Here is a 288358-nt window from a genome sequence, read left to right as displayed (position 1 = left end):
GCTAACCAGCTGAAGTCATACCCAGTAATTACAATGAATGTCCACTGAAACTGTAAGAGTAAGACACATATGGCTGTTGAACAAAGGCATTCATGGAACTAAATGCATAGCATCTGGCAATAGTGCTTACGTAAACCACTATCAAGCAGGCCACACATTTCAAACAGATGCCATAACAAAAAAGCTCAATTATTTAATATATATGTTTTTCTGTTTTTATAGTTGTCAATTCTATCTTTTAGACTGTTTCTGTATCACTTGTCGTTTGTAATACCTGTTTCCAAGCTATTCATTAGTATTATTGTCAAGCACCAATTTTACTTTCTTAGGACCGTTAATTTAATGTAAATCATGACATAGGCGCTGTTTCTTGAGTTTAGTGTTAATGTTTTGAGCAGTTCATTCCCTTCATATTTTATTTATTGTTCAATTTTTACCTTTTTAATTGCATTACCACTGCACTGTCAAAGATAACATTTACGAGGGGTGTTTGAAGAGTCCAAGAGATGGCGTGTATCGAGGTCATGTTTAGTTAGCAGCATCTTTGGAAAGAACGTACACAAAGTTTCAGCCATATTGGTCTGTTCCTTTGTGTTTGGCATTCGTGTGAATCAAGGAAGTCGAGTGATTGTCAAAAAATGGACAAAAAAGAATTTCATGAGGTGATTAAACATTACTTTATGAAAGACAAAACGCCTCAGGAGACTAAAGTGAAGCTTGATAAACATTACGGTGACTCTGCTTCTTCGATTAGAACAGTTTATAAGTTGTTTCAAAATTTTCGGAGTGGGCATTCTGGACGCCCTGTGGAGGTTATGACTCCAGAAATCATTGATAAAATCCATGATATGGTGATGGATGATAAAAGAGTTAATATATGTGAGATTGCTAGTGCTGTGGGCATCTTGAATGAATGGGTACATAATATTTTGCATTAACATTTGGACATGAGAAAGCTATCCGCAAGATGGGATCCACAATTGCTCACACTTGACCAAAAATGGAATCATGTGAAGGGTTGCAAGGATTGTTTGCAGCTGTTCACAAAGAATCTGCAGGACTTGAAGCATTGTATCATCACTGTGGATGAAACATGGATACATTACTATACTCCTGAGACCAAACAACAATCTAAACAATGGGTTACCAAGGAAGAATCTGCACCAAAAAAGGCAAAGACAATTCCTTTGGCCGGAAAGGTTATGGCAACTGTCTTTTGGGATTCGCAAGGGGTAATCCTCATTGACTATCTGGAAAAGGGTAAAACTATTACAGGTGCATATTATTCATTGTTATTGGACCATCTGAAAACCGAGCTGCATGAAAAATGCCAGTGACTGCACTGCAAAAAAGTCCTTTTCCATCACGACAGTACACCAGCAAGAACACCTCAGCAGTTGTGGGCCCAAAATTAATGGAAATAGGATTGCAACTCATTTCACATCCCCCCCCCCCCCCCCCCTATTGTCCAGACTTGGCTCCCTTGGACTACTATTTGTTCCCCAATTTGAAGAAATGGCTCGCGGGACAAAGATTTTATTCAAACGAGGAGGTGATTGCAGCAACTAATAGCTATTTTGCAGACTTTGACAATTCCTATTATTCAGAAGGGATCAACAAACCATAACATGTGGGGTGGCGAGTAAGTTTCTTCACTGGTTTAAAATTTTGATGCCATATTTAATCACGTGAGCCTGGCAACTGATTTGGTTGTCAGCCAGAAAGCAAAGGGAAACATACTGACCTTAGTTTCCAGTCTGCATGGCCACATTCTGGTCCAGCCCACTGAAAGAAAAGTGTATATTTCCCATTTCTCTGCGAGATCAGGACTATGACTTCAGTAAAAGTTTAAAGTTCCAATCAAGATTTAATTTAATTAAAGTTTCTCGCAAACAACACTTAAAATTGCGTTGTGTTCAATTGAAAACAAGTCTTTCTAATCTAACACCACCTTTAGCAGTTCAAAGGCGACCTCTATGGTAACTTCCTACCAGATTGGTTTTTGCCCTGACTAACATCACTCAATTGAAAGTTCGCAATAAATGTTCAAAAAAATTAATGCTCGCCGTAAAAGTGGAAATAAATTCACCACTTAACACGCGGAATTGAATTTCACACAGACGGCACACTAACAGTTATTTTACCAAATTTGAAACGATCCAGGGTGGTGTACAGTCCTCGCGAGTTCACTATCCGTTTTCACTGCCAAATACGCACTTGTCACAGCTCGGCTCTGATGTCATCCGAGGCACAGCACGACCAGACGTTTAACTGACGTGAACCACACAGTGTCTGAGAGCAAAGTGAACCTTTCTACTGCTTCAGGGGCTGTATTTATAAGGTGACAGTGTGGACTGCCAAGAAAACATCTGTGGTCTCTGTCCATTTGCATACAGCGGGAGTCTACAAATGACCGCTATCTCGGGCACATAATCTTTAATAAAATAGTTACAAATTACTTCAGAAACTTCTTAATTTTTGCTGGTATGCAGATAAGCAGTTTGAAAGCATGTAGAAAATTTTAGCTTGCTAGAATGAAAACTTTGCTTAATAGAATTTATTTAGTGGAACTAACGGTGGATTATTACCTCTTAACCATGCCTTTGCTAAGACTTATATCAGTTGCTATTTATGTTACAAGTCTTAAACTTGGTGAAGCTCTATTATTTGATATATTTAATCATCTGGTTTAACCAAAATCCTCTATCATTAAAATTTCAAATACTTAATCTACAACACTTAGGTACATTTTAGTTACAAAATTTGTTTTTATTTAATTACTCAAAAACTATAAGAGGTAGATTAACGTGGACTCTCTGTTATTATTTTTGGGGTGTACTGAAGCATAAAACAAATTTTCAAGTTTCTAAGTCCATTATTTAGCGCCTCTGATTTTTCTCTTAAAACGGCATTTTTCTGTAAACTATTAAGTTTAGAACATCAAGACTTGGTATTTGGAACATTATTACACTAAACTATAATTTAACAAAGTTTTAAACATAAATTTTGATTTTAATTTCATACTAAATTGTGGTGCAATACTTGTGCGCTACATGCAGACGCGTTAAGGTGACGTGGCGCTACTAGCAGTGAACTGGGGTAAGTCCCGGCGCCCTCACTTGCCTCTGTATCTCACACATAATACAGCACTTGGTCTGCTTCAAACAGTGTTGGACAAAGTGTATAAGTCTAAACAGAGGCTATGTCGAAAAATAAAAAAGGTTTACCCCAAACACATAAGTAGTTTTTATTTTTGCACAGACTTTTCAAACACCCCTTGTACTACATGTTTGTGCCTCAATCTAGATGAGTAACATGGTTTTCCAACATCGTTTACAAATATAGGAAGGTTTTTGATTACAATAATCAGTTAACATGTGATCTACATCTACATTTACACTCCGCAAGTCACCCAACGGTGTGTCACGGAGGGCACTTTACGTGTCACTGCCATTACCTCCCTTTCCTGTTCCACTCGTATATAGTTCCAGGAAGAACAACTGCCAGAAAGCCTCCATGCATGCTTGAATCTCTCTAATTTTACACGCATGATCTCCTCAGGAGGTATAAGTAGGGGGAAGCAATATATTAGATACCTTATCCAGAAACGCACCCTCTCGAAACCTGGACAGCAAGCTACACTTCGATGCATAGCGCCTCTCTTGAAGAGTCTGCCACTTGAGTTTGCTATACATCTCCGTAACGCAATCACACTTACCAAATAACCCTGTGATGAAATGCGCCACTCTTCTTTGGATCTTCTCTATCTCCTCTGTCAACCCGACCTGGTGTGGATCCCACACTGATGAGCAATACTCAAGTATAGGCCAAACGAATCTTTTGTAAGCCACCTCCTTTGTTGATGGACTACATTTTCTAAGGACTCTCCCAGTGAATCTCAACCTGGCACCCGCCTTACCAACAATTAATTTTATATGATCATTCCACTTCAAATCGTTCCGTACGGATACTCCCAGATATTTTACAGAAGTAACTGCTACCAGTGTTTGCTCCGCTATCATACAGTCATACAATAAATGATCCTTCTTTCTATGTATTCGCAATAAATTACATTTGTCTATGTTATGGGTCAGTTGCCACTCCCTGCACCAAGTGCCTATCCACTGCAGATCTTCCTGCATTTCACTGCAATTTTCTAATGCTGCAACTTCTCCGTATACTACAGCATTATCTGCGAAAAGCCGCATGGAACTTCCGACACTATCTATTAGGTCATTTATATATATTGTGAAAAGCAATGGTCCCATAACACTCCCCTGTGGTATGCCAGAGGTTACTTTAACGTCTGTAGACGTCTCTCCATTGAGAACACCATGCTGTGTTCTGTTTGCTAAAAACTCTTCAATCCAGCCACACAGCTGGTCTGATATTCTGTAGGCTCTTACTTTGTTTATCAGGTGACAGTGTGGAACTGTATTGAATGCCTTCCGGAAGTCAAGGAAAATGGCATCTACCTGGGAGCCTGTATCTAATATTTTCTGGGTCTCATGAACAAATGAAGTGAGTTGGGTCTCACACGATTGCTGTTTCCGGAATCCATGTTGAGTCCTAGAGTAGATTCTTGGGTTCCAGAAATGACATGATACGCAAGCAAAAAACATGTTCTAAAATTCTACAACAGATCAATGTCAGAGATATGGGCCTACAGTTTTGCGCATTTGCTCGACGACCCTTCTTGAAAACTGGGACTACCTGTGCTCTTTCCCAATCATTTGGAACCTTCCATTCCTCTAGAGACTTGCGGTACATGGCTGTTAGAATGGGGGCAAGTTCTTTTGCATACTCTGTGTAGAATCGAATTGGTATCCCATCAGGTTTAGTGGACTTTCATCTGCTGAATGATTTCAGTTGCTTTTCTATTCCTTGGAAACTTATTTCGATGTCAGCAATTTTTTCGTTCGAGCGGTGACTTAGAGAAGGAACTGCAGTGCAGCCTTCCTCTGTGAAACAGCTTTGGAAAAAGGTGTTTAGTATCTCAGCTTTATGCGTGTCATCCTCTGTTTCAATGCCATTATCATCTCAGAGTGTCTGGATATGCTGTTGCGATCCACTTACTGATTTAACGTAAGACCAGAACTTCCTAGGATTTTCTGTCAAGTCGGTACATAGAACTTTACTTTCAAATTCACTAAATGCTTCATGCATAACCCTCCTAATGCTAATTTTGGCATCGTTTAGCTTCTGTTTGTCTGAAAGGGTTTGGCTGCGTTTAAACTTGCAGTGAAGCTCTCTTTACTTTCGCAGTAGTTTCTTAACTTTCTTGTTGAACCACGGTGGGTTTTTCCCGTCCCTCACAGTTTTACTCGGCACGTACCTGTCTAAAACGCATTTTACGATTGCCTTGAACTTTTTCCATAAACACTAACATGGTCAGTGTTGGAACAGAAATTTTCGATTCGATCCGTTAGGTTGTCTGAAATCTGCCTCCTATTACTCTTGCTAAACAGATAAACCTTCCTCCCTTTTTTTTATATTCCTATTTACTTCCATATTCAGGGATACTGTAACGGCCTTATGATCACTGATTCCCTGTTCTCTGGTTACAGAGTCGAAAAGTTCAGGTCTGTTTGTTATCCGTAGGTCATGTTATCTCCACGAGTCGGTTCTCTGTTTAATTGCTCGAGGTAATTTTCGGATAGTGCACTCAGTATAATGTCACTCAATGCTCTGTCCCTACCACTTGTCCTAAACATCTGAGTGTCCCAGTCTATGTCTGGTAAACTGAAATCTCCACCTAAGACTATAACATGCTGAGGAAATTTATGTGAAATGTATTCCAGATTTTCTCTCAGTATTTCTGCCACTAATGCTGCTGAGTCGGGAGGTCAGTAAAAGGAGCCAATTATTAACCTAGCTCGGTTGTTGAGTGTAACCTCCACCCATAATAATTCACAGGAACTATCCACTTCTACTTCACTACAGGATAAACTACTACTAACAGCGACTAACATGCCACCCCCGGTTGCATGCAATCTATCCTTTCTAAACACCGTCTGTGCCTTTGTAAAAATTTCGGCAGAATTTACCTCTGGCTTCAGCCAGCTTTCCGTACCTATAACAATTTCAGCTTTGGTGCTTTCTATCAGCGCTTGAAGTTCCGGTACTTTACCAACGCAGCTTCGACAGTTTACAATTAGAATGGCCTAGTAGACAAAGAACTGGTTAACTAAATAAATAACCCTGTAGAACATACACATTATTCTGCTTTTATTTTGTTTTGTAAGACACACATGTGAAAGCACTTCATAGTCCATGATTACAGTATAGAAACTTTTATTTTTTGATGATGACCAGTCTTAACACTGTCATCATCTGACCTAATAGGAGAACATGAAGATAATGAGTGGGGGGGGGGGGGGAGATTACAGTTAATTTCACATATTATTTAAAATATAAAACAAAATATAAAATCTTACCTACCTTATGCAACTTGTTGTAAAAAGTGCGATGTAACATTACATTAAGTAGAAGTACAAAAAGACACTCCACACATATACATATCTTGATAAGTAACACATAGTTGATAAAACACATACAGCTAATCACATCCTCATATCATTCATGCATATCGGCATTGGACATGACTCTCCCAAGCTTGTCACACAGTACTGAGCTACAGGCAGTGTGTTAACACAGAGGTAGCATATCCACTACAGAGTTATCTATCTCACTGTTGTATGGCCACAGCATGTGGTAATTTATTGTGTATTACTCACAGCATCCAACAGTGAGATAGGTAACTTTGTAGCTGATCTGCCAGCTGTATGTTAACACTTCCCCTGCAGCACAGTGCAATAAGCCTGGGAGAGTCATGTCCAACACTGTCGTGCATGGATGGTACAAGGATGTTATCAACTGTATTCATTTTATAAACTATGTGTTTTTTATGAACATATGTATGTGTGTGTATGTGTGTGTGTGTGTGTGTGTGTGTGTGTGTGTGTGTGTGTGTGTGCGTGTGTGTGTGTGTGTGTGTGTGTGTGGAGTGTATTTTGTGCTTTCACTTAATGTAATGTAACATGCCACTTTTATAACAAGTTCCATAAGGTAAGTGAAATATTGTATTTCCTAAAATAGGTGAAATATCCCATTATAATTATGTTCTCCCCTCAGATTAGATGAGGGCAGCATAAGAATGTTGAAGCCAGTCATTCTGGAACAATAGAAGTTTCTATACTGCAATCTGGCATACGAAGTGTGTAGTTAATGTCCTTTTCATTTGTTGTTAGGACTTAAGTTTGAGTCACTGTCGTAGTAACTGGTAATTTTTGCGAATGTGCTTAACAACTAACAAGCAAAGAAATTAAGAAAACAGTAAAGATATAAATGGCATAACAGTTATTAGAAAATATGATAAATATTTCGGTAAACACCTAGTTTTTGGTAGTAAATGAACAGCACTGTACTGTTGGTAACATGTTCCTTTAAAAGTTATCTCAGTTGTAAATAGTCTCATATGTTTAGGAATGTAGTGAAAAGTTGAATGATTAAATAAAATTGTTAAAAATGCAAATTAAATTAAACGTTAAGTTCTAATAATACACAATTAATAATATTTACAATGGTGTCAGTGCTCTATCAAAATAATATTGTGCTCATTTCCTTTGTAATTTCATTACATATTTACACTGAAACACCAAAGAAACTTGTATAGGCATCCATATTCTAAGACAGAGATATGTAAACACACAGAATATGGTGCTGCAGTTGGCAGTGGCTAAATAAGACAACAAGTGTCTTGCACAGTTGTAAGATAGGTTACTGCAGCAACAGTGGCAGGTTGTCAAGATTTAAGTAAGACTGAACATGGTGTTATAGTTGGTGCATGAGTGATGGGACACAGCAACTTTGAGGTATCAATGCACTGGATATTTTCCCATATGATTATTTCATGAGTGTACTGTGAATATCAGGAATCTGGTGAAACATCAGAATCTCCAACATTGTTGCCACCAGAAAAAGGCCCTGCAAAATCATGGACCAATGACCACTGAGGAAAATTGTTCAGTGTGACAGAACTGCAACCCTTCAACAAATTGCTGCAGATTTCAATGCTGGACCATCAACAAGTGCCAACATGCAAACCATTCAAAGAAACTTCATCAATATGGGTTTTCGGAGCCGAAGGCCCACTTGTATACCCTTGATGACTGCATGACACAAAGCTTTATGCCTCTCATGGACCCATCAACACCAACATTGGAGTGTTGATGACTGGAAACATGTTACCTGGTCAGACAAGTCTTGTTTCAAATTGTATCGAGCAGATGGATGTGTATGGGTATGGAGACAACCTCATGAATTGATGGACACTGCATGTCAGCAGGGGACTGTTCAAGCTGGTGGAGGCTCTCTAATGGAGTGTGGCATGTGCAGCTGGAATGATATGGGACCCCTGATACATCTAGATATGACTCTGACAGGTGATGTACATAAGCATCCTGCCTGATCACCTTCATCCATTCATGTCCATTGTGCATTCCGATGAAATTGGGCAATTCCAGCAGGACAATGAGACACCCTACACACCCAGAAATGCTACAGAGTGGCTCCAGGAACACTCTTCTGAGTTTAAACACTTCCGATGGCCACCAAACTCCCCAGACATGAACATTATTCAGCATATCTGGGATCCCTTGCAATGTGCTGTTCAGAAGAGATCTCCACTCCCTCGTACTCTTACGGATTTATGGACAGCCCTGTAGGATTCATGGTATCAATTCCCTCCAGCACTACTTCAGACATTAGTCGAGTCCGTGCCACACCCTGTTGCGGCACTTCTGCGTGCTCGTGGGGGCCCTACATGATGTTAGGCAGGTGTTCCAGTTTCTTTGGCTCTTCAGTGTATGTTTCTGTATTAGTGATTTCAGGTGGTGATTTACTTTGAAAAATTTGTGTGTATATTCAAACACACTGAATGGAAAAATCAAAAGAAACCTGACAAATTAACAACAGATTACAATGATATTCTAAAACATACAAATATTTTGAAAATTAATGACCAGCTTTGATCATGAAACTAATGGTGTCTCACAGTAAAGCTTACATCCAGTCAATCAAATTTTCATTCTGATGACTGTATAATACTGTGCACCAAACAGAGACTTGTAACATAGAAGTCAAGCAGTTCAGCCAAAGTTCTTACTTTACACAGCACGCAATGCAGACTTACAGTGTTTCCCATTAACCAAATTCGAAATCACAGATTCCTCAAATCTTCAATCAATGCTGACATGTGCCCAATGTTTAGTACTTCCAAGAAGTTCCAGCAGTAGCCTGAAAATGGTATTCATTACCCCCCCCCCCCCCCCCCTTCATCACACTGCCCACTAACTTAATCAAGCTGAGTGGTGTTTGGCCTCGTGGGCTGTGCTTGACTTTTCAACTCAAGTGCAGAAGATGGGCCAGTGATGGACACCTTTTGATCAAAAATGCTTACTGGTATTCAACTTATGGTCTACGAGACAAATGGTTGGTACTGACAGTTCATGGTGGCAGGTGGTAATGTTGCTCAATGTAGCATATTGCACCCCAGTTGCTGTGACTCACATTTCCTGGCGGCAAACATAAAAAATGCAACATTATGACGTTTCTGACAGTACACTTAAATTTATTTACAGTAATTGCTTTAATACATGAACTTGAAAAACTGAGAAAAGCTATTACATATGTAATATGCTGACATATCCTAGTCATTTGATATACTTGACAACAGAAATGAAAATTATTTTTTTCAATACTGTCACACATTCACTGTTTTCCTTTTTGTTGTTCCATGTTTGCATTTTTAACTTCTTTGACAATGAGCAACAGAATAATTTACCAATATATTAATAATTATAATATGAAGGAAGTATTCACAATGTGATAATCAGTCAACAGCAAGCTCTCCTCATCAATTACAGAGAGTGCTGCACGTACAGCAATGGAAAAACTCAGTTCACATTGCTGTCATAATCTGATTTTAAAAGTTTTTTCTGTACAGTTTGAGCTTTGCTAGCATTAATCTAAGTTTCATCTAGCCACAGAAAACTTTTGAATATCATATCATGATCCTCCACAGCAACCTACAACCACCATGTAACAACAAATGTCCTTGAAATTAATATTTTATATCCATTAATAACTGAATAGCTGCAGGCCATATCTTTGTCCACTGAATGCAACGAAAATGTGTTGATTGTAAAAAGATCAGCTTTCAGAAGCTACAAAAGAAACAAGATTTTCCAAAAGAGTGCTTCTTCATCAGCAGATTTTTTCTGATGTCTGCAGCCTGTCTGCCACAAATTTCGGGAGTGACAGATGGAATCGGCCATATGTTATGCAAACACACTGTAAAAACTACTTACAAATCAACAAAGAAGATCAAAGAGTGTCTCAGATTGGCAAAGGAGAAAATGGACCCACTTGCAATGTCAGGAATATACCGCATACCATGCACATGTGGAAAAGTTTATGTTGGAATGACTGGACGATCAGTCAACACCAGGATCACGGAACATAAGGGACATTGTAGGTTGGTGCAGGTGGCAGAGTACACGCTGTGTGAGATGAAACACATAGTAAAATTCACCGACACAGAAGTTCTGGCTGTAGAAAAGAACTATCACACCCACTTGTTCAGAGAAGCTGTAGAAATTCATAAACATGAGAACAGCTTGTACAAGAAAGAAGAAAGGCTCAAGGTAAATGAATCCTGACTTTCCATGCTGCAGCAAACAACCATTGCAGGTAGCAAGAAAATCACATTGAAAATGACCGAGGAGAAGCCGTTGCATGTTGGCATGCCAGGTATGTATAGGTTGTGGCTGTGAGTTCCGCTCCAGTCCACCACCAGAAATGGAGGGTGAAACTTTGACAATGAAAGCCACTCATGCTGGCAAAACATCAGAAAAATCATCAAACAAATGTCGGCCAAAGAACCCGAGACAGAAGCCAAGAAGCAGTTTGTTAATTCAGTTTTGTTTTATCTGTGAGTGTGTTATAGATATTTTGTGAGTTCTACCTCATTTTTTTACAATGTCCATTTCATGTAATGTATCAATGTTTTTCACTGAGTGTTTGCTTCTTCCAATTGCATGAAATTCAATTTTACATAATTGTACCAACGTACTTTTACCAATACCCTTTCATGTTTTTCTCTTGTAGAGTCTTTGAGAAAATGGAGCAAAGATGAAATGTGTATGGCAGTATGTTTGTTGTTGTGTTCTTCAAACCAGAGACTGGTTTGATGCAGCTCTCCATGCAACTGTATCCCGTGCAAGCTTCTACATCTCCCAGTACCTACTGCAACCTTCATCCTTCTGAAAATTAGTAAATACAGAGGTCAAGACTAATATCAGTTTTTGTATTCATTGTATTATTTTTGAATACAGTTACTGTGTGAATGTTAAAGTTTGTGAAAATATTGTAATTTTTTTTAAAACATAGGGAATGAATTGAAAGTCTTGAGTTTAATACAACATGTTGAAACAAACGTGTATTCATTATGCTTTTACTGGTAGCGTTTCATGCCAAGTCCTTCTCAGCTCAGATACTTTGAACATTTCAGCATGTACATGTTTTGTGGTATGACAAAGTGTTTTACTGGCATAGTGATTTTGATGGATAAAACACAGATGAACCTGAAATGATGTTAATGATCAGGATTTTACATGTGGGCATGCTGAAAAATAATACTTCTGATTTTTACATGAAAACTTTTAAATCTGTTTAATTAAAATAATATTATTAACATTCTAAATATTTATTCTTCATGTTTATGTATTTATTCCTCATTGTAATCACCCTGGCAAATAATATGTTTCTCCCATCGAGAGACCAGTTTGTTAATGTCATCACTGTGAAATGTTGGACTTTGCTGACCAAGCCACAACCCCAACTCTGTCTGCATTGCTTCATCACTATGAAATTGAAGTCCTTGGAGGTGTTCTTCAAGTTTTGGAAACAGATTGAATATCAGATAGGGCCAAGTTGGAACTGTATGAAGAATGATTGGTGACAGTGAATGCAAGGAGTCAGATTGTTTCAAATTCACAGTGCTTGTGTGTGGTCTGGCATTTTCAGTCTGATGGAGAGGGTGCTCCATGCATGTATGAAATCTTTGAATATGCAACTCGATTACAGCATACTGTTTCACATGCACCAACATAGTTGATGATACACGCTGCCATGTTACATGCTACGATTTGGAGCCCTCTAGCAACAGAGAGCTGCAGTATGTAGACATAAAGAATAAAGATGTAGAATGTTAATAACGTTTTTTATATTTACAATGCTTTAAGAGTTGTAAAAAAATGGAGGAATTACTTTCCAGCACGTCCTTGTAATTTGTTTTTGGAGAAGAATAGCCTGATCACAATGCTACAATCAAGGAGAAAGGTCTTATGATCTTAACTACTGTGTAAAACAAATTCGACTCCCACACCACAGATTTAACTGTATACATTGTACATTTGTTATTGGACCAGATATCCACAAATCGTGTATTGTTTGATAAACAGGACTCAGTTTTGTTTTATATATTCATTGCAATCTCTCTCTTAATGATGCTAAAAACTGAATAATAACTATTTGTCCTTGCATGCAGACTTTGTTTTCTTTTTATGTCACAAACTAGAATAGAGCATTTTCAGAACATAAAATGGTACTGTGCAGATATCACTGGAAGGTATCAGTGAGTTTAAAGTTGAAGTAATTAGTACTTTGTAAAAGTGACTGTAGAATGTTCCAATGCTGCTGAATTATATTTACACTTCACACATTCACTTTCAAGAATGTCAACATGTCGATTTGGTCTGCTGAGAGAGCTGGTTATTGTAGTGGTGTTAAATGATGTCATTAGCTCATAGAATGGTCAGTTGATAGGAACAAAGATATACCTTTACTATACAAAACTATTTTTTTTCTTTTGAAACAGAACTGCTTTTTGTTAATATGTTTTTTGTATGATACGCAGAAACTGGATTCATATATGCTTCCTAATGGTGAACTAGGAACCAGTTGTGTGCACTTACAAAATTGGTGATTTGTGAAGATTTTACAAGTTTGAGGTCACTGACTTTGATACAATTATACATTGTGGTATACAGATTTTATTATTATATCAATTATTGACACTGATTATAATTATTTAAGATTATAATGAAGATGATTAATCAACTATGAATAATTGTAACATAAAACTACTTAACCTAGTTACTGTCTGACTGTCTTTCATCTAGGTTTTACACAGGTCATTAATACCATACTCACGTAAATGTTTAAAGTGGCTGAATATTATTGAATGTTTAAATATTTAAATACTTTGGAACATTTTCATTTTAAATTACTGTTAAGGCAGAAAGAGACTGGGTGGAACATTACACATGACGATTATGCCATGACAAGACTTTAGTCTCAGCATAATATGATTGTTGACTGTACATGTAATAAGTACGCTATGCTGAGAATTTCGATTCATTACTGAACTTGCAGTTCTGGGTGAGTTTAGAGAAATGTTGGAAATTTTAGTACCATTTTGCAGAATTATATCAGAACTGGAACAAAACAAGAAATTGATGACAGTTTTCAGGGTTCTATCATAGAAGGTGCAGAAATGGACTGTAGCAGAGCATAATGGGACATCGGATATCAATGGTAACAAAAGTAAAGTCAAGTAATATACTGAACTGATGGAGTCACTTGCTAGGGGCAGTGGAAGGTTAAAGAAATGATCTTACTGATTAGATGGGGGATGTCAAAAGAGAGCCATGATGATACAAAAAACGATCTGGAATCAAAATTAGAAAAAAGTGATACTAGAATTCAAAAAAGGAGTAGATGAAAATATAAGAAAATTAAAAAGAGAATCAGATGGTGCAATATCGGTCGTTATCCAATCAACGCACTTTCAAATACACATGCCATCAGTTACACCTCTGCATTTTCTACAGCTGCCATGAATGATTATGCTGCTGCCAATGGATGCAAGTACCCCTCTCCAGAGCTCCAGTGGCGGGTGTACTTAGCTTTGAACATTAAGGGAGTGACCCATTTTTGTGTATTTGCCATCTACAAACTTTTAAAGTGGCAAGAACTCGACATCTTCTGAATAGACAGTGTAATGAGGAGTGACAGATTAATACATCTTTTGTGTCTGTATATATTTTTACATTCAAATCTACTGTTAGCATCTGACACTGCAACCACAGCAACAAACATATATATATTATTTTTACTATTTTATATTAGATGTAGCATAAATTAATATCTGAATTCTCTGTTCATGAATGGCATATCTGTTCCTCACCCCTATGTATGTGTGTTATACATCAAGTTTGGGTACCAAGCAAACAAATGTCAGAAAGGAAAAAATTAAATAAAATATTTATGGTCATACGATCCTTGATGACACAAATGAATACGGAGATAAAAGGAGATAAAAGTTAAGGAGTTTGGGGAAGTCACATTAGAAGTGCTGGGACCTGTGGATAATTTAGAGAGGAAAGCAGAAGGAAATGGTATAGTAATGAACCCAAAAGTTGTACCTGTAAGAGAAACATATCTTTCCAATCTAGTCTTTGAACCTAAGGGCAGTTTATACTCATGGCATTTATAAATGGGCAAGGAGTGGTAGAATGGTCAGAAAAAGATAAGCTTTGCCTATCAAGGGCTTTATTAAAGGTGGATAGTATTAAATGGGGTTGAGACCTATCAGAAAGTTATGAAAATTTTCACAAATTTCCAAAAGAGTTCCTTGGAAAGTAGTCATCAGAAGTCAAAGGATGTAAAAAGGACATTTACTAAGACACTGTTAAATCTCTGAAAGAATATTGTTAACATTTGCCTAAAGGATTGAAGTATTCAGATCAATCATGGGTGATACTGATTTGAAAGACAATTTGATGGAACATTTACCTGTGAGCAAGAGGTGTTATATACTATCCAATAATAGTGGAATGCCACAGCACATAAGGTGCGTTAAAGTCCCCTAAAAGCAGCAAGGGACAAGATAGTTCACCAAGATGATGTGTTAGGACATCACTGGTAATGGGGCAGTAGGTACACAGATCACACTGTGACAGCAATATGGGCCACTATCTGAACAGCAACCACTTGTAGTGTTGTGGTTGTGGGCACAATTGAGAAGTGGAATGCATCAGTGATGAACATTGCTACACCACCTTTAACCCTGACACAACTAAGGTCACCTTTTCCAAAGTGCTGATAGCCACCAAGTACAGGCATGCCAGGCTGTTTAAAATTCAATAATATTCCGCTGGAGTAGGGAAGAAGAAAATGAGAATATAGTAGATAATGAAGGCAATAGGGGAGATAGAGGTAATGACAGCATTGATGACGATGAAGAAAGTAGTGATGAAAGTACTGAAGGAGGGCCTGAACTATATGTTTGGGATGAGTCTGTGATGCAACAGGTTGTGGCTGAAGGTGGATAGGTGATGAAGTGGCAGATGAGAGCTTGGGTGTTGCAGAACTATTCAGTCCGTAAACAAATAATTCTGAAGATGAGAAGAAGAAGTTTGTGTTTTCATGGTTTGTAAAAGGAAGGATGTGATAAGCCGGGATATAAGTGGAACATTGTAAAATGAAAATAAAAGAACAGAATGTTACGAGAAAAGGGCTGAAGATTCACTTATACAAGGTTGGAAAAGTGATTGGTGACCCAAGAAGATATAGAAAAGCATTTACTGCAGAAAAAGGATGGTGAAAAAAATGAGATTCTAGGGCAAACATTAAGTATAGGTGGAAATGTACAGGATAAAATTAAAAGCTTTAGTAGATAATGTGTCTGAGATCAGTGCATTTCACGAACATTCCATTGAACCATTGAAGGATATCGAGGATATGGCTCAAGTACTGGTATCAGGCTCGAAGATAGTTGGAACTATCAGGACACTGAGTAAGCCCATTAGGTAGCATATGGTTGCACAGCTACCTTAGATGGAATACCACTGGAACACTGGTTGCTGATGATCCCTAATATGTGTACGAAAATTATCCTTGGTTTGGACTGGTTAAATGAATATGGACAAAAAATAAATTTTGAGGGATGTTTTTTGAAACTGAAGATTGGAGAGAGAACTGTAAAAGTAAAACTGTTGCTTCAAGAGGAGCCTTTAGTAGGTCACCTGATGACAGTCATTCTTGCTGGAGAGGTAATGTCAATCTACACGTAGGGTATGATTGGGGTCAACAAAAGGAGGAGGAAAACAATGATAAGACTATTTTAAATAAAATAAAGGAAGTACAAGTGGTAACAGAGCAGCAACAACATCAGTTGGCACAAGTGTTGTAGACAAACAGAAGAGTATTTTCAGAAAAACTGGGAAGGGTTCTGAATTTAGGATGCAAATTGGCTGGCAAACCAAATGAAACATTTTTCATCAAACCCTACCTAATACCAGTTGCCTGTAGAAAGGCAGTAGCAATGGAACTTGATGGGATAAAACAATGGGATGTTACTGTAAGGAATGAGAGTCATTGCAAAAACACTCTCATAACAGTGAAGAAGAAAAGTGATGGGACGAGGGGGTCATAGATGCTCAGATGTTGAACAGCACAGTCAAAGAGAAAACTGATAGACATGAAAATATAGACAAATTACTCATATTTCTTCATGTTCAATATATGTGCAGCCTTGATGCAGCTATGGGTTACTGAGAGGTTCCATTAGCTAAGGAGTATGTTAAATACACAGGTTTTCTTTTTCAAGGCAAATGTCACCAGTACAAAGGAGTACCCTTTGGGTTGAATGTTTCAGTCGTAGTATTCATATGGGCTTTAGATATACAGGGGGGAGAACTGAGCACTAAATTAATTGTATATGTGAGTGATCTACTTCTTACCACTGAGAAGTGGAAGACACATTGTCAGTTACTAAATTATGCATTTAAAGCTTAAGTGACATGGGGCATTTCTCTGAGGCCTGTGAAACATGCAAACATGAAGTGAGACCATAGAAAATTATAAGTGTGTGACTGAAAAGACTAATAAAGGAAGGCGAAAGATTCTGTCATAGGTTTTAACATAACGAAAACAAGTGACAAAATTAGTGATTTTTCAGAATTAATTAAATGAATACAAATAATTTAGTTCTTAGAAGATAAAGATGAGTTGAATGAGCAGATGTGTACTATTGTGAAGAGTAGAATTATTTTTATTGCAGTCAACTTGTTAGTGCATTGTACCTTCTGTTGAACAATAAAGCGGTATGTGCCTGTTGAGTTAAATAAATAATTTCTTTTAATTTTTGGTAGCAGTATTTACAGAAGATAATCTAAGGTTAAGGTCATAAAATTTTCTTTGAAAAATACTGGTATTGTGTATTAGTTTAGAACTGACTACTGCATTTTTTGGTAAGTTTTGAAAAATGTTTTCCATTACTGTGTAAAGGATTTTATTTGTACTCAAAATATTTTGAAAAGTTTAAATGGTTTACACACTCAATTAGGCATTTGGTATTAATAGTATGGATAGCTGGTAGAGGTTCTACTTGTTCTTTGTATTTACAAAATAAAATAAAAAACTTGAAGTTAATCTAAAATTGAAAAAAAACCTGACATGCTAATGAGACATTTTAGGGTCCTAATAAGAATAATGTTGTACTTCTATGTAATGTAATTTCTATATTTATTTTTTTTAAATTCTCTCTATGCCTCTGATGTTTGACTATGTAATAACTCTATTCCTGTTGCGGACTGTGAGGGGATGAGAAGTTTGTTTAGATTTGAGGTACGAATATGTGATTCTTGATATAAATGTCATAGATTAATCAATGAATTAAATTTTTTGCCATGTTGAGGAACACATAATAAATTAGTGGCACATGTGACATAATGGGATATCAAACACTTGAATGAGAGCTGTAGTGGCTGGGAATTAGAGTAGTGCTGAAACTATGGTAAAAATGAGCTAGATTGATCTACTTGTATTTTGTAAAGGCGAGGCATCTCAATGATATTCAGAGGTGAAAGTATTTTCGTTCCATTATTTTGTAAGAAATAATTATTACTTTGTGGACAATATGTTGAAACAAATGTGTGGCAATTGGTACCATTCGTATATTGACACACATATTTTGGATGTTTTGGTATATATGTATTGTTGAGTGGTGTGTGCAATGAATAAATGGCATGAAGAATTTTTCTACTTGCATAGTTGTTTTGAGAGATACATAACAGATGAACCTGAAATGAAGTTAGTGCTCAGGAATTAATAATTTGCCACTGGAGAGAAATAACCTGATCACAACAACACGATCAAGAAGAAAGGTCCAAGGATCTTAACCACTTGTTAAGCAATGTTGCTTCCAACACCAAAAATGTAACAGTATGCATTGTACATTTATTATTGAACTAGATATAAGCCAGTTGCATACTGTTTGGTAAACATGATTCAGCACTGTTTAATATATTCATTGCAACTCCCTTTCAGCAGTGCTTAAGAACTGCGTAATAACTATTTGACATTGCACTTAGACAGTATTCTTTTATTGTCACAAACTATTACATAGGTGCATAAGTTTGTAGTGTTTTTGATTTGTGTGTTAGTATTCCAGTTGATATGGGTTGATTTATTGATTACATTTTTTATTGGTGGTTCAGTGTTCCTACTTGAGATTACATATTGTCATTTGGAGAAAGTGAGTTGAGCTGTGGCTGCTAGAAAATGAAGAGCTATGTGGAAAAATACAAACATTTACAACATATCCTTCTGTTTTCTGTTGGAGGGGTGACATCAGTGGAGGTAGCCAGAAACACTTGCGCCATGTATGGGGATAATACCATTGGACAGAGCATGGCAAGAAAATGTTTTTTTCCTTTTAAGGAGAATCATTTTGACATTAATGACTCTCCATGTTCAGGAAGACCTTCAGGGTTTGATAATGATTATTTAAATACTTTAATTCACAATGATCTATGTCAGTGTTCTCAAGAACTAGAAAATGTGAACTGTGGTCATTCCACCATGATACAACAATTGCAGGCAATTGGGAAGGTTCAAAAATTGGGTGTACGGGTACCACATGCTCTAAGACAAAATGTCAAACATCAGTGAGTGGCCATACGTGCATCTCTGCTTGCTTGTCATCAATTGGCTCATGAACAACACTGACCATTCCTCTCCTGTATAAGTGCTGGTGACATGAAATGGTGTCTGTATACAAACATAAGGAAAAGAAAGTAATAGTTGACTCTTAAAAAAGCAGCAACTCCCCATAAAAAGGCCTGGGTGTATTCACAAAAAACATGTTATGCATCTGGCTGAACAACAAATGTGTGGTATACTACAAACAGCTTTCCTGAAATTGAACCATCACTGCTGACATTTACTGTCAACATCTGAGATGCCTTGCAGATGCAATAAAAGAACAACGACCAGGAGGACTGCATGAAGTGATGCTACTTCACAATAACACCTTCCTACATTCTGCTAGACTGAAAAAAAGAAAAAAAACACTTTACAGGAGTTGGGTTGGAAACTCTTTCCACACCCATCTTATTCATCTAACATTGCACTGTCAGATTTTCACTATTTCCATTCTCTATCAAAGAGCCTTCAATGAACTTTGTTTCAGGCCAAAAATGCGCTCTGACCATGGCTCAATGAGTTCTTTACCTCAAAACTATGTGATTTCTACATTTGCAGAATCTAAAAGTTACCTCATCATCGGCAGACTGTTGTAAATAGAGAACACGAATATATTACTGAGGACTAAATTCTCTGTTATCGGTATCTGTTGTGTTTATTAATCTTATAGAAAGATGCCAAAAAACTTATGCACTGACCTAGTAAAATAGGCCATTTTCAGCTTACCTGCTGATTCACATATAGTAAGAGATGCTATTTACGTACTTTAATTATTCAGTCAGGAAGCACAGGAAGAGAGAGTGTGTGTGTATGTGTGTGTGTGTGTGTGTGTGTGTGTGTGTGTGTGTGTGTGTGTGTGTGTGTGAGTGAGTGAGAGAGAGAGAGAGAGAGAGAGAGAGAGAGAGAGAGAGAGAAAGAGAAATGTGCGGCGAACCTAGACAGGACTGTTCAATCACTAAATAATTACAGTGGAGCTATTACTGCTGCAAACAGAGTTGGAAGGTATCAGTGAGATAAAACTGAAGCAATTAGTACTTTGTAAAAGTGACAAATGTGATGTAACCAGCTCAAACAGAGACATTGAGCTATCACGGCTGTCCAGTATCAGCCTCTAGCTCCAGTCCTCACCACAAGTGGTGTCAATTTGCAAGCAGTCACTGCTAGTGGCACTCTCAGAAGAAGAAACCAACCCGCAGCACAAGTTGGGTAACTCGGTGGGATCCCATGACCACCGACTGTTTATAACTGTCCTCCCACAGGTCTCAGTGAGCATCCTCTCCTGTGATTGCTGATATGGAACATTCAACTAGCCAGCCATTATTTGTGACAACTTTAGCTTTGATTCTGGACACTGTTTCTGGCTGGCTGCATTGTATTTGTGTTATGCAGAACTTGCAAGTGCTTGTATTACCTTTGTGCCTCTATGATTTGTCTGTGTATTTTTTCCAATAAATTGTACTCATAACTCCAGACTTCAATAGCATGTTTGATCACTGCTGAATTACATTTACACTTCAGACTCTCGGTTTACATAACGTCAACATGTTTCGGTCCCCTGAAAGAACTGCTTATTGTAGTGGTGTTTTAATGGTGTCATTAGCTCATAGAGGGGTAATTTGATGTGAACAAAGATATATCCTTAGTGTACAAGGTATTTTCTTTCAAAACCCAACTGCTTTTTCTTAATAAGTCATTCATTTTGTATATAAGAACTCATACTTAGTTTTCATATGCATTTCCTAATGGTGAATTGGGGAATGATTGTATGGATTTATAAAATAGGTGATTTTCTAAGACTTTACTAGTTTGAAGTCCTTGACATCGGCACAATTATCCACTGTGGTATAAAAGTAAATTTTACAGTTTTTTAACAATTTCATTTTAGGATATTGCTGAAGTAGAAGGAGACTGGGTGGGTCATTATAGTGGGACCAAATTCTGTACCCCTGTGTATCAGGAGTCTGCCACCTGGGATTGGAACCACATTGTAGCACCCATCTCCAACTCCCTGTCAGTCTGAAAACACTGACTCTGATCAGACAGGAATTTCTTGAGGCCCTGGAACAGATGGAAACCACTTGGAGCAAGGTGTAGACTGTAGTGTGGATGGTCAAACATTCACAGGAGCTCTGTTAGTCATAAAGCCGTGTGTGGCCGAGTGTTACCATGCAGCAGGACAACACCAACACTAAGCATCCTGCACTGCTTGTTCTGAACAGCCTCTCTTAATTTCCACATTGTTTCGCAGTAATGATCAGCATTCACCGTTTCACATTTGGTCAAGAATTTAATGAGAACTCCCCGTCTGTCCCAGGACACTGAAGACAGCCCTTTCCCTGCCAACACAGTCTGCTTGAATTTTCTTTTGAAAGGAAAACCACTGTGACACCAATGAACTGACTGCTGCTTTTTTTCTGAGGTACTGTGTGCAACCCATGTCTCATCACCTGTGATAATCATGTCCGGAAACTCACCACTGTCATCAGTATATCGCTGCACAAAAGTCAAAGCTGACCCCATGTGCTTTGCTTTGTGTTCTGTAGTCATTTGCTTTGGCATCCACCTAGCACCCAATTACATGAACAAGATATCCTCCATGATAATTTCATGCCACAGGGAGTTCTGCATCCATGGAAACTGACTGGTAAGTTCTGTGGTTGTGAAGTGATGATTCTCCATAATGGGTTGCTGCACAAGCTCCGTGGTCACCTGTAATGATGGATGGCCTACCACTGCACACCTCGTTATGAAAATTTTGGCAACCTGCTGCAAAGTCTCTGCACTAGTGACATACCATCCACTTGCTCATGAGATTAGGCCCATAGACCTGGCACAGTTGACGAATTTCAATTAGTGCTTTGATCTCTTGCATTAAAAACTTTATCAATGACCACACATTACACATAGCAGGAGCTGGAATACAAGTCTGTGAGGTCTCTGGCAGCATACACTACGTGCATCATTACTACACAGAGTTGCTTCAAGCAACATATGGTTCACTAGCTGTGGGTGAGCGGAAAAGTTACTTTATGGATGCACCCTGTTCACAGAAACAGTAGTATGGTTTCCTTCACTGAAAAAATATCAAAAGCAAAGTCTTCATTCTAGGAATCTAATGATTTTTGTGCTGTCAGTCTGTCATCAATGAGTATATTCAGCATCAAACTTCCAGTTCAACCAATGTTCACAATGTCTAAAAAGGGAATGACATAAAGCTAACACAAAATGATATTCTGCAACAAAAAATTTCATATTTCACTTCAAATAATACTTGCAGTTACCATTATTGTTATTTCACCTTCTGACTGTTATGGCAATTTCAGTTTCAAGGAAAAAAGGGAGTATTATTTATTTCATGTATTGTTGATCCATGTTGTGACTATGTCACAGCACATGAAATGTGTCAGTTTTAAAAGTTCATTGTGGCCACAAGCTATGGGTTTATATAAATAGTACTAAAGAGTTTCATATTACAGTATCTGCAGGTTAGATTATAAATAAATTCTGCAGACAAATAAATACTACAGAAAATTTGTTACAGGAAAGTAAATATGTTTCCAATAATAAATAGACAGGATCAAAAATAAGGATCTGGGAATGTATCTGAGAGTTACAGGTACATGGCTGCTGTACATTACAGTTCAGAAACTCTACTGTTGCGTGAAATTACCCTTGCAATAGGAGCTTAAGTGGCTTTTATCAAGACCTCATTATCTACTAAATACTTAATTTGTGAAGGCGGGACATTAAAAACTCTTACAGTCCTTCTTTATCATGCTCAGGTTTCATACTGGATGTCTTCTTTTCTTCTAGTATCATGACCATGATACACACTATTAGGTTTCCCCTATGAAAAAAATTAGGGAGAATATACATTGTGAAGTGGATGGGAGGATTTCAAGTGCCTTCAAAAGATTTCTGTGTGTGGCTCTAGGGTGGACTCCATCCATAATTCTTATGGCTGTATTCTGTGCATACAGCACATTTCTATCTAGTGGCTGATTTCCACAAAAATTGAATCAATATGCCGTAACAGCATGGAAAAAACCATAATAAGCAGATTTAATGGCTTCCATATTTCTATTAGAGCAAACAATGCATAACACATCAGTTGCAGAATTCAGTCTTTTGCACAGATCAAGGGTGTGAGTTGACCAGTTGAATTTGCTATCAATATATAAGCCCAGGTATTGTGAACCATCCATCATAGCTATTTGTCGGTCACCCAGCTTTTCTCCTATTTCTGCATCTCTATACATTGTATGAAACTGAATATAATTTTTTACTTCAATTAAACAATAACCATTTCACAATATCACTATAAATCTCATTAGCTGACACCTCTTGTCTGTCTAATGAATTATAAGTAAGTAGCATAGCGTTATCAGCAAAAACAGTGAATTTAAAATGTTCTTCACAAAAATGTACATCATTAATAAAAATAATGAAAAACAGAGGGCCCAGAAATGAGCCCTGAGGCACTCCACATGTGATGGTACCTCATGCTGATGATGTTGAACCCCTTCTCAACTCTAGTGGCTAGTGTTGTTACCTCTGGATCACAGGGTCCCAGGTTGGATTCCTGGCTGGGGTGGGAATTTTCTCTGCCTGGGGACTGGGTGTTTATCATCATCATTTCATCGTCATTCGTGACAGTGGCTAGAATGGACTGTGTAAAAGTTGGGACTTTGTACAGAGGCTGATAAGCACACAGTTGAATGCCCCACAAATCGAACATCACCACCACCTTCTCAACTATCCAGTGCAACTTGCTGTTTTCTGCTTGAAAGATACTAATCTAGCCCCTTTCCTGCTGCACTGGCTGTACTTAGATATGTGGTTCTGTATATAAGTATTTGGTGACTGACACAGTTGGGCATACACTATCAAAGGTTAAAATAAAGTGTTCTTGAAACTACTTCAGTATACACTTGAGAGTCTGCGCTGTTGTAGAGCAAGGACTAACAGACATCCTGTCGGTTTCGGACAGTTTAAGTCTTATGATTTTCTTGAGGATCATCACTCCAATTTTTGAAATATTCCTGTGGATTATTACAGTGACTGGAATGGTATATGGAAGGATTTCAACAAAATACAGTTCAAACTAAATCTTTATGTACTTACAGAATGACATCTCAAGACCACTGATAGCTCCTGTAATATGTATGTATTTATTTATTTACCGACAGTCTGTTCAATCATTTGGACCATCTTTGAGTCATGTACGCGAATATTTCATATAAAGGAAGGGTAAATAATACTGTTTGTTTCTCTTAACAACTGTGATTTATCATCAACCAATTCAATTGCCCTACACATAGGAACTATACGATTTGAAGTTTTTCACTTTCAACATTAAGCACTGATTCATAATAGTGCAGTTTCCTTATTACAATGCATTTTTCACAATCTACTGGTATGGTGTGTTCACAATGTGTGTGTATCAAGATAGTCAGCTTAGACAAATAAAATTCATCCATTAGTTGTGATGTCTAGTATTTCAGGTGACATTCTACACCTTATATGGTTGCCATTTTGAAAATTCACAACTTTTAGGTTTCAGGCTAGATTAAAAACCACAGTAGGGCTATCTAAAGATTGTTTAAGTGTCAAAATAAGTAATAGTTATAAGAGTTGTTTGCAACAGACACAACATAAAGTTGTTTTGTAATAAGTGACTATCAATGATGCTCCATCACATTCCTGATTTAAAAAATCTGCCTGTCAATCTCAAACATAATCTCACATGTTTAATCAGTCACCTGTCAACATGGGGTTCATGCAGCACATGGTACAATTTCCCATTTAGTTGTTTCAAAGCCTATCATTAAATTTACAGCTATTTTCAACACACAGTGAAGTATTGGAAGTGATGTTTACATGAATGAATATGTGATTGGCTTTTTATTTCATAAGTTTGATGGTTGTGTCTTTCACACAAAGCAATTCCAAAGTAACTCAATTAGATGTAAACAAACAATGTGTTTGGTGACTGCCATCACTATTTATTTGCAAAATGATTCTTATCATTTAGGATATGGAATGATATGCCATTTATATTATCACAGTTTCTCTTTTGAGATACTGCAAATTCTACTTTCTAAGATCAGGATACAATCTAACAATACTGGACAGCAAATGTATTAGTAATAGTTATCAGACTTTTCTCTTCAAATGGGATTTCTAGAGGACTAGAAATCTTTTTTTACTTGTCCAAATGTCTTCATTCCCAGCACAAAAATCTCTGAAAGTAGTCTACAGTTCTAAGTTGTCCACAAAGTGAAAAATTATCACTTACAGCATTTGTACTAGCTGAGTTTTATACCATTGCTCTTTAAGATCGATACAGTCTACTTGGAATCATCTATGAATTCGCTTGTTGTGGCAGTTCAGGATTCTGTCAATAGGTATATTTTCGTTGTGCAAATACCTGAAGGTATCTGTAGATAGTTTTTTATCTTCACGTGGGCTCCATAAGTATCTGACAGCCCCAATAACAAGTTGTGTAATACATTATCACATGGCTATAACACACATGGGAGGTATAATAATTTCTCTTGGTCTGTTGAATGACAATGGAGTTTATTGTAAGATGTTATTTACTGTTTTGTTCTTGCCGTAGGACTTTCATTCTGTTTACATTCTCTTTGGTTCTGTTATAAGTATGTTGATAACTCTGAAGTGATGGTTTAACTTTTGTTTTTGCAGGTGATACAAGTATATGAAAAAAAGTTGTAGCAGTCTCCTAACTGAAAAGCCGGTTAATGAAGTATTCAAAATCATCTACAAATGGATAAGCTAAATGGATTATCATAAAAATTTGAGAAGACACAATACATACAGTTCCGAACGTCACAAGCTATAAAAAGAATTTCTCAAACAAGGGAATTGCAAGTAGTAGAAAGGAAAAAGAAAGATTAGAGTTTAACATGCCATCAACAAAAAGTCATTAGAGGCAGAGCACAAGCTTGGAATATGAAAGGATGGGGAAGGAAATTGTTCATGCCCTTTTCAAATGTAGCATTTCAACATTTGCCTGGACAATTTAAGGAAATATCAGGAAACATAAATCTGGATGATCAGGCAGGGATTTGAACTGTTATCCCCTCGAACATGAGTCCAGCGTGGTAACCACTGCACCACCTTTCTCAGTAAGAAGTAGAAAGTGTTAAACGTTTTGGGAGTACAGACAGATTGCAACCTCAATTGAAAAAACCAACTATTTATAATTAATGAAGTACTTTGGTTCAGTTATTTTCTGGTCTCGGAAACTACTGTACAGCTGGGAGAGCAGTGTGTTGACCACATGCCCCTCCATATCCACATCCAGTGATGCCTAAGGGCTGAGGATGATGCAGCAGCTGGTTGGTACTGTTGGGCCTGTTCGGGAGGTTCAAATGGCTCTGAGAACTATGGGACTTAACATCTGTGGTCATCAGTCCCCTAGAACTTAGAACTACTTAAACCTAAGTAACCTAAGGACACCACACATATCTATGCCCGAGGCAGGATTCGAGCCTGCGACCGTAGGAATCGCGCGGTTCCGGACTGAGCGCCTAGAACCGCTAGGCCACCGCGGTGTTCAGGAGGAGTTTAGTTGTAGTTTTTGGTTCAGTTATGTAAGCGGCATGCGCGATTACTGCTATAGGTAATTTGTAAATGAAGAAACCAGCTTATTCTGTATATTTCCAGTAGTTAATGTGTTATGGAATCATTTTCTCGAGATATCAAATAACAGGGATAGTATTTTCTGAACACAGAAGTATTTTATGAGAATTATATCTGGTGTTAATTCACAAACATCTTACAGAGACATTTTCAAAAACTAGGCAATTTAACAACTACTTTACATACACATATTCATTGACACTTTGATGACTGAGTAACTAGTGTGTCATTTAACAGGTTGATAATGCGCATTTTCGCAGTTTTTTTTCTGAATGTTGTGTAGCTGGTTCTACTGTACAGAACTTAGAGCAGTTTATTGCACTTCAAAAACAGACTTTTCTTCTATGAAATGCTGCTTATATCAGTAACAATTTTTTTATATTGAAATAAAAATGCATTCTTTTCACAACAATGTTTTTCTTTAATTTTCTGGATGGGGTAAGAATAAAATTTGATGGTACTAAAACTGTTTAAAAATGTGGTTTTCTTTATTGAAAACTACTTATTTACATTTGCTTTGGTGTGGAAAATTTCAAAGCATTCTGGAAAACAAACACTCTTCATAATAATACCTTGTATCTTTCCTTTCCCCCCATGAACCATGGACCTTGCCATTGGTGGGGAGGCTCGCATGCCTCAGTAATAAAGATAGCCGTACCATAGGTGCAACCACAACAGAGGGGTATCTGTTGAGAGGCCAGACAAACATTTGGTTCCTGAAGAGGGGCAGCAGCCTTTTCAGTAGTTGCAGTGGGAGGGGCAGTCTGGATGATTGACTGATTTGGCCTTGTAACACTAACCAAAACGGCCTTTCTGTAGTGGTACTGCGAACGGCTGAGAGCAAGGGGAAAGGCTGAAAGCAAGGGCAAACTACAGCCGTAATTTTTCCCGAGGGCATGCAGCTTTACTGTATGGTTAAATGATGATGGCACCATTTTGGGTAAAATATTCCGGAGGTAAAATAGTCCCCCATTCGGATCTTCGGGCGGGAACTACTCAGGAGGACATCGTTATCAGGAGAAAGAAAACTGGCGTTCTACGGATCGGAGTGTGGAATGTCAGATCCCTTAATCTGGCAGGTAGATTAGAAAATTTGAAAAGGGAAATGGATAGGTTAAAGTTAGATATAGTGGGAATTAGTGAAGTTCAGTGGCAGGAGGAACAAGACTTCTGGTAAGGTGAATACAGGGTTATAAATACAAAATCAAACAGGGGCAATGCAGGAGTAGGTATAATAATGAATAAAAAAATAGGAGTGCGGGTAAGCTGCTACAGCCAGCATAGTGAACCCATTATTGTGGCCAAGATAGACACAAAGCCCACGCCTACCACAGTAGTACAAGTTTATATGCCAACTAGCTCCGCAGATGAAAAAGAAATTGATGAAATGTGTGATGAAATAAAAGAAATTATTCACATAGTGAAGGGACATGAAAGTTTAATAATCATGGATGATTGGAATTTGGTAGTAGGAAAAGGAAGAGAAGGAAATGAAGTAGGTGAATATGGAATGGGGGTAAGAAATGAAAGAGGAAGCTGCCTGGTAGAATTTTGCACACAGCATAACTTAATCATAGCTAACACTTGGTTCAAGAAGCATGAAAGAAGGTTATGTGCATCGAAGAGGCCTGGAGATACTCGAAGGTTTCAGATAGATTATATAATGGTAAGACAGAGGTTTACGGACCAGGTTTTAAATTGTAAGACATTTCCAGGGGCAGATGTGGACTCTGACCACAATCTATTGGTTATGAACTGTAGATTAAAACTGAAGAAACTGCAAAAAGGTGGGAATTTAAGGAGATGGGATCTGGATAAACTGACAGAACCAGAGGTTGTAGAGAGTTTCAGGGCGAACATTAGGGAACAACTGACAGGAATGGGGGAAAGAGACATAGTAGAAGAAGAATGGATAGCTTTGAGGGATGAAATAAAGAAATAGTGAAGGCAGCAGTGGATCAAGTAGGTAAAAAGACGAGGGCTAGTAGAAATCCTTGGGTAACAGAAGATATATTGAATTTAGTTGATGAAAGGACAAAATATAAAAATGCAGTAAATGAAGCAGGTAAAAAGGAATACTAATGTCTCAAAAATGAGATTGACAGGAAGTGCAAAATGGCTAAGCAAGGATGGCTAGAGGACAAACGTAAGGATGTAGAGTCATATATTACTAGGGGTAAGATAGATACTGCCTACAGGAAAATTAAAGAGGCATTTGGAGAAAAGAGAACCGTTTGTATGAATATCAAGAGCTCAGATGGAAACCCAGTTCTAAGCAAAGAAGAGAAAGCAGAAAGGTGGAAGGAGTATATAGAGGGTCTGTACAAGGGTGATGTACATGAGGAAAATGTTATGGAAATGGCAGAGGATGTAGATGAGGATGAAATGGAGATACGATACTGTGTGAAGAGTTTGACACAGCACTGAAAGACCTAAGCCGAAACAAGGCTCAAATGGCTCTCAGCACTATGGGACTTTACTGCTGCGGTAATCAGTCCCTTAGAACTTAGGACTACTTGGACCTAACTAACCTAAGGACATCACACTCACCCATGCCTGAGGCAGGTTTCAAACCCGCAACCATAGCAAAACAAGGCCCCAGGAGTAGACAACATTCCATTACAACTACTGACAGCCTTGGGAGCCAGCCCAGACAAAACTCTACCATCTGGTGAGCAAGACGTATGAGACAGGCAAAATACCCTCAGACTTGAAGAAGAATATAATAATTCCAATCCCAAAGAAAGCAGGTGTTGACAGATGTGAAAATTACTAAACTATCAGTTTAATAAGCCACGGCTGCAAAACACTAACATGAATTCTTTACAGATGAATGGAAAAACTGTTAGAAGCTGACCTCAGGGAAGATCAGATTAGATTCTGTAGAAATGTTGGAACAAGTGAGGCAATACTGACCCTACGACTTATCTTAGAAAATAGATTAAGGAAAGGCAAACCTATGTTTCTAGTATTTGTAGACTTAGAGAAAGCTTTTGACAATGTTTACTCGAACACTCTCTTTCAAATTAGGAAGGTGGCAGGGGTAAAATACAGGGAGCGGAAGGCTATTTACAATTTGTACAGAAACCAGATGGCAGTTATAAGAGTGGGGCATGAAAGGGAAGCAGTGGTTGGGAAGGGAGTGAGACAGGGTTGTAGCCTATCCCCGATGTTATTCAATCTGTGTATTGAGCAAGCAGTAAAGGAAACAAAAGAAAAATTTGGAGTACGAATTAAAATCCATGGAGAAGAAATAAAAACTTTGAGGTTTGCTGATGACATTGTAATTCTGTCAGAGACAGGAAAGGACCTGGGCGAGCAGCTGAACAGAATGGACAGTGTCTTGAAAGGAGGATATAAGATGAACATCAACAAAAGCAAAGCGAGGATAATGGAATGTAGTCGAATTAAATTGGGTGATGCTGAAAGAATTAGATTAGGAAATGTGGTGCTTAAAGTACTAAATGAGTTTTGCTATTTGGGGAGCAAAATAACTGATGATGGCCGAAGTAGAGAGGATATAAAATGCAGACTGACAATGGATGGCAAGGAAAGTGTTTCTGAAGAAGAGAAATTTGTTAACATCGAGTATAGATTTAAGTGTCAGGAAGTCGTTTCTGAAAGTATTTGTATGGAGTGTGGCCATGTATGGAACAGAAACGTGGACGATACATAGTTAGGACAAGAAGAGAATAGAAGCTTTCGAAATGTGATGCTACAGAAGAATGCCGAAGATTAGATGGATTTATCACATAACTAATGAGGAGGTATTGAATAGAATTAGGGAGAAGAGAAATTTGTGGCACACCTCGACTAGAAGAAGGGATCAGTTGGTAGGACATGTTCTGAGGCATCAAGGGATCACCAATTTAGCATTGGAGGATAGCGTGGAGGGTAAAAATCATAGAGGTAGACCAAGAGGTGAATACACTAAGCAGATTTGGAAGGATGTAGGTTGCAGTAGGTACTGGGAGATGAAGAAGTTTGCACAGGATAGAGTAGCATGGAGAGCTGCGTCAAACCAGTCTCTGGACTGAAGACCAGAACAACAACAACATCTTTCCTTCCCACTTTTCCCCATCTTGCCTCGCTTCTTTCTGCACTAACTTCACATCTCTTCTGAGGCCATTATGACTTTTGCAAAGCTGGAATTAATTTAGGGAGCTGTCTTTCAAAGAATCTATTTACAAGTAAAATGTTTTTGAAACTTCCTGGCAGATTAAAACTGTGTGCCCTACCGAGACTCGAACTCGGGCACACAGTTTTAATCTGCCAGGAAGTTTCATATCAGCGCACACTCCGCTGTAGAGTGAAAATCTCATTCTAAAATGTTTTTGGTGGAAGTTGATTCAACAGGGCCACCTTTGTTCACCAATACCTCTGCCAGATCAGTAATGAACTCAAGAAGATGTTTATTGGTAGGGTTTGACTTTTTAAATTAAAGTATAAATTTATGACCATTATCATGCAAAGATGGCAAAAAAATTATTTCTTCCTTTTGTTTCCTCTCAAAACTGCAGTGCCCAATTAGCTGGTCACTGCGGTAGACTCCTGCCTTGTTTTTATTGTAATCCAAAATACAATCAGGTTTCATTTTCTCTATAATTCCAAACTTTGTTCTGACATTGACATTAGATATGCTGTCATTTTGTTTTGTTGTCAAAATAAACATATCCCTAGTGTATCTCCATTTGACAAATAGCAAATGGTCTCATATGCGTAATGAAACAACTTTTTCTCCAGTCTTTGGGCTAACAGATCTTTAGCTAGTCCTTTTTTTATTTTCGATTACTGTACCCACTGTGCCTTAGTTTCTTTCCATAACTGATCGAGTAGATTAGGGCTAATGTAAAAATGATCATTTGCATAGAGTATGGCCTTTCCATAGAAACTTTCACACAGTCTGTTTACTACATGAAAAATGCTGTTATTGGCATTTGCCTGACTACCAGGATATATTTCATATTTCAAAATATATCCACTTTCACATGACATTAAAAGTTTATGCCATATTTGTTAGGCTTATTTTTCATGTAGACCTTGAAACTAAGTCTGCCATGAAATGGGCCAATTATTTCATCTATAGCAAAATTTTCATCTGGTTTGTACATTCTTTCACATTTGCCGTTAATATATCAAAGGTCAGTCTTACCCTGTGAATAGCATTGTGTGGTTCTCGATTTTTAAAAATTAAAGTTCCATTATCTATGAGACATAAAATTCACAGAATTGGCTGAAAACAATCTCTTGATAAATACTTTCCTACAAAGGAAGTCTGCAGAACAGAATTTGTAGAAGAATGGTTGGTCAATTTCCATTTTCTAACAAGGCACACATGTAAAACCACACCAAAAACTTATATTGAGTGTCACAGTACTCCACTTATGCAAACTGAGAGCTGCTTCAGGTTGCCTGTAGCATTTAGGTTTTCAGTAATTGTTCTAGCATACCTGTTTGTCTCTCGTTTTTGCAACTTCAACAGTTCATCCGAAAAGTAGGTTAACAAACAAACGTAGAAGAGTTCTGGTCAATCTAAATTTGAATTCCATGCGATTCTCTAAGAACTAGAAGCTGTGAAGCAGTAATGCCATCATCTGCCCACTGACCATCTGAAAGAAGCAGACTGACGGGTTCAGAGAGAGGTGTGTCTGATATATTATCAGCAGCAGCAGTTTTATCTTGAGGTCTCCCTGACACTTCATCATTAGAAATACCTTCTTCTTCTTCTTCTACAGCATAAATCATACAAATTAGCTTTCAGGTGTACAATACACTTATTGAAAAAATGCGACAAATCAATAGCTTACCATCACTGCTTTCGAAACAAGAAATTTGTTCATCAAGCTCTGAGTCACTATCATTCAACAAAAACTCTCTCACATCATTAAATAAGACCATCTTGAAGACAAATACAAAGTGTGAAACCGACAACATAGACAACAATCAAGACCCTGTACTCTGTGTGTGACCTAGTGAGGTGTTCCACTTGGTAACAAGATGAATCGGAATGCTCCAAAGTACGTAACATTCCTTTCCCACCAGTACGAGTGACAGGAGCTGCCAACTGTATTTTTTCCATGGTATTACAAGCATCATAGACTATCCTTATACAGACAAGAGACATAAAACAAATGGGATACATTTACAAATGTAAGAAACGGGCCGTGTGGGTCCTGCGTTGCTCATCTTTTTGGAGTAAATCTGTGGAACATAGGAGCTATGTCGCTCACCTCTAAAATGTTAATCTCCTCTGTCATTAGCCACATTTCTCTAGTCACAAAAAGCAGTGAAATGCAGTGAACATAACACTAGGACCAAAAACAATCTCTACAAAGAAGTCAAAAAGTTTTATCATTAGCACAGAAAGGAACCATATACATGTGTGCAATGTGTACAATTATACTTACAAAGCAGGACAATATGTATGCTGATTTTAATTTGACAACTCACTTGAAAATCTTCCTTTAGGAAGAATATTTAAGCCACCTTTCATGCTAAAGTCTGTCGGTTTGTCTAGGTTGTTTGTTATTCTGTTGAATAGATTTGCCCTTAATGAATCAAAATGTTAACATTTAACACCAGAATCTCTTTTGTCATATAGCAAGCATCTGCAAAAATTATGAACAATGTTTTGTTGTAAATTCATCAGGCTCCAACCCCACATTCAATTTATAGGGTAACCCAAAAGTCCGTCAACATTTGCAAATTCATTAATTCATAGAATAATCTAGGTAGAGAGGCAGAAATTGACACAAATGCCTGAAATTATGTGGGTTTCATTGGAACCAAAAAAGATTGCAAAAACTGGATAACAGATAGTGCTGGACAACAACGCATCAGTGATTCTGCAAGAGAATTGTGTATAATATGAGCTTCAGTTGGAGAGGAAGTCAGAACACCCTAGCCTGGATGATAAAACACCTGCTGGAAGGCACAACTTTTATGCAGGATGGTGCTCCACCCAATATTGCTACACATGTGAAAGACCTCTTGCACACATCATTTGGTGAGGATTGCGTGCTGAGCCGCTACATCCATCATGCTTAGCTACCAAGTTCCTGAGACCTCAATCAGTGTAATTACTAGTTGTGGGGTTACCTGAGATCACAAGTCTACTGCAAACATACAACTTCATTAGGGATGCTAAAAGGCAATATCCAACTGAAATCTCTCACTATACCTACCGATATGCTGTACAGTGCTATTCACAACATTGTCCCTTGACTTCAGTACTGTTGATGACCGACAGCCAACATGGTGAACATTTGTTATAAAGAACATCATCTTTGCTAAACATGAATAATTACTCATGGCTCTGAGCACTATGGGACTTAACATCTGAGGTCACGCAAGTCTGTGTCTAGGAAAATAAAATATTTACAGAGAAAAGTATTTGAAAAAGAAATTATTGAAACTAAAGTGATCACTGGTTTTCCTGAATCTTATGTAGACAAAGCACATCAGACTAATTTTGAAAAATAAATGTGCACCAGACCAATGTCCTGCAAGGGCTATAAAGTACAGAATGAATCGTTCAATATACATACATACATCCCCCTGCATATAAAGGCTGTCAGGTATATTGGATTACGCAGGATTATTCCGAATTTCCAGTTTCCAGTCCAACTCTTGATTAAACCTTGTCAGGAAAGGAAAAAATCACAGTCACACAAAAATGAACAATAATCCATATATTATGGTCTCCACTTTAAATTGTTCAGCATAGGATTAAAACTGAGATGCAATCTTTTAAAAGTTACCGGAACTTAAAATTATGCTTTTAGGTTTAGTCGGAGAGCTACGTTTGCAAAATTGACTCAACAGCCAACATTTTTGAGTAGCAAGTCAGAAAATGATCATAATAGTTCTTAGTGATTCTCTGCAAAAACAACTAAGTAGTGTTGTGTAGTTTCCTATGTGAACCATTTTTACAAATACGTATTCGACATTAGACAGCAAAATAAAAGAAGTGTCAGTGCTGAAAAAGAAACAAAAATTGAAAACTAAGTTCCCTAGTGCAGGGTGAAAAGTTTACTCATGGTTTTGAAAAGGTAAAGATTATCGTAATGTTCACTGTACTGTGTGCTCCTCATATTTCTGTGTTTCTCATGGAGGGGAAAATGACGTAAAAAACATGCAAACACTGCAACACACAGAATTTCTATTCAACAGTCAGCCTTGAAAATGCAAATGAAGGTAAGTTCTCTTTTTACCTCCCATGGTAACCAGAAACCCAGAAAAAGAAAAAGTAATAGCTGCAGAAGCATCCTTTGTGTTGCACTCAATTTCTGGGGCTGTTGCGACAGTTTTCTCCCACATTTGTTTCTAAACTGAAAAATATCTGAAAAAATATAAAAGTGGAAACAGAAGCAATGAAAATGCTTTTGACAGTACTGGATCCATATTCAATAGAGCAAACAATTAAGCAGTTGGACAATTCTGTTTATTATTCTGTTTCTTTGGATGCATCCAACAAATAACACAGTAAAATCTTTGCACTTGTGGTATGTTACTTTTCTTGTGAAGCACATGCCTGTATGTCTGACTCAGTTGCAGCAGAAATAAAAAGTGAGCTTACCAAAGCATCTTAACCACTGAAGAATGCCAGCAATTTTTTTGCTGATAATGCAGCCGCTAATTTTGGAAAGAATAAAAGTATATAAGTCAAGCTATGCAAAGTAAATCCAAGCTCAACTGCAGAGGTATGTAACTGTCCTCCCTTGAATAACATCAAAAACCAAGCAGCAATTACTTATTAAGTACTTATTAAGATATATAATGGATTCCACTAATCTACTAAAGGATTTGGTGAACTAAAGGACTTTTTTGCTTGGATGGACATTGAATGGTAGGAGATTTTAAACCACATAGCATAGCTGGCTCTCTCGCTCTGGCCTTACAGTGAATAATGATAAACGTTAAATCAATCAAATCTTACTTCCTCTCAGAAGAGTACATACTAATGATACTCAGAGATTTCCTTGAAGATGAATTATTTTTGCCATGCAGGGTGACGTCACCGACAGCTGCTGATATTACGACAGGCACACACTGTGTCATTTTCAAGGCAAAACTGCAGCAAGTAAGTGCTGTGCAAAGGAATTTAAAATCCCAGTTCTCAGTGCAAATCTGGGGAGACAGGCTCTCTCTGTCACTCTCTCTCTCTCTCTCTCTCTCTCTCTCTCTCTCTCTCTGTGCGTGTGTGTGTGTGTGTGTGTGTGTGTGTGTGTGTGAAAACTAGCATCATCACAAACCAGAGATGACTCACGCCCAATAACAAACAGATGTGGTAACATAAACTCTGTCCCTCTGCTTTTTGACAAGGGAGAGTGGAGGACTTCATGCAGAATTTAAACAAAACCACCATCTCTAATTAAAAAGTTATTTGCCAATTTAATTTCAACAGCTTCCTTAATAACAATATCCCAGTAGATGGATGTGCATGTCAGAATCCCCATTTTGTTATATTCCATGGGATAGCCAGTGCCAAGATAAGGTTCTGCAATGACAGATTTCCTCAGCAGTTGTAAGCAGGTGCGATGTTTATGCTCAGTACACCAGTCCTGCACAGATATGAGGCATGTCAAACATTATTTGTCACATTTCGGGGAAATATGTGAAGTATGTTTTTCAACCACCATCTAAGATCAGCGTCCCTTTTGATTCCAAAAGGATGATTTCAGTTTGCATAAGGCAGGTGTCTACCATATTCCTTGCAGTTGTGGCATGTCATACATTAGCCACATTATCAGGACTGTGGAGGACCGGTGCACTGAGCATAAGCAGCACACATGTGTACAACAGCCGAGGAAATCTGTCATTGTAGAATCTTGTCTTGGCACATCTTGTCTTGGCACTGGCCATCCCCTGGCATATAATGACATGGAGATTCTTGCTTGCATGTACAACTATTGGGATATTTTTATTAAGGAAACTGTTGAAATTAAATTGGCAAATAATCTTATAAATAGTGATGGTAGTTTTGTTTGAATTCTGCATGAAATCCTCCTCTCTCCTTTATCAAAAAACAGAGAGACAGAGTTTATGCTACCTCATCTGTTCATAATTAATTTTACTATCGATAACTTCTGACGTCAGTCATCTTCTTGTATGTCCATCCTTGTGGGTGGAGGTCTGGAGAACTACGGCCATTCGCTATTGTAAGAAAATGAAACACATACAGCTGTCCATAAGGTGCCATTTATTGTGTAGCTACCAGTTTCGGCACTTCAATGTGCCATCTTCAGGCCTTAGTCGATGCTGAAGGGGTTATCATGATCCATATATACGATGCATCAGTGGCCAATGTAACTGGTTTATGCAGACTACCTACAACTGTAATGTCACCTCTCCAACCATCAACTGTATAAACCCTTCAGCATCAACTAAGGCCTGAAGATGGTGCATTGAAATGCCAAAACTGGCAGCTACACAACAAATGACATCCTAAGGACGGCTGCAAGTGTTTCATTTTCTTACAATCTGACATCTTTGGTTTGTGATGCCACTAGTGTTTACAGTGTGTGTGAGTGTTATCTTTCCAGAGTTTCTCTGAGAACAGAGGTTTTAAATTCCCTTACATAGCACTTACTTGCTGAAGTTTTGCCTTGAAAATGGTAGGGTGTGCTCCTGTTGAAATATCATCAGTTGTCGTTGATGTCACAAGGCTGCATTTTCATAAGTTATTTGAACATTGTATACACCAGGAGAAACTCAGGCCTCACATTATTTTTGGCATATCAGTGCTTTACAATGAACATTGATGGTTATTTTGCACCATTAAATGCAAAGCTTCAATCTGATGACGCACTTATGACAGACAAATCTGACTATGACCCACTTTGTAACTTCTCTGAAACAAAGAAAGGAAGATCATTTTGGCTCTGTCACACCCTCAGTCATCTTGAAGTCTGCAAATGATGATCATGTCAAAACATTCAAAAGAGAAGTGGCTGATTACTTGCAGCATAGTACTCACTGTCTTGTCAAATGATTTAACTTTGAAGAGAGTGTTTACAAAGGTTTCAAACCATTTTCATTAACAGGGACACAGTGTTCACTTTCAGAAGTCAGAGAAGCGATTTCTCGATCTGAACCTCATATAGACGAGGATTTGATGTTCTAATGACATGTGCAATTAAACACCTTTCTCAAAGAAGAAGGGGAGAACTTTCCTGAGCTGAAGTCTGGGAAGTGGATGAAATTCTTTCATCATTATAAAAACTGTGAAAACCTGTATGAAGCTGTCTGTTTTGTATTTTCTGTACTTCATTTCAATGCTGCTCCAGAAAGAATTTTCAGCCTCTTGATGAACACTTGGCAAGCTGAGAGAAACTGTTTGTCAATGGCTACATTAGAAGCTGAATTAATGGTGAAGATGACTTACTCATTTGTTTACCTACAGTGAGGCATTTTATTGATGGGGAAGAAGGGAAAATCTTACTAAGGAGGTTGAAAAGCAAGCAGAATTATCAATAAGAGAAAGTGCAGTGCATTCTTACACTGTATTCTGATTTGTATGCCTATGTGTGTTTTATCTAGACCTCATTAAAAAAATCCTGATTATATTCAGAAAAAACTTCAGAACCCTGCTGCATACATTCATGCTCTATGATAAGTCTGGTGGTATATTTTTAACTATTTGATATGGTTTGCTTTAAGAATCAGCCATAAAAGTTTGACAATGTGTTCAGAAGTCTATGTTCTGTGCAGAAATATGTTGTGGTAGATTCATCAAAATATGAAAAAATGGGAAAGGAAAATGTTAACTTTTAATACTTGACAATTTTCTTCCAGTTTGGGCAAAGCACTCTGTCTTCTGGAATTCTTGGCCATGACATAAAAATCTTGTAGCACTTACAGCCACAATTTAAATTCACACTGTGCAAAAAGTACAGTCACTTCAGATTGCATTTAGTACAACAAATGTACTTCAGCTGTGGCATTTTGCAGATCGCTGGCAGAGAAAATTATTACTGACAAATCACAAAAATGTTCTGTACATTCTTTTTTACATTGCAGTCACTAGTAAACTTTCAGGTTTTCTATTGTAAGTTTAAAAATTCTAATTTTTATGTGGAACATTTGTCAAAATATACGGCTATTAGGACAGTGTAACTCTAACTCTGGCCTAGTTGAGGTCACTCCACAATATATAATACTGTCACATGTTGGCCTAATTGCATGATAATGATGCACAAAATGTACATGTTTGGAATAGTGTCTCAAAATATTTTACAGTTTTTCTTTCAATAGGTTCAAGGCATGAATATTGAGATTTTACACCTCTAGTACTTATTGTGTGCATTTCCTACATATTTAGAAAGAATACTATGCATAAAATAATAACTGATCTAGTACTCTGCCTTGCAAACCACTGAAACAAATGACAAGAAAGTTTATCATCTACAGGTCACATTCATACTTTATGATTTATTCATATTTATTTTGAATTATCATCTTCTAGTTATTTGTGTTTTAATTAGTGTAGCCTTTTTTAACTTTATTACAATGAAAAGATTTTAGGTTATGTTAGAATTCAAAAAGATCCTAATGAGGTAGGTCTTGTTGGTATTCCTCAACATTATTGTGATGCAATTATATCTGCTGTGGCATTTTACAGATTCCAGTTATGTCAAATTATTTGCTTTATTATTTTTCTCCTGTTTTGCTTTAATAACTTCTTTAGCTATCTGGGTAATTTTTCCTTATTTAACTTACATATGTTTTTTTCTATGGATAGTTATTTTTTATGTCATGCAAGATTAAGCGTGTATGTTGTAAGAACTGAAAATTTTTCAGTGCAAATCAGGATATTATTTAACAGAAATAATTTTATTCAATTTTTTGTCTGAGTATATGCACATTATAGTTTAATTGTAATGGAGGTGGGTTATGAAATATTAGGTTAAATTTATTAAAGTGGATTTGGTTTATTGTTCCTCTTGTTTCACAGTTTATCAAAATTTTAGTATTTATTTACTTTCTCAACTTAGGTAGATTTACAATAAATTTACAGTTAATGTATCACAATTATTGTTGTGTTAATTGTTTCCTAAGGTACCTAGTTTCTTAAGGAAAAAATATTTTTAAACTTAATTGGCTTTATCCAGGTGTTAGACTTAAATTTTTGTAATAATATTGAAATTAGTATATTTTGTTTGTAGTATTTGTCATTGTTAATTTGTTAAAGGAAATGGCAAATTTGATTTCTGCATGTTTATCAGAAACATGTGATCTTGAGAATATTTTGATGTCTGGCCTGCTCACAGAGAAAATTTTAAAGAGCTATAGTGTTTTCAATGTGCAAAGGCAGCATAATCAGTAATCTCTTAATTAGTGGTTGAAATAAAAGGCTTGACCCTGATTAATTTTGTAATTTAACTGTTAACTCAAAAGTTTAATTTTTTCTTTAGGACAAGAAGATCCTATAGAGATTGACATTTTTACTTTTTATGTAGTTTTTAGTTGGTCTTTCCATATTTGATGATAATGTTTTGTTTGGGTGACATGAAGGATAATTTACCATGACCCATAATTTATGATCACAATATTTAGTTACCTTAGGGACACCAGTGTAATTGTTTTTGAGAGCTCATATCAGCAAAGCAGACTGCAAACTCAGTGTTGGATTGAAAACAACTTTCAGTGCAGGAATGTCTGTTTGACATTTAAAATCTTACATGATCTGAGTCCAGAGCAGCAGGAGCAAGGCATAAATGTTGACATGTTATGTATAAAATAATTACCAATCTAGTGCTTTGCCTTGCAAAACACTGTAACATAATGACAAAAAAAGTGTAGCTTCACTGATGAGAGAATTCAAGGTACAAACACACAGCTGTAAGTAAATACCTGGGCAACACAAAGTTTCCCTGCAACTAAATGAAATAAATTAATAAATAAAAATTTTAACAAGGTTTCAACATGAGGTCAGACTTTTCCGTTAGTTCACTCTGAAGAAGAGTATATTAAAATACGTCATGATAGCACAAATTACCACAGAAAAATGAATGCAAACATAAAATCACAAGCAACATGAGAGGATAAGTGGAGGTGAAAAGATTGAACAAAAATATCTTGACCTCTGGTAATAAAATCATTGTTGGATGCCACACATGAACAAACACAAACTGACAAGTAATCAAGTGCATACAACTATGATTGATAAATGAAACATCAACATTATTGATGGAAAATATTTAATTAAAACTACTGATTATCAGACAACTCGTAACAATATGCAGGAAAATTCTTTTATAATGAAGTTTAGTAAATATCATGACACTTAAGATTTTCTTAAAAAAATAATGCAAAGAATATATGTATGAAACAAAATCATTATACAGGCTGGTCAAAAAGAGTCTGAAAAACTTGTAAATGTTGCAGTGTAGGTTGTGCTGGGAAATAATAATTAAGAAAAACTGTGCCATTTCTGAGTTAAATAGCACTGAAGTTAGCCAATCAGGCCATTACAAATGCAGTGCAGCCTGCCACAGATGGTGTCACCAAATGTGTTCTTTGTTTGGTTTCCTAAAAGTGAACAAGAGAGTGAAACAAAAATTGGACATGGAACGGTAGTCTCATAAGCAATCATCCGCACTATGAGGACAACTGATACAATTGTAACTGGAGAGCCACTTGAATTTATGCATGCAACAGCCTGATTCCCAAACTTCAATGCTAATTGACTCAGACACAGTGCAAGGTATAGAACTTTTACTTTAACAATTACTTCTCAGAACAACCTACCTTGTAACAACCTTACCAGCTTTTCATACTGATTCTGACCACCCTGTGTGTGCATGAATGAAAACACACAAAAACAAAAGTGAATTTGGTAATCAATTAAATCCAGAAAGTTCTGCAACAAACTATTTCAATTAATTAATCTTATTTGGATCAAACTTCTAATCGACCATGTAACACACTGGTTTTCTCCATCCTACACCATTTACAAGTACAATGATTAATCATCTGTGAGATCGTTCATAACAAGCACCAAATCTTATACTTCCATGGACAATTCAGAACAGAAAATACTAATTAATAATTTACAGCCTTCACATCTGAAGATAGTTACCCATATATCTGTCAGAATCACAGCACCAAGAAGGGCAAATGCAACTGAAATGAATTTAATGTCACATATTACGTGCATGCCAATACAAACAATTAGATTTAAATAAAGAGCTGTACACGATGTGGCTTTGTGGACTCAGTATGAGCTGAAGCACTCATCCTGGCTACTTACAGCATCCAAATGCTGTGGCATGAAGTCAAAGTGTGGCTGGTTACATTTCTTGGGAATCTTCCCACATGCTGTTTGTATGCTGGTCAACAAAGCATCAGTACTGGTCACTGCAGAAAAGAAAAAGAAGGAGAACAAGAAAGAGTAAAAGAAGGCAGAGGAGGAGCAGCAGAAGGTAGTACATTATGCAATTCAACAATCTGTGGGCAATGTTCATCCACTCAGCACGGGTGACACTGTTGGTGTGCTTGGCGCTGGCAACACTGTTGACACACCTGGCACGGACAACAGAGCTGACGCACCTGGCACGGGCGACAGTGTTGGTGCACTTGGCCCGAGTGACAGTGCTGTCACGCTCGGCGCGAGTGACAGTGCAGGTGCTCTCTGCGTGGGCAACTGTGCTGGCGGGCTCAGAGCGGATGACAGTGTCGGTGCGCTTAGTGCGAGCGACAGTTTTGGTGCGCTTGGTGCGGACAACAGTGTCGGCACGCTTAGCACGGCCGACAGCATTGATATGCCTACTGCGGGCGATTGCGTTGACCCACTCTGCACAGGCGACAGCACTGTCACGCTCGGCACATGCGACAGCGTCGGTATGGGTGACAGTATTGGCATGGGTGACACCATTGTCACACTTGGCATGCTCGGTGCAGGCAACAGTGTTAGCGGACAATGCAGGTGACTTCATTGGCGCACACGGCAGGGTAGACAGTCCCAGTGTGGGTGACAGTGCTGGTGCACTCAGCACGGGTGACAGTGATGGCATGCTCGGTGAATGTGACAGCATTGACACACTCATCACGGGCGACAGTCTTGGCATGCTCAGTGCAGGTGACAGTGTCGGGGCGCTCACCATGGGTGACAGTGTCGGTGCACTTAAAGTGGATGACTGAGGTGATGCACTCACTGAGGGCGACAATGGCAGGGCCCTCAGCGTGGGCGACAATGACGGTGCGCTCAGCACGAGCGGAAGTGATGGTGCAGGCGACAGCCTTGGCATTGGAGACACATGGGTGACAGTATTGGCATAGGTGACACCATTGTCACACTTGGCGTACTCGGTGCAGGCAACAGTGCTAGCGGACAATGCAGGTGACTTCATTGGCGCACACGGCAGGGGAGACAGTCCCAGTGCGGGTGACAGTGCTGGTGCACTCAGCACGGGTGACAGTGATGGCATGCTCGGTGAATGTGACAGCATTGACACACTCATCACGGGCGACAGTCTTGGCATGCTCAGTGCACGTGACAGGGTCGGTGCGCTCACCATGGGTGACAGTGTTGGTGCACTTAAAGTGGATGACTGAGGTGATGCATTCACTGAGGGCGACAGTGGCAGGGCCCTCAGTGTGGGCGACAATGACGGTGCGCTCAGCACGAGCGGAAGTGAGGGTGCAGGCGACAGCCTTGGCACTGGAGACAGTGACGGCCCTGGAGACAGCGATGGCTCTGAAGACAGTGACGGCACTGGAGACAGCGATGGCTCCGGAGACAGCGATGGCTCTGGAGACAGCGACGGCACTGGAGACAGCGACGGCTCTGGAGACAGCGATGGCTCTGTAGACAGCGACGGCACTGGAGACAGCGACGGCTCTGGAGACATCGATGGCTCTGTAGTCAGCGATGGCACTGGAGACAGCGTTGGCGTGCTCAGTGTGGGTGACTCTGTTGGCGTGCTCGGTGTGGACAACTCTATTGGCATGCTCGGTGCGGGCAACTCCATCGGCACGCTCGGCGCTGGCGACTCTGTTGGCATGGTCGGCACAGGCAACTCTGTTGGCATGCTCGGCACGGGCGACTCCGTTTGCATGCTCAGTGGGGGCAACTCAGTAGGCATGCTTGGAGCGGGCGACTGTGCTGGCGAGTGCAGTGCAAGTGACTGCGGTGGAGCACTTGGCACGGGTGACTCCGTTGGCACGCTCAGCAGGGGCAACTCAGTAGACATGCTTGGAGTGGGTGACTGTGCTGGCGAGTGTGGTGCAAGCGACTGTGGTGGAGCACTTGGCATGGGTGACTCCGTTGACATGCTCAGTGGGGGCAACTCAGTAGGCATGCTTGGACCGGGCGACTGTGCTGGCGAGTGCGGTGCAAGTGACTGTGGTGGAGCACTTGACATGGGTGACTCCGTTGGCATGCTCAGCGGGGGCAACTCAGTAGGCATGCTTGGAGCCGGCGACTGTGCTGGCGAGTGCGGTGCAAGCGACTGCGGTAGAGCACTTGCCACGGGTGACTGCATTGGCGTGGGTGACTGCATTGGCACACTCGGCACAGATGACATATTTAGCACACAGTTTTGGTGCACTGGGCCCAGTAGACAAGTTGTAGCATGCAGCACAGGTGACAGTGTTGGTATGCACTGCACGGGCGACAGTACTCGCGCATGCAACACTGTTGCTGCCCTCTATGTGGGTGGGCGACAGTGCTGGCACTCTCCGCAGGGGCGGGCGACACTGATGGCACACTCGGCGAGGGCAGGCGACGACACTGCTGGCACACTCGGCGAGGGCAGGCGACACTGCGGGCACAGTCAGCGAGGACAGGTAACACTGCTGGTACACTCGGCGAGGGCAGGCGACGACACTGCTGGCACACTCAGCGAGGGCAGGCGACGACACTGCTGGCACACTCGGCAAGGGGAAGGGGACACTGCTAGCACAGTCAGCGAGGACAGGTAACACTGCTGGTACACTCGGCGAGGGCAGGCGACGACACTGCTGGCACACTCGGCGAGGGCAGGCGACGACACTGCTGGCACACACGGCGAGGGCAGGTGACACTGCTGGCACAGTCAGCGAGGACAGGTAACACTGCTGGTACACTCGGCGAGGGCAGGCGACGACACTGCTGGCACACTCAGCGAGGGCAGGCGACGACACTGCTGGCACACTCGGTGAGGGCAGGCGACACTGATGGCATAGTCAGCGAGGACAGGTAACACTGCTGGTACACTCGGCAAGGGCAGGCGACGACACTGCTGGCACACTCAGCGAGGGCGGGCGACAACACTGCTGGCACACTCGGTGAGGGCAGGCGACACTGCTGGCACAGTCAGTGAGGACAGGTAACACTGCTGGTACACTCGGCGAGGGCAGGCGACGACACTGCTGGCACACTCAGCGAGGGCAGGCGACAACACTGCTGGCACACTCTGAGAGGGCAGGCGACACTGCTGGCACAGTCAGCGAGGACAGGTAACACTGCTGGTACACTCGGCGAGGGCAGGCGACGACACTACTGGCACACTCAGCGAGGGCAGGCGACGACACTGCTGGCACACTCGGCAAGGGGAAGGGGACACTGCTAGCACAGTCAGCGAGGACAGGTAACACTGCTGGTACACTCGGCGAGGGCAGGCGACGACACTGCTGGCACACTCAGCGAGGGCAGGCGACGACACTGCTGGCACACACGGCAAGGGGAAGGGGACACTGCTAGCACAGTCAGCGAGGACAGGTAACACTGCTGGTACACTCGGCGAGGGCAGGCGACGACACTGCTGGCACACTCAGCGAGGGCAGGCGACGACACTGCTGGCACACACGGCGAGGGCAGGTGACACTGCTGGCACAGTCAGCGAGGACAGGTAACACTGCTGGTACACTCGGCGAGGGCAGGCGACGACACTACTGGCACACTCAGCGAGGGCAGGCGACGACACTGCTGGCACACTCGGCAAGGGGAAGGGGACACTGCTAGCACAGTCAGCGAGGACAGGTAACACTGCTGGTACACTCGGCGAGGGCAGGCGACGACACTGCTGGCACACTCAGCGAGGGCAGGCGACGACACTGCTTGCACACACGGCGAGGGCAGGTGACACTGCTGGCACAGTCAGCGAGGACAGGTAACACTGCTGGTACACTCGGCGAGGGCAGGCGACGACACTGCTGGCACACTCAGCGAGGGCAGGCGACGACACTGCTGGCACACTCGGTGAGGGCAGGCGACACTGATGGCATAGTCAGCGAGGACAGGTAACACTGCTGGTACACTCGGCAAGGGCAGGCGACGACACTGCTGGCACACTCAGCGAGGGCGGGCGACAACACTGCTGGCACACTCGGTGAGGGCAGGCGACACTGCTGGCACAGTCAGTGAGGACAGGTAACACTGCTGGTACACTCGGCGAGGGCAGGCGACGACACTGCTGGCCCACTCGGCGAGGGAAGGCGACACTGCTGGCACAGTCAGCGAGGACAGGTAACACTGCTGGTACACTCGGCGAGGGCAGGCGACGACACTGCTGGCACACTAAGCAAGGGCAGGCGACGACACTGCTGGCACACTCGGCGAGGGCAGGCGAGGGCAGGCGACGAAACTGCTGGCACACTCGGCGAGGGCAGGCGACACTGCTGGCACAGTCAGCGAGGACAGGTAACACTGCTGGTACACTCGGCGAGGGCAGGCGACGACACTGCTGGCACACTCAGCGAGGGCAGGCGACGACACTGCTGGCACACTCGGTGAGGGCAGGCGACACTGCTGGCACAGTCAGCAAGGACAGGTAACACTGCTGGTACACTCGGCAAGGGCAGGCGACGACACTGCTGGCACACTCAGCGAGGGCAGGCGACAACACTGCTGGCACACGCGGTGAGGGCAGGCGACACTGCTGGCACAGTCAGCGAGGACAGGTAACACTGCTGGTACACTCGGCGAGGGCAGGTGACGACACAGCTGGCACACTAAGCAAGGGCAGGCGACGACACTGCTGGCACACTCGGCGAGGGAAGGCGAGACTGCTGGCACAGTCAGTGAGGACAGGTAACACTGCTGGTACACTCGGCGAGGGCAGGTGACGACACAGCTGGCACACTAAGCAAGGGCAGGCGACGACACTGCTGGCACACTCGGCAAGGGGAAGGGGACACTGCTAGCACAGTCAGCGAGGACAGGTAACACTGCTGGTACACTCGGCGAGGGCAGGCGACGACACTGCTGGCACACTCAGCGAGGGCAGGCGACGACACTGCTGGCACACACGGCGAGGGCAGGTGACACTGCTGGCACAGTCAGTGAGGACAGGTAACACTGCTGGTACACTCGGCGAGGGCAGGCGACGACACTGCTGGCACACTCGGCAAGGGGAAGGGGACACTGCTAGCACAGTCAGCGAGGACAGGTAACACTGCTGGTACACTCGGCGAGGGCAGGCGACGACACTGCTGGCACACTCAGCGAGGGCAGGCGACGACACTGCTGGCACACACGGCGAGGGCAGGTGACACTGTTGGCACAGTCAGCGAGGACAGGTAACACTGCTGGTACACTCGGCGAGGGCAGGCGACGACACTGCTGGCACACTCAGCGAGGGCAGGCGACGACACTGCTGGCACACTCGGTGAGGGCAGGCGACACTGATGGCATAGTCAGCGAGGACAGGTAACACTGCTGGTACACTCGGCAAGGGCAGGCGACGACACTGCTGGCACACTCAGCGAGGGCGGGCGACAACACTGCTGGCACACTCGGTGAGGGCAGGCGACACTGCTGGCACAGTCAGTGAGGACAGGTAACACTGCTGGTACACTCGGCGAGGGCAGGCGACGACACTGCTGGCCCACTCGGCGAGGGAAGGCGACACTGCTGGCACAGTCAGCGAGGACAGGTAACACTGCTGGTACACTCGGCGAGGGCAGGCGACGACACTGCTGGCACACTAAGCAAGGGCAGGCGACGACACTGCTGGCACACTCGGCGAGGGCAGGCGAGGGCAGGCGACGACACTGCTGGCACACTCGGCGAGGGCAGGCGACACTGCTGGCACAGTCAGCGAGGACAGGTAACACTGCTGGTACACTCGGCGAGGGCAGGCGACGACACTGCTGGCACACTCAGCGAGGGCAGGCGACGACACTGCTGGCACACTCGGTGAGGGCAGGCGACACTGCTGGCACAGTCAGCAAGGACAGGTAACACTGCTGGTACACTCGGCAAGGGCAGGCGACGACACTGCTGGCACACTCAGCGAGGGCAGGCGACAACACTGCTGGCACACGCGGTGAGGGCAGGCGACACTGCTGGCACAGTCAGCGAGGACAGGTAACACTGCTGGTACACTCGGCGAGGGCAGGTGACGACACAGCTGGCACACTAAGCAAGGGCAGGCGACGACACTGCTGGCACACTCGGCGAGGGAAGGCGAGACTGCTGGCACAGTCAGTGAGGACAGGTAACACTGCTGGTACACTCGGCGAGGGCAGGCGACGACACTGCTGGCACACTCGGCGAGGGAAGGCGACACTGCTGGCACAGTCAGCGAGGACAGGTAACACTGCTGGTACACTCGGCGAGGGCAGGCGACGACACTGCTGGCACACTCAGCGAGGGCAGGCGACGACACTGCTGGCACACTCGGTGAGGGCAGGCGACACTGCTGGCACAGTCAGCAAGGACAGGTAACACTGCTGGTACACTAGGCGAGGGCAGGCGACGACACTGCTGGCACACTCGGCGAGGGCAGGCGACATTGCTGGCACAGTCAGCGAGGACAAGTAACACTGCTGGCACACTCGGCGAGGGCAGGCGACGACACTGCTGGCACACTCAGCGAGGGCAGGCGACGACACTGCTGGCACACTCGGTGAGGGCAGGCGACACTGCTGGCACAGTCAGCGAGGACAGGTAACACTGCTGGTACACTCGGCGAGGGCAGGCGACGACACTGCTGGCACACTCGGCGAGGGCAGGCGAGGGCAGGCGACGACACTGCTGGCACACTCGGCGAGGGCAGGCGACACTGCTGGCACAGTCAGCGAGGAAAGGTAACACTGCTGGTACACTCGGCGAGGGCAGGCGACGACACTGCTGGCACACTCAGCGAGGGCAGGCGACGACACTGCTGGCACACAAGGCGAGGGCAGGTGACACTGCTGGCACAGTCAGCGAGGACAGGTAACACTGCTGGCAAACACAGCATTCTTTGCTCTAATTTCTGACTTTGGTGATGAAAAGTTGGAAAATGGATTATACTAGGTCTCTATCAACAAATTCCTGTAGACGAATGTTTTAAAAACTAAGCCTACTAGCAACAGCTTGTATATTGTGAATAATCAAGCATTATTTGAAAATGTTATCAGCATTTTAAATATAACATCAACAACAGAAATTGCCTGCATTATGAACAACTTTACCTTAAGCCCATCTTACTGGGAGTTAAGATTTGCCATAAGTCTGCTAGCTGGTGCACTTGGCTGCCAGTTAACAGAAAGGAGTGACAGTTACCTCCGATGCTAAACCTCTCACACAGTGTAAGGTCAGCTGCAAATTGTATCGTGACTTGCTGCCGGTTGTACTGAACAAACAAGTCCACTTCAAGTGCACTTATTCAGTGCAAACTACAGTTATTAGTTGTTTTGGTGCTAACCCCATGCTAATGAGCAAAGAAGGAAAGAATGGGCAGAATCTTGGATTACGAGGAGAAATATAGGAGTAGGTGGGCTCTCTATGCTTCATAGAAAATTGGGTCTAATTTGCATAAACCTTATTTCAATTTGTAAAGTATCATGGTTTTATTACAATTTGACATTAAAAGTATACCAATAATGACTGTTACACATGATTTCATGTTAATAGGGTACAAGGTCCTTCATCCTTAGCAAATGTTATAGAAACGGATTTGCCAATAGTTGAAGAATTGCTTCTTATGGTCTTGCCTCTAATTCAAAAGAAAGATATAGTGACATGTCAGGCAATTATGTTTCTCAAGAAGGTAAGTGAATTATTGGTAACACACATAATCAAAATACAAACTTAATTTTCATTTATCATCTAATTTAGTTCTATTAGAGTGTAATTCTGAGACATGTTTAATAAGCATCTCTAAGCCTGCTGTCACACTGCTTTTTGAGCAATGAGAAACACAAAGATCTAGCTCATTCTACACAAATAGCAAACAGTACACTTTCATGGATGACACTAGAGACTTTGATGGATGTAACAAGTGTGATAGAAGATATGGCTATAAACATAAGTCCAAGATAACTGCTAATACATTTTTGCTTGGAGTTTCTACTTGTTATGGTACAACGGTGAAATAAAATGTGATAGTGTCCACATTATCCTGCTGAATGGAAGATATTTAAAGATATGTTCCACAAACTCTGGCAATTCCCTAATCGCATTGGAGCACTTGATGAGATACATATCAAGTTCAGGCCCATGCATACCGAGTGTTCATCATTCAGAAACTACAAAGACAATGGCATCATTGGTCTTTTAGCGTTAGTAGATGATAGTTATAAATTTTTGTTTATGAATATTGGCAGAAATAGCAGAATGTATGATGGTACAATATTCAGAGATTGTCTCTTCGAAGAGGCTATGGATAGCTCACTAAATTTGCCAAAAAAGTCTCCACTCCCAAGTAGTGAACATTATGTCCCTAAATGTTTGTGGCAGGCAATGCTTTGACATTAAAAGGGAGTGTACAGGAACCATATCCTGAATGGGACATGACACCTGAAAAAAGAACTCCAGAATTTGTAGAGCACTCAAGAACATGCATTTGGCATATTGTCAAACAAATTCTGAATTCTGCTGCAGAACATCTCGCTAACTGTTTTCCAAAGCTGAGCTCATTACAAAAGTATGTTCCTTGCTACATAATTTTCTACTTGCTAGTTTCAGTCCTTCGCCACACTGACAGAGATTAATTTGGCAGCTTCATTTGTCTTCTGATTTCCAAATGAGATGAACATTTCACTCACCACCCCCCTCCCCTTTTCCTCTCTCTCTCTCTCTCTCTCTCTCTCTCTCTCTCTCTCTCTGTGTGTGTGTGTGTGTGTGTGTGTGTGTGTGTGTGTGTGTGTGTGTGTGCGCGCGCGTGCTCATGAGAGAGAGAGAGAGAGAAAGAGAGAGAGAGAGAGAGAGAGAGAGAGAGAGAGAGAGAGAGAGAGAGATGTTGAGAGCCACTATTATGAGATAATCTTTTGTCTTTATGATAGTTATCAGAAAAATATAAATACTAAACATTTATATGTATCCCAAATTAACAGTTTGGGAAGATTATTTTGCTCTGAACATATAATAGGTAGTAAGGTACTGTACCATTCTTATTAATAGATAAGGCCGGAACTACTGGTGTTTCTTGCAAGTAACTTTGCCTTCCCTGTTGGAAGAAGTGGCATTGATGATTCGAAAGGTTATGTGGCTGCTACATGATGGTGCTCTAACCCACTTTGCCTTTAATATCTGGACACATCTCAGTCGTGTCTTTTCTGGTCGATGGATCGGGCAAGGGGGTCCAGTTGCACGGTCTGCTCAATCGCCGGATCTCAACCTGTGCAATTTCTGGTTATGAGGCCATCTCAAAAGTACCATGTAGGCAGAGTCCATTCCAGATGTGGAGACACTGGAGTAGAGTATTCCTGCTGCCTTGGCACTTTGCAGCCTGGCCGATGTGAATGCGTGAGACAGAACATGCTTCAGCAAGTAGAAGCACACATTAAGGTACATGGAAACCACTTTCAACACATACTGTAACAGTGTCTGCATGGTACAGCACATATTGGACTGCAGTCTCTGTAACAATGTATGACTGAATAAATGGTCTCTAGCATGGAAAGCCTGCATTTCCGGAAATAAGTTCATTAGACATTTTTGTTCCGTATCCTCTCATTGATCAATCCCTAGATTTTGTACACCCAGTATATATACACATAAATACGATGTGTGCCTTGAGGTTACAACAGATACTCAGCTGTGGCCTTGATGAAGGAACCGCGTTTTAGGAAAATGAGTGCAAATCTAAACCAGAATGGCCAGACAGGGCACGAATCATCCACCCGAATATGGGGCTGTGTCTTACTAGCTGTACTGCCTCATATGGTTGGTTCCTATTGTACAATGTTATTTTGATTTACACACAATCTGTTCCAGATAACTTACAATAAAAACACAGTTTTGTTCTTCATTACTGAAGACATCAAGCACACCCGCTGGTGACTCCAGAACCAAAAACTCATTGTTATAACCCTTGCACTAACTGCCATGAGTTTGTACAACTGTCTCCAGACCGGTAAACACACTACTATTCCCCAAGCTTGTCTCTATGTCCTGAGTCAGTATCCCAACATGATGAGTGAGGTGTTGGTGTCAGGAGAATGACAAGACATCAATATCTGCACTATAGATCTTGGCACATGCTTTTCTTGGAAAAGCATTACAGTTTTAAAATGTGAGTATTGTAAATAGCCCCTTCCTTTATTAACCATAATTCTGAATCCTCTAGGTAATCTTTCTGTAGTATGCATTACTTATAGAGAACATTTTAGCTCCATTTTAAATAGATGTGTTTTAGTAATCTTTTTAATCTCTTTGGGCAATTTCTTTTACAATTTTATCCAATATTCTGTTTTCTGTTTTTCCTTGGTAAACATAAATACATGCTGGCCCTTGTTCTGTCATTGTTTTTCTGTTTCCTGTTGTTTTTCATGATATGCACACCATAGATGGATAAATGTACCCACCTCGTGCAGTAAGGATATCCAGTTTTTCAAACAGTTCCACACAGTCAGAGTACCTAACTAACCTCCTGTGTTTCATTTCCTAAATAAAAAAAAATATTAACTATACATGTGCTGAACTACATATTCCATAAAAACTTAACTTCTCTAATGAAGTATTATGACAGACCAATAAGTCACAGAAGATTCCAACTAGTATCATGTCATCCCTTACGGATTTTTTGTGCTCGGTAAATGTATATATTATCTGCCTCAGTAGTGGCCCTTTTGCAACCCAAACTATGATTGGATAAATATCCCACTCCTACACTTGTGGGTGTCATCCCTGAAGTACACTCCTCAAAACTTTGGGAAATTATGTAAAAAGTGGCACTGGATGGTTGTTATTGTTACCTGTGTAGTCACTCGTCTTATAGAGAGGCTTAACAATGGCATATTTTATTTTTTTCTGGTAAAATATCCTGATTTAATAATGCTTCACAGAAGTAACCACAAACATGACATATTAGAGAGTAAAGCTTTTATGCAATATGTATACAATATTAGAGGGCCTTTACTTATATGGTCACGATGATATTTCTTTCAGATTTGGATGAGATACCAAGTTTTATGTCACTACATGTCCTCTGTCCTGTTTCCTCAGTGTACTGTTTACTTTCTCTTCTGAACTACTATATTTACCCAATTATAGGACTTTTCTTTCCGAAATTCATCATTCAAAAAATATGAGGTCATCTTACAATCACAGATTAAACTATTGCTGCTGGGGTCAACATTTTTACATTACTTAATAGATGAATGTAGGGGACGCCATACATTTACAGGTAAAGGTCATGTGCATATTTATTTTGAAGAAGGTGGAAGGGTAGGGCTGGGCAAAAGATACTTGCATTCGAACAGGCTCGAGATTTCCCAATACACCGAAGTGCTCAATGCAATATTGGCCTTGCTAGAACAGTAGCAACATTTGACACATGTGTCACATGTGAAAGGGATACGCAAGGAACTATGAAATAAGTACTACAACAATCTACTGCTCCGCTTAAATGTTGACAATTTTGTGAAACACAGGAGGAAACAGTGTTAAATTCTGTTGTCTTACAAACTCTTGTTGTATCTGAATGGGTTTGAAATAAGAGTTCTCATACATGTATGGATACTGCATACAAACATGTTTGCTGTTTTATAAGTAAAGGTAACATTCACAGGCAAAAATGTTTGCTTCAAAAACCATTACTCGAGTGTGAACCCAACTCAATATTTTATTTGGTTATGCTAGACTGTAATGATTTACTAAGTGAGTTTGCAAATGAGAAATTAGGCCACTATCTACAAAGCAAAATACACGGTAAAAATGTTACTAGCTTTTAATACACTTTAGAAGATGGTGACTTTCAGGTGAAGCAAGAAAGAAAATTAATATAGAATTAAATGTGTAACAAATGAATTTGAGCGCAATAAACTGACTGTAACTGTTATCATGAGAATAAATTACAGTGGCAAGAATCATCAAGGAGATAGTACCAACATACGTCATTAGATCACAGGATGAGTGAAAGTTTGAGAATTGAACTGAATCGTGACTCTGCTCTTTTATTTACGTACTAGCAAATCCACAATGCTTTGCAATTACTAACTATATATGGGAATGGGATATGTGTCATAATCTCCTCCTTCTCCTCGTCCTCCTTCTGTCCATCACCCCTCCATTCTCTGTCCTCTCCCCTCACTCTTTCTCTGTCCATTTCCTCCATCCCTTCTTTGTTCATTTACTCCTCTCTGATATTGAGCCTTCTTTATTGTTATTGCAAATTTAGATTCTGTAGTAGCATTGTAAACATAAGTTGATAAGCCAGAAATACAATTTTTCTATTTTCTGTGAAAACTGCCTGCGAGGAAGAAAACAAAACAGCACACTGTTGTGTATACAATTTTTGTTTAAAAATATGTATAATGAGAAAGAAAATGTATGGTAGAAACAATTATGCTAACAGTTTAAATGTTCTACTGTGGTAGATGAAACAGTGTGAGAAAGGAAAGAAAACCGCCGATATTCACGGCAGAGCAAAGCGCAGCATTTTCTTCCTCTTAGTTGGTTTTAACAGAAAACATGTTACTTGTTGTTTAAAAAAGTATACGGCCTATGTCCATCTGAATGTTCATTTGAGTATCATGTAAAAATATCAAGTAATTTGGTCAAGAAATTTTATACATTTTTGATAATGTTTCCCCTTTATGTATACTACAAGGCGAATTCAGAAAGGAGGGTATGATTTGGTGCGATATGGAAACCACAGTAAAAATTCAACGTAGTTTTACACAGATGAGTTGGGCAGTGTCTTTCATGTGTGTGCCGATCACTTCAAATAGCTCTTTTCAGTTCAGAGCACAAAGTGATCACTTACAAATGCCTAAAACAATAGTGTCTCCCACCAAGTACGTGGATCTGGTGAGAGATTTTGCCTGAAGCTGTGCTGCCCATATAACATAAATGTCATGTGCTTCTTCCTTCAAGACAATTCTCAGCCAAATTCTGCATCAATGAAGACGCTCCTGCAGCATTTTCAATGGGAAGTTTTTAATCACCCACAATACAGCCCATAATTAGCTCCCTCCAATGTTCATCTCTGCTCGCATGAACCTCGGGTTACGAAGACAACATTTTGGCACAAACAACAAAAGGCAGACCAGCTTAGAGAATTGGTGGAAAAGACAAGCAGCTGCTTTCTGTGAAGAGGTTACTGGAAAGTTCATCCAGCGCCACAACAAATGTCTACATCAGGGTGGCAATTATTTAGAGAGGTAGCTGGAATGTATGACCAAACGTTCAATAGAGTGTCAAGTAAAAATCTGAATTACAAGGGTCGTTCAATGAGTAATGCCCCACATTTTTCTTTCTCAGAACATATTTATTGTTAAGAGTCAGAATCTGGTGATAATATGCATCAACAGGTCTTGTCCATGTCCTATTTTTCTATGTCATCTCCATCACTTCTATAGCAATACACCAACGTTGTGGAAGAGCATGTATTCCATGCCGGTTAACGCTCTTGTCCCGTAGGCATAGCCATGTTTTCACTGCATGACTGACACTCTCATCATCTTCAAAGTGTGTTCCCCAAACAGAATCTTTAAGCACCAACAATTCAGATGAAATGGCCTTTCTTTGAATCTTGTGGTCTGCTGTGCGCACTCATGGAACCCATCGTGAGCACCATTTTGAATATCCGACAGTCTCGATAATTGAAGCTGCACTTCCAATGCTGACTGACAACTGTAGAGCCAACTGTCGAGTTGTGATGTGCCGGCCAGCATGAACAATGGCATCCGCACGATTCAGCATGTCTGGAGCAGTGGCTGGGACAAAACGTCCAGAGCGTGGCTGATCATGGAGCTCTGTTTCTGCACTTTCTGAGGCTGTAACTTTCTTTATCCATCACCCAACTGTACTCATTTCAACTGCAGCGACGCCATACACCGCACACAAACATTTATGAATGGTCACCTTGATTTCTTTTTCTGCACACAAGAATACAATAACAGCAGGCTGCTTAAAATGCGAGTTGCATGTAGACGCCATTTTGACGCTATACTATGGCTCTGCCATCTGAATAACGGTTCGATACTTCACTTGCACACAAAACAAACATCAAATGTGAATTACCAACAAGAACATTTGTCTATGTATATTAACGACTTTTTACTAAAATGTGGGGCATTACTTATTGAATGACCCTCATAAATCAGACAAGTAGGCCTACTTTTCGAGATTTCTGGCAATGTTTCCCCTTTCTATATTAAATACGTGTTTATATAAGAAGGTGGTCCAGTAGGTACATAAAAACTAACATGTATTTGAATGCAATGCTTTGCCAAAATTCTAAAACAGTTGTTGAAATTTGGGAGATTTAAAATTTTGAACAAATGGACATTTCTATTTATATTAGTTGCAGCTGTTATATATGAAATGAATCCTAGAAGATATTGCAGTCCGTGATTCACAGTTGCTCAAGCCCAGCACTACGAAAGTGTTGGAAATGGAACAGTGATACAAGCTTGGCTGAGAACTAGGACGAGTGAAGGGAGGGGAGTGGTGAGTGGGTAACAAATTTCATCAAGCTACCAACCATGGTAATCCATGCTGTGTGCTTTGGCTTTTACGAACATTTACTACGTTTAAAATGCAGTTTTCCTAAATCCATTTGTGGTCAGAATTAAAGTGACTAAAATTGGACAAATACTCAACAATAGTATACATTTATGCTGAAGACTGTTAAAATCTAGATTGGGCCATAGCATACTTACAAATTTCATGCCGAAATGCTGTCGTTGCTCACCGTAAAGCATGATGGAAATGAAACAGTTTCTGTCATGAGCTGGTTGTACACAGCTAGTGAGAGATCTGACATTCTCACGTCAGTATAAAAGTGAAATACGCTATGTATTTGGATAACGCAGATGCGTCTTCAGTCCCACTGTAACAACAACCTCAAAACTTGCAACATACTGTATTCTTAAGAAACAGCCAAATATTTGTGACAACGAAGATATAAATTTCGCAACTGGACTATTACGCTGAGGATTATTATAAATAATGATACCACAGATGGCAGGCTTAATAAGCAAAAAAGGTAGCAAAGCCAAAAATCAATGTAACCATTTCTTTTTGCAAACAATCTCGTTAGGAGAAAATCCGCAACCGAGCATTATTGCAGAGGTTGAAAATACCGCTTCAGTTGTAAATTTCTTTACTTTCACACGACCGGTTTCGGACTGTTATGGGCCCAACTTCCGGTATCGTACTGGAAATAGCAAATGACGGGAGATAATTTTCACATGCCGAAACACACATAAAAAACATAGAACATTATTTTTATAAACTTTCAAAAAACATTTCGAAACCGCCGGTCGGGCTAGGTGCTGTGAAACCTATGTCAATGCGAAAGTAGCACCAGGCAGTACTACGGACGACTGCCTGGGTAGGGAAATATACAATGCTTTCACGACACTTACGCTGTACTGTGGTCCCCGAGCGCCGCGTGTTCCAGGCGCGTTGTGCTACCTATGAGGGAGTAGCCGATGCGGAGGCAAATTGGTAAACCACAGTGGCGAAAGTGCTGCCATCTATTGACGGAGAGAAGAGCGCGTGGCCACTAGCCCGGCCGCTCACAATTTGAATTTAGTAGTTTACATTTAAAATGAAGAAAAAAACAAAAAATACATAAAAAATACACGAAAAAAGTGAAAAGTGCACTATGCGTAGTAAATGAGCGTCTTGATCATTTCGGTACAGAACTTTAGTGAAATTGAGTGTAAGGTGGAAATAAAATTATTATATATGCCGTAAAGTGCAATGAAACTTTTCTTTTACATAAGTGGCAAACAAGTTTTAAATTTAGTGGGGATATATAAGTGGCACCGTGGAACACCGCGTCACAGCCATCAGTTAAAAGAACATGTACATGTGCCGCTCCTATTTGCAAGATCTCGTTACTGATCAACAAGAGAAGTAGGGAAACCTTACAGTCTATACTTTCAGAAAATAATATGCCAATTAATAACTAGCAGCAATAGTACAATTTTTTGTTTTTTATGTGTGTTGCGGCGTGTGAAAATTATCTCCCCTCTTTTGGTTTTTCCAGTACCACGATACATGAAGTTGGGCTCATAACGGTCCGAAACCGGTCGTGTGAAAATAAAGAAAATTTACGACTGAAGCGGTATTTTCAACCTCTCCCATTTCTTTTTGTTTGTTTTATTTCTCCTGGTATTAACAAAATATAGGCAATCAACAAACTGCATAAGTTTGTAATAGGTATAATGTTGACTTTTTACACGGATAGTCTGTAGTTTTGATCAGTCATAAACACGTTAAAAATAGTTTTTCTCAAAGAGTCTCTTAAAAAAGGGGGGTCGTCTTATATTCAGGGTTGTCATATACTTGGGCAAATATGGTATTTGTGCCAAATTTCTACACTATTCTTAAAAGGCAATTATTAAAAATGTGCGTTACACATGGATTATTTTTTTACAATACTCTCATTCTCTCTAAACTGAATAATATCTTCACTTTCTTTTCAAGTCTCCCTGTTAACACATTGACTGCCATGTGGGCAGTGGTGGTTTTGAGGCAGTCGAGATGTTAAAAATATTCCATATTTGACATGAAAATTTTTCTGGATCAGTTCTTGGTCTGACTATTTTGTACACATCACTGTTCCATTGTGAACCAAGGTTTCTTTGATAACTTTCTAGTACTGCATTTAATTATCTTTCAAAAAACTGGTGTTAATAACTTTCATGACTTTAATCTAGGCTGTTAGGTGATTTGCTAGCAGTGAAGTTTCCCTTTTTTTTTTAAATTTTCATAGCTTATAGTTCTTTATTTTCCTTTAACAATATTTCCTGGTGTTATTTTTCAATGTTGTCAGTGTGCTCAGAAGTTATTTCTTATAAGAAATAACTGTGGTGACAACTCCAAAGAGTACTGCACCACAATCAATAAGCCACACTCAAAACACTCATAACACAGTAGCTGTACGGGTTGGCAGTACAAACCATACCGAGGTCCACCAGGGGGCCACAGCTGCCTACCCATGGGCATCACGTGTGTAGTGCCTCGTTAAATGCCGGAGCACTGAGCTACGGCAGACAGTTGTGTTTAGTGCCCCGAGTCATGTACAACCTCCAGTTACTACAGAATCTACACGCTGCAGTGTTCATCCATCGTCTTCGAGACTTGGGTTCCGTAGGCATCATAGTCCAGCTCTGAACTCTACATTGGCATCACTCAGAGGCACAGTAACAGGACTTTAATATTTTAGAGGACTTGTAATAATTTCAAATGTCTAATTGCACTGGACTTTTCACAAAAATCAGCATCATTAAGATGAGTAATTCTTCAGCTTTAATAAATATCATTTTATAACTAATTGCGGGGAATCTTTCTGATTGAAGATAACCTATGCTGTCCTACTGTAGTCCCACCAGTAACCTGTATTTTTACACTGTCAACTAGTCAGTCAGACAGAATAGCAACATTAAATTACCTGAAGCCTACCGTTGTTTAATTCGTACTGGTTATTTGTTAAAATTTTACATGTCTACTAAAACAGGATTTAAGACACCACCCATGTAAATGAAATGAAGTACTGCAATCTCTCACTTAAAGTGAAAATTTTTAAGTGATTACGAGCTGAATTTGCTACATCATACATGTTCTTGTTGTGGTGTTCAGTCCAGAGACTGGTTTGATGCAGCTCTCCATTCCACTCTATCCTATACAAGCTTCTTCATTTCCAAGTACCTACTGCACCCTACATCCTGCTGAATCTGTTTCGTGTATTCATCTCTTGGTTCCCCTCAATGATTTTTACCCTACATGATGCCCTCCAATACTAAATTGGTGATCCCTTGATGCCTCAGAACATGTCCTACCAACCGATCCCTTCTTCTAGTCAAGTTGTGCCACAAATTCCTGTTCTCCCTAATTCTATTCAATACCTCCTCATTAGTAACGCGATCTACCCATCTAATCTTCAGCATTCTTCTGTAGCACCACATTTCGAAAGCTTCTATTCTCTTCTTGTCTAAACTATTTATTATCCATGTTTCACTTCCATAGATGGCTATACTCCATACAAATACTTTCAGAAAAGACTTCCTGACACTTAGATCTATACTCAATGTTAACAAATTTCTCTTCTACACAAGCGCTTTCCATGCCATTGCCAATCTACATTTCATATCCTCTCTACTTCGACCATCATCAATTATTTTGCTCCCCAAATAGCAAAACTCCTTTACTACTTTAAGTGTCTCATTTCCTAATCTAATTCTCTCAGCATCACCTGATTTAATTAGACTTCATTCTATTATCCGTGTTTTGCTTTTGTTGATGTTCATCTTATATCCTCCTTTCAAGACACAGTCCATTCCACTCAACTAGTGATTTCCCTAAATCGCTCCAGGCAAATGCCGGGATGGTTCCCTTCAAAGGGCACGGCCGACTTCCTTCCCCATCCTTCCCTAATTCGATGAGACCAATGACCTCGCTGTCTGGTCTCCTTCCCCAAAACAACCCAACCCACTCAACTGCTCTTCCAAGTCCTTTGCTGTCTCTGACATAATTGCAATATCATTAGCAAACCTCAAAGTTTTTATTTCTTCTCCATGGATTTTAACTCCTACTCCTAATTTTTCTTATGTTTTCGTTACTGCTTTCTCAATATATAGATCAAATAACATCGGGGATAGGCTACAACTCCGTCTCACTCCCTTCCCAACCACTGCTTCCCTCTCATGCCCCTCGACTCTTGTAACAGCCACCTGGTTTCTGTACAAATTGTAAATAGCCTTGTGCTTCCTGTATTTGACCCCTGCCACCTTCAGAATTTGAAAGAGAGTATTCCAGTCAACACATCATACATACCAGTATATTATATGTACAGTGTAATGTCATTGCAAAATTTTAACAAGAGACAGCACCCACTCAAGAAGGTAGTCTTAACAAATTTGCACTGTATCTTGGGAATTGGAATAACTCTAGTAAAAAAAAAAAAAAGAAAAGAAAAATCCTCACCCATTAATTGATTTGCATCAGATAAAATAATGGTTAGAGCCAATGCACACCTGATGCTTGCATTGGCGGAAATACGGCCCTGAAGCACTTTCTTTGTAAATGAAAGTTGTGGTTTTCAAATTATGTGAAATGCGGGTCTTCACATATAAAAATGTTCTTAAACTTCTTTCCTCATGATTAAGTTATTGGAATCAAATATTTACAATCTATAAACACAGATCTGGCTATCACATCCAGTACCTCTTACCAATTAGAGTACTATTCACTTCCCAAGAAAGTGCACGTACAACACAGCCAAAGCATTGTTTTTTCTAGCCCCTTTCTGTGGAAGAAGTGTGTCACACTCCTACATAGAAATATACTTAGCAAACAAAAGGAGATGAAAACTTATTTAATATCCACAATGTCCTGAGCTTTAGCCTCTGTCCACGTACATCCAATATCATGTGGTACAACATAAATTTATCTTGAATATCACTGATCAACCACAAACATACATGTTTGCAGAACCTGTGGACCCTTAAACCACCAAATACTCAATTAGTACAAAGTGTGGAATATAAAATAGTCGGTACATTACTGCATCTTGTAAAATGTGCACTTTTCCACAGCAGACACCTGATATGATATGGATTAATTATATATAAACTATCATGCAATGACTGTATTTTTGTTACACTATTTAAGAAAGGAATATATAAATACATAAATAGTGTGGAAGATATTGGAAATTTCATTTATTGTAAATTATACTTTGATGCTTTGATATGTGCATATACAGAGGATGCATATCTGTACATTGAAAAATCACAAATTATTATAACAAACACTTTCATGCAGAACCATTCATGAGGACTGCAAATGCAGTGCCTCATGTGTCCACACACCACAAGCAATGACCGCTGCACAAATATGAATGGTTTGCTGAACTAATTCAATATTGAAAACAGGAAAATCAAATGACATATTTATAAGTTCTCCTCATGCCTTTTGTCTTTTCATCCATGGCAATCATTAATTGAAATCTTATTGTTTCAGTTCTAATTTCTTTGGCTATCGAGCCAATGAAATCCACGTGATTGTCAATGGCAGATTCGGCAGCAGCTTGTTGGTGTGCCTGTTTCAAATATATTCTTTGTGCAATCAATTTGATTGCAGCCATGTAACTATCACGAAACCTCTTCCTGTTTCTCCTTCTACTCAGGAGTCTGCTGGTTCTACAATTTGTTTAACAATGCACACTGGATTCAGTATATGTAAATCCAGACTACAGCACTCCTCCACAAAGTGCTGCGGAGACTGCTGCATTTCTCTACTTTGTGAATGCAAAGACTCACTGCTTGCCTGCAAATTGCAGAACATACTGAAATTTATTGCAGTACTATAACTGAATGAAATGCTTAACATTGTAATAGAACAGCTAAGTATACTGAGGTTTTGTAAAGAATGCAAGCAGTAATTCCCACATCAGGGGTAGTTTCTATGACAATTTCTAAGATTTAAATCATACTTTTTGTCACAGAATTTTAATTGGACATGCACTGTGTGAAAGGCCTATAAAATACAGTTTTTGCCTTAAGTAAATAGTTGGATAACTTACCTATTTACTTTCATCATTGTTCACTGCAAAGGACTGTCCACCTAGGCATTGGTAGAAAATGGACTTCCAAGATGAGTAATTTATCATAGTATCATAGTGCTAGTATGTACATCTACGAAATTGCAAGTTCATATTAACCGCAATAAAATTCTGGTGGGGAAACTACATTTCAATCCATTGTTCACCGAAGATTATGTACTTTCAAAATAATCAGAAGTGAAAATCCACTATAATATTACCTATTTGCTGTATATGCATCAAAGTACTATTAAACACAACATTATCACAAGGCTGTGCTATAATTTTGAAAAATAACATATTAGAAAATATATGATTTTGTACTTACATCATTCAGCTCACTGGCACTCATCTTTGATGACCTCACTTTCATGTGTTCAACACTGTACTGACGCCACAAACCATGCATTTTTATGTAGCAATCCTTGCTTGTAGCATTTGGATGAATCAGGCACACACAAATTGCAATTCTTGTGAGTGGTTCTGTGCAATAGTGTTTTCTATATTATTTTGTTCTATTTACTACGTATAGACATAGTTCCTCCCTATACACACATATCAAAGTGCTGGTCACTTCCTTGGTCCACTGTGGTGCCATTGTTTTATATACAATGTGTACACAATGAAAGACAACAGGATGAAAGTGAGTAGCGACAAAAGCATCCTGGTCACGGTTTCAAGATGTGATGTCAGAAGCAGAAACGTCCCACGATTGCCCATGGCAGGCAGCACTCAAAGCATTTTACAAGCAAAATAGCACTGGGTCTGTCATAGAAAACATGCACAGTTCCCTGCAAAGTATCAGGCTAGCAGACAACAGAGCTTACTTGACAGCCAACATGTGAGGCAGCAAAAAAACATACAGCAAATCATACTCGGTGTGAGATGGGCTTTACTCTTGCAAAGAATGCAACCATAAAAATATTTTATTTCCTCTCTCGGGAATTAAGCATGCTGGCAGATGATGAAAGTTTTAAGACCAAATTTAAATCCTTATTACTTCACAACTCCTATCCCATGGATCAAGTTGTCCCAATGTTTCCCCATAGGGCACAGACACCACGAGCCACCCCTCAGCTCAATCATCGGCAGGTGCAGCTGGTATAGGCTACCCACTGAGGGGTCCTATTGCACACTTTCTGAGCGAACATAAACGACTTGGCCAACACAGCACGGGGGCCTCAGCTGGTGCAGAAATGTCACACAAGCTATGACCCAACACCCTTACTGCCAGAGTGTCAACTATTTGCCCATCTGTGCCTATGAGTATCTGGCTACTCCCCAGCTAGCACATGAACAGGAAAAACCCATTGTAGATGAATTTCTGAGCTGATCCGTATGTATGTGTTTGTGTTGCATTTATCAAATTTTGTTGTAAATTAAGAGTAATAACAAATATAGTTATATAAATGCAGTAAGTACCATAAAATTTCATATGGATAGACAATGCTAATGGTGTAAGTAATATTTTGTACAATGCACATTACATGGGGCAAAGGCATGATGATGATGGTGTCCCTTACTACTTCTCACCTACGGTAATTGCCATACGCTAGATGTAACAACGGTGGTCACCACAAGTGTAAGCATCACCACTTTTCTTCCCATTTTTGTAAACAGGAAAACAACTGCAATAGGAGGAACAGATTAACATGGATAAGACTGGAATGCAGTTACTCACATTCTTGCTGAAGTAGTCATCTCGATATTGAGCTCTGGGTCACAAGAACCACATAAAACCTAATCCAAGATGCCACAACAGCATTTCAACTACTAGCCTGACTAGGTCGGTCAGTCGTTGGTTGGTCAGTCGGTCAATCTCTCTCTCTCTCTCTCTCTCTCTCTCTCTGCTTGTGTGTGTGTGTGTGTGTGTGTGTGTGTGTGTGTGTGTGTGTGTGCACGCACATTTGTTGTTGTTGTTCTATAGACACACACGCAAGGTAAATTCAACATTCAAGACGACAGTTAATTTAACTAACACCACAAATGCAGCAAGAAGAATAAACGTATGTTTAATGGGTGATAGTCATCTTAGAGGCCTTGCACACGAAATAAAAAGCGTAAACAGTGAAGTAAATGCCTCAGGTTTTATTAAACCTGGCGCTCGTCTTGACCAAGTGCTTTCAACTGTAAACAATATCTCTCGAAAGGCAATGAATGAAGACTTCATTGCAATATGTGGTGGTGCAAATGACGTCGCACACAACGATGGTTTGCATGCTGTTAATGCACTAAAATCTGCCCTAAACCATCTAAATGACTCAAATGTCATTGTTCTCGATATTCCACACAGGTATGACTTGCCTCAATTCTCGCGTGTAAACAGGGCAGTAGCATATACAAACAGTCAACATGCAGAAATTTGCAACCGTTACGCAAATGTACAAATGGTCAACGTGCAACATTTTAGTAGAGATCTTTACACCACTCATGGCCTTCACCTCAATTGGCACGGAAAAAGTTACTTAGCGTCCATTATTTGTGAAATCGTTGTAAATGCTAGGAACAACGTATACTCAAAACACACACATTCGAAAAATGAGTGCTCCACAACACAAGAAGACTGCAGGAATGAGTATAGACCGACGACATTGGACAAATGGCTGCTGAAAACACCAGGTAAAGCTGATTCTTCCCAGGCTCCCAGTACATGGAAACAGACCAACTTGAATAAATGGATAGTGAAAAATACCAAACCCACTCTGTCAACTGATATTTCTTTTTTAGGGATAAATGTATAATTGGTTCTGGCAGGGTGACACGTCCATCAAGCATTCAACAATCCAAACTCACTTTCAAATTAATTCAGCAGAACTTTCAAAGTCTTGGCAATAAGCACAACGAGTTGGATACCATTGCAGCAATTGATAACCCTGATGTTTTAGTTATAAGTGAACACTGGTACACAGATGAGTTAATTAGTGTATGTAAGCCACTTTCCATGAACTTTTGCTCTGCCTTCAGTAGAAAAGAGACACGTGGTGGTGGGGTAGCTATCTTTGCAGCCAGTGGTAGTAATTATAGTGTAATATATGTAAGTGCTTTCAGCATTGAGGGTGTAATAGAACTAGCAGCAATTAATTATAAGTGGGGGAAAGAGAACTTAATTATTATAGGTCTATACAGACCTCCATCTGGTAGCCTAGATAGTTTCTTTGATGTTCTTAATGACCTGCTTATTGAAATCTACAGTAAACACTGCAATAAAAATGGCTGGGTTGACATAATACTAACTGGAGATATAAACATTGACTTGCTGTCCAATGACTCTGTATCTAAAAAACTAATGCTAATATTAGCTCAATTTAACTTAACATTTCTGATAAACGAGCCCACTAGAGAGGTCAATAGTGTAAAATCATCCATTGACAACATTATAACTAACATGTCCCACTTTACATGCAGTGCATCAGTTCTGAAGCTTGCCATTTCTGACCACCACGCAGTACAGGTATTGATAGAAGCTGAAAATCTTCATGTCAATAGAAAAGAGAAACAATATGTGACAAAAAGAATGACCAATGATTACAATGTTAAAGATTTCAACAGTTTGCTAAAAAGCTTACAATGGGGTGAAAAAAAACAGCATTACTTTCAGTGAATTTTCATCAGATTTTTATTATTGCTTCAATGTATCATGTCCAGAAATGACCTTTACAGTAAATGACTGCAAAAAGATACAAAAAAATAACTGGATAAATCATGAAGTAAAAACAGCGAGAGAGAAACTTAGACTTTTCCAGTATGCAATAATAAATAATAACAATAATAATAGACTAAAGGTAGAATTTAAGAACTATCAGGATTACTATGAAGATCTTCTGCTAGAAACTAAAAGTAAATATGTAGCCACAATGTTAAGAAACTCTACTAACACAGGTTTAGCTGTTTGGAAAGTAATAAATAGCTTTAGGGATTGTGAGGACAGATCAACAAGTGATTTTACTATAAACCATAAAGGGCATATCATGAAATGTCAATGTCAGATTGCAAATGTTTTTAATGAGTACTTTTCTTCTGTTGGAAAATCTGTCAATGACCATTTTAAGAATGTTCAGCATAGATATAGGGGCATTCCAATCGAACAAAGCATATACTTGGCCCCAATGAATAACAAGGAAGTCAAAAACATAGTAATGTCATTAAAAAATACAAAATCAGCAGGCTATGATGGATTGTCTATCAGTACACTGAAAAGATGCATAGACAACATATCTGATGCCATGGCCACAGCAGTAAATGATGTAATTGCATCAGGTTGTTTCCCAGATAGTCTAAAGACAGAACAAGTAACCCCGATTCACAAGAAAGGTGATAAATCTAAAATTGAAAACTACCGCCCCATCTCAATCTTACCTGCATTTTCTAAGGTAGTTGAGAAAGTTATTTATACTAGACTAATAACATTCCTGAGTCAACACAATTTAATATTTGAAAATCAAAATGGCTTTATGAAAAACAAGTCAACATCAGTAGCAGCAGCACAATTAATAGACAAAATAATAACGGCCATAGAGAACAAGGAGTATGTAACTGGAGTGTTCCTTGATCTAGAAAAAGCTTTTGATTGTGTCAACTTCACCATATTACTTGACAAGCTGTGGAACCTGGGTATCAGAGAAACTGGCTATGAGCTAATAAAATCGTATATGAGCAATAGAAAACAATTTGTCTTGCTTAAAACAAACAGTGGGTCTTACAAATCTAAAATTACAGACATCAAATACGGAGTGCCTCAAGGTTCTGTCTTGGGACCCCTTCTTTTCTTGATTTATGTCAATGATATACAGTATTGTTCTCCTAACTGTACAAAAATATTGTATGCAGATGACACATCAATAGTGTATAAACACAAAGACTATGAGAGTCTGGAGGTACAGTGCAACAGTGTAACTAATGAAATAGTCAAGTATTTTAATGAAAGCCATCTAAATGTAAGTGCTTCAAAGACTGCAATGATGGAATTTAAGACAAGGAAACAAATAGAATTTGACATGAAATTATCCGTAGGAAATGCCATTGTAAAAAAGGAAAAATGGACAAAGTTCTTGGGAATTACAATCCAGGACAGCCTCAAATGGGACATGCATATTGATTCCTTAGCATGTAAGCTGTCGAAGAATGTGTTTGCTATAAATATGATTAGCAAATATTGTAAGGACATGGGTGTACTAAAAACTGCTTATCATGCCCTATTCTCATCAAACTTAAACTATGCTGTAGAAATATGGGGTGCAACAACTCAAGCCAACCTAAGTACATTATTAATACTACAGAAAAAAGTTATCAGAATTATTTGTGGTGTCAAACCTCGAGAATCATGTCGGAACCTGTTCCCAAAATTAGGTGTGCTTACCATTATAGGTGTGTACATATTGAAAGTTATATTGCTTGTGAAAACAATTAATCCAAATTTCAACTGTGACCTGCACCAATACAATACAGCTTTATATGAAAAAAAAATTCACTTCATGCTGGGCTGAAGCTAGCCAATGCCCTACCAAAAAGTTTCACAACCCTTCCTGCTAACAAATTAAAAGATCAGATAAAAAGAATTCTAATTGAAAACCCTTTCTATTCCCTAGACGAGTATTATATCTGTATGAAAAGTCTTTCATAAGTATGTCAAGCTCATAGTTTTAAGTAACCTACAACTAATATAATGTTGATAAAAACAATATTTGTAATATCGTGATTGTATACTACCAGACGTAAAATCCATCAAAATGTAAAATTCATTAATACAAAAATCTTTTAGTTTGTAATTTATAAACTAACGTATTCAGAAGAATAATCTGTATGATGCCCTGAAACTGTATTATTTCTAGGGATTGTATTTGATTATTCGATGTTGAATAAATATTATTATTATTATTATATTATAAGTATTGCAATGGCCAGGTCACATTTAAACATTCCTCTGCCTATACCATAGAGTGTTGTACACTACACATGGTATGGCTCACATGCTGTGGCAGTCTGCTGTATGCCCTACAGCATGTGCTGTGTACAGTGGGTATGCACATTGGGACACAAATAAAACATTTATTTGCAAAAGTTGGATTTTTTATTATCTACGAGGGCAGTTCAATAAGTAATGCAACACATTTTTTTTCTCGGCCAATTTTGGTTGAAAAAACCGGAAATTTCTTGTGGAATATTTTCAAACATTCCCGCTTCGTCTCGTATAGTTTCATTGACTTCCGACAGGTCGCAGCGCTGTACGGAGCTGTTAAAATGGCGTCTGTAACGGATGTGCGTTGCAAACAACGGGCAGTGATCGAGTTTCTTTTGGCGGAAAACCAGGGCATCTCAGATATTCATAGTTGCTTGCAGAATGTCTACGGTGATCTGGCAGTGGACAAAAGCACGGTGAGTCGTTGGGCAAAGCGTGTGTCATCATCGCTGCAAGGTCAAGCAAGACTGTCTGATCTCCCGCGTGCGGGCCGGCCGTGCACAGCTGTGACTCCTGCAATGGCGGAGCGTGCGAACACACTCGTTCGAGATGATCGACGGATCACCATCAAACAACTCAGTGCTCAACTTGACATCTCTGTTGGTAGTGCTGTCACAATTGTTCACCAGTTGGGATATTCAAAGGTTTGTTCCCGCTGGGTCCCCCGTTGTCTAACCGAACACCATAAAGAGCAAAGGAGAACAATCTGTGCGGAATTGTTTGCTCGTCATGTGGCTGAGGGTGACAATTTCTTGTCAAAGATTGTTATAGGCGATGAAACATGGGTTCATCACTTCGAACCTGAAACAAAACGGCAATCAATGGAGTGGCGCCACACCCACTCCCCTACCAAGAAAAAGTTTAAAGCCATACCCTCAGCCGGTAAAGTCATGGTTACAGTCTTCTGGGACGCTGAAGGGGTTATTCTGTTCGATGTCCTTCCCCATGGTCAAACGATCAACTCTGAAGTGTATTGTGCTACTCTTCAGAAATTGAAGAAACGACTTCAGCGTGTTCATAGGCACAAAAACCTGAACGAACTTCTCCTTCTTCATGACAACGCAAGACCTCACACAAGTCTTCGCACCCGAGAGGAGCTCACAAAACTTCAGTGGACTGTTCTTCCTCATGCACCCTACAGCCCCGATCTCGCACTGTCGGATTTCCATATGTTTGGCCCAATGAAGGACGCAATCCGTGGGAGGCACTACACGGATGATGAAGAAGTTATTGATGCAGTACGACGTTGGCTCCGACATCGACCAGTGGAATGGTACCGTGCAGGCATACAGGCCCTCATTTCAAGGTGGCGTAAGGCCGTAGCATTGAATGGAGATTACGTTGAAAAATAGTGTTGTGTAGCTAAAAGATTAGGGAATAACCTGGTGTATTTCAATGCTGAATAAAACAACCCCTGTTTCAGAAAAAAAATGTGTTGCATTACTTATTGAACTGCCCTCGTATATCACAAAGCATAATTGAAGTAACAGCTGAGGAGAAATGGCTGCAAACATTAACAGTATCATCTTCATTCTGTTTTCCAAGCGTGAATTGCCATTATTGTGGGTACTAGAATATAAAACAAAAATACTGACTATGCAATTGTACACCTATTACAGTAAACCCTCAATTATCCATGGGTGGATTATACACTTTGCAGATTGTTCTGGCCTATTTCTCTCACTATTTTGCTGCTGAAAATTTTCCTTTAACCCAGGAGTTGTTGTGAGAGAGCAGTAATCTCACATTACTACAAGAGTGTAGTAAACAATGTACTGCTTCAACACTGCAAGACCTGGACTATATTTTGTTTCAAAGTAGTGTAAGGCAATGTGAAATTGGATTGTACAGTATTCATTGTAAGTACCGAATTTTCACATATACCACGATGATTAAAGTAGACATTATTATAAACATTAATGAATTTAATTATGATAATGTAATTAATTTTTATTTTCACACAACCCTGATATATTATGGTGTATATTAATTGTGGATTTTCTGTTGAATTTGATTATCCATGGTTTTCAGGTCCCCAATTATTGCGGATAATCGAGAGTTTACTTTAATTCCAAAAAAAATTTTATTCATAAAAAAATACTTCTCCATCTTCTTGTATTACAATACTGTATGTACATTTTTGCCAACATACGTTAAGTATGCAGTAGCAAAATGTTTGACCTTTACCAGTGAACTGAATTTTCCTCACACCACATGTTTCAGAAGGTAACTTCTATCTTCAGGTGCGTTTAGGTGAAATATTTAGATTTTTCCCAATAATGCATAGCTGAGATACGTCATATTAACAAGATATCAGTACCACAAGGCATGACACTTCATGAAACATGCTCATTTAAAAGACCCATCATAATGTGGCCAGAAAAATAGGCCGTGGAAGGTAGCTGATACACCAAGGATCACACAAAAAGACACAACTGTTCCATTTTTTTAAATATTTAGTACTTACCTAAATTGTAAGCAGTCAACTGGTACACAATATTTTTCAAGGAAATAGAATACTTCAGCTTTGAGTACTTTATCTTCTTCATTTATATTAAGCACATGCATATAGTGTTTGGTTTCTTGCAACACAGCACTAAGGCTCTCTCTTACACATACACTAGTGAGCGCACAGCAGAATCAATATCACAAGTTTCATTGCCCAGAACTGTAGTTACTTCCTCATTCCTCTCAAACTTTTCATGATGGAACAAAGAAAGAGGTATAGTTAATGACTGTATCACTTAATGATATCATTTAATAACATTTACTAATAATGGAAATGGCTTTAGGGTGGAGAGGGGGAGTAGAGAGATAGAGAGAGAGGGTGAGGTGTGCAGTCCCCATACATTTTATATAAATTAACCAAAATATCACTTTTGTATTATGTAAGTTTCTCAATTCATTTTCATATGAACAGCAGGATATTACATACAAGTTTCTTATTCAATTTTTGTACACAAGTATGTGTGTAATTGCAAAGTGAACAGATATTGTATGAGAATGAGGATGGCTAGTGAAAAAGTGATTCTGACACAGTTCTGATTGAAATGGCACAGCAGCTAAAAACAGCCTTCAAAATGGCAATGACCACATGATCATTCAATCATTATTAATATCAGCTGATAGAAGACTGTGAAAGTGTCCATAGGCAAGAAGACATGTCACATCCACATCTCACTGTTAAGGAACATTACTAGTAGCTGATGGTACTACTGACAGTAGACTATATTTCTGTGGTAGTCAGGCACAGCCTTTATTGGACATTGATACAAATAAGGGTCTACAGAAAACACCCAGTATGTATGCTCCCATGCTGACAAATGGGCTTCATTTAAGAACACAGTGCAAATGGGAACACTGTGAGTGGACTATAAAAAAGAATAAAAGATAACTGTATATCAGGTGAGCCACTACCCCCTCTTTCACAATGCCAGTAGTTGAATCAAGAAGGCCCGTTATTTCACAAGAATTGCTGCCACATACATTCAACTCCCTGTCTACCACTGAATGCATATGCTAAAGGATGAATGGTTATCGTCTTTCCTTCCATCTGTATTCCATCTACGACTTTCCAGTATAATACAGAGTTAACAGTTTGATATGAATAGATGTCAGCTGGTCATGTCAATAGAAAACAATGGTGTTCCCACTCAGTTTCTGATCTAAATAACAAGTGAACTTGTTACATGCTTGTACTGCAATGTTGTGGGCATGTTTTTGTCAACATATGTTAAGTATTCTTGACATGGTGGATCAATGGTAGAACATGCGGATTCAAAATTTTATGCATGGCATAGCACCTTAAACAAAAATACTTTGAAACAAAGAAACAATGGTTGGAAATTAATATTTCAGACGTTATAAGGTCTTCAATGAGCTCTGAATGTGAGGCATAATTTAAATATGTATGTGTCATAATAAACATGTGCCTGCCACAGCAATGTTGGTCATGATACTTTGGGGAAGGGAGAAAAAATAAGTTTGTGATGTGTCGATAGTGAAGTTTAACAGTATTTACAGTTCATGACTGATTGACAAGCTAAGCGCATTACTCATTACAGGAACTTGCAGACATGCATTTAACGCTGTGGCGCAGCTTATTTGAAACTCGAGACAGATTAAACTTGCGTGTTGGACTGGGTCTCAAATGTGGGACTTTTGTCTTTCACATTAAGCTCTCGACTAGCTGAGCTACCCAAGCACAACTCACAACCCACCCTCAGAGGTTTTCTGTGAAAGGCAAAGGTTCCAGGTTCAGGGTTCGAGTCCCAGCCCGGCACACAATTTTAATCTGACACGAAGTTTATGATACTCTCATTGTTTGATTAGAATGGGAGATTCTGTGCCACAGACAACAAGATCATTGGGTTTCATTCCTATGGGGTTATGTGAAGTCATAAGTACGAAATCCCAGTAGAAACTGCAGAGGGGCTGGTTAGTAGAGTTCTAGCTGTCTGCCTCATAGCATAAATGTTTTAACTGGTTTCCACAGCAACATGGAGCAATCAAAGCTGTTGCAGATCAACCTTTATTTGCAGACCTCATCACCAGTGGCAGTGCAAAATGCAAGCTGTCACCTTAAGCGATGCTATGGGGAGAAGCCGCACTGGAGCGCACACTGCATCATTTGGTGGAGCCCTGCGACCTCCAACCAGCTATAACCATGCCCCCACAGCTCTGAGAACTCATTCTCTCGTGTGCTCACTTGATGAAACTTTAATTTGACAGGTCACTGCCAGCTGACTATATTGGCTTTGATTCCACATTATGCATGGCAAGTTACTTCCTATTTACGTAGTTCTGAACTTACATGTGATTGTATTAACTGTGTGCCTCTGCCATATCAGTGAATTTCACCCAATGAATTGTGCTCATAACTGCATATTTCAACAGTAGAGACGAGTATTTTTGAACTCGCAGTGCATTGATATATTAGGCAATATGGACCTGTAATTTATGAAGCAGATACCAACAGCAGTTGACCTTACTACACCAGCAAGTAACAAGGTTGCCCTCACCAGATCCACTGCTTCCTTCATTTCTGGATAGCGTTGATGACTGGAAAACATAATTACAGGGCCTCAACTATCAAATCACTGCTTACAAGTTAACCAATTCAGATTGAAAATGACCATTTTTTCATGATGGTTTTCACATAGTGTGTTGGGGTTTCACCATTAGTTGCCCCCCCCCCCCCCCCCCCCCGCCCCTCACAAACACACACACACATATGAAAAATCCTGATTGATTATCTTTTGCTGAGCTTTGTAACCTTTGTCAGATCTTTGTGGATGTCAATTCCATGTAGTGTATGCTAGGCAAGAATATTACAGGTACTGTAAACAGCAGTCAGAATCCTGTAAGAACTCAATCACTGACCTTTCGGGTCTTTTGTGTGCTCAGGATAAAATGTCGCCCATCTTATACTGACTGCATGATTCCTCCAAGATTCACCAAATAAGCAAGTGTGTGCACAGACTTTATGGCTTACAGATACTTCCCTGTACAAGGTATTTAAAATAGCCCAGGCTTTCGAATTTACACAGGAAACAGACAACCAGGGGGATGCTCAGTCAGCAATATCTGCCGTCACCACAGGTATGGCAGTAAACACTTCCCATAAGCACAGGAAATCTAATGTATGGTCAGACCACTCATGTAAACATGTTATGCTGCACCACCATGCTTCTCCTCAGCACAAAAGGCTACGCGCATACAAACGGGGCAGCGAGACTTCGTGCATTTCCAAACATTCTTTCATTCTCACAGATGAGTTCCCAAGATTATTCAGAGTTCTCCATCCAAACAGAACTTCAGTCAGTGTCATTTATCTGCTTGTCCACAGTGTTTCATCTGGCACTCACGCTCCCACTGCCCACATCGATCAGCTACCTGTTTTTCACATGGAATTAAAGGCCACATTAATAGTGTGTATCAGCTGCCCATCTCACAGCAGCATATGCTCAGTGTGGGGTCTCGTTCTACTATTTCCGCCTTGGATGGATCCCATCAATGTTCACCTAATGAAGTAGTGTGCTGTATTGAAATACTGACTCGTCCATAAATCGGTAAACCTGTCCAATTGTTATTAATGCTACATGTGGCTGGTTTCAACCCTTTTCAGGTGGATACTGGTCCATCTTCTTCCCTTACAAATAGTACTACCTCCACTGTGTTAGGGTCTCCTCCACTACAACCATTTAATAGGAAAGTAACTGCATATAATGACTATGACATACATGTGAGAGGTGTTTTTTCTACAGAAGTTTCTTATCAAAATGTTTCAAGGAAACTTTCATTTTTTTTGTATGTCCATCCTTTTAGCAGGACGCCTCTGGGGCTGTTCACTATCATAACAAATAAAAACACCTACAGCCGTACTTATGATTTTATTATATTTTGTCACTACCAGTTTTGACGCTTCATTGCGTCATCTTCAGACTGTTTTGATGTGGTACAGGTTGATACGATCCCCGTGCATGACCCATCAGTTGCCAGCACTACTGGATTCGCAGATAATGTGTCAGCACTCCAACCATCAACTGTCAACTGTTGACTCCCCATATCACAAAAATATACTACCCACCAAATGCATTGCCGGAAGAAGGGGCTACATTCAAGTTATCTCCAGGGTGCAATACAGCTTCTCTCCAACTTAAACAAACCCTCCAATCAACATGGTGCCTCATCTCATTTTCACCAGGAAAGGCCCCTTGCCAAAGATGCTTCAGTGCATGGGATGGGTGTGGTGCTGTCACAGAAGGAAGCTGATGGCTCCAAAGTGCCTATTGCATTCATTTTCAAGACACTCAACACTGCCCAACACAACTACTCCTTCCCCCTCCCCCCCCCCCCCCCTCCCCCAGACACACACTGTAAATGAGGTGTTGGCTATCATTTATGCGGTTAAGGAATTTCATACCTATCTGTATAGTGTGAAGTTCCAGTTGGTGACAGACCACAAGCCACTGATCACATTGTCTGGACCACGTTCTAGCCTTCCAGGCAGGACAGCACAAAGGCTACAATGGCAGGTGTTCCTCTTATTGGCATATACTTAAAACATCATCTATAAGCCAACAAGCTGCTACATCAATTCCGATGCTTTGTTCTGGTTACCAGCAGCCCAGATTCTGAATTTGACACCTAGGAAGTCATTATATCTCAGCTCGATTTTGATTCTTTGCTGGTATCTAACAATTTTCCCCTCGATGCTGCATTGGTTGCAACTCACACAAGAGCAGACCTATTCTCTGTACAGTTACCAAATGCATTAAGCAAGGGTACCCTCAGCATGTATCTGCAATAGCGTATATTCTAGTTCAAATGTTCTTTGCCTTAAGAACAGGTTATTCCTCCACAATGGTGTTCTCAAATGAACAGAACACAAACACCCAAGTGTCATTATTTCTCTGGCTCTGCACCCGAGAGTACTTGTGATCCTACACACAGGTCACTGGGGCATATCTCTTATGAAGCAGCTGCCAAGCTGTCATGCATACTGGCTAGCCACCGACAAGGACATCAAGACTGCTGTCCAGTCTTGCACTGTGTGTGTTCAGTAACAATCTGCACCACCCAAATTGTTTACGCTCTGACCCCCGTCAGACACTCAGGAGCACCTCAATATCAACTTCACTGGTATTTTTCAAGAGTGGCTAATTGTGGTAGACTCATACTCCCAACAGGGACATGGAATTATAACAGCCCTCTGAGACTGATGCTTACTTGCAGCCCTCACCACTGGCGGCGCCGCAGTCTGCAAGCTGTCAGCACAAGAGGCACTCTGGGAAGAAGCCGCACCCCTGGAGCACACAATGCATCACTTGGCAGGACCCCATGATTGTACTAACTGCATGTCTCTACTGTGTCAGTGTATTTCATCTAATAAATAGTGCTCATAACTACAGGCTTCAACAATGAGGTAGTACAGTGATATTCAGGACAGTGTGTGACGAAACAAGGTGTGATATTTTTTACTTCCCCTCTTGTTTTGTCATCTGACTCCTTAAGACTCATTTTTTTCATTTTTGAGTAATTACTGTTAACGTATGTGAGTGTAATCTGCATTTCCATAAAAGAGAAAGGTTGGCACTCAGTCTTAAAGAATATACCACCAGATCTAATTATGTGCTTAGTTCTGTGTATTTTCTAATTTATTTCACATATTCCTCGTTAATACTTTTGTTAAAAGGTGAAATCAGTAATTGTTTCGTAACTTAAATTTGATTGTTGACTTATAAACAAATATAAACTCTGTACTAATTATAAACATTTGGAGGAACAACTAATAGTATTCTTAAAGGATTTATTTGGTTCTATTTGAAAACATGTTAGCAAAGCCAGCCCTTAATTAATTCCAAATAAATTACCAGTTTTGTCAAAAGTATTATTTGCGTAACTATATCTGTTAATTTCATCATTTAAACAAATAATTGATCCTAACCCTTGTAGTTGGAGAAACTGTTAAAAAGACACAATTTTTTGATGGATTCAATTAATTGAATGAGTTGAGTTTTAATTGTAATTTCTGTAAATTAAACATCAAACTATGTGTAGTTTCAGTGCCTATTATTGTGATGATGTATAAGGGCTCAATTTTTTGTCCCAAGTCAATCAGTCCATGGCTGAGTTTCAGACAAGGAACCCGAATTGGTTAGATCAACGACAATGCATCCACTTAACTGTGATAGGGTTACACCAATAGGCTATGTGTTAAATCACTGACAGTGTCTATTCAATTTATTTGAAAGGCTCTGAAACATTTGGTTAGTTGTTTTACTGCTCGTATATGTTCAACAGTAAACTATTGTAGCAGTTTGTTGATGTTTGCTTGCAAACTATTAATGAGGCTTATTGAAAGTTAACCAATAGGGAACTGGTCATATTAACTGTGTAAATTGAGTTGTTGTGAACAGTGAAAGTAAAGTAAAGAACTGTGAAACACAACTGTGCACCTGTCAGCTACATCATTTACAGTAGTCAGTATTGAATTTACACCCCCCCTCCCCCCCCCCCCCCCCCCAGTTTTCATCCAGTATCACAACTTATACGTCAACACTGAGGACTATCAACAAGGAAATAAAGCAGGCAAACGTCACAAGTGTACTTTATGTGCTGTTATAATGCTTGTAGTTAGAAATCAGTCATAACTCTGAACAGTTGTTGCAAGCTTAAGTGTTGGTACGAGGGTAATCCCAAAAGTAAGGTGTCCTATTTTTTTATAAGTAAATAGACCTGTTTATATCTACAATGGTTTACATCAGTTTACAGCTTGCACATTTAGCTATTTTTTGACATAATAACCATTTCTGTCAATGCATTTTTGTAGACGCTGTGGCAGTTTTTGTATGCCCATGTCATACCAGCTCGCCGCCATGCTGTTTAGAAACTTATGAACCTTTTCTTTCACCTTGTCGTCGGAGCTGAATTGCTGGGACCACAATTAACACTGACAGTTACTGAGAGACTCTGATAAAACTCAAACGGGTAAGTCAGAACCGGAGAAGGGGAATGCTGAGCAAGGGCGTACACATTCTCCATGACAACATTCGCCCACACATTGCTCGGCAAACCCTTGCTCTCCTGCAACATTTTCAGTGGAACATAATCACCCACCCACCCTATAGTCCTGACTTGGTGCCCAGTGACTATCACCTATTCCCTAGGTTAAAAGAACATTTGGCCACAGTGTCTACAAAAATGAATCGACAGAAATGGTGATTACGTCAAAAAATAGCTAAATGTTCAAGCTGTAAACTGATGTAAACCATTGTAGAAATAAACAGGTCTATGTACTTATAAAAAAATTGGGGACCTTATTTTTGGGATTACCCTTGTATAAAGCGTTAGTTTTTTTTAATTCAATAAGGAACGAAGTATTCATTTCCTTTCATTAGTTCCTTATCTCAAAGTAGACAGTTTACAATTATCTATCAGCTGCAAAATTTGATCTGCACAAGTGGGATATCCTGTATTGTGACAGTAAACAACTGTATATGACTGTGTGTGTGTGTGTGTGTGTTTGTGTTTGTGTTAACATGAAATTTCTTATGCAATGATTTGCTGTAATGATGGTATACTTCTCTTAGATGGTCTCATGACCAGAACTAGTGGCTAACAATGATTACTGACTAAATATCAGCTTCTGATGGTTTATGATGGTGTTTTTCATTAACAGTTTGTGTTCACTGTTACTATAGTTTGGTGTTGTTTGTGTTTAAGAATACATGAGATGGAATCACACGCTGTCTGTTTAATTTACTGAACAGTGGCAGTATTACAGTATATACAAAATGGTTGATGTGAACAATTATTCATTTATGCAATAAACAGATTTTGAAGTGTTTAGGTAAATGGCATATTCTGACTGAGATAAAGGGACAATTGAGAGAAGAACTGTTAACATGTCACGCATAATGACAAGTCAACCTTAAATATATATTAATGAGTATTTTTATACTTTATATTTGTGAGCATTTTATTAGTCTAGAAAAAGCAGAAATATTCCACTACTAATGATTTTCAGTTATACAGACTGACACAGTGAAATTTGAATTCTTTTACTGACTTCCTTGTTTACATAGAAAAAAAATTTGTGATATCTGCACAAAATACTTTTCTGGCTTTCAGTTTCAGTATGACTACCTTGTTACATTAACAAAATTACTGATATATCTTTTACTAATATATAAAACGGCCATTTAAAATAAAGATTTCTTGTCCTCAATTAAATGAAAGTACTGTCAGTAACTGTTAAGCATCTGCAAAGGACTTTAAAACAAACTAACACATTTGCATTTCCAATGTTCCTTCTCACTACACAACTCTGAAAGAGTGCTATGGAGTATATCTAAAAAGGTTTGGGCATTCATGTATATCAGAGATTATTAGTCCTGATGGTTGTTTGCAAGTCTTTATGTAGAGACATAGCAGTGATGATAATCTTGTAACAAGAATGGTTAGCAACCACATGGAGGCATTAAGTGTTAAAAGGAAAGTTCCTCTCTGCAGAATATTACCTGCTTTAGAAAAATATATATCTAACAGAATGGAAAGAGTTGACTAAGGTTTTCACTGGAATAAAACAAACACTATAGTATTATTACATAAGAATATTGCTACACAAAGTGTTAGACAAAGTCGACAACAGTTACCATGCAAGTGTAAACAAATTGCTCTTAAGGTAAGACAAGAAGGGTGCAAAGCATTTAATGACACATGACACTTAATCACGTTACAAAACTTTTTTCAACATCATACAAAATAATGGTTGAATATGAAGGTTATTAATGACACCATGACTGCTCAGTTGGTGTTGGACCATACAGTATAAAAACCACATGTAGTACAAGAAAACCTTAAATAAAGACACACGTGAAATTGTTCTTCAGAAGCAATATTATGTACCACTGTATGTACTAAGAAGGTAGACATGAACATGAGTGAATGAAAAAAATATTCTTAAACATAAACATGGTCCCTCACTAGTATAAAGGAAATGCAAGCAAACAATGCAGCTACCCAAGCACCTAGTTAATGCACCAAGTTATTTTAGTTATCAGGTTACGGGGGTCGAACAACACAAACAGGAATGTTTCACAATTTACCACATCTCTTCATCCAACACACAAATACGAGATCAAAATACATTGAAAAAACAGTGGCTAATGTAAATTCAATGACATCTTTATGTAAACATTGCACCCACTTTCATCTCATTTTGAGTACAAAAAACAGTGCAATCAATGAACTTAAAATGACTGTAGCCTTACTGGAGAAACAGCTGGTTGTAAACTCAACAAACAGAGCATCGACTCAACCTCAAAGAAATATCGAGTAGCAATGATATAAACAGAGGAAGAACGACAGTGGAAACCAGCATAAAACTTGGAAATATAAAAGTAAGTGCATCAAATGGCTGTAATGACAAACGTGGTTCTACAAATAACGTCACTCAGAAACATATGAGTCCAGATAATAATTACAAACAACAACAGCAGTGCACTGTAAATTTTTCACACATGTTGCATTGTAAACAAAGAAATGTGATTAAAAAATCAGTTGCCTGGCCTCAAGTGTGCAAAAAAGAACGAAAAGTCTTAATTTTTGCCAATAGTCATGGGCATCAGATAGCAGAAAAGGTGGCAGATACACAAACTAATGCATGTGTCCAGGCCTTTGTCAAGCCAGGAGCAGGCATTGCAGAAGTGAAAAAATAGTGGTGAAATCATGTGAAAAACTTGACTCAAAAGATTGTGTCATAATTTGTGCAGGTGCAAATGATGTTGCTGGAGATAAAGGTAGTGAACTCATCACTGTTCTTGAAAGTGTGCTACCCAAATTAGGCAACACAAATGTAGCTGTTGTAAATCAACCACACAGATATGACCTATCTCCACGGTCTTGCGTAAATAAATTAACAGGAAGCGTAAACAAAGAGATAGATGAAGAATGCAAAAAATTTCTGTATGTGAATTTAATAAATGTAAGCACAATAGACAGATCCATGCATACCAGCCATGGCCTTCATTTAAATCACAGTGGGAAACAATTTTTGGTTGAAGAAATCTGTCATTTAGCAAATTTGAGTCACAACAGGCATAATATAGAAGCAATCCAAAGTACTTCGCACGAATGTGAAAGATGCGATGTCTTATAAAAAGGGCAGATGACATTTTTTAGGAAAGTACACTGTATCATAAAAAAATGTGATGCAGAATTAAATTGCAAATACACACAAAATTTTCACCAGAATGTAGAGTCATTAACAAATGAAGTTGATGAAATAAATATACTCCTCAATAGTGAGTGGAGAGATGCTTCAGTTTTTTTGCTTTTGTGAGCATTGGTTACAAAATGACTATTTTCAATACTTAAAAATATTGCATTTTAATCTGGCAAACTGTTTTTGTAGAATGGAATCAAAATATGGAGGAACTTCTATATATGCAAAAGAAAATTTAGATTATAAGAGTATAGCTTGTGAAAGAGACTTTGAAATCTCACTTGTTGAGTTAATGCCTGAAAACTCAAAAAAACTGGACCTTGCTTTAGGCAAACTCAAGGCAACTGGGAAACAGTGGTACTGTGTGGAAATTTTAATATTGACTTACTGAGCCATAGACCTCACAGTGAAAAGTTCTTAAATATTATAAAGGCCTACAATCTTTGTCTGAATGTTAGCTCTCAAACACATGCAACAAGAAGTAGTGTCACTCTCCCTGATCAGATATGTGTAAACTTGGACAAGTGTACATCAGAAAACTTTGATACCGTTTATATGACCATACCTGTAAATCACATTTTGACCAGTGTAAAAAATATTATCCATAGAACGATTTAGTCGAAAAATATTGAATACTTCCAGTATCTAATCAGCAAACAATCTTGGAGAGAAGTATGATACCTCTATTACCAATGAAAAGATGGAAAAAATTTTTGAACATTTTCAAGCATAACTATGACATAGTTTTTCCACAAAGGAAAGTGATTTCCAGAAGCACAGATACATTCAAAAACTGGTTTACATCAGGCATTAGAATATCTTGTAAAGGGAAGCAGGAACTTTTCATGCAGTCAAAAACTGACAGCAGTCCAGAATTTCTTACTTATTTCAAAAAATACGGTGTGTACATAAAGTCCGGAAACACTTTCAATTATTTATTGCACAAGAACCAAACATTGTACAGATATCATACATATGTCATTTTGAACAGAAACCCCAAAAGGTTTTTTTTTATGTATACTGCCAGAGTGTATTTTGGTAATTTGCCGATAGTCAGTGCTGTTCACAAACATGGTGAGTTCTTGTGCGGAGCAAGGTTTTTGTGTGTTGGAGCTCGACAAAAACAAGTGTTCTGCCACTGTTCAATGGATGTTTAGAACCAAGTACGGTAAGAAGCCACCAACAAGGAAGGCCATTTACCACTGGCACAACAAAGCCGTTATGACGGGTTGCTTGTGGCCGGCAAAGAGAAGTGGATGTCCCAGTGTGAGTGAAGTGAATGTGGAGCATGTAAAAGAGACATTAATAAGGAGTCCAAAGAAATTCGTGTTTTGTGCACCCCGTGAACTCGAAATGGCTCCAATGACAGTGTGGAAAGTCCTGGGACAGGAGCTGCCTATGAAACCATTCAAATTGGAGCTAGTGCAGAAACTCAATGACAACAATAAAGACAAGCATTCTGAGTTTTGTTCACAGTTGCAACAATAGGATGAGGATGGGGATGGCATTGTTGATCACTTAATTTTTAGCGATGAAGCCTGAGAACTGTACAGGCCTTTCCTCCACCGAGAGCACTGTCACTCGATATTCCTACTTGAACATGTTGCAGCAATGGCTGACGCCTAAAATGCAATCGGACTCTCCATTCATCTTTCAGCAGGATGGGGCTTCACCCCATTTTCATTGTGAAGTTCATGGAAACCTGAACATGGAGCTGCCACATTGATGGATCGGCCGTGCTACAGAAGGGGACAACTGTTTCATGAAATGGCCTCCCCGATCACCAGATCACACTCAGTGTGACTTTTTTCTGTGAGGACAAATTAAAGATCTGATGTATGTACCACCTCTACCACGTGGTGTAACAGAGCTCCGGGCGAGAATAAGGGAAGTGACTGCCACAATCGATGATGCCGTGCTGGGACAGGTACGGCAGCAATTCGATTACTGTAGTGACATCTGCCGGGTCACTCCCAGTTCGCATATCGAATGTTTGTAAAAAAACTTTCAGAGTTTCTCATCAAAATGCAATATGTATGACATCTGTACAATGTTCAGTTCTTGTGCAATAAATAATTGAAAGTGTTCCCACACTTAATGTGCACCCTGTTCCAGCTAGTTTTGAAACGTGGGTGCAGTCATCCAATAAAACTAAGTCCGTGTGGAAAGCTGTGCAGGATCTTTACAGGGAAGAAGACAACTCACAAAAATATTGTGATATCGCACAATGACAAGAATGTCACTGACCCTATGGTAATTGCAAAAACAGCTTCAATTCTTATTATGCAACTGTTGCTGGAAAATTAGAGATGGAAACATTTGGTAATCCACCAAATAAACACTGAAAGAACTTTCATCTATTGAAATAAATAATATATCCATCTTCCTCAGTATAATACGCCCAACGGAGCTCCTAAATACCATTTATTCGCTGAAGAGTAATTATCAACTGGTATTGATGATATTCCAGAGTATATTAGAAAAATAACAGCAAGATACATAGTCTCTCTTTGTTAGACATATACAATTAATCCTTATCATGTGGTGTCTTTCCACAGCAACTGAAAATGGCAAAAGTAATAACGTCTATAGGCCTATAAAAAAGGTGATCAGCAATGTATGGGTAACTATAGGCCTGTGTCACTACTGCCAGAGTTTTCGAAAATTATTGAAAACCTGTTCCTTTCACAACCAACTACATTCTTCACCAAGAATAATACTATTTCTGGATGTCAACATGGCTTCAGACCACAGCGGTCAACTGAAACAGACACTTTCAACCTGATAAACCATGTCTTAATGCAGTGGACAACCACAGAAAAATCTCTGGGTTATTCTTGAAGCTAACAAAAGCTTCTGTGCTACTGAGGAAGCTTAAAACACTGTGCCAAATCGGTGGATTAAATGATATTTGGAATATCGCTATCAGATAACTGAAATTAAGTACATGGAAGGAAATGAACTCCAGGAATATCTTTGAGAGCCATGTGGTATAAGTCACAAGAAACGACGAAACAAACGTGCTCCACACAGAATGTTTTGTGCTTGGAAAAAATTTCAAGCATGCATATCATGTGGTCGCATCTACGTGAATAAAAGTAGGCATGAGAATATATGTTTTGGAAACTATGTAGGTGAGTCTTAGAAAAACTGAGTTGATTCACTGCAAAAACAGGATTGCTCTCGGGACCTCTATAAAAATGTTGCAGATATCACAAGTAACTGGAAACAATAGACAAAATGGCACGCAACATATGCCTGGAACTTACCAGAAAAATGCCGCGTCACTGCGCACTCCCCCACGGCCATGCCATGCTGTCTGAGTATGAGGAGAGGGACGAGAGAAACTGAGAGCGCATTTTAATGGTAGTGCAGTCGCACTGCATACGATTTGGTTTTACGGTATATTTCACGGTTCTCAATAACAAAGATCACAAACAAAACAAATTTTCATTATTAATTAATTATTTTTGGCGCGCTGAAGACATAATACAATTTTTATCTTGTATAAACTCTCGGCACACGGACAGGCAGAGATAACTTTAGATTTTTGCATGCAGGTTTCCACTTAATAGAGAATTTTTTTGTTTCATAATCGAACAAACGTCTTTCACACACTTATATTGAGCGAAATATTGCAGCACTTTCGCAGCCTCATTATGGAGACGTGGAAATTCTACCTGCGGAAGGCAATGAGACGTCCTGATCTATTTTAATTTAAAAGGATTTATCTCTACAATGAGAATTAACTTGAAGTTCAGTTACATCTGCGCATGCACAGGGGCGCTTTCGACTTAAACGGCAAATGATCTTGAAAACAGTTCGAAATCAAATGTCAGATTGGCACTGTCATCGAAACGTTTACCAATCTATCCTTGCAATTCTTTCAAGGCCACAATGAATTCTTCAAACCTCGTGTTTTATTAAGGCCAGTAAGCTCTAGGAAATCGATTCTGTTTGTCAGAATGTCTCCTTTCGCCTTGCAGTTTCTTACTGTGGACACAGCGCAGTCAAGTCCACTTAAAATCCGAGGACTCCAATCCATTGCGGATGTTCTAATTTTCGTTCCTGCTCACCTTTCTCCTCCACAAATTCAACGATAGCGAGCTTTAAATCGAAAAATCGTTCCAGGCATTCCCCTTAACTTAACCAACGTACTTTCTACTAATACTCTTCATCGAGTACCATCGAAACCTGTTACAACTGACAGTGGAATAATGCGTCCAAATTCAGAAATTTTATTATTTATAACACCGATTTATTCACATGCTGAATCCTTGCAAATTTAGCACAAAGTGCTTCTTGGTGCACAGAACAATGAATCCCATATGTGAATCTTTGTAATTTTTTTCTCTTTCATTGTCAACTAAATCTTTAAATTATTTCTTTGCGGTATTGTAATGTCGTTTCAAAGAAAATTTGCAGTACCTGTCGTTTATACGACTGCATAATATACAGAGCTATTCTAAATGATGGACCCATTTTCAAAAATTCGTATGCATTCAAGTACAAATTCAAAATGAACAAGCTTTGCACCAATGAAAAACAAAGTTTCAAAGTTTTCCGCGGGCAGTGACCAGTGGTAGATTTGCTCTGCACTCATTTTAATCTTTTACGTTTTAAAATAACTTCACTTTCAAACGACAAAATTTTTAAAATTGTTAAACAACTTGCTAAATTAAACATGCCTTAAGAAGGAAATTCGACAATACAAACTTGGAAATAGCTTACTTGGTGACAGAATGGAAATTTAACATTGGGTTTCTGTTTGGTATCATCTTCATGATTGTTCAAAATATTTTGAAGTAAGCTGTCAGGAAGGCAATCTACAATACAATGTTTGAAACATTATTATTCCGAGAATGTTGTCAGTAGCGGGTCATGGCCCCACATTCCATTGTTGGCAGACGTATCCAAGATGGCGGCGATGACGTCATACAAGATGGCGTCGTGTAGACATGGCAACAGCGCATGATGTCATTCAAGATAGCTTATTTTGGCGGGAAGATAGGTCAATTTGGCTACCTCCACTAACCTAACCTCCTCCCCAAGAAAAATGGCCGGAAGTTCAAACTCCAACAGGATAATACACCACACCCCTTTTATCTCTACTAAGCAAATTAAATTGTGGGAAGATAGCTCACTTGGTCTACCTCCACTAACCTAAGTCACCCGACTGCCACCTCTTTCTAAGGATTCGTGGGAAAAGAACTTGGACATATGTCTTTACTTAAACAATTTCATGCAGGTGTGTTCGCCATGAGGTCAGGACTCCAACTAACTTAGTACACAGTGCCACCACCAGAGGTCGCTCTCATCTGTGATCTAATTCAAGATGGCGACAACCAGAGTGCCTGCGATGGTGTACTCAAAACGAACCTGGGTGCACAAATGGCAAAACGTCATTTTTTAGGATGAATCCAGGTTCTGTTTACAGCATCATGATGGTCGCATCCGTGTTTGGTGACATCGCGGTGAACGCTCATTGGAAGCGTGTATTCGTCATCGCCATACTGGCGTATCATCCGGCGTGATGGTATGGGGTGCCATTGGTTACACGTCTCGGTCACCTCTTGTTCGCATTGACGGCACTTTGAACAGTGGATGTTACATTTCAGATGTGTTACGACCCGTGGCTCTACCCTCCATTCGATCCCTGCGAAACCCTGCATTTCAGCAGGATAATGCACGACCGCATGTTGCAGGTCCTGTACGGGCCTTGCTGGATACAGAAAATGTTCAACTGCTGGCCTGGCCAGCACATTCTCCAGATCTCTCACCAACTGAAAACGTCTGGTCAACTACTCTCGATGAACTGTGGTACTGTGTTGAATCTGCATGTGCAGCTGTACCTGTACACGCCATCCAAGCTCTGTTTGGCTCAATGCCCAGGCGTATCACGGCCGTTATTACGGCCAGAGGTGGTTGTTCCGGGTACTGATTTCTCAGGATCTATGCACCCAAATTGTGTGAAAATTTAATCACATGTCAGTTCTAGTAAAATATATTTGTCCAATGAATACCCGTTTATCATCTGCATTTCTTCTTGGTGTAGCAATTTTAATGGAGAGTAGTGTAAAAATATATAGCCATGTGTGTGATAGTTAGAATTCATTTTCCTTCACTTCGCCAGCACCGGTAGACAATGTACTTATTTACTTTATCTCTACTTCTTCTTCAGTCGTCGCGCCTCAACATGGTGGCGTCGCGCATGTACTGGCGGTGGCGGCTAAACCCCAATCGAAGCGACGTCCACAAAGGCATGCGTTGCCAGTCAGGGCGCCGTTACTCACCGTAGGGGAAGCACGCGCCACATGCACCGGGACCCAACCCCACCCCCAGCTGCTCTCACTGGGGGCCGGTCACCGTGCCTTCGCCCAGGCATCTGCGGGTAGCTGCTTTCCTCAGGTGTCTCCTCCTGCACCGCTGTGCAAGGCACAGGTGTACCAACTAGTTCTGGTAGTACTATTAGTGATGATCATGTGGCTAGTGACAGTTCTCTTAGTGAAAGACATCAGGTCAGTGACACCATACCGCAGTTGCAGTACTCTGCAATTGCTGACACCTTTGAAGAGCGAATCTCCTTCATCAGGATCGAAAACCCGGAAGGGGGGTACCACAATCCTGTTGGATTTCTAAGCTCATGCCTTCCTGTCTTGGAAACAGAGCTCCTCAAGGTAGTCAATAATCCACGGTATCCGACCATTAAATGCGGTGCAGTGCTCTGCATTGAATTATCGCACCCAAAGTCGAGTCTGGCGTTGGAGAGACAAGTATTCATTATCTTTGGAGGGGGGGGGGGGCGGAATGCCATGATAACGAGGAACACATCAATTGCCGAGTGGTTTCGTAAATCCACCTTGAGTGGTATATTGGGCCGGTTTTCTGGTATGGAACTGAACAGCTCAGTTAAAGCACTCAGTAGAATGCTAGACCTGGACATCCATATACATGTCTACAATGTAGTAAATGGAGGGTCTAGCTATATCAAGCTCCCTGAGGATATTAAGAAGAAGCAAGCATGCATTAATGTCGAAAATAAAAAAGATCAGGCTTGTTTTGCATGGTCAATCCTGGCTTGCGAAAGAAAGTATGATCGAAGGGATCATCCTGAGCGTCCCAGTACATACAATGTAGATGATAATATTCATTTGTGTTATAACTTTGATGATATAGAGTTCCCTGTCAAGATCCAGGACATACCTAAATTTGAGGCACAGAATACCAGCATATCGATTCACATTTATGGCCACGCAAAAGCAAATAACCCACGGATGGGTGACAGGTTCAACACATCCCTTGATTCAAGTTATATAATGTACCTCGTCGTGAATACCTAATACGGGCATGCCATGCAGCAATCACTGCCGATTGGAGAGTTTTGATGGCTGTCCGAAGAGGAATGCAAAGGATTAGGTGGAAAAATCATGGGGGGTATGGCAGCTATTCTGATGTAGGGTATGTGGTAGAGGCAGAACTCACATACCCTGTTAGTTTGCATGACGTGCAAATAATTAGGTGCCACGGTAATGAATTCGACACGTCTTCTTATGCAGCCGATAATCCTTACAGTATTGCTCCACAGAAAAAGAATGTTATCAGTCTCATGAAGGATGAGTCGAATGGATTTCCGATTGTGGAGTTTGTAGGTCTTCAGTCAAAAATGTATACATATCGCACATTGGAAGGTGCTACCCAAAGGTGGGCTAAGGGTGTGCGTCACATGGCATCAAGTGCCCTATCTATCGAAGACTATTTGCAATGCCTACTCGGGGGTGTTTGCGGTGCTGCACCGCAGCCACTGCATATGGTACGGCAAACCAGTATTCAACCGATAGCACACGAGGTGTACACTGTGCTACAGTCTAAAATGATCTGTCGCCTCATGACGATAAAAGGGTCATTTGTGATGATGGGACTGAAACTCGCCCATACTCACACTACTCACTTTTAGCGAGAGAAAGGGTGGGGGACTCTGAGTGAGAGAGAGAGAGAGAGAGAGAGAGAGGGAGGGAGAGAGAGACAGAGAGTGTCTGGAGAGTAGTAGTATGACCCTTTTATCATAGCGTAAATAACGGATGAGAGTGTTGTGTGGTGTGTATTAGTCTGCGTGCTTCCATGTATGGCTGAGTGTGTGAATGAGTGTTGGAGCTTGTGTTATATATATATATATATATATATATATATATATATATATATATATATTATTTTGCCAAAGAAAATGATAAAAAATTTAAAAACTGAAAAAAAATATTTAGAAAAATGTCTTTCTATGTAAATAGATTAGATTAGATTAGGTTAATACTTGTTCCATAGATCATGAATACGACGCTTCGTAATGATGTGGAACCAGTATTAGTACGTAATATATGAGCAAAACATAAACTTTCCCACTTGACCTGGACCTTCTATATCAAGAAAGAAATAAACTTTTCGCACTTCATATGTGCTTCGGTGTGAGTGGTTATAGAGATTAGATTTTAGTTTGAAAGTTTCAGCTGCCGCTAGCCATCCAGTCAGAACCAGTTTTAAGTATATGAGTTCCACCAATTAAATTCTTTATATATATTGTAGTGGGAAATGTTTAGAGCCATCGACTTCAACGAAATATGTTCACTTGCTTGTTGTAGTGGAAGATGTTTAGAGCCACTTACTTGAGAGGAATATATGTTCGCTTGGTTGTTCTAGTGGAAAACGTTTTAGAACCATCGACTTCAATGAAATATGTTCACTTGCTTGTTGTAGTGGAAAATGTTTCGAGCCACTTACTTGAGAGAAATATATGTTCAATTGCTTGTGATAGTGGAAAATGTTTTAGAGCCACCCACTTCAAACAAATACATTCGCCTTTACTTAAAAGTCTTTTCTTTTTTCGGGTGGAACTTCACTAGCGATAGTATTTACGATGTAAGATAGTGTAATTAGTTTGTAGTAGTTGTACCTCTGCATTAGTTGTAAACTTTTATATACAGTATATATACATATATAATCTGAGCAGAATGCTGATATTTCTGAATAATGTAAAGTCTGAGAAAACGTATCTGCAAACAGCAGGATGTTGATATTTTTGGCCAAAAACCAATCATGTATCTGTAAACCGATATAATGTGAAAAACTGAATCATGCTACTGTAAAATGATATTTCGCAAACACTGTTAAAAATTATCAGTTGAATAATAAATTCACTTATTTTATTGTAAAAAAGTCGAATGTCATTGTTATTTCAACCCTCAATCATCATCATTCTTTTTATTTAAAAAAATATGATAAATGTATTTTTGTGTGTATGTAGAAAACGTGGATACATCCACATTGCACTGGACAGACCTATAAGGTTGGCTGTTTAAAAAAAAAAAAACATGCATTTTGAATGACAAGTGCTGGACTTGGTCTGGCGGTCGCAAGCACACAGCGCGACTCACCATTCTCTTTCAGCCCTCGCGCCAGCTGTTACTTTCGACGGCAGCCGCGAGGCCAGCATCTGACACATCGCTACCGAACAGTTGGTGCATTTCACGCAGGTGAGGTGAAAGCTGGTCTGTTACTGACTCGGGTAACATTACTTAGCACCTCAAAGACCAAGGTATGTAGCTCAGACAGTTCCAGTCGAATTCCCTTCATATACAATACCCACCAATAAACTTAACATTCTACGGACGTTGGGATCCTATCTGCAACGTGACGACTTGATAGATCTTTATTTGCTGCGTATGCAATGTAATGTTCCATACATGCTTCATCAAGCAGATTCACTCCCTTATCGGCTCGTGCCAAGCGTTCCTGAAGCTTTGTCCCAGGCCAGCAGTAGTTATAGCCAGGGATGTGTAATTCCACTAGTAGTTTGTCTAGAACACCACGCCCTCCTCTAATGTGTCTTCAGTCGCACATGTTACGCTACTGTGGTGGTTGCGGGCAATGCACACTCATTATATAGCAAACGGCTGGCATCAGTCCAACTGTTTTGTTTAGCAGGAAAACCAAGCCATTTGACTAGTGCCTTATTTCCCCATCGTCTTATGACTCTCTCCACAAAAAAAACACCTGGTTCTGAGATTCTCTGGATCTCCTCAGTGTAGAAGGATCCCGCAATTTCTTCACCTTTACTGTCCTTCAATATATAAGTTGTAGGATTCGTTCGCTGCACTTTTGAAACTGTAAATATCTCAGTTGACCAGTTCGGTAGGTATGATTTCTCAAATGCTGTCTTGCGTTTTGAGATACGCACCAAATCACCTACAATAAATTTCTGTTTCCGTGGATCCAGCATCTTAACGTGAAAGTATACGGTATCCATGAGTCCATTATCACGAACATCGATTGGCTGCATTTTTATTGGGCTATGTTTGGTTCTATTATACTGAGCAATTATTTCTGGGAGGATATCCATCCATTTGTATGAGCCGCGAAGGTTAAAAGGCATCCACATTCGGCTTTTTATTGTTCTGTTCAAGCTCTCCACGATACTCATCTTCAGGTGAGTGAATGTTGAGTAGTGATGTATTCCATTCCGCTGCATCACTGTCTTGAAATACCTATTGTAGAACTCCCCGCCAAGATCGGTTTGGAGATTGTCCGGGCATCGATTCGTTCCTGTCTGTAGCAAACATTCGAAAGCATCAGCGACATTTGGACCCGTTTTTGTCTTGACCGGTAATGCCCACGCATATTTCGAGTATGTGTCAACAACCATTAAAATGTATTTGAATCCATTATTCCCATGTGAATATTGCCGCATATCTACAAGATCGGCTTGCTACAAGTCATCCAACCCTTTAAGCATAACATGCCTGCGAGGGTATGTTTTTCGTGCTGGCTTGTGCAGTTCTCGAACTACCGTCTCCATACTTATTCGATGATATCTCTCTCTCTCGAAGCTCAGAGATTATCGAAACAATCTCATTCGAATGAGCTGTATTACCCGCAGCAGCTGATACCATGGGCAACTGTAGTCGATCTATTAGTTCGCTGGGGTCGTCATAATATATATACTGTGGGATTCGATTGTTCACTGCTTTAAGCCCAATGTCAATACCATCACTGCTGCTACCGCCGTTGTTGATGTTTTCGTCTTCAAGTATCGCTTTTATATTTCCTGTTGCTGAGGCTTTTCGTGATCTTGTGTGCACCCGTCATGTAAAGTATTTCACGGTACATGTCCTTATCATTAACCGAATAATTTATGGTTTTTTTGGTAGGTCTTAGGAAATTAAGATTCATTAAGCTGGGTGTTCTGTCAAACTGCCTATCACCAATCTGTATTTTGTCTTCAGTTACAGTTATGGGATGTGCACCCAACATGTACAGTCTTCCCCTGCTAACGCCGAATGTTCTATCTATCTAACCAGGGACGTGACGGATAATGAATTCGTCAATGGCAGCACCGTCGTTATTGTGTGTTTTTGTTTTTCTGAGAGCTGTCGGAGAGATTCAGTAACCGGTTTAAAGGTCTCTCTTAGTGTTTGCTGTCAATCCATATGCCCTAACCTTAGCAACCGTAATTTCTCACAAACTGGTTTCCGCGCTTGAATCATTGTCTACTTCGTTGACATCTCAGTGTATACTAATCAGACATCTTCGCAGCGTGAGGCTTTATATATCCAGTCATTTTCTTCCTCCTCTTACTATGATCCTCATCGCCCTTCTCAACAACAAGGAAGTCTACATCTATTTTCCCTTGAATATCATCAACCTTTTCAGTTTTAAGTCGGTGACTTTCTTATTGACTTGATTAACTAGCTCATTTAACGCATCACCATTCTCAGAAAAGTCTGGTAATACGTCTCTAGTTCCCTGCGCATACCTGCAACTTTATGTGCCATAGCCTGAATTTTCGCATCCAAGTAGAAGCGAATGTTCTGACTGTGTACACCCATCTTCTCAGGTTGAGAGGTGGACATAAGCGCGAATTTGTCCATGGTGTGGCATAGACTGATGTACTAACCTCTCTTACCGTGCTATGTATGCAAAAACTCCTGAAAGTTTCGCCTGTACCTTACATCATACATACCTTGTTTTATCAATAACGAGAAATCCGTACTGTGAATGGTTCCAGCAATCTGTACATATGTTTACAAAATCATTGAACGACAGGTTTGCGTTATCCCTGACAAGCTGTTTGGGGATTCTTGAATATGTTTGTCTTAGATAAAATACGTCAGCACTCGTATGACGACCGAAACAGAAATATTTTCGAATTTGGTCTTGGTTTTCCACAGCTACATCGTCAAATATGAAGACGGTGTTTGGTTTTGCTTTTTCAGGTGGGGGATATCACCGCTTTCGCTGAATATTGTGTATGTAACACCACCTACACCTCGCAATATCTCTTGCAATAGCTGATACCTCGGTTGAAAGAATGTTTTTGAGAATACAAAGACAGGTTCGAATAAGACACCATCTGCATACGTTAGCAGAGTCATGAGGACATTGGTCTTGCCACAACTGGATGGACCTACAATAATTGCTCGTATAATGTCGGGAAGGAGGATTCCGTTCTTCTTTTTCTTCTTCTTCTTCTTCAGCTCTTCACTTGAATCTTCACATGACCAGTCACCGACAACAAAGTCCTTGTGGCAAGGGTGCTTCACCCAGCCCGCCATTATGCTAAATGAGTCATGCACGGTCATGTCATTGACCTACATATAGAAAATACACCTGGAAGGATAATAATAGTATTTGTGTGTGTGTAGTCAGTATAGTTCCATCACTTAACTGATTAAGCTATATTGACTACATGAAGAAAACAAGTATATATTTTATGCTTTAAGAGTAGCATGATCATAATCTCAAAGAATATTTCCAGAAGATTATGTCAAGCACGAGTATAAGGCCCACGCTGTGACGTCAGCGGTGTGAGAGAGAAAGCTGACGATCTTGAGTCATCACCCGATGTCGCGGCGCCGATAGGAACAAGGCCAATACCAAGTGGTGGAAACACTGGGTGCAGCCATCTTGAATAACAGTACATGCATCATGTTCTGATGTCCAGGTGGCGCTCACTGGTGGCAGCGATATGAAGTAGACTCTGGACCTCATGGTGGTGGACACAGTGGATGCAGCCATCTTCAATAACTGTACTTGGCTCATGATCTGACGTCACGGTGGCGCTCTCTGGTGGCAGCGATATGAAGTAGACTCTAGACCTCGTTGTGGACGCACTGGGTGTAGCCATCTTGGAAAACGTCACATATGAGAGCACCCTCTGGTGGTGGCACTGTGTACTAAATCAGTTAGAGTCCGAACCTTGTGGCGAACACACCTGCATGAAATTGTTTAAGTAAAGACTTATGCCCAAGTCCTTTTCCCACGAATCCTTAGGAGGAGGTGGTGGTCAGGTGACTTAGGTTAGTGGAGGTAGGCCAAATGAGCGATCTTCCTGTGATATTCTTTGCTTAGTAGAGATAAACGGGGTGTGGTGCATTATCCTGTTGGAATTTGAACTCCCTGCCTTTTTTCTGGGGGTGGGGGAGTTAGTAGAGGAAGCCCAATTGACCTATCTCCCCGCCAAAATCAGCCATCTTGAATGACTTCATGCGCTGTTGCCAAGTTTACACGACGCCATTTTGGATGACATTGTCGCCGCTATATTGGATACATCTGGCAACAATGGAATGTGGGGCCGTGTACCCATTGTCCCCCTACTGTTGTCACCTTCTACTTAACCCTACCATATTTTCCCCGTGAAAATATCAGGATTCTTTAAAGATGTCATAAACTAATCAACAGTTTCTTAAATACTGTTAACATGTGTGGGTTTCATTATGTAAAACCCGACACTACTTAAATTTCTTGTAGAGATTGCAGGGAAGTGTCAAGTCAGTCCTCCATTACTGCAGTTAGTGTGAAAGCTCTGTGTTCTTCAATATCTGAGCTTTGATTTAATGACACCCATTTAACAAAACATGTTGATACTGGGAATGTTTTACATTTTTAAACACATGTTTATACGAAAATATCATAAGCAGAATATCTAATAATGTGCGAAATACACTTCACAATAGTTTAAAGATTTATTTATTTATTTAAGTAGTTACTTTTTTTGGCGAAAGAAGAAGAAGCAGCCGCAACTTTCGTTTGTCCCATTTCTTGTTCTGCAGCCTGCACGATATCAAAGTTCCCACTCTGTGCAATCGAATAGTACGTGGCATTTCCAAATTTATATTAAACTTCTTAACTAAGCTTTTTTCTTCGAGGAAAGGTTATTTTTACTTTATGTTGGAACAAAAGGTGCATTTACATGTAGACATGACTGCAGTCTTCACACAAATGACAACACACCACATCAACTACCAACAAGACTGCTTAAACTTTGTAGTCTGTCTTCTCTGCCCACAGAAACCGCTAAAATGTTATAAGAATGAGTGGGATAAGAGTCGATTCAGCACACCTCACTGCAAGAAATTGCAGAAATAAAAAAAAAATGTCCTGTGACTAGGGCCTCCCGTCGGGTAGGCCGTTCGCCGGGTGCAAGTCTTTCGATTTGACGCCACTTCAGCGACTTGCGCGTCGATGGGGATGAAATGATGATGATTAGTACAAGACGACACCCAGTCCCTGAGCGGAGAAAATCTGACTCCGCTGGGAATGGAACCTGAGCCCTTAGGATTGACAGTCTGTTGCGCTGACCACTCAGCTACCGGGAGCGGACATTGCAGAAATTATTTGCTTTTTAAATTAGAAAGACATTGTCAGGAATATTGAGAACACATCTGCGTCGCAGCTAAAATTCCAGCGATGTGGGAAACAGAAGCCAAAAAAGGAAGTGTCAAATTTTCTTTACGAAACGAATTCCAGCCGGCAGGTGTGCTTCCACTGTTCACTGACAACAGAGAGACAGGCAACAATGAAATTTAATTATTCTGCATTGTCGTTCTTTCACAGCACAGTTACGTCGAGTAATCCGAGTTGGTCAGTTCATCGCTCCGTGTTTAAAGGAAAAATATTTATGCTTGTGTGCCGTGTTTAAAATAGAAAGCTTTGTGCTCATGTGCAGTGTAGTACGATTTCCTTCTTTCCTTTTACAATTTTTTTTTCATTTGTTTTGCTTGTTGGTTGACAATTTTGTAAGTACCTTAACATGAATAACAGTGAAAAACGCAAACGTGCAAAATTAAGTGGGGCGGCATTTGGGAAATTATCGAAGGAAAGGCGAGAACGAGAAGCCAATGTTACAAAAAAGCTTGACAGAGTAGATACATGTTTCACAAAAATGTTGCTGGTTCGACTTCAAGTAGTATGGATGATATTTCTGGCACTGCAGCTGTTGTAAAAGAAGTAAATACAGACAAAACAAAAGTAAAAAATGACGAAAAGCAAATTGTTCCTCATTTCGAGTTTCACGAAAAACTAAGCGTCGAGTCAGACATTACAAAAAGAAATAACCTCGTTAGTGATGATCCTGCAGAATGGAGTGTCAGTAAATCAACAATCGACATACTCTTACAAAGTGGCATTAACCAAATGATTTTTCTAACTCAAGAAGATCAATAGGCGATAAAACCAGACATTTGAACAGAAATGTATTTTACTGTAAAGTTTTAAATGGTGAATCAACTTTTGCTGTTTTTTGTGCACCAAGTAAATTGTTCGGAGGTAACGCCACGATTGCTGCTAATGGTATTGAAGATTGTAAAAATACTTCTAATATTTTATCTCATCATGGGAATTCAATTGTTTTGTGGCGGTGTTCGTAGCGACAAGCAATTCGCTGTAGAAACGGCTTACGAAGTCACCGCCACACTTTTAATAGCGGGCCGACCGGTCCGCTGGAACAGTGAACAGAAAGAGGAAAACCCAAACACTCTGATTAAATAAAAGTCGGTACTTATCTTTATTAACGAAGATACAGCAACACAGTAGTGAACTCCGTGTCTACAGAAATCTGTCTAGTTCGAGTCGGAGCGGCTAGGTCAGCGTCGGCTGACGACAAACAACAACTCTGCTGGGATGAACACACGACTGACTAGCAAGTACACAATTCGGTGGCGAGTATACAACTGAGCGGCGAATACAGAACTGTCCTAGCGCTCGCGACTCCAGCGCTTAAGAAACCAGAAGCCAGCGGTGGCGCGCGCAGACTTGCGGCGATTTCCTGTCTCGCTGGCGCTGCTTATGAGGACGGCGTCCGGACTTTGATGCTGCCAACCTTTTTGGCAGCGGGCTCGGGTGGCATTACTGGCTAGGATATAACACTCCTCCCCCCCCCCCCCCAAATCGCCGCACCGTCGTTGAATAATGACGTGGCGAGCGTCGACGGCGGGGGAGGGGTCTGGCCGCAGGCGTAGCAGAAGAGACCGGGGCGGAGACTGTTGTCGGTGGCAGTCCCCTGTCCGCACCCCAGCATTGGTTGCGCGGGGCCTCGGGAAACACCGACTGAAAACCGAGGTCAGGGTGCACCCCTGTGACCACGGGCGCAGCTTCTGATACTGGACGCGACGGGGCGTCGGGACCCACGAAGAGAGGCAGCGTCTCCTGACGCTGCGTCGACGGCTGCTGAGTGGGCGCCGGACGAGGCGCTGCGGTGTCAGACTCCTTGGGGGTGCCCAAGGAAAGCGGCTGCAGGACAGGCTGCACAGCCACCGCTTGGGAAGGCGGCCCGGCTGAGGGGTCGACGTCCATCAGCTCCGAAGGCGGTGGCGACTGAAGAGGGACCGCAAGCGCCGGAGCGACCACCTGGGGCGCTCCCGAATGAAGCTGCGCGGGAGGCATCAACGGGACGGGCTGTCGGCGTGGTAGCGGCGACGGCTGCTGCTGCTGCCCTGGTGGCAGCAGCGAAGTCGAAAGGCGCGGCTGGAACCCGCCGCGCACCAAATCTGTGGACAAAGAACGAGCGGCAGAGTCCGGGCGGCCAGCGCGGCGCAACTGGTTCTGATGCCTCCTGTGCACCCCAGTAGCACCTTGAACAGTATAAAGACCGCGACCCTGGACACTTATCACGGTACCACGTTCCCAACGACGGAGACCGTGATAAACTCTGAAAAAAACGGCGTCGTTGCGCTGAAAACGCGTGCGATGCTCAGAAGCGGCGGGTCGATCCGGGGGGTGCAACAACCGTAGTAGGGTGCGATGACGACGGCCGTGGAGAAGCTCCGCAGGCGAAGGGCCGTCGCGTGGCGTGGTCCGGTACGACGACAGGAACGTGATGAGGGCCTGCTGACGAGAGTGCGTAGCACGAAGGCGGTCCATATGATCCTTGAATGTACGTACAAAACGTTCCGCTGCACCATTCGATTGAGGGTGGAACGGCGGAGTAAGAACATGGCGAATGCCATTGGCAGAACAAAAACTTTCAAATTCAGCAGAGGTAAATTGTGGACCATTGTCAGACACTAAAACTTCTGGAAGACCCTCAATACAAAAAACTGAAGTTAACGCCTGTATAGTTTGTGCAGACGTTGTAGACTGCATGGGCACAACAAACGGAAAATTACTAAATGCATCTATCACGATGAGCCAACGAGAATGCCAATATGGACCAGCGAAATCAATATGTACTCGCTGCCAGGGACCGGCAGGGCGTGCCCACTCAAAATAGCGTTCAGGCGGAGCAGCTTGGTGTTCGGCACACGTCGAACAATCTGTAGACATCTGCGTAATCTGCTTATCAATGCCGATCCATGTACAATGACGGCGGGCAAGCTGCTTGGTGCGGACCACTCCCCAATGACCTTGATGCAACAAGTCGAGGACCTTGGATTGGAGCACTTGGGGAACCACTACACGAAGCTGGTCATTCTCGGTGCGTAACAGCAAAACTCCGTGCGAAACAGACAACAGATGACGTTGCGGATAATAGCGACGAACCACAGGATCTGATATGTCCTTTGCCTTGGACGGCCAACCACGTTGAACAAAACGTAATAGTAAACTCAGATGAGGATCCGTAGCTGTCTCACGTGCCACCTGACGATAATCAATCGGAAAATCCCGGAGGGATTGATGCTCATCGGCGTCAATCTGATGGCAAGAGTCTTCAGAGGAATCGAAGACATCATCCGCAGCAATCGGCAATCTAGAAAGCGCGTCAGCGTTTGCATGCTGAGCTGCAGGGCGATACAGTATCTCATACTGGTATTGTGATAACAAAAGAGCCCAACGTTGTAGTCTCTGAGCTGTCCGCTGAGGAACTGGTTTAGACGGATGAAACAGTGACGTCAGGGGCTTGTGATCTGTTACTAAATAGAATGGTCTACCATAGAGGTAGTGATGGAATTTTGTGACACCGAACACAATAGCCAACGCTTCCTTGTCCAATTGGCTATAATTACACTGAGCTTTGTTGAGCAATTTAGATGCGAACGCAATAGGACGTTCGGTGTTACCGACTCGGTGAAACAACACAGCACCGAGGCCGAAAGCAGAGGCATCACAAGCTAACACCAGAGGCTTGTTAGGGTCGTAATGGACCAGACAACGATCATTCAATAAAACCTCTTTAAGCTGCTGAAAGGCTGATTGGCAATCAGCTGACCACACAAACGGAACATTCTTACGGCGGAGACGATGCAACGGTGCAGCAATCTGTGATGCATTAGGTATAAACCTAATATAATATGTCAATTTGCCAAGAACTGCTTGCAATTCATTCAGATTGCGAGGGGCGGGCAAATCACGAATAGCTGCTAAATGTGACTGGGAGGGATGAATGCCTTGAGCATTAATAACATGTCCCAGATACTCCAGCTCCGTAAGGAAAAATGAACATTTATCGATGTTGCAACGTAGGCCTGCCTGAGACAACACTTTAAACAAACACTCCAAATTACGGAAATGTTCAGCAGGCGTCCGACCGGACACAACAATATCGTCTAAATAGTTGCAACACGATGGCACATTAGCCAGAAGTTGTGACAAAAAACGCTGAAAAACAGCTGGAGCTGACGCACAACCAAAAGGCAAACGCAGAAAACGGAACAACCCCAACGACGTGTTTATGACAAAATACTGTTGTGATTGCTCGTCGAGGGGCAATTGCAAATATGCTTCACGGAGATCAATTTTGGAAAAGAAACGAGCTTCCCCTAACTTATCCATCAGCTCGTCCGGTCTAGGCAAAGGAAAAGAATCAATGACAGTCTGAGGATTAACTGTCGACTTAAAATCAGCACACAAACGTAATTTGCCAGACGGTTTCTTTATAATAACTAAGGGAGAAGCCCACTGGCTCGCTGAAACGGGTTGAATAACACCGTTGTTTTGCCAACGACGAAGTTCATCTTCTACAGGTGCCCGGAGGGCGTGAGGCACTGGACGAGCACGACAAAATCGAGGCTGAGCATTATCTTTTAACGTAATATGAGCGGCAAAGTTCGCAGCACAACCTAGTTCGTCTTTAAATATGTCACTGTATTTTTTTACACAAATCGGTTATGCTGTCTTGAGGAACAACAACAGAATTAATTTGCAACACATTGTCTTGGATAGACAGGCCAAACAAGTCAAAACAGTCATCCGAAAATGTTTACACTGTCTGTAGCGCGGAGCACTGTGAATGAAACTGTTTTTGTATTGCCACGGAATGTGGCTGGCACGCTACATACACCTAACACAGGAATTTGTTCTCCACTATAAGTAGCCAAAGAATGTTTTGCCGCTGAAAGTTTAGGGCGGCCGATAGCCGCATACGTAGCACTATTTATGAGAGTCACAGACGCACCAGTGTCTAATTGAAAATTGAAGGTCTTATCCTGGATGCGTAGCTTCACAAATAGTTTATTACACTGTCTCTGGATCGGTGCAGTGGAGGCGGAAGACACAAAATTAGCGCGTTTAGCGCGTGTTCGCTGCTTACGACAACTCGTGGGTTGGGCGGGTGGAACAACAACTCCCGCTTCACTTGCAGTCTGTACATTACGTTTTACAGCGTTTGAATTACGCTTGGGTCGCATAGCAGAGGGCTGGGTGGGTGGCTTATCGCGAACAAGTTTATTACCCACACGGACCGTGGAAGAGTCTTTAAACGCGACCTTCTGGGCGGGCTGGCTTCGAAGAACATGAATATCCATGGGCTGGGCAGCACTATAATTGTTCTTGCGTTTACGCAAACAAACAGTCTGGATGTGTCCTTTCCTTTGACAAAAGTGACAAACCGCGTTTCTCAACGGGCAACGTTCACGAGGATGAGCAAGAACACACTTAGGGCAAGACTTAACTCTATCATTTTGCACACGCGGCTGACGAATGTGGTTAACATGACGCGGCCGGCTAGTGTTTACAGCCTGACTGCCGGTGGGGCCGCGGGCGTGACATAACTTGCTTAGCACAGGCAATTTGAGAAATACATGGCTGATCTAACTCACACTCAGCATAGTCAAAAGTATCTTGGGCTTCAATGATGTTCATCACAGTCTCTAATGACGGGTCAGGCAACTTTAAGATAGCAGCACGAATACGAGAATCTGCAATGTTTTGAGTAATAGCGTCTCGTAACATGACATCACTGTAGGAAGCTCCACACACACAATTAAATCGGCACTGACGGGTGAGGCCCCGTAAATCTGTTAACCACTGTTTATTAGATTGATGTGGCAGTTTCTTTAATCTGAAGAACTTGAATCTGGCTGCTGCCACATGAACTCGCGACTCGAAATACTCAGCAAGCTTGTTAACAACAACGTCATAGTCTAAAGCTTCTGGCTGGGATATAACAAATTGAATACAAAAATTCTGAGTTATCACTCTTAACAAGAAAAAAGTCACTTGGAACAATTTTGAGTCATATGTTGAAACAGAAAAAATGTACCGGCACAGTGTGTTGAAAACGGTGTTTGCAGTAGTGAAGAAGCTAACAAATGGTTCAAATGGCTCTGAGCACTATGGGACTTAACATCTATGGTCATCAGTCCCCTAGAACTTAGAACTACTTAAACCTAACTAACCTAGGGACATCACACAACACCCAGTCATCACGAGGCAGAGAAAATCCCTGACCCCGCCGGGAATCGAACCCGGGAACCCGGGCGCGGCAAACGAGAACGCTACCGCACGACCACGGAAAAAGCTAACACCTCGTGGACTTTCCCTACGTCAACACGTTGAAGGATTCCATTCATTAAACAATGATTAATTTACGATGCCCCTTGAACTTATAGCCGAGCTTTTCTCGCAGAGCACATTGAAAGATATGGAAATCCAGGGCAGGGACATACAAGTTATCTTTCTTCAACAATCTGTGATGAAATAATAGAGTTGAACGAATACAAAGAATTATCATAAGTGAGATAAAACAGGTCAAATATTTCTCTATAATAGTAGATTCTACTGCTGATATTTCACATATTGATCAATTATCTTTCATATTAAGATATGTGAATGAGAATGGTGAACCTATTGAAGATTTCCTTCTGGTTTTACCAAACCAGAGACACAAGTCCGAAAACTTACGTGAGGCCGTACTAAAAGTCCCGTCTACAGATTCCATTGACATTATTGACTGTAGAGGCCAGTCATATGACAACACAAGCAATATGTCAGGAACCTACACTGGTTTGCAGGCACGTATTAAAGAACGAAATCCGAAAGCTCATTATGTGCCTTCTGCAGGACATTCTTTGAATTTAGTTGGCAATAGTGCAGTAATCTCTTGTCGGGAAGCATGTTCTTTTTCGATGTAGTGCAAAACCTTTATAATTTATTCTCTTCTTATACACAGCTCTGAGATAAACTTGTCCGCAGCTCGTGGTCGTGCGGTAGCGTTCTCGCTTCCCGCGCCCGGGTTCCCAGGTTCGATTCCCGGCGGGGTCAGGGATTTTCTCTGCCTCGTGATGACTGGGTGTTGTGTGATGTCCTTAGGTTGGTTAGGTTTAAGTAGTTCTACGTTCTAGGGGACTGATGACCATATATGTTAAGTCCCATAGTGCTCAGAGCCATTTGAACCATTTTTGGGATAAACTTCTTTCTTTCATGAAACCAGGAAGCAAAACTGTAAAAAGTGTATCAAAAATACGTTGGTCAGCAAGAGAGGAAGCCTGTGTAAGTGCTGGGAGGGCGTTATCAATGCCCTCATACATACTGCCAATAATACGTTTGAAAAACCATTTGTGCGAAATGAGGCTTCAGCTTTATTGAATCAACTCAGCAGACTAGAAACAGTATTCCTGATGACAGTTTGGAAGGACATACTCCAGAGATTTAACAGCGTAAATCCGAAATTGCAAAGTGTAAATACTGATACTAAAATAGTGCACGAATTATATGAATTACTTGTAGGATTTATTGCATCTATTCGTGGCATGTTCGACTATTATGAAAATAACTCCATGGTGATTGTGACTGATATCGACTATGAATGCACCTATAAAAGACAGTGAAAACGCAAACTTCATGATGACGAAGAAGCGGACTGGAAGGGAAAAATTTAGAGTCGAAACGTTTCTCCCGGTACTCGACAACTTGTCCGCTGAATTTGTGAGGAGGAAGGAAAGCTATAGAACACTGTTGGACACCATCACAGTTTTCAGTAACCTTAAGAACAGTTCACCCGACGATATTGCTGAATGTGCAGCAAAACTCCAAGCGCCATATGACACAGATTAAGAGCCTACCTCCCCTAGTGAATGTTTACATTTCGGGGAACTTTTGAAATCTTCTGAGATTAGTGATATGCCAGTCGAAATGAGTAAATTTTTACGAAAAGAGAGGTTACAGTTCGTGTTTCCGAATATTCACATTGCTCTTGGAATATTTCTATGTATGGCACTTACAAATTGTTCCGCAGAACGCTCGTTTTCGGCTCTTAAAAGACTAAAATCGTACCTACGTTCTATGTTGTCTGAAGAGAGATTGAACGCCTTGCCCATTATGATCAACAAGTTTTCTGCCGTCAAAGCCAGACACAAACTTTGCTGATCGGTGAGTTTGTTTATTTATTCATATTAGTTTTAAAAATTTAAGATTACAGTGTGATTTTTATTATAATTTAGGGCACATTCATTGGATTTAAAAACTACGTATTACCTGTTTATTTTACAATTGCCGATGGAAGAACGTCGACCTAAACCTCGTTTACGTGCAAACGTGACCGAAGGCGCCTGCAATGTTAAACAATACCCGAATGACTCAGGACGCTCAGCGCTGTACAGTCAGGTTATATTGATACTGTAGTATATTATAGCTGATGCGTATTATTGGCGTCTGCTGAAATGTATAGTTATCGTGGAAATATACGTTATTGGAGAGTGCGCTCAGATGAAAAAGTGTTAATAAATAACGTAGTTCAGTTCTGTCGATAAATACGTAAAAGCTTTGCTAATACCGTTAGAAAGAGCTGTGGTGAGACCTGCAGTACAAAACTGTTCAGCTCTTAGGCCTACATGGATTAACCGTATTGTGTGCACTTATTACACAGCATGTAGCTACACAGACCCTAATGCTTTACATGCTAACTATTAGATTATAAAACAAATGCGTAAAATTATGTAATAGCAAATCCAGTTCAGTGTTTGTTCGTCTGTATTTAGTTATTAGTTCGTGCACCGAAATCTCTATTTCATTTTCATTTCGTACGCTTTCCTATAGGTTCACGTATTAATACCAAACGTGGTTTTTTTCATCTGCTACACATTTAAGTTATTCGATCATAAAACGACATTTTAATTTTTAACGCATCACTTTAAAAATACGTATTAATTTTCTAATGTATGAGACGTTCCTTCAATTATTAAATCGTAACACAACTTTTTTATTTTCATTTTCAACAGTTTCGTGTAAAATAACATACTAAAAGTGAATGTACAACAAAAATCCGTTGTCTCCTAGACACTCTGCTGAATTTTTAGGCCATAAAAGAAAAGTTATTTTTCCTTGTGTTCGGTTCTGTTGTCTTTCTACAGAAGAATGTGTTCGCACAATGCAGTTTTTAGTTCGTTTTATCAGCTGCCGTGCACCAAGTACAGTTTGGGAATCAAATTACATTTTGATTGAGTGCGACTACACTGCTGACGCGTCCTTCAGAACAACGAATAGCAGAGTACGGAAACAGCTCACAGCGCTCCCACCCAAAACGGCGATTGTGAAGTGATCGAGTAATAGTTATTATTTAAAACATGTTTTTTTTTTTTTTTTTGGGGGGGGGGGGGGAGAGCATATAATATGGCGTGCCTAAGGACGCAAAATTTTTAAATCCACCACGCGTGGTGGCTGGCGGGCGTTGATGGTTTCAGAAGCAGTCGGTAGAGTTCGCTCGGCAATACGGCCATCATTCCGTTTCACTGCCAGCTGTCAGTGAGATGGCGACTGTGAAGAACAAGGTTTTCTGCGTTCTTGAGTTCGCGAAAAGTGAGTCGCAAATTGTAGTGCAGTGGGCATTTCGAGCCAAATTCGGTATTCAACCACCAACTCGCAAAAGCATTGGCCGTTGGTTTAAGCAATTTAAACAGACTCGGAGTGTGTGCGAAGGAAAAAGCACAGGCCGACAGAGTGTGTCAGAGGATGATGTCTGACCGATTCAAGAAAGTTTTGTGTGCAGTCCCAGTAAATCTACCAATAGAGCCAGTCGAGAACTTGGAATAGTCCAACCAACTGTATGGAAAGTTCTGAGATGACGTTTGCTGTACAAGTCCTACCGATTGCAACTTATGCAGGTTCTCAACCCCAATGACAAAGAGAAGCATCTCGCATTTTGTAGTTATGTTCTAGCAGAGATAAAGGATGGTGCATTTCTACAGCGTTTAATTTTTAGTGATGAAGGGACGTTCCACCTTCGTGAAAAAGTCAACAGACACAACGTTCGGTATGAGATTTGGAAAATCCACATTCATCATTGTAAAACGAAAGAGACTGTACAGGATGGCAGCCAGTCAAGGAATATTTTAGGGGATTGGTTTAAGAAATTTATTTCAAAGGCCCAGTGGAATCTTTACAAGTTTTCTCCCAGAGTAATGCACGCCGTGTCTACGTGACACAAGTCGCTTGTCTTTCAAAACCGAGGCAGTTCTGTCCAGTTAAAGCTGCTGACAGGAGACGCCCTGAGCCCTCTGCTGAAACTGCTAGCGAATTCACGCCATTGATTTTAGCCAATAGCGTGTGCTGGATACCGATCACGTGTGTGGACGCCGGACAGTCCAGCGGTGCAGAACACACTTGCTTCTCTCTCTTGTAATCCAGACCTCGAGCAGAACAGACGTCTTTTCGGAAGGCAGAGCCTCTGGCTCTGCTTTTCACGCCCGACCACCAACGTAAGTTAACATGAACCGCTTCTCCTTCCATTGCCCATTTCAATTAATTGTTCGACCTCCTAGACTGGCCTAAACCTGGTAACTTCCGACCCCAGGCGCGCCCCTTGTACACTGTGCATTGAAATACATCCTCTTTATTGTACCTAATTTCCTGTTTTGTTATTTAACGCAGCCCTGGATGCCCACTCTCTAATCCTGACCGCTCGATATCCTGCACCCTGTCGTCACGAGGCACATGTAACAACTGCCTCCCCCTTTCCCAAATCCTATGTACATCTACAAGACTCACCGAAGATCAACATGTTCTGTGCCGTATCCTGCACAAAGGTTTATGGACCATTGTTCTTTGCAGAAATAACTGTAACGGGAATTGCGTACCTGGACATGTCGGAACAATGGCTGTTCCCTCAAGTTATGGAAGATTCCCAGGAGTTCGGCCGGCCAGGGTGGCCGAGCGGTTCTAGGCGCTACAGTCTGGAACCGCGCGACCGCTACGGTAGCAGGTTCGAATCCTGCCTCGGGCATGGATGTGTGTGATGTCCTTAGGTTAGATAGGGTTAATTAGTTCTGAGTTCTAGGGGACTGATGACCTTAGAAGTTAAGTCCCATAGTGCTCAGAATCGTTTGAACCATTCCCAGGAGTTTATTTTCCAACAGGATGGAACTCTGCCCCATTTGCTCCGTGATGTACGAGGCTTTTTGAATGACTCCCTTCCTCAGCACTGGATCGGTCGCAGCGGATTTGAGGACTGGGCTCTGCAGTTCTGGCCACTGAAATATCCTGATCACACACCCTGCGACTATTTCTTGTAGGGTTATGTGAAGGAAGCTGTTTATGTCCCGCCTCTACCAACCACTCTGAACGATCTGTGGAACCGGATCAGTGCTGCCATGCACTCAATAACAGCAGATACGCTTTCTCGTGTGTGGGACGAATTGGCTACCATGTCGATGGTTGCCATGCAGCCAGGCCACATTGAACATTTATCACATTTCTAATTATTAAATAATTATTAAAACTAATTAATTAGAAATTATTTAATTTATTAAATTGATATCAAACATTATGAAAAAGAATTTTGGAACTTCCTCTTTTCATTGGTATAAAGCACGTTCATTTTGGATTTGTACTTGAATAAATATGAAGTTTTGAAAATGGGTCCATCATTTAGAATAACCCTGTATATTGAGAATTCTCCTTCCTCTCTTCCATTATTCCCCTTCCTTTTTAAAGGCTTCTGACGAAAGATCGCTACCCTGCCTCTTTTTGTGCAAACAGCCATGGCACCTGTGAAGGTCCTTCATACCACAATCAAGTATCAAAAGGTAAACAGCGCTGACAGCCCGACTAAACCGAAATGTAGAGTGCTGTGGCGACTGAAAAATGTCTCACTGCAATACTAAATGAAATTACACACTGTAGCAGGTACTCCGAGAAGGACCGAGCAAAGCCGAGACAGGCAGAGAGCCTTGGCCCACACGCAGTTCTGGCATGCATTAAGTTTGGCATGCTACGGCAGGTCCTGCTCTAGGCCATCACAGACAAGCGATGGAATTTGACAAATTGGTCAGAACCGAGTCGAGCTGCACCCTGAGTGGGAAAACAGATGAACTGCCACAGCACAGTTGATTTTAGCCGGAAATCCTACGGGGAGGTGGCAAGGGGGGGAGGGGGGTTCCGAAGAGCCACACTCGGGTATCAGAGATCAGAGTGGTAAACCCAAGGCGAAGTATGGATCGATGCAGAGCCATGGAGCTTGTTAGATGCCTTTACACCTGTGGGCATTGCACCTAGTCACCTGTGCTTGCCCCACACACAAGTAAAGCCACGCGTGTAGATGCATGCATCTTTCTCGACATGTGCATATGAATGATTCCACTTACACCTAGAGAGAAACATGCACGGCACGCCACTCAAGTGATAAAGGTGTAAACGCAGGTTACACGCACTTGTGCAGTTGGCTGTGGGTTCATTTATCAGAGCCAACCTGGTGTGCTTGCAATGTGCGCCAGTGAAGCTGCAGCATTAACATGCTGGCTAAATAAAAGCTGATGAGCACGTAACATTACTTCTATGGCTTACTTTGAGGAACAAAACACGTGCTAGACTCTTAATATTTGCAAAGAACTGGTCAAGAATAAAATATGTGTATTTCATTTATCTCGCAAAAGCTATAATCATAACCATGAATTCTAAATACGAGACAACTTTATATTAAAAACAAAAAGGAACAGATATACATGCTTGTAAAGTCATTCAGTTTATGTTATGAATTGCATACTTTGCTTCAGTTGGAGAGCTCATAGACTGAAGCATTAGAAAGAGTCTGAAACATATGGACAATTTACTTGTTGCTGAGATGAATTCGATTCGTTGGCTAAGCTGGATACGTTGGGAGTTGAAATTTGTAAAACATAGAACGGAGCCGTTTCTGCAGTAATTGGATCTGCAACGTACAGGGATTGGTTGGTGACTAAAGAAGAAATACCGGACATAATCATCTTATGGCGTTGCAGTTCTTCTTCTGTCCACGCTTGCTATGAAAACTGTAGATTGTGAAGCAGACTAGCTACCAACATAAATACCCAATAGCTTCATGTAAGGTATGTAAACTAATGCATACATCCAACTCTTTTGACAATTAAGCTATAAGTAAAACTTTAGACATAATGTAATACACAACATACAATGCTTCAGGTCGTTAATACATATCTCAACTGTGAACTGTAAACAAATGATGTATAATAATGTCACGTAGAAGAAGGTGAAATTAGATGAATGACGAACACTAACTTCACTTAACGAAGGTTTATTCAGCACTTGCATATACAAGGGTAAGGAGCGAACTGCCTCTGGCCAGAAAACACACAGTATATATACAGTTACAGAACATTCCAAAAAATGGTTCAAATGGCTCTGACCACTATGGGACTTAACATCTGAGGTCATCAGTCCCCTAGAACTTAGAACTACTTAAACCTGACTAACCTAAGGACATCACACACATCCATGCCCGAGGCAGGATTCGAACCTGCGACCGTAGCGGGCATGCGGTTCTGGACTGAAGCGCCTAGAACCACTCGGCCTCCACAGAACATTCCAGTACAATGATTCTTGACATTTGTGGCTACTTCTAGAATGCACTCGAACCGAATATAGAAATTAGAATTGTACAGTCCAAGTGAGTTTTGAACTCACGGCCCTCCATACAACAGTTTAGTATCATAACCCCTACACCACGGTGCTACTCAGCTTCTTTTGAGACAGTGTTTTACAAAAACTATTCATTCACAACAGTAAGTATTTTGCTTCCCTGAATACAAACTGTTTATGAATCAAGCGGCTCGTAAAGGAACCAGGAGGGCTTCAAGAACCACAGAATCACTCCTCTTCTTCAACATGTATTCGTCGGATGCACGAACGAAGGCATTTTACTTTGTTTGAGAGCAATAAAACAAAGTACGAAACGGAGAGAACCAGGTACAGACGCGCAGCTGTTGCACGTGTCTCCCCGTCTGGGATGGAGAGACTTGAGCCTGCTCACGGTGGCCCGTGTGCACTAATCAGACACGTGAATTTGCGCCAGCACATACCTTGCCTCTTCGTGCAACGACCAAATGCATCTAGTGCGCACGGAAAATAGCACAGTGTAAACGCAGGTGTAGAGGAATAAGCTAGTTTGTTCCCACATGAGATGGGTCGTATGAGTCGATTGAGCAACAGGTAACCAGCTGTGACTAGCTAAGTTAGGTTTTTATATAGTGTCTGAACTTACCACACATACACGGGATGCATACTAAAAAATTTCGTGTTTTAAAGCAAGCCTGCATCTTTCATAAATTAGTTCACTCGCTTTTGTATTAAAAGTCACCTGTCCGTTCTCATGTAAAACCAAACTGCAATCGAATAGAAGCAGATAATATGTGGATGGAAGCGACTGAATAGTTCGTAACTTCCCTCTGTTCCTCTAGTTCAGTTGACCTAGTTCATACAGCACAGCGACTGCAGAGAAACTTATTCTCGTAGCAGGTTTTGTTAAGAGGGAGGTTGCAGCATCCCTACATTTTTTGATAGAACTAAGAAAAAATCTTATTGGCTTTCCAATCGCTGTCACTGGCACTGTTGTCAAGTATGCATGAGAGGGTGTTGGAGGTTACAAAGGTCTCGTTCATAAAAAAGACGACAGCCAATCCCGGCAACTAGTATTTTCACTTCTGATGAAAATGGCGATGAGAGCAACAGAAAGTTCAGGAATTTTATTAGTTTTGTCGCAATTTTAAGAGCTATGAGCACTTGCTCATCCATGCTACAGTAAAATACATCTCTTCTATTGAACAACTGCACATAGCTCTTAAGGTACGCATATTAGAGCCGATGTTTCTAGGGCATTTTTTTTTTCTTGTTTTGGTCCGTAGTACCACCTCCCAGAATATGAAAAGCAGAAGATTCCAAAACACAAGATGTGTCTCAAAGTATCGAAGATGAAGAAGTGCTCTTAGTTCTTAAGGTAAGCATTTTGGGGCCCATGTTTACTAGACTTTTTCTTTTTTGGTGTAAGGAACCTGTCTGCAAAGTCTGTTAAGGGAAGTTAGTTACACCCTGTATAGACGGGACTGTCATGGGTGGTCCAGGTCGTTTACTAGTTCTTGTGTGGTCTCATTTATCTCGGAAACAGCCACTTCGGACTGGAACACAAAACAGTTCTCACCACATTATCTGGCCAGTAAAGGGTGTGAGTGTGGATGTGATTACACAGGGTGAAGAAAAATTTGTGCACTCGGAGTTCGCAGGGCGACTCTTCACATTCTGGCAACACAAAAATGTCTCTCACAAGATTTCGTACTGCGCATGTTTAGGGCAGTAAATGGATGTTAAAGATGGGTAATCTGGCAACACTGTAATCACATGTACGGTAACTACACCTGTCAGCAAATAGAGCAAAGCTGTGCAGTTGGTGCAGCAACTAGTGTTTTCGGTTGTCATGCAGGAGGTCGAGGGTTCGATTCTGGGTTGAGGCATATCTGTTTATATTTGCTAAAGGTAGTCTGCGTGGTACAGTATCTAGCGTCTTACGCATCATACAGCGATTATAGTGGGTTTTCTACAAAACACCTGCAGTTACGTACTATGAACACAAAAATGGAAGTACAATCGTTTTCAATGGTTAGCTTTTAAAGAAGCCTTTTGCACATCGCGGACGCGAATTGTTTCGCGCCACTGCCTCTACAAGATTTCAAACCTGTTTTCTGTGTACCCTCTCCCAAAGGTCCCATCGCAATTATTTGGTAAGCATGTTGCTAGCCCTACTGGTGACGTAAGGCTCTAACGAATTTCAATGGACCTGAACGTGGCAAGAATAATAATTGGTACTAATCGATGGGACCGTTGGGGGAGAGGAAACAATTCGGGCCCATGAAATGTAAAAGGTTTCTTTAAAAGTTGACCAATGCAAACGATTGTATTTCCATTTCTGTGTACGTAATACGAAACTGCAAATGTTTTTAGAAGACCAACTGTAATCGCTGTATGACGATTAAGACGCCAGATACCGTACCACGCAGACTACTTTTAGCAAATGAAAACAAACAATCCACGAGGCGGAATCGAACACTCGATCTCCCGCATGATTACCCAGAACGCTATCCACTGCTCCATTTGCACAGCACTACGGCTACAGGATGGCGCACTAAATGTGTTACCAACTGATTCTTTCACAAGACGCATTACCAGCAGCAAATAAGTTACGAAATGACGTATAATTCACGATACTGCCGCTAGGAGACTAGTAAGCAGCAATGGCTGACAATGGAAGACTGACGACACAGCAACGATCGGCAATTGTGTTACATTTTCATGAAACGAAAAGCCTTGTTGTGACTCAGAGGCGTTTTCGACGACAGTTTTAACACACGATGGGTCCCTTGCAAGAAAACCATCCACAGATTGTACGATGAATTTGTACAGGAAGGAACTGTGTTGGAAGCGAAGCAACCTCGGCCTAAGCCTGTTTGTTCGCCGGAGAACATTGAAGCGGTACGAGTTGCTGTACAGAGAAGTCCCGAGAAATCGTGTATAAAGGCAGCAGTGCAACTGGGAATATCCAGACGCTCCGTTCAACGCATTCTTAAAAGTGAGCTCCATATGTACCCATACAAGATGACCTGTGCACAGAAGCTCACTGAAGAGCACAAGCAGCAGAGACTAATGTTTGCTCAGTGGGCGGAGGATGGGGAAGAAACTCTCAACGACGTTTGGTTTTCAGTCGAGGCGCATTTTCATTTAGACGGTGTGGTTAACAAACAAAATGTACGCTTTTGGGCCACTGAAAACCCACAAGTGCTTCATGAACGACAACATTATGCTCCGAGGATTAAAACGTGGGCAGCAATTTCCAGTCACGGACTTATTGGACCCTTTTTCTTTGAAGAAACTGTGAACAGCGAGCGTTATTTGAGCATGCTTTGCAATAGCTACCTTCTACAGCTTCTTGCTACTGCCTTGCCCTTCAACACGCAGTGGTTCCTGCAAGATGGAGCAAGGCCACATACTGCAAACAGTGTGTTGGAGGTTTTACACGAGCATTTCGACATGCAGATCATTTCACTCAGGTTTCCAGGTCGCTTCAATGACGGACAAAACTGGCCCCCCCAATAGTCCAGACCTCAATCCATGTGACTTTTTTCTTTGGGGGTACCTGAAGGAAAAAATTTTCCCGAAACGTCCACGTGATTTAATGGAGCTCAGAAGACTTATTCTTCAACCTTGCAGTGAAATTATGGAAGACATGTGCCGTAGGGTAATCACTAACTTCAGTGTTCGTTTGAAGGAAGTTAGGAAACGAAATGGTGGACATATTGAGCATTTTCTGAGTTAGAGCAAATCTCCATGGACGGCCCTTCATTTTAGTATATGTTCCTTTCAGATTGTATTGACAATAAAGTTTATACTCAAAAACAAAATGGTAACACATTTCGTGCGCCACCCTGTATTCGCAGATGACAGTAACATATGGCTGAAGACCTGACAACAATGTGATCTGTTAATACACCGGGAAAGGTCTACATAGTCAATCCAAGATACACTCCTCTCAGAAGTCAAACATGCTCTAGGGAAGACGAAAAAAGGAACTGCTCCAGTTAGCGATACCTCTCAGTCGATATTTTAAAGTTGATGGATGAGGTATCTCTAATGCATTTGATAAAATATTTTCAAACTGTCTGCACAGTAGAAAATTACCAAGAGGTTCGAATAAAACCAAGACAATCCTAATACGCAACTGCATTGATTGACTGTTGCGTCGGTTCTTGGTAGAATATTTTATACATTATTAATGAAAACAGACACACCACTGGTTTAATATGACAAGGCTGACAAACTTATGGAAGATACTCTTCAGTTTTGAAACCTAAGATGCAAACGTGCATGCATTGTGTCGTACAGGTGCTGCATATCAGTTTGTGGGATGGAGTTCCATGCCTGATGCATTCAGTCGGTCGATACAGTGACTATTAGTGCTTTATGTAGAGGACACTGGAGTTGTCCGACAATGTCCCATATGTGCTCAACTGGATACAGATCTTTTTATCGAGCAGGCCAAGGGAACATGTCGACACTCTGTTGAGCATGTTGGGTTACAACAGTGATTTGTAAGTGAGCGATATCCTGTTTGAAAACATCCCCTGGAATGCTGTTCATGAATGGCAGCACAATAGATTGAATCACCAGACGGACATACAAATTAGCCATCAGGTTGTGGCTTCAGTGGCGCCAAGCGAGAGCTCATTGGAGGGCAGAGTGGAGGACTGATGTATTTTCTGATGAAACCTGGTTCTGCCACGGAGCCAGTGATGCTGTGTTTTGGTTAGGAGGAGGCCAGTTGAGGGCCCACAGCTAACCTTTCTGCATGCTAGATGCACTGGAATTATGGCCTGGGATCCGATTTAGTATGACAGTAGGAGGACCCTTGAGTTATCCCACACACCATGACTGCAAACTTGTATGTAAATCTCGTGATTCGACCTTTTGTGCTGTCATTGATGAACAGCATTCCCGGGGATATTTTCCAACAGGATAACGCTGGCTCACATATCGCTGTTGCAACCCAACATGCTCTACAGAGTGTTCACATGTTCTCTTGGCGGGCTCTATCCTCAGATCTGTCTCCAATCGAACCCATATGGGACATCATCGGATGAAAACTCCAGCGTCATCCACAACCAGCATTAACCATTCCTGTATTTCTACTTCTACATACATACTCCGCAATCCACCATACGGTGCGTGGCGGAAGGTACCTCGTACCACAACTATCATCTTCTCTCCCTGTTCCACTCCCAAACAGAACGAGGAAAAAATGACCGCCTATCTGCCTCTGTACGAGCCCTAATCTCTCTTATCTTATCTTTGTGGTCTTTCCGCGAAATGTAAGTTGGCGGCAGTAAAATTGTACTGCAGTCAGCCTCAAATGCTGGTTCTCTAAATTTCCTCAGTATCGATTCACGAAAAGAACACCTCCTTTCCTCTAGAGACTCCCACCCGAGTTCCTGAAGCATTTCCGTAACACTAACAGCCCGCCTCTGAATTCTATGTCCTCCCTCAATCCGACCTGATAGGGATCCCAAACGCTCCAGCAGTACTCAAGAATAGGTCGTATTAGTGTTTTATAAGCGGTCTCCTTTACAGATGAACCACATCTTCCCAAAATTCTACCAATAAACCGAAGACGACTATCCGCCTTCCCGACAACTGCCATTACATACTTGTCCCACTTCATATCGCTCTGCAATGTTACGCCCAAATATTTAATCGAGGTGACTGTGTCAAGCGCTACACTACTAATGGAGTATTCAAACATTACAGGATTCTTTTTCCTGTTCATCTGCATTAATTTATATTTATCTATATTTAGAGATAGCTGCCATTCTTTACACCAATCACAAATCCTGTCCAAGTCATCTTGTATCCTCCTACAGTCACTCAACAACGACACCTTTCCGTACACCACAGCATCATCAGCAAACAGCCGCACATTGCCATCCACCCTATCCAAAAGATCATTTATGTAGATAGAAAACCACACCGGACCTACCACACTTCCCTGGGGCACTCCAGATGATACCCTGACCTCCGATGAACACTCACAATCGAGAACAATGTACTAGGTTCTATAACTTAAGAAGTCTTCGAGCCACTCACATACTTGGTAACCAATCCCATAAGCTCGTACCTTAGTTAGGAGTCTGCAATGCGGCACCGAGTCAATCGCTTTCCGGAAGTCAAAGAATATGGCATCCGTCTGATACCCTTCATCCATGGTTCGCAAGATATCATGTGAAAAAAGGGCGGGTTTGCGTTTCGCAGGAGCGATGCTTTCTAAAGCCGTGTTGATGCAAGGACAGCAACTTCTCTGTCTCAAGGAAATTCATTATATTCGAACTGAGAATATGTTCGAGAATCCTGCAACAAACCGATGTTAAGGATATTGGTCTGTAATATTGAGGATCCGTCCTTCTACCCTTCTTATATACAGGCGTCACCTGCGCTTTTTTCTAGTCGCTCGGGACTTTACGTCGGGCAAGAGATTAGCGATAAATGCAAGCTAAGTAAGGAGCCAATGCAGCAGAGTACTGTCTGTAAACCGAATTGGAATCCCATCAGGACCTGGCGATTTATTTATTTTCAACCTATTCAGCTGCTTCACAACCCCAGGGATGTCTATCATTATGTCCTCCATACGGGAATCTGTACGAGACTCAAACGGCAGTATGTTTGTGCGATCCTCCTGCGTGAAAGATTTGTCAAATGCTAAATTTAAAATTTCAGCTTTCGTTTTGCTGTCTTCCTTTGCCAGGCCAGACTGATCAGTGAGTGACTGGATGGAAGCCTTCGACCCGCTTACCAATTTTACATAAGACCGGAATTTCCTTGGGTTTTCAGCAAGATCTTTTGTTAAGGTATAACGGTGGTAGTGGTTGAATGCTTCGCGCATCGCTCTGTTTACAGCAGCACGAATCTCTACTAACTTTACCTGTCCTCATTCTCCCGATCTTTCTTGTACCGCGAGTGCAACTGCCTTTGCTTCCTGAGCATTCTCCGAATTGCGCTGTTAAACCACGGTGGGTCTTTTCCGTCCGTAGCCCACTTTTTCGGCACATACTTGTCCAATGCGTGATTTACAATGTGTTTAAAATTTACCCATAATTCTTCCACGTCCATCGTACCGGAAGTAAATGAAGTCGATTCATTTACTACGTGGGATGCTAGCTTGTACTCGACATTCTGCTGGTTACACCTGTTGTTATTGTACCACATTTCACATCTGTAATGGCTTATCTCGCGCTTACATTAACTTGGGACCTTGCAATGTTAATCACTTAAATATGTTACCTAGACAAATATGTCCTCGAAATTTCACTACTCAATATTAATTACTTTTTGGTGTTGTGATTTTTTTCCGTATGTGTGTTAAACATATATTTAACATATTTCGCACGTATTTGTACACATATTTCACCTATGTCTCTAGCGAATATTGCCCTGCAGTATCATTTTCACACATCTCAATGTTTAAGACGTCGTATCTCGTTAACTATGCGTCGTGGAACGATACAATTTTGCAGGTACATCGAATGGTATATGTGGCTACTGTCTGCGAAATGTGTTGTGAATAGATTTGGGAGTAAATAAGTAATAAACTAAAACGTCGCGCGTACTGCGGCAGTTTTCCGCGCATCTCAGTCTTTATGAGATCATATCTCCTGAACTATGTGTCGTATAATGACATAATTTTGCTGGTACATTCAGTGGTGCATGTGAATATCGTCTGCAAAATGTGGCGCGAATACAGTTAGTGATGAAGAAATAATAAATTAAAACGTCATACTTCACGCGGCAGTTTTACTGCATGAACAGCGAAAATGTAGTAAGCAATAAGCGGTTTTCCTTTCATCATGTTGTGGAGTTGTCAGTGAAAAAAAGTTTCACAAAGGTTTGGCATTGGAATTGTCGTAATTTCCTACGGGGCCAAACTGCTGAGGTCATCGGTCCCTAGGCTTACACACTACTTAAACTAACTTCCGCTAAGGACAACACACACCCATGCCCGATGGAAGACTCGATCTTCCGTCGGGGGCAACTGCGCGAACTGTGGCAAGGCGCCCAAGACTGTGCGGCTCATAAAGGTTTAAATTATGTGTAAAGTTTGTTGCACGACGCAAGTGCTGACATTCTCACCCTTTGGTAGGTAGATAGTCGTACCCCCACAGCAATTCTTTCCAAACAGTAAGTGACACGTGCACGAAGATTGGCTGAAATCGGTCCATTGGTTTAGAAGATATGGAAAAGATATACATACATGCATACGTTCATCCTCTTTTATAACATGTAGGGATGCATGAATGAGAAACACCTGAAGTTAGTTGACATGTAATCTCTTTTTTCCTCGTGTGCTTCGCATTCTTTGTAGGTATCAAAATTCAGAATAGTCTGGCTACACAAACGTAAATTTAATTTTGCATTTTTCGTCGTATAGATACTGTACTATGTTTAGTTTTTCAAGGACGACGTCGTTTTCAAGATTTTACTTCATGTTGTAGGGTGTTTAACGTCCATTTATGATAGAAGAATTCGTTCTTTCAGTGCCGCCAAGAAAGAATAATTCACATGTCTGTAGCAAAAACGCAAATGTTGCCTGACGATGAGTTCCTACATGTTAAAAATAAATTGAAGGTTCATCTGCTTATTGTCATTTCCGTGTCACTTAGGTCTACTGCTGTTAACTTGTACCAGGCATGTGTTCCGAAAACAAAATATCAATGTTTTGTATCAGTATTGCACCAAACGTAATATGCATCTGCGAAATATCAATATTCCTATGTCGATTTTTTTGATTCGATTTTGAAACTAAATGAAAAGAACATGCATCATTTGTTTTAGCAAATGATGAAAGATTTTCAGACTACAAGAACCTGTTGTCTGACGGCAGACGTTCCCTCACTTTCTGGAACCTCAGCTCCGAGATGGTTATACAACAATTTTTGTACGTCTTCAGAGAATGACGTCTGTTAATGAAAAACATGGTGATTTAAAATTAATTGTCCTTCTTGTAATTTCAGTTACAGCCTCCTATAAAATTTTTCATTGTCGTATTCTAGTTCATTTTATGTCACTATACACGTCTTATTACATTTTTAAGCCATTTTATTTATATTTTCAGGTCATTCTAACGATAATTTTGCAGGTCATAAATATCGGGTCCCTGTGCTTGCAGGTCCCTTTTCATTTTCGTAAACTAACTGAATTGTCACCAGGGGCAACTGCTCCCAGTGCCCCCTCCCCCTCACTCCCCATGCGGGCACCCGCTACAGATGGGAAAATCCACTAACATAATTGACTATGGACAAATCGCTACACTGGCAGCTGGGAACGTGCATTTCAGAAACGACGAAGCTGGTCGGCTGTTCGCGTGCTACTGTTGTGAGCCTCTATGGACAGAGGCTTAAGGACAGTGAAACCATGAGTCTGTGACGAGGTGCTGGTGTCCACTCCTCAAAACAGAATGTGGAGGTTTGCCCAATCTGTAAAGCAAGATAGGCAGCGATACAATTTTGGAGCACACCTTTCTGCGCAGTGTTGAACATGGGGCTCCGCAACAGACTATTGCTACCTTTTCTCATGATAACCGAACAAAATCGTTAATCACGGTTGCAGGGGGCAAGAGAACTGATATAGGATCATGGATCAATAAAAATCTTTAACTGGTCAATTGAATCACATTTCTTGTTACACTGTATCGATCGACATGTTCGGATATGCTGTCATCCAGGTGCCAGAGAACTCAGATTGATGTCTTTGCAACCAAATTCACCTAATCTCAACCTGACGGGATACATCTGGGATGCTATCACGTGCCAGTTCTGTGCCAGCTAACTACTGGCCAACAATTTACAGAACTGCATGACATGAGCATCGACATCTGTGGTGATATACCTCCAGAAAGTGACCAAGGACTTGTCAAATGCAGTGGCTAGCACACTGGACTCGCGATCGGGAGGACGACAGTTCAATCCTGAGTCCCGATTTAGGTTTTCCGTGATTTCCCTAAATCGCTTCAAGCAAATGCCGGGATGGTTCCTTTGAAAGCACACGGCCAACTTCCTTCCCTGTCATTCCCTAATCCGATGAGACTAATGACCTCGCTGTCTGGTTTCCTCTCCGAAACAAACCAACCCCAACTTGTCAAATCCATCCTATGCAGAATCGCGGTTGTACGGCTTTCCAGAGGTGTACCAACAAACCATTACGCAGATGGTGATAAAGTTTTGATTCATCAGTGTATATGATAGGAAAAAATGGAAATGAGCATTTGGCGTCATTGGCCAGGAGGCCCCTTTGGGGCAGGTCTGGCCGCCTTGGTGCAGGTCTTATTACATTCGACGCCACATTGGGCGACCTGTGCGCCGGATGGGGATGAAATGATGAGGAAGACAGCACAACACCCAGTCCCTGAGCGGATAAAATCCCCAATCCAGCCGGGAATCGAACCCGGGCCCGTAGGACGGCAATCCGTCACGCTGACCACTCAGCTATCGGGGCAGACTATATGATAGGAGAAGGCCAACAGGCATTACAGTATGGAAGTGCATTGTAGTTTTAAAGAGTTTGACATCTAATGGATTTGTAAATTCTCTAAGCCAAGAAGTATAATGGAGGAGATGGAGAGAATGGCCATGAACAATGTTTGGCAGAGGGGGAATACAAATCTGTCAGTTCCAGTTCTTGTAGTCAAGCAGTAGATTGGACAGGCATTATGATTCTGGTCACTCTGCAGATACAACCACCTTTCAGACAAGCAGTTGTATGGAGAAGGCACAGGGAATGGTCACCAACCTTCGTTTGTTGGGCGAGGAATATTTACTCTACAGAGCCAGCTGCCTCACAGTTGACCAATGGCATGGAACATACAGAGGAGATGACTCTGTATGATTACATGTAATAAAAACCTCGTTGTTTTGAAGAAACAGCCTCTTCCCCCTCCCCCACCTGAGCATTGGAATATTCAGGGAAGACAAATGCAGTTGTTCTGGAGATACAGCCCCCTCTCGGACAAAAGGAATGGTGCAGAGAAAAGTATTGACAACAGAACACTGTACAGTGGACAGGGAAAACCAACCTGTTGTTATGCAGATATGGTTCTCTCCGTCGAACAGTGGGATGGGCGGAGAGTGTAAATCAGGTTGTCCTGCAGATACAGCCAAATTGTAGTTGAACAGTGGAATGGAATAGGTATAGGGAACAATAACTAAACTCTGTTTGGTGGAGAGGGAATGCAAATTTATTGGTTCTGCAGATATAGACATCTCTCAGTCCAGCAGAGGAATTGAACCGAATTAGGGAATGACCGCAAAACCCTATTTTGTGGTCAAAGAAAATAGATTTGTTGTTTTGCAGATACAGTCAATGCATGATCGAGTTGTGTAATTGATATGGAAGACAACTCTGGTTGTTTGTAGAACAAACTGCACTTCAGCTGAGCAGTGTAATGCAGCAGGTGGCAGGAGCAAGCACAAACTCCTGTTTAGTAGATGAAGAATACAAATCTGTTGTTCTAAATGTATAGCTCCCTCCCAGTCACACAAAAGAATGGACCAGGAACACAAATCTGGTTCCAGAATGAGATTTTCACTCTGCAGTGGAGTGTGCGCTGATATGAAACTTCCTGGCAGATTAAAACTGTGTGCAGGACCGAGACTCGAACTCGGGACCTTTGCCTTTCGTGGGCAAGTTCTCTACCAACTGAGCTACGCAAACACGACTCACTGCTCCACCTTGTTTGGTGGATGGGGAATACAAATCTAGTTGTTCTGTAGATTCTTCTACCTAGCTGTTGAGCAGTGGGAGTGGAGCAGGTGGTGGTAATGGTCACGGAATCATTTTTGGTAAACAGTTAACACAATCCTGGGGTTCTGCAAGTACAATTCATAATTGAGCAGTGGGGTGGAACATGTGGAAGGAGTGACCACAGAATCCCATTTGGTGAATGGGGAATACAAAGCTGGTTGTCCTGTTGATGCAGCAGCTTTGCAGTCAAGCAGTGGATTAGAGTAAGTGGCGAGAATGAGAGGTGTGATGTGACAGCCGATGGCAGCAGATAAACTACCAGATTAACCTGTCATTAAAATGGAAAGAGGAGGATGTAATGTTGGGACATGAAGTGTATCAAATGGGCTGAACAATAGAGCTATATGCAGGGCTTAGATGTGCCTACTTCATTTCAACTGATTGCTACTGTCCTCACCTACGAATGACCAAAATATCTCAGTGATCCAATATACAGTTCAAATACTAAACACAAATTAATAGTACAAAATTTGCATAATGAACTGGAAAGCCGGAATTTAGACATGAACATGTAAGATTAATTTTGCAGTAAAACTAGCAGTTAATTAACATGTCAATAAATAAATTTTAACTGTAATCCAAAAGTGGTATGAAATATGTAAAGTTAAATAGAATTATTGAATTGCATTTAAGAAGGTGCTTGAAAATTACTTCCCATATCCATACAATACTATTTAGACAGGTCTTCAGTGCATACTGACCTACGGCAGGTTTTTTGCATGTAGGTACATTGTTATAATACAATGTAATGCTATTGCCTTCTTTTCCTCACATTTCTTTTGTACTTGGGAGAAAGTTATAACTATTTTGTAATTTAGTACCTATGTTTGGGAGAAAGTTATAACTGTTTTGTAATTTAGTTCCTATGTAAGTTCTGTAGTTGCTGTTTGTGAAATTGTAATTTTTCCTTTTTTCTGATGTTCTGTACTTACATATTTATTAACATGCAGTTTAAATCATTTCTATGAACATAAAATAAAAGTGTAATTTCACTTCAGAATTTGAGTACTGTATTTGCATAATGCTATGGGACGGTGATTAAGCTTTAAAAGATGTTTCATAAGATTGATAGATGAAACAGAAATAAAGGGTTTTGGAAAGAAGAAGCAATAAACTGGTTGTTGTGTCACATGTGAGTGTGGGAGCATTGTGTTCGTGGCCACCCTTTTAAGACTTTTGTTTTGGTGTTCACCATATTGTTTTGGTACATACCATGGACAAAACTAAACATATTACATTGTTTCACTTTGTGAAACAACATCTTGAGGAATAAACTTGACAATATGATGTGCAGTCAGTGGAGTCTCGGCCAGCCGGAGTGGCTGAGCGGTTCTAGGCACTACAGTCTGGAACCGTGGGACCACTACGGTCGCAGGTTTGAATCCTGCCTCGGGCATGGATGTGTGTGATGTCCTTAGGTTAGTTAGGTTTAAGTAGTTCTAAGTCTAGGGGACTGATGACCTCAGAAGTTAAGTCCCACAGTGCTCAGAGTCATTTGAACCATTTTTGAACCAGTGGAGTCTCGTGGCTACAGACTGGAAGGTTTTTGGTGTGCATAACACAAACAGTTTCTAAGCAAATTATGAACAGTGAATTTAAAATAAAATTTAAAATACAAATATTTTATAGTACTCTCACGTCATGGAGTGTCATCTCACAAAGCAAACTTGAAAAGTACAGACTGTGGATGGTTCACTAGGCTGTTTGCCAAGTGGATGATTTTTGTTACGCAGTGTGATTTGTGATCTTAATGACCATTTGGATTATAGTGATTGCATTATAACCCATGGTGTCATAAACTAATAAGTTGAAAGTTATTGACTGGGACAGTGAAGAGACAATTATACAAAGTTGAATGCTTTCGATGAATGTTGCAGACTGGTAGCAAAATTAACTGCCTTCTGTAGACTAACATATCATGAAATAATAATGACAAGACTATGATGCTAGACTGTGAAGCAATGTGTTTAACAAGTAAACTGTATTTGAGACACATTGTGGACCGTGATATATGAAATGCTTCTTGCCTTAAACTAATTTGAAATCTATAATGTTGACAATTCCCTTAGTAAGTCCAGTGGAATCGGTAAACATCATGTCTGCTGGGTGAAGCATGGATGGTCTATATCGCTGAGTGCTGATACTTCAACCAAGAGGATAATGTAAATATCGCACTTTCCTGCTGCATCTACATCACAAAAGTGGCGATTTTCAAGAGGACAATTATATCAGCAATTATTACATGAGTTACATTTATGGTCTATGGGCTGGCAGTGTGGGATGACAATGCACCAGTGACATCAGCTAAGTAAGTATTCACCGGACTTTGTAAATGTTGGGTAGCTCTTCTGTCGTGGACTAATGTCCAAAAGATTTTTGTAACAAAATTATCATTTGTGCTGAAGTTACGTTTGCTACTTCTGATTATTCTTATATTAATGACATACATTAACTCCCAAGCATTTTAAATAACACAGTTACTGGTACCTCAAAATCTTAAACCAAAATTAATGTCCTTTCTTAGATGACTTTTTGTAGCAAATATTGTACTTTTCTAAACACTATCTATTGACAATGTTTTTATTCTTGTAGCATTACGTTTACTAAGAATTAATCAGCAATGATACAAAATTATCCTGTTTTCATTTCCATCATCTTTTGCTACATATAAATGTGTAATTCCGGCATTTGTGAGCATTACTGATGCATTTTGCATGTTTAACCAAATTATACAACAAAGTTTGTGCTGTTTATTGCAATGTGATAAAGAACTATGTGTGTTGTACAGTGTCTGCCATGAAGTCAGTAGGCTGCTGCCAACCAGAAAAGAGTAGGTGCACTTTGATTCATAGTGTATTTAGACTGCATGGGAACTTTGAATCTGATAGATGGGTATTGCACAGCATTTGTTTAAATATAAGTACTCATCATACTATAGTATTCCATAAGCACTGTGGTGCCCTGCTTCCTTGTCTGGTGAATATCAGTAATTGGTTCACTATGAGTGGGTGTAATATTTAGTTAATTCTGAGAACAATTTAATTTATGTGGTTTTAGTTATGTAAACGAGCTCACAAGTATATTTCATAAGAAATGTATTAGGTTTCCTCCACTTCCATTATATGAGCACAGTCATTTCTGGTAAGAGTAATATTGGGAGAAGGGGGGGCGGGGGTCATGTTACGTTACACATGGTGCCATGTAGTGACAGGACAATATTGTGAATTGTGTTTTATTCATCTCATGACGTACATGAATGGACAAAATGGTTTCCCACAAATAATTAATGTCTGGTGTACAAAAATATAGTAAATTGATATATGTATAAGGATGGCAGAGTTAATATTTTAAGATTTCTAAATAATGGTCAACATGGTTCTTTGTGATTTGCAGTGCACGTATTTCGAATTATTATTATTTTTTTTTCTATATTTTTAGTATCCGCACTATGTTTGTCGAGTTACCCCAACAAACAATACCAAACCCAATAATGGATTCAAAGTAGCTTGTATATGCTACTTTTCGTGTGTCTATGTCAGCTGTAGTTGATAATATTTGCATTGCAAATGCAAAGCTGCTCAGTTTCGCCAGCCAGTGTGGCCGAGCAGTTCTAGGTGCTTCAGTCTGGAACTGCGCAACTGCTACGGTTGCAGGTTCGAATCCTGCCTTGGGCATGGATGTGTGTGATGTCCTTAGGTTAGGTAAGTTTAAGTAGTTCTAAGTTCTAGGGTACTGATGACCTCAGATGTCCCATAGTGGTCAGTGCCATTTCAACCATTTTATCAGTTTCTTTGGCAGATAGCCTATTCAATGTGTGCCTGCCAGCTCAAATTTTTATCAATATTTAAACCTACGAATTTGACTGAGTCAACTTCTTCTATATCTTGGTTGTTGTGTACAATCTTAATCTGCTCACATTTTGACTGTCTGGTTTTGAGCTGTATCTTCAGTCTTAGATACGTTTAAATTCAACCCATTTAGCTGAAACCAAGTTTCTAAGGTAATGAAGGTACTGATCACAGATTTGGGAATTTTTTGTTTTCAATTCTGTCTTTTTGAAATCTTGAAGTCTGTGGGTTCGAATTTAGTGAGTGGACTCTGATATGGTGCCAAGTGTAGATTGGCAGAATACTAGCTCTGAACAAAAGTACAAAAAGAACGAGGAAAAGTGTACAATGTGTAGTAGTATCAATGCATATCTTGAGTATTTATGTTTTTCGTGCTACATCATCAAAAGAACAATGAAGCAGGAAGAAGGTATGAAGAAAACTTCGCACATGGAGTGTCCACATCGTCATACGACGAATCAAGTGAAATAATGACCCCTGACTCTGCGAGAAACGTGCAGCAAAAGGTGTAATGTGCGCGGTATGTAAAACTGTGTTCCATTATAAATGTGTAAATACAGATCCAAAACATAAGATATGGCTCTGCTCAAAATGTATCACAGATGATTTGGTTCACAAACTTAATGGAAAAGACTGTTCAAACCAAATTATCTCAGTGCTATTGGAGGAGATAAAGGTTTTCAAACACGACAGTAACAAAGGCACGCAACAGAACACAAGTAAATCCTACGTTAAATTTAACTCGGATACAAGAACTTGTATCAACACTAAAACAAGTTATATATAGTGCGTGTAAACACTACGAGAGGTGGCAAAAGTGGCATCATATGCATTGTATGCGGAAGAGAGCTCAGTTTACGGTACGAAAACCTCAGTCTGTCGCAAAAAACAAAAACATGTTCAAATGAGTGTGAATTCCTATGGGACCAAACTGCCAAGGTCATCGACTTACACACTACTTAAACCAACTTATGTTACGAACAACACACACACCCATGCCCGAAGGAGGAGTCAAACCTCTGACGGGATAGGCCGCGCAATCAGTGACATAGCGCTTCTAACCACGCGGTGCAAAAACAGCCAAAAACAAAACATCAGAGTGGAAATGTGATACTGGTAACAGCAGAGAGTTACCAAATTCACCAATTCCTTTAAAAAACTGATATGACGTCCAAAGTACAGTAAGTGACGACTCTGCATCAGAAAATGCTGCTGTAAACATTCAGATACCTAAACCAGCCGTTTCTGCACCCCTGAAGACTCGCAAACTACGACAACATGTACCTATGCTGCAGCAAAAAATTCGTCATCGCTTGATGATAGCCGATAGCCATGGAGGCGGAATCGCCTCACGTGTTAATGAGACAGCACTTGTGATAGCCATGAGCTTTGTCAAGCCAGGAGCACCCCTCTCAGAAATAATGAATGCTATCCACTATAAAGAAATCATGGAGTTATCTCCAGGCGACTTTATAGCCCTGTTTGGCGGCTCAAATGACATATACAGAAACGAATCGTCCACAGCTTTATCAGAATTAAGGAAACAACTGATTCATATCGTGCACATAAACGTTCTGTTTGTGACCATTCCCCACCACTACAATTTGCCACATTGGTCTTGTGTAAAAAAGGAGATCAGAGCTGCCAACGACCTTCTTTCTGATACATGCAAGCAATTCAAAAATGTTGATGTTGTTGATATTAGCGACACTGGGTGCAGGTTTCACACATCACATGGCATCCACTGGAGCAGTCTAGGAAAGGAAATTGTGATCCAGAAATTACTGGAAAAAATCAAGAGGCACCTGCAAACAGCAGTATCAGTAAAGCCAGTTGTAGCAAGTACAACACAAATGACAGCAGCAGCAGCAGCAGCAGTACTAACAACACCACCACCACCACCACCGAGCGAGGTGGCGCAGTGGTTAGCACACTGGACTCGCATTCGGGAGGATGACGGTTCAATCTTGCGTCTGGCCAACCTGATTTAGGTTTACTGTGATTAACCTAAATCGTTCCATGCAAATACCGGGATGGTTCCTTTGAAAGGGCACGCCCGACATCCTTCCCTGTCCTTCGCTAATCCGATGAGACCGATGACCTGCTGTCTGGTCTCCTCCCTCAAAATCCCCCCCCCCCCCCCCCAACCACCACCAACAATGACAACGTCAAAAAAACCAATGACAACAACAACAACAGAAGAAACAGCAATAACAACAAAACCTACATCAACAGCAGAAGAACCATCAGTAGCTGAGGAAAAACCGACATCAGCAGCCCCACCTCCAGCAGAAACAGTGTCAGTAAAAAAAGCAAACACAGTAATTGTACAACAAACCATGTCACCGACAGCACCAACACCAGCAGCCATTGAACTTCCAACAACAGTAGCAGCTAATCAACACTGCCTGATGAGGAGCCAAAGGCTAGGTACAGCTCCTTCACTTAGTGATGATTTTTTATGGCACCAAACAAAGAAAAGGAAGAGATTGTGACAAATCTGGCTGAAAAGTTGCAGATAAGTGTCCAAAATCAGCAACAAAGTAGCACTTCACCAGGTATTGACAAAATAACATATACTTGCAAAACTTTCAAGATAATGAGTCAAAACATTCAGTGTCTCAAGAATAAAGTGTTAGAATTAGAAGTCGCCATAAACAACTTTATACGTATCTCTTGTATTTGTCTATCACAACATTGGTGCAGGGTCAGTGAATTGTCTTATAAATGTAAGAAATTTTGAATTAGCATCTCATTATTGCCACAGTGTTTGTAAAAATGGTGGAATATGCATACACACTAGGGTTGGGCTGCAGTATAAAGTCAGATCTGGAACATACCACCTAAATATCGAGAAACATTTTGAATCATGTGCCATAGAGCTAAAATCTGAGGAGAAGCGTAAAAAACTAACTGTCATATCAATATACAGGTCACCACTAGGTGACAAAAACATATTTTTTAACAATTTGGCAGCAGTGCTAAACATTTTGTATAACAATGAAGTGAACTTACTACTATGTGGGGATTTTAACATCAATCTGTTAATTGAATATGAAGAAAAAAGACAGCTTTTGAGTATCGTAAACAGCTTTCACATGAAACCACTTTTCACAGACCCTACTAGAATAACAGAGTCATCTTTGCCCCTATTAAATAATGTCTTTACAAATATTGAAAATGATGTTACTGAGGCACAAAATTTAAACTCAGGTCTTTCAGACCACAACACAATAGTAACATGCATAAATTCTTCTGTACCTGAGGTGGTTAAATACAAGTGGAAATATAAAAGGCACTTTTTCCCAGAAAAGGTTAATATTTTTATTCAGTCGTTAGCAAAAGAAACCTGGGAAGATGTGTACTCAAAATCATCAACTGATGAATCATTCAATGCATTTTATAATACTTTCATGTCCATATTTGAGATGTTTTTTCCAAAAAAACTGACAAGAATTAATGTTATGCCAAGAAACAGCAGCCAGTGGATAACACCTGCTATTAGAGCATCCAGTCAAAAGCCAAAACTTCTCAATCAAAGAAGAAAAGGCAACCAAGATGAACACTTTGCAGAATATGTTAAAACATATATGAAAATTTATAAGAAAGTAATTAAAACAGCCACAATAATGCACAATGACAAAGTAATCATAGGGACAGCAAACAAGTCAAAATCAATATGGAATATAGTAAAAAAGGAAACAAACAAAATTGTTAAAAAGCAAGATGACACTGTATAAAAAGATGATCATGGTGTGTTACTCAGAAATGGTACTCTAGCAAATACCATAAATGACTATCTCATAAACATTCCAGTCAATCTGAGTAAAAATTTAGCTAGAAATAGTAGTACCACAGTTCAAAGAGAGCAAAGTGGTAATTCAATATTGCTATGTCCCACAAATAAATTATAAGTTCTTAAGATAATAACAACAATGAAGAATAAAATGTCCTCTGGAATTGATGAGGTACCAGGTTCAGTCATAATTAAATGTGCTAGTGTCATAGCAGAAAAACTCTCACATATCATAAACATATCATTAACAGAAGGGGCGTTCCCACAAAGATTAAAAATTTCAATAATAAAACCATTGTATAAAAAGGATAATATATATGAAGTGGGAAACTATAGACAAATAACTTTGTTATCTATATTTTCAAAAATAATAGAGACTGTGATTATTTGTAAGACCAAAATTTCCTCGGTTTTCAGCAAGATCTTTTGCTAAGGTATGACGGTGGTAGTGGTTGAATGCTTCGCGCATTGCTCTTTTTACAGCAGCACGAATCTCTACTAACTTTTACCTGTCCTCATTCTCCCGATCTTTCTTGTACCGCGAGTGCAACTGCCTTTGCTTGTTGAGCATTCTCCGAATTGCGCTGTTAAACCACAGTGAGTCTTACAAATTACCTCAAACAATTTAATCTCTTGTCAGTAAACCAACATGGTTTCCGCAAAGGCATGAGTACAGAAACAGCAGTTACCCAGTTCATCAAAAACATTGTAATAGGACTTGACAGAAATAACAATACAGTAGGAATAAACTTGAATTTATCAAAGGCATTCAATACTGTTGATCATGATATCTTGCTAGACAAACTAGAAGCTACAGGAATATGAGGAGTTGCATTAAAATGGTTTCAGTCATATCTCCACAATAGAAAACAGGTAGTATAAATTACCTCAGCATACAATAAAAACCAAAGCATTGTGTACAGATTGGATATGCAGACTGTACCAATCGGAGTACCTCAGGGCAGCATTCTAGGACCTCTCTTATTTCTTATATATGTTAATGATATCAAGATCCCAATCAGTGGTACGCACATAATTTTGTCTGCGGATGACACAAATATTGTTGTACCAGACATAAATAGGGTATTGCTAACATCTGCAACCAGATTTTTGGAATACATACAAAACTGGTTTGAACTGAACAAGCTAACCTTAAATATTTCAAAAACTAATTATATACATTACACGACAACAAAGTCTCATCATGATGTGAACCTCAAAGTGCAAAATAAACAAATTGAAAGGGTAGCTGGCACAAAATTCTTAGTGTGCAAATTGATGAAAATTTAGACTGGAAAGCCCACATTCTCTACCTCACCAACAAGTTAAGCTCTGCCTGTTTTGGATTATGCATAATTAGTACTGTGCCTAGTAGAGAGTGTAGCCGAACTGCCTACTTGCTTGCATCCATTCTGCTATGACCTATGGCCTAACCCTCTGGGGTCATAACAAGGCAAACATGAAAACCATTTTCACATTACAAAAACTTGCTGTTAGAATAATTACCAAGAGTACAAGGCTAACACCTTCCAAACTGTTATTTCAACACCTAAATATTCTACCCTTGCCATGCCTGTATATAAAAAAGTGTTGTTAATATAAAAATGCACATTGATAATTATAAAACCAACTCAGATCTTCATTTCTACAATACAAGAATATGCAATGACATCCACATAAAAAGAGTAAACAAGGGTTTAACAGAAAAACAAACCAACAATCAAGGTACTATTTTGTACAACAAACTTTCAACTCAGCTAAAACAAATAGAAACATTGTCTACATTCAAGGAAGCAACATTTAATTTCTTAATAACCAACTGCTATTATAGTATAAATGAATATCTGCAGTAACCCTGTAGCAAGTAACTACGTTCATTTACTATATGTTAATAATACCATAAATCAAATGCTTGCCACAGCCTCAATGTTAATTTTTCTGAACAAAAGTGTTAAATCAATTACTTACTTGTAATGTATTTCATGTAAAAGGTCCCGAACAAAATCGTTAAACGAATGATTTACTTATAATGCATTTCATGTAAGACATCCTGCTCATACTTTTATATTATTACAGTAATCAAAGTCATATTGCCCAAAAATATTGTGATGGGTACAATGAACCATTGTATTATGTAGGAAACTGTACACCCTTACCTTATTTTTTGTTATACTATGCTCTTTGACAAAATCCATTCAATGTACATTGTCGGTGAATGAATAAGCTTATATATATAATTTTCTGCAGTATGACAATCAAACATGAAGAACATTATTTTCCAAACATGAGGAAGTGAACAGGTGGGAGACAAAGAAATGAAACCTGTTACAGAAAGTGTAAAAGAAAGTTCAGTTAAATCAGAACCATGTATAAAGAAAGAACTATGTGAAAAAAGGGAGCACAAAGTATGTCACAATATCTGTTAATGAAAATGGGAGAAATTGGTGAAAAAGTTAGAAAATCACTAAAAGAGGCACAGGAAAAATCTTAAATTGTGGCAGGTAATGTAGTATCTGTTAAAGAATCACAAAAAGAAATGACAGAGAAGTTAGATAACATATTGGACAAAACATTGGAGGATGCTTGGTTAAAAATATTGAAGCCTACGCTGTTGGCGGAAATGAAAACTCTGATAAAGACTGTGAATATAGGGTCCATTAGGGGAAGAAAAAAGTGAACTTCAAAAATATTAGTAGAGAAGCTATCAGCTGTGAGAAAACACACCTCAAGGAATTCACTAGCCTTTAGTGTATGTGTGGAGTGACGTTCATAGGGCACCAAGCTGCTGCATTACTGTTTTGTTCTCCGGCTTTCCGCACTATTTACTAATCTTCTACTATGCAATGTATCAATCAAAACAACTCTCTGACTATTGATCTGTCCAGAGTGAGATCTGAATAGATAGAACCTGTTGTGATTATACTTCTAAGAGTGACATAATTTATGATGATGATGTAATGATAAGTTAATGATAGATGAGTGGGTTAGAAAAAAACAAGAATAAGATAATTATTTGTGAAAAGCTTTAGGTAGGAAATCTAAGAGTACTGATAAAAGGTAAGACTGGCATGGCAGTGGGTAAATATATGATTAAATTTGGTATGTGATGTGTAGTAATAACAAAGAATTTTGAGTATGTTGTTACTGTATAGAAACGATGACCTTCCTTTCTGTATGTTTCATCTTATCGATGGTTACTTATCAGTCATAAATAAGTAACTTATATGTGCACAATGGATCACACACGGTTCTGTTAACACTTGGGTGGATAGTGTGCTCCAGCATGCTACTAATAATCAGATAAGAAGTTTCATGTTCTCTTTAATTTTGATTTTCAATGCCAATGTTACAAATCTATCTTCTGCAGTAAAAGTAATGTGCAACAGTTTTATAACAGTATGTGCAACAGTTTTATAAAAGTATGTGATTACTTATTTTCAGAATGTGAATATGTGACCATATCAAGTGTATTGTGTAGTTATCTTCTTTTTGTACGCAATCCTTGCTTTATATTTACTCAGCGAGTGGGTCAGATTTGATGGAATATGCATTGTATACTAAATAAAAAAAGATTCAATTAAAATACAAAACATGATCTATATGTGCACAAAAATGCACCACCTAGTTGTAGTCTACTCAAACAACAAAATGCGGGCAATAGATGGAATTCTCTTATTAGGACTACGGACAAATCACAACCTGAATTGGAAAAAAACACACCCTAGACTCAATGCAGTTCAGCTGCGTGATTACAGATGTAGGTGATGAAACAAAGAAGATGGATGATTCAGCATACATGTATGCAAACTGTCCTGTGGTGGGAGGGTGAGGGGGAAGGGGATGGTAAGGGTAGAGGGAGGTGGAGAGAGGGGGAGAATAGGAGGGAGGTAGAGAGAGAGAGAGAGAGGGAGAAAGAGAGATTGCAACTAACAGAAGTAAAATTGACTGAAAAAGGAAGAATGCTATGAGAACTGAACCTGTGAATAGTCTCATGACGCCCTGCAGAGAACTCTTTAGAAAGCTTGGTATTTTGAACACTATCAGACAATAACAATACATACACTCAGTAATGCAGTGTTTCTCTTGTAAAAGCATAGTACAAAGTATTTTCACAATCTTACAGCCAAATACACTTTCTACAAAGTCTTCAAAGTTACAATATTAGTACATAATATCACATAAATTGGGACATATGTATTTAACAATCTAACACAGAATTTTAAATATATTCTGTGTATTACAGTGAACTTCAAGAGCAAGTTAAAAACATTCTATCGGCCAATTATTTCTAAACCATTGAAGAATGTCCAGACAGGAGTTCTTAAAACTAATGCATTTGGTTATCACATAATTCATATTAGCACTGCAATATTATGCAGTCATAGATAATATTTACTGTACCTGTGTTATATATGTTGTGTAATAATAGGAAACTAAGGGATCACAAAGGCACTGATGCTATAGTCAATGAAAATTTTTAAAAAGGCTTGTTCATAGAGAGATGAGAGTCAAGGTAACACTACATTAACACAATACAACACTGAAAAAGAAAAACACTTAAGGTACATAAGGATACAAATTACAGTACAATTCTTACTTTCAATGTCTCTCTACAATATTACTAATTTGACATGCATCAGTAGCAATACTAAAAGAAAATCAACATATCTGTTCTTAAATGGAAAAACAAAATGAAACACACACATCCCTGTCTATAATGGAGGCACGAGACTCAACCTTCTGTTGGAGGACTTAGGAAATGTCTCATAAATTCCCTCACAATGGGCAGAATTTGTTTCCTAGTTGCTTTAAAATTTTGTTGTGTGAAGACTTTTATATACTCCATGTTAGCGTAGACTGTCACTTCGTTCAGCTGGAGGTCAGGGTCTCTTGAGGTAACCAATGTATCTGTCATCTGGCATACAAATAGAAACAATAATTATGAATAACAATAATTCCTCGATAATAATGTAGAGTTATAATGAGAAAGAAATACAGTGTAAACTGAATTTCATATAAGCAGTATTCCAATTTTTCCTACCCTCTATGGTAATTTTTACATGTAATTCATTTAAATATACACTGATGTGAAGGTACTGCAAAATGAGGATGCAAATATTACTATTTCAACAGTCCAAAATAGCCTGACAGTGTGTTTTCTAATAGTAATAATAAAAAACAGAAATTTCCATTTCAGTTTTACACTGTATACAAAAGAAGTTCCTTACATAATTTGTTGAGGCTCTGAGCACTATGGGACTCAACTGCTGTGGTCATCAGTCACATCATTTGTTATACAATGCTGAGAGCTTATGCATAAATTCCAAACAGCATTTGCCATCTTGGTATGACTCAAATTAACATATAGTCTTTACAGATATCACATGAGTCTGTTGCAGTTCACTGTACACTGGGTGCTGAAAACTTTGTTGACCTTGCCCTTACAAATGGCTGCTGTTAAATGTAAGTTGCTGTAGCGTTTGTGGATAAACATTTTGTCAAGCATCAACAGGATCATAAAATTTCCTCCATCAGACAACTGCACAGTCCCACTGGCTTTCTTAATTATGAGAGAAATGGGCCAAATGTTACAGTGTACAATCCTAGTGCCTCAATTGGTCTAATCCCGATTTCATATTGTTTCCTATGGTATAAAATGTGTTTGTTGGAGGACAAACAATGCACTGCCAAGAGCTGAAAAATTCAGTTTTGAATGTTTTTGCTCCCATGTAATCTGGGTACAACAACAGCTCAAAATTTGTGATACAGATCACTCAACATTTTCAATGGTGGATTGACTTGTTCAGGTTCTGAGAATCTAAAGGCATTACATGTAGCTAAACACAAGATATTTTCTTAAACTGGATATGGAACTGCTGATAATGATAATGCACAAATAACACTCTTATAATAAATGTCCAGCAAAACTGCTCCCATAATGAGGATCTGTTGGCGATAGTAGTTTAACAAACAACTATCTGATGGTGCAAATGAATACACTCCTAAATGAATGGTGTAACATTAAATTTGGAGAAATCACAAAGCAATCTTTGTGTAAAGGATCATTTCTCCATACAGAGGTACTGGGAGTGTGATGTCTAGCAGCATCTGTTACATCCTTCTCAAACAATCAGAGTACCCGCACATTCACCTGAATGTGATTCTGCTTTCCCACCTCTACACATTCACTCTTCATTGTCACAAATCGCTGTGAGTTGGGCTACATGCAGTGTGGCATAGCAGTTAGTGTTGTACATGGGCATGCTGCAGATCACCAGTTTGAACTCAATTACCAGTCAGTCAGTGGGCAAGTGGCCGCTCCTTCAGCAGGGCCTGAACAGGTACGCGGGGGGCAAAGGCTTGCTGGTTATTGGGAGCTCCAACATTAGGCGGGTGATGGAGCCCCTTAGGGAAATAGCGTACAGAGCTGGAAAGAAATCCAACATGCACTCGGTTTGTCTGCCGAGGGGCCTCATCCAAGATGTGTAGGTGGCCTTGCCTGCGGCTATCAAGCGTACAGGGTGCAGTCGTCTGCAAGTAGTTGCTCACGTCGGCACCAATGATGCCTGTCGCTTGGGTTCTGAGGCGATCCTCAGTTCGTACAGGCGGCTGGCGGATTTGGTGAAGACTGCTGGCCTTGCATGTGGGGTGCAAGCAGAGCTCTCTATTTGCAGCATCGTTCCCAGAGTTGATCGGGGTCCTTTGGTTTGGAGCCGAGTGGATGGTCTCAACCAGAGGCTTCGTCGACTCTGTGATGGTCTTGGCTGTAGATATCTAGACTTGCGCTATTGGGTGGGGAATTGTAGGATGCCCCTAGATAGGTCAGGGGTGCACTACACGAAAGAAGAGGCTACTCAGGTAGCAGAGTACTTGTGGCGTGCACATGGGGGTTTTTTAGGCTAGGCAGTAGTGCGAGGTGTCCTGATGAACACTCACCAGTCGACGTGCAGGCAGGGAAATCAGGACGTGCTCAGTGTAAAGACACTTCAGCTATCAAGATATTAGCAGTAAATTTTCAGAGTGTTCGGAATAAAGTTCCTCAATTTACTTCCCTCCAGGAAGCGTGTGGTGCGCAAATTATTCTCGGGACTGAGACCTGGCTGAACCCTGAGATAGGAAGTTCTGAAATATTTAGTGAGGGTTGGAACGTGTATCGGAAAGACAGATTAGACACCATAGGAGGTGGTGTCTTCATTGCAGTTGACAAAAATATTGTGTCTACTGAGGTCGAAGTAGAGTGTGATTGTGAAGTTATCTGGACACGTTTAACAGGGCTAGGGGAGATAAAGTTAATTGTGGGGTGTTATTACCGGCCACCAGGTTCCACAGTGAGAGTTCTAGAATCACTAAAAGGGAGTCTACATTCTGTATCGCAGAAGTACCCGGATCATGCTATATTAGTCGGAGGCGACTTCAACCCACCTAGTAGAGACTGGGATGTCTATGGATTCTTTACAGGTCATACAGACAAGCCTTCATGTGAATTACTTTTGAACACATTATCTGAAAACTGTCTTGAGCAGCTAAATCGACAGCAAATGCGTAATGGAAATATTTTAGATCTGGTACCCACGAACAGACCAGACTTCATCAATGGTGTCAGTGTTGAGACAGGGATTAGTGATCATGATGTTGTCATTACGACTATGGTTACGAAAGTTAAAAAGTCGGTCAAGAAGGCTAGGAGAGTATTCTTACTAGAAAGAGCAGATAAGCAGTTGTTAGCATCCCACTTAGTAAGTGAATTGACTTCATTTACTTCCGGTACGATGGACGTGGAAGAATTATGGGCAAATTTTAAACACATTGTAAATCACGCATTGGACAAGTACATGCCGAAAAAGTGGGTTACGGACGGTAAAGACTCACCGTGGTTTAACAGCGCAATTCGGAGAATGCTCAGGAAGCAAAGGCAGTTGCACTCGCGGTACAAGAAAGATCGGGAGAATGAGGACAGGTAAAAGTTAGTAGAGCTTCTTGCTGCTGTAAAAAGAGCGATGCACGAAGCATTCAACCACTACCACCATCATACCTTAGCAAAAGATCTTGCTGAAAACCGAGGAAATTCTGGTCTTACGTAAAATCGGCAAGCGGGTCGAAGGCTTCCATCCAGTCACTCACTGATCAGTCTGGTCTGGCAATGGAAGACAGCAAAACGAAAGCTGAAATTTTAAATTTAGCATTTGAGAAATCTTTTATGCAGGAGGATCGTACAAACATACCGCCGTTTGAGTCTCGTACAGATTCCCGTATGGAGGACATAGTGATAGACATCCCTGGGGTTGTGAAGCAGCTGAATGGGTTGAAAATAAATAAACCACCGGGTCCTGATGGGATTCCAATGAGGTTTTACAGACTTCTTAAGTAATAGAATACAGTACGTTGTCCTCGATAGTGAGTGTTCATTGGAGGTGAGGGTATCATCTGGAGTGCCCCAGGGAAGTGTGGTAGGTCTGCTGTGGTTTTCTATCTACATAAATGATCTTTTGGATAGGGTGGATGGCAATGTGCAGCTGTTTGCTGCTGATGCTGTGGTGTACGGAAAGGTGTCGTCGTTGAGGGACTGTAGGAGGATACAAGATGACTTGGACAGGATTTGTGATTGGTGTAAAGAATGGCAGCTAACTCTAAATATGGATAAATGTAAATTAATGCAGATGAATAGGAAAAAGAATCCTGTAATGTTTGAATACTCCATTAGTAGTGTAGCGCTTGACACAGTCACGTCGATTAAATATTTGGGCGTAACATTGCAGAATGATATGAAGTGGGACAAACATGTAATGGCAGTTGTGGGGAAGGCGGATAGTCGTCTTTGGTTCATTGATAGAATTTTGGGAAGATGTGATTCATCTGTAAAGGAGACCACTTATAAAACACTAATACGACCTATTCTTGAGTACTGCTCGAGCGTTTGGGATCCCTATCAGATCGGACTGAGGGAGGACATAGAAGCAATTCAGAGGAGGGCTGCTAGATTTGTTACTGGTAGGTTTGATCATCATGTGAGTGTTACGGAAATGCTTCAGGTACTCGGGTGGGAGTCTCTAGAGGAAAGGAGGCAATCTTTTCGTGAATCGATACTGAGGAAATTTAGAGAACCAGCATTTGAGGCTGACTGCAGTACAATTTTACTGCTGCCAACTTACATTTCGCAGTAAGACCACCAAGATAAGATAAGAGAGAGTAGGGCTTGTACAGAGGCATATAGGCGGTCATTTTTCCCTCGTTCTGTTTGGGAGTGGAACAGGGAGAGAAGATGCTAGTTGTGGTACGAGGTACCCTCCACCACGCACCATATGGTGGATTGTAGAGTATGTATATAGATGTAGATGAAGAGTTATAATAGAGGGAAACATTCCACGTAGGAAAAATATATCTAAAAACAAAGATGTAGTGACTTACCAAATGAAAGTGCTGGCAGGTCGACAGGCACACAAACAAACACAAACATACACACAAAATTCAAGCTTTCGCAACAAACTGTTGCCTCATCAGGAAAGAGGGAAGGAGAGGGAAAGACGAAAGGATGTGGGTTTTAAGGGAGAGGGTAAGGAGTCATTCCAATCCCGGGAGCGGAAAGACTTACCTTAGGGGGAAAAAAGGACGGGTATACACTCGCGCACACACACACACACATATCCATCCACACATATACAGACACAAGCAGACATATTATACAGTCTTTAAATATGTCTGCTTGTGTCTTTATATGTGTGGATGGATATGTGTGTGTGTGTGTGTGTGTGTGTGTGTGCGCGAGTGTATACCCGTCCTTTTTTCCCCCTAAGGTAAGTCTTTCCGCTCCCGGGATTGGAATGACTCCTTACCCTCTCCCTTAAAACCCACATCCTTTCGTCTTTCCCTCTCCTTCCCTCTTTCCTGATGAGGCAACAGTTTGTTGCGAAAGCTTGAATTTTGTGTGTATGTTTGTGTTTGTTTGTGTGCCTGTCGACCTGCCAGCACTTTCATTTGGTAAGTCACTACATCTTTGTTTTTAGATGTAGATGAAGATATTTATAAGAGGCATCAACCAGGAACACTTTTCCATAAAGACATTGACCATCTTGTTTCACAGGGGATGAATATCTTAACAGTTATGGTGATAAATTTTGAAGTAATAAAGAGTTTACTTACTTTTTTCTATCTGTCTTGTTTTCATTTGACTGAACCTTATAATTTCATGTAGGGGAATTACCGACAGGATGACAACTGCTTTCCACCCACAGATGAATCATCTGACAAAACACTTTAATAAGACATTGGCAGATATGTTCTCGATGTACACTGAAGTCGAACAGAACGACTGGAATACAGTACTGCCCATCATGACTTTCGCATACTGCACAATGAAGTAAGACATGACACTACGGTCTTCACACAGTTATTTCTGCTCTGTAGTCGCAAATCCAAAATGACAATGGATACACTGTTCCCATTTCAACTAGACCACACTCATGATGGCTACATGTAACACCTTATCACCAGGACTGAAGGAGCAAGACAGCTGAGTCACATATGGATCCTGGCCATCCAGCAGAAAGATCAAGAGCACTATAATGCCAAGCACTGGCCACTGAGATTTGGCCCAGGAGGCTTGGTGTTGATTTTTACACCTGGGTGGAAAATGGGACTATTAGGAAAGTTACTAAAGTGCTACTTTGGGCCATAGCATATACATCATCGTTTGTCAAATGTTACCTGTGATGTCATTATCAGTCTTCATAAAGAAGCCAAAGCACATATCATCCACGTCCTCTGTATGAAGCCCTAATACAGTCCTGAAGCACAAATCAATGATGGAGGCTTCTCATTCAAGAAAACTGAAGATCTGATTGATGACAGCAAAACTCTGATGGCAGATGCTACCTTTGTTGCTTGTCATAGTGCACATGACCAGAATGTGAGGATCTGCCAGTGCAGTCATACAGAGGACTGTTGACAAGATCTAGATCCAGGATGCTGTAGTCAACTCCAGGAGAACTTCTACAACAGCTGGTCACTGTTTCTCCAGGAGAGGGAGCAATGCTGTGAGCTGTCCTGCACACACTGTGGCACAAATGTTAGTGTTACTGGCTGGTGTGCTACAGGTCGCCATTTCAAATGCAACAAGCAGCAGTTATTTGTAATCTAGTATCTATCATTTCTGGAAAGTTCTTCAAATTTCTTATGCTCGATATTCTGGAATATTCAATGTTTGTATAAACAGCAGTACCCTACATTCAGGAGGCATTTCTGTTCTGTTCTGGCTGTACAACGATGCTTGTAATGAAAGTGTTTTCAATGATAAGTGTGGTACTTCACTGGCGACTTTACTTTCAAATTTGGACTTGATTCTAGTAGCAAGTTGACAACATTTTTCCCTACTATACACGACTTGGCATAGACCTTGGTTGTCAAAGTCTGCATTTTAGTTTTTCAGGAAACATTCCATCTCATAAGTCAGTTTGGAAATGCCTGCCACACAATGGTTCCTGGGTCTGAGGAAAGAGGAAGAAGTAACTGGAGGCCAGCCTAAGAGACTACAGAAAGTGGTCAGCAGTCAAAATTGGACAGTCCAAAGGAGTATCACGTGTGACTGTGTCCTGTGGAGAATGAGCTGGGGCACTGTCATGGAATAAAAACACTCCCTTGGATAGCTTCCTGTGACACTTCATCTTATGAGCCTCCTGCACAATTAACATGTCAGCACAAACAGCTGCATTTGGAGTGGTGCCATGACCGGGAAGCATGGACTACTGACGAATGGCATTACATTGCGTTGAGTGATTAATCACTGTTTTGCACTACCCCAAATGATCAACATCAGTGAGTATGGAAGTGACCTGGGAAGAGGTCACATTCTTCCAGTGTTTTGGGGAGGCACTTCACTGTTACTCCTGGCACCATGGTGAGGACAGCCGTTGGGTATGACTTCAGGTCATGGCTGGCAGTGACTGATATGTTGGTTGGTTGGTTGGTGCTACCACACGCTCAACAGTGAGGTTCTCAGCGGGTAGTGACTGAGGGAACTCTGATGGCACAATGGATAGTCATGGACATCCCGCATCCTCATGTGTAATGTCCCATGCAACAGTATCATGGTGCCATTTTTCAACACAACAATGCTCATCCACACACGACATGTGCATCTATGAACTGTCTGCATGATGCTGAAGTACTCCTGTGGCCAGAAAGGTCCCCAGCTCTGTCCCTGATAGTATCTATGTTAGACCAGCTCAGATGTGAACTCCATCCCAGTGCTAGTATTTAGCCAAATCAATGCATGAATCCAAGCCAGAGGGGTACAACATCACACTGATAAGTGAGTCATACTGCCAACTTCTTTGTAAATTGGACTCAATGTTACAATCACTGGAATAACATAACATACCCTCTCAAACTGTGAAATTTTATTTTGTTTCCTCTTCCATTTATAAGTGCTTCACTTTCTTTTTCAGGCAATGTATAATAATATTTATGACTTTTTAAAAATATTCCTCATCGTGCATAACTACAATTACACACCTTTGCTCAGCAATATATTATTTGTTTTAAATAAAAAAAGACAAGAAGTTATCAATGTAACATGTGTGTTGAAACATTTTGCCGTGTAGCTAACTTGTTAGTAGTACAGTGCTTCAAAATATTTACTTGCTTTCTATGGAACACAACATAAGTATATTTATCTCCTTAGAAGTTTCCCATTTTCAGAGGAGGGAAATGGAATGAGGACATCTCCAATAATTAGATAAACATAGAAAGAAAGGTTTTCAAAATTACATACCAAGTCCAAGAAATATTTGTCTGTTGAGAATACTGCTATGTCTTGTGCATATCTGCCATTTGAAAATGTTACTCCTATTAAGATAATGCCTTTATATTCAAAATCTTTTGTGAACTTCTGCAGTTCCTCAATAGTATGTAATTTCAAAAATTCCTGTAGTAAAATAAAATTTAATAAGTATAAAAACACAAATAACATACTTAAAATTTTGTATTCATATTATACACAATGAAGAGCATTAGTATCAATAAACAAAGAAATGGAAAGTTAAGCTATGTAGACCTATTATTTGATGCCTCTGGTGGCAAATATGTGATGGTAAGATAAGCTCTAAGTCAGTGAAGTGGTTTACTTATATTTGAATCAGAGTAGATACTGCACACACTCTACCAGCAGCGCTGTACTAGAACAGTGCCTTAAGCCTGGGGCCACACAAACAGAATATTCCTGCAATGGGAGACATACTGTGGCAAGACGCAGAATCCTGCAATCCTGGGTAGCTTCCAGAACAGAATGTGGAGACCCAAACATTGAGTCATCTGCTGTCTCTCTAAAAAAAATTATTTATGAAAATCATGCAAAGCTGTACCTGTCCCTGTTGTTAATTTCTCAGCAAATCTTTAACTTTTTGAATAAAAAAAATAAGAAGCACTGTCTCTGGATTTTTGGGATCTCTTCACTAAAAAATGATTCCCTTGTGTCTTAAACTCTTACATTGCAGCTTGATAATAAACTGGCTCTCTTTTTGTTATTGCTCACAGTTATTGTGGTGATTCAAAATTAAGTAACTTACCACACATATGTCATAGAGGTTACAGTAAAAAATGTAGTCAATGGCCAATTTATGTTTGGTCATACATTGCTGCATACAAAATGTAGCTACATATCAGAACTGTTTTAATAGTGGAAGGAGAGCCACGTTTCTTTCCACACATTATGTGATGAAAAGTACCTGGACACCTGGCTGAAAATGACTTACAAATTTGAGGCGCCCTCCATCGATAATGCTGAAATTCAATATGTTGTTGGTCCACCCCTAGCCTTGATGACAGCTTCCACTCTCACAGGCATACGTTCAATCAGGTGCTGGAAGGTTTCTTGGGGGATTGCAGCCCATTCTTCATGGAGTGCTACACTGAGGAGAGGTATCAATGTCAGACGGTGAGGCCTGGCCTGAAGTGGGCGTTCCAAAACATCCCACAGGCATTCTATAGGATTCAGGTCAGGACTCTGTGCAGGCCAGGCCATTACAGAGATGTTATTGTCATGTAACCACTTCTACACAAGCCGTTCATTACGAACAGGTGCGCAATTGTGTTGAAAGATGCAAAACTGCCCTTCAACAGTGAGAAGCATGAAGGTGCTTAAAACATCAATGTAGGCCTGTGCTGTGATAGTGCCACACAAAACCACAAGGAGTGCAAGACCCTCCATGAAAAACAGACCACACCTTAACACCAATAGAAGATAGCAAAAGAAAAGCGAAAGTTTAAAATTTGAGTTTAAGAAATTGTTCACACAGGACGATCATACAAACATACTGTCATTTGACCATTGTACAGATTCCCATATGAAAGACATGGTAATAGGCATTCCTGGTGCACACAAGTAATTGAAAGAGCTGAAAGCAAATAAGTCACTAGGTTTGGATTGCATCCCAATTCAGCTTTACAAAGAGTACTCTACAGCATTGGCCCTTACTTAGCTCCTTAGCTCACATTTCTTGTGAATCTCTCACCCAGCACAAAGACCCAAGCTACGGGAAAAATGATAAAGCCTCCCATATATAAGAATGGTAATAGAACAGACAAACAAAATTACAGACCATTATCCTTGACATTGGTTTGCTGCAGAATTCTTGAATATATTCCCAGCTTCAATGTAGTAAATGTCCTTGATATAGAAAAGAGTCTGTCTACAAATCAGCAACGTTTTAGAAAGCATTGCTTGTGCAAAACTCAGCTTGCCCTTTTCTCACATGATGTCCTGCAAACCGTGGATGAAGTTCAACAGGCATATTCCATATTCACAGATTTCCAAAAAGCGTTTGACACTGTGCACAACTGCAGACTGTTAATGTAGGTATAAGCATACGGAATAGGTTCCCAGACATGCGAGTGTCTTGAAGACTTCTTAAGTAATAGAATCAGTACATTGTCCTCAATGATGAGTGTTCTTCAGAGACAAGGGTAAAGTCAAAAGTACCCCAGGGAAGTATGGTAGGATTGTTACTATTCTCTGTATACATAAATGATCTGACAAACAGGGTGAGCTGCAAGGTGCAGCAGTTTCCTGATGATGTTGTGATGTACAGGAAGGTGTTGCTGTTGAGTGACTGTAGGGAAATACAAGATGACTTAGACAAAATTTCTAGCTGGTGTGATGAATGAAAGGTAGCTCTACATATAGAAAAATGTAAGTTGATGCAAATGATTGGGAAAAACAATCTCATAATGCTTGAGTACAGCATTAGTTGTGCCCTGCCTGATGCAGTCATGTCAATTAAATATCTAGGCATAATGTTGCAAAACAATCTGAAATGTAATGAGCATGTAAGGACTACACCACAGTGACTGCCCAAACATGGAGGGCAAAACGTCAACTTAGGTTTATTGAGAGAATTTTACAAAAGTGTAGTTTGTCTGTTAAGGAGGTGATCACATATAAAAAAACTAGTGTAGCCCATTCTTGAGAAATGCTTGTTTGTTTGGGATCCCCACAAGGTTGGATTAAAAAAAGAGGTTGAAAAAACTAAGGGGTGGGCTGCTAGATTTGTTACCAGTAGGTTCAATCAACATCCAAATAGTACAGAGATGCTTCAAGAAATCAAATTAGAATGCCTTGAGGGAAGGCAACTGTCTTTTCAAGAAAGCCTTTTGAGAAAATTTAGAGAAATGGCATTTGAAGCTGACTGCAGGGTGATTCTGTGGCCATAATTGCACATTTCACGTACGGACCACAAAGATAAGAGAAATTAGGGCACATATGGAGGCATATAGACAGTGGTTTTCCCCTCACTCTCTCTGCGAGTAGAACAGGAAAGGAAATGAACAGTAGTTGCACATGGTACCTTCTTGCAGAGCATGTATGTAGATCACAGGAGGGGAGGGGAGGGGAACAACTATGCCACAATTCACTGCAGAGTTTTTTGGGGTCAGCAAAATCTTAAATTTTAATATACTTCCAACTGGATTAAATTAACATGGTAATGAAAGTTTTGTATAAATGAACAAGTGTGTGAATAAGTTAGAATTACAAATATTAATAAAAGCTATGGTATTACTGGAAATTGTCTTCAGTATTGTCAGACAGATGAAAAATGAAGTGTTGGAGTTGGTCATCTTGGATGCATCTTTCAAAATAGTGAATCTAGCAGTGTTGCCATCTCAGTTTCTACCATTTGCCTGCACAACACTTGAAAAGTATCAGTGCCAGCTTGGGAGCCCCTACAGAAGCGACAAACTTTATAATACGGAAACAAAGAAAAATGCCACCATATAATGGCCTGAAAGTTCCTACACAGCAGCCTTTAACCTATAGCAGTATCACTAACAAGAACACTTCGTAATAAACAAATAAGGAATAAGTAAAACAAGCACTGTGAGTCACATACCATAGACTTTTGAATCCAGAAATTGTGATTAAGTAGTATTTACACGTGGAAAGGTGCATGGTATAATTTCCCCACAACTCCCTCTCCTTCGAATTTGCCATTAACACCATTTACAATCATCATCTTCTTGCCACACACCTCTAAATTAATTTTTTCTGCTTTGTACATAACTTTTTTAAAGTTTTCCCTCATTCTCTTTTCCTTCTCAGTGTTGAAACTGTTGTCAATAGGTAGTAATGTTCAGATCAAATGGAAAAAGAAACTGTCAAACCATATTCTGGAGCTGAAGCAACAAAACTGCATTGCACGAACTGTTTCTCCAGCATTGTCATATTTCACACTGCTTGAATTTCAACAACTTTATTTAGGATTTAGCTGTTACCATTCACAACAATAAATAAAAGTGCTTTTAAAACTGGTTATGACATGTCAGAAAGCACACCTTCTCGATATCCAGTCAAAGCCATTTATCCTTTAAGTACTGTGTAGACACTAAATAGGCACTGGCAAGTTATCCACTGTTTTCTTTTTCTGATAAATAAAGCATGTATCTGAAAGTCACTCACTGTCCTATGACCTTCCACTTTGTATAGCAGAAGCTTCGATGATATAGCTGACAATGCAATATTCAGTGCACTACATGCTCCTCTCTACACAGGGAATGAGAAAAACTGAACAGATTTTAGTTATGGACTCTGTGAGTGACATAACTTAACTTCGGTTGACAATTAATTTAGCGTTATAGCTCAAAATGTAATACACTGTAAACGTTTCACTTCAGTTTTGCTGATTGGTGTCCAATACCTGGCTCTGGTTTTTCAAGATGCATTCACATCAAAAAGACATACAAGTAGAGATTATATGTGAAAATAAGATGTCATGGATAAATGACATTGAAAGAGGTTGAATATGTCTGAAAACACAAGATGGTGCGGTGGACAGGGGATTAAAATTTTTGCACAGAGCAGCAAAATCTTTGGAGCAGGCCCTGATGTAGATGTGGATGTAGAAGTTACTGTAGCTGTAATCATAGTTTTTATTTTGGTCAGCTGCAGGTAACCTGATCATTTTCCTTCAAAAGACACCAGTCATGACATAATAAAGGTATGTAACTACAGTTTTGGAGGTCTCTTATTAATATTAATTGTGAGAATACAGGGCTAAAACTAACTCTGGAAGAATGGAGCCTTATAACGTGGTACTATAAAGATACAGTGTGTCCCAAGAGGAATTGTCAATATTCAAGGATGTGACAGGAAGAATCACTCAAAGCAAAAAAGTCCAGCAAACATTGGCTCTAAACAGCATACGTTAAGAACTATGAGCACTAATTCATCTTTGATAATGTGAAACAAATCTCTTCTACTGCTAGCTTTTTGCTTTCCATATTTTAGGAAGAGGTAGTATGGACCAAGACAAGAAAAAGTTTTCAAGTAAACATGCACTCCAAAATGCATACCTTAAGAAATATAAGCACCTGGTCAGTAGAAGAGATATGTTTCACAGTAGCGAAGAAAAATGAGTGTTCACAGCTCTTATGATACGCATTTTAGAGCCAGGTTTACTTGACTTTTTTGCTTAGAGTGATCATTCCTCTCATATCCCTAAATATTGACCATTCCTCCTGAGGCACCCTGTATAATGAAGTAATCATAAGAAATAAGTGAAAATTAGTTTAAATGTAAGCAACATTGCTCTCTAAAGCTATGATTCTTAATGCAGAGTAGAATGGAGTAGTTGACCAAGATTTAACTTTCTAATCCTGATGGTGAAATTCATTTTCAATGCCAGCACTTGGTGGGCAAAAGAAGGAAAGTAAGTAGCATCAAGTCTTAAATGACTAGACTGTGTATCAGTGTCCTATATTAAACTCTAAACCACTCTGTAGTATCGCCAGGAGTGAGTTCATGTTATCTTGTTTGTGATGTGTCTACAAGATGGGGGATGTTAAGCTGAGCAGTCCCCCTTGGCACTATTTGAGACGACTAAGTCACATGCTGGTATTGGGTTTCATTCTCTCCATTTTTAATATTACACCCATCCACAATAAAAGCACAATATCATGGAAGCACTGAACTAGCATTCATCATGTTCATCCATCTACTACAAACACACACTCACCACTTCTTAATAGGTCCAAGGAAGGCAGTGACAAACCACCAAAATAAAACTTTACCCTCACATGGCACTGCAAGGTTTATTTAAGAATCCCCCCACCCCTTCAACCCCCATTCCAATACAACAATTCTCAATGAGAATGTCACAGACTGAGTTGTGATGTGATCAACATGAGTACTGAAACATTGTTGTATTTCAAAAATCAATACTTGGAGAAAAGGACTTGTATTGCAATAGCAGCCTCTACATTCTTGATATTGAATCAAAATGGATTTGAAGACCCCTGAGGAGCAGGATTTCAAATAGTTTCTATCCAATTTCTAAGTTCATAGTGCTGGCTAGCCAGTCCAGCATTATGAACAAGGTACCTGCAGATGAAGTTCTAGATATGTTTACTAGACAACATATTCAGTAAAGCTACAGATCCAGGAACAAACCATTATCTGAGAGAATTCCTAGCACTACTTGTAACTCTAATGCTGATGTAAATGCACAAAAATGCATTACAGGAAACCTACAACTGATCTAATATGGTAATCATTGTCGTGACTGAAGGAGTATTTGATAGTTAAACTTTTTAACTCAACATACTGACTTTGAAATTCTTGACATAGTCCACATCACCAAAGTCACACATTTGATCCACAACTGAACTGTTCAGTATAACCACAATTTAGAGCACTTGGTGTTGCCCTTGAGCCCAATGGTATTTCTTACCATCACTCCAAATATTCATCTTGTATAATAGTAGATATTATATTTTAAAAGATTATGTTTCCCTCCATAGCATTACATCTATATTTATACTCTGCAAAGCAACTTATGGTGTGTGGTGGAGGATGTTTTGTGTACCACTGTTACTTCTTCATATTCCTTTTCCAGTCGTGAATGGTTCACAGGAACAACGATTGCCGGTAAGTCTCCATCTGAGCTTGAATCTCTCTAATTTCACTTTCATTGTCTTTTTGTTAGATATACATAGGAGGGAGCCATGTATTGGTTGACTCTTCTAGAAATGTACTCTCTCAGAAATTTAACAGTAAATGACAATAAGATACAGAATGCCTCTCTTGTAGTGTCTACCACTGGAGTTGGCAAAGCATCTATCTGATGCTTTTGCATGTACTAGAGCATAGATTTTCTTCAGATCTTCTCTATTTACTATATGAACCCTATCTAGTACAGATCCCACACTAATGAAAAATATTCAAGTATTGGTCAAATGAGAATTTTATAAACTACCTTCATTGGGGGTGGACTACATTTCCTGAGGATTCTTTCAATGAATCTCAGTCTATTATCTACCTTACATACAATTAGTTTTATGTGGTGGTTCACACTTTAAACCACTCCATACGCATACTTCTAGACATTTTATGAGTTTGACTATTTCCAGTGATTGTTCTGCAATCATGTAGGCATACAATTATAGGTCATTCTCCCGATATATGTGCAGTAAGTTACATTTGTTCAAGCTGAGGATCAATTGTTAATCCCTGCACCATATGTTGATCCTCTGGAGATCTTTATGCGTTTTATTACACATTTCTAGCGCTGTGAGTTTACTGTATACAACAGCATCAGCTGCAAAAAGCATCATGGAACTTCTGGTCATCCACATTGCCATTTGTGTACACAGAGAAAAGAAATGGTCCAATAACACTTGCTTGTGGTAAACCCAAAGCAAATTTTGCATCTGAGGATTTCTCTTAGTTGAGAATCACACTTTGTGTTCTGTTTGCTAGAAACTCTTCAATCCAGTCAAAAGGCTGATATGACAGAACATATGCTCATGTTTTGTTCATTAGGTGTCAGTGCAGAATTGTATCAAATGCTTTGTAGAAGTCAAGAGACAAGGCATCAACCTGGGCACCAGTATCTACTGCTTTCTAGATTTCATGGACAAACAGAGTGAACTGGGTTTCACATGAAAAGAGACGTCTACAGATGTTAAAGTAACCTCTGGCGTGCCACAGGGGAGTGTTATGGGACCATTGCTTTTCACAATATATATAAATGACCTAGTAGATAGTGTCAGAAGTTCCATGCGGCTTTTCGCGGATGATGCTGTAGTATACAGAGAAGTTGCAGCATTAGAAAATTGTAGCAAAATGCAGGAAGATCTACAGCGGACAGGCACTTGGTGCAGGGAGTGGCAAATGACCCTTAACATAGACAAATGTAATGTATTGCGAATACATAGAAAGAAGGATCCTTTATTGTATGATTATATGATAGCGGAACAAACACTGGTAGCAGTTACTTCTGTAAAATATCTGGGGCGTGCGGAACGATTTGAAGTGGAATGATCATATAAAATTAATTGTTGGTAAGGCAGGTACCAGGTTGATATTCATTGGGAGAGTCCTTAGAAAATGTAGTCCATCAACAAAGGAGGTGGCTTACAAAACACTTGTTCGACCTATACTTGAGTATTGCTCATCAGTGTGGGATCCATACCAGATCAGGTTGACAGAGGAGATAGAGAAGATCCAAAGAAGAGCGGCACGTTTCGTCACAGGGTTATTTGGTAACCGTGATAGCGTTACAGAGATGTTTAGCAAACTCAAGTGGCAGACTCTGCAAGAGAGGCGCTATGCATCGCGGTGTAGCTTGCTCGCCAGGTTTCGAGAGGGTGCGTTTCTGGATGAGGTATCGTATATATTGCTTCCCCCTACTTATACCTCCCGAGGAGATCACGAATGTAAAATTAGAGAGATTTGAGCACGCACAGAGGCTTTCAGACAGTCGTTCTTCCCCCGAACCATACGCGACTGGAACAGAAAAGGGAGGTAATGACAGTGGCACGTAAAGTGCCCCCCGCCACACACCCTTGGGTGGCTTGCGGAGTATAAATGTAGATGTAGATGATCATTGTTTCCAGAACTCATGTTGATTCCAACACATGAGATTTTCAGTCTCCAGAAATGTCGTAATACATGGGCACAAAGCATATCCCCAAATTCTACAACAGACCAGCATTATAGATACAGGCCTAAAATTTTGTATATCTTTTCTATGAGCCTTCATGAAAATGGAAATGATCTGTGCTTTTTTCTTTTTCTTTTCTTTTTTTCAATAATTATGAATGCTTTGTTCCTCCAGAGACTTATGGTACACTGTTGAAAGAAGAGGAGCAAGTTCTTTTGCATACTGTATTTAGAATCATACTGGTATCCTATCAGGTCTAATGGCCTTTTCTCTGTTGAGGGATTCCAGTTGCTTCTCTATCCCACACTCACTTATTTTGATAACTGATTTTGTCATTCATATGATGATTTGAATGTGGAACTACAGAGCGATCTATCTCAGTGATACAGTTTTGGAAAAAGACCTTAAGTATTTCTGCCGTTTCTGTGTCATCCTCTGTTTCAGTGCCATTAGGGTCAGAGTGTGTCTGCATCATTTGGTTAGAATCGTTCAACTTCTTAGGATTTTCTGTCAGGCTGGTAAACAGAATTTTACTTTCGAATTCACTGAACACATCACATATGGCTCTCCTTACACTAATCTGGATTCCTTTACTTTTTGCTTGTCTGTGAGGCTTTGGCCTATGTAAATATGCAGTGAAGCTCTCTTTGCCTTCACAGCAGCATTCTAACATGGCTTTCAAACCACAGCAGGTCCTTCACATCTCCCACAATGTTGCTCTGCATATATATTTTGTAACATGGCAGACTGGGGTAATATATACTGTACTACCAGATCAGCTGGCATATTTGATACCACAGTCATGTATTCCACTTTCATGTTGGGTGCATTTGCTGTTTCATTTATTTGTTTGCTTGTGTGACAACTTTATTTTCACTTTTATTTCATTTTCCCATAAATTTCAGCTAATTATTCAACTTTATTATGAAAATTTGTACTTCATGATATATTTGTGTGTTGTCGTCATGTGAGTAGTTCTGAACTTGAATCTGTACATTTTCTTTTCTTACATGAAAAGTTAAAAAATGAGCTAAGTAATGATCTGGATGGTAGAATTGATACTTTAATCATTGAATTAAAAACTGACCTCTTAAACAAAAGTATTCAGATCCTGAAAACAAGAGAGGTACTTAACCAACTGAAATCCACAGTTGAAGCAGGGCACAAGCAATTTAACACTCGGATGAATAGAATAATGAACAGACTAGATAAATGTATTGAAACTTTGACTAAAAATGTTGATTTAATGGAAGCTGAAAATGTTTCCATCATAAAAGCTGAAGTTTTACTATATTAAAGGTGCTATGGTACTTATGTTCTAATCCTGGAGGACATAAGCAATATAATGCGTTTCATTTATTATTATGTCATTTCAGTAAGAAGTGACTGAGGAATCAATTAACAAGTTGAACTTTGGTTGGATGAAATCACAAGCATAATTTTCAATGTTGAAGGGTTGGCAATAGCTGACAGTTGTTAAAGACAATGTTTTAGATGTCATGAACAGAATTCTAAATTTTACCAATGTTGTACCACTAATTTATGAAAATATTAATAAAAGTAGTATTGAATGTTCTGTGTAGGTAATAAAATGTCAAAAAAACTGTAGTAAAGAAAGGGTATTTAATCAAGTGTCAATTGTTGGCTAATGTGCACATAAAGCATTTTGCTAACAAAGACATAGTAAAATTCATTATTTTGATTCAAACAGTTAATCAAAATTTTGATTCAAATGTATGCCATTTTGGAAGTGAGAGACTTTTAGATTAAGAAAACTAGCAATGTTGTCATGGGGAAGTCACATTTTTTTGAGTACATGGAATGCCAATCTAAAAAGTAGTTGTCTAGAGTACAGTTATATTAAGAGATGCATAAAGTTAAATGTCCTTTCTATACCATTTTCCCATTTTTCAGTGTAGGCATATGTACAATATCACATCGAAACAAGAACATTTAAACAAATGCATGTTAAAAGTGACACTGAAAACAGCCATGATTCAGGTGCACCATAGTTTTTGTGCCCCCAGGGGATCATGAACTCTATTCATGGTATGTGACTGGTGATCATAGGGCCCTGAGATATGAAGCATTTTTTCCAAATTTTCATTCTCCTTTTCTAAACTGTGTCTCTGACTTATCTGTAAACCTTTCAAGTTATCTTCTGCTGTGATGTTAACCTCTCTTCCTTAGGTAGTGACTGCACAAACACAGAAAACTGACGTGTAGTCTTACAGTGTATTAATGAAAAGGATATTTACTGTTTTGCCTGCGAATTGAAATTTTTATGTTTTTGAAATGAAATTTGTGTTCTATTGGATCTATCCAAGAAATTTTTTTTATCAACAAGGTTACTTTCGAAGTGTTTTACACTGCTCTAATGGAAAATCTAATGATGGTTGTGTAGTGAAGAATTCTTCTTGTGTTTTGAAAGGGAATATATCTTTTATTGTTTCTTTATAATGGTATCTATCAACAATTAATTACCGTTGTTACTTTTAGATTTACATTGCAATTCTTGTGTAGGCATCCCTCTAAGTCTCTAAATTTACTCTTATTGCAGATTATGGTTTGATCATGGTCTATAACTAACTGAAACCAATGACTATTTTTAAATAAATGTGTTTATGCAATCAAGACTGATTTTTAATTTTTATTAAATATTGTTTATAGATTGCTGATTTTCTAATTATGGTTACAAAAATAATTTCACTATTTCAATGGAAATAATTTTTTCATGAAGTGACATGAGAGGTGCTACATCCTTATCCTGCTTAGTTCAACGAAATTTATGTGGGTAAAATTTTAACTCTTTTTGGATTTGTGATTTTGAAAATAGAATTTGCAAATTACTGTGACAAAGTGCAAATATTTAGCATAAAATGTAATTTGATGGTGCATTATGTTTATGTACTCTTCGGGATAAGAGAAGTTTGTGAATTGTATTGTATTGTACTGTATTTTAGTGATCCAAGAAATCATAATAGTGTTCAGTTTGCACATATGATATTGGACAATTCAACATACATTTTACAAGTAATTTTTAGAATTATATTGTTACAATTTTAATTGTTTCATTAAAGTTTGTTCAGTATTACAAGAAGGTAATAGACATCACATTGTACTTTCACTTGTTCATACCTGAATGAAACAGGCACTATAATCAAGCTTAGGTGATCAGTAATTAAGAAATTAGTTAGCATTTATTACCGCTTTCAAAAAAATAATTTACTGTGTAAAAGTTTTGCTCCAAATGAAATGTGGTTGACTGCTGATTGTTTATGGGAAATTATTATGCTGTCTAATGCATACTTTCGTTAATTTCAGAAATATAATGGTGTTTTGGCACAGAGTTTGCACCATACTGTCTCTCAGTTGCAAATAATTTGAAAAGCAATGACACAAGATGAACCTTTGGTTTCTGTGCTGCCGGTATATCTACATAAATTTTTGATATGCTTAGGAAATGACTGCGTTGTACTTCGTATCTATAATAAAGGAAAGGTGGGTAGTGAGACTTGTTTGGTTTACTATTGTGATATTCTACATTTGCAATCTGCATTTGAATATAATAATTATAAAAAAGCCTGAAGCACTGATAAGAATTTTGTTGTGAGTAGAGGGCTTCCAGCTGAAATTTCGTACCTTCGTAATATTTGTCCATTCTCCCAATTACATACTGCAATGGATAATGTTTAGAGAGAGGAGATATTTTTCAAACCATATGTGTAATTTTTGAAAAGTGTCATAGATGAGAGCTATGTTATACATGAGTAATTCTGTGAATAAACTTCATTAATGATGATAATATTGGGGCAGGGGAGTTAAAAGTGCTGAAAATGTACTGCATTACTATAGTTTGAGTATAGACACACGATGGTCAATGTTCCAGTTGACTTCGAGTATTATGTTGAATTGGGTTGTGTCATCTTCAGTTGTCTCATGTAGTCTATATCTGTGTCAAGCAAGATGATGAAGTTTTCTAATGTATTCACTGGGGGTTTACATCTGACAGTGTCTGTAACAGAACATAACTTACGATAACAGAAATAGTACAACAACTGAATGTGGTGTCACCGCCAGACACCACACTTGCTAGGTGGTAGCTTTAAATCGGCCGCGGTCCATTTAGTACATGTCGGACCCGCGTGTCACCACTGTGTGATCGCAGACCGAGCGCCACCACAAGGCAGGTCTCGAGATACGGAATAGCACTCGCCCCAGTTGTACGACGACTTTGCTAGCGACTACACTGACGAAGCCTTTCTCTCATTTGCCGAGAGATAGTTAGAATAGCCTTCAGCTAAGTTCATGGCTACGACCTAGCAAGGCGCCATTAACCATTTTAAGATAGAGTCTCACTTGTATCATCAAGGAATACTGTATACCAATGAAGGATTAAAAGTTAAGTATTATAGCAGCTACGTACTTTTCTTGTTACCATTTGTTACGTATCCTGTTTCAGACCTCTCTCTAGCCTAAGTGAGATTACGCGTGCCTTTCGGCTACTTCAGTGTGGCGTAGCTGTCTTGTTACGCCACAACACTGAATGTGAAAAATGTGGTAATAAAATAATATTTCTGAATACTATGAAGTACCACCTAAGTGATTCTTGAAACAAAGTGAAACAAAACTAGGCTATTGAAAAGAATTTCGCAGTAAAAAATGAACTGAAATGAAGTCAGGAATTGTTTTTGAAGGAGCAGGAGGAGTGGGGGGGAGGGGGGGGGGGGGGGACAGCTGCAGTGTCTGATGCAATGCTAAAAGTTTTACTGTTGCAAAATAATTTTATGAAAAGCTCATAATTTTAGTGAAACATTACTATGCAAGAATATATTTCATCATGAGGATTTGAAACAGCTGTGGGATTAAGTTAAACTTTGTGTACCATTAGTAACAAGAAATGTAAATTAGTTGTCATTGTATTTTCAAATTTTAGCAAACACATTTTGTGGAGAACAGGTTTAGCAATATTACATAATGTGATTATTTGCTAATAGCAAGATGCATACCAAAATTATGGATAAGAATCAGAATCAGAATCGGAATTTTATTCTCTCATAATGTACAAGTTAAATCAATGATTTTATGTACAGGAGACTTGTCAGCTTATAACTATGATAAATTATACATAGAATACAATATTTTTATATTATCACAATAAAATCTGAATATTATTTATTATTATTGTTTTTATCCTGCTCAGATGGTCAGATCACTAAAAAATTCATCAACAGAGTAATAACATTTCTGCACCAGGGTGCTATACAATTCTCTCTTTACTGCCTCGTTTGGACCTTTCTAAAATTTGTGTCTTTCAGTTTATTGTATACTTTCATTCCCATATATTGTGGAGTCTGTGCAAAAAGATTAGGCCTGTGTGTAGGCAGCATGAAGCGTTCTTTGTTTCTAGTTTCATAACTATGCTGGAAATTATTTGACATAAACGGTTTAGGATTATTACTTGAGAAAAGAATTATTTCATACATATACAATGAGGGAATGCTTAATAATGGCCAACAAGATTCTCTTGGCTTTGCACTGCATATGTTTCTGATAATTTTTTTCTGCAAAGTTAATATTTTTGTCATGTTGCTAGCATTCCCACAGAAGACAATACTGTATCACACTACTGACTCAAAGTAACTATGGTATACTACTTTTTTGTGTCTATACTAGTGACACTGGCTAAGATTGTCGTAGCAAACACCAGGTTGTTTAGTTTAGTTTTTAGATAATCTGTGTGTGAGGACCATGATAGGTTTCTGTCTAATTGCATTCCTAAGAATTTGACATGCTCAGCTTCATTTAGCTCCTGGCTTCTGTGCATAATGTGAATATCATTTATTTGAGAGTGTTTTGTCTTAAATTGCATCAGCTGTGTTTTTGAAATATTTAGGCCATTTAGAGGGAACCAAACATCTAGGTTTTCTAGAGTTTCTATGACATTTTCAGGAATTTCTTCTGTGTGTTTATTTTCTACCAGTACTGATGTGTCATCAGCAAACAAAACTGAATGATAATTTATATTTATCGGTAGTCATTTACATAAAAAAGAAAGAGGGTTGGGCCCAGAATTGAGCCTTGTGGTACTTCCTGTGAGATGGTTCTCCACTTCGAGGAGTATTTCCCTGTGTTTGATGTTATGACAACCATTTGCTTTCTCTCCGTTAGATATGATTTACACCACTGTAAGGTGCTACTCATAATTACATTTTTTTCATTTTATAAAATAGTAAGGAGTGATTCACACAGTTGAATGCTTTGGATAAGTCACAGATGATTCCTGCAGCTTTTTGTGACTTGTCCAAAGTGGAACTAACTTTAGTCACAAATTCACTGATTGCATGAATTGTAGTTTTGCCTTTCTGGAATCCAAATTGATTTTTTTGAGATTACATTGTATTTGTAGCAGAAATTTTGAATTTGAATAGCAACAATCATTTCAAATATCTTACAAAACACAGGAAGAAGGGAAATTGGATGGTAATTTCCCATATCATCTTTTGAGTCTTTCTTAAATACTGGTTTGACTTTTGCATATTTTAGAAATTCTGGAAAGTATCCTTCTTCAAGTGGTTGATTAATTATTTTGTATAGTGGATGTGCTATTATATTTGTAGCTGCTTTAATGACTTTGGCAGGTATTTCATCCCATCCCACAAATTTTTGTAGTTTAGGTTTAGTATAATTTTTTCTACATCATTTACTGTTACTTTGTTAACAATTATCAGGCTCTCTTTCTTGCTCTGACTTGAGCCAAACAAATGTACATTACCTTGATAGGAGACTACATCAACATCAGATTTTGCTACATTTATGAAGGATTTATTAAATTTTTCTTGATATCTGAGCAGGATGTACACTTTTGTCTTGTACCTTTATTTTAGATATTTCCTGGTTGCTACGTTTGATTCCAAGTTCAGATTTGACTACTGTCCATACTGCCTTGGATTTATTTGTGTGTTTATTAATGAATCTAGTGTTTGCCATTTCCTTTACTGCTTTTGCAACCTTCTTAAATAGCCTTTTTTTAACCTCATTTATGAACTCAGGACTCTTATTTGATTTCAGCTCAGCATGTAGCTCTCTCCTTCTACTACTAGATAATTTTATGCCAGTGGTAATCCACTTTAGTTTATTTGTTGCCCTTCTTGGGCAGGCTAAGGGTGGAAATGTTTCACTGAAGATACATAAAAAGCTGTTTAAAAACTTATCACAATTTTCTGAAGATGAGTTTTCTTGTTGTAATGACCAATCTAACTCATTTAATCTATAACAGAACACGTTTATGTTTTCTTCAATGAACTGTCTTTTCATGAAGCATCTCCTCCCCTCCCTCCCCCCCCTTTTTTTTTAATTCTATAAGCAGAGGAGAGTGATCTGAGATATATAGGTTTAAAGAGAATTTGGCAGTGTCCTCAACTATATAATTTGTTAAAATATTGTCTATGCATGTTGCTGTTCACTCATTTACTCTGGTGAAGTCAGTGAAATTTAGTCTAAAGCCATATTCTTAAATTACATCAATGAACTTAGTTGACAAGCTTGTTTTGCTTGCTGTATCTATGTTAAAATCAGCAGCAATTACAATTTTTTCCTATTTTCTTTAGTGAGTTTATATAGGAAACACTGGAATTTATCTAAGAATAATGTATTTACATCACTACCTGGAATTCTGTATATAGAGATGATGATGATATTCTGCTGTTCTAGCTATACACAACTACTTTCAAATACATGCTCTTCATTTAGAAATTAAAAATGTCTCTTTCTTTATATTCCAACGAATTGTTGATCAATATACAGTAGCCTCCACAAGTACTGTTTTGCCTACAGAAACCACTGGCTATCCTAAAGTTTTCTAACTTATTTAAAACTGTGATTGAATCTTTCGTGACCCAGTGTTCGTTTAGGCAAACGACTTTGATATTTCTTCCTTGTGAAAGAATAATTTGCAGATTGTCAATTTTTGTGGTTTTATCGTGAGGATATGTTGCATTTAGGCCGTTTATGTTCCAGTGCATTAGGAATGAAGATTTACACTTACTTATAGTTTCCAACACATCTTCCCTTGAATAGGTCCCTTCACTTTTACTGTTGAAGTTTTCTTTCCAGAGCGATGTTTTACACGATTGATGTAACATTTCTCAGGAACCATTCACCATAAAAAATGTTTTGGTTCTTTCCTTTTATGATTGGTGTGGGTTGATGCGTAGTGAGTTGGCGTTTCACATGTGATTTTTGAAGTTTTAACTTGGGGCATTATAGCTAAACTTGTTGGAGATACTCTTCTTATTTCTTCAGCTTTGTCTCGAATCATTGGAGTATCTGGTTCTTCAGCTGAAGCTGATGATTCCGTTGCTGCTGCTATAATTGTAGGTCGCATTAAGCCAGGCTGATTTTGATTCAATTGTTTCAGTATTACAGTGCATAGTGCTTCTTTGCCTTTCATGTTTGTATGCATTCCATGGATAGTGAAGTGGTTTTCTTCCATAATTTGTTACATTCGATATGTGCACATTGTTTTGTTGCAATACAGTATCACTGTTTTTTTGAGATTTTACATTCTGAATGATGTCTTCTTCCGTCACTGTTTTCCACTTATCTGTAGAGATCGAGAGATAGAAAGAAATGTTCCATGTCAAGGGCTTTGTCCAAAACTTTGCAATAACACTTTGACTTTCATATTTATTTGATTTTTTTAGCCTTTATTTTGTACGTCATATTAACTATGTAGGTTAGAGGAGAAACTCAGCTGTGAAAAATAATACTGTCAGTAAAGAAATGTAGGTAAAATGAAAACATACTTCAAAGATACAAACTTAGTACACAGACTATGATTCTTTGATTAAATATGCCTGTACATAGTAATTTTTGTAATAAGTTAGACATAGAACAAAAATGAATGAAATTCAACATTAAAATGTGCAACCAGATAATACTACTACAATGTGGATATATTTGCAGACCTGAAAACTAATTTTTGTGTTCTCTCACACAGATTTACAAATGAACAGTAAATAAGTTGTTTAGCTTTAATATAAATCTCTTTTTTGTATGTATCATTGCCTGAATTACACTTTTCATTTGAAAAACAGGATCCCATACTGTGCAGCAGAACTCCAGAACAGGACAGACAAGTGTAGTGTAGGCAGTCTCTTCAGTACATCCGTTGCATCATTTTCCCAATAAAACACTCTCTTTGGTTTGTCTTCCTCACAACATTATCTATGTGTTCATTCAGATTTACGTCTTTCATAATTGCAATCCATAGGTATTTAGTTGAAGTGCCAGCCTTTAGATTTGTGTGATTTATTGTGTTTCCAAAATTTAATGGACTCCTTTTATTAGTCATGTGGATGAGCTCACACTTTTCATTATTTAGAATCAAATTCCACTTTTTGCAACACACAGATATCTTGCCCAAATAATTTTCCAATTGGTTTTAATCTTCTTATGACTTTACTATGAAGTAAATGACTGCATCATCCGCAAACAATCAAAGAGGGCTACTTAGTTTGTCTCCTAAATGAAAAGGAAAACAAGAGAGCATGGAGTACAGATTGATAACACAGGATAGGTGTATGTACAGAAATTCCTTCCACTGGGAATCACGAAGGAACAGCACAAATGTTCACTGCTATGCCATTTGTCTGTTGGACACGCTCAACATGAGTTCAATGAGCTGTGTGTGCATCCGACTTCACTGGAACAGCGAGGTGTAGTGCAGTTTTTGACTGTGGAGGGAGTGTCAGGAATTGGAATTTATACCCAAATGTCTTCTTTGTATGGCAAACACAATATGCCACATGTGTGTGTGTTTATATGAAATAAACATTCGGGGAAGGACAGGTGTCATTGAAGTACAGCAGTCAGCCAGGACAGGCTTGTTGTGTCATTAACCCTTCTGTTATTGTTGCAATGGATATTGCCTTCAGAAATGACCAACAGCATATGCTGGAAGACATCTGGCTCATGTTGGGATCAGTCATGGTGGCACTTATGCCATCATGACAGAGCAACTGAATGAAGTGCTGGAAAATCTGTGTGCAGTGACTTTCCCATAGCCTGATGGAAGAACAGAAGTCTAGCCTTCGCTGCAGTACCTGGAGTGGTATCACAATGAGGAATATCGTTTCCTGTCCCTTACTGTCATGGGAGATGAAACACAGTGTTTTCATTTTCAGCCGTAGAGCTAGTGTCATAACACACAATGGAAGCACATGGATTCATTCCAACTGAAAAGAATCCAACACTGTGTGACAAACATTGCATTATAATTAATGCACAGTGTGCATGGCCACTTTGCAAAAATTGAAACACACCATCAGGTCCAAACACCTAAGAACACTGACGGACGGCATCATCCTGTTGCAGGATAATGCCCATCCACAAGTTTCTAGGGTTGCTTGGAGTATGCTGCACAAGTTTTGCAGGGAAGCACTTGCATATCCTCCATACAGTCCCTGACTCTCCCATATAATTTCCATATTTCTGGAGTCTTAAAGAAAGACATTAATTGCTGTCAGTTTGCTTTGGATGAAGAGGTGCACACCTAGGTACAATTATTATTCCATAGGCAACTGCATGCATTTTTCCATGAAGGCACTCACCATACCATCTTCTATCAGTCTTGTTTAGTAAACTGTTTCCATGCCACCATGGTTCAAGTATACCATGCATGGCAGAATGGCACTATCCAAAACTGGCACCGAAGCAACTGTGGTGCACCACGGGCCATACATGACAGTGGTGAACAATGGCTGCAGGGATGTTTATGAGTGAACAGATGTGCAACTGTTGAGAAAGTGACCACCCAGATGAACCAAGGGGCTATCAACAGTGTCTGCCCAATGATTGCTGCTGCATATGGGCCTCTGCAGGAGGTGCCTCGTTCGTGCAGCTATGCTGACTGCTGTTCATCAGTGACAAAGGCTGGAATTTGCATGCCAATACAGCAATTGGAAGGCCACCGAGTGGCAACATGTGGCCTTTTCAGATGAATCACACTTTTTTCTCTATCAGCAGATGGCTATTGGTGTGTACAGCATGAAACATCTGAAAGCAAACACCCTGCAACAATCATTGGAAGGATCCAGGCTAGAGGAGGGAGCATTATGGTCCGGGGAATTTTTTCATGAGATTTACTGGCTGATCTCATCATTCTGAAAGGTGCAGTTGATGAACACAAGTATGTATCTATCCTTGGGGACCATGTCTGTCCCCACATGCACTTTATTTTCCCTCAGGACGATGGCATATACCAGCAGGATAATGTGACACGACATACAGCTCACAGTGTGCATCAGTGATTCAGAGAGCACTAGGTCAAAGAGCACTAGGATGAGTATACTGTACTCCCCCAACCACTAAATGCCATGGATTTAAACCGAATCAAAAATCTGTGGGACCACTTCAGTCAGCCTATTCGTGCCATGGATCCTCAGCCAAGAAACCTAGTTCAGCTTGCCATGGGACATCACTGACACTCTTCCTGTAAGTCTCAAAGAAGTCCGTGCTGCAAAAGGTGGTTATCCAGGCTTTTGACAGGTGGTCACATTAATGTGACTGGACAGTGTATGTGTAAAAGAACACACTTTATACACAAATGCTGAAATCCTGTTACCAAAGAAATACTTTAAGTACGAACCTTCCAATTGAAAAATCAAGAAGAAATAACAGGTGATCTGTTTTCATAAAAAAGTTAGAAAAATTTGCATCATCTGTTTTTGGCAAAATTGAAATCTAATTTCTTTTTTTTTTTTAATGATCAAACATATAAATTTAAAAGGTTGTCATGTTATGTACCTGAACATGAAGCCTTATTGCTTTGAAACTGACTATCTTAAGTGGTGATCAGGGAGCTTTTTAACTGGAATATTTACTTTTGCAAAAACTTTAACTGTTTTTTTTTTTTACAGAATGTTTTTTGGTTGTTTTCTTATGTTGGCTCTACTTAAGTTTTCAACAAATGATTGTTCCTTAGAGAACCAGAAGCATTTTAGCACCTTTGAACAGAGGGGTTCTCTGGTTTAAACTATTCCTCCACATTATTTTTCTTTTTCCAACTGATTTGATAATTACAAAATCTGCAGAATATTGATTTTGGTTTTTCATGGACATTCACAGGCATGCGATTCATACTTGGCAACGCTACAGATAGAATTAACAAGGTACTTAGTATAAAAGTAGAACCGAAAATATCTCTATTTCCACATTAAGAGAAGACTTTCAGTGTGGTCAAAATAAGTTGACTGATTTCATTTTCCAGTCCTTATAGTCCAGAATGTGGACACAGTAAACAGGAGTCGGTCAACAACATAAACATATAGAATTTTGACTGCCAGAAGGGTGGCAGTGCAGTGAAACAAGCTCTGCCTCCCTCTTGCAGGGCCACTAGCCTACATGCATGTTGTGTGTTTCTGTGAAATCTGAACTGACATATGGTCACAGGAAAAAGGAAGTATGACTATGCTTTAACAAAAACATCAAGGTCATTAGAGATGGAGTATAAACTTGGAATGTTACAAGGATAGGGAAGAAAATGGGTCATGCCTTTTCAAAGGAACCATCCTGGCATTTGCTTGGAGCAATTTAGGGAAATGACATAAAACCTAAATCTGGATGGCCAAACATGGATCTGAACTGTTGTACTCCCAAATGTGAGTCCAGTGTGCTAATCATCGTGCCACATTGCTCGGTAGGGACGCAGGGACCACCAATCCTTTCTGGTGTTGTTTGAGTCATAATCAAACTTTGTGATGGTCCAGGATTAAGCACTTCACTTTTTTTGAAATAAGAAAATATGACAACAAGAAATGCACACCACAAAACATTCAGTAATGGCTATTCTGCAATTGCTTGCTTAGGCAAGCAGTGTTATAATCAAGGCAGTTGTGGCCTGACCTTGACTGATATTTGATGCAACCACGTTTGAAACACCCAGTGCCTAAAACAGTCACATTGAAATGTCCGCATTATACCATCTTCTGAACTTTAGCTAACAGAAATACTTACATGTTTCTTTGTTCTAAGATGCTAAGTCACACAGTACAGTGCTATGATGCAATATTTCATGTCATGTATCTTATACAGACCATTCGACAGTCCTCAACTGGCGTGCCATGGGAGCATCTAGCTCACTGATATGTTATGGCCTTCATGCATCCTGTATTTTGCAAACATGTTCTTATGCATTTTATCTTTCCAAATTCGGGTTTGCAACTGATGTGCAATACCAGAAACTGAAACTTAGTTAAATTTTTGATGTTTATATGCAGAAGATGAATTTATTTCAAACTACCTTTGATGAAGTGGTTCATCTGGATGCAATTCGCATTTATCGCAAAGCGTGAATTTTTCAGGTCCCTAGAGACTAGAAATTGTATTTATTGTAAAAGCTTCTGTACAATTAGCAGAAGCTCACAATGTATGCAATTTTTTTCAGTTTGAGTGCAGTCCTTGACCAGCAGTATTTCAATTTCTGTCATGCTCCGTACAATAGTTATCAAAATAGATGTAATTTTTGTGTTTATTAATATGTTGAGAAGCAAAATGAATGCTTTGAGTGTATCTCTTTGTTGTTATATATTCACATTTAAGCATGTGGATGATGTGCCCCCAGCTATAAAAGTTTCAATTTCAATGAAAATATAGATAAATGTTTGAAATGGAAGTGAAGTCAAATTCTTGTACCTCAGAACTTGGTATATTTAGGTAGATATTACACAGAGAATTATACTGTCTGCAATGTATTGTATAATATTCTTGAACTTTGTTGATTGATGCTAAACACTGTCAGTTCTGGAGATGAAATTTTCATGTTGACCACTCAGGTAATTTAAAATCTGCTTTTTGTATCGGTCTTGTTAAGCAGAAACACCAACTTACCATTTGTATATTCCTATTTGCAGCTGTTCTAAATGATGCTGTAGCAGCCTTATGATCACTGATTCCTTACTCTATGCCAGATGAGTCAAAAAATTTGGACCTGCTGGTTACCAGGAGATCTGATTCATGCCTTTTTTGATTAGCTGCTCAAAATAATTTAGAACAATTTCACATAATTCCCTGTCCCTACTGCCCTCCCTGATCCCTGATCACTCGAGTCTCCCAGTGTAAAGCTGGTGAGTCGAAAACTCCACCTAAAACTATAACATGACTGCAAAATTTGCATGAATTATTCTCCAAGATTCTGCTTGAATGTTCCATCACTACTGCCCTTGAGGGAGGGGGTCTATAAAAGCTTCTAACAACCATGTTTTAGCCAGCTTTATGATTTATCTTCACCCAAATTATTTTGCATTCAGAATCTGTACTAAGCTCACTAGATATTATTGTATTTTTTACATACATCTATACTTCACAAGCCATCTTATTATGTGTGGTGGAGGGCAATTTGTGTACCATTGTCACTTTCCACTTTTCCTGTTCCAGTTGCAAATGGTCCGTGGATCTCTAATCTAACCTCTCTAATTTTATCTTCATAGTCTTTTCACGAAAGATATGTAAGAGGCAGCAATATATTAGTTGACTCTTCTAGGAATGTATGCTCTCACAATTTTAACAGTGAACCATAGCGTTATGCAGAATGCCCTCTTGCAGTGACTATATAGAAACATACTTTCACTCTCTGATCTCATACGGAATAATATTTTGGGGTAACTCAACACTTAGACAAAAAGTATCCATTGCTCAAAAGAAAGCAGTTAGAATAAAGTGTGGGTTTCATAGTCACACGTCTTGTAAGCACCTTTTTAAAAGATTGGGAATTCTTAAAACAGTACATTTACTCACTAATGAAATTTGTTCGCAACAACATGCACCAGTTTAAAAACAACAGTGACAGTCATGATTATAATACCAGAAAAAAGAAAGACATACACTATCCTTTAATCAACCCATCTTTGGCACAGAAAGGGGTAAAATATGCTGCTATAAAATTTTTTGAAAAATTACCACATGAAATAAAATGTCTGACAGACAGCAGTAATAGCTTCAAAAATAAATTGAAATCATATCTCCTTGACAACTCCTTCTATACCATAGATGAATTCTTGAAAAGGAATAAATAAATCTATAAGTATAATATATGCACGTTGTGCCACTTAAGGGAAGTTTTGGGTCAACTGCCACTCCCTGTACCAAGTGTCGATCCCCTGCATGTCTTTCTGAATGTCACTATAATTTTCTGGTGTTGTGAGTTCTCTGTGTACAACACTATCATTCGCAAAAAGCACCATGGAACTTCCGACATTATCTACTGGATTTGTGTGTGTGTGTGTGTGTGTGTGTGTGTGTGTGTGTGTGTGTGTGATGTCCCGTATCTCGTATTTTGTTCATTAATTGGCAGTGCAGAACTGTACTGTATGTATCCCGGATGTCAAAGAACACAAACCCTTTACTTAGGCACCTGTATCTATTGGTTTCTGGGTCTCATGGACAAACAGAGCAAGACAGGTTTCACACAATTGTTGACTTCTACAAAGAAGATTTTCTGTCTCCAAAAATTTCATAATACGTGAGCATAAAACATTCCATAATCCTACATCAAAGATATAGGTGCATAGTTTTGTACATTTGTACAATGACCTTTCCTGAAAACAGGAATTACCTGTGCTTTTTTCCAATCATTAGGAATGATTTAATCCTACAGGGACCTTCAGTACATTGCTTCTATATGAGGGGCAAGGTCTTTTGCACACTGCATTTAGAATCACATTGGTATTCCATCAGGTACAGTGGCCTTTCCTCTGTTGAGTGATTTCTGTTGCTTTTCTACCTCATGGTCATTTATTTCCATATGCCATTCTGTAACTTGTATAACAATCTAAAGGAGGACCTAAAGTCAGACTTCCCTCTGTGAAACAGTTTTGAGAAAAGATGTTTAGTATTTCAGCCTTTTCTGTGTCATCCTCCATTTTAGTGCCATCAGAGTCATAGAGTGTCTGGAAAGATGGCTTCAATCTGTTTAATGATTTAATGTAAGACCAAAACATCTTAGGATTTTCTTTCAAGTCACTAGAATTTTACTCTCAAATTTGTTAAACACTTCACACGTTGCTCTCCTTACATTAATTTTGGCTTCCTTTAGTTTTTGTTTGTCTGTGAGGCTTTGCCTGAATTTAAATTTGCAGTGAAGCTCTCTTTGCTTTTGTAGCAGCTTTTTAAGATGACTGTAAAACTGCAGTGGGTCTTTCCCATTCCTCACAACTTTGCTCAGCACATACCTGCCAAAACCATATAGTACAATGCTCTTCAACTTTGTCCATTAATGTTCAACTTCGTCAGTGCTGGAGATGAAATTTTCATGTTGATCTGTCAGGTTACCTGAAACTTGTTTCTTGTAACTCTAGCTAAACAGAAAGATCTTCCTACCTTGCTGTGTATTCCTATTTTCTGCCATATTCAGTGATACTGCAACAGCCTTATGATCACAGATTCCCTGTTCTGTGCTTACTTAATTGAAAAGTTCGGGTCTGTTGGTTACCAGCAGATCTACAATGTTACCTTCATGAATTGGTTCTCTAATTAAATGCTCAAGGTAATTTTCAGATAAAGCACTTAGAACAATGTCACATGATTCCTTGTCCTTACAACTTGCCCTAATCATCTGAGTCTCCCAGTCTATAGCTGGTAAGTTCAAATCTCCACCTAAAACTATACATGACCACAAAATTTAAATGAAATACTATCCACATTTCCCCTCAAATGTTCCGCCACTACTGCTACTGAGGCGGGTCTATAAAAGTATCTGATGACCATGTTTGACCCACCTTTAATACCTATCTTCTGCCAAATTATTTATCATTCTGAATCTGTACTAATCTCACTAGATATTATCATATTTTTCATGACTATAAACATGCCTGCGCCACCAGAATTCAACATATATTTGCAGTATACATTTCAGTCAGCTATAAACATTGCTCCACCACTGGTGTTCAGCTTATCTTTGCAATATACAGTCCAATCTCAATTTACAATTTCATTGTTATTAACATCTGGTTTCGGCCAGGTATCTGTCCCCAGCAGTTTGTTGGCATTATTACTATTATAAGTAAGACTAATTATGGGATCTTGGCACAGACAATTCTACAGTTAATCGATACTAAACTAACATTTATGTTCTCCAATCTGGCATGAGAAATGCTATTCTCTTTAATAAATGAGGACAGTGTTCTTCCTCGTCTGAAATCATAACTTATCTTACTGGGCCTTTGGAGAGATTTCTCTGTCTAAAAATCTGACAAGTTCACGCAACATGTAGTAGCTTTCTGCATGCAGTACATGCCTGACATATTAAGGTGGGAGGGGCTCTATAATTCCCCACCCGATAGCAGATGTCAAGAAATTTTCATCCAAGATCCTCACTGAACCGTCTGAGCCCCTGGTTTAGGCCTTCCACTTGGCTCCAAACCAGAGACCCCTGATTGGTTCTGGAAACGATGCTGCAAAATGCTAGCTCTGCTTCCACCCCAGGAGCAAGGCTAGTTGTCTCCATCTGTAGGAATCATGGAAGACCTCTCAACTGAGATGGCAGGCATCGTTTGTGCCGACATGAGCCACAGTTTTCAGATGGATGCATCCTATGTCCTCAATCACTGCCACCAAAGACACATCCACTTCTTTGATGTGACCCCCAGCAAGAAAACAGAGAATGCACTGGCCTTCTTTCCTGAAGTGCCTGCTATTTCCTATGGGACTCCACAACCTGTCTAACAATGATGTTCCCAATGATAAGCAATCCCATCCTCTTTGGACCTTTCTGGAAGATTAGCCTCTGTCCCACAAAACAAGGTCTCCTATATTAGTTCAGAGGTACTTTTAGCAGTGGCCAATACCTCAAAACTGTCAAAACTGTTTTGAATGCATAGGGTGACAACCGTGCAGCCAGTATCCTCTTTTGCCTTCTGCTAAGATACTCATGACCTTTCCACTATTCACCAGTCACAGTAAAGTAAGTATTAACCAGCCAGGATGTGCAAATCAAAAGGTGCTGCAACATCAGGGATGCCAGGTGACACTATAGTCTTTAGCCAAGCCAAAGCATTCATCTCAGGTGCCACAAAACCAGCACAGTGCTGGGCAGCAGCCTGAAACCTGTCCACCGTGGCCAATACAGCTTCTAGTTCTTTAAGGACAGTGGCCAATTTCCCCTACATCCTTACACAACTTCATGTCGTTTGCCAGTCCTACCTGTGATCTCTGGAACAGTATCAGACTTGTCACTGGAAGCAGACATGAGTAGCACGCGACTTTATTCTCCAGAAGTGAGCTGAGAAATTTGGTAACTGATGTATGTAAAAATAAAAGCACTTCGACCAAATGTTTCAGAGTTGGGGAACATCATGAACCCCCCTTCCCACGGGAACCTGTCTGTTGATGATGTGACTCTGACAGAGTACAACATACAAATAGTTACAATGCTAACACAATTAACATATTTTTCCAGACCACACAGAATCCTTTATATATGTACGGGCTTCTATAAAACTAAAAAAAAAAAAAACCTAATCTCCTGCCAAACAGGCCATGAAGGCCCAACCACACTGACCAGCCGCCGTGTCATCGTCAGCCAACAGGCATCACTGGACACGGATATGGAGAGGCATGTGGTCAGCACATTGCTCTCCCGGTCATATGTCAGTTTCCGAGACCGGATCTGCTACTTCTCAATCAAGTAGCTCCTCTGTTTGCCTCACAAGGGCTGAGTGCACCCCATTTGCCAACAGCACTTGGCAGACCAGATGATCACCCATCCAAACACTAGCCCAGCCTGACAGCACTTAACTTCGGTGATCTGACAGGAACCAGCTGTTATCACTGTGGCCAGGTCGTTGGCACAGAGTTCTATAAAGTCAACTGTTAAAATGATCTGCGAAAGAATTTTGTTTGTACAGTTTCCGAATTAAAATCATGTTACGTATATCATTCTAATGGAGGAACTGGAATATAGTTTATTCACAAAATTCTTTGTTTCAAAGACTACTCACTGACAACCTGTCATCCAAAGTTGGCAGAAGGAGTATGCTGTACCACTGTCAATAATTAAGTGGCAGTGTCTAAACATGTACTTCCCTTTGACTGATCATATGAAGGACACCCCAAAACTGCAACCACAGATGAAAATATCATGAAAGAACACAACATTTGACAACTGGACTTTAAAAAAAGTATGGCAAAGCTAACACCATAGGAATATCAGAAGAAAGAAGAATTAAGTTTGAATTAAGGCAATATTATGAAAAGGACAGATTGCTACTCACCATACAGAGGTGATGTTGAGTCACAGACAGGTACAACAAAAAGACTGCTAAACAAGTAAGCTTTCAGACAAAAGGCCTTCTTCTGAATTAGACAAAACACACACACACACACACACACACACACACACACACACACACACAAAATGCAACTCACACATTACTTGTTGGAGAAATACATCAATGGTATAGGCAGGTGACCATTCAGATTTGACACAACTTTAAAATATAGAAATGTCTTAATCGCACAATTCTTTATTAAGTGTTATGAATTTCAAAATTTCATCATCAGACTGAAGATGTGGAATAAAGTGTACAAGAAAATTAATGATAGCAAATATGTAGATAAGTATGCATCCAAGTATTCCAATATACAGAAATTTCAATCAGTATTGTATTCTGAGGCATAACCAATTTAGTGTTGGAGGGCAGCATGGAGGGTAAAAATCATAGAGGGAGACCAAGAGATGAATACAGTAAGCAGATTCAGAAGGATGTAGGTTGCAGTAGTTAATTAGAGATGAAGAAGCTTGCACAGGATAGAGTAGTGTGGAAAGCTGCATCAAACCAGTCTTTGTACTGAAGACCACAACAACATTGTACTTGCATTAAAATCAAACTTTAGTACACATCAGCACCACGTGAACAACTTGTCAAACATTCATGTATGTCACTTTTGTGGAAGACAAACTCATATCCTAACAGCCTCAAATGTGCATCATTTTTTATTTTTTTGAGCCTGTTCGTGACTGCATCCCCTTTGTTCTGTTATTTCATATCAGTTTCTTCTATGTACTTTTAACGAAATTATTGCTGTTCCACCTGAGAAACCTTCACTATCACTTAATTGATATTTAGTTTTCATGTTGTAACTAAAACCTGTGTGACTAAGTGAGTCATTACAAATCCAAGAATTTGAGGTTCAATCGTCAGTAAGATATGGGACTATTTTTGTGTCACTCAACCATTCTTTCACTTCTGGAAATTGTTTGAGTATGACAAAAATATGAACTTGCATTGTGGTGACTAGCGAAGTAAATCAGTTCAGAGATGAAAGCAAGGCAAAGGCATCCCACCTCCAACAGGACTATGCCTCATAGACCAGACTGGTATTCAAACAAATCTTCATGCTGAGAACAGTTTTACTTGATCACATAAAAAATGCTACAGATTATCCTTGTTCTGTACCTGTCTTGACTATTACGTTATTTGAGCTTATTTCTTACGTTGGCCATATATCCAATTATGTACCATTTCTTTCTGTTTGTTTTAGTTTGGTCCTTACCATTCTACAGTCTACAATACTTACATACATCTTAGAAGAACTTCTTAGATCTTTGCAATCCATAGTATTTTGCTTTACATAAACACTGTGCAGGAAGTGTGAAGGTGCACAAAAATCTCTCCATACCAGACTTCTTTTTTTAAACACATGACATGTGTTCACCTCAGTCCAATTTCTTTCAAATACTGACTACTTTCTGTCTATCAGGATACTGTAGCAGTGGTATTTTAGCAGCTTTAATATAATAGTAGGGCCTAAAACGCTACCTCCACTCACTAGACTATCATATTCCAGTAGTCCAGTCTGATATATGATTGTCACATCTCTGAACACTTCTAAATGTCATATTAGCTGATTATTTACATGAACAGTTACCATATTACACATGTCCCATTAAGTGGGTCACCTACAGCCAGTTACATTTATTAAGGTAGACAAGATGTGATGTCTGGCAGAAGGCTGTAGACCACAAATTTTATTAAAATGACAAATTAACTGTCATAAACAAGCAGAAATTACATTTCATGGTTCTACCATATTTAAAGTAAAATTCAGTATTGTGTAAGTTACAGGAGACTAACCTGAACTAGAACAGGAAGCACAGGAATTGGTATTCCACATGAAATTTTTAAGTCTTTCTTCAGTATCTGCAGTACTGTCAAGTGTGTTAAATTGCAACGAACAGACAAAAGGTCTTCAAATAAATGGTCACCATCAATTAACTCTTCATCCTTCAAAAGACACACAAAAGTTGGGTAGCTGATTTTTCTGTATAGCTCCTCCACAATTATTTTATCCTTCTCAGTATATAATTTGGGATTTTCTGCAAAACACCATGTGTCTAAAAGTATTGCACCTGAAAATAATCGAGAAGTAACAGAAAATGTTAAATGTTTAGCCCTTTCAGTTTTACTCATAACAGGTATACAAGGTGCTATCCAAAATTTTTGGGACTGGTGCTCCCATCTGTTGAAAACCTTACCTTTGGACCAAAGGTCACCATCACCCTCGAAGTAGTTCCTATCCATATGTACACACCGGTCCCATCACTTCTGCCATTGGTCAGACATTTTCTGGAAGTCCTGTTCTTTGAGGGTGTTTATCACCACCAGTGATGCTTCATGAATCCTCTCTAGAGTGTCGAACTGATGGCCTTTCAACTTGAATTTCAGTTTTGGGAATAGCGTGAAGTCGCAAGGTGCCAAGTCTGGTGAGTATGGTGGGTGGGGTACAACTGCCATGTTGTTTTTTGCCAAAAAGTTCTTGGTGAGCAAGGACGTGTGACAGGGTGCATTATCGTGATGCAGCAGCCAGTTCGCTTGACACCAAAGTTCGAGCCGTCGTCGCCACACGTTTTCACAGAGCCATCACAAAACATCACAGTGGTACACAAAATTCACTGTTTGGTTGGGTGGGACAAATTCTTTGTGCACAATTCCCCTGGTATCAAAGAAAATGATGAACATGCTCTTCATTTTGCTCTTCACCTGTCTCGCTTTTTTGGGTATTGGAGAGCTTGGGCTCTTCCAGGGGGACAATTGTGGCTTTGTCTCTGGGTCATAACCATAAATCCAGCTCTCATCGCTGGTGATAACCCATGACAAGAAGGTTGGAACATCAGATGCGGTCTGACGAAGGTCCGTGCACAATTCAACACGCTGTGCCTTCTGATCGGCAGTCAAGATCTTTGGCACAAATTTTGCGGCAACACAGTGCATGCCCAATTCATCAGTCAACATTCGTTGGCATGTCCCACAACCAATAACCACTTTATCTGCAAGGTCTTGAATGGTTCAGCGTCAATACGCACGAACCAATTGTTGAAGTTTGCAATATCTTGCGCTGTGCGGCTAATGGGCCTATAAGTGTGAGCATCATCTTCGACATCTGTACGGCCAGCCCTGAACCAAGCATGCCACTCAAACACACACGTATGGCTCATGCTCTGCCCCCCCCCCCCCCCCAAACACTTGTTGAATCATAGGGTCTCCATAGCACTTTTCCTGAGATTCGCACAGAATTTGATACATACACGCTGTTCTGTTTGCGGATCCATCGTAAAATTGGTACACACCAAACACAGAGTATTACGGAAATCACTGTGGACACGCATCACGTCCTCCCTACTGACTCATCAGATATGCAGATCTCGCCACCTAGCTGTGCAAAGATCTACTACTCCTACTTTCCAGATGGCAGCACCAGTCCCGAGAATTTTGGATTCCACCTCATGTATTCACTGCCATAATGATGGCTTAACTGCTAATTACACTGGTGCCAAAAATATGATGCACACCAATAACAAAACTCTTTTCAAAAAGTTGTATATGACATACTCAGAGCAAAAACAAAGTGTTCATTTGAAAAGAAGAAACACTTTATATAAATAAATTATATGATTGTCCAAATATGAAGGAAATACCCATGTTAAAATCCAAGAGAACAAACCATAATTTCACATTTGAATCATCTTGAGTGGTAGTTCTTAACATTCAGTTTTTTTTTCAGAGATTTGGTTTCAACAGGTTTCTATGTCTACATTTATACTGCATATGCAACTGTTAGAATTACTGGGACAAGGATAAAATAAAAACTTAGAAATTTGTGGTGATTCACATACCAAAAACGATAAGTGAAACACCTGATAACATGATGAGATATCTTCCTTAATAATTAGACAGCTGTTAGAACATTTCCCAGTCTTCAAATACATACCATATCATACATACCATAAAATAGCAAATGGTTAATGTAGAAAAGTGCATAAAAGGGGTGGGGTGGCATTGTATACTAACGAGTCACTCAGCCACTCCCTTAATATGTTGCATCTAGACTATTTGTGTGATGAACAGAATTTTGAAGCCACTGGCATAGTTAGTGACAATTTTAAGTTAGTGATAATAGCCTTATACAGACCACCTAATGGTAACATTACCGTATGTACTCGAATCTAAGCCGCACTTTTTTTCCAGTTTTTGTAATCCAAAAAACCCCCTGCGGCTTAGAATCGAGTGCAAAGTAAGCGGAAATTCTGAAAAATGTTGGTAGGTGCCGACACAACTAACTTCTGCCATTGGATATATGTAGCGCTACACAGGAATGTTTTACAGGCACAAAGGTAAATACTGGCGCCAAAATCTCTACGACAGTAAATAAATTTAAAAAAAAGGGTGGAAGACGAGCTTTTTTCTCCGCCCCAAGTTTCGAACACTGCATTTTCATACACTATCCCATGAAGTAAATACAAATTCCGTATTATTCATCTTCGAATGTAGCAGCATTTCAATGTACTACGAGAATCCGACTGGCAAGACTGTTTGGGATGTTTGTCAATATGGCCAACTCTACGTTCTGAATTTTTTCCTAGATGGTTGCTAATAGGAACTTTTATGAATTGTGAATCACATACAGTATTCTCTTCACCATAAGAATAATATGAATATAATCAGATCAAAGAAAAATAAGCGATCACTTCAAACAAGATGAAGCATGTGAAAAAGGAAGGGTACCTGTATAAATACGGATGGAGCACCTGACGCATAGCAATGGCTACCTAGTAAAGCGTAACTGCTAGGCTTACGACTCGAACCAAACTATTGTAGCTGTATCATCATTCATTCGACCTAAATTGTGTCTCATATTACAATGGAACAACTTTGTTTTGATTTGGAGGTGCAGCCTGAAACTTTTCTCTCCCCTTGAATTTCAAGTCTCAAATTTCAGGTGCGGCTTAGATTCGGGAAATTTTTTTTCCCCTGATTTCGAGTCTCATTTTTCATGTGTAGCTTAGATTCGAGTGCGGCTTAGATTCGAGTAAATACGGTAGTGTATTTTTAGAAAAAACTGGACATGGTGTTAGATGTATTTAGAAAGACAAAATGGTTACAGTATGACATTGTAATAGGTGGAGATTTGAATGCAGATTTTGATGTAACAACAGCCAAACATAGTGTCACTGAGCTCAAAAATCTTCTAAGACAGTACAATCTGCTCTTTATCAATAATAGACCCACAAGAGATGAAGACCCACAAGAGATGAAGCATGTCTTGACAATATCTTTGTCAGTTTCAATACTACAGAAGAATCATGTGATGTGGCAGTATTCCCATTCTCGGATCATGATTCTGTATCATTAAATTACATAAGTAGGTTCTGAGCTGATAAGAGGAACATTGATAAGTCGTCCCAAAAATGGTAATCACTAGATCGGTCGCAAATGATAAAATAGACAGGTTTTGTAAGTCCCTTACTAACAGAGACTTGTTTGGCCAATGGTATGGTGACACAAATTATAGTCTTTGTACAGATCTGTCAGCAAAACTAAAATCAGACAGGTTTTTCGAAGCATTTTTGACACAATTTAATGACTGCATTCTGATAAAGAAATGCAAAATAATCAACAAAGGCTCCAAAGGCAAGGGTATAAACAAACAAAACCCATGGTATGTTGCACAACTAACAAATCTCAAAAACCAAGTTCTGTTGTTGCACAGTATAGATAAAAATCTGAAGACCGACCATGCCAGATCAGTCTATGTTCAAAGTAGGAATAAGTACAAAAAGCCATTGTGGAAACCAAAAGAACACAGAACTTCATCTGTATTGTGAATTCCACAAATAAGTGCAAAGCTGCATGAAAACTAATAAACAGTGTTACTAAAGATGAAAGAAATAAAAAAAAATCAGTATATGCCACCTAGTCTCGTCCTAAAAATAGTTAAGCATCTAAAATCATCTGAGAGTGTAGACATATATGACATTTCCTGTAACATTCTAAAAAAAAGTAATAGATTGTATTGTGTACCCTTTAACATACTGCATAAATAAGTGTATATCTGAGGGATATTTTCCTAATGAGCTAAAAGTGTCTAGGGTAGTCCCAATATATAAAAAAGGAGATACTGACTCACCTTCAAGTTACAGACCAATTTCCATAATCCCAGCTCTCTCTAAAGTGTTTGAATGTGTAACATACCAACATTTATCTGTGTACTTTGAAAATGCAGGAATAATTTGCGAATCACAGTATGGTTTTAGGAAAAACTTGTCAACTGTTGATGCTATAGACTCAGTAGTCAAACACATCCATCAAGTGTTTGAAGATAAAGAATTTGCTCGGGTCACCTTCTGTGATCTAAGTAAGGCTTTTGACTGTGTAGAGCATAAAATACTCCTAGAAAAAATGGAGTACTATGGCACTGGAGGCAAAAGCCTTCAACTATTAAAATCATACCTACAGGATTGCAAGTAAGCTGTTTGTGTAGGTAAAGAAAAGTCCAGTGATGAATTAGCTAAAACAGGTGTACCACAGGGATCTGTACTGGGGACTTTTATGTTCCTAATAATGATTAATGATCTGCCATCATTCATCAAGTCCATGACAGTACTATATTCAGATGATACAACTTTCCTTCATTGTAGTAATGATTTCAGTAGTCTCAAAGCTTGTGTTGCACAGACAATGACTCAAGCATCCTATTGTTTTAAAGAAAATGGCTTCCTACTGAATGATAACAAAACGTAGAAGATGGTTTTTAGTCTAAAGGACAACCCTCCATCAGATGGTCCTAGTTGTGTTCAAGTTTTTAGGGGTATATATAGATGAAAAATTATAATGCGGTCAACATGTACATTATATTAGTGGTAAACTGTCTAGAGTGATGTATTTGCTACAGTGACTTGTGGACTGTGTACCTCAAAATTATGTCTGAATGTTGTATTTTGCATTTTTTCCAAAGTATCCGAACATATGGTATTATTTTATAGGGGAACTCAAGTTCAGTGTGTGACATCCTGATACTAAAAAAGAAAATCATTAGCATAATTACTGGTTCTCCATGTACAGCACACTTCAAACTATTGTTCTGTGTACAAAAAATCATGACTGTAATAAACCTATATATTTACTATGTTTTACTCCACACAAAAAATAAGCTACTGGAAGCAAAACATAGAGAAAATATACATTTCTACAACACGAGAAGGAGCAGATGCATTTATACTCCTTACCTGACTGTCAAAGTCACTAAACAGCTATGAACTGGTGGAGAACAAATTATTTAATAAGATTCCACAATATGTACAAGAACAACTGAACAATCATTCAAATAAAAACTGTAAAAATGAATAGTTGCTCACCCATTCTATGACATAAATGATGATTTCAAATGTAATATAATTTTGCAGTATTAATGACATGCCTCTTGTTTTCTTTGAATTAACAGTTATATTGTATTATATGCCTGACGTTGTCCACTGCTGTAATGGCCAAATGACAATAAAATTACTATTATTATTATTATTTCTCTTCGTCTGTTGAAATAGACAGCATTTTAGCTGGTAAATCAACCATTAGCCTCGACTACAATCAGTTAAAACACTGTGTACTGTAATATGTAAGCCACAAGAGTCACACACTGGAAGATTCTCTTGTCAAAACAGAAAGCCATGTCCCATCCACCACTGAAAAGCTGACTTAACTGCAGCTTATTGTCCATCACTTCCAGCTACTATTATTCCCACTGACAGAGGAATCTGTACCTCAGTGGTGAAGTGATAGCATGTAGGTAGACTGCATAACTGCCCAGTGGAACTTCAGTATGTGCTTTCTTGGTTTCCACATTTGCTAAGTCTTTGCTCAGAATTTCTGTGCACTACAGCAACCAGCAGAATGGGAAACCCTCCACCACCATTAGTAGACAGAGGAGATTGTCCTGAATTGTCTGTACGTGTTTATTTTCTCAATACATGAGCTGTACCACTTGAAAGTTACTCAGGAATTCTGGGCAAATGAAGAATTTCACAGTTCAATTGTATTGTGCCCCTAAAATAAAATGAAACTCTGAACTGACCACAATAAATGTGCTTGATAAATCAAGTGTGAGGACACAACGAGGGAAAATAATGGGGCTGCCATTAGGAGTCTCCATGATTAGAGAAACTGGTAATATTCCAATGAGATGGTAGAGAACATTTTAAATGTCATAAAATTGAGTTGATAACACATCCAAAGGTACTGTCAACCTGTACATCATTAACTCTACAGTAATACTTGGTATCTTCAGTTACCAGAGCAGAAGTTGACTGCAACCCTAAATAAGCACTGGTATTTGTTTATCAAAATTCTGAAACACATATGTTTAACTCATTAGTTCAACCCCCTTACTGTGATTTGCTATTGATAACTTGCTGTTGGAGTACGGTAGGAGTTATAAAAATTTGAAAAATCATTGACAAATAAGAAGTACTGCACTTGACTTCTCATTTTAGACATAATTTTTTGAGAATATTGTGCCTACGGATGTTTTCCAAATGATAAAAAACATACCATATTTACCCAACTACAAGACCTTATTAAGAGACTCCTTGAGAAATCTTAAACATATTCTTACTAACAACAATTACAAACTATTTTACTGATGTGATGTACCTACCTAAACAAATTAACATTATGCCTAAACTTATGCCATTTATTGATGGTCCATATTTTGGAAATACAAGGAGAAATAAAATTAAAAAAAGAAATGCAGTTAGTGCCGTGTCTGCATAGTTTGATGTAAATGTCGTTCAGACATGTCTGAAGGACATTTTCATCGAACTATACAGACTATGGGACATGGTCAGTATGACATACTGAAGTTTGGTCCGTCCTGGAGTCATGCACAGAAAGCTGATGTGGTTAAGGTGACTGCTCACAATAAGCAGGAAACCTGGGTTCAAGTCCCAGTCTGATATTAATTTCCATGTTTCTATAGTTAACCACACAGCTGATTTAATATCATATTCACAATCTGTGAATACATTTCATATAAATAAATACTTTGCAATAATTTTTATCTTCACTCCCTTTTTTTTTTTGTTTACTATTTACACCAGCAGTCTATGGTACCACTATTTTTAAACATCACCACTGGTATCATCAGCTTCATTTACAAGTCTACTGCCATTTCTTCCTTCCTGGCACTCTTCCCATACAATGCCATTTTCTGAGCTGTCCATGGCATTTGATATACAGCACTTTTTTATTCCATTCATTACACATTCACTTGGGATTCAGCCTCGGAAATAAGGAGACACTGGCCCAGCATGGATATTGAGGGTTTCTTTAACATTCCTCATGGAGTGAGGACATGGTCTCCTTGAAGAAGAAACTCACTGTAAAGCTGTCAGACCTGAGCCTTAAAGGGTAGATTCACTACAACTTCCATTAAATGAAGTTGTGAGATCCAAGTATTGTTCTCTGAAATCAAATCTTTAATTTTCTGGGTGAGATATCACCCCCCCCCCCCCCCCAAAAAAAAAAAAAAAATAAGTAAATAAATAAAATAAAAAAATAAAAAAAATCTTGCACCAACATTTTCCTTTTGTTAAGAAAAAAAGCAGGAATTCTGTTCCAAACAACCTTCAACTAATCTAACGTACGGTCATTAGTCAACCACACCTTTTATTGATATTTAAGTTCTGCAGGCGGTTTCTCTTATGGTATGGTTTTCCTATGAAGAATCACATATGGGGGCAGCTTCCTTCGACCTGCTAGCACATCCAGCATTATTATTATTCTGACCTTTTCATTGCTAGAACTTATCACAGAAACACTCTTCATACTGACAATAACATTTTACAGCTTATCAAGATAAACAGCATTTCTTATATGGCCTAGCAAACAGTCATGCCATTTTCTTAGGTTGACTGATTTTATGACTCTGCTACACAAATAGATTTTCATCAAACATCTTGGGAGGTTGTTGAGCTACTGTTGTTCTGTGTTACCTTCTATATCATCCTCATGCACCAGCCAGTGCTTGTTTTGAATTCCACAACACATGGAGTTGGAAAACTCCTCTTTATCTTCAGGGTCTTGATTTGGACAATTTCTTGAGTAATCAAAAAGCCTTCATTGTATTTATTTTGCCCATACTGAATCACCAGCTATTCTAATTCATGAAACATTCCCTGCTTCAGTTCATCTACATCTACATACACACTCCACAGGCCACCATACGATATGTGGCAGAAGGTACCCTGTACCACTACTAGTTATTTCCTGATTTGAGTAAACAAATGCAACAAAAAAACTAATGAACAAACATTCACTGGATAATGCAAACCCACCAAAACAATATCAAATATACTCTAATGAACCCCAGTACTTAAACAATGTAAGTCATGGTCTAAAATGTAGTCTACAAATTATGTTGAAGTCACAGAAAGTACAAACACATCTTCCATTGTTATTACTACAAAGCAACTCAGTTATATCTCTAAGGTCCAAGAGCACATTGACATAGCAAATTTGTAATTTGTGTAAGTAAAAGCCCATAAATATGTAATTTCTCCAAAGTAACAAAGAAACATGTCACCAACATTTCTAATTCCATGAAATGTACTGGACAAAACAATGTTGCCAACATTAGTAACATCCACCATCTATGTGTACCCACAGAATTAAAAGTAACATATACAACACATATTGTGAACAATTGCTGGAGAATATCTCACATGGCAAATCCTCTAATTCTATGTAACAATGGCCTATAAAATAACCTAGTAGAAGCCAATCAGTAAAACCAATAGCTACATATGAGTTATATTCACATACAGAATCATGAACTTAGAAATGTCCACATGGAAATCCAATGGTATAAACCAAAAGGCACATACATATTAACATACAAGAACAAGACAATGAAGTCCAAAGAGTCCTTAAGAAGAGGAAACCAGACAATAACTTACACAAACATTAAAAGCACCAAGCACATCATTTCATGTCCTCACTAACCTAGAAAAAGGTGGTGCCATCCATCCCATACCCAATCATAATCCACATAAAGTAATATTACACAAAATGCATAATTAATATATCAAAACTCTGCACACGTAAACTACACTGTGATAGTGGAACACCATTCTAACCAAATTGTGTGTCACAAAGGCACTTTGTACAGAGAAACTCAACACTGAACCCCTCCCAGTCACTAATGAAGCAGACTCAAAACAATACATTTAAAACAAAAACAAAGGTGGCAGTTGAAGCCATTCCTTATGTAGCATAACATCAATTGCAACAGAGTCACAACTGAGCAATGCAAAAGCACACACAAAGTATTAAAAGAGTGAAATAATAAATGGAACAACCATCATACTCACAAACATTAAAAACAGGAAGTAATCATTAAATATCCAGACCAAATGGTCCAAACAACCATTCCAGTACCACAAACTGGTCCTTACATGAAACATGTTGGTGACAGTAGAATCATTCTGCAGTCACCTTCAAATGCCAGTTCTCTACATTTTCTCAATAATGCTACTCAAAAAGAACATCTCTGTAACACTTGAATGTTGCTTGAACCTGCTGGTGACAAATCTAGTAGCCCATGTTTGAATTGCTTTGATGTCTTCCTATAATACAACCTCGTATGAATCCCAAACACCTGAGCAGTACTCAAGAATGGGTTGCACTAGTGTCCTATATGTGGTCTCCTTTCCTAAAGTTATCCCAATAAACTGAAGTCGACCATTTACATTCACTACCACTATCTTCACATGCTAATTCCATTTCATATTGCTTTGCAATGTTACTTCCAGATATTTAAACAATGTGACTGTGTCAAGCAGGACACTACTAATGCTGTATCCAAACATTGTAGGTATGTATTTCCTACTCATCTGCATTAACGTACATTTTTCTACATTTAGAGCTAGCTGTCGTTCATCACAACAACTAGAAATTTCGTATCCTCCCAGCCACTCAACTTCCACACCCTACTGTACACCACAGCACCATCAGCAAACAACCACAGATTGTTGCCTACCATATCCACCAAATCATTTATGTATACAGAAAATAATAGCAGTCCTATCATATTTCCCTGGGGGCATTCCTAGTGATACCTTTGTCTCTTATGAACAGTCACCATCAAGGATAGCATACTGTGTTCCATTACATAAGAAGTTTTTGGGCCACTCACATATCTGGAAACTTATTTCATATGCTCATATCTTCATCCACTGTCTGCAGTTGGGCACCATGTCAAATGCTTTTTGGAAATCTAGGAATATGAAATCCACCAGCTGGCCTTCATCCATAGTTCGCAGTGTATCCCATAAGAAAAGGGAAGGCTGAGTTTCGCACAAGCAATGTTTTCTAAAACCATGCCAATTTGGGCGCATAAGCTTCTCAGTCTCAAGAAAATTTATTACATTTGAAGAGCGAATATGTTCAAGGATTCTGCAGTAAACTAATGTGAGGGATATTGGTCTGTAATTTTGTGGGTTTGTTCTTTTCCCCTTCTTATAAACAGGAGTCACCTGCACTTTTTTCCAGTCACTTGGGACTTTGTGATGGCTGAGAGATCTGTGATAAATACAAGCTCCATGAACATTTGTTATTATTTAATTTATCTGTAATATGAAGCCACCTATGAACATTTGCTTCTCTTATACCAAATTTTCTTCCTGCTGCAAAGATGTTTGTGGCCTCTGCTTCATAAATCACAATTACTGTAAAATATAATTTTTCCCACGTGGAATGTTTCCTTCCATTATATTACTGTAAAATTAGCATTGTATTGTCCACATGACTATGTGAATCGCAAACTTGCAGATCCTTGTTTTTCAACAGTGATGGATGCAATTTACATCAATCATCATCATCATTTTCATCATCATCATCATCATTTAAGACTGATAATGCCTTTCAGCGTTCAGTCTGGAGCATAGTCCCCCTTATAAAATTCCTCCATGATCCCCTATTCAGTGCTAACATTGGTGCCTCATTTGATGTTAAGCCTATTACTTCAAAATCACTCTTAACTGAATCCAGGTACATTCTCCTTGGTCTACCCTGACTCCTCCTACCCTCTACTGCTGAACCCATGAGTCTCTTGGGTAACCTTACTTCTCCCATGCGTGTAACATGACCCCACCATCTAAGCCTGTTCGCCCTGACTGCTACATCTATAGAGTTCATTCCCAGTTTTTCTTTGATTTCCTCATTGTGGACACCCTCCTGCCATTGTTCCCATCTACTAGTACCTGCAGTCATCCTAGCTACTTTCATATCCGTAACCTCAACATTATTGATAAGGTAACCTGAATCCACCAGCTTTTGCTCCCATACAACAAAGTTTGTCAAAAGATTGAACGGTGCACAGATAACTTAGTCTTGGTACTGACTTCCTTCTTGCAGAAGAGAGTAGATCATAGCTGAGTGCTCACTGCATTAGCTCTGCTACACCTCGCTTCCAGTTCTTTCACTACGCTGCCATCCTGTGAGAATATGCATCCTAAGTACTTGAAACCATCCACCTGTTCTAACTTTGTTCCTCCTATTTGGCACTCAATCCATTTATATCTCTTTCCCACTGAAATTACTTTCGTTTTTGAGATGCTAATCTTCATACCATAGTCCTTACAATTCTGATCTAGCTCTGAAATATTACTTTGCAAACTTTCAATCGAATCTGCCATTACAACTAAGTCATCCGCATATGCGAGACTGCTTATTTTGTGTTCACATATCTTAATCTCGCCCAGCCAGTCTATTGTTTTCAACATATGATCCATAAATAATATGAACAACAGTGGAGACAGGTTGCAGCCTTGTCTTACCCCTGATGAAACTACTCTGAACCATGAACTCAATTTACCGTCAACTCTTACTGCTGCCTGACTATCTATGTAAAGATCTTTAATTGCTTGCAAAAGTTTGCCTCCTATTCCATAATGTCATAGAACAGACAATAACTTCCTCCTAGGAACCCGGTCATATGCCTTTTGTAGATCTATAAAGCATAGATACAATTCCCTGTTCCACTCGTAACACTTCTGCATTATTTGCCGTAAGCTAAAGATCTGGTCCTGACAACCTCTAAGAGGCCTAAACCCACACTGATTTTCATCCAATTTGTCCTCAACTAATACTCGCAATTTCCTTTCAACAATACCTGAGAAGATTTTACCCACAACACTGATTAAAGAGATACCTCTGTAGTTGTTACAATCTTTTCTGTTTCCATGTTTAAAGATTGGTGTGATTACTGCTTTCGTCCAGTCTGATGGAACTTGTCCTCACTCCCACACCATTTCAATTATCCTGTGTAGCCATTTAAGACCTGACATACCACTGTATTTGATGAGTTCCGACTTAATTTCATCCACCCCAGCTGCTTTATTGCACTGCAATCTATTGACCATTTTCTCCACTTCCTCAAATGTGATCCTATTTCCATCATCATTCCTATCCCATTGTACATCGAAATCTGAAACATTACTGATCGTATTTTCACCTACATTGAGCAACTCTTCAAAATATTCCCTCCATCTGCCCAAGGCATCAACAGGAGTCACCAGCAGTTTTCCTGACCTGTCCAAAATACTTGTCATTTCCTTCTTACCTCCCTTTCGAAGACTGCTAATTACACTCCAGAATGGTTTTCCAGCAGCTTGATCCAAAGTCTCCAATCTGTTTCCAAAGTCTTCCAAGGATTTCTTCTTGGATGCTGCAATTATCTGTTTGGCTTTGTTTCTTTCTTCAACATAACTTTCTCTGTCTACCTGAGTTCTAGTATGCAGCCATTTTTGATACGTCTTCTTTTTTCTTTTACAGGCTGCCTTGACTGTGTCATTCCACCAAGCTGTTTGCTTCATCCTACCTTTACACTGACTACATTCAACTAACTGGTACCTTTCTGAGATCACTGTTATGTACTTTTGTCAGATTCCCTTATCCTGAAGTTTCTCCACTTTTATCCTCCTACATATGGACCTGACCTCCTGAACTTTCGGCCTCACAATACCAATTTCACTGCAGATTAAATAGTGGTCAGTGTCATCAAAGAATCCCCTGAATACAATGTGTCCCTCACAGCCTTCCTGAATTCCTGATCTGTTATTATACAGTCAATGACAGATCTTGTTCCCCTGCCTTCCCAAGTATACCAGTTCAAGTTCTTATGTTTAAAAAAGGAGTTTGTGATTACTAAGCCCATACTGGCACAGAAATCCAAGAGTTGTTTCCCATTCCTGTTGGCCTCCATATCCTCTCCAAATTTACCCATAGCCTTTTCATACCCTTCTGTTCGATTTCCAATCCTGGCATTAAAATCACCCATGAGCAGAACACTGTCCTTGCCCTTTACTTTAACAACTACGTCACTGAGTGCGTCATAAAAACTATCCATCTATCTTAGCTTGATCTGCCCGTTCACAGTGCGAATATACTGACACAATCCTAATTTTCTTGCTAGACACTGTCAAATCTATCCACATCAGTCGTTCGTTCACATACCTTATTGTAACTACCCTGGGTTCCATTTCTTTCCTGATGTAAAGCCCTACACCCCATTGTGCTATTCCTGCTTTGACTCCTGACAGGTAGACCTTGTATTCTCCCACTTCCTCTTCTTTCTCACCCCTTACCCAAATGTCACTAACAGCTAAAATGTCCAACCCCATCTTACTTGCAGCCTCTGCCAGCTCTACCTTCTTCCCAGAGTAGCCCCCATTGATATTAATAGCTCCCCATCTCGTTACCATTCGTTTGCCAAGTCGTATCTTAGGAGTCCCTGGTTTGTCAATTAGAGGTGGGACTCTGTCACCTCCAAAGGTCCAAGGCATTTTGCTCTGACTGTTGCCAGCATCATATTTAAAGTACCAAGGAAGCAGGTTGCTAGCCTTACTTGCCCCAGGTCCCATTAAGTTTTACCCCAAACAGTTGAGGGACTAACTGGTGGATTTGGTAGTCTTTGCGGTCTGAGCACAAAGGTGACCACGACTCAGAATATGTCCGAGATGCCCAGCCTTATTCCAAAGTAACTGGTATCCCGACTGTCAGGACCACTTACTTGGCCACTCATACATTGTCCATGGTTCATGAACTAGGACATGACAACAGGAACCCACACCATGAACCACATTTACATCAATGAAGACCAAAAAATGTCAGCCAAGGGAAAAAAATTTGTGAAGTCGCAAATTTTTGTACAGCAGTGGGGGGGGGGGGGGGGGGGGGCAGTATCATGAACAACATACTAAAAATCCTGACCAGTAGGGTGAGTGTGTGGGTGTGGGTCGAGGTGTGGGTGGTGGTTTGGGTGTGGGTGTGGGTGTGGGTGTTGGTGTTGGTGTTGGTTTGGGTTTGGGTGTGGGAGGGCATTTAAATGTCACTTTTTTATGTTTTTTCTTGAATATCTCAAAAACTGCTGCATCTAGTAAAAATTTTCCCTGTACAAAAATTCCTACAAAAAGCATCCTATTCACTTTTTCTCTAGGACTAATAGTTTCTGCAATGCAGGGAATGGAAATACTGCATAGTATTAAAAATAGTGTTTTGTAAATATGAAACTGATGTTTTGGTTAAATGCAGTGCGTTAAGAACAAATATTAAATTCGCTTACCACATCTAAGTGCAGTAGAGCTATATTAAGGGATAAATTGTATTCTGAGGGTGTAACTGGGTTGAAAGCCAGGTAGAGGTCAGAAGCATGAGAGAAGGTAGGCCATTGATTTTTGTGGTGCATTTCCCTCCTCCGTAGGTCTGCAACATGAAGAGCGAGCAGGTAATTCCCCATTCTCTCTACCACACTATTTCACAAAAAACACCCACAGTGTATGAGGTGTGACAATAAAGTAATGAGACTGGTTTTCTTTGCAAGATGTGGCAACCCTGCAGGCTTGCATAGGCACAATATCCTTGACCTTGGTCTATAAGCTGCTTCTAGTCCAAGTGGCACATCGATGCAACTGCTCAGTCGTGAGTTGTGCTGTAATAAGTTAACACGTGTTTGTCTCTCTCGTCATGGAAATGGAACTGCACAATATTGCGCAATGGTATGCCATTTCTTTTTGCGTTAAAGTAGATGAAAATGCTACAACAAGTTACGGTACGCTTCAGAAGGCTTTTGGAGAGGAGGTTATGTCAAGAGCTCATGTTTTTCGTTGGCATGAAATGTTTAGTGAAGGCAGAACGAATATTGAAGATGAAGGCCGCAGTGGATGACCATCAACCTCACGGACAGATGTCAACTTGGCCAGGATGCCTGAACTCGTACAATCTGATCCAAGATTATCCATGAAAATGATTGCAGAAGAACTGAACATCAATCAAGAAATGGTTCGTCTAATAATAACTGAAGATCTTGGTATGAGAAAGACTCGTGGAAAAATGGTCCCCAAAAATCTCACACCAGAACAGCAAGAAACACAGAAAAATGTGGCAGCCGATCTGTTACAGCAAACAGAATTCAATCCAGGATTGTTCAGGATTGTTGAGCCGTATTATCACTGGTGATGAAAGTTGTTTTTTTCAGTAAGATCCAGAGACAAAATGCCAAAGGTTGCAATGGTGCTCAAAGGGATCACCCAGACCAAAAAAAGCTCGCATGTCAAAGTCAGAAGTGAAATACGTGCTTGTGTGCTTCTTTGATTCCAAAGGAATTGTTCATAAAGAGTGGGTGTCTCCTGGACAAACAGTTAACCAATATTACTACAAAGAAATTTTAGAAAGACTTTGTAAAAGAGTTCTTCGTGTCCATGCCAACATTGCTGATAATTGGATTCTGCATCACGATAATGTGCCATCCCATATTGCTCTGTCACTACAGCAATTTTTAACCTCAAAACAAATTTCAGTACTACCACAGCCACCTTATTCACCAGATATCACTCTGTGCGACTTTTTTCTATTTCCAAGAATCAAAACGGCGGTCAAGGGACACCATTTTCAAACAACACAAGATGACCAAAAAGCTGCAACAAGGGTCTTGGAGGATATTACAGAAGATGAGTTCCAAAAATGATACCATCAATTGCAGAAGTGCTGGAAAAAGGGTGTACCATCAGAAGGGAACAACTTTGAAGGAGACAACACTAAACTGGACTAAAACAGTAAGCAACATTTTTTTTTCACATCAGTCTCATTACTTTATTGCCGCACCTCGTATTTCACAAAGTTATACCAACCTTTCCACAGCACACCCTATGAATTATTGGTGATATAACGAGGAGACACTCCTGATGGTGGTATTTATTTTTTCGAAGTGTGTTAACAATACATGGAATGCAAATATGAGTTGCTAATAACACAAACACAAGAAAAGCATCTCTACAGGCCGTTCTGCACTGTTACATCCTGCAGTGTTCTTCTGGAAAAGCAGACTTCCTCCACCACAAGCACTGCTCACTTTTCAGGCAGACTATACCTCCCCAACATTTCCAGTCCAGTTCCCTAATGTAAGTAGACAAATAACTTACTGAGCCCATGTTTATATAGTAGAGTTATTTTCAGTTTATGAAGTGAGTACTTACTTGCAGCTGTTAAGTGAGCTTTTAAGTCAAACTTGCTCCTATAAACAATGGCTGAGAAGTGCTTAATTTGCAAGTATGATGTTGTCAGTGACCTATGTAGTGTTGGAGGGAAAGGGATTGAATTGGTAAATGTAGCATCTTGATACTGTCTGTCATCCAAAACATTTTGCAGAGCTGTGTAACTATGTTGTAGTCACTTGGTGGTGACTTAATGAATGACCAGAAAGTTACTGCACTTCTCACACCATTAACTGTATTACTGGTAGACTACATAAACTCTTCCACTCTAGAATTTCTGACACTTTTAGACTGGGTTGTGCTGAATGGAGCCGCTTACCACACATTCACAGTATATCCTGAATGATGAGTATTGATATTTCTGATGAAACAGGCCTCATCATATTCAAGTGTAGAACAGTAATCTGCTGTAATGTAAGACTTGATTTGTGTTGAAATGTCTTAGTTCCATAGCACCTAGGTGACCTACTTCTGTCACAGTGGGAGTCAATTCAAGCCTCTGGGCCTCTTCAGATGTTAGATGAGTTGAGGCTGGGGTGATACATTTTGTACTATCAACCAGAGAAAAATATTCCAGCCATTGATAAATGAGACAATGAAATCAACACTGTCAAATACATACTGACAGCATGTTACACTTGGGGCACGCTCTTCAGTGTGATAGACAAATGAATTTTTCTTTACATAACAGCTCATTTATAAGCTGCAAAATAAATACTCGTTTAATAACCTGAATATAACACCACTATATAAACACTTGTTCACAAAAAATAAAAATGAAAAAAGAACAAGCACTGCCCAAACAGGCCTTGAAGGCTCAACAGTACCGACCAGCTCCCATGTCATCCAAGCCCTTAGGCATCACCAGATGCATATACGGAGGGACATGTGGTTAATAGCACACCACTCTCCCAGTCATTGTCACTTTTCATGACCGGTGTCACTACTTCTCAATCAGGTAGCTCCTTAATTGACCTCACAAGGGTTGAATGCATCCCATTTGCTAACAGCACTCGGCATACTCAGATGGTTACCCATCAAAGTCAAGCCCGACAGTACTTAACCTCAGTGATCTGAAAACACTAGCTCATTGTAGTTATCTTGTCTACTTGCATGAGAGAACTGGACAAGAAATGCTTGGGAAGTCTGTCTGTAAACAGAAAAGCAAGCAGCACTCATGGTGAGGGAAGTTGCCTTTCCTGGAATAATACTACAGCTACGGTAGAGGGTGACTAAGAATCGATTTCCCATGTAGTGCTGTATAACAGTGCACAGAGATTTACATTGGGTCTGTCCATATCCATTTCTTACATTGGGATAATTAGTAATTCATATATGTATTCCATGTAGTGGTAACACACTTTGTGGAAAATAAACACTCCCAGCCATGCCAGCACCCCACACAACCAGTGATTCATAAAGCAAGCTGTGGAAGTGTTGATATAACTTTGTGAAACACCCCGTAGTTGCTTTTTGTGATGAAGTGTGGTACAATGGGGAATTGCCTGTTTGTTCTTCATTTTTCAGATGATGGTGGTGGTGGTGGTGGTGGTGGTGGTGGTGATAATTTGGGGGTGAGGGTGCTAAACAGCAACATCATCAGTGCACTTGCATGAATGATATACAGATGAGCATAGCAAAAATCTGTTAAAAACTAACAATAAATCAGAAAACCAAGTTGCCATCTCAAACAAGAATTGAGAGGAAATCCTGATAAAGTGAGCATCAGAAAAGTCCTCAATAAAATTCTGACAAAACACAGCAAAATAACTAGATAAAATCATGGATAAAATATCAGAACAAATGTGGTTAAAAAGGAGACAGATGACTGGCTGGACAAATGTTTAGAAATAATGAGTGATCAAGTCACTCTGTGACATTAAAATCCTACACCCAACATTTTTGGAAGAATTCCTGACATCACACAAAACCTTCAAATGTGAACCACACTAGTCTCATTATCAGTTAAAATAGGGGGCATGTTCTGTGGGAGACCCAGATCTGCCCTTGGGCCATCTTACGAGCTGTGATTGGAAAGTTTCAAGAATGGATCCGCTACAGCTTACTAGTTTGGCTGGTGGGTACACGAGGGTGGGTGGGGAGTGAGACATTGCCTTGTCCTTGAACGCCCTATGACAGGAAACTGTGTTTCCTTTATTCAGTTCGTTGTGGCAGCTGGTTGAGTGCAGGTCTGTTAGGGCTTGTTGCCAGATTCTGTCAGCATGAATATGGATGTAAAAACGGGGCAACGAGATCGTGTGAAATTTTGTTTTAAAACTGGGAAATAAGCTTCTGAGACTTACAAACTATTACAAACAGCTTTTGGAGATAATTGTATAAACCAGTCAAATGTTTTTGTCTGGTTCAACAGATTTAAAAATGGCCACAAATCATTTCAAGATGAACCATGGTCCGACTGTACTTCTACCTCAAAAACGAATGAAAATATTGTGAAAATTCACGATTTAGTGTGCTCTGATTGTAGACTTACAATTAGGGAGATGGCTGATGAATTTAATTTCAGTTTCTATGCAGTTCAGCCAATTTTAACTGAAGATCTGAATATGCATCGCGTGTCCGCAAAATTCATTCCCAGTATTGTCAAGTGACCAGAGACAATACCGACTTGAAGTGTGCCAAGAACTGAGTAATTGGACTAAAAATGACCCACATTTGTTAAATAGGGTAATTACAGGTGACAAAACATGGGTATATGGATATGATCCTGAAACCAAAGTGCAGTCTTTGCAGTGGAAGACTCCAGGTTCACCACAACCAAATAAAGCACTACAAAGTTGGTTGAAGGTGAAGACAATGTTGATGATTTTTTTTCGATTCTACCAGTATTGTGCATCATGAATTTAGCCCTGGCGGACAGACAATTAACCAGGAATACTACAAATGTGTCCTTGAGAGGTTGCGTGAAAAGGTGCGGAAGAAAAGGCCTGGATTGTGGAAAGACAGGAGTTGGGTGCTACACCATGACAATGCTCCGAATCATCGTGCCTTCTCCATCATTGAATTTTTGATCAAATTCAACATTCCTGTGCTTCCACAACCACCATATTCCCCTGATTTGGCCCTGTGGATTTCTACCTGTTTCCAAAACTGAAATTTTCACTGAAAGGGAAGCAGTTTTGACTCGATTGAAGATATCCAGGCAAATGCAGAGAACGTCCTTAATGCACTTCAGGAAAAAAAATTCCAGGAATGTTTCCAAAAGTGGAATCACCATTGGAGTTGGTATGTTCAGTCACAAGGGGACTATTTTGAAGGAGATGCACCACAGTAGCATGTAAGCACCACCACTGTACAATTACAAGCCCATTCTTAAAACTTTCAAATCACGCCTCATATAAAACACATACAATTAAAATATGTTTTACTGACAGCTACATCTCACATCTGTGAACAATGGGGGCTCCTCATGATGTAAGAGAAAGCCATGTGTCAATGGGCCATGTTCCACTCACAGCCAAATAAAGACAACTTCTTCAGCTTGTCATGGTCGGAAGGAGGTAAGCCATAGCCATTCTGAAGATTTTATAAAATGTAGTTTATTATTCCTCACTTCCAGCCAATGAGCCTCTCATCAACACATGGTATTCTTGGTCACAATTGATGTGACAGCCTGCAGGGGGACTGAGCAGTGAGCTGGAAACAGAAGGGAGCAAACCTTCTGGGCAGCCACATCAGCGAGATTGTTTCCCCAAATCCCTATGTGCCCTGGAACCCGAGTGAAAATTATTTCCTTTTCCTGCCTTTGCAAAACAAGGAGAGCATCCTGCACTTCTTGCACCATCCAATCTGCTGCATACATCTGATCAATAGTGAGAAGCTGCTTTGATAATTTGAGCAGATGAGGAATTTCCTGCCGTAACATTTTGTCATCTGCTCCACTGTCCTCAGGATAGCAAACAATTCGACGTAATAAATTGAAAATAGCTCCTGGAGCACTATTCTGAGGACAATGTTGCAGAACATGAGAGAGAAGCCGATAAACTCTCCCTGCTTAAACCTGTCCATGTAAGAAGTGATAAAATCTGGTTAGCTACGTAAAATCTCATTAAATTTAATTTCAAAAATGTAATCTGGGGTACAACTCTCCCTGTAAATAGTCAATCAGAAAAGTAATCTGGGTGTCTTTAGTAGCCAAGGGAATGCCCTACCCCAGCCCTAGCTTTGGGCCTTAATGCCCACAACCTGTAATAACTCAAGGCTCTCCCTCAAATGGTCCCAAATGGCCTCAATGCCCATGGATGGTGGCTGAACAGCGTGTCATTCTAGGGGCAGTTGCACAACATAGCTGAATGCTAGTGATTTAGGAATGGACAAAGTATCATTGGTGTATCATGAGGAGTCATTCTAGGGGCAGTTGCACAACATAGCTGAATGCTAGTGATTTAGGAATGGACAAAGCCATATATATCCTTGGTGTATCATGAGGAGAAGATGTCAAATAGATGGTGGACACTCACCAGCCTCTGCACACAGGCTAGCAACTGAACCCATACAATAAGCCACTGTTGACAGCCTAATACCCTTGCAGTGAACCACATAAATCATTTTGAGGTTCAAAGGCACCAAACTGCACAATAACCCTGGGTTGCTTGGTGTGTGGCTGTGGTGGGGTTAGTGGACTGCTGTAGCCTGTTGTGGGGTTGTGTACCACTCAGGGCTACAGGGGGGGACAAAGCCTCTCCATCGCTTCTAGTTTCCCAGTTCAGTACAATACAATACCATACAATACTCAAAATCTAATAAGTTACAGGTTCTAAGAAATACCATTGATCTGAAATGAGAAATATTATATGTGAAATGTTTAAGAATGGACAGGTATGATAGCAATAAAAAGAAATCTAGTTCAGTGATTGGAAAAAATTTCACTTGCAGGCAGAGTGGAGACATTACTGAGTTACAATAATAATAATATTAACTGTTTTTCAGTGAATACATTATATGACGAATATTACTTTTCCAGTTGGGAGAGCATATTCTTAATTTCTTGGGTTGCAGTCCATTTTCCACACTCCAGTCTGTAAATGTAAGGGAAACTAATTTTCTTCTACTATCCTGAATCAATTATCAGTGTCAGCATTTAAGATGTAATTGAATTTTGGACTTTGCAAATATGAAATTCAAAATATGGAAGCTATTGGAATTTCAATCAAGTTACTTTGGATTAACTGGGAAAACGTTACACACACACACACACACACACACACGCACACACACACATGAAAAAAGGAAAAATGCTGTGACATGAACTTCATTGCAGTGCTTTATGTCCTCTCAGATAACTGCTTCTGTCTCAAGGCCAGAACTGTGCTACAGTGGTTCCAGAAGCAAGAGAGTGAATTAATTGATGTCTCTGTTACCAAATTTGCCTGATCTGAATCCAGTGGAATACAAACGGGATGCAACTAAGCACCAGCTCCATGCCAGAAATTACTGGCCCATTATTTAAGGAGAATTGCATGACCTAGCAGATTTCAAATACTGAGTTCTGAGCAAGTTGTGCAAGTGTTCTGGGAATGTTTTTAAAGATTTTTGCTTATATTACAACGGGCATTCAATAAATAATACAAAACGTTTTTTTCTGACATCAGGTTCATTTTATTCAAGATTCCATTACACCATATTATTCCCCACTCTTTTGACAACAAAACCCTGTTTTTCAATGTAATTTACATTCAAGCAACAGCCTTATGCCACCTTACCTGGTACCACTCTACTGGCTGAAATCAGAGCCAATGTCTTGTTGAATCAATAAACCCCCATTACCAACATACTGCTTCCCATGGAGTGCATCCTTCATTGGGCCAAACAGATGGACATCGAAAGGTGTAAGATCTGGGCTATAGTGTAGATGAGGAAGAACAGTCCAATAAAGTTTTGTGAGCTCCTGTCAGGTACACACAGTTGTGTCTGAGGCTTTGTGTTGTCGTGGAGAAGGAAAAGTTTGTTTGCATTACTGTGACGACGAACATGGTGAAGTTGTTTCTTCAATTTCCTGAGAGTGGGCAGCTGGCCAGCATGCAGGAGATTGGACAGGTTTGCACAACCTTATTGTGATGACAATTGACACCTTGCCCAACAACTCACTGTGCTTTTGTTCAGTGCCAGGTCTTCATAGACATTTTGCAAGCATCCATGAATATCTGCAATGTTCTGGTTTTCTGCCAAAAGAAACTCAAGGATACCTATCTGCTTGGAACATGCCTCCATTATAGAAGCCATTTTGAAGTCTATGTATAGTGTCACCACCTACTGGAACTTCTTGAAGCTATGGGGGCTGAAGCAGGAATAGTCCACAATGGCCCACAACAAATTCCACATTTTTTTTCAATCAGAACTGATTGAGAAAAAAAATGTGTTACATTACTTACTGAACACCTCTCATAATTCGAAAGAGTAATATTATGATTAATTTTATATTGTCTATTATGCAAAGTAGATTAATGATTGTCAGGCTCAGTTAATAATATTTGTAACTGTGAAGTTCTATTCTTTAAGATAAGTTTTGTTAATAAGGGCAAAGCAGGTAATATTATGTTTAATAATGTAAGACTGAAGTAATGAAAGAGCATTTACTGGAAAAATGGTGAGATTTAAGAAATAATTATTATGTGGTAATGATGAGTTTTATGAGGTAATGATGAAATGAGTAGTAAAAAATATTGGGTACTAAGTGGTGTGGAGATTTTATTTATTTATTTATTTAACCTGATCTTTATTTAACCTCTCTTACTTCGGACCATGGTTTCACACATACAGCAACTTTTTAACACCATAGTTTCCTAGGAAATAACAATTTTAATATGACAAATAGCACTGAAATGATTAGAATGTCTAAAATGACAATGTGAGTAAATAATACTGACTATGAATTAATAAAGTTAATACTGGCTGCTACTGTAGCTGCTACCAATAATAGTGATAATAGTGGTTGTAATAATACTAATACTAAAACTACTACTACTACTAATAATAATAATAATAATAATAATGAGAGTGGCAGACATAAAAAGCAATTTTAGGTGTACAAAATATATGTTTTCTGATATAATGAGTTCTGGGGAAAGGAAATTTAAGGAGACTGCACCAGCTAATAATACTGGGAAATGAGGAAATATGGTTGGAAAGCAGGATGAACAAGGGTAATGAGAGCGTATAGGGCAATGTTAATCATTATTGTTGCTCTAATAGATGTCGTTAACTATCTTTTGAAGCTGGAGATGTTTTCAGTTCTCTAATATAATGTGGGAGTTTATTCCAGAGCTGCGTTCCTGCTACTGAGAAGGACTTCGAGGCTGTGGCTGAATGATGGAGTGGGCAGAAAGGACTTTGCTCTGGTGGGAACAGGTGTTTCTACCATGTTGTTCAGACAAGATTTTTATGGCCAAGGACGGATATAAGGGAGAGACTACATTGACAAGACAATAGAGAAGACAGAAGGTATGGAAATCTCTGCACCTGTCTGCACATAGCAAGAATAGCTGTGTATATGATTGTGGAAAATGATCAAAGAGTCAAACATCACAGATATTATGACACACAGGCATTCACAACCAGTTCCAAGCACCATGAGCTTTCCTGAGAAAAGCTTTACAGAATAACATTGCTGTAATCAATAATTGGAACTATAAGTGTTTGTACAAGTTTATTTTGCAGGTCAAGACAGAAGAGCTTTTCATATTTTTGTAGAGCACGGAGAGATGCTGATGCCTTCTTACATTTTGCAGTTATGTGCTCAGTACAATTTTGATTTTCATCTATTAGTACTCCTAGACTCTTTGCAGAAGGAAAGAAGTTTATATTTGTCCCATTTAAGGTTAAAGATGGTAGGGATTCCCAGGATTTCAGAACAATAAGCCTAGAATGACCAACCAGTACTGCTTGGGTTTTGGATGGGTTGAGCTTTAATCCTATATCCTGCATCCATTTTGATAGTGCACACAGCTCAGTACTGAGATTCTCGATAGCTGTCTTCAGGTTCATTGGTTTTGCACTATACAACTGCAGATCATGTGGTATTTGCAGTAGGATAAAACTGATAACACATCACCTACATGCAATGAAAAGAGTATATGAACTAATACCAAACTCTGGGGGGGGGGGGGGGGGCACCTGATGCTACCTGCCTCCACTGTCATGAACATGGCGCTCTGTCAGGTGTGAGTGAGACCACTACATTGCACTTGGCAAGAAATTTAGGCTGGTAAGTTTGGCAAGTAAAAATGTCAAAGTTGAAAGTGCCAAAGGCTTTGCTGAAGTTGAAGAAAAACATGAGATTTCAGATCATCTGTAACCTTTATTAAGCCAGATGTTGTGCTGTAATGGTTACAGAAACCTGATTTGTATCTGTCTACTAAGTTGTTTGTAGTCTGGTAGTTTGTTAGCTGGTTGTGGACTACATATTCTAAGGCCATGGACAGTGCACAAAGACTGCAAATAAATTAGTAATCAGAGGGTGCTGTTACAAAGTCATTTATGGTAGAGGCTTAACTACTCCATTTCCAGGCCACAGAGAATGCACTATACAGTGAAAGAGTGGTTGAAGATATCTGTTATAGTGGGCAGTAGTGGGTCAATAGCAAGTTTCGTCATTTGGACTGCGATGCCATCGTGCCCAGTAGATGCTGATCTGATATGCGTGATAACTTTTCTTAAGGAACATGCTTTAGATGTTTCATAGCTACATTTGTTTATGCCTATGAAGTATTCAATGAGTCTGTTTCATTTGTAGTTCAGCTGTGGTTGTAGGTAATGTGAAGCATTGGTTTAGTTCTTCAGCTGGGACAATGGGATCTGCTGCAGCTTTTACTTTGCCTGTACCAAGAACAAGCAGGTTTTCCCATAGGACAGCTGATCTAGTTCTGTTGTCGGTTAATGTATGGGCATGCCTGATTTTTGCATTTCTCACAGTTTGACTGACTCTGTTCCTCTTCTGGTTGTACACAATATGATTTTCAAGAGTGGGGCACAGTTTGTATGCCCGATGTGGAGCACTGCTGGAATTCATGAGCTGTTTTAGTTCTTCAGTTATCGAAAAGACAGGTTTCCTTCTTCCTTTTACAGTCTTTAGGGGAGCATATTTGTCATGCAGCTGACTACATTTTTTTAATAAATCCATGTAGCTTTTTGTTTATGTCCATGAAGGGAATAGAAGACATTCCCCATATATTGCTTGTGTTTCAGTTGCAAGTTCAGATAAATTAATGCATTTGAAGTCTTGTTATGCAGTCAGTTGTGGTTTCTTTCTGGAACATTCTAGTGAGTATGTCATGAAAATTATGTCATAGGGAAACATGCCAGATGCAGCTTTTTGAGATATACACATTATTCTGTTTGAGGATTTCATTGCAAATATATCTATGAGAGGATGACAACTGTTTGTATGAGGAGCAGGATCCAGCTAAAATACTGACACATTTGAAGAAGAAAGCATCTGTTTAAATTTCACACTGGAAGAACTAGTACACGGAAAATTTATGTTAGTGTCACCAGTTATAATTATATGCTTGTATATGAAAGAGGTGGTTATGACATAAAGTTTATTGATTCTGCCATCACTTCTTTGTAGAACAAAATAATAATAAATGAAAATCACAATATTGTGTATGTACTACAGGATTAATCCACTTAGTTAACTGGTTTTCAGCTTACACAACCATCATTAGATTTTAACTGATTATTACCATAAAAGATGTTGCAATATTTGTAAATATCTTGGAAAGATGTTACTCATCTAGACCAAGACACAAACATACAGTAAAAGTCATCTTCGATAGTGCAGTGGTAATGCAATTAAAAAGTTAAAAGTTGAACAACAAATAAAACATAAAGGGAGCAAACAGGGAAAACATAAACACTAAACCCAAAAAATAGTTCATATATAACAATTTACTTTAAATTACCAGTTCTAATAAATTAAAATTTAGTACTTGACAAGACTACTAAAGAATAGCTTGAAGAAGCATTACATATAGGAACTGATAAAGAAACAGAGTAAAAGATAGAACCAACAACAATGAATAAATGGAGTACATAGGCAATCACATTAAAATAAAAATGAAATACAAATTACTTGTCCTGATCATGATAAGTTTTATACTGGTAAAACAAAAGCACAGAAATTAGGCTGGATGAAGATGAACACAACTGCAGATTGCAGAATTATGACTCCACATTTGCTGAGCATGTAATGAGTGAGAGCAGCTGCTACCAGCCACAGTCCCATGTCCTTCACTTAGCAAACAAAGGTAAAAAACTCAACCTGTTGGAAGCCCTGAAATCAACAAATATCTAGCACAAAGTCCTGGTTTAATATTATGAGGGTGTGCTGAAAAGTAATGCCTCCGAATTTTTTACTCTGTTCTCAATATTGGTTAAGGTATTACATGTCATGTAAATTACTCAGTCAGTTTTCCTGCTTTGCTGACACAAGTTGCAACCCTCTGCTGCTGGAGGGCTCTGAACTGTAGCATGTAACATGGCAGTGTGCATCATGAGTATGTCGATGCTTCAGAAACAACATGCTGTAATCAAATTTCAAACTGCAGAGATTGGACATTTGTCAACAATTTATTTTGTGTTTTGAGCACAAGAGTTATGGGTTTCTGAACACGACTGTGACAGGTGATAAAAGCCGGGTTCACTATTTTGACCCTGAAAACAAAAGAGCATCAATGGAGTTCCGTAACAAGGGATCACTGAGGGCAAAAAAATTCAAGATCATGCCATCAGTAGGCAAAGTCACACTCACATTGTTCTTGGATGTTCAAGGTGTAGAGCATCTGGAATTAATGCCTAAGGGCACCATCACAAACTCTGCAAGGTATGGTAAGACCCTCATAAATCTGAAAGCATGAATTCAAAGAGTTTGTCCACATATGAAGCACCCTCTCCTTCAGTATGACAATGCCAGACCACAAACGAGCACTGTGACATCTGCTACAATCCAACACCTCGAGTTCACTGTACCTGATCATCCTCCACACAGTTCTGATTTGGCTACATCAGATTTTCATCTGTTTCCTAAACTTAAAGAGTGCAAGCAGAGGTGAAGTTGTGGCTCCATCAACAAAGCCAAAAGTTATGGCACTCAAGTGCATCAACAAACTGGTCTCTTGTTGGGAGAAATGTGTTTGTTGCCAGAGTGACTATGCTGAGAAATAAATATGTAGGCATGATGAATAAAGATGTAGAATACGGTTTGTTTTATTCAAAAAACTTTAAGAATTTTCATATAAAAAAATCATAGGAATTACCTTTCGGCATGCCCTCATGCTCAGTATTTCCCCTCTTCTAAACTTCACTTAGTCTTTTTTTTTTTTTTTTTCCTTTACTTCCCACATCATTTGTTCCATGCTATTCCTTTCTTTTCCTGTATTTACTTATTTTAATTTTACTGTGATTGCCTATGTATTCAATATATTCTGGTGTTTTAATTAATAAAGTAAACAGCCAAACAGTTGCCAGAAGTTTATTTATTTAAACTTGAGCCACGTTTTGATACTATTATGAGTATCTTCTTCATAAGTACATGGTGTTACCTAAAAAAATTATGACAAGACAAACAATAATTTGTACCTGCCAATTATGCAGTAAAATAATTAAAATTCAAAATGGAATGTGAAACCATTACTTACTTGGTTACATTAATTAAAACATGTTACATGAATTATGAGCTAACCAGCTGAAGCCACATCCAGTAATTACAACTAATGTCCATTGAAAGTGTAAGAGTGAGACATGCATGGCTGTTGAACAAAGGCATACAAGAAACTAAATGCGTAGCATCTGGCAATAGTGTTTGCGTAAACCACCATTGAGCAGGCCACATGTTGCAAACTGATCAATAAATCAATCAATCTCTTTATTCATCCGTTAACAATATACGTTGTATGTATGTAGTCAATTACAATATAGTTTCTTATCTTTAATTTGTTTCAAAAACTTGGATAATAAATACAAATATTTTATATCAGTATATATAAATAATATTACTTTTCCATATTCAGATATTCTTCAATGCTATAAAAACTATGTGTTAGTAAAATTGTTTAAGATCTACCTTGAATTTATGAAATTCTTTAATTTTCTTTATTGTAGAAGGCAATGCACTAAAAGGTATTTTGGGCTGGTAGTTTACACATTTTTGGTAGAGTGCTTTGTGGGTGTCTCTGTCAAAATCATCCCTGTTTCTTGTTTCATGGTTATGAACCTGATTATTTAATGTTGAAAATTCCTGGTGAGTTTTCAGAAAGCATACACATTCACAGATGTATAAGCTAGGAAGAGTCGTTATTTTAAATTCTTTAAATATTTCCCTGCATGACACTCTGCAGGGAACCCCTTTCATTATTCTAATAGCCCTTTTTTGAAGTTTGAAAGCTCGTTTTGCAGTACCTGTATTTCACCAGAAGATCACACCATATCTAAGCAAACTGTTCATGTAAGCATAATAGGCACACAGCAATGATTCAGTGTTGCAGCATTCCCGAAGCATTCTTAGCACATAGCAGCATTTACTTAATTTTTTACTCAAAACTTCTAGATGCTTTTCCCATCTCAAGTGCTCATCCACCCATATACCAAGGAATTTTGTGTATGGAGCTTGTGCAATACCATAGTTCCCTAACCCAGCTTTTACTCTCCTTCTAGCTTTACTTTTAATATTACTGAAATTCATAAATATCATTTTATCCTTATTTATGATCAAAGCATTATCACTAAATCATTTTCCTGTCTCATTTATTGTCCTAGAGACACTCTGCTTGCCTTCATGACATATTTGTACTTTCTGTTGTCTATCAGAGAGATAAGACGTGAACCATTTAAAGGAAAGTCCACAAACCCCATAACATTCTAGTTTCATAAGCAATAAGTCATGGCTGGTTAAATCAAATGCTTTAGATAAATCTAAGAATATTCCATAGCTTAATTCGTTCTTGTCCAAGGCATTTACAACCATTTTCATGAACTGGAAGACTACCGTCTCTGTGGATCTGTTCTTTCTAAACCCATTTTGAGCATTTGTCAGTATTTTATTTTTATTCAGGAAGTCAGCTAGCCTTTCATACATTACTCTTTCAATTACTTTAGAGAAGCCTGACAATAATGACACTGGCCTATAATTATTTATGTCAGCTGTACTATCCTTTTTGTGAAGTGGCTTTATTATGGAGAGTTTTAGTTTTGCTGGGAACTCCCCTGTCCTGAAAGAAGTATTAATAATGTCAGTTAGATGAGTATCTATACTGGTGAGTATCTATGCTGCCATAATACAAGCTCAATTATTTGATATATATGTTTTTCTGTTGTTATAATTGTCAATTCTATCTTTTATACTGTCTCTGTGTCACTTTACATATGTAATACCTGTTTCCAAGCTATTCATTAGTATTCTTGTAAAGCACCAATTTTACTTCCTTAGGACTGTTAATTTAACGTAAATTGTGGCATAGGTGCTGTTTCTTGAGTTTAGTGTTAATGGTTTCAGTGGTTCATTCTCTTTATATTTTATTTATTGTTCAATTTTCACCTTTTTAATTGCATTACCACTGCCCTGTCAAAGATTACATTTACTATGCGTTTGTGCCTCGGTCTAGATGATTAACATGTTTTCCAACATTGTTTACAAATTTTGGAAGTTTTTTGATGACAATAATCAGTTAACGTGTGATGATGGCCTAGTAGACAAAAAACTGGTTAACTACATAAACTAATCCTGTAGAATATACACAATACTCTGCTTCTATTTTATTTTGTAAGGCACAAATGGAACACACTTCATAGGCCATGACTGCAGTACAGAAACTTTTATTTTTTGATGATGACCAGTCTCAACACTGTCATCATCTGACCTAAGAGGAGAACATGAAGATAAAGAGTGGGGGGGGGGGGGGGGGGGGAGATTACAATTAATTTCACCTATTATATAAAATATAAAATCTTACATACCTTATGCAACTTGTAAAAAGTGCCACATTACATTACATTAAGTCAAAGCACAAAAAGATACTCAACACATATACATATCTTGAAGAAACACACAGTTGATAAACACATAAAGTTAATCACATTCTCATATCATTCATGAAGATCAGCATTGGAGATGACTATCCCAAGCTTGCCACACAGTACTGAGCTACGGGCAGTGTGTTAACATAGAGGCAGCATATCCACTACAAAGTTATCTATCTCACTGTGGGATGGCCACAGCATGTGATCATTTAATGTGTATTACTCACGGCATCCAACAATGAGGTAGGTAACTTTGTAGCTGACCTGCTGGCTGTATGTTAACACTTCACCTGCAGCACAGTGCAGTAAGCCTGAGAGAGTCATGTCCAATGCTGATGTGCATGGATGGTACAAGGATGTTATCAACTGTATGCATTTTATTAACTATGTGTTTTTATCAAGATGTGTGTGTGTGTGTGTGTGTGTGTGTGTGTGTGTGTGTTTGTGTGTGTGTGAAGTGTCTTTTGTGCTGTGAATTAATGTAATGTAACATGGCACTTTTATAACAAGATCCATAAGGTAAGTGAAATTTTGTATTTCATATAATATATGAAATTTCCCACAAACATTATGTTCTCCCCTTAGGTTGGATGAGGGCAGCATAAGAATGTTGAAACCAGTCATCCTGGAACAATAGAAGTTTCTATACTGCAATCATGGCATACAAAGTGTGTTGTTAATTTCCTTTTCATTTATTGTTAGGACTTAAGTTTGAGTCACTGTCTTTGTAACAGGTAATTTTCGTGAATGTGCTTAACAACTAGTAAGCAAAGATATGAAGAAAACAGTAAAGGCATAAATGGCATAACAGTAATTTGAAAATGTAATAAATATTTCTGTAAACACATAGTTTTTGGTAGTAAATGAACAGTGATGATGGTAACACGTTCCTTTAAAAGTTATCTCAGGTGTAAATACTCTCATATGTTTAGGAATGTAGTGAAAAGTTGAATGATTAAATAAAATTGTTAAAAATGCAAATTAAATGAAATGCTAAGTTCTAACAATACACAGTTAATAATATTTACAATTTTGTCAGTGCTCTATCAAAATAATGTTGTGCTCACCTCCTTTTTAATGTCATTACATATTTCCACCGAAGTGCCAAAGAAACTGGTATAGGCATGCATATTCAAATACAGAGATATGTAAACATGCAGAATATGATGCTGTGTTTGTAAATGGATATATAAGACAATAAGTGACTTGCACAGTTGTTAGATAGGTTACTGCTGCGACAATGGCAGGTTATCAACATTTAAGTGAGTTTAAAAATGGTGTTATAGTCAGCTCACGAGTGATGGGACACAGCAACTTTGAGGTAGCGATGCAGTGGGGATTTTCCCATATGATCATTTCATGAGTGTACTGTGAGTATCAGGAATCTGGTAAAACATCAAAATCTCCTACATCACTGTGACCAGAAAAAGATTCTGCAAGCTCATGGACCAATGAAAACTGAAGAGAATTGTTCAATGTGACAGAATTGCAACCCTTCCACAAATTGCTGAAACTTTCAATGCTGGGCCATCAACAAGTGCCAACATGCAAACCATTCAATGAAACATCATCGATATGGATTTTCGGAGCCAAAGGCCCATTCGTATACCCTTGATGACTACACAACACAAAGCTTTATGCCTCACATGGGCCCATCAACACCGACACTGGCGTGTTGATGACTGGAAACATGTTGCCTGGCCGGACAACTCTCATTTCAAATTGTATCAAGCGGATGTACGTGTATGGATATGGAGACAACCTCATGATCCATGGACCCTGCATGTTAGCAGGGGACTGTACAAGCTGTCTGACCACCTGCATCCATTCATGTCCACTGTGCATTCCAATGGAATTGGGCAATTCCAGTAGGACAATGTGACACCCTACACATCCAGAATTGCTACAGAGTGGCTCCAGGAACACTCTTCTGAGTTTAAACACCTCTGCTGGCCACCAAACTGCCCAGACATGAACATTATTGAGCATATCTGGGATCCCTTGCAATGTGCTGTTCAGAAGAGATCTCCACCCACTTGTACTCTTACAGATTTATGGACAGCCCTGTAGGATTCATGATATCAGTTCCCTCCAGCACTACTTCAGACATTAGTCGAGTCCGTGCCATGTCATGTTGGGGCACTTCTGCATGCTCGTGGGGGTCCTACACAATGTTGGGCGGGTGTAACAGTTTCTTTGGCTCTTCAGTGTATGTTGCTGTATTAATGGCTTCAGGTGACAATTTACTTCGGAAAATTTGTGTGGGTATATTCAAACAGACTGAATGGAAAAATGAAAAGGAACCTGACAAATCAACAACAGATTACAATGATATTCTAAAACATACAAAATTTTGAAAATTAATGACTTGCTTTGCTCGTGAGACTAATGGCACCTTACAGTAAAGCTCACATCCAGTTCATCAGATTTTCATTCTGATGAACTGTATAATACTGGGTAGCAACATCCAGTTCATCAGATTTTCATTCTGATGAACTGTATAATACTGGGTAGCAAACAGAGACTTGTAATATAGAATTTGAGCAGTTCAGCCAAAGTTCTTACTTCACACAGCACACAATGCAGACTTACAGTGTTTCCCATCAACCAAATTTGAAATCACAGATTCCCCAAATCTGCAATCAATTTTGACATGTGACCAATTTTTAGCACTCCCAAGAAGTTCCAGTAGCCTAAAAATGATATTCATTACCCCACACCCACTAACTTTATCAATTTGAGTGAGCTTTGGCCTCGTGGGCTGTGCTTGACTTTTCAGCTCAAGTGCAGAAGATGGGCCAATGACAGACACCTTTTGATCAAAAATGCTTACTGGCATTCAACTTATGGTCTACGAGACAAATGGTTGGTATTGACTGTTCATGGGGCTAGGTGGCAATGTTGCTCAATTAGGCATACTGTGCCCCAGTTGCTATGCCTCACATACTCTAGTGGCAAAAATAAAAATTGCAACATTATGAAGTTTCTGACAGTACGCATAAATTTATTTTCAGTAACTGCTTTAACACACAAACTTGAAAAACTGAGGAAAGCTATTACATATATAATATGCTGACATATCCTAGTCATTTGATATACTTGACATCAGAAATACAAATTATGTTTTTCAATATTGTCAAGCATTCATTGTTTTCCTTTTTGTTGTTACATATTTCCATTCTTAACTTCTTCTACAATGGGCAACAGAGTAATTAATCAGTATATTAATAATTATAATCTGAAAGAAGTATACACAATGTGATAATCAGTCAACAGCAAGCTCTCATCTTAAATTACAGAGAGTGCTGCACGTACAGCAATGGAAAACCTCAATTCACATTGCCATCATAATCTGATTTTAAAAGTTTTTTCTGTACTGTTTGAGTTTTGCTAGCATTGACCTAGGTTTCATCTAGCCACAGAAAACTTTTGAATATCATACCACGATCCTCCACAGCAACCTACAATCACCATGCAACAACATATGTCCTTGGAATTAATATTTTATGTCCATTAATAAGTGAATAGCTGCAGGCCATATCTTTGATCACTGTATACAATGGAAATGTGCTGATTTTAAAGAGATCAGCTTTCAAAAGCTACACAAAGAACAAGATTTTCCCAAAAGTGTGCTTCTTCCTTAGCAGATTTTTTTCTGGTGTCTGCAGCCTTGTGTCACTCTGATCACAATCTATATTGTAGAGTTCTTTCCCTATCATTATGACCATGTTTTTGTTTATTTTCAAAGCTCTGTGGTCCTCTTTACAACCTGAGCAACAGGAAATGTGGTTCCATCTTCTTTGTCTCAAATTACTCCCTCACAATGAGAACACAAAATTGTGGGTTTGGTTGAACAGCACACTTTTTCCCCTCTCTTTCTTTTTAGGCATTCGGTTTGCACCACACTGGACATGGTCCAAACACATATGCATGTTTGTTTTGCAGCTTGGCTCTTGTTACCCGCTCAAATGCTGTGCATCACTGGCCAGCTTCCTGTGGTCGCTAAGCAATGAAACAGCACTACTGAGCTGACAGTAAAAAAGAATCGTCTCCTACAGTATACAGAATAGTTGATCAGAGATGGGTCACTTTTGTGTGAGCCACCTCCCTAACAGCATTTCCCTAACAGCACATAAAATGTTATGATCTTGATATATGCAGAAGTACTAAATTCAGTTGTTACAACTGAAGTGCACTCTTTAATACCAAAGTTTTAGTGCCGAGTCATGTTAACGCATTATAATTTTTTTTTTTCTTTTGACTTTCTCTTATAACCCTGGCATGGCTTATACTAACTTGAACAGAATTCAACACATTTTTCACAGCTATTGGCTTGCTATCAACTTTTTTAGTACTAAAATACAAATATACAGGTCACATTTAAACTAGTTGTCATTGCTGCAGAGGCCCACTTTATGACTTACAAAGCCAAGTAATAAATCTATGCTATTTTTCTTCTTTATACAGTATAACTCGAAATACCACCAATGTAAACTTTCTTTTTTACTGCATGATTATTTATTATTTGATTTATAATCATCTCCTAAAATAATACTTAGAAATCTCTCATTAGTACAAAAATCCTCAAGGAATTCCTCCTTCAAATTCCATGTCTTACCAATGTCTCTACTCTCTAAACAATCAAAATCTAATAAAATTAAAACTATGGAGCATGTACAATTTAACTGATTGCATATGAGTACTTGCTTAAGTTAAAACAAGAATTATTACCATATAACAGTATGAGCATACTGCGAGGAACTGGAAGTGCATCTTGATTTATAAGTTTCTCTGCTATCAAAGTTGCACAGGATGCAACAGATTCAACTGTTTTCGAAGTATTCTTCCAATCCCAGTCTGGGTCTAAAGGTCTATGGTCAATAACTTCTGACACATGTGACTTCAGCCATAGATCCCTCTCTGATAAAGTATGCTGGTCAACTAATATGACTTCCAAATGTGTAGATGACTTGATATGTTTGAGGTCTATTGTATCCCTGCAATGAAATGAAAATGTCACCCACAGAAGAACAAAGGCACAAGTAACTTTCAATCCACAAGATACAAAAGTAGACAGACATTCAAGTTAATTAAAAATGTTTTTTTAACAGGTAATCAAAATCATGACATGGTGAACAGAATGTTTGTTTATAATCAAAATAATTTTGGTAGATAGATACATGAAATACCTATGATGCTCCTAATGCGATTAATGATTGAAGTAGGCCTTCCAAAAATGCACTGCTTGTGTCAGTTAAATGGTAAATTAAGAAATATATATTAACTGGCTTTTGTATCAATGTGAAAGTCAAGTAATGAAGACTATGAGTTGTATGGAGGAAGCTAAATAGCATTTACTTACCAAATACTGTGTAAGTTTGTATATTGTGAGGTTTCAGAAACAATGACACCTTTCATTAGGAGCAATGTAAAAGGTGTAAGAAAGTGCTATAACCAATAGACAAAAGGATAAGTCACTTAGAACCCCTGGCCAAGAGATATAAAGTGTAAAGGGTAGGGGTTGAAAGTAGTAACGGAGAATGGTTCTCAACAAAGGGCCTTCCATTTTGAGTCTTTCAGCTGCTTTCAAATAAGTGTTTGTGTCTGCTGTTTGTATTTCACTGGCTAGAATATAATTGCTGCATACTAGTGTAAGTGTTGTTTGTTTGTATGCAGTCTGGTAAAGTTTTTAAGTCCAGACACTGCATTGATAGACAAGTTGATAAAGAGTGGTGAAACTGTTGAAGTTTTCCTGTTATGTTGAACTAGCAACAAAAATGCCATTCCAGTAGTTTACTAATGCCAGAATGACTTGCATAAGTGGCTCAATGAAGCACGGAAATATAATTGTGGCACTGGCCACAGTAAATGGAAACTACCTGTACGGCCAAAAGCAAAAGGTTGTATTGATAATCATCAATCATTGTTAATGTGACTAATTTCAATTGCAGATACACTTCATAGAGAGAGAGAGAGACAGCTTTGATAAGCGTTCTTTGATCCATGGAACAGGGGAGATGTCAACAACAGATTGCATACACATCATAGCCTTGAGATCACCATACAGACAGAACTTAGTCATTTAGATCTTCTTTTACTGGCATAGGCATTGTCCTTGAACTTAAAGGCATTTTTTCAGTTACCCATTGATAACAGTCTAGTTAATTTTTAACGAGCCCTTTAATATGAGGGCATGCTGAAAAGTGAGAAAACTCTTGAAGCTTTTTAAATAAAACAAACACTGTTCACATTCTACATCTTTATTCTTCACATCTACATATTTATTTCACAACATTCACCCAAGTGACAAACACATTTCTCCCAACAAGAGATCAATATGTTGATACAATCACTGATGAGTGTTTGAATTTCTTGATGGAGCCACAACCTTACCTCTGCTTGCAGTGCTTCCTTAAATTTTGGAAACAGACAAAAATAGGATGGGGCCAAGTCGGGACTGTATGTTGGATGAATGATGACAGTGAACTCAAGGCACTGGATTGTTATAAATATCCCTGCACTTGTATGTGGTCTAGCATTGTCACACTGAAGAAGGTGCTCCGTGTATGTACAAACAACTCAATTATATATTTCTAATGCGCTGAGATGGTTACCTTACACACTACCATGCTAGTGGCAGAGGGCTGGAAATAAGTGGACATTGTTAATAACATTTGTTTTCACATAAGAATTCGGAGGTAGTACTTTTTGGTATGCCTTCATACAGAGAGATTAAGCTGAGCTTAACATAACTTTGGAACTGCCATCAACTTCATTGTAGTAAGTCCTTCGAAATTATTGGCACAGCCAAGTTCAAATGAAAGACAACTGTGAACACTTGGCAAATACCAGAAGCTGGCATCAACCTGAAGGCTGGTTTGAACGTCATAGTGTTTTAATTAGCATGGACCAACCTACTGGAGGTTGTATGCTGTTGCCTTTTCCAATCTTTGAATTGACTTGTCCAGCCAGTTATAGGAGGACCTAAATTTTTACATGGACTCTGAACCATGATGCATTTTGGCATTTTTCACATTAACAAACACTGCCAGATGTGAAACAAACGATAAATGACAAATAACAATTCTAGAATTGACAGGGGACCAAATCTGAGACCTTTGGATCTGAAATATGGCACTTCACCACTGAAGCCCAGTGACACATTTGGCAAGTGCCATAGCAGCATGAGAGGGAATGGTGTCTGACAGTTTGAGGTTGCATTTCTTCATTGTGAATTAAAACACTGAGAAAAAATAAGCTTGTTACTCATTTAGTACATCAGCAATATAAAGAGCAGCAAACTTCACTGTGTTACAATGTTTTTTGTTATGATTTTGCCATAAAACCAGAATGCATTTGTTTCTTTGTACCACTAGCAAGTGTGAGGAAGTCAGAAGACCTAGAGAGTGATAAATTTCTAAATTGATCAAGATCGTAGGTGAATTATTATGATACTTCATTAAACATATATATATACCAAACAAAAGCGCTGGCACGTCGATAGACACACAAACAAACACAAATATACACACAAAATTCTAGCTTTCGCAACCAACGGTTGCTTCGTCAGGAAAGAGGGAAGGAGAGGGAAAGACGAAAGGATGTGGGTTTTAAAGGAGAGGGTAAGGAGTCATTCCAATCCCGGGAGCGGAAAGACTTACCTTAGGGGGAAAAAAGGACGGGAACGCCTGGAATGCTTACCCAATCTGTTACCCCCGGAAACCATCCTTGTAACCATTGATGCCACTTCCTTATACACAAATATCCCACACGTCCAGGGCCTCGCTGCGATGGAGCACTTCCTTTCACGCCGATCACCTGCCACCCTACCTAAAACCTCTTTCCTCACTGCCTTAGCCAGCTTCATCCTGACCCACAACTTCTTCACTTTTGAAGGCCAGACATACCAACAATTAAAGGGAACAGCCATGGGTACCAGGATGGCCCCCTTGTACGCCAACCTATTCATGGGTCGCTTAGAGGAAGCCTTCTTGGTTACCCACGCCTGCCAACCCAAAGTTTGGTACAGATTTATTGATGACATCTTCATGATCTGGACTCACAGTGAAGAAGAACTCCAGAATTTCCTCTCCAACCTCAACTCCTTTGGTTCCATCAGATTCACCTGGTCCTACTCCAAACCCCATGCCACTTTCCTTGACGTTGACCTCCATCTGTCCAAAGGCCAGCTTCACACATCCGCCCACATCAAACCCACCAACAAGCAACAGTACCTCCATTATGACAGCTGCCACCCATTCCACATCAAACAGTCCCTTCCCTACAGCCTAGGTCTTCGTGGCAAACGAATCTGCTCCAGTTCGGAATCCCTGAACCATTACACCAACAACCTGACAACAGCTTTTGCATCCCGCAACTACCCTCCCGACCTGGTACAGAAGCAAATAACCAGAGCCACTTCCTCATCCTCTCAAACCAAGAAACTCCCACAGAAGAACCACAAAAGTGCCCCACTTGTGACAGGATACTTTCCGGGACTGGATCAGACTCTGAATGTGGCTCTCCAGCAGGGATACGACTTCCTCAAATCCTGCCCTGAAATGAGATCCATCCTTCATGAAATCCTCCCCACTCCACCAAGAGTGTCTTTCCGCCATCCACCTAACCTTCGTAACCTCTTAGTTCATCCCTATGAAATCCCCAAACCTTCTTCCCTACCCTCTGGCTCCTACCCTTGTAACCGCCCCAGTGTAAAACCTGTCCCATGCACCCTCCCACCACCACCTACTCCAGTCCTGTAACCCGGAAGGTGTACACGATCAAAGGCAGAGCCACGTGTGAAAGCACCCACGTGATTTACCAACTGACCTGCCTACACTGTGACGCATTCTATGTGGGAATCACCAGCAACAAACTGTCCATTCGCATGAATGGACACAGGCAGACAGTGTTTGTTGGTAATGAGGATCACCCTGTGGCTAAACATGCCTTGGTGCACGGCCAGCACATCTTGGCACAGTGTTACACCGTCCGGGTTATCTGGATACTTCCCACTAACACCAACCCTTCTGAACTCCGGAGATGGGAACTTGCTCTTCAATATATCCTCTCTTCCCATTATCCACCAGGCTTCAATCTCCGCTAATTTCAAGTTGCCGCCACTCATACCTCACCTGTCATTCAACAACATCTTTGCCTCTGCACTTCCGCCTCGACTGACATCGCTGCCCAAACTCTTTGCCTTTCAATATGTCTGCTTGTGTCTGTATATGTGTGGATGAATATGTGTGTGTGTGTGTGTGTGTGTGTGTGTGTGTGTGTGTGTGTGCGAGTGTATACCCGTCCTTTTTTCCCCATAAGGTAAGTCTTTCCACTCCCGGGGTTGGAATGACTCCTTACCCTCTCCTTTAAAACCCACATCCTTTCGTCTTTCCCTCTCCTTCCCTCTTTCCTGACGAAGCAACCGTTGGTTGCGAAACCTAGAATTTTGTTTGTATATTTGTGTTTGTTTGTGTGTCTATCGACGTGCCAGCGCTTTCGTTTGGTAAGTCACATCATCTTTGTTTTTAGATATATTTTTCCCACGTGGAAATATATATATATATATATATATATATATATAGAGAGAGAGAGAGAGAGAGAGAGAGAGAGAGAGAGAGAGAGGGGGGGGGGGGGGGGGGAGAGAGAGAGTTGTACTTGTGTGAATGTGTGTGTGTTTTCTAGTTTTCTACTTCAGAAGGATTTTGTCCAAAAGCTTAAACAATTTAGCAGAATTTCTCATTGTACCTGTCTGCAACTCAGTACCTCCGCATGTGGTGACTAGCAGTCAAGCCTTTCCACATTATGTTATTCCATCCTGGTCTTTCCAATGCTTGCCTTTATTTACTATTTTAGTTGCTTTCCAATTCCACAATCAGGTATATTGGCAATTATGCAAGATGTATTCATAAAGTAAGCTTCCCTGGGATTGTGAACGAAACGTAAAACACAGCTGAACTGAAAGATTTAATGAAACAGATACAAGAAGTGTTGAGCAATTTTTCAGCATATTCACCACCAGAATTCAGACATTTGTCATACTGTGTTGTGACATAATGGGATACCAAACACTTGAATGAAAATTTTAATGCCTGGGAATCTATGCAAGGTCCACCTGTGAGCTGTTTATTCAACTAATATTTTGCACTACGGTGGGCAAATGCAGAGTGGCAACCCATGGTCTAGAGTAGTACTACAACTATAGTAAAAGTCTGCTAGATGGATGTACTTGCATTTTGTAAGGTTGAGTTATCTAAACGATACTCCGAGATAAAAGTATTTTCATTGTATTATCAGCAACAAGATGCGTAAATGCTTTGCGAGATGTCGCAGCCACTTTTTAATGCACTCAAAACCAGATATTAGTCTTGACCACTCTGTTTATTAATTTTATATTGCCTTACATATTTCGCCCTTATTCCATTCTCAGAGGCTGTGCTAGAGAAATACATGGATGGGTATCAGTAAAAATATGTTCGTGCAATTACATAATATTGTACTTCACACAATCGAAAGATGTAAGCACTCAGTGAAAAACATTGATAATACACAAGAAATGCACATTGTAAAAAAGAGAGTTAGAACCCACCAAATATCTAAAACATTTTTTAGATAAAACGAAACTGAACTTGTCAAACATGGATACAAAGTTTCTGGTCTACAATAGTTGGTGACTTATGGGTGCAAACTGACTCACTGTACACATCGAAGTATTAGGTCAATAAGCCATCAGATGGCAACACTACAGGGTGTGGTCAGTAAGTAGTATAACTGAATTAATTTAAATTCTTTTACTGAACTAACTGGTACAAATCTTTAGTTGGGGACGTCACTTTAGAAGTGCTGGGACATGCGGATAGTTTAGAGAGGAAAGCAGAAGGAAATGGTACAGTAATGAAGCCAAAAGCTGCAGCTGTATGAGAAACTTATCTTTCCAACCTAGTCTTTGATCGTAAGGGGAGTTTATACCCGTGGCATTTATACATGGGTGAGGAATGGTAGAATGGTCAGAAAAAGATAAGCTTTTCCTATGAAGGGCTTCATTAAAGGCGGATAGTTTTAAGTGGGGTTGAGACCTACCATTAAGTTATGAAAATTTTCACAAATTTACAAAAGGGTTCCTTGAAAAGTAGTCATCAGAAGTATAAAGATGTAAAGAGGACATTTACAAAGGCACTGTTAAATCTATGAAAGAATATTGTGAACATTTGACTAAAGGGTTGAAGTATTCAGAGCAATCATTGGATGACACTGATTTGATACACAATTTGACTTACCTGTGCGCAAGAGGTGTTATAAACTATCCAATAATAGAGGAACACCACAGAACACAATGTCCATTAAAGTCCCCTAAAAGCGGCAATGGACATCAAGATGATGTGTTAGGACATCACTGGCAGTGGGCTCATGGGGCAGTAGGTACACAGATCACATTGTGACAGCAATATGGGCCACTATCTGAATAGCAACCACTTGTAGCATTGTGGTTACAGGCACAAGTGAGAAGTGGAATGTGTCAGTGATGAACATTGCTACACCACCTTTCACCCTGACACAACTAAAGTCACCTTTTCCATGGTGCTGATAGCCACCAAGTACAAGCATGTCAGTCTGTTTAAAATTCAATCATATTCCACTAGAGTAGAGAAGAAGAAAACGAGAATATAGTAGATAATGAAGGGAGTAGGGGAGATAGTAGTAACAACAACATTGATAACGATGAAGAAAGTAGTGATGAAAGTTCTGAAGGAGAGCCTGAATTATATGTTTGGGATGAGTCTATGATGCAACAGGTTGTGGCTGAAGGGTGGATAGGTAATGAAGTTGCAGATGAGAGCTTGGGTGTCGCAGAACTATTCAGTCCCTAAAAAAATAATTCTGAAGGTGAGAAGAGGAAGTTTGTGTTTTCATGGTTTGTACAAGGAAGGATGAGATAAACAGGGATAGAAGTAGAATGTTGTAAAGTAGAAATAAAAGAACTGAATGCTATGAGAAAAGGGCTGAAGATTCACTTGTACAAGGTTGGGAAGGTGAATGGTGACCCAAGAAGGTATAGAAAAGCATTTACTGCAGAAGAAGGATGGTGAAGAAAATGAGACTGTAGGTCAACCATTAGTATGGGTGGACATGTGCAGGATAAAATTAAAAGCTTTAATAGATAATGTGTGTGAGATCAGTGCAATTCACGAACGTTCAATTGAACTGTTGAAGGATATTGAGGGTATGGTCGTCGTTTCTCGATGTAAATGACATAGATTAATCAATTCATTAAATGTTTTGCCATATGGAGGAACACATAATAAATTACCGGCACATATGACATAATGGGATATCAAATACCTGAATGAGAATTGTAGTGGCTGGGAGTTAGAGTAGTACTGAAACTGTGGTAAACTGTGCTAGATTGTCAAAATATCCACGGGTATGCTGCCGGTCTATAGTGTCCAACGGGCACAATATTTCGGCGATCATACAAGTCGCCACACCCATCTTATTCATCTAACCTTGCACCGTCAGATTTTCACCATTTCCATTCTTTGTCAAAGAGCCTTCAAAGAACTTCGTTTCAAGCCAAAAATGCGCTCTGACCATGGCTCGGTGAGTTCTTTGCCTCAAAACTATGTGATTTCTACATTTGCAGAATCTAAAAGTTACCTCATCATCGGCAGACTGTTGTAAATGGAGAACAAGAATATATTATTGAGGACTAAATTCTCTGTTATCGGTATCTGTTGTGTTTATTAAACTTATAGAAAGCTGCCACAAACTTATGCACTGACCTAATAAAATAGGCCATTTTCAGCTTACCTGCTGAATCACATATATTAAGAGATGCTATTTACGTACATTAATTATGCAGTCAGAAAGCACAGGAAGAGTGTGTGTGTGTGTGTGTGTGTGTGTGTGTGTGTGTGTGAGAGAGAGAGAGAGAGAGAGAGAGAGAGAGAGAGAGAGAGAGAAAAATGTGTGGCAAGCCTAGACAGGAACTGTTCAATCACTAAATAATTACAGTGGAGCTATTGCTGCTGCAAACAGAGTTGGAAGGTATCAGTGAGATAAAACTGAAGCAATTAGTACTTTGTCGAAGTGACAAATGTGATGTAACCGGCTCCAACAGTGACATTGAGCTATCACGGCTGTCCAGTATCAGCCTCTACCTCCAGTCCTCACCACACGTGGTGTCACAATTTGCAAGCAGCCACTGCAAGTGGCACTCTCAGAAGAAGACACCAACCCGCAGCACAGGTTGGGTAACTCGGTGGGATCCCATGACCACCGACTGTTTATAACTGTCCTCCCACAGGTCTCAGTGAGCATTCTCTCCTGTGATTGCTCATATGGAACATTCAACTAGCCAGCCATTATTTGTGACAACTTAAGCTTTGATTCCGGACACTGTATGGATTCTGTTTCAGGCTGGCTGCATTGTATTTGTGTTATGCAGAACTTGCAAGTGCTTGTATTAGCTTTGTGCCTCTACAGTTTGTCTGTGTATTTTGCCCAATAAATTGTACTCATAACTCCAGACTTCAACAGAATGTTTGATCGCTGCTGAATTACATTTACACTTCAGACTCTCGGTTTCCAAAATGTCAACATGTTTTGTAGTGGTGTAATGATGCCATTAGCTCATAGAGGGGTTATTTGATGTGAACAAAGATATATCCTTACTGTACAAGGTATTTTTTTTTTCAAAACCCAACTGCTTTTTATTAATAAGTCATTTATTTTATATACAAGAGCTGGTACTTAGTTTTCATATGCATTCCCTAATGTTGAATTAGGTAATGATTGTGTGGATTTATAAAATAGATGATTTTCTAAGACTTTACTGGTTTGAGGTCCTTGACATCAACACAATTATCAATTGTAGTATAAAAGTAAATTTTACTATTTTTTAACATTTTCAGTCTAAAATATTGTTGAAGTAGAAAGAGACTGGGTGGGGCATTATAGTGGGACCAACTTCTGCATCCCTGTTTCTCAGGAGTCTGCCTGCCTGGGACTGGAGCCCCATTGTGACACCCATCTCCAACTCCCTGTCGGTCTGGACACACTGACTCTGATCAGACAGGTATTTCTTGAGGCCCTGGAACAGATGGAAACCACTTGGAGCTACGTCCGGACTGTAGTGTGGATGCTCAGACACCTAACTGCTGAACATTCGCAGGCATTCTGTTATCCATCAAGCCATGTGTGGCCAAGTGTTACCATGCAGCAAGACAACACCAACACTAAGCATCCTGCACTGATTTTTCTGAACAGCCTCTCTTAATTGCCACATTGTTTCACAGTAATGCTCAGTGTTCACCATTTCATCTTTGGTCAAGAATTCGATGAGAACTTCCCATCTGTCCCAGAACACTGAAGACAGCATTTTCCCTGCTGACACAGTCTTCTTGAATTTTCTTTTGAAATAAAACCACTGTGACACAATGAACTAACTGCTGCTTTTTTCTGAGGTACTGTGTGCAACCCATGTCTCATCACCTGTGATAATCATGTCCAGACTCATCACTGTCATCACAAAATTGCTGCAGAAAGTCAAAGCTGCCCCCATGTGCTTTGCTTTGTGTTCTGGAGCCAGTTGCCTTGGCATCCACCTAGCACATGATTACAAGAACAAGATGTGTCCCATGATAATTTCATGCCACAAGGAGTTCTGCATCCATGGGAACAGACTGGTGAGTTTTCTGTGGTTGTGAAATGATGATTCTCCATCATGGTTTGATGCACAAGCTTCATGGTCACCTGTAATGATGGTCATGAAAATTTTGTCAACCTGCTGCAAAGTCTCTGGACCAGCAACATGCCATCCACTTGCTCATGAGATTAGGCCCATACACCTGACCCAGCTGACGAATTTCAATCAGCGCTTTGTTCTCTTGTATTAAAAACTTTATTAATGACCACACGTTACACATAGCAGGAGCTGGAATACAAGCCTGTGAGGTCTTTGGCAGTTCCATCAGCATACACTATACGCATCATTACTCTATCATGTACACACAGTTGCTTCAAGCAACATATGGTTCACTAGCTATGAGACAAGTGGGAAAGTTACTTTATGGATGCACCTTGCTCACAGGAAGAGTAGTATGGTTTCCTTCACTGAAAAAATATCAAAAGCAAAGTCTTCACTCTAGGAATCTAATGATTTTTGTTCTGTCAGTCTGTCAGCATGAGTATATTCAGCATCAAACTTCCATTTCAAGCGATGTTCCCACTGTATGAAAAGGGACTGTCATAAAGCTAACATAAAATGATATTCTGCTACAAAAATTTTCAGATTTCACTTTAAATAACACTTACAGTAGCCATTATTGTTATTTCACCTTCTGACTATTATGGCAATTTCAATTTCAAGGAACAAAGAGAGCATTACTTATTTCATGTACTGTTGATCCTTGTTGTAAATATATCACAGCACATGAAACATGTCAGTTTTAAAAGTTCGTTGTGGTTACATGCTATGGGATTAAATAAATAGTACTAATGAGTTTCATATTAAAGTATCTGCAGCTTAGATTCTATTAGGGAAAAATAAATTTTGCAGACAAATAAATATTAAAGAAAATTTATTATAGAAAAGTAAATATGTTTCCAATAATAAATAGACCGGATCACAAATAAGGATCTGGGAATGTATCTGAAAGTTACAGGTACATGGCTGCTATACATTATGGTTCAGGAACTCTTTCTGTAGTGTAAAATTACCCTTACAATAGGACCTTAAGTGGCTTTTTAACAAGACCTCATCATCTACTAAATACTTAATTTGTGAAGGGAGGACATTAAAAACTCTTACAGCCCTTCTGTATCATGCTCAGGTATCATACGGGATGTCTTCTTTTCTACTAACATACAGCCCTTCTGTATCATGCTCAGGTTTCATACTGGATGTCTTCATTTCTTCTAATATCATGACCAAGATATACACTATTAGGTTTGAAATTGAGTTATTTTCCTTATGAAAAACACTAGGTAGAATACATATTGTGCAGTGGATGGGAGAATTTCAGGTGCCTTAAAAAGATTTCTGTGTGTGGCTCTAGTGTGGACTCCACCCATGATTCTTATGGCTGTATTCTGTTCATACAGCACTTTTCCAGCTACTGGCTGATTTCCACAAAATTTGATTCCATATGCCGTAACAGCACGAAAAAAACCATAATAAGCAGATTCAATGGCTTTCATATTTCTATTAGAGCAAACACTGCATAATGCATCAGCTGCAGAATTCAGGCTTTTGCACAGATCAAGGATGTGAGTTGACCAGGTTAATTTGCTGTCAATATGTAAGCCCAGGTATTTTGAACCATCCACCATAGCTATTTGTTGGTCACCTAGCTTTTCTCCTATTTCTTCATCTTTAGAGATTGTATGAAATTGAATATAATTTTTTACTATAATTAAACAGTAATCAGTTCACAATATTACTAAAAATCTCATTATCTGACACCTCTAGTCTGCGTAATGAATAATCAGTAAGTAGCATAGCATCATCAGCAAAAATAGTTAATTTAAAATATTATTTACAAAAATGTCATTTCATTAATAAAAATAATGAAAAACAGAGGGACCATAAATGAGCCCTGAGGCACTACACATGTAAAGGTACCTAATTCTGATAATGTTGAGCAGCTTCTCAACACTAGTGGCTAGCGTTGCTACCTCTGGATCACAGGGTCCCGGGTTGGATTCCTCGCTGAGTTGGGGATTTTCTCTGCCCGGGGGCTGGGTGTTTGTGTTATCCTCATCATTTCATTATTCTCATCCCCACAAACCAAACATCACCACCATCACCATCTCAACTATCCAGTACAACTTGCTGTTTTCCGTTTGAAAGATACTAATCTAGCCACTTCCCTGCTGCACTGGCTGTACCTAGATATGTAGTTCAGTATATAAGTATTTGGCGACTGACCCAGCTGGGCATACACTATCAAAGATTAAAATAAAGTGTCTTTGAAACTACTTCAGTATACACTTGAAAGCCTGCACTGTTGTAGAGAAAGGACTTACAGACAACCTGTCAATTTTGGATAATTAAAGTCTTATGACTTTTTTGAGGATCATCACTGCAAATTTTGAAATATTGCTGTGGACAATTACAGTGTCTGAAATGGTATATGGGAGGATTCCAACAAAATACAGTTCAAACTAAATCTTTATGTACTTCCAGAATGGCATCTCAGAACCACTGATAGCTACTGTAATATTTATTTATTTATTTATTTACTGACAATCATTTGGACCCTCTTCGAGTCATGTACACCATTACAACATATAAAGGAAGGGTAAATAACAGTGTTTGTTTCTCTTAACAACTGTGGTTTATCTTCAACCAGTTCAATTGCCTTACACATAGGAACTATACGATTAGAAATTTGTGACTTTCAACATTAAGCACTGATTCATAATAGTGCAGTTTTCTTGTTACAATGCATTTTTCATAATTTACTGGTATGATGAGTTCACAATGTGTGTGCATCGAGATAGCTTAGACAAATAAAATTCATCCATCAGTGGTGATGTCTAGTATTTCAGGTGACATTCTACACCTTATATGGTTGTCATTTTGAAAATTCACAACTTTTTGGTTTCAGGCTGGGTACATCTGGAATTGGCAAAATGTATCCTAGAGTTACTGCACATACTGAAATAAATTTATTAACAGTCACAATTAAAAAGAAACACTTTTACAGTTATTACCAGTTCTGCTGGTTGTGCCATTGTGGCTCTTGATCCATCTTGAGAAGTAGTGTCCAATAAACTTTAACATCTGAACATGCAGCTGATGATGAGAAATGGACTATCACTGAAGTCAAGGTCCCCAAAATGGATTAAAAACCACAGTAGGGCTATCTAAAGATTGTGTCAGAATAAGTAATAGTTGTAAAAGTTGTTTACAATGGACACAACATAAAGTTCTTTTGTAATAAGTGACTATCAGTGATGCTCCATAACATTGCTAATATAAAAATTCTGCCTGTAAATCACAATCATAGTCTTACATGTTTAATCAATCATCTGTCAACATGGGGTTCATGAAGCATATGATAAAATTTCCCATTTAGTTGTTTCAAAGCCTATCATTAAATTTCCTGCCATTTTCACCACACAGTGAAGTACTGGAAGCGATGTTTACATGAATGAATATACGACTGGTTTTTTATTTTGTAATTTTGATGATTGGGTCTTTCACACAAAGCAATTCCAAAGTAATTCAATTAGATGTAAACAAAGAATGTGTTTGATGACTGCCATTACTATTTATTTGCAAAATTATTCTTACTATTTAGGATATGGAATGATACACCCTTTATTTTATCAGAGTTGCTCTTTTGAGAAACTGCAAATTCTACTTCCCAAGATTAGGGTACAATCTAACAATATGTTGTTGTTGTTGTGGTCTTCAGTCCAGAGACTGGTTTGATGCAGCTCTCCATTCTACTCTATCCTGTGCAAGCTTCTTCATCTCCCAGTACCTACTGCAACCTACATCCTTCTAAATCTGTATAGTGTATTCATCTCTTAGTCTCCCTCTACGATTTTTACCCTCCACATCGCCTTCCAATACTAAACTGGTGATCCTCTGATGCCTCAGAAATCTAACAATACTGGACTGCAAATGTATTAGTAACAGTTATCAGACTTTTCTCTTCAAATGGGATCTGTACAGTACTAGAAATCTTTTTGTACCTGTTCAAACATCTGTCATTCCCAGCTCCACAATCTCTGGAAGTAGTCTACAGTTCTAAGTTGTCCACAAAGAGAAAAATTATCATTTACAGCATTTGTACTTGCTGAGTTTTATACCATTGCTCATTAAGATCGATACAGTCTCCTTGGAATCATCTCTGAATTCTCATGTTGTGGCAATTCAGGATTCCGTCAATACGTATACTTTTGCTCTGCAAATACCTGAAGGTATCTGTAGATAGTAATTTTTATCTTTGTGTGGGCTCCATAAGTATCTGACAGCCCCAATAACAAGTTGTGTAATACATTATCACATGGCCTTTTCTATAACCCACATGGGAGATATAATGATTTCTCTTGGTCTGTTGAAGAACAGTGGAGTTTATTGCAAGATGTTATTTACATGCTCTTTTGTTCTAGCCGCAGTACTTTCATTCTGTTTACATTCTCTTGGGTTCTTCGTGAAGTACTTTCATTCTGTTATATGTTGATAACTCTGAAGCGGTGGTTTAACATTTGTTTTTTCAGGTGATACAGGTATATGAATAAAAAGCTGTAGCAGTCTCCTAACTAAAAAGCTGGTTAATGAAGCATTCAAAAACATCTACAATTGGATAAAGCAAATGGATTATCGCAGAAATTTAACAAGACACAATACATACAGTTCAGAACTTCTCATAGGACTCCACAAGCTATAAAAATAAGTCCTCAAACAATGAAATGCAAGTAGTAGAAAGGAAAATGAAAATTTAGAGTTTAACATTCCATCAACAAAAAGTCATTAGAGATGGAGCACAAGCTTGGAATATGAAAGGATGGGGAAGGAAATTGGTCATGCCCTTTTCAAATGTACCGTCTCAACATTTGCCCGGGCAATTTAAGGTAATTTCGGGAAACATAAATCTGGATGGTCAGGCAGGGATTTGAACTGTTATCCCCTCGAACATGAGTCCAGTGTGCTAACCACTGCACCACCTTTCTCAGTAAGAAGTAGAAAGTGTCAAATGTTTTGGGAGTACAGACAGATTGCAACTTCAATTGAAAAAACCCAACTATCTATCATTAATAATATACCAGTTATGTAAGCAGCATGCGTGATTACTGCTACAGGTAATTTAAAAAATGAAGAAACCAGCGTATTCTGTATATTTCCAGTTGCTAATGAGTTATGGAATCATTTTCTTGAGAAATCTAGTAACAGAGATAGTATTTTCTGAATACAGAAGTGTTTTATGAGAATTATATCTGGTGTTAATTCAAGAACATCCTACAGAGACATTTTCAAAAGGTAGGTAATTTGACAACTTTTTTACATACACATGTTCATTAACACTTTGATGACTGAGTAACTAGGGTGTTGTTTAACAGGTTGATACTGCACATTTTCACAGTTTTTTTTCTGAATGTTGTGTAGCAGATTCTACCGTACAGAACTTAGAGCAGTTTATTGCACTTCAAAAACAGACTCTTCTTCTATGAAATGCTGCAAAGAAACATACACTTACATCAATAACAATTTTTTTAAAGTGAAATAAAAATGTGTTCTTTTCACAGCAATTTTTTTCTTTAATTTTCTGAATGGGGTAAGAATACAATGTGGTTTTCTTTATTGAAAACTACTTATTTACATTTGCTTTGGTGTGAAAAATTTCAAAGCATTCTGGAAAACAAACGCTCTTCACAATAGTACCTTGTATCTCTCCTTCCCACTTTTCCACATCTTGCCTTGCTTCTTTCAGCACAAACTTCACATCTGTTCTGAGGCCATTTTGACTTTTGCGAAGCTGGACTTAATTTAGGGAAATGTCTTCCAAAGAGTCTATTTACAAGTAAACTGTTTTTTGGTGGAAGTTGATTCAACAAGGCCACCTTTGTTCACCATTACCTCAGCCAGATCAGTAATGAACTCAAGAACATGTTTATTGGTAGGTCTTGACTTTTTATATTAAACATACAAATTTATGGCCATCATCATGAAAAGATGGGAAAAAAATTATTTCTTCCTTTTGCTTCCTCTCAAAAGTGTAGTGGCTAATTAGCTAGTCGCTGCGGTCGACATCTACCTTGCTTTATTGCATTCCAAAACACAATCAGGTTTCATTTTCTCTATAATTGCAAAGTTTGTTCTGACACTCACATTAGATACGATGTCATTTTGTTTTGTTGTCAAAATAAACACATCCCTAGTGTATCTCCATTTGACAAATAGCAAATGGTCTCGTATGCAAAATGAAACTTTTTCTCCAGTCTTTGGGCTACCAGATCTTTAGGTAGTCCTTTTCCATTTTCCATTACTGTACCCACTGTGCCTTAGTTTCTTTCCACAATTGATCGAGTAGATCAGGGCTAATGTAAAAATGATCATTTGCATAGAGTATGGCCTTTCCACAGAAACTTTCACACAGTCTGTTTACTACATGAAAAATGCTGTTATTGGCATTTGCCTGACTACCAGGATATATTTCATATTTCAAAATATATCCACTTTCACATGACATTGAAAGTTTATACCATATTTGTTAGGCTTATTTTTCATGTAGACCTTGAAACTAAGTCTGCCATGAAATGTGCCAATTATTTCATCTATAGCAAAATTTTCATCTGGTTTGTACATTCTTTCACATTTGCCGTTAATATATCAAAGGTCAGTCTTACCCTGTGAATAGCATTGTGTGGTTCTCGATTTTTAAAAATTAAAGTTCCATTATCTATGAGACATAAAATTCACAGAATTGGCTGAAAACAATCTCTTGATAAATACTTTCCTACAAAGGAAGTCTGCAGAACAGAATTTGTAGAAGAATGGTTGGTCAATTTCCATTTTCTAACAAGGCACACATGTAAAAACACACCAAAAACTTATACTGAGTGTCACAGTACTCCACTTATGCCAAACTGAGAGCTGCTTCAGGTTGCCTGTAGCATTTAGGTTTTCAGTAATTGTTCTAGCATACCTGTTTGTCTCTCGTTTTTGCAACTTCAACAGTTCATCCGAAAAGTAGGTTAACAAACAAACATAGAAGAGTTCTGGTCAATCTAAATTTGAATTCCACATGATTCTCCAAAAACTAGAAGCTGTGAAGCAGTAATGCCATCATCTGCCCACTGACCATCTGAAAGAAGCAGACTGACAGGTTCAGAGAGAGGTGTGTCTGATATATTATCAGCAGCAGCAGTTTTATCTTGAGGTCTCCCTGACACTTCATCATTACAAATGTCTTCTTCTTCTTCTTCTTCTTCTTCTACAGCATAAATCATACAAATTAGATTCCACGTGTAGAATAAACTTATAGAAACAATTCGACAAACCAATAGCTTACCATCACTGCTTTCCAAACTAGAAATTTGTTCATCAAGCTATGAGTCACTATTGTTCAACAAAAACTCTATCTCATCATTAAATAAGACCATCTTGAAGACAAATACAAAGTGTGAAATCGACAACATAGACAACAATCAAGACCCTGTACTCTGCGTGAGACCTAGTGAGGTGTTCCACTTGGTAACAAGATGAATCGGAATGCTGCAAAGTAGGTAACATTCCTTTCCCACCAGTATGAGTCACAGGTGCTGCCAACTGTATTTTTTCCATGGTATTACAAGCATCATAAACTACCCTTATACAGATGACAGACATAAAATAAATGGGATACATTTACAAAGCTGACAAAAGGTCCATGTAGGCCCTATGTTGCTTATCTTTTTGGAGTAAATCCATGGGACATAGGAGCTATGTCACTCATCTCTAAAGTGTTATGCTCCTTTGTCATTAGCCATATTTCTCTAGCTGTGAAACGCAGTGAACGTAACACTAGGACCAAAAACAATCCCTACAAAGAAGTCAAAGGTTTAACATTAGTACAGAAAGGAACCATATACATGGGTACACAACCTACCCATATACATGGGTGCACAACCTACCAGAGCACATTAAATGTCATTTAGACATTGTAGTAGAGTTTATGATTGTATTAAATAAATTTTTATTGTGCTAGTCCTCCTACTCCATTGGTATCTTCAAAGGCAGAATTTTAGTTCAATGTTTTAGGTTACTGTATAGTTAGAAATAGCACTGAAATACAGTAATGTAAAGTAATTTCACTGTAGTACACTTAAATGAAATGTACATCCTCAACCTCTTACCATATATCAGAGATCATTCTCACTGGTATCCATGTAATACAACTGTTTTAATATAAAAAAATCCATTTGACAATAATACTCACAAAGCAGAACAAAAAGTATTTTGCTTTTAATTTAATTTGACAATTTACTTGAAAATCTTCCTTTAGGAAGAATCTTTAAGCCACCTTTTGTGCTAAAGTCAGTCGGTTTGCCTGGTCTGTTTGTTATTCTGTTGAACAGCTTTGCCCTTACTGAAGCAGAATGTGAACATTTAACACCAGAATTTGTCATATAGCAACCATCTGCAAAGATTATGCACAATTTTTTGTTGTAAATCCATTAGGCTCCAACCAAACATTCAATTTTAGGGTAACCCAATAGTCCGACAACATTTGCAAATGCACTACTTCATAGAATAATCTAGGTAGAGAGGCAGAAATTGACACACATGCCTGAAATGACGTGGGGTCTCATTGAAACCAAAAAACGTTGCAAAAACTGGAAAACAGATAGTGCTGGACAGCAACACATCAGTGACACCACATAAGAATTGTGTATAAAATGAACTTTAATTAGAGAGGAAGTCAGAGCATCCCTAGCCTGGCTGATGAAACACCTGCTGGAAGGTACAACTTTTATGCAGGTTGGTGCTCCCCCCAATATTGCTACATATTTGAAAGATCTCTTGCACACATAATTTGGTGAGGACTGCGCGCTGAGCCACTACATCCATCATGCTTAGCTTCCAAGGACCCCAGACCTCAATCCATTTGATTATTAGTTATGGGTTTACCTGATACCCCAAGTCTACTGCAATCATCTAACTTCATTAGGGATGCTAAAAACAATATCCAACTGAAATCTCTAACTATACCTACCGATATGCTGCACAGTGCTATTCACAACATTGTTCCTTGACTTCAGGTACTGTAGATGACCGATGGCCGACATGTTGAATATTTGTTATAAAGAACATCATCTTTGCTAAGCATGAATTGTTATGCTAATTATTGCTTTTGTACCATATGAAGTGCCATCTGTTGGTCATTCTGGGTATTTTATTTTTTTATTTTATTTTATTTTATTATTATTTTTTTGTTTTGTTTTCTTTCAATAAAACCTCATGTCATTTTTAGCATGTGTGGGTTAATTTTTGCCCCATTACTTACATTTTTCTGTGATGTATTGAAGTTTGGAATGTTAAAAGACTTTCGGGTCACCCTATAACTATGAGCCCAGGAGCAGTACAAATATGGATTTATTACTTGTCACGTTTGTCTTCCGGATCCTATTTAAGGCTTTCATAAAAATGACAACTTCTGGTTGTTTTCATTAGTTTCCTTTTGATCTTTCTTGATACTTAAATTTGATACTTTTCTCGTTTATAGTGTGTTGCCAAAACCTTCTGGTTTAAAGTATAACTAATATATACTTGCATTTCTGGTTGATCAGAGCTTAATGACGATTGGCGGCCATCCAAAATTAATTCTAAATAAAGTCACTGACTGAAAATATCTTGGTATCAGCTGTGTTAGGTATGGATATACTACTTATCAATGACAGGTGAAAATTTGTGTCGCACCATGACTTGCATCCAGATTTCCCACTTAGAGCGAGCGATAGCCCTAACCACTTCCACTATCCATGCACACCTCCCAGACTGACCCAAACTTCAACATGTCAAATTATATACATCTACATTAATATTATTGGTCTCGATCCCTCATAGTCCCATTTTCACTGGTGCTGGAATACACAGTAAAGCTGTGCTGTGATGAAGGTAGGGGACATGGTACAGGGATGTAGGCAGTGTGAAATATGGAAGTTTGGGTCAGTCTGAAAGGCATGCACAGATAGATGAAATGGTTAGGGCAACCGCTTGAAATAAGTGGGAAACCCTAGTTCGAGTCCCAGTCATGCAAAAATTTTCAAAATTCGCTAATACGTAGTATATCTATAACTAACACAGCTGATGCCATGAAATTCGCAACCAGAGACTTTATTTCAAATTAATAACTAATATTAAATGGTACTTGCACAATGTTCTTTTGCTCTGCAATAGGACTACATGGCTGATAGGAGAAAATTGTTCTAGGAAATTTTGTGTGAATAGTATGGAAAAATTTATGTATATGAGGCAAGATCATTACTCACCAAATGAAAACAACAACTTGCTAAGTACTCAGAAGAAAAAAAAGCAAAAAGGCAAGAATTTCTACAATAACACTAATCAAACAAGGTAACTGTCTGATGTGCCATTTCCAGACCTGTTCTACTTTCTTGTCTCTTGCAATTAACATAATATAAAACTAACATGCCAAATTTTTAACTACCAATTCATACCAGAAAGGACCAGCACACGGAGGTTGGGGATAATTCCCACCCCCACTCCTTGTGGAGTAAGTAAAAGTAAGAAATCAGTAGATGCAGATGACAGCTTTAGATGATGATAGGCAGCTGATGCCTCAGATAGTGTGACAAGCATGAATGAAAATATGCTGCATTCTTACTGGGCAATTAAAAAGAAAATTATTCAAGGCTGTGTTATAAACAGAAGCTAACACTTTTTGCAAGTTTCTTTTAATTGCTGTAATACATCATTTTCCACAAAAGATAAAGCTTAAAAATATTTTGTATTTTGAATCTCCCAGCGCAGGGGATGGAGAACTACGAAAATGTTTAGCTGCTTACTGCAGAGGGCTACAACAATTACCAACTGAAACAGTCAATGGAAAATACATGCACAGATTACCTGATCTGTGAAACAATGGGTGAAATTTTAAATAATTAATAATTATGTGAGAAAACAATTTAACTCTCTTAGTGCAAATCTTTCAATAAAAAAGCAACAGAAGGGAATTATATTCCTGAAGGAACTGCAAGTGATACGCTACATCCAATAATCAATTATATCCAAAAGAAAAGTTAGAAACTAATGATGTCCTATCAGTTGAAAAAAATGACTGCATATTGGTTAAACAAAGGTGATAAATGTTCACGTCAGTATTCTTCAAAACGATTTCCTTTTTGGGCAGTGTAAATGTGAACAGTGTTCCCAGAAAAACAAAGTTGCAATGTTAAATTTGAGATATGTGACATTTTTTCTACAGCCAGACAAAAATCATTTAGTGTTCCTGATGTTATCCTGCATGATTGGGCTCCAGATGCAAGAGATTTTCCACCTTCTCCAGGTCTGATACCACACTTTAAGATATCACATAAGTCTGTATCTAGGAAAATAAAATATTTATAGGGAAAAGTATTCAAAAAATAAATTATTGAAACCGAGGTGATCAATGGTTTTTCTGAATCTTATGTAGACAATGCACATCAGACTAACTTTGAAAAATAAATGTGCACCAATACAATGTCCTGCAAGGGTGAACAGGTACAGAATGAATCGTTCAATATACATACATCCCCCTGCACATAAGGGCTGCCCGGTATCCTGGATTAGGCAGGATTGTCCCGAATTTCCAGTTGCAAATCCAACTCCTGATTAAACCTTGTCAGGAAAGGTAAAAAATCACTATCACACAAAAATGGACAATGTTCCATATATTACGGTCTCCACTTTAAATTGTTCACCATGGGTTTAAAACTGAGATGCAATCTCGTAAACGTTACTGGAACTTAAAATTCTGCTTTTAGTTTTAGTCAGCGAGCAACGTTTGCAAAATGGACTCAACAGCCAATGTTTTTGAGTAGCAATTCAGAATATGATCATAACAGTGCTTAGTCATTCTCTGCAAAAACAACTAAGTAGTGTTGTGCAGTTTCCTTTGTGAACCATTTTTACAAATACGGATTCAACATTAGACAGCAAAATAAAAGAAGTGTCAGTGCTGAAAAAGAAACAAAAATTGAAAACTTAGTTCCCTAGTGCAGGGTGAAAAGTTTACTCATGGTTTTGAAGAGGTTAAGATGATCATAATGTTCACTGTACTGTGTGCTCCTCATATTTCTGTTTCTCATGAAGGCAAAAATTACGTAAAAAAAAAAAAAAAAAAAAAAAAAAAACATGTAAACACTGCAACACACAGAGCTTCTGTTCAATAGTCAGCCTTGAAAACGCAAATGAAGGTAAGTTCTCTTTCTACCTCCCATGGTAACCAGAAGCCCACAAAAAGAAAAAGTAATAGCTGCAGAAACATCCTTTGTGTTGCACCCAGTTCAACATAGGCATGATTATGTTTCTGGGGCTGCTGCAACAGTTTTCTTCCACATTTGTTTCTAAATTGAAAAATATCTGAGAAATATACAAGTGGAAACACGGAGGCAATGAAAATGCTTTCGTCAGTACTGGATCCATAGTCAAAAAGAGCTAAAAATTAAGCAGTTGGACAATTCTGTTTATTATTCTGTTTCTTTGGATGCATTCAACAAATAACACAGTAAAACCTTTGCACTTGTGGTATGTTATTTTTCTTGTGAAGAACACGCCTGTACGTCTGACTCAGTTGCAGCAGGAATAAAAAGTGAGCTTACCAAAGCATCTTAACCACTGAAGAATGTCAGCAGTTTTTCTGCTGATAATGCCCCTGATAATTTTGAAAAGAATAAAAGTCTATAAGTCGACCTACACGAAGTAAATCCAAACTCGACTGCAGTGGCATGTAACTGTCGCAGCAATTACACTTTTGAATTTATGTAGAACACATTGTTATTAAGATATATAATGGATTCCACTGATCTACTAAAGGACGCAGTGAAAACAGAATTTTTTTGCTTGGATGGACATTGAATGGTAGGAGATTTTAAACCACGTAGCACAGCTGGCTATCTCTCACTCTGGCCCTACAGTGAAAATCTTTAAATCTATCAAATCTTACTTCCTCTCGCAAGAGTACACACTAAAGGTACTCAGAGATTTTTTTTTTTTTTTTCTTTTTTTTTTTTTTTTTTTTTTTTTAAGATGAATTATTTTTGGCACGCAGGATGACTTCATCGACAACTGCTGATATTTCGACAGGCGCACACCCTGTCATTTTCAAGTAAAAACTGCAGCAAGTAAGTGCTGTGCAAGGGAATTTAAAACCACAGTTCTCGGAGCAAATCTGGGGAGATAGACACACTCTCTCTCTCTCTCTCTCTCTCTCTCTCTCTCTCTCTGTGTGTGTGTGTGTGTGTGTGTGTGTGTGTGTGTGTGTGTGTGTGTGTGTGTGTGCGCGCACGCGCGCATCATCACAAACCAGAGCTGACCCAAGTCTGAAGTTATCAGTAGTGGAATTAATAACACACAGATACGGTAACATAAACACTGTCCCTCTGTTTTTTGACAAGGGAGAGAGGAGGATTCTATACAGAATTTAAACAAGACCACCATTTCTAATTACAAGGTTATTTGCCAATTTAATTTCAACAGCTTCCTTAATAACAATATCCCAGTAGTTGGATGTGCATGCCAGAATCCCCATTTTGTTATATTCAGGGAATGGCCAGTGCCAATATAAGGTTCTGCAATGACAGATTTCCTCGGCTGTTGTAAGTAGGTGTGCTGCTTATGCTCTGTACATCAGTCCTGCACAGTCCTGATAGTCTCCTTGCCTTCATGAAGCATGTCAAACAGTATGTGTCACATTTTGGAGAAATATGTGAAGTATGTTTTTCAACCACCATCTAAGATCAGTACATTATCAGGACTGTGGAGGGCCAGTGCACTGATCTTAAGCAGCACACATTCATACAACAGCCAAGGAAATCTTGTCTTGGCACTGGCCATCCCATGGCATATAAGGACATGGAGATTCTTGCATGCATGTCCAACTATTGGGATTGTTATTAAGGAAGCTGTTGAAATTAAACTCGCAAATAACCTTATAAATAGAGATGGTAGTTTTGTTTAAATTCTGCATGAAATCGTCCTCTCTCTCCCTTGTCAAAAAACAGAGAGACAGAGTTTATGCTACCTCACCTGTTCATAATTAATTTTACTATCGATAACTTCTGACATCAGTCATCTTCCTGTATGTCCATCCTTGTGGGTGGAGGTCTGGAGGACTACGGCCGTTCACTATTGTAAGAAAATGAAACACATACAGCTGTCCATAAGGTGCCATTTATTGTGTAGCTACCAGTTTCGGCACTTCAATGTGCCATCTTCAGGCCTTAGTTGATGCTGAAGGGGTTATCATGATCCACATATATGATGCACCAGTGGCCAATGTAACCGGTTTACGCAGACTACCTACAACTGTAATGTCGTCTCTCCAACCATCAACTGTATAAACCCTTCAACATCAACTAAGGCCTGAAGATGGTGAACTGAAATGCCAAAAATGGCAGCTACACAACAAATGACATCCTAAGGACGGCTGCAAGTATTTCATTTTCTTACTGTCTGACATCTTTGGTTTCTGATGCCACTAGTGTTTACAGTGTGTGTGTGTGTGTGTGTGTGTGTGTGCGTTATATTTCCAGAGTTTCTCTGAGAACAGAGGTTTTAAATTCCCTTGCATAGCACTTACTTGCTGCAGTTTTGCCTTGAAAATGGTAGGGTGTGCTCCTGTTTAAATATCAGCAGTTGTCGACGGTGTCACAAGGCTGCATTTCCCATAAGTTATTTGAACATTGTATATGCCAGGAGAAACTCAGGCCTCACATTATTTTCAGCATATCTGGGATTTATAATGAACATAGGTGGTTATTTTGCATCATTAAACGCAAAACTTCAATCTGATGACGCACGTATGACAAACAAATTTGACTCAATGACCCACTTTGTAACTTCTCTGAAACAAAGTAAGGTAGATCATTTTGGCTCTGTCACACCCTCAGTCATCTTGAAGTCTGTAAATGATGATCATGCCAAAACATCAAAACATTCAAAACAGAAGTGGCTGATTACTTGCAACATGGTACACACTGTCTTGTCAAAAGATTTAATTTTGAAGAGAGTGTTTCCAAAGGTTTCAAACCATTTTCATTAACAGGGATGCGGTGTTCACTTTCAGAAGTCAGAGAAGCGATTTCTCGATCAGAACTTCATATAGAAGAGGATTTGATGTTTGAATGATACGTGCAATTAAACACCTTTCTCAAAGAAGAAAGAGAGAACTTTTTTTAAGATAAATTCTGAGAAGTGGGTGAAATTCTTTCATCATTATGAAAACTGTGAAAACCCGTTCAAAGCTGTCTGTTTTGTATTTTCTATACTTTTTTTCTTTTATTTTTTTTTCTTTTATTTATTTATTTATTGTTCCGTGGGACCACATTTAGGAGAAGTCTCCATGGTCATGGAACGAGTCAATACATGAAATTATAACACGATTGTAGAAACAGATAAAATGAAATATAAGAAACATATTCAGGTGACAAGTCATTAGTTTAAATAAAGAAAATCAAGAATGTAACACTGGAATTTGCTTAATTTTTTAGCTCTTCCAGGAGCTCCTCGACAGAATAGAAGGAGTGAGCCATGAGGAAACTCTTCAGTTTAGACTTAAAAGTGTTTGGGCTACTGCTAAGATTTTTGAGTTCTTGTGGTAGCTTATTGAAAATGGATGCAGCAGAATACTGCACTCCTTTCTGCACAAGAGTCAAGGAAGTGCATTCCACATGCAGATTTGATTTCTGCCTAGTATTAACTGAGTGAAAGCTGCTAACTCTTGGGAATAAGCTAATATTGCTAAAAACAAACGACATTAAAGAAAATACATACTGTGAGGGCAATGTCAAAATTCCCAGACTATTGAATAGGGGTCGACACGAGGTTTTCGAACTTACACCATACATAGCTCGAACAGCCCGTTTTTGAGCCAAAAATACCCTTTTTGAATCAGAAGAATTACCCCAAAAAATAATACCATATGATATAAGCGTATGAAAATATGCGAAGTATACTACTTTTCGTGTTGAAATGTCACTTATTTCAGATACTGTTCTAATGGTAAATAAAGCGGCATTTAGTTTCTGAACAAGATCCTGAACACGGGCTTTCCACAACAGCTTACTATCTATCCGTACGCCTAGGAACTTGAACTGTTCCATCTCGCTTATAACATGCCCATTCTGTCTGATTAAAATGTCAGTTCTTGTTGAATTGTGGGTTAGAAACTGTAAAAACTGAGTCTTACTGTGATTTAGCATCAAATTATTTTCCACAAGCCACGAACTTATATCATGAACTACATTATTTGATAATGTTTTAATATTACACACAAGATCCTTCACTACCAAGGTGGTGTCATCAGCAAACAGAAATATTTTTGAATCACCTGTAATACTAGAAGGCATATCATTTACATAAATAAGAAACAGCAGTGGCCCCAGCACCGACCCTTGGGGAACGCCCCATTTAACAGTGCCCCATTGGGACTGAACATCATTACCACTCTCAATATTGCGGAGGATTACCTTCTGCTTTCTGTTCTTAAAGTAGGAGGCGAACCAATTGTAAGCTACTCCCCTTACTCCATAATGTTCCAACTTCTGCAGTAATATTTTGTGGTCAACACAGTCAAAAGCCTTCGTTAAATCAAAGAAAACACCTAACGTTCGCAACCTTTTATTTAATCCGTCCAAAACCTCACAGAGAAAAGAGACTATAGCATTTTCAGTTGTTAAGCCATTTCTAAAACCAAACTGTACATTTGACAGCAAATTATGTGAATTTAAATGCTGCAGTAACCTTGTATATACAACCCTCTCGATAACTTTAGCAAACACCGATGGCATAGAAATAGGTCTATAATTGTCAACATTATCCCTGTCTCCCTTCTTATAAAGTGGCTTCACTACCGAGTACTTTAATCGGTCAGGAAACCGACCACTCCTAAAGGAAAAGTTACAGATATGGCTAAGTACTGAGCTAACATACGTGGAACAATACTTCAGTATTCTGCTAGATACCCCGTCATATCCATGAGAGTTCTTGGTCTTTAGTGATTTAATTATTAACTCAATCTCCCTCTTGTCAGTATCATGGAGGAGCATTTCAGGTAACAGTCTCGGAACACTTTTTTCTAAGAGCGCTATATGATTCCCTGTTGGGACTAGGTTTCTATTTAGTTCACCTGCTATATTCAGAAAGTGATTATTAAGTACTGTACATATTTGCGACTTATCAGTAACACGGACATCCCCACTACGCACTGATTCTATATTCTCGACCTGTCTCTGCAGACCAGCCACTTCCTTTACGACTGACCATATGGTTTTAATTTTATCCTGAAACTTAGCTATTCTATCTGCATACCACATACTTTTTGCCTTCCTAATAACTTTTTTAAGCACCTTACAATACTGTTTGTAATGGGCTGCTGCATTTAGATTTTGACTGTTTCTAACGTTTTGATATAATTGCCACTTTGTTCTACAAGATATTCTTATCCCTTTAGTCAGCCACCCAGGCTGCCTGTTTGTGCTAGTACCCTGTTTTGAACGTTCTAACAGAAAGCAACTTTCAAAGAGCACAAGAAAAGTCTTGAGGAAAGCGTTATATTTATCGTCTACTGTATCAGCACTATAAACATCTTGACACTCTTGTTCCTTGATAAGGTTTACAAAAGTCTGTACAGCAACTGGATCAGCTTTCCTAAAAAGTTGGTAACTATATTTAACATGTGTTGCAGCACAAAAATCTTTTAGACTTAAAATTTGTGCATCATGATCTGAAAGGCCATTCACCTTTTTGCTAACAGAATGCCCTTCTAATAATGACGAATGAACAAAAATATTGTCTATGGTTGTTCTACTGTTCCCTTGCACTCTCGTTGGAAAGAATACGGTTTGCATAAGATTATATGAATTAAGGAGGTCTACCAGCATCCTTTTCCTTGCACAATCACTTATACAATTAATATTGAAGTCACCACATATAACTAACTTTTTGTATTTCCTATAAAGTGAACCAAGAACCTCCTCTAGCTTTAGCAAAAATGTTGTGAAATCGGAGTCTGGGGATCTATAAATAACAACAGTAAGAAGTTTAGCTCCACTAAATTTAACCACACCTGCACAACATTCAAACACCTTTTCAGTGCAGTACTTTGAAACATCAATTGACTCAAATGGGATACCGTTTTTCACATACATGGCTACTCCCCCACACCGCAAAGAGCTCCTAGAAAAGCTGCCAGCCAACCTGTATCCTGGTAAAGGAAGCCTCTGAATTATCTCCTTATTTAAGAAGTGTTCAGATATACCAATAATTTCAGAGTCAACATCTGTAAGCAGTTCACTAACTTTATCTCTAATACCTTGTATATTTTGATGAAATATACTAATTCCCTCATTAATCGGATACCCAAGCTTTGTAGAAAGTGGTTTCTTTGTTAGAGAGACTTCCCTTAAGCAGGAATACCTATCAGCTGACTTCAATCTAAAAATGGTACAGCTCTAACACCCACAACTACCGGAATTTTCCCATGAGTGATCCCACCACCCCCACCTATGCTGTCACCTATAAGTTTTGCCAACCTCCCCTTCCCATACCTGTTGAGGTGCAGGCCATGTCTAGTGAAACCCGTCCTACTGATAGACTCCACCGACACCACTGAAATGTGACTCATGCCTTCTGTCATCAGCGCACCCCCAAGTCTCATGTTATTACACCTGACGGCTGTATTAAGATGAGGCCGATCGTGACGCTGAAACAGTTCCACGAAATGCACATTCGTGTTGCCAGTCTGAGTGGCTATCTTTTCCAGGTCACCATCTATGTCATACTCCCCATCCCTATCAATACTATTACCAGCCCCACCCACAATCACTACCTGATCCTCTTTAGTAAAATCCCTACATAACCCCCCTATGTTAAAAGTCACCTGAGCCAATCCTGCATTAGGCTTCACAATGCTGGTGACCTGGTACTCACTCCCCAAAACTTCCTGCAGCTGCTGGCCTACACCTCTACCATGAGAACTACCTAACAGCAGAACCTTCTTCTTTCTCTTAGACTTTGCAACTGTCCTAGCCACCGTAACTGCTGAGGTCTGCTGCATACTTCCTACATCTACAGCTACTAGAGATTCCTCTCCACTAGACTCTGACAGTTGGTCATATCTATTACAAACACCAATAGTAAAACTATCTGAAAATCTCCTTCTCCTAGCAGATCTCTTGCCAACAGCCAGCTCCCATTCCCCAACCCCCTTCTCCCTCCTCATCCTATCTAGCTCCTCCTGTGCGTTTTTCAACTGCACCTGAAGGGCACAGATCTTACGCTCCTGCTCCTCTATCAACTTCATTCCAATGCTGCTCCAGAAAGAAAAATCATTTGCCAATGGCTACATTAGAAGCTGAATTAATGGTGAAGATGATTTACTCATCTATGTGCTTACAGTTTCAGCGTTTTCTTTATGGGGAAGAAGGGAAAATCCTACTAAGGAGGTTGAATAGCAAGCAGAATTATCAATAAGGGACAGAGCAGTGCTTTCTTACACTGTATTCTGATTTGTATGCCTGTGTGTGTTTTATCTAGTCATAAAAACATCCTGATTATGTTCAGAAATAAACTTGGGAACCCTGCTGCATACATTCATACTCAATGATAAGTCTGGTGGTATATTTTTAAATATTTCATATGGTTTGCTTTAAGAATCAGCCAAAAAAATTGGACCATGTGTTCAGAAGTCTATGTTCTGTGCAGAAACATGTGGCAGATTCATCAAAACCTGTAAAAATGGGAAAGGAAAATGTTACCTTTTAATACTTGACAATTTTCTTCCAGTTTGTGCAAAGCACTCTGCCTTCTAGATTCTTGGTCATGTCATAAAAATCTTGTATCACTTACAGCCACAGTTTAAATTCACACTGACCAAGAAGTACAGGCAATTCAGATTGCACTTAGTGCAAAAAATGTACTTCAGCTGTGGCATTTTGCAGATCATTGGCAGAGAAAACTATTACTGACAAATCACAAAAATGTTGTGTGTACCATCACAGCATATATATATGTATATTCTTTTTTACATTGAAGTCCCTAGTAAACTTTCAGGTTTCCTATTGTAAGTTTAAAAATTCTAATTTTTATGTGGAGCATTTGTCGAAATATACGGATATTAGGACAGTGTATTTCTAACTCTGGCCTAGTTGAGGTCAGTCCACAATATATAAGACTGTCAAATGTTGACCTAATTGCATGATAATGATGCACAAAATGTACATGTTTGGAATACTGTATCAAAATATTTTACAGTTTTTCTTTCAATAGGTTGAAGGCATATAAATGTTGAAATGTTACACCTCTTGTATTTATTGTGTGCATTCCTTACATATTTAGAAAGAATACTATGCATAAAATAATAAGTGATCTAGCACTCTGCCTTGCAAACCACTGAAACAAATGACAAGAAAGTTTATCATCTACAAGTCACATTCATACTTCATGATTTATTCATATTTATTTTGAATTTTCATCTTCTAGTTATTTGTGTTTTAATTATTGTAGGTTATGTTAGAATTCAAAAAGATCCTAATGAGGTAGGTCTTGTTGGTATTCCTCAACGTTATTGTGAAACAATTAAATCTGCTTGTAAGGGGGCTGCATATTCCAGTTATGTCAAATTATTTGCTTTATTATTTTTCTCCTGTTTTGCTTTAATAACTTCTTTAGCTATTTGGGTAATTTTTCCTTATTTAACTTACATATGTTTTTTTCTATGGATAGTTATTTTTTATGTCATACTAGATTAAGCACGTATGTTGTAAAAACTCAAAATTTTCCAGTGCAAATCAGGATATTATTTAACAGAAATAATTTTATTCAATTTTTTGTCTGAGTATATTTTGCAGAACTGATTTTGCATATTATAGTTTAATTGTAATGGAGGTGGGTTATGAAATATTAGGTTGAATTTATTAAAGTGAATTTGGTTTATTGTTCCTCTTGTTTCACAGTTTATCAAAATTTTAGTATTTATTTACTTTCTCAACTTAGGTAGACTGACGATAAATTTATAGTTAATGTATCACAATTATTACTGAGTTAATTGTTTCCTGAGATACCTCGTTTCTTAAGAAAAAATTATTTTTATACCTAATTGGCTTTATCCAGATGTTAGATGAAAATTTTTGTTATTGTGATGAAATTAGTATATTTATTTTGTTTGTAGTATTTGCCATTGTTAATTTGTTAAAGGCAAATTTGATTTCTGCCTGTTTATCAGAAACATGTCATCTTGAGAATATTAGGAGGTCTGGCCTGCCCACGGAGAAAATTTTATAGAGCTACAGTATTTTGACTGTGCAAAGGCAGCATAATCATTAATCTCTTAATTAGAGGTTGAAATGAAAGACTTGACAGGAAATGAACCTAATTAATTTTGGAATTTATCTGTTAACTCGAAAGCTTAATTTTTTTCTTTTGGGCAAGAAGATCCTATAGAGCTTGACATTTTATTTTTTATGTAGTTTTTAGTTGGTCTCTCAATATTTGATGATAATGTTTTGTTTGGGTGACATGAAGGATAATTTATCATGATCCATAATTTATGATCACAATATTTAGTTATCTTAGGGATAACAATGTAATTGTTTTGGAGAGCTCATATCAGCAAAGCTGACTGCAAACTGAGCGTTGGATTTAAAACAATTTTCGGTGCAGGAATATCTGGTTTGACCTTTAAAATCTTACATGATCTGAGTCCAGAGCGGCAGGAGCAAGGCATAAATGTTGACATGTTATGCATAAAATAATTACCAATCTAGTGCTTTGCATTGCAAAACACTGTAAGCAATGACAAAAAAAGTGTAGCTTCACTGATGAGAGAATTCGAGGTATGCACACACAGCAATAAATAAATACCTGGGCAACAGCAAGTTTCTCTGCTACTAAATAAAATAAATTAATTAATTAATTAAAATTTTAACTATGTTTTAACATGAGGTCAGACCTTTCCGTTAGTTCACTCTGAAGAAGAGTATTTTCAAATACATCATGATAGCATAAATTACAAATTACCACAGAAAAATGAATGCAAACATAAAATCACATGCAACACGAGAGGATAAGTGGAGGTGAAAAGATTGAACAAAGATATCTTGATCTCTGGTTACAATATCATTGTTGGATGCCCACACATGAACAACAACAAACTGACAAGTAATTAAGTTTATACAACTATGATTGATAAATGAAAAATCAACATTATTGAAGGAAAATATTTAATTAAAACTACCAACTATCAGACAACTCATAACAATATGCAGGAAAATTATTTTTATAATAAAGTTTCGTAAATATCATGACACTTAAGATTTTCTTCAAAGAAAATAATGCAAAGAATATATGTATGAAACAAAATCATTGTACAGGATGGTCATAAACAGTCTGAAAAACTGACCTGGGAAATAATAGTTAAGAAAAACAGTGCCATTTCTGAGTTAAATAGCACTGAAGTTAGCCAATCAGGCGATTGCACATGCAAACTTAAACAGCTCGCTACAGATGGTGTCACCAAATGTGTTCTTTGTTTGGTTTTCTAAAAGTGAACAAGAGAGTGAAACAAAAATTGGACGTGGAATGGTAGTCTCACATGCAATCATCCGCACTACGAGGACAACTGATACAATTGTATCTGGAGAGCCACTTGAATTTATGCATGCAACAGCCTGATTCCCAAACTTCAATGCTAACTCACTCAGAAATGGCGCAAGGTATAGAACTTTTACTTTAACAATTACTTCTCAGAACGACCTACCTTGAAACACCCTTACAAGCTTTTCGTACTGTTTCTGACCACCCTTTGTAAGCATGAATGAAAACACACATAAAAACAAAAGTGAATTTGGTAATCAATTAAATCCAGAAAAAGTTCTGCAACAAACTATTTAAATTAATTAATCTTATTTGGATCAAACTTCTAATGTACCATGTAACACACTGGTTTTCTCCATCCTACACCATTTACAAGTACAACGATTAATCATCTGTGAGATCTTTCATAACAAGTACCAAATCATATTTCCATGGACAATTCAGAACAGAAAATACAAATTAATAATTTACAGCCTTCACATCTGAAGAAAGATACACTTATATATGTGAAAATCACAGCACCAAGAAGGGCAAATGCAACTGACATGAATTTAATGTCACATATTACGTACACACCAATACAAACGATTAGATTTACGTAAGGAGCTGCACACAATGTGGCTTTGCGGATTCAGTATGAGCTGAAGCACTCATCTTGGTTACTGCCAGCATCCAAATGGCATGGCATGAAGTCCAAGGGTGGCGGATTACATTTCTTGGGAATCTTCCCATACACTGTTTGTATGCTGGCCAACAAAGAGTCAGCACTGGTCACTGCAAAAAAGTAGAAGAAGGAGAACGAGAAAGAGAGAAGACTGAGGAGGAGCAGCAGAAAGAAGAACATTCTGCAATTCAACAACCTGTGGGTAGTATTCGTACACTCGGCACGCGTGATACTGTTGGTGCACTCAGCGCGTGCGACACTGTTGGCGTGCTTGGAGCAGACAACAGCGGTGATGCACCTGGAACAGGTGACAACATTGACACATCTGGCATGGGTGACAGCATTGACGCACTCGGCTTGGGTGACAGTGCTGGCGTGCTCGGTGCGGGCGATAGTGCTGGCACGCTCAGCACAGCCGACAGCGTTGGCACTGGTGACGGCACTGGCACTGGTGACAGCTTTGTTGCACTTGGCATGGGGTAACGTTGTTGGCGAGGGCGACAGCGTTGGTGTGCTCGGCGCGGGCGACTCCGTTGGCGTGCTCGGCACGGGCGTCTCCGTTGGTGTGCTCGGCACGGGCGACTCCTTTGGCGTGCTCGGTGTGGGTGACTACATTGGCGTGCTTGGCGCGGGTGACTCCCTTGGCGTGCTCGGCGCGGGTGACTCCCTTGGCGTGCTCGGCGCGGGCGACTCTGTTGGCGAGTGCAGTGCACGTGACTGCAGTGGTGCACTTGGCATGGGTGACTGCAACGGCTCGGATGATTGCATCGGCACACTCAGCACAGGTGACATTTTTAGCACAATCGTCAATTTTGGTGCGCTTGACCCAGTAAACACGTTTTAGTACACAGCACAGGTGACAGTATTGACAAGCTCGGCATGGGCAACAATACTCGTGCGAGCGACAGTGTTATTGCCCTCAACGTGGTGTTAGCACTCACAGCTGAGGCGCGCGACACTGCTGGCAAACTCGGCGGAGGCGCGCGACACTGGTGGCACACTCAGTGAGGGCAAGTGACACTGCCGGTACACTAAGCGTACATGACAGTGCTGGCACACACAGCATTCTTTTCTCTAATTTCTGACTTTGGTGATGGAAAAATTAGAAAATGGATTATATCAGGTGTCTATCAACAAACTTCCAGTAGGCAAATGTTTCAAAAACCAAGCCTACTAGCAACAGCTTGTATGTTGCGAATAATCAAGCATTATTTGAAAATGGTATAGGCATTCATAAATATAACATCAACAACAGAAATAGCCTGCACTATGAACAACTCAACCTTAAGCCCATCTCACTGGGAGTTAAGATTCACCATAAGTTTGCTAGATGGTTCACTTGGCTGCCAGTTAGTAGACAGGGGTGACAGTTACCTCCAATGCTAAACCTCTCACACAGTGTAAGGTCAGTTGCAAATTGTGTCATGATTTGCTGCTGGTGTACAAAACAAGTGCACATATTCAGTGCAAACTACAGTTATTAGCTGTTCTGGTGCTAAGCCCATCCTAATGAGCAGAGAAAGAAGAAAGAAAGGACAGAAACTTGGATTACGAGGAGAAATATAGGAGGAGGTGGGCTCTCTATGCTTCATAGAGAATTGGGGTTAATTTGCATAAACCTTATTTCAATTTGTAAAGTATCATGGTTTTATTACAATTTGACATTAAAAGTATACCAATAATGACCGTTACACATGATTTCATCTTAATAGAGTAGAAGGTCCTTCATCCTTCGCAAATGTTATAGAAACGGATTTGCCAATAGTTGAAGAATTGCTTCTTATGGTTTTGCCTCTAATTCAAAAGAAAGATATAGTGACATGTCAGGCAATTATGCTTCTCAAGAAGGTAAGTGCCTTATTGGTAACACACTTATTCAAAATACAAACTTAATTTTCATTTATCATCTAATTTAGTTCTATTAGAGTGTAATTCTGAGACATGTTTAATAAGCATCTCTAAGCCTGCTGTCAAACTGCTTTTTGAGCAATGAGAAACACAAATATCTTGTCCATTCTACACAAATAGCAAACAGTACACTTTCATGGATGACACTACAGACTTTGATGGATGTAACAAGTGTGATAGAAGATTTGGCTATAAACATAAGTCCAAGATAACTGCTAATACGTTTTTGCTTAGAGTTTCTACTTGTTATGGTACATCAGTGAAATAAAATGTGATATTGTGTCCACATGATCCTGCTGAATGGAAAATATTTAAAGATGTGTTCCACAGACTCTGGCAATTCCCAAATCGCATTGGAGGACTTGATGAGAAACATGTCAAGTTCAGGCCCATGCATTCTGAGTGTTCATCATTCAGAAACTACAAAGACAATGACAGCATTGTTCTTTTAGCATTAGTAGATGATAGTTATAAATTTTTGTTTATGAACATTGGCAGAAATAGGAGAATGTATGATGGTACAATATTAAGAGATTTTCTCTTCCAAGAAGCTATGGGTAGCTCACTAAATTTGCCAAAAACGTCTCCACTCCCAGGTAGTGAACAATGTGTCGCTAAATGCTTGTGGCAGACAATGCTTTGGCATTAAAAGAGAATGCATTGGAACCATATCGTGCATGGGAGATGACACCTGAAAAAAGAACTCCAAAATTTGAAGAGCACTCAAGAACATGCATCTGGCATATTGTCAAACAAATTCAGAATTTTGCTGCAGAACATCTCACTAACTGTTTTCCAAAGCTGAGCTCATTATAAAAGTATGTTCCTTGTAACATAATTTTCTTCTTGTGAGAAGCAATCAATTGTATATTCCCCAAAATTGGCAGACAAGGTGTGTTCAGGATGGTAACAGACAGTGGTTTAGTATGTTTCTGAAGCATTTTCTAATTCATTCATTCTTTCATTTTGTTTCAGTCCTTTGCCACACTGACTGGAATTAATTTGGCAGCTTCATTTGTCTCCAAATTTCCGAATGAGATGTACATTTCACTCCCCCCGACCCCCCCCCCCCTCCACTCTCTCTCTCTCTCTCTCTCTCTCTCTCTCTCTCTCTCTCTTTGTGTGTGTGTGTGTGTGTGTGTGTGTGTGTGTGTGTGTGTGTACAAGAATGTTTCTGCTGTTAGTTCTCTCTTTTCCAGATGAATCTACAAGTACATCAATTATATGATGGAAATCACACTCAAGAACAGGTGTTAAAGAGTTATGAAGAAAGTACTGTTAGTCGGAGTCCATCTAAGAAATGTACAAACGAAGTGTTCATGTTAAAATACTGATTTTCTCACTTCTTGTAAATGTACTGAGCTAACTGTAGCCTCTAGTTATGTTATTTACTGTTTGTTTATGAAGTAAATACCAAGTCATACCTACTTGGGTTTTCTGTGGTTCCCCATTGTTGATACAATGAATACTGGGGTGATTCCATTGAAAAGGTCACAGGCAACATGCCACTCCTGACTAGTCCAGTACTGTTTATTATATATGTGTGTGTAACATTTTGTAAATTTTACTTTTTGATATTTACCCTCTCCTCTCATGTTGGATTCCCATTGTAATGATGCTGATGATGTGGTGTACCTCTGTGTATCACTCGAACAGCCTAGAGTACCTTACTGCCCTCCTGTGTTTCATTTCCCAAAGAAACAAACACAAAATTAACCATGCATGTGCTGAACTACATATTCCATAAAAACCTAACTTCTCTAATGAAGTATTATGACAGGCCAATAAGCCACAGAAGATTCCAACTAGTATCATTTTATCACTTAGGGATTTTTTGTGCTCGGTAAATGCCTCAGTAGTGGCCCTTTTGGAACCCAAACTATGATTGGATAAATATCCCACTCCTACACTTGTGGGTGTCATCCCTGAACACCACCACCTTCTCAAAAATTTTGGAAAATTATGTAAAAAGTGGCACTGGATGGTTGTTATTGTTAGTTGTGTAGTCACTCATCTTATACAAAGGCTTAACAATGGCATATTTTACTTTTTCTGGTAAAATACCCTGATTTAATAATGCTTTACATAAGTAACCAAGAACATGGCATATTACGGAGTGAAGCTTTTATGCAGTATCTATATAATATTAGAGGGCCTTTACTTTATATGGTCATGATGATCTTTCTTTCAAATTGGGATGAGATATCAATTTTTATATCACTATATGTCCTCTGTCCTGTTTCCTCAGTGTACTGTTTACTTTCTCTTTTGAACTAATATATTTACCCAATTATAGGACTTTTTTTCCGAAATTCATCATTCAAAAAATATGAGGTCATCTTACATTCGTAGATTAAACTATTGCTGCTGTGTTCAACATTTTCACATTACTTAATAGATAAACGTAGGGGTTGCCATACATTTACAGATGAAGGTCATGTGCAGATTTATTTTGAAGAATGTAGAAGGGTAGGGCTGGGCAAAAGATACTCGCATTCAAACAGGCTAGAGATTTCCCGATACACCAAAGTGCTCAATACAATATTTGCCTTGCTAGAACAATAGCAAAACATTTGACACGTGTGTCACATGTGAAAGGGATATGCAAGAAACTGTGAAGTAACTACTACAACCATCTATTGCTCTGCTTAAATGTTGACAATTTTGTGATACACAGGAGGAAACAGTGTTAAATTCTGTTGTCTTACAAACTCTTGTACCTGAACAGGTTTGAAATAAGAGTTCTCATACATGTATGGATACCGCATACAAACATGTATGCTTCTTTCTGAGTAAAGGTAACAGTCACAGGAAAAAAAGTTAGCTTAAGAAACCATTACTCGAGTCTGAACCCAACTCAATATTTTATTTGGTTATGAGAGACTGTAATGATGTACCAAGTGGGTTGCAAATGAAAAATTCGGCCACTGTTTACAAAGCAAAAAACATGGTAAAAATGTTACTAGCTTTTAATACACTTTAGAAGATGGTGACATTCAGGTGAAGCAAGAAATAAAATTAATACAGAATTAAATGTCTAACAAATGAATTTGAGCACATTAAACTGACTGTAACTGTTATCACGAGAATAAATTACAGCGGCAAAAATCATTGTGGAGATAGTACGAACAGACGTCATTAGATCACAGGATGAGTGAAAGTTTGAAAATTGAACTGCTCTTTTATTTATGTACTAGCAAACCCAAAATGCTTTGCAATTACTAACTATGTATGGGAATGGGATATATGACATAATCTCCTCCTCCTCCTACTCCTCCCTCCTCCTTCTGTCCATCACCCCTCCATTCTCTGTCCTGTCCCCTCTCCCCTCACTCTTTCTCTGTCCATTTCCTCCATCCCTTCTTTGTTCATCTACTTCTCCCCCTCTCTCTGATATTGAGCCTTCTTTGTTGTTATTGCAAATTTGGATTCTGTAGTAGCATTGTGAACATAAGTTGATAAGCCAAAAATACAATTTTTCAGTTTTCTGTGAAAACTGCCTGTGAGGAAGAAAACAAAACAGCACACTGTTGTGTATACAATTTTTGTTTAAAAAATATATATAATGAGAAAGAACATGTAAGGTAGAAACAATTATGCTAACAGTTTAAATGTTCTACTGTGGTAGATGAAACAGTGTGAGAAAGGAAAGAAAACCGCCACACATTCACGGCAGAGCAAAGCGCAGCATTTTCTCTCTCTTAGTTGGTTTTAACAGAAGACATGTTACTTGTTGTTTAAAAAATATATAGCCTATGTCCATCTGAATGCTCATTTGACTATCATGTAAAAATATCAAGTAAATTGGTCAAGAAATTTTCAATATTTTTGGTAATGTTTCCCCTTTATGTATACTACGAAGGGTATTCAGAAAGTGAGGTCCGATTTGGCGCAAAATGGAAACCACAGTGAAAATGCAATGTAGCTTTACACAGATGTGTTGGGCAGTGTCTGTAGTGTGGGTGCTGATTGCTTCACATTGCTCTTTTCAGTTCAGAGCACAAAGTGATCACGTAAAAATGCCTAAAACAATAGTGTCTCCTGCAAAGTATGTGGATCTGGTGAGAGACTTTGCCGGAAGCTATGCTGCCCACATAACATAACCGCCATGTGCTTCTTCCTTCCAAGACAATTCTCAGCCACATTCTGCATTAATGAAGATGCTCCTGCAGTGTATTCAATGGAAGTGTTTGATCACCCACAATACATCCCATAATTGGCTCCCTCCAATGTTCATCACTGCTCACATGAACCTCTGGTTACAAAGACAACATTTTGGCACAAACAACTCGTTCAATAAGTAATGCCCCATATTCTTTTTCTCAGAACATATTTATTGTTAAGAGTCAGAATTTGGTGACAATATTTGTCGACATGTCTTGTCCATGTCCTATTTTTCTATGTAGTCTCCATCACGTTCTATGACCATAAACCAACATTGTGGAAGAGCATGCATTCCCTGCAGGTTAAGGCTGTTGTCCTGTAGGTATAGCCATGTTTTCGCTGCATGACTGACACTCTCATCATCTTCAAAGTGTGTTCCCCAAAGAGAATCTTTAAGCACCAACAATTCAGATGAAATGGCCTTTCTTTGAATCTTGTGGTCTGCTGTGAGCATTCGTGGAACCCATCGTGAGCACCTTTTAGAATATCCAAGAGTCTCGATAATTGCAGATACACTTCCAAAGCCGACTGACAACTGTAGAGGCAATTGTCGAGTTGTGATGTGGCAGTCAGCATGAACAATGGCATCTGCATGATTCAGCATGTCTGGAGCAGTGGCTGGGACAGGACGTCCGGAGCATAGCTGAACATGGAGCTCTGTTTCTGCATTTCCTGAGGCTGTAACTTTCTTTATCCATCACCCAACTGTACTCATTTCAACTGCAGCGACGCCATACACCGCACACAAATATTTATGGATGTTCACCATGGTTTCTTTTTCTGCACACAAGAATTCAATAACAGCACACTGCTTATAATGTGAGTTACATGTAGATGCCATTCTGACGCTGCACTATGGCTCTGCCATCTCACAGAACGGTTCGAAACTTCACTTGCACAAAGAACAAACATCAAATGTGAAGTACCAACAAGGAACTTTGTCTATGTATATTAATGACTTTTTTAAAAAATGTGGGGCATTACTTATTGAATGACCCTCATAAAACAGGCAAGTACTTTTCAAGATTTTTTGGCAATGTTTCCCCTTCCTATATTAAATATGTATTTATATAAGATGGTGGTCCAGTAGGTATACAAAAACTAACACGTATTTGAATGCAATGCTTTGTCAAAATTCTAAAACAGTTGTTGAAATTTGGGAGATTTAAAATTTTGAACAAATGGACATTTACATTTTTATTTATATTAGTTGCAGTTGCTACATATGAAATGAATCTAGAAGATATTGCAGTCTGTGTTTCACAGTTGCTCAAGCCCAGCACTACGAATGTGTTGGAAATTGAACAGTGATACAAGCTTGGCTGAGAACTAGGACGAGTGCAGGGAGGGGAGTGGTGAGTGGGAAACAGATTTCATCATGCTGCCAACCATGGTAATCCATGCTGTGTGATTTGGTTTTTATGAACATCTATCACGTTTAAAATGCAATTTTCCTGAATCCATTTGTGGTCAGAATTAAAATGACTAAAATTGGACAAATACTCAACAATAGTATACATTTCAGCTGAAGACAGTTAAAGTCCAGATGGGGCCATAGCATACTTACAAGTTTCATGCCGCAATGCTGTCATTGCTCACCGTAAGGCGTGGTGGGAATGAAACGGTGTCTGTCAACAGCTGGTTGTACACAGCCAATGAGAGATCTGACATTCTCACATCAGTATAAAAGTGAAATACACTATGTATTCTGATAAAGCAGATGTGTCCTCAGGTCCCACTGTAGCAACAACCTCAAAATTTGCAACATATTGTATTCGGAAGAAACAGCCAAATATTTGTGACAACGAAGTTATAAATTTTGCAGCTACACTATTATGCTGAGGAGAATTAAAAATAATGATACCACAGATGACAGGCTAAGTAAGCAAAAAGGTAGCAAAGATAAAAATTAATGTAACCATTTCTTTTTGTTTATTTTATTTCTCCTTGTATTAACAAAATATAGACAATCAATAAATGGCATAAGTTAAGAACGTAAACTTTTTACACATATAGTTTGTCATTAACACAGTTTGTAGTTATGATCAGTCACAAATACGTTAAAAATAGTTTTTCTCAAAGAGTCTCTTAAAAAAAGGGGGTCGTCTTATATTCAAGGTTGTCATATACTTGGGTAAATATGGCATTTGTGCCAATTTTCTACACTATTCTTAAAAGGCAATTATTAAAAATGTGTGTTACACATGGATTGTTTTTTTACAATATTCTCATTCTCTCTAAACTGAATAATATCTTCACTTTCTTTCCAATTCTCTCTGTCAACACATTGACTGCCATGTGGCCAGGAATGGTTTTGTGGCAATCGAGATGTTAAAAATATTCCATATTAAACAGTAAAGTTTTTCTGGATCAGTTCTTGGTCTGACTATTTTGTGAAGATACTGATACCTGTTGTGAACCAAGGTTTCTTTGATAACTTCCTGCATTTAATTATCTTTAAAAAAAAATTGGTGTTAATAACTATCATGACCCAATTCTAGGCTGTTAGGTGAGTTGCTGGCAGCGAAGTTTCCTTTCATAGCTTGTAGTTCTTTATTTTGCTTTAACAATATTTCCTGGTGTTATTTTGCAATGTTGTCAGTGTGCTGCTACCTACAGGATCGACTGAATACTATTTCTACTTTCTTACAAGAAATAACTGTGGTGAAAACTTCAAAGGACACTGCACCATGCTACGGCAGACAGTTGTGTTTAGTGCCCCAAGTCATGTACAACCTCCAGTTACCACAGAGTCTACAAGCTGCAGTGTTCATCCATCATCTTCGAGACTTTGGCTCCATACGCATCTTAGTCCAGCTCTGAACTCTACGTAGGCATCACTCAGAGGCACAGTGACAGGATTTTAATATTTTAGAGGACTTGTTATAATTTCAAATGTGTAATTGCACTGGACATTTCACAAGAATCAGTGTCATTTAAGATGAGTATTTCTTCACCTTCAATAAATATCATTTTATAACTAATTGTTGGGAATCTTTGTGATTGAAGATAACCTATGCTGTCCTGCTGCATTCCCAACAGTAACCTGTATTTTTATACTGCCATACTGTCAGACAGAAGAGCAACATTAAATTACCTGAAGCCTAACGTTGTTTAATTAGTACTGGTTATTTGTTAAAATTTTACATGTCTACTAAAACAGGATTTAAGACACCACCCATGCAAATGAAATTAAGTACTGCAGTCTCTCACTTAATGTGAAAATTTTTAAGTGATTACGAGCTGAATTTGCCACATCATACATGTTGTTGTTGTGGTCTTCAGTCCAGAGACTGGTTTGATGCAGATCTCCACGCCACTCTATCCTGTGCAAGCTTCTTCATTTCCAAGTACCTACTGCACCCTACATCCTCCTGAATCTGTTTCGTGTATTCATCTCTTGGTTCCCCTCAATGATTTTTACCCTACATGCTGCCCTCCAATACTAAATTGGTGATCCCTTGATTCCTCAGAACATGTCCTACCAACCGATCCCTTCTTCTAGTCAAGTTGTGCCACAAATTCCTGTTTTCCCTAATTCTATTCATTACCTCCTCATTAGTCATATGATCTACCCATCTAATCTTCAGCATTCTTCTGTCACACCACATTTCGAAAGCTTCTGTTCTCTTCTTGTCTAAACTATTTGTTGGCCATGTTTCACTTCCATACATGGCTACACTCCATACAAATACTTTCAGAAAAGACTTCCTGACAGATCTAAACTTGATGTTAACAAATTTCTCTTCTTCACAAGCACTTTCCTTGCCAATCTACATTTTATACCCTCTCTACTTCAACCATCATCAGTTATTTTGCTCCCCAAATAGCAAAACTCATCTACTACTTTAAGTGTCTCATTTCCTAACCTGATTCCCTAAGCATCACCTGATTTAATTCAACTACATTCCATTATCCCTGTTTTGCTTTTGTTGATGTTCATCTTATATCCTCCTTTCAAGACACAGTCCATTCCATTCAACTGCTCTTCCAGGTCCTTTGCTGTCTCTGACAGAATTACAATGTCATTGGCAAACCTCAAAGTTTTTATTTCTTCTCCATGGATTTTAATTCCCACTCCAAATTTTTCTTGTGTTTCCTTTACTGCTTGCTCAATATATAGATTGGATAGCATCGGGAATAGACTACAACCCTGTCTCACTCCCTTCCCAACCACTGCTTCCCTTTCATGCACCTCGACTCTTGTAACAGCCACCTAGTTTCTGTACAAATTGTAAATAGCCTTTCACTCCCTGTATTTGACCCCTGTCACCTTCAGAATTTGAAAGAGAGTATTCCAGTCAACACATCATACATACCAGTATATTATATGTACAATGCAATGCCACTACAAAATTTTAACCAGAGGCAGCACCAACTCAAGAATGTTGAGTCTTAACAAATTTCCGTAATCTCTTGGGAATCTATAAACACAATCTATAAAGACAGATCTGCCTATCACATCAATTACCACTGAAATCTGTAGAGTACTATTGACTTCCCAATACAAAGCACAAACAACACAGCCAAAGCATTGTTTCTTCTGTCCCCTTTCTGTGGAAGAAATGTGTCACACTTCTACATAGAAATATACACAGAAAACAAAAGGAGATGAAAACTTATTTGATATCCACACTGTCCTGACCTTTAGCCTCTGTCCATGTACATGCAATATGATGTGGTACAACATAAATTTATCTTGAATATCAATGAACAACCACAAACATAATTTATACCCATTTCCAGAATCTGTGGACCCTTAAACCACCAAATACTCAATTAGTGCACAGTATGGGATATAAAATAGTTGCTGCATTACTGTGTCTTGTAAAATGTGCACTTTTCCACAGCAGACACCTGATATGATATGGATTAATTATATATAAACTATCATGCAATGACTGCATTCTGGTTACACTATTTAAGAAAGGAATACATAAAGTCGTAAATAATGAGGAAAATATTGGAAATTTCATTTATTGTAAATTACATGTTGATGCTTTGATATGTGCATATACAGAGTAGCCATATCTGTTCATTGTGAAACCACGAATTATTATAACAATCACTTTCATGCAGAACTATTCATGAGGATTGCAAATGCAGTGTGCCTCATGTGTCCACACACCACAAGCTCACATTTCAGAATGCTTCTCAATGAGTTCTTCATTAATGTAGTTAAACCAGAGGTTAATGTTGCAGATTATGAGAACAATGTATGCCCCTTTGGACTAAATCATAATTCTGAATGCCTCACAAAATTCAAAACAGTTTCAACAGTAGAGGTAGAAAAAATTATATCAAAACTAAAAAACAAAAATTCTGCAGGTTGGGATGGAATACCAGCAAATTTCCTTAAATTTGTGTGTAAAATAATAGGATACCCACTATCTAAAATAATAAACCAATCCTTTGAACAAGGAAGCTCCCCAGAGGTGCTGAAGTATGCAGAAGTAAAGCCGTTGCTCAAAAAAGGGTCAAGAGAGGATATGGGGAATTATCGTCCCATCTCCCTCCTTCCAGTCCTATCAAAAATCTTTGAAAATGCTGCTGCTATGCAGATTCGAAATTTTATGGAGAAATATGATATTATTACGGAAAACCAATTTGGTTTCCAGCGTGGCAAAAGTACTATTGATGCAATTAACAAGTTTATCGACAACATCAGTGCATCATTAGACAACCAAAGTTGCAGGAATGTTTTGTGATCTCACAAAAGCCTTTGACTCTGTAAATCATGCACTGCTCATCTATAAGCTTGACAAGTATGGGATCAAGGGTAATGTTCTAAATTGGCTTACTTCATACTCATCAAATAGGAAACAAAGAGTTACTGTCTCATCAAATGCAGCAAATTACTATTCAAAATGGAAAACAGTAGCCCAAGGCGTCCCTCAAGGCTCAATTCTAGGACCTATTTTGTTTTTGTTCAATGTTAATGATTTACCGAACAATATAAATGCGCCATCGATTTTATTTGCAGATGACACATCTGTATTAATTGAAAACCAGGAGCCAGAAAACATAACATCCCTCTCTACATGACAAACACAATGAACAAACTAGAAACATGGTTCCAACTGAATGGATTAAGATTGAACATCCCCAAAACCCACATAGTCCAATTCAGAACAAAACAGTCAAAGCCCCAAGAAATTAAAATAACTCATAAAAATCAGGATATAGAAGAAGTAGATTCTGTGAAGTTTTTAGGGTTAAACCTAGATAAAAATTTAAATTGGAATAAACATGGTCCGCAGCTTGTGGTCGTGCGGTAGCATTCTCGCTTCTGGCGCCTGGGTTCCCGGGTTCGATTCCCGGCGGGGTCAGGGATTTTCTCTGCCTCATGATGACTGAGTATTGTGTGATGTCCTTAGGTTAGTTAGGTTTAAGTAGTTCTAAGTTCTAGGGGACTGATGACCATAGCTGTTAAGTCCCATAGTGCTCAGAGCCATTTGAACTATTTGAATAAACATGTTGACTACCTGTTAAACAAATTATGTAGCTTTGCATTTGCTATGCAAATATTAGCTGGTGCAACAGACATGAATACAAGGAAAAATGCATACCACAGCTACTTTCAATCAGTTGTAAGGTATGGTATTATATTTGGGGGAAATTCAAGCAATATATTGCGCATACTAAAGTTACAGAAAAGAATAATAAGGAAAATGTGTACTACCCATCCAAGGATATCCTGTCGCCCACTATTTGAAAAACAACAGTTATTAACAGTTCCCTCCTTATACATCTATGATATTATCATCTTTCTACATAGCAATTTAGAGTTATTCGAGAAAAACTGTTTCAATCACATGTATAACACGATAAACAAAGACAATTTTATGCTTCCCACTCATTGCTTAAACCTATATGTGCAGTCTCCTTCCGCAAGGCATTCGATACAGTTCCCCACAGTCGTTTAATGAACAAAGTAAGAGCATATGGACTATCAGACCAATTGTGTGATTGGATTGAGGAGTTCCTAGATAACAGAACGCAGCATGTCATTCTCAATGAAGAGAAGTCTTCCGAAGTAAGAGTGATTTCAGGTGTGCCGCAGGGAAGTGTCATAGGACCGTTGCTATTCACAATATACATAAATGACCTGGTGGATGACATCGGAAGTTCACTGAGGCTTTTTGCAGATGATGCTGTGGTGTATCAAGAGGATGTAACAATGGAAAATTGTACTGAAATGCATGAGGATCTGCAACGAATTGACGCATGGTGCAGGGAATGGCAATTGAATCTCAATGTAGACAAGTGTAATGTGCTGCGAATACATAGAAAGATAGATCCCTTATCATTTAGCTACAAAATAGCAGGTCAGCAACTGGAAGCAGTTAATTCCATAAATTCTCTGGGAGTACGCATTAGGAGTGATTTAAAATGGAATGATCATATAAAGTTGATCGTCAGTAAAGCAGATGCCAGACTGAGATTCATTGGAAGAATCCTAAGCAAATGCAATCCGAAAACAAAGGAAGTAGGTTACAGTACGCTTGTTCGCCCACTGCTTGAATACTGCTCAGCAGTGTGGGATCCGTACCAGATAGGGTTGATAGAAAAGATAGAGAAGATCCAACGGAGAGCAGCGCACTTTGTTACAGGATCATTTAGTAATTGCAAAAGCGTTACGGAGATGATAGATAAACTCCAGTGGAAGACTCTGCAGGAGAGACGCTCAGTAGCTCGGTACGGGCTTTTGTTAAAGTTTCGAGAACATACCTTCACCGAAGAGTCAAGCAGTATATTGCTCCCTCCTACGTATATCTCGCGAAGAGACCATAAGGATAAAATCAGAGAGATTAGAGCCCACACAGAAGCATACCAACAATCCTTCTTTCCACGAACAATACAAGACTGGAATAGAAGGGAGAACCGATAGAGGTACTCAAGGTACCCTCTGCCACACACCGTCAGGTGGCTTCTGGAGTATGGATGTAGATGTAGTATATGGCAATGAAAATTCATAACAAGCTAAAAGGAAAGAATGTTCTGAGTATGAACCTAGAGACACTGAAAACAAAGCTTTATGATATACTTGTCAAACGCTGCTACTACACTGTTGAGGAGTTCATGAAGGATGAACTGAACATTTGTGCAGGGTAAATTTACATATAGTCTTGTGTGTAAATGTAGCTGTCCTTCACAAAAGGGAGAAAAGAAAAATAAAAGTTTATATTAATGTTAAAATTATTTGTACCAATTAGACCTAAGTTGTGTTATCCATTTTTTTGATGTGTCTCCTGTACACTAATCATATGATTAGAAATTGTATGGTTCAAATGGCTCTGAGCACTATGCGACTTAACTTCTGAGGTCATCAGTTGCCTAGAACTTAGAACTAATTAAACCTAACTAACCTAAGGACATCACACATATCCATGCCCGAGGCAGGATTCGAACCTGCAATTGTAGCGGTCGCTCGGTTCCAGACTGTAGCGCCTAGAACCGCACGGCCACTCCGGCTGGCTAGAAACTGTATGTTATGAGACAAATAAAACACTATTCACTAATGACCGCTACACAAAAATGCATGGTTTGCTGAACTAATTCAATATTGAAAACAGGAAAATCAAATGATATATTTATAAGTTATCCTCATGCCTTTTGTCTTTTCAACCATGGCAATCATTAATTGAAATCTTATTGTTTCAGTTATTTCTCTGGCTATCGAGCCAATGAAATCCACGTGGTTGTCAATGGCAGATTTGGCAGCAGCTTGTTGGTGAGCCTGTTTCAAATATATTTTTTGTGCAATCAGTATGACTACAGCCATGTAACTATCACGAAACCTCTTCCTGTTTCTCCTTCTAATCAGGAGTCTGCTGGGTAGGAGGTGGTGGTGGTGGTGGTTCTACTGGTACTGTTGCTGGTTCTGCAATTTGTTTAACAATGCACACTGGATTCAGTATATGTAAATCCAGTCTACAGCACTCCTCCACAAAGTGTTGTGGAGACTGCTGCATTTTTCTACTTTGTGAATGCAAAGACTCACTGCTTGCGTGCAAATTGCAGAACATACTGAAATTTATTGCAGTACTATAACTGAATGAAATGCTTAACATTGCAATAAAACAGCTAAGTATACTGAAGTTTTGTAAAGAATGTAAGCAGTAGTTCCCCAATCAGGGGTAGCTTTTATGATAATTTCTAAAATTTAATTCAAACTTTTTGTCACAGAATTTTAATTGGACATGCACAGTGTATAAGGCCTATAAAATTCAGTTTTTGCCTTAAGTAAATAGTTGGCTAACTTACACATTTACTTTCATCATTGTTCACTGCTAAGGACTGTCCACCTAGGCACTGGTAGAAAATGGACTGCCAAGATCAGTAATTTATCATAGTATCAGAGCTAGTTTGTACATCTACAAAATTGTAAGTTCATATTAACCACAATAAAATTCTGGTGGGGAAACTACATTTCAATCCATTGGTCATTGAAGATTATGTATTTCCAAAAATAATCAGAAGTGAAAATCCACTATAATATTATCTATTTGCTGTATATGCATCACACAGTACTATTAAGTGCAACATTATCACAAGGCTGTGCTATAACTTTGAAAAATAACATATTAGAAAATATATGATTTTGTAGTTACATCGTTCAGCCCACTGGCACTCATCTTTGATGACCTCACTTTCGTGTGTTCAACACTGTACTGACACCACAAACCATGCATTTTTGTGTAGCAATCCTTGCTTGTAGCGTTTGGATGAATGAGGCACACACAATTTGCAGTCCTTGTGAGTGGTTCTGTGCAATAGTGTTTATTATATTATTTTGTTCTATTTACTACGTATAGACACAGTTCCTTCCTGTACACACATATCAAAAAGCATCAGTTGCTTCCTCGGTCCACTGTGGTGCCATTGTTTTGTATACAATGTGTACACAATGAAAGACAACAGGATGAAAGTGAATAGTGACGAAAGCATCCTGGTCAGGGTTTCAAGGCGTGGTGTCAGAAGTTGAAACATCTCACAATTGCCCATGGCAGGCAGCACTCAAGCATTTTACGAGCAAAATAGCACTGGGTCTATCAAAGAAAACATGCAGAGTTCCCAGCAAGGTAGCAGCCTAGCAGACAACAGAGCCTACTTGGCAGCCATCACGTGAGCCAGGAAAAAAACTTACAGCAAATCCTACTCTGTGTGAGATGGGCTTTACTCTTGCAAAGAATGCAACCATAAAAATATATTATCACCTCTCTCGAGGATTAAAAACACTGGCAGATAATGAAAGTTTTAAGAACAAATTTAAATCCTCATTACTTCACAACTCCTATTCCATGGATAAAGTTGTCTCAAAGTTGCCCCATAGGGCACGGGCACCACGAGCCACCGCTCAGCTCGGTCATCGGCAGGTGCAGCTGGCATAGGCTACCCACTAAAAGATCCTATTGCACACTTTCTGAGTAAACATAAACCATTTGGCCAACAAAGCACGTGGGCCTCAGCTGGTGCAGAAATGTCACACAAGCTATGGCCCAACAGCCTTACTGCCAGAGCGTCAACTATTTGCCCATCTGTGCCTATGAGTATCCGGCTACTACCCAGCTAGCACATGAACTGGAAAAACCTATCGTAGATAAATTTCTGAGCTAAGCTGTATGTATGTGTTTGGGTTGCATTTATCAAATTTTGTTGTAAATTAAGAGTAATAACAAATATAGTTATATAAATGGACAGCATGTATCCATATTTTCACAGGGTAAATGTATCTTATTTGTGAAACAACTGATATGTTTCACATCTTGGTGAGTTGATGTGAACATGATCCATGAAACGCAGTAAAAAACTAAACTAGCACCCCGGTACGCCACTATCAATATGGTGGTGCAACATAACAAGGACGTAATCAGTGAAAGGTTCTATAACCAAGATATCATGAACATAATTTGTTACAGCAGTAATGCTGCACTAGTATTAGTCTTAGTTGTAGGAAAGGGGAATATTGTTAAAATTCAGTAAATGCGCCGTTGGGCAATAAGGTCTGGGGCTGCCAGCACTGTGTGGTAATAGGCGGCAGCCAGTAGGCCAGACAGAGTAAACATGGTGCGGAGCTGCGGCGGCGTATTGCATGTATGATTTGTTTGGAGTGGTGAAACAGCGAGGCAGGGAGCTGCAGCATTGCTTTACGTTATTGTGATTTATGAGGCGAGGCAGTAGGCCAGAGTCGGGAGTAGCGATGTGTAAGTGGCTGATGTACGGGAATTTACCCCTGCCATAGTTTCTGTCTCTCTCTGACACTACGTCAGAAGTGAGGGGAGAAGGAGGATAAATAGTCAGGCACTTTTAGCTTGAGAGGGTGTGTGCCTGGTCAGTCGAGAGTCGGTTCGGACCCGTGCTGGTCTACGCTTATAGGGGCCAGTCTGGCAAAGATGTTGTAAATAATCTGTGTAAACCTATACCTTATTTCTATGTACTTGTTCGGGCTGTATTCCACCTCCAGGGACACAACACTGGGGCAGGACGGAATGGCAGCCAGGTACTGGGAGACAGCATGATCTGCCTAAAGGAGGGCAGTGACAGACAGCAGTCTAGCAGTCTGCAGCGGGTCCGGGACAGGCCACGTTCGCTTCCCTCCTTCCCTCCTGGCGTACCAGAGTCCGGGCGAGACATATACTGGGGGGGGGGGGGGGGGCCGCCAGCGCTGCAGCGGCGCCAGGGACGGCGGCGTATGTTGCCATCCGGCAAGCACAACTAGCGGCAAGTTGCGGCACAGCATCCACGAGGCCACAGGTTCGAGTCCAGACCTGTCCTGGGAGCAGCAGCGGCCCGAAGGCCCCGGGTGACCAGTACAACCACCTTCGACCCATGATCGGACAGAGCAGGCTAAACGGGGTGGAGGGCACTGGGGACCAGGGACTGTAACAGTCTCCGGAATCGTGGGCAGCTATGTGATGCAAGACGCGACGAATCGGCGGGCAGCAACCAGGCAGAGCCTGGCAGACTCCCAGCTGAACGGCCTTGATGACGGAGCAGCGGCGTCACAGCATACCAGGAGTTGCTGAGCCGGCTGGACTCGTGGAAAAGTGCTGCGGGCGACACGCTGACACTACGCTGCACCCATCGAAGTACTGTAAATTATGTGAATAAAGCAATGCTTCCGAATACCACTATATCACTCTGCACTGCCCCTTGACGCTATTGAACTTGCTCAGACTCCTGAGAAGAAACGGCACAATGGGCCCCGGCTTCAGCTCGGCCATCTGGAGTCCCGGGTTCGACCATCGACACCCGCAACAGGAAGTACCATAAAATTTCATATTGATACACTGTGCTAATGGTGTAAATAATATTTTGTACAATGCACATTACATGCTGAGTAAAATATAACACAAAAGACAAAGTGTGTGTATATAGGATCCAGTGAAAAAGCATGTCTCTCCATTTAAAAAAGAGCAGGAGTAAATATGAAATATAGTTTCATAAGTGGAGACTGTCACAGAATACATTTATCTTGGACAGCTTGTAAATATGCTCACAGACATAAGATCAAGAATCTTTGTATACAACAAACTGCTCTGTCAAGCATTTAGGTGACATTCAGTTATCTTTAAGGTCAAATATGGCAGTAAAACTGATAGTTTTTGTTCAATGTGCTCTCTCCTTGTTGACTCCCAGCTGTGAGAGCTGGACACTTTGTGAATATACAGGATGAAAATGATAACTGCACAGCGAAGCATGAAAAGCTCTATGTTGGGATTGACCCAAAAAATGGCATCAGCTCAGTTACTGATGTCAAAGACATACTGAAGAGAACAGCCATTAAGAAATGGCAATGGGGGAGAAATGGCAATGGGCCAGCCATGTTGCCAGAAGAAATGATCACCAATGGACCCAGACCTGTGGAAGATTGTTAGAGTTAACTGGCTGAAATTTGCCCAAGACTGTTGCTCATTAAAGAAGAAGTTACAGACATACCTGAGTTCAGTGCTTGGAGTGGGCAAACCATTTAATGGGGTAAAATAGATGATGATGATGCTCCTTACTACTTCTCATGTATGCTAATTACCACACACTAGACGTAACAAACGTAGTCACAAGTATAAGCATCACCACTTTTCTTCCCATTTTTGTCAACAGGAATACAACTACAATAGGAGGAACAGATGAACATGGATAAGATTGGAATGCAATTACTCACATTCTTGCTGAAGTAGTCATCTCGATATTCAGCTATACTGAGTCACAAGAACCACAGAAAGCCTAATTCACGATGCCAGAACAGCATTTCAACTACTAGCTTGACTAGGTCGGTCAGTCACCGGTCGGTTAGTTGGTCGGTTAGTTGTCGGTCAGTTAGTCGATCTCTCTCTCTCTCTTTCTCTCTCTCTCCGTGTGTGTGTGTGTGTGTGTGTGTGTGTGTGTGTGTGTGTGCGCGCACATTTGTTGTTGTTGTTGTTCTATATGTAGGTACTAGAAACACACAGTACAGTATTGCAATGGACAGGTCACATTTAAACATTCCTCTGCATATACCCTATAGTGTTGCATATTGCACGTGGTATGGCTCACAGGCTGTGGCAGTCTGCTGTATGCCTTACAGCATGTGCAGTGTACAATGGATATGTGCATTGGGACACAAATAAAACATTGATTGGCGACTCCATGGAGTGCTGTGTGCACAACGACCATATATGTTAAACTAAAAGGGAGGTCAGCGTTGGCCATAGTATTGATGTTTTATCAATATTACGGCCAAAGCTGACCTTCCTATTAAATAAAATATTTATTTCCAAAAAGATGGAATTTTTCTTATCTATATGATAAAGCATAATTGAAGTAACAGCTGAGGAGAAACGGCTGCAAACATTAACAGTATCATCTTCACTCTGTTTTCCAAGCATGACTTGCCATTATTGTAGGGTACTAGAATATAAAACAAAAATACTGACTATGCAATTGTACACCTATTACAGTAAACCCTCAATTATCCGTGGGTGGATTACACACTTTGCAGATTATCCTGGCCTATTTCTCCCACTATTTTGCTGCTGAAAATTTTCCTTTAACCCAGGAGTTGTTGTGAGAGAGCAGTAATCTCACATTACTACAAGAGTGTAGTAAACAATGTACTGCTTCAACACTGCAAGACCTGGACTATATTTTGTTTCAAAGTAGTGTAAGGCAATGTGAAATAGGATTGTACAGTATTCATTGTAAGTACCGAATTTTCACATGTACTATAATGATTAAAGTAGAAATTATTATAAATATTAATGCATTTAATTACGATAATGTAATTAATTTTTATTTTCAAACAACCCTAATATATTATGGTGTACTTTAACTGCGCATTATCTGTTGAATTTGATTATCCATGGTCTTTAGGTCCCCAATTACTGCGGATAATCGTGAGTTTACTTTAATTCCAAAACATAAAAAAAAACTTCTCCATCACGGAACTTGTTATCTTCTTGTATTACAACACTGTATGTAGATTTTTGCCAACATACGTTAAATATGCAGTAACAAAATATTTGACCTTTGCCAGTGAACTGAATTTTCCCCACACTACATGTTTCAGAAGATAACTTCAGGTGTGTTTAGGTGAAATATTTACATTTTTCCCAATAATGCATAGCTGAGATACATCATATTAACAACATATCAGTACCACAAGGCACGACACTCCATGAAATATGCTCATTTAAAAGACCCATCATAATGTGGCCGGAAAAATAGGCCGTGGAAGGTAGCTAATACAAAGAGATCACACAAAAAGACACAACTGTGCCATTTTCTTAAATATTTAGTACTTACCTAAATTGTAAGCAGTCAATTGGTACACCATATTTTTCAAGAAAATAGAATACTTCAGCTTTGAGTACTTTATCTTCTTCATTTATATTAAGCACAGGTATATAGTGTTTGGTTTCTTGCAACACAGCACTAAGGCCCTGTCTTATATACGCATACACTAGTGAGCACACTGCAGAATCAACATCACAAGTTTCATTGCCCAGAACTATAGTTACTTCCTCATTCATCTCAAAGTTTTCATGCTGGAACAAAGAAACAGGTATATTGTATATTTAATGACTGTAGCACTTAATGATAGCATTTACTAATAATGGAAATGGCATTAGGGTTGGGAGGGGGGAGAGAGAGAGACAGAGAGAGAGAGAGAGAGAGAGAGAGAGAGAGAGAGAGAGAGGTGTGCAGTCCCCATACATTTTATATAAAATAACCAAAAGATCTCATTTTGTATTATGTAAGTTTTTCAATTCATTTTCACATGGGCAACAGGATATTAGATACAAGCTTCTGATTCAACTTTTGTATATGAGTATGTGTGTCAGTGAAAAGTGAACAGGTATTGTATGAGAATGAAGATGGCTAGTGATAAAGTGATTCTGACACAGTTCTGATTGAAATAGCACAGCACCTAGAAACATACTTTCAAAATGGCAATGACCACGCGATCATTCAATCATTATTAATGTCAGCTGATAGAAGACTGTGAAAGTATCCACAGGCAAGAAGACATGTCACATCCACATCTCACTGTTAAGGAACATTGCTAGTTGCTAATGGTACTACTGACAGTATAATATATTTCTGTGGTAGTCAGGCACAGCCTTTATTGGACATTGATACAAATAAGGGTCTACAGAAAACACCTAATATGTATGCTCCCATGCTGACCAATGGGCTTCATTTAAGAACACAGTGCAAATGAGAACACTGTGAATGGACTATAAAAAAGAGTGAAAGATAACTGTATATCAGGTGAGCCACTACCCCCTCTTTCACAATGTCAATAGTTGAATCAAGAAGGCCCATTATTTCACAAGAATTGCTGCCACATACATTCAACTCCCTGTCTACCACTGAATGCATATGCTAAAGGATGAATGGTTATCGTCTTTCCTTCCATCTGTATTCCATCTACGACTTTCCAGTATAATACAGAGTTAACAGTTTGATATGAACAGATAGCTGGTCATGTAAATAGAAAGCAATGGAGTTCCCACTCAGTTTTTGATCTAAATAACAAGTGAACTTGTTACATGCTTGTACTGCAATGTTGTGGGCATGTTTTTGCCAACATATGTTAAGTATTCTTAACATGGTGGAATTAAAGGACACATTAATAATGTGTATCAGTTGCCCATCACACAGTAGCATACGCACAATGTGGGGTCTCGTCCTACTATTTCCGCCTTTGATGGATCCCGTCAATGTTCCATGAAGTAGTGTACTGTATAGAAATACTGTCTCATCCATAAACTGGTAAACCTGTCGAATTGTTATTAATGCTACATGTGGCTGGTTTCAATCCCCTGTCAGGTGGATACTGGTCCATCTTCTTCCCTCAGAATGTTGGCGGTCTCTGTCAGTCAACAGATGAGGTCGGCCTGTACCCTTCACGTTCCCACTTCACTATCACATTGGAAACAGTTGACCTAGGGATGTTTAGGAGTGTGGAAATCTCGCATACAGACGTATGACACAAGTGACACCCAATCACCTGACCACGTTCTAAGTCCCTGAGCTCCGTGGAGCGCCCCATTCTGCTCTCTCATGATGTCTAATGACTACTCAGGTCGCTGATATGGAGTACCTGGCATTAGGTGGCAGCACAATGCACCTAATATGAAAAACTTATGTTTTTGGGGTGTCCGGATAGTGTTGATCACATAGTGTAGCTGTGGCCGGTATGTTTTCGTTTGTATGTTCCAGTTGTAGATGTTGCATGTTTTTTTGTAATATGCTGCTCATTATTTGTGAATGTTGGTATTCATCATGTTGTTTACTATACTACAGTGGCTGTACAAAAATATGGTAACACTGCAAGAAATGCATTCTTGAACATAAATGTACTTGTTAGCCAAGCCTGGAGGTTGCACTGTTGTACAAGAGCATGGTAAAAAGTAAAGCCTTCAAATTTTTTATTCTGTTCTCAATATCAATAAAAAGTTTGTTTTATATAAAAAAAACTTTAAGGGTTATCATATAAAAAATCTGTAGGCATTACTTTCTGGCACACTCATATTTCACCATGAATGACATATGTGGAATGTCTTCAATACAATGCCAGTGTCAGTCATGGTCAGAACACTCTTCTGTACAGTTGTCAGATCATGATGCTGGAGCTAAGTGCATTTAAACATACATGAATTGTTGATACTCATAAGGTGGGTACTTCAGTAACCAAGAAATTTGTCATCCACTAAGTCAAACCACAGATGAACGTGTGTGCTGTGTGAAAATAATGGACAATAATTGAAGATGATTCTGACAAAAAATAACAGGGTGACAGCTGCAAAAGTCACAGCAGAACAGAATGTTGCACTCATAAATCCTGTCAGCAGTAAAACAACATGAAGGGAGCTCCATAAGCAGGGAATTGCAATGAGAGCTGGAATTATAAAACCACTCATCAGTGATGCAAATGCCCATAACAGGAAAACACGGTGCTGAGATCATAAAACCCGGACTATACAGAATAGGAAGAATGTCATTTGGTCCACTCTATGAATAGGGGACAACTGCTTCCTATCGATACTGCAAAACCAGTGCAAATAAGAGTTAACATTTGCTCAGATAACCATGTGTGTTAAAGCGCCGCTTCTGGGATAGGGTAATGTGCTAACTCTGGATCGAACGGGCCTGGCGGATTGACAAGGATTGATGTACCAGTCCTCCTGGATGAGGTTTTTAGACAATATGTGAAAACGGCGCTAGTACCAAAGTGCCACTGCAGTTAGATGATTTCACAAATTCTGAAAATTTTCACATGCTGTTACATGAATAGACAGTTGGGGTACACACACTCCATCCCAGGGAGTAACAATGTTGCGACAGGAAAGGCACCCGCCACCCTTTGAATCAACCATATCAAATCCATTAATTACTATGACGACCCTGTACTGATGCGACTCATTTCACACTGTTACCAACTTCTGGCCAAGTTTACATCCCAAGAGTGAAAGATTTTTATTGGTGGGAGGGGGGAGGGGAAAACGGTGGCGATTTTGGCAGCCATAGCCATACTGCAATATTTCATGGGCCCTATGAATACAGATTACTGCAAAGGATTATGTGAACATTTTAGCAGATCAGGTTCATCACATTCTACAATGTTTGTTCTCCAAAACGACAAGACCCCTGTTCAAACAGCTCACATCATCCAAGACTGGTTTTGAGAGCATGAGGATGAATTTTTGCTTCTCCCCTGGCCACCACAGTCTCCAGCTCTCAAATTATTGAGCCTTTGCGGTCTACTTTGTAGAGAAGGGTGTGTTATCACCATCTACCTCCATCATTACTTGAACTTGCCACTATTTTGCAGGAGAATGGTGTAACAGTCCCTTGAAACCCATAAATGATCTGTATTTATCCATTCTGAGATGATGGAAAGCAGTTTTCAATGTCAATGGTTTTCCTACACTGTAATAGGCATGGTAATATATTGTATTTGTGGTGTTTACGTATTTTTGTACATGACTGTAGGTCAGGCAGAGGTGGTAATCCACTGAGAAGAATGATGCTATGCATGTATAGAAATTTTTTGTGCAGGGGTGTGGTGACAGACTCAACTGTATCATAGCCTGAATTCTCAGTTAAATTGGAAGTTGATAGCTAGGTTGCGAGTTGATGCAGCGAATGAATGCAGAAGGGCACTTTTTTTATACACGCTGTGTGTTCTTTACTTACACTTATATCACTGATCATAACCACTGTCTTCCTGCAGCACTAAGATATTTTCAAGTTTTTAATATGTTTTAAGTTGTTAATAACAAGAACATTCATGTCCCAAATTCCTATATTTCTGTGAAAGTCCTGTTAGTTTGCACTATTTTACAAGAGCTACTTCTTTTAAGGTTTAAATGGTGTGAAATGAAAACCACAGAGAAAATAAAAAATACTTTATTTGCAACATTTAACTACACCTTACAGCTATTTCTCTATCGAGTCACTGATTCTCTGTTCTGGTCTGTAGCTCAATATATGTGCCAAAATGCTGTCATAGCAAGCAATTCATGTGAGCAAACAGATGAAAATTGGATGAATCCAACTCTGGGGTGTATGGTGGGTTATCAAACACTTCCCATCGAAAACACTGCACGAGCACCTTTGTTGAAGCTGCAATGTGCAGCTGAGCATTGCCAGGAAAAAAAAAAACAATGCCTGATGACAACATTCCTCTTCGCTTGTTCTGAATTGCTCTTCACAGACGATTTTCTGGAATTGCCTGATCCCCTCGCTGAAGGAGTTCATCGGTTGACACTCACTTCCTTCCCTGACAGGCCTCATGATGAATGTTTGTACATCCTACTTCAAAGTCATGCACCATTGTCACATATTCCCGCCATGCATGACTGTTACACCATATGAGCTGCATGAAAACAGGAATGTCTCAGCATGAAGAAATATAACAACAGCATGCACGTCTCACTTGGTGGGAGGCACTATCGTTCTATACACCTTTCTATGCTCACTGTGCACTCAGAACTGAAAAGAACTGAGTGACATGATCGTCAGACATATTAGAGACACTGCACAACTTATCTAGACAAAGATTGACTTGGTGATCTGCGGGTAGGTGTACACATCTCTTGTAAGGTACAACAACACAGTAATCAGACCAGAAGCATTAAACGCATTGGAAACCTTGATTATTAGAGGCAGTTCAGTAACTCAAGACACAGAAATGCACAAAAGAACAACTGTATGGAAAATTTATGCCTCAGTCTGCATATCTGAATATGAGGTGAGAAAGAGATCTTTATGTCAACAAACTGTGGCAGTCTCCGACACTTTCAGGAAGGAACAATTTAAGTTCTATAGCCACATCCTTTGAATGGATGATGACAGGCTGACCAAAATATTTCTATCTTGTCATCTCAGTGACAGTTAAGAACTACTGGCTGCTTGAAACTGAAAAAGTTCGTCAAATAACTGGCATCACAAATGACATGTAACACAACAGATTTGCGTCCAAAATAACTGGTATCACAGATGACATGTAACACAACAGATCTGCATCCAAGACATTTGTCAAGAAACACACACTCAGAAGTGGGACCAGACAAATGTCAACAGAAGAATGGATGTGATTTTGGGGGGAGAAAAAGAAGAAGAAAGCAAAAACATCAGCTAAATAAGTTCAGTTGCATTCCTCAGTTGAACATAAACATGTGAAACAATAAAAATGACCCAATGGAACTTGGATCAGGTTATATATAGTGTGTTCATAATGTAACAGGAATTTTGTAATTCTGTGTAATTTACTGGTCCAGTCTGAGCAATTTTTTGTTGTTGTATACGTAAACATGGCTAAAAAGTATCTGTAAAGTGTTAGCCACACTGTTCTGTTGTCAACTGTCAAAAATGTTACTTGTGTTTCAGTAGCACTGAAAATTATTTATTCCGTATAAAATGGATTAGAGTATTTGAATTAAAAATTGCTGTAAGAACAGAACAAGGTACAGCAAACCTTTTAATTTAACCTAGACCCTCAAGGTAAACTATTGCCAGTCAAACAATTCCCAGAAGTTTCATCACCAGAAGTCGGCTTGCCATGGGAGAGGTGTTTGCATGTAGTTCCTGAGCACTACACTGTGCACCACAATCTTCAGTCACACAGAAATTGATGAATACATAAAGTGACAAATATGTTAACTGTAGAGCTGCTCGGAAGTTCAATTCTGAAAGGAGGAGGAGGAGGAGGAGGAGGAGATCAGTGTTTAGCGACCTGTCGAAAATTAGGTCATTAGAGACAGAGCATAAGCTTGGATTAGGGAAGGATGGGGAAGGAAATCGGCTGTACCTTTTCAAAGGAACCATCCCGGCATTTGCCTGAAGCGATTTAGGGAAATCACAGAAAACCTAAGTCCGAATGGCCACATGCAGGTTCTAACCATCGGCCTCCCAAATGTGAGTCCAGTGTGCTAACCACTGCACCACTTCACTCAGTTCAATTCTAAAAGAATGCCAAAATTGTTTGACACTATTGAGAGGTCAGTGTCCAATCTTTCATGTGCTTTCTATGATACATTTAGGAAATGTAGCGTCATCTTCAAACAACGAAGCATCACTGACAACTGAAAAAGTAATAGGTTGTTAGTACACTCTATACTGTAGAACATTAGAAAAAGGGATTAACTGAAGTCTTCAACACTGTTTCACTGACTCTGATCCAAACTGCCACCTTTCAATCTAATCTTGGTCTCAGACTGCACTGCAGATCAGCATATCAACACAACTAAGTTTTAGTTCTCACTTTTGTTAGCTTCACCAACGTGCAAAACCAAACTGTCACCTTTCAACCTGATCTATACAATGGGCTACACTACAGATCAGTCAGTCACCATAATGTGCATCCCAAAAATAATACTGTCAGTGTTCTGCTCTCTTCCCATTTGCATACATAGGGTGTAACATGCCACATAAACCTTACAGCACAGGACGAAGCCAAGATCCACTATGGGTAGCTTCAGTTGACCCAGAAAAAGTGCTCGGGAAACTAAATCCACTAAGAAACAGTTTTTCCCCCCTATTTAACTATTTTGACAATTGTTCTCAAGAACTAAATGTAGAAACAAAAGTCTGACTTTTAGCTACATCATTTTGTCACATGATTGTCACAGCACTTACGAGTGTGCAACAGCAATTTATTCACCGATGTTCATCACACCTTATTGTGTTCAGTTATAGTAACACTTTTAAGTGTAACGTGTCAACTAAACGGATATTTACACCAACAAGATTTTGCATTAGTGTGTGATAATGTTGCCCACACCTCCCCACACCACATCCTCCTCCTCTTCAAAACGTTGCCTGTAGTGACAAAATGACCTGTAGCATAGCCACCAAGTGAGGCAGTGCAGTGGTTAGCACACTGGACTCTCATTCGGGAGGACAGCAGTTCAAAATCACATCCAGCCAGCCAGATTTAAGTTTACTGTGATTTTCCTAATTTGCTCCAGGCAAATGCCAGGATGTTTCCTTAGAAAGGGCACACCGATTTCTTTCTCCATCTTCAAGAGAATCAGAGCTTTTTCTCCATCTCCAATAACCTCGATATCAACGGGATGTTAGACCCAAACTTCCTTGTGATATAGCTCACGGTCTAGGTTAGGTTGGAAGGAAAAAACATGGTGCCGAGTAGTAAAAAAAATTGTGGTAATAATTTCATATATGGCTTAGCATGGGTTCTACATCCACTTAAATATTTAACACATTTTTGTTGTCAATAATAAACTGCAATGTAAACACCAAAAAGATGTGCACACAATAGAATTTGGGTGTATATTATAAACATATATTATGTGTCAACAATGAAGTCTGCAAAGGGTGGAGCAGTGGCAAGTGCTATGTACCTAATTACATGTTTTATATCATTAGCAGAAGCAACTTACTTTTATCTGAGTGGATGATTTGATGCCTAAACACTTTGATTAAAAGAACCTTGTGACTCCCAACAAGAAGCAGTGTTGTCATATAATCTTATACCCTCTAATGCAGTGATGTTGCCTTTTCAGTGTGTATATGTAATGGATTGCAAAATATAATTTTCTATTTTTTTTTTCAAAGCCTTGCCAAATGACAAAAGAAAAAATTATCATCACACTAAATAATTATAATGTTAATTATGCAGAAAACAATACCATAGTACGAGAAAATTCTAGAAATTTATTTATGTGACATTATAAACCGGTATCTTAAGTTCCTTGAAGATTTTGTATGTACATCTAAGACAATATAAACACAATTCCAGTCCTACAGGGACGTTCTGTCAACCGTGTGGTCAGTGATGTTCACTTTCACATAATCAGCAATGTGCAGCCACTTCAATCAATTCAGCAGCAAGGTAAAAACTGTCAATACAATGAACGTAACACCTCTGGTATTTTATTACAACTTTTACTAATCAGAACGGTGTGCCATGTTCAAGTCACCACTTCTGATATAGTCAAACTTATATTTCAAAGATTACTGACGTTATTACGCTAGTTTGTGCTACGTAGGTAAATGTTTAAATGGAGCCAGACATGTCTAAAAAATGTAAATTGTATCATTTACGACTTGTAGCCTTGTGCCTCAAAGTCACGAACATCCACCCCAACACCACACCACCTACAAATACGACCCGTTTCAAACACACCGCGCCACAATGACGTCACACAACGCATTTACTTTACGGGTCAAAGCAGATCGGTGGTTAGCAGATCGGTGGTATGAGACGCTTCCCTTGACCCCACTAAATTTAACTTTACGTAGGCATATCACAATCTGAAATTCTGACAGGTTAACAAGTGATCAACAATAACGTTAAACGCACGACGCGCTATGCACGTTTACTACAACTGAATTACATAAAATTTTATTTCATAGATACCAATAATACGGAAAGATTTCGCTCATACGTTAAATTGCTCCAACGCTAACAAGTAATACATCCAAAATTCTTATTTTCTATCGCCTATTCAGTGATTTATTTTGTTACACATATTTCTCGAACTGCACTATCAGAAGCAACAGAGAAACAAAAGCAATTGTCTCGAAAACATAATGAAATGATACTCTATAATTAAGATAAATAAAAACTCGTACAGATAATGTTCACTATCGGATATAGCCAAATCTGCTCACCACTCCTCTTATTCAGAGCCAGGTATTTTTTTATTTATTTGGCATCCTTGTGTCTCAGTATCATAAAATGATATAGGATTGTCGCACCTTACATAGGTAATATAGCATGAATCAATACACACAACAACAGACATAATATACTAAATCAGAAAAATAAATGAATACAATTCTTCCAACTAGCACTTCAGGTTACGACGATGTACGAAAAAAGCTGCCCTATTTGGAATGCTGATGATTTAAATAAAATTTATCTAATGTAAGAGCTTACTGCAGCGTTTTTTAGGTACTGCCATTCCATTTTTTCTACTATGTGTACATAAATATGTATGCTAAACGCAAACGTCGTCTACATCCAAGTTACCGCCAAAATTTTTGTTAGCTTAGTTGCAAGGCATTTCCTACCAAAGACATCAGACTAACTCGATTCGTAAACTCATAACGATCTGCCTGCGCAGACATATACGCAAAAGTCGGTGCATGTTGTAAATTTGGTATGTGCCCACTACACAAGTTCCAATATACTGTTCGCCCGCTATCTGCCGTGTAGAAAAAATTCAGTGGCATTACAGTTTATTTCATTTATATGATATGCTAAAAGCAAGTCTCGAACATAAGTCTAGTTTAAAGACAGCCACGCGGAAGCTTATCACTGAATGAATCAGCTAATAGCGTTAGACACAGTCCAAGGGCGACTTACAGATAAGAGAGAAATACTCGAATATATTGAAAATTTTTATAATAACCCGCACAGTAAAGTTCATAATGATATCTTAATGCTAGATGACTGGATGCCTCGGTTTCTCAAATACCAGAAATACTTCCCTCAGAAGTCAAACATAGTAATCATAGTACCCAAGAAAGGAAGAACAAAAGATATAAAGAACTCTCAGCCTCCTGTCCCTATTGTACAAAGTTTTTACTAGAATTTTGACTACGAGATAGAGCACTACACTTAATCTGGCCCAATCCATTGAGCAAGCTAGCTTCCAACTTGGGTTCAGTACAACCGATCATATCCTCACTCTACACCAAAACTGTTAGTAGAACAAATTAGCACCATCTACCTCTTTGTCTTCCCTTCATAAATTTCGAAAAGGCATTCGATTCAATCAGTCACCCAGCTGTGTTTGAGAGACTAACAGCAAGGAATAGAAAAGACCTATATTACAGTTTATGGAGAAGAAATAAAAACTTTGAGGTTCACCGATGACATCGTAATTCTGTCAGAGACAGCAAAGGACTTGGAAGAGCAGTTGAACGGAATGGACAGTGTCTTGAAAGGAGGATATAAGATGAACATCAACAAAAGCAAAACGAGGATAATGTAATGTAGTCGAATTAAGTCGGGTGATGCTGAGGGAATTAGATTAGGAAATGAGACACTTAGAGTAGTAAAAGAGTTTTGCTATTTGGGGAGCAAAATAACTGATGATGGTCGAAGTAGAGAGGATATAAAATGTAGACTGGCAATGGCAAGGAAAGCGTTTCTGAAGAAGAGAAATTTGTTAACATCGAGTGTAGATTTAAGTGTCAGGAAGTCATTTCTGAAAGTATTTGTATGGAGTGGAGCCATGTATGGAAGTGAAACATGGACGATAAATAGTTTAGACAGGAAGAGAATAGAAGCTTTCGAAATGTGGTGCTACAGAAGAATGGTGAAGATTAGATGGGTAGATCACATAACTAATGAGGAGGTATTGAAAAGAATTGGGGAGAAGAGGAGTTTGTGGCACAACTTGAGGAGAAGAAGAGACCGGTTGGTAGGAGATGTTCTGAGGCATCAAGGGATCACAAATTTAGCATTGGAGGGCAGCGTTGAGGGTAAAAATCGTAGAGGGAGACCAAGAGATGAATACACTAAGCAGATTCAGAAGGATGTAGGTTGCAGTAGGTACTGGGAGATGAAGAAACTTGCGCAGGATAGGGTAGCATGGAGAGCTGCATCAAACCAGTCTCAGGACTGAAGACCACAACAACAACAATATTACAGCTTTATGCAACATATACGAAACGTCAACAGCGTTTGTAAATTTACTTGAAGAAACCAATGATTTTTCAGTAGAAAAAGGAGATTCTATACTTCCAGAAATCCTCGAAAAAGCGACGAAAAACAAAGGGAATCCAAATTCCGGGGAAGAGATTAAACAACTTGAGGATCGCTCATAATTTTGTTCTATTTGCAGATAGTACAGAAGAACTTCAAAAACTGGTTAGTGAACTTGCATAAGTCTGCTCTGAAGCTGGCCTAAAAGTGAACGATAATAGAACCAATTTCATGATGAATAAATGGACACAAGAGGGCAGTATATCTGTTGGAAGTATGCAACTTCAAAGAATCACAGAATATGTCTATCTGAGTCAACTACTAAATATGAAAGAAGACCTAAAACCAGAAAAATTTCCTCGTATTAAATCAGACTGGCAAGCTTATTGTAGATACTCATCAGTTTTGAAGTCCAAGATGTCGGCCAAGCTGAAGAAGACAGTCTTTGACGAATGCATACTTCCTCTAATGATGTGGAATATGGACATTAAATGTGAGATATGTACATTAAATGAGTTGTCAGAAAACGAACAGTAGCCCAAAGAGGAATTGAAACATGAATGTTGGGGTACACAAAGAAAGACAGAAAGAAAGCAGCTGATATCCGACAGATAACAAACGTCTGTGACATAAAGGAAAGAGTGAATACCTTGAAATGGCAGTGGCCTGGTCATGTCGGCAAAGCATAGATGGCTGGTGGTCAAGACAGGTACTAGATTGTAACCCAGTTTAACAAAAAAAAAAGCTAAGAGGAAAACCACCAGACAGATTGGACAGAGACTTAAAGAAGACATCCAGAGTGAACTGGCAACAGAAAGTTCAAGATCCCAGAAATAGAAGAACCACAGGGATCCTACATTATGCGCCAACTCCAAGAGGCCACAGCACCGAGTGATCAAACTGGCTGATGATGATGATCATCATCATCATCATCATGACTGTGATAATGATGATGATGATGATACAGCAATGGACGAAAGTCTATTTCACAGTACTCGAGTCGCCATTGTTCCAAATCCCTGTCAGTGTCTTCTAGAACCTCATTGACACTATCCTGGAATTCTGTGGTGTAATATCCACGCTTTTGACAGGCGGTTATATTAATGTGACTGGACCGTGTGCTGCTTTGTAATGTTGCGACATTTTAAATCCAAGCTTCTACCACGAGGGACTAAGTGCTGACTTTGCAAAACGCTGATACGCCCAGTACTTACTTATGACTCAGAAACATGGACAATTACAAAGCAGGGTGAAAACAAACTGAGATAATGTGAATGAAGCATATTGAGGAGGGCGTTTTGGACCTTTATATGAAAATGGGAGCTGGAGAAGTCGAAGGAATGACGAACATTATGACTGCTATAAAGAAGATGATGTGGTCAAGTTCATAAAGCTGTGTAGACTGAGATGGGCTGGACATGTAATGTGACTTGATGAGACAGATCCCACAAGGAAAGCCTGCTGCGGTGAACCTGGAGGAGGATGAGCAATAGAATGACATAGGTTGAGGTGGAGCGACGAGGTTGGAGAGGATGCTGCCCAAGTCAGTTGCCATAACTGGAGGTCCACGGTGAATTCCAGAGAGGAATGACAGAAAATTATTGAGAATGCCAAGTTCCACCCAGATATGTAATGCAAATGGAAGAAGAAGAAAAGACTGTATGTGTTACCTGATCTCCCTATACCTTACTCCTATTTTTTGCAGATTTTCGAACATCTTGTAGCATTTGAAACTGCCAATTGCTTTTTCTAGTTCAACAAATCCTATAAAGCTGTCTTGCTTTTTCTTAAGTCTTACTTCCATTATCAACTGCAATGTCAGAGCTTTCCACCAGGTGCCTACACCTTTCTGACAGCTAAGCTAATCGTCACAGAACAGACCCTAAATTTCCTTTCCCATTCTTCTGTATATTATATTTGTCAGCTAGTTGGATGCATGCCCTTCTCAGCTGATAATGCGATAGCTGTAGCCCTTATCTGCCTTCGCTATTTTTGGTTTTGTGTGAATGGTATTTTTCCAAAAGCCTGATAGTATGTCTTCAGTCTCACGCATTCTATACACCAACGGGAACAGTTGTTTAGTTACCACTTCCCCAATGATTTCAGAAACCCACAGGAATGATATCTATCCTTTCAACCTTATTTGATCATAAGTCTTTCAAAGCTCTGACCCTAATAATAGATCCCCCACGTTTTCCATACCAGCTCCCATTTCTACTACTATCACATCATTAGACAAGTCTTATTCCTCATAGAGGCGTTCAGTGCACTCTTTCCACAAAACCATTTCTTCATCAGCGTTTCACACGGGAATTCCCATTGTACTTTAAATGCTGACACCTTTGCTTTTTAATTTCACCAATGGTTATTTTGTCTTTTCTGTATGCTGAATTATTCCTTCCAATGACCATTTCTTCTTCATTTTTTTCATATTTTTCCTGCAGCCACCTCATCTAGGCTTCCCTGCATTTCCTGCCTACACTATGTCATCAAAAGTATACGGACACCTGCTGGAAAATGACTTACAAGTTCGTGGCGCCCTCCACCGGTAATACTGGAATTCAATAGCCTTGATGACAGCTGATGCTCTTGCAGGCATGCATTCAATCAGACGCAGGAAGGTTTCTTGGGGAATGGCAGTCCATTCTTTACGGAGTGCTACACTGAGGAGAGGTATCAATGTCAGTCAGTGAGGCCTGGCACGAACTCAGCGTTCCAAAACATCCCAAAGGTATTCTATAGGCTTCAGGTCAGGACTCTATGCAGTGCAGTCCTTTACAGGAATGTTATTGTCGTGTAACCTGTGAGGTAATGGGCCAGTTGTGGCGCCCTGGAAATATTATATGTTCAGAGTTGGGGTGGCGGCACAGGACGCTCGTCAAAGCCGCGACCCAGCAGTAAACATGTGGTGCCGAACGCTAGCCGAATGAGAGGGGTAGCCCCAGTGCATGGTCCAGCCGCATGGCTGGGAATTCCGCTGTAATGAGGATGGTGCTTTGTGTCGATGAAGGAGATGTCTATGCCGGGAGTGCCAAAGATGGCAGACTTAGTGAAACCATAATGGCAAACATTTCGCAGTTTGTATAGAAATTAATAGTAGCCAGATGAATCATGATATCTCAAAAGGAAACATGTACATTACTATTATTTGCACGATGATTCTGATGGTGTAATCAGATTTTCAATATCTTTATTACTTTAAGGTTTAGTATCTGACGGTAAATTATACAAGTAACACCCAGCAACGAATTTCCAAAATTTAAACGCTTTATCCGATTTCGTCGATCGATGTGTCTTTAGAAAGCTATTAGTGTAAACCTAAATTGGTATAAATTACAGGCATGTAACTTGAATAGTACATGAGTTATTGGAGGTCAAAGTGGCTGATTACTATCTATCGCGTCTGGCCATAAGTACTCCACAGTTACACGAAAAAACGGTAGCAGTTGCTTATAAATATATTTATTCATCTATGTCTTTGTTTATATCCGATATATACTATTCATAAAGAAATTGGTTAAATATTTACTGTGCTTTAGAAAGCACAGAGACATTAGGCTACTGGCCTACCTTTCGTTGCTGCTCCTTTGATATATGTTCATTTAATTTGTTTATGTATATAATAATATGTGTTAAAGCGTATTTATGGTCCAGCTGTAGGAATATTTATATAATTTCAAGTTATTTCAATGTAAATCCAGTACTTCGAGTATGTTTCATTACGTTTGTGTGGGTGCGTTGGCATGAAGACATGGCGCGAGCGTTCTCGCCAATCGCAGCGCTCGTGAATGGGGAGACTGGATGGAAGCGAGTTTGGGTCAAGAGTTGAGGGGAGTACGGTGCGGGACGCGACGGACGCACGGTCGCAGGAGAGACTTGGAGTGTGGAGCGGTTTGCGGTTGGTCACGGCAGATAGAAAAACTATAGAGTGCCGACTTGTGCTTTTGTGAGATTTCCATGGCTTCTACAGTGGAGACGTAGTGTGCATTTAGAAGTGAATATCTAGCGAACTACGTTGTCGTTCATACCTAATTACGTGTAATAGGAATCTATTGTTTCCCTGTTATTTAACTCATCTTTTATTTAATTGCTGGACCATCGACACCTATAAGTGTTTTGCAGAAATATACCGCATTCTCACAAGTATTTCTACTATCGTACTCATCATTTAAAGTCATTAAGATAGTACCTGCAGAATTTACTTAATTGCAATCTTTCGTTTATAAATTTATGTTACTTTCATAATTCGCAATTGCCGAGTGATAGAAACCTTCAACCTTTAGATTAATGAGTGTATTCTTATCATATACTGTAGACTCAGCAATAATTGGCCTCTAATGCGGCAACTATGTATCCCAGCCCCTAGACAACGAAACCAGCCAAAACTTTTAATATTTCAACTCGGATTCGGAGGGTGCATAGTAATTTGAAAGCCAGCAAACCAGTCCGCCACAGGCCATGCATTATGAGCAGGTGCTCGATCGCATTGAAAGATGCAATCGCCATCCCCGAATTGCTCTTCAATAGTGCGAAGCAAGAAGGTGATTAAAACATCAATGTAGGCCTGTGCTGTGATAGTGTCACACAAAACAACAAGGGGTGCAAGCCCCCTCAATGAAAAACACGATCACACCATAACAAAACCGCCTCCGAATTTTACTGTTGGCTTTACACACGTTGGCAGATGACGCTCACCTGGCATTCGCCACAACCACACCCTGCAATCGGATCGCCACATTGTGTACCTTGATTCGTCACTCCATACAACGTTTTCCCACCGTTCAATCGTCCAGTGTTTATGCTAATTACTCCAAGAGAGGTGTCGTTTGACATTTACCGGCGTGATGTGTGGCTTATGAGCAGCCGCTCGACCATGAAATCCAAGGTTTCTCAACTCCTGCCTAACTGTCATAGTACTTGTAGTGGATCCTGATGCAGTGTGATGGTCTGGATAGATGTCTGCCTATTACACATTACGACCCTCTTCAACTGTCGGCTGTCTTTGTCAGTCAACAGACGAAGTCGGCGTGTACAATTTTGCGCTGTATGTGTCCCTTCACGTTTCCACTTCACTATCACATCGGAAACATTGGACCTAGGGTTGTTTGGGAGTGTGGAATTCTCGCATATGGACGTATGACACAAGTGACACCCAATCACCTGACGACGTTCGAGGTCCCTGAGTTTCGCAGAGCGTCCCATTCTGCTCTCTCATGATGTCTAATGACAACTGAGAATGCTGATATGGAGCACCTGGCATTAGGTGGCAGCACAATGCACCTAATATGAAAAACGTATGTTTTTGGGGGATCCAGATACTTTTGATCACATAGTGTATTTTATTCTGAAGTGACTTATATTGTTGTAGTCGTGACTTTCGCTGAACGTTTTTGTACATCCTACTTTCATTGATCAGTTGACAAATTTCTTGCTAGCCAATGTTTCTCCACAGGTACCTTTCTTGTAGCTATATTCTTCTGTTCATCTCTTGACACTGGAATTTTTAGATATTTGTGATATGGTCCCATAAAGTCACGAAAATTTATTATGTTAAGACAATGAGAAAAACCATATGGTAAATCAAGAATGAGCAAGAGAATATTGTGCTTGGAAATCTAAGAGATCAATTTAATTCAGAAATAGACAGAATAGAGATACCGTACATTAACAGATGCGACTGAGTGACTGGAGTTATTCAAAGCAAAAGAAGCTCGACTACAAAAGAAGAGGTGTTGTGTTGTGGAATTTATAAGGGCTACAGAGGATGACTAAGAATCAGAGTAACATTTGATGGTTTATAAAAATCTAGTTTTACAGACAGAAGTTATCTCAATTCTAATTAATTAATTAAGTTATATATTGTGCTCCTAAATACCTCCATTGAGGAGAGCATTAATGGATGTAGAATGCGTTATTCCACATTAATATGTTCACTGCAGGCTGAACTCTGAGCCATTAACCTAGGTGACAGTAATTTGTAAGCGTGCATGTGGTATGATCCGAAGTTACACTCAAGAAAAATTTTGAAGTTAGTGTTCTGTACTTATGTAATGCTAACAACCAATTTAACACATATTAGCGTCAGTAGCCCTTGGCATATGTGATAGACTTATAAGTGTCATAAGTATTATTTCAAACAATCTCAACATCACCTCTGGTTCATTGCCAATGCAGTGAAAGTACAATGTAAACAATATGCAAACGCATGTTGTTGGCGATGATGTCCGCCTGCTTCCTGAGTGGTAATGTGCATACCTTCCATGCAGCAGGCCTGGGTTCGATTCCCAGCTGGATTGGAGATTTTCTCCGCTAGTGGACTGGGCATTGTGTTGTCATCATTATCATTTCATCCTCATCACGGGCACGCGAGTCGACCATTGTGGCGTTGACTGAAATAAGACTTGCTTTCGGCAGCTGAACTTCCTCAGATGGAGCCTCCTGGCCAACAATGCTACACAATCATTTCTTTTTTTTTTTGTTTGGCGATGATGAAAACATTTTGCTTTGAAATGAACAGCTGACGAGTGGAGATGCAACAGGTTCTAAATGTTGAATTTCACATTTATCTGGAGAATAAAAATCAATACGTCTTCTTTTTGTACATAGCTTACTGGTATCCCAAAAACTGAGAAAGTGTTCTGATACCACAGAATTATGCTGCCTACCTCATGACTTCAAATATTATTGAGACAAATTACAAATAAATAATTTTATAATTCGCTACCATGTAAAACATGGTCGTATTCTGCCAGTTTGATTCTGAATTTTGTTAATTTTGATGAAGGATCACTTACATGCACCTGCCTTTTCAACGGCTTGTGATCACCACACACAATAAATTTTCTTCTGCACACATAAGGTCGGTGGTGCTTTTCTGCCCACACTATGGCTAGATGTTCTTACATGAACGTACTATGTTCTATCTTGGTATGGTTCAATGTCCCGGATGCGAAGGCTACTGGTAAATCTGTCCTAGTTCTTCTTGACTCAGAAGGGTACCAGTCACTTCCTTGCTCTCATCTGTGGTGATTATGATTTGCTTCTAGAACTCAGGATACTGTAAAATCGGTGGGTTCCCTATTTTGTCTTTAAATTACTGGAAGGCTACTTCCTGCTGTACTGACCACTTATAGTTCACTCCCTTCTTCACCAATTTATTACATATTTTCGATTATATGACTACAGACTCCCCCCATGAACCATGGACCTTGCCGTTGGTGGGGAGGCTTGTGTGCCTCAGCAATACAGATAGTTGTACCGTAGGTGCAACCACAACGGAGGGGTATCTGTTGAGAGGCCAAACAAACCTGTGGTTACTGAAGAGGGGCAGCAGCCTTTTCAGTAGTTTCAGGGGCAACAGTCTGGATGATTGACTGATCTGGCCTTGTAACACTAACCAAAATGACCTTGCTGTGCTGGCACTGCGAACGGTTGAAAGCAAGGGAAAACTACAGCCGTAATTTTTCCCGAGGGCATGCAGCTCTACTGTATGGTTAATGATGATGGCATCCTCTTGGGTAAAATATTCCGGAGGTAAAATAGTCCCCCATTCGGATCTCCAGGCGGGGACTACTCAAGAGGACGTCGTTATCAGGAGAAAGAAAACTGGCATTCTACGGATCGGAGCGTGGAATGTCAGATCCCTTAATCGGGCAGGTATGTTAGAAAATTTAAAAAGGGAAATGGATAGGTTAAAGTTAGATATAGTGGGAATTAGTGAAATTCGTTGGCAGGTGGAACAAGACTTTTAGTCAGGCGAATACAGGGTTATAAATACAAAGTCAAATAGGGGTAATGCGGGAGCAGGTTTAATAATAAATAAAAAAAATATGAGTATGGGTAAGCTACTACAAACAGCATACTAACGCATTATTGTGGCCAAGATAGACACGATGCTCACGCCGTTGACTGGAATACTCTCTTTCAGATTCTGAAGGTGGCAGGGGTAAAATACAGGGAACGAAATGCTATTTACAATTTGTACAGTAACCAAATGGCAGTTATAAGAGTTGAGAGGCATGAAAGGGAAGCAGTGGTTGGGAAGGGAGTGAGACAGGGTTGTAGCCTCTCCCTGATGTTATTCAATCTGTATATTGAGCAAGCAGTGAAGGAAACAAAAGAAAAATTCGGAGTAGGTACTAAAATCCATGGAGAAGAAATAAAAACCTTGAGGTTCGCCGATGACATTGTAATTCTGTCAGAGACAGCAAAGGACTTGGAAGAGTAGTTGAACGGAATGGATAGCGTGTTGAAAGGAGGATATAAGGTGAACATCAACAAAAGCAAAATGAGGATAATGGAATGTAGTCGAATTAAGTCGGGAGATGCTGAGGGTATTAGATTAGGAAATGAGACACTTAAAGTAGTAAAGGAGTTTTCGCTATTTGGGGAGCAAAATAACTGATGATGGTCGAAGTAGAGAGGATATAAAATGTAGACTGGCAATGGCAAGGAAAGCGTTTCTGAAGAAGAGAAATTTGTTAACATCGAGTATAGATTTAAGTGTCAGGGGCCGGCTGCAGTGGTCTAGTGGTTCTAGGTGCTCAGTCCGGAACCGCGCGACTGCTACGACTGCAGGTTCGAATCCTGCCTCGGGCATGGATGTGTGTGATGTCCTTAGGTTAGTTAGGTTTAAGTAGTTCTAAGTTCTAGAGAACTGATGACCACAGATGTTAAGTCACATAGTGCTCAGAGCCATTTTTTAAGTGTCAGGAAGTCATTTCTGAAAGTATTTGTATGGAGTGTAGCCATGTATGGAAGTGAAACATGGATGATAAATAGTTTGGACAAGAAGAGAATAGAAGCTTTCGAAATGTGGTGTTACAGAAGAATGCTGAAGATTACATGGGTAGATCACGTAACTAATGAGGAGGTATTGAATAGGATTGGGGAGAAGAGAAGTTTGTGGCTCAACTTGACTAGAAGAAGGGATCGATTGGTAGGACATGTTCTGAGGCATCAAGGGATCACCAATTTACCATTGGAGGGCAGCGTGGATGGTAAATATCGTAGAGGGAGACCAAGAGATGAATACACCAAGCAGATTCAAAAGGATGTAGGTTGCAGTAGGTACTGGGAGATGAAGAAGCTTGCACAGGATAGAGTAGCATGGAGAGCTGCATCAAACCAGTCTCAGGACTGAAGACCACAACAACAACATGACTACCGAAATATATCAGTTTGGTTAGTAGAATTCTAGTCAACGAAAACCATTTCTCATAATGCAAGAGAATAACAAAATTAATTTCAAGATAAAGAAACTTTCAGTACTGATTTCTTTACATTACACAATTTAATTCCTGAATCAGATGCTGCAAAGTTTACTGCAAAGCACCCTTTGCTATTGAGGAAGAAATGGCGACATCGTCAATAGATCTTTCTGTTTTGCAACTGATAAACATGAGTGATCTTTCAGATGAAGAATGGCATCCGATACATGTTCCATGGTGTTTTCGTTGACATTTCTTCGTTATTCTGTTTGAGTGCAAGTTTTTTTATACAGCTATCTGAGATGGATGTGTATGAGAGACTTCCCCACACTGCACTTGGGATCTTACATTCCTGCATTGACTACAATGATTCACCTACTTCTTTAAATCAAAGGAGTCAGTTGTACACGCAGCAATTACACGGACTGGGTTGATGGCTTCAACTGAATCAATGATCTTGTTTAAATATTGCAGCACAAAGGCCTTGCATATCTTTCTTCATTTCTCAATAAGTAGTAAGTGGGTAGCATGAGCGCACTGGGACATACTTCACTGATAAAACTCAATACACCCACAGACAATAAATATAAAAATTAAATAAATAAAAATAAATAGAAAAATTTACTCTCATAATGAGGAGCAAGGAGCAAGGAGGTGCCACAGAAATCCAAGGGAATTATATACCGAACCTACTTTGTCCCCATATTGGCATACGGAAGTGAGACATGGGTAATGCACAAAAGCGACAAAAGTAGAATACAAGCTAGTGAAATGAAGTTCCAGAGGAGCAGGTTGAGTGTAACAAGACGAGACAGATTGCGAAATGTGTATGTGAGGGAAAGACTAAAGGAGGAACCAGTACAGGACAGGATTGAAAAATCAAGACTGCAGTGGTATGGACACATGAAGAGAATGGATGAGGGAAGAATTCCAAAGAGGATGTTTGATCTGCAACTGGTGAGGAAGAGGCCCAGGGGAAGACCAAGAGATAGATGGGTGAAGGGAGTGAAGGAATGTGTGACGAGAAGAGGAGAGAACTGGACGAAGGTGGAAGAGGGGGAATGGTGGAAAGACAGAACAAAATGGAGAGGCTTGTGTTCCCGACAGACCCAGCCAGTGGCTGGAAACTGTCCAAGATGATGATGATGACTCTCATAATGAACTCCTCTAGATCTTAGCTAATAATTACCCTCTTCAAAAAATTTAAAACCTCATTAAATTTTTTATCTTTTGTAAGACATGTATATTTCTACTGTCTATTGTCTAACCAACATTTATGAAAGATGTTTATATTTTATTAATAGGATTAAGTAGGAATAATTAATATTTGTCATATTGGAAATAATTGTGGTAGCAGGTAATGTCTGCACCAAAGTATTGTTGGCAAGAGAGACCGCACATTGATATAATTTTAAAAAGGGCTTTTCTTTAAGAAAAGAGCGAGAAAGACCGTGCATTGATTCATTTTGTAATGGTAGCAGGGATTGTCTGCACCAGAAAGCATTGTTGGCAGGGGAGACCGCACTTTAGAGTTCGTAGGAAGTCAGTAGTAAGCGAGAAGTGAAGTGAGTCAGTAGCAGGTCTGAAGCGAGATTTTATTAACGGTGTGCCTGCCAGCCACCAGCTATGATTAACAAGAGATTATAAACAGATGTACAGAGACATAAGCTAACTATTATCATAAGAGGAACTAATATTAGTGAATTATTTTTTTGAGTAGCTCAAGGCTACTTAAGGTATGTTTGTGCAATGCTAGTTGTAAGATTATTGTAAAAAGTTAATCCAATTTGAACATTTGCAAAATCATTTCATCAGAACATAATTAATTTTTTCCAGAAATATTGCGTTACTGATTATAATCCATCCCAAAAACCATCAACGTAAAACTTTGCAAAATTCTATAGTTGTCAAGAAAAAGTTTAACTATGAATTAAGTAACCTCAGTCAAATTAATTAAAGAATAACATCAGCTTTGGTAATAAATACATCCACTTATTATGACAGCTCACCAACAGCTAATAGAGTATAGTAAAACAGAGTAAATATATTCATGTTGCAGTTCGATGTAGCAGTCAGATGGCGATCCAGTAACAGTAGAAAAGGTAAGGAACAGTTTTGGGTTATTGCAGGTAGCAACTGAGGGCTACGATGACGACACATTCTATGTTTCGTCGAAATAATCAGCAAATCACTTTTAATAAGCAGCATTTAAATTTGTATGCGAGGATTGAGAAAGAGAATTAATTTCAAAGGGAAGATTTCATTTGTTATTATTAAGCAAGAGATAGAAATCCTAAGGGAAGGTTATTGTAGAAGGGAAGGTTGAGTAACAAAGGAGATATAGAGGAGACGGGAAGATTTCACTATGTAAATATCACTAACGTGTTTGATGATTTTAAATGTCACATTTTTGTTGATAGAAAAAATAAATCAAGAGAGAAACAAGTTGAAAGTAATATTTGCAAAGAATACTTTAAATCATCTTTAATTATAGAACATTTCAGAACTCAGGAACATATTGATGGTATTAATGAATTGAAGCAAATTTATGGGGAAGAAGGATATATATTTTCTAGGTATGATGAAACTAATATAGAAATATGGAAAGAAATAGAATATTAAGATTCTCTCTTTTTTATGACTGTAAAACAAACAGTGCATTTAATTTGCTAATAAATTAATTACTAAAAATATTACTAAATCACATTAGGGCCTGTTCATTATTTTTAAAAGTTTCTCTCTTAATAAATAGTGATATGGAAGATAGAGAATACAATAAAAATCAACTAATAAATTTATATTATTGGTATAAGAAATGTGGTATTGATTTTATGTATATATTACAAGAAATAGAAAAAGATATTTTAATATCCATAAGGCAGCATATCATAATTTTCTAGAACTACTCTTTTATCATACTGAAATGAGAATTCTTTCCTAACCTGTTTGTTGACTAGATTTTTACAATCAATATCTATAGCAATCTGATTGTGTTCTAATTTTATGTTTTCTTTCACTTAACTCTTGATTAACCTTATCATATTTTTGTCATTCAGCTTTTGAATATTCTTATAATTTAAAGTGATTCCCTTTATTTTCATCCCTGTATTTTATGGTTTTTCTCTTAACAATAACCTTTCAGGCCAGTTGAAGCCCAATCTGTAATCCAGTAATTTCCTAATTCATCAGTCTATTCGCCTAACAGAGAATCTGTTTCCACAGTATTTCCACCATTATCAGTATATACTATACTATATGTATCAAAATGTGTAACAGATTCTCCTAACTTATCTAACATATCATATAATGTAAGCCTTGCATTTGATGTAGTGAATGCAGCTGTAAAAATATTTGTAGCTGTATTATTTGCCATATAATAATCCTTGAAATTCAGCTTCATCTGAACCAATTTCACAATATATATAAATCACCTAGTAGATAGTGTCGGAAGTTCCATGTGGCTTTTCGTGGATGATGCTGTAGTATACAGAGAAGTTGCAGCATTAGAAAATTGCAGCGAAATGCAGGAAGATCTGCAGCGGATAGGGAGTGGCACCTGACCCTTAACATAGACAAATGTAATGTATTGCGAATACATAGAAAGAAGGATCCTTTATTGTATGATTATATGATAGTGGAACAAACACTGGTAGCAGTTACTTCTGTAAAATATCTGGGAGTATGCGTACAGAACGATTTAAAGTGGAATGATCATATAAAATTAATTGTTGGTATGGTGGGTGCCAGGTTGAGATTCATTGGGAGAATCCTTAGAAAATGTAGTCCATCAACAAAGGAGGCGGCTTACAAAACACTAGTTCGACCTATTCCTAAGTATTGCTCATCAGTGTGGGATCCGTACAAGGTCAGGTTGACAGAGGAGATAGAGAAGATCCAAATAAGAGCGGCACGTTTCGTCACAAGGTTATTTGGTAAGCGTGATAGCGTTACGGAGATGTTTAGCAAACTCAAGTGGCAGACTCTGCAAGAGATGCGCTCTGCATCGTGGTGTAGCTTGCTGTCCATGTTTCGAGAGGGTGCATTTCTGGACGAGGTATTGAATATATTGCTTCCCCCTACTTATACCTACCAAGGAGATCACGAATGTAAAATTAGAGAGATTCGAGCGCGCACAGAGGCTTTCCAGCAGTCGTTCTTCCCGCGAACCGTACGGGACTGGAACAGGAAAGGGAGGTAATGAAAGTGGCACGTGAAGTGCCCTCTGCCACACACCGTTGGGTGGCTTGCGGAGTATAAATTTAGATGTAGGTGAACCATATTGTCATTAATAAAATTGATATCTATATTATATAACCAATCATCCACTAGTACCTCATAAAATCGCTGTAAATCTGTTACATATTCTGCTTGAATCATATTTTGATTTTGCCCCAATTTCCCCCATAATGAATTAAGACATATCTTCGTAACATCTCATTTTCCTGGATTTTCGGTTATTCTATCAGAATCTAAGTCAATATGTAATTTCTCTTCAACTGTTTGATATATTTTCCATCAGTTTTAAAACCATTTAGGTTGGTATCTAATTTTGTTTTCATAAAATCTTCCATATAATTTTTAAACAACATGTTGCTTTTGTTTCATAACCCCATATTTCATAGATATCTAAAATTTTATGTCCTCCCTCTACAGTTTTCTTCACTTCATCAGCATCCAAGTTTCAATAAAACCTCTTTCCTCATCATTGTGACTGCATTTTTTTTTCTTGAGTACATTTGACACACAAAGCAAACAAGCGTTTCTCGTTTATTCTTACTGGAAAAACAGAATGATACAATCCTTTAAATGACACTACTTTACATTTTATTATGCCATACCATTTTTAGTTTAACATCTCGATCTACATATTTTCCTCAGAAGATGTTCAGGATAGAAGTAATAGAATTACATAATTGGATAAAGACAACAAATGTCGATATATTTAATTTTTGTGCTAAAACCATCAGCTATAACTCTTAATTTTATGGCATTTGTTTGGCCATCATAAATTGCATCTCTAGGATTCAATGGTTTGAAAACTTATGGTAACTTTTTCAGTTTTTTAGACTTCTTATGCTCTGAGGGGGCTAATCACATTCCCACATCTCCACTAAATTATATCCTTCATTTCGTATTTCAGCACTTCTTTTTAAAGTCTTTTGATAAAGGTCATTCATTGTTTCTTTATTTTTATTGTCAGTTCTCTCACTTTTAAAATATTTTTTACAATTATACCAATAACAACTGTGATATTAACAAACAGTATTAGTTTCTTTACGAAATCCATCAACTTTTACTACAGCTGTTTTTAGTTCTCCACCATTAAGAGCATATGACATCTTACTACAGTTTAAACTATTTAACCAAGCTATGGATTCTATACTATAATTTTCTTTTTTTCTTTATCCAATACAGTGATTGTATTACAGGTAAATATTTGAATCTATAAATACTCATACAAACACCAGCTATTGTTAAATTACTGAATGGATCAATATCTCTAGAAAGTATTTTCTTAATTCCAAATAACCTCTTCTCAAAATATCTACATCAGAATTAAAGTACTCATTAATTTCTTTCTTCATATTTAACTCTGAGGTTTTGCCATTTGACAAACATTTTTCTATCTTTCGGCATCATAGCATTAACACAATAATATAGAGTATCTGGAATTGTTCGTATATAATTTTCATTTTCCTGTGTATTGAACAAATGTGGAAATTAGCTTTTCTTCAATTATTTCAAAATCAAATGTTTTTGGAAAACTACTAAGAGGTCCTTGTACAAAATTACTGCTATCTATAGTTTCGGCGGTAGCTCCGAGGATATATGGTCTCCCAAAAACGCACAAAGAAGGGATGCAACCCACAGTCAGCAATATAGGTGCACCGACCAATCTTTTGGAACAGCACATAGCGGCCGTGCTAAGACTTTATGTGGGGAAATAAGCGCACCATATCTGGAACTTGACGGACCTCATTGGCCGCCTGAAGGAGATGACAGTACAAGAATCAGACACCATGGTCAGCTTCGATGTCGTCTCATTATTCACATGTGTCCCGCTCGAAGATTCTCTCCACTTAATCAGTGAGAAATTCAGGCCTGAACTGACACAACTGTTCAGGCACATGTTAACATCTTCATACTTTGTCTTCAATGGTCAATACTATGAGCAGACCAACGGAGGAGCCATGGTGAGCCCGCTCTCCCAAGTGATGGCCAACCTGTTCATTGAGAGTTTCGAAGAGGAAGCACTGGAAGCTGCCGAACAGAAACATGTATGCTTCTTTCGCTATGTGGACGACACGTTCGTCATCTGGCCACATGGACAGGAACTCCTACAGATTTTTCTACGACATCTGAATTCGGTGCACAGTAACATTCGGTTCACCAAGGAGACTGAGACAGATCGAAAACTACCCTTTCTTGATGTCCTAGTGGAACGTAGGTCTGACAGCTCACTGGGTCACAGTGTGTACCGGAAGCCTACACACACTGACCTGTATCTACATGCCTCCAGCTGCCACCATCCGGCGCAGCTTAATGGAATGCTCAACACCTTGGTACATAGAACACACTCGATCTCTGATGAACAGAACTTGCCAACGGAACTCAAAGATCTGGAGTCCGTGTTCCGCAAGAATGGGTATGGCAACCGCCAAATGCAAAAGTGTCTTCCGACAACAGAAGTGCAGCAAGAACCGAGATGAAGAACAGGCTCTGGCCTTTCTGCCGTTTGCTGGCAACGTGTCGTCAAAAATAGGGAGACTGTTAAGACGACACAAGATTGACACAGTCTTCCGACCACCAGCAAAGATTCGTGACCTACTAGGAACGGCAAAAGATGACGTAGGGCTTAAGAAAGCGGGCGTATACAAAATCCCGTGCTGCTGTGGCAAATCCTACATCGGCCAAACAGTTCGCACGGTCGAGGACCGATGCAAGAAACACGAACGTCACACCCGCTTACGCCAACCCAGCCATTCGGCCCTAGCAGAACATT

General features: G+C 39.3%; 3 protein-coding genes across 5 annotated transcripts; 1 reads left to right on the top strand and 2 right to left on the bottom strand.

The window, feature by feature from the left end:
- Nucleotides 1-32313: 32313 nt before the first annotated feature.
- Nucleotides 32314-43733, bottom strand: LOC124556061 (DNA-directed RNA polymerase II subunit RPB1-like). The gene is made up of 3 exons (XM_047130090.1): nucleotides 42334-43733; nucleotides 33232-33311; nucleotides 32314-32510 (listed from the first exon to the last, which is right to left on the bottom strand). The coding sequence occupies exons 1-3, from the start codon at nucleotides 43731-43733 to the stop codon at nucleotides 32314-32316; spliced, it is 1677 nt and encodes a 558-aa protein (XP_046986046.1).
- On the top strand, nucleotides 43732-73237 carry LOC124556060 (uncharacterized transmembrane protein DDB_G0289901-like). Its single transcript, XM_047130089.1, has 3 exons — nucleotides 43732-44702; nucleotides 49607-49742; nucleotides 73148-73237. The coding sequence occupies exons 1-3, from the start codon at nucleotides 43732-43734 to the stop codon at nucleotides 73235-73237; spliced, it is 1197 nt and encodes a 398-aa protein (XP_046986045.1).
- Nucleotides 73238-131172: 57935 nt separating this feature from the next.
- Nucleotides 131173-270483, bottom strand: LOC124555639 (exopolyphosphatase PRUNE1-like). Of its 3 annotated transcripts, none has more exons than XM_047129619.1 (6): nucleotides 270371-270483; nucleotides 261262-261503; nucleotides 207164-207429; nucleotides 171657-171931; nucleotides 141864-142016; nucleotides 131177-134012 (listed from the first exon to the last, which is right to left on the bottom strand). In XM_047129619.1, the coding sequence occupies exons 1-6, from the start codon at nucleotides 270398-270400 to the stop codon at nucleotides 133830-133832; spliced, it is 1149 nt and encodes a 382-aa protein (XP_046985575.1). In that variant the 5' UTR covers nucleotides 270401-270483; the 3' UTR covers nucleotides 131177-133829. The 3 variants fall into 3 exon arrangements, with proteins under 3 accessions (XP_046985577.1, XP_046985575.1, XP_046985576.1); XM_047129620.1 differs by lacking the exon at nucleotides 270371-270483 and adding an exon at nucleotides 268869-269005; XM_047129621.1 differs by lacking the exon at nucleotides 141864-142016 and having other exon boundaries at nucleotides 131173-134012.
- Between the last annotated feature and the right edge of the window lie 17875 nt (nucleotides 270484-288358).

The sequence above is a fragment of the Schistocerca americana genome, chromosome X, assembly GCF_021461395.2.
Source record: "Schistocerca americana isolate TAMUIC-IGC-003095 chromosome X, iqSchAmer2.1, whole genome shotgun sequence".
NCBI lineage: Eukaryota > Metazoa > Arthropoda > Insecta > Orthoptera > Acrididae > Schistocerca > Schistocerca americana.
The sequence above is the reverse complement of the archived record's forward strand: the minus strand, read 5'-3'. Positions and strand labels throughout refer to the sequence as shown.

What these genes read in the sequence shown, in the direction of transcription:
- LOC124556060 (XM_047130089.1), top strand. Translation starts at nt 43,732, where the DNA reads ATGCTCGGTGCGGGCAACTCCATCGGCACGCTCGGCGCTGGCGACTCT. An exon ending in AGCACAGTCAGCGAGGACAG is followed by an intron (nt 44,703 to 49,606) that starts GTAACACTGCTG and finishes TCATGTTAATAG; the next exon opens with GGTACAAGGTCCTTCATCCT. An exon ending in CAATTATGTTTCTCAAGAAG is followed by an intron (nt 49,743 to 73,147) that starts GTAAGTGAATTA and finishes TGGTTTCCACAG; the next exon opens with CAACATGGAGCAATCAAAGC.
- LOC124555639 (XM_047129619.1), bottom strand. Translation starts at nt 270,400, where the DNA reads ATGGAATGGCAGTACCTAAAAAACGCTGCA. An exon ending in ATTGACTGCTTACAATTTAG is followed by an intron (nt 207,430 to 261,261) that starts GTAAGTACTAAA and finishes ATTTCATTGCAG; the next exon opens with GGATACAATAGACCTCAAAC. An exon ending in TATGCTCATACTGTTATATG is followed by an intron (nt 171,932 to 207,163) that starts GTAATAATTCTT and finishes GATTATTTTCAG; the next exon opens with GTGCAATACTTTTAGACACA.
- LOC124556061 (XM_047130090.1), bottom strand. Translation starts at nt 43,733, where the DNA reads ATGCCAATAGAGTTGTCCACACCGAGCACGCCAACAGAGTCACCCACA. An exon ending in AACACTGTCGCCCGTGCCAG is followed by an intron (nt 33,312 to 42,333) that starts GTGCGTCAGCTC and finishes TCTATTCAACAG; the next exon opens with AATAACAAACAACCTAGACA. An exon ending in TCCTAAAGGAAGATTTTCAA is followed by an intron (nt 32,511 to 33,231) that starts GTGAGTTGTCAA and finishes TTTATGCTGTAG; the next exon opens with AAGAAGAAGAAGAAGGTATT.